The 286,281-nt window shown below is 42.1% G+C and overlaps 45 protein-coding genes across 45 annotated transcripts; 21 read left to right on the top strand and 24 right to left on the bottom strand.

Annotated features, from left to right (window-relative positions):
- Positions 1-285: 285 nt before the first annotated feature.
- ColSpa_08942 (uncharacterized protein) lies at positions 286-522 on the bottom strand (the record flags this gene model as incomplete). Its single annotated transcript, XM_049275154.1, has 1 exon — positions 286-522. The coding sequence occupies one exon, from the start codon at positions 520-522 to the stop codon at positions 286-288; it is 237 nt and encodes a 78-aa protein (XP_049131111.1).
- A 1,215-nt stretch (positions 523-1,737) lies between these two features.
- On the top strand, positions 1,738-2,173 carry ColSpa_08941 (uncharacterized protein; the record flags this gene model as incomplete). The annotated part of the gene is made up of 2 exons (XM_049275153.1): positions 1,738-1,801; positions 1,866-2,173. 2 exons carry the CDS (start codon positions 1,738-1,740, stop codon positions 2,171-2,173), a joined length of 372 nt encoding a protein of 123 aa, XP_049131110.1.
- An 8,920-nt stretch (positions 2,174-11,093) lies between these two features.
- Positions 11,094-12,590, bottom strand: ColSpa_08940 (endo-1,4-beta-xylanase Z; the record flags this gene model as incomplete). Its single annotated transcript, XM_049275152.1, has 2 exons — positions 11,094-11,200; positions 11,324-12,590. The coding sequence occupies 2 exons, from the start codon at positions 12,588-12,590 to the stop codon at positions 11,094-11,096; spliced, it is 1,374 nt and encodes a 457-aa protein (XP_049131109.1).
- A 42,576-nt stretch (positions 12,591-55,166) lies between these two features.
- ColSpa_08939 (putative methyltransferase tdiE) lies at positions 55,167-55,818 on the bottom strand (the record flags this gene model as incomplete). The annotated part of the gene is made up of 3 exons (XM_049275151.1): positions 55,167-55,239; positions 55,294-55,713; positions 55,769-55,818. The coding sequence occupies 3 exons, from the start codon at positions 55,816-55,818 to the stop codon at positions 55,167-55,169; spliced, it is 543 nt and encodes a 180-aa protein (XP_049131108.1).
- A 3,182-nt stretch (positions 55,819-59,000) lies between these two features.
- Positions 59,001-59,255, bottom strand: ColSpa_08938 (uncharacterized protein; the record flags this gene model as incomplete). Its single annotated transcript, XM_049275150.1, has 1 exon — positions 59,001-59,255. The coding sequence occupies one exon, from the start codon at positions 59,253-59,255 to the stop codon at positions 59,001-59,003; it is 255 nt and encodes an 84-aa protein (XP_049131107.1).
- Positions 59,256-81,679: 22,424 nt separating this feature from the next.
- ColSpa_08937 (uncharacterized protein) lies at positions 81,680-82,480 on the top strand (the record flags this gene model as incomplete). The annotated part of the gene is made up of 3 exons (XM_049275149.1): positions 81,680-81,694; positions 81,794-82,167; positions 82,225-82,480. 3 exons carry the CDS (start codon positions 81,680-81,682, stop codon positions 82,478-82,480), a joined length of 645 nt encoding a protein of 214 aa, XP_049131106.1.
- Positions 82,481-121,716: 39,236 nt separating this feature from the next.
- Positions 121,717-123,222, bottom strand: ColSpa_08936 (putative MFS-type transporter; the record flags this gene model as incomplete). The annotated part of the gene is made up of 3 exons (XM_049275148.1): positions 121,717-122,266; positions 122,324-122,561; positions 122,628-123,222. The coding sequence occupies 3 exons, from the start codon at positions 123,220-123,222 to the stop codon at positions 121,717-121,719; spliced, it is 1,383 nt and encodes a 460-aa protein (XP_049131105.1).
- A 3,477-nt stretch (positions 123,223-126,699) lies between these two features.
- On the top strand, positions 126,700-127,908 carry ColSpa_08935 (tyrosinase ustQ; the record flags this gene model as incomplete). The annotated part of the gene is made up of 3 exons (XM_049275147.1): positions 126,700-126,893; positions 126,945-127,275; positions 127,324-127,908. The coding sequence occupies 3 exons, from the start codon at positions 126,700-126,702 to the stop codon at positions 127,906-127,908; spliced, it is 1,110 nt and encodes a 369-aa protein (XP_049131104.1).
- A 14,523-nt stretch (positions 127,909-142,431) lies between these two features.
- ColSpa_08934 (transcriptional regulatory protein moc3) lies at positions 142,432-144,703 on the top strand (the record flags this gene model as incomplete). Its single annotated transcript, XM_049275146.1, has 3 exons — positions 142,432-142,975; positions 143,026-143,112; positions 143,166-144,703. 3 exons carry the CDS (start codon positions 142,432-142,434, stop codon positions 144,701-144,703), a joined length of 2,169 nt encoding a protein of 722 aa, XP_049131103.1.
- Positions 144,704-147,806: 3,103 nt separating this feature from the next.
- ColSpa_08933 (uncharacterized protein) lies at positions 147,807-149,322 on the bottom strand (the record flags this gene model as incomplete). The annotated part of the gene is made up of 2 exons (XM_049275145.1): positions 147,807-148,226; positions 148,309-149,322. The coding sequence occupies 2 exons, from the start codon at positions 149,320-149,322 to the stop codon at positions 147,807-147,809; spliced, it is 1,434 nt and encodes a 477-aa protein (XP_049131102.1).
- A 4,610-nt stretch (positions 149,323-153,932) lies between these two features.
- ColSpa_08932 (uncharacterized protein) lies at positions 153,933-154,544 on the top strand (the record flags this gene model as incomplete). The annotated part of the gene is made up of 1 exon (XM_049275144.1): positions 153,933-154,544. The coding sequence occupies one exon, from the start codon at positions 153,933-153,935 to the stop codon at positions 154,542-154,544; it is 612 nt and encodes a 203-aa protein (XP_049131101.1).
- Positions 154,545-166,652: 12,108 nt separating this feature from the next.
- Positions 166,653-166,991, bottom strand: ColSpa_08931 (uncharacterized protein; the record flags this gene model as incomplete). Its single annotated transcript, XM_049275143.1, has 1 exon — positions 166,653-166,991. The coding sequence occupies one exon, from the start codon at positions 166,989-166,991 to the stop codon at positions 166,653-166,655; it is 339 nt and encodes a 112-aa protein (XP_049131100.1).
- Positions 166,992-170,513: 3,522 nt separating this feature from the next.
- Positions 170,514-174,907, top strand: ColSpa_08930 (ABC transporter G family member 14; the record flags this gene model as incomplete). The annotated part of the gene is made up of 3 exons (XM_049275142.1): positions 170,514-174,215; positions 174,294-174,457; positions 174,529-174,907. 3 exons carry the CDS (start codon positions 170,514-170,516, stop codon positions 174,905-174,907), a joined length of 4,245 nt encoding a protein of 1,414 aa, XP_049131099.1.
- A 996-nt stretch (positions 174,908-175,903) lies between these two features.
- Positions 175,904-176,548, bottom strand: ColSpa_08929 (uncharacterized protein; the record flags this gene model as incomplete). The annotated part of the gene is made up of 1 exon (XM_049275141.1): positions 175,904-176,548. The coding sequence occupies one exon, from the start codon at positions 176,546-176,548 to the stop codon at positions 175,904-175,906; it is 645 nt and encodes a 214-aa protein (XP_049131098.1).
- Positions 176,549-183,997: 7,449 nt separating this feature from the next.
- ColSpa_08928 (uncharacterized protein) lies at positions 183,998-185,043 on the top strand (the record flags this gene model as incomplete). The annotated part of the gene is made up of 2 exons (XM_049275140.1): positions 183,998-184,577; positions 184,640-185,043. The coding sequence occupies 2 exons, from the start codon at positions 183,998-184,000 to the stop codon at positions 185,041-185,043; spliced, it is 984 nt and encodes a 327-aa protein (XP_049131097.1).
- Positions 185,044-186,752: 1,709 nt separating this feature from the next.
- On the bottom strand, positions 186,753-187,331 carry ColSpa_08927 (putative isochorismatase family protein; the record flags this gene model as incomplete). Its single annotated transcript, XM_049275139.1, has 1 exon — positions 186,753-187,331. The coding sequence occupies one exon, from the start codon at positions 187,329-187,331 to the stop codon at positions 186,753-186,755; it is 579 nt and encodes a 192-aa protein (XP_049131096.1).
- A 911-nt stretch (positions 187,332-188,242) lies between these two features.
- On the top strand, positions 188,243-189,500 carry ColSpa_08926 (endo-1,4-beta-xylanase; the record flags this gene model as incomplete). The annotated part of the gene is made up of 4 exons (XM_049275138.1): positions 188,243-188,710; positions 188,777-189,011; positions 189,082-189,284; positions 189,402-189,500. The coding sequence occupies 4 exons, from the start codon at positions 188,243-188,245 to the stop codon at positions 189,498-189,500; spliced, it is 1,005 nt and encodes a 334-aa protein (XP_049131095.1).
- Positions 189,501-190,193: 693 nt separating this feature from the next.
- Positions 190,194-191,964, bottom strand: ColSpa_08925 (hexose transporter 2; the record flags this gene model as incomplete). Its single annotated transcript, XM_049275137.1, has 3 exons — positions 190,194-190,455; positions 190,506-191,675; positions 191,789-191,964. 3 exons carry the CDS (start codon positions 191,962-191,964, stop codon positions 190,194-190,196), a joined length of 1,608 nt encoding a protein of 535 aa, XP_049131094.1.
- Positions 191,965-193,466: 1,502 nt separating this feature from the next.
- ColSpa_08924 (uncharacterized protein) lies at positions 193,467-193,671 on the bottom strand (the record flags this gene model as incomplete). The annotated part of the gene is given in 2 exon segments (XM_049275136.1): positions 193,467-193,618; positions 193,635-193,671. The coding sequence occupies 2 exon segments, from the start codon at positions 193,669-193,671 to the stop codon at positions 193,467-193,469; spliced, it is 189 nt and encodes a 62-aa protein (XP_049131093.1).
- Positions 193,672-197,541: 3,870 nt separating this feature from the next.
- On the bottom strand, positions 197,542-201,069 carry ColSpa_08923 (DNA-binding protein REB1; the record flags this gene model as incomplete). Its single annotated transcript, XM_049275135.1, has 1 exon — positions 197,542-201,069. One exon carries the CDS (start codon positions 201,067-201,069, stop codon positions 197,542-197,544), a length of 3,528 nt encoding a protein of 1,175 aa, XP_049131092.1.
- Positions 201,070-202,380: 1,311 nt separating this feature from the next.
- ColSpa_08922 (uncharacterized protein) lies at positions 202,381-203,140 on the bottom strand (the record flags this gene model as incomplete). Its single annotated transcript, XM_049275134.1, has 3 exons — positions 202,381-202,686; positions 202,748-202,986; positions 203,134-203,140. The coding sequence occupies 3 exons, from the start codon at positions 203,138-203,140 to the stop codon at positions 202,381-202,383; spliced, it is 552 nt and encodes a 183-aa protein (XP_049131091.1).
- Positions 203,141-205,193: 2,053 nt separating this feature from the next.
- On the bottom strand, positions 205,194-206,066 carry ColSpa_08921 (uncharacterized protein; the record flags this gene model as incomplete). The annotated part of the gene is made up of 3 exons (XM_049275133.1): positions 205,194-205,307; positions 205,410-205,683; positions 205,825-206,066. 3 exons carry the CDS (start codon positions 206,064-206,066, stop codon positions 205,194-205,196), a joined length of 630 nt encoding a protein of 209 aa, XP_049131090.1.
- A 2,518-nt stretch (positions 206,067-208,584) lies between these two features.
- On the bottom strand, positions 208,585-210,336 carry ColSpa_08920 (carboxypeptidase S; the record flags this gene model as incomplete). Its single annotated transcript, XM_049275132.1, has 1 exon — positions 208,585-210,336. The coding sequence occupies one exon, from the start codon at positions 210,334-210,336 to the stop codon at positions 208,585-208,587; it is 1,752 nt and encodes a 583-aa protein (XP_049131089.1).
- A 91-nt stretch (positions 210,337-210,427) lies between these two features.
- ColSpa_08919 (uncharacterized protein) lies at positions 210,428-210,808 on the top strand (the record flags this gene model as incomplete). The annotated part of the gene is made up of 2 exons (XM_049275131.1): positions 210,428-210,541; positions 210,665-210,808. 2 exons carry the CDS (start codon positions 210,428-210,430, stop codon positions 210,806-210,808), a joined length of 258 nt encoding a protein of 85 aa, XP_049131088.1.
- Positions 210,809-211,172: 364 nt separating this feature from the next.
- ColSpa_08918 (putative ABC transporter ATP-binding protein/permease YOL075C) lies at positions 211,173-215,360 on the bottom strand (the record flags this gene model as incomplete). The annotated part of the gene is made up of 2 exons (XM_049275130.1): positions 211,173-213,473; positions 213,522-215,360. 2 exons carry the CDS (start codon positions 215,358-215,360, stop codon positions 211,173-211,175), a joined length of 4,140 nt encoding a protein of 1,379 aa, XP_049131087.1.
- A 4,658-nt stretch (positions 215,361-220,018) lies between these two features.
- Positions 220,019-220,316, bottom strand: ColSpa_08917 (uncharacterized protein; the record flags this gene model as incomplete). Its single annotated transcript, XM_049275129.1, has 2 exons — positions 220,019-220,131; positions 220,184-220,316. 2 exons carry the CDS (start codon positions 220,314-220,316, stop codon positions 220,019-220,021), a joined length of 246 nt encoding a protein of 81 aa, XP_049131086.1.
- A 4,985-nt stretch (positions 220,317-225,301) lies between these two features.
- Positions 225,302-226,848, top strand: ColSpa_08916 (averantin hydroxylase; the record flags this gene model as incomplete). The annotated part of the gene is made up of 5 exons (XM_049275128.1): positions 225,302-225,323; positions 225,382-225,789; positions 225,854-226,025; positions 226,086-226,199; positions 226,254-226,848. The coding sequence occupies 5 exons, from the start codon at positions 225,302-225,304 to the stop codon at positions 226,846-226,848; spliced, it is 1,311 nt and encodes a 436-aa protein (XP_049131085.1).
- A 2,835-nt stretch (positions 226,849-229,683) lies between these two features.
- Positions 229,684-231,483, top strand: ColSpa_08915 (cytochrome P450 monooxygenase hmp1; the record flags this gene model as incomplete). Its single annotated transcript, XM_049275127.1, has 6 exons — positions 229,684-229,740; positions 229,808-229,874; positions 229,907-229,977; positions 230,009-230,468; positions 230,520-231,101; positions 231,140-231,483. 6 exons carry the CDS (start codon positions 229,684-229,686, stop codon positions 231,481-231,483), a joined length of 1,581 nt encoding a protein of 526 aa, XP_049131084.1.
- Positions 231,484-231,882: 399 nt separating this feature from the next.
- On the bottom strand, positions 231,883-233,673 carry ColSpa_08914 (ophiobolin F synthase; the record flags this gene model as incomplete). Its single annotated transcript, XM_049275126.1, has 2 exons — positions 231,883-233,440; positions 233,495-233,673. 2 exons carry the CDS (start codon positions 233,671-233,673, stop codon positions 231,883-231,885), a joined length of 1,737 nt encoding a protein of 578 aa, XP_049131083.1.
- Positions 233,674-238,538: 4,865 nt separating this feature from the next.
- Positions 238,539-239,594, top strand: ColSpa_08913 (mitochondrial amidoxime-reducing component 1; the record flags this gene model as incomplete). Its single annotated transcript, XM_049275125.1, has 1 exon — positions 238,539-239,594. One exon carries the CDS (start codon positions 238,539-238,541, stop codon positions 239,592-239,594), a length of 1,056 nt encoding a protein of 351 aa, XP_049131082.1.
- Positions 239,595-241,445: 1,851 nt separating this feature from the next.
- ColSpa_08912 (uncharacterized protein) lies at positions 241,446-241,799 on the bottom strand (the record flags this gene model as incomplete). The annotated part of the gene is made up of 1 exon (XM_049275124.1): positions 241,446-241,799. The coding sequence occupies one exon, from the start codon at positions 241,797-241,799 to the stop codon at positions 241,446-241,448; it is 354 nt and encodes a 117-aa protein (XP_049131081.1).
- A 3,675-nt stretch (positions 241,800-245,474) lies between these two features.
- On the top strand, positions 245,475-245,887 carry ColSpa_08911 (uncharacterized protein; the record flags this gene model as incomplete). The annotated part of the gene is made up of 2 exons (XM_049275123.1): positions 245,475-245,623; positions 245,791-245,887. The coding sequence occupies 2 exons, from the start codon at positions 245,475-245,477 to the stop codon at positions 245,885-245,887; spliced, it is 246 nt and encodes an 81-aa protein (XP_049131080.1).
- Positions 245,888-247,903: 2,016 nt separating this feature from the next.
- ColSpa_08910 (allantoinase) lies at positions 247,904-249,564 on the bottom strand (the record flags this gene model as incomplete). Its single annotated transcript, XM_049275122.1, has 2 exons — positions 247,904-248,980; positions 249,046-249,564. 2 exons carry the CDS (start codon positions 249,562-249,564, stop codon positions 247,904-247,906), a joined length of 1,596 nt encoding a protein of 531 aa, XP_049131079.1.
- A 2,398-nt stretch (positions 249,565-251,962) lies between these two features.
- Positions 251,963-253,396, bottom strand: ColSpa_08909 (putative histidine kinase 3; the record flags this gene model as incomplete). The annotated part of the gene is made up of 2 exons (XM_049275121.1): positions 251,963-252,124; positions 252,191-253,396. 2 exons carry the CDS (start codon positions 253,394-253,396, stop codon positions 251,963-251,965), a joined length of 1,368 nt encoding a protein of 455 aa, XP_049131078.1.
- Positions 253,397-253,960: 564 nt separating this feature from the next.
- On the top strand, positions 253,961-254,909 carry ColSpa_08908 (uncharacterized protein; the record flags this gene model as incomplete). The annotated part of the gene is made up of 2 exons (XM_049275120.1): positions 253,961-254,290; positions 254,349-254,909. 2 exons carry the CDS (start codon positions 253,961-253,963, stop codon positions 254,907-254,909), a joined length of 891 nt encoding a protein of 296 aa, XP_049131077.1.
- A 1,833-nt stretch (positions 254,910-256,742) lies between these two features.
- Positions 256,743-256,994, bottom strand: ColSpa_08907 (cutinase 1; the record flags this gene model as incomplete). Its single annotated transcript, XM_049275119.1, has 1 exon — positions 256,743-256,994. One exon carries the CDS (start codon positions 256,992-256,994, stop codon positions 256,743-256,745), a length of 252 nt encoding a protein of 83 aa, XP_049131076.1.
- Positions 256,995-257,070: 76 nt separating this feature from the next.
- On the bottom strand, positions 257,071-257,836 carry ColSpa_08906 (cutinase; the record flags this gene model as incomplete). The annotated part of the gene is made up of 3 exons (XM_049275118.1): positions 257,071-257,292; positions 257,388-257,448; positions 257,805-257,836. 3 exons carry the CDS (start codon positions 257,834-257,836, stop codon positions 257,071-257,073), a joined length of 315 nt encoding a protein of 104 aa, XP_049131075.1.
- A 2,633-nt stretch (positions 257,837-260,469) lies between these two features.
- On the top strand, positions 260,470-262,253 carry ColSpa_08905 (cocaine esterase; the record flags this gene model as incomplete). Its single annotated transcript, XM_049275117.1, is given in 5 exon segments — positions 260,470-260,928; positions 260,978-261,080; positions 261,131-261,282; positions 261,300-261,751; positions 261,869-262,253. The coding sequence occupies 5 exon segments, from the start codon at positions 260,470-260,472 to the stop codon at positions 262,251-262,253; spliced, it is 1,551 nt and encodes a 516-aa protein (XP_049131074.1).
- Positions 262,254-264,655: 2,402 nt separating this feature from the next.
- On the top strand, positions 264,656-266,458 carry ColSpa_08904 (efflux pump FUBT; the record flags this gene model as incomplete). The annotated part of the gene is made up of 1 exon (XM_049275116.1): positions 264,656-266,458. The coding sequence occupies one exon, from the start codon at positions 264,656-264,658 to the stop codon at positions 266,456-266,458; it is 1,803 nt and encodes a 600-aa protein (XP_049131073.1).
- A 685-nt stretch (positions 266,459-267,143) lies between these two features.
- On the top strand, positions 267,144-269,141 carry ColSpa_08903 (putative FCP1 y domain-containing protein; the record flags this gene model as incomplete). Its single annotated transcript, XM_049275115.1, has 1 exon — positions 267,144-269,141. One exon carries the CDS (start codon positions 267,144-267,146, stop codon positions 269,139-269,141), a length of 1,998 nt encoding a protein of 665 aa, XP_049131072.1.
- Positions 269,142-269,214: 73 nt separating this feature from the next.
- On the bottom strand, positions 269,215-271,345 carry ColSpa_08902 (L-sorbose 1-dehydrogenase; the record flags this gene model as incomplete). Its single annotated transcript, XM_049275114.1, has 6 exons — positions 269,215-269,423; positions 269,450-270,080; positions 270,144-270,677; positions 270,756-271,029; positions 271,101-271,271; positions 271,299-271,345. 6 exons carry the CDS (start codon positions 271,343-271,345, stop codon positions 269,215-269,217), a joined length of 1,866 nt encoding a protein of 621 aa, XP_049131071.1.
- Positions 271,346-276,041: 4,696 nt separating this feature from the next.
- ColSpa_08901 (alpha-L-fucosidase 2) lies at positions 276,042-276,527 on the top strand (the record flags this gene model as incomplete). The annotated part of the gene is made up of 1 exon (XM_049275113.1): positions 276,042-276,527. The coding sequence occupies one exon, from the start codon at positions 276,042-276,044 to the stop codon at positions 276,525-276,527; it is 486 nt and encodes a 161-aa protein (XP_049131070.1).
- A 995-nt stretch (positions 276,528-277,522) lies between these two features.
- On the top strand, positions 277,523-278,566 carry ColSpa_08900 (alpha-L-fucosidase 2; the record flags this gene model as incomplete). Its single annotated transcript, XM_049275112.1, has 1 exon — positions 277,523-278,566. The coding sequence occupies one exon, from the start codon at positions 277,523-277,525 to the stop codon at positions 278,564-278,566; it is 1,044 nt and encodes a 347-aa protein (XP_049131069.1).
- Positions 278,567-279,294: 728 nt separating this feature from the next.
- On the top strand, positions 279,295-280,516 carry ColSpa_08899 (PA-phosphatase related-family protein; the record flags this gene model as incomplete). The annotated part of the gene is made up of 2 exons (XM_049275111.1): positions 279,295-279,471; positions 279,527-280,516. 2 exons carry the CDS (start codon positions 279,295-279,297, stop codon positions 280,514-280,516), a joined length of 1,167 nt encoding a protein of 388 aa, XP_049131068.1.
- Positions 280,517-282,781: 2,265 nt separating this feature from the next.
- On the top strand, positions 282,782-283,839 carry ColSpa_08898 (acetylxylan esterase 2; the record flags this gene model as incomplete). The annotated part of the gene is made up of 2 exons (XM_049275110.1): positions 282,782-283,190; positions 283,250-283,839. The coding sequence occupies 2 exons, from the start codon at positions 282,782-282,784 to the stop codon at positions 283,837-283,839; spliced, it is 999 nt and encodes a 332-aa protein (XP_049131067.1).
- Between the last annotated feature and the right edge of the window lie 2,442 nt (positions 283,840-286,281).

The following is a 286,281-nucleotide window of genomic DNA, read 5'->3' as shown; positions in this document are numbered from 1 at the left end:
GCCAATAGATTCGGGACCTTGCCATTCGTCTTTCTTGTAAGGCCATAGTCGTAAGGTTGCCAAGTTGTTAGGTTGCTGACAGGCAATGGGCCAACTGTAATGTCTTGGTAGTAAGGCTCAAGTGTAGCGCGCACATCGAGAACAACATGGGCATGTCTCTGTGGCGCGGTTCCCCCTCGAAGATAGGCCACGGCGTCAGTTTTGTTCGGCCTAAGCAGTTCGACTAACGCTCTATTTCCACTTCATTAGCTATTCCTTTCTTTCTTAGCGGCGGATACTGCCGACCTACAACTTATTATCCCACATGGTTGCGTTCTCCGACGCTGTCAAGTTGAGCTCAGGCTGCGCAAACAGCCATGAAACAACCGAGATGGTCTCGAGTTCGGTTAGACCACTCCAAATATTCTCTTTGGGCGCCGTGATAGACACGGCCTCGGACTCGATGCATGTCTGGTCGGCTTGGTTGTATTCTTGGCGGCGCTGGTGGCCTTGCAGGATCTTTCGTGCAGTCTTCTTGTCCATGTGAGGGTACCTTGGACTGGATCCAGCATAGACCTGATCTAGACTAGACAATGCAAATATTACCAGGATGTACGCCCTCCCCAGGCCTGATATGGACGGTAGTTTCATCTTTCCCCTCCTCTCTTAGTCAGAAGACCTAAGGAATAAGGTGTTGACAAATAGCGCTTATGGGCAAAGATGATGCACGGAGAAGTTAGGTTTCTATACAAGATAGTATTTGTATCATAGCTTGCGACATAATAGCCCTTAACTTATCTAAACATCGATGTGAAAAGCTCGAGCGACATTTGTTGCCTGTGCTCGTGAAGCCGGCAATATTCCATAGCTACCGTAACAGTACTCATCGGAGTTTTGATATTGGCATAGGAAATAATACGAGTCGTCAATTGTGTTTTGGACCGGAGTATAATTAAATTTAATGGCGATTTGGGCATCTGGCGTTTGCAGTGGCACATCACGGACCCCCCCAAACTTCCGAATGCTAAATCTCCGAGGGAGCTCTATTTTCCTTCTTTCCTTTCATCTTGGTTAGTTAGCCTGAGTGCCTCGCCTAATCCCGATGTGCAAATTAATTACGAGAAATAACCTAGGGTCGAATGCGTTGATTTGAGGATCGGTATCGTGTTATCGTTTGTAATATTCATGAGTGTTACCGAACAGCGAAAAGTGGGTACAATGGCCGGTTACTGTGAAGTATTACTTGAACCAGGGCTCAGAGATTGAAGTCTATCTACATGGAAGAGGTGACCGTGGCATCTATCTTAATGCATGGAAGAGTGCCTGGTGAGGGAGACTCGGGCCACGAGGTCACCCTGGCTCCGTCGTTACAGTGCGTCTTTTTATGCGTTATTCAGAGTAAACTATGCAATGATTTTCACAGCCAGTAATCTTCCAAGCACTGAGGATTCGGATAAATTCTGTTCAGTGAATGTCAACTTGTTATTATCCCCGGTAGCTAGAGCCTCTCAACCCTCCCTGTTTTCTTTCTTCGTCGTTCTGAGCTTGCCTTGCCCTGTCTCGGATATTCAAACCATTCACCGGAGAATAAGCCCGTATCTTGTGACATCATGAGTATACAAGACGAAATTATCACTATATATCAGAATCGCTCAAGGTGATAATAACGGTGTCCTATCTCTCCTTACGCAGAGATCTCTTAATAACTTAGTCCAATCTACCGATAATAACTTATCACAAGGTCAATCCTCATACAAAATGGTTCGCTTCGTAAACATCATTGGCGGAGTCGCCCTTATCTGCGCTCTAGGCGCTGTTGCCCGTAAGCTCCTACACATCAACAGTTTCAGACTAGCAAGACTGACATATAACGTGATGTATTGTAGAGCCTATCAGCTCGGTAGACGTCAAGCAACTCACCGATGAGACCCAGGCTACGGCCGACCACGAGAAGCGCCTGTTCAAGTTCAACTTTAAGCGTGACGAGGAACACGCCGACGACAAGCACGACGTTGAGAAGCGTCTCTTCAAGTTCAACTTCAAGCGTAACGAGGAACACGCCGACGACAAGCATGACGTTGAGAAGCGTCTCTTCAAGTTCAACTTCAAGCGCGACGAGGAACAGACCGATAAGGAACAAGACATCGAAGGTACTGCCGAGAAAGAGAAGCGCCTGTTCAAATTCAACTTCTAAGCACCGCTATCACATGGTAGATAACCACATCAGTTCCACATTGGTATGATGTACACGCTCTTTTCGAGTGACTGTAGCGCAGTCTGGTGGATTGAGTGGAGGAGCAACTCAAATAGCCTCGCTGCAGGTTTTCGACTGACTGAAACACGCATCTTCAAGTATTCAAGTATTTTATGACAATTCAATCGCTTCACTGGCTTTTGCTGTTTGTGTGATTAATGCTCGGATGTGAAGCTGATGGTATAAGCCAAGTTACTTCACCCGGATACTCTTGTGAAGTTAGCGTTTGCCAGTGCCACGACACAAATGGAACGTGTTAACACATTGTGTCATATTTGATCATGCGTGTCAACACAATTGCTGGACTATGCCTAATTAGCGACAACCCAACTTCTAATGTTGTTGAATCCCCCTTTCAGTGCTGATACAGAATTTATACTTTGATAGAGACTTCAGTCGCTGATAAATTTTGGGGGTTTCAAAAAGGCCGACAGACATTGTTAACATTTGTAGACTTAATCCTGCATCTACAGAATCATCTCAACTCCCTTTGACAACATGCGCAATCTGCCCAACGATTCAACAACTAGTAATCTCAATGAAAAATGTGTATTGACCTGATTGCCTTCCAAGAACTTGTGGAATACTCTCTCATATTTATGGAGTAGCTCAACTTTCCCATTCTCGCGCCGGCCGCACTACGTCTAAGTTTAGATAGAGAAACCAATTCGATTCAATGCCCAGCATGCCATGCATATTTCTGAGCAATTCAGACGTTCATCGCTGTTAGTTCCATCAATCGGTTTCTGAACTTGTCCCGCAGCTTCTCAGCATACATAACCACAACCTCTTGATGTGCTTTGTCGATATTTGTCCCGGGCTTGAATGGTAGGGCAGCCACTACCGTCGATAAGACGGTGAAGGCTTTAAAGATAATGCTTTTGCAGGTGCCACTAGCTTCAAGACAGTTGCTAGATTGTTCTCTTGCTTTTTTTGACTTGTCTGCCGACCCCGGCTGAGTTGGCGGAGGGTGAGTCTCGCCGCCTGGCTTCTGCTGGCAAGGTTGTACCGGGCTCAGACACCCTTCCATTTCTTCGTAGAGAGCCAACAGCATTGAATACCATATGCCTGTGTGATTCTCTCTACAATGAATTAGGCGCTCAGAGCTCTCATTAAGCATACGAACCATTTCCAAAGAACCTCCTTTCGTCTGACATGAGTCCGCCCTAGACTCAAAGCACTGTACCAGGTCTGGAAGACAGAAGCAGCCATCGTCACTGGAACCGGCCATTGATATAGTATCAAATGGCCCGTCTTCCATCCCATAATTTTCGTTGCCCCCAAAATCAAAATCCATGATCTCGGAGTCTAACTGCGATGTCATTGGATGGGCGGGAGTTTCAGTGTGACGAGAAGTGGCCGAGGTGTCAAACACAGTGTCATGCTGGGAGCCAGACTGTAACCCATCTCTGTAGTGGTCTTCCGTACTGCCACTCGTAGATGCATGACCCCGATCTAAGTTCCGGTCCAAGACTGTGCCCGGTTCAATAGTCAAGGGGTTTGCGCTTTCTTGCCGGTTGCTGATCTGTAATTCGGCCTTGGTGGTTTTGACCAGATGGCCGGGTCAACAAAAACGATAGATTCAGAGCTGCTGGAGTCAACAAGTGTGGTCGGTGATGTCAAGTCGCCTGCACTTGTGTTCGATATCTGCATCATAGACTGATCGCCGGGTACCAACTCTGCACCGTCACCAGTATCTACACTACAAATTAGATTCTTAAGTTTTAGGCCAAATTCGGGATGAAGTTAGGAACATACGGTGTGTAGCTGAAATAGCTCCCTGGTTTGAGTTAAAATAGACATCCTTGGCGCCTTGTTCTTCATGGGTGTCGTCACGGGTAGAAATCGAGAAAGATCTGGAATTGCGCCCCTGATCAGACTTGGATCTTCTTGGACGGCCAGCTGGTCTGTGTAGACTGTATGTGCACTGTCGGCCGGCCTGATGACATCGATCGCACGAAGGTTTGGCACGCGAGCAGCCGAGCTTGCGACGATAGCATTGATCGCAGACGTTGACGTATGAGTTGGCCCGCGTTCTCGAGATCCTGCCGGCTTGTTGATTGACGCCCCTCCATGCAGGCCGATTGGCTGCCGAAATATCGCCACTGGAAAGCAGCCCAATATCAGACATTGTGCAACAAAGTATTGACGATGTGCGTTTAGACCAGATCTAATTGTGAAGGAGCGACAGGACAAATTTTGCCAAGAACCTTGGCGGCAGTCTACATGTATGGGTTCCCTTATCTACTTTACTGCCGCAGTCGGACTATCAGTAGACATAACGGGTCTCTATTGAACCATAGAGATAAAGTACGCAGAATCCAACGACGATCCACATGTGTCCCCAACAAGTACCCAGAAGTGAAAAGTGGAATATGTTATCGTCGATGCCCCTGACCAGTAGAAAAGAGCCCTTAGAGTTTCATGATTTGACGCAGCGGCGAATGGGTATGTTCAGGCTTAGAGAGATAGAGGGAAAGTGCGGGGAACTTGGCGCCGCTGACTCGGTAATTCACATGTGGTATATGGACATTCGCTGTGGTATATGGACATTCGCACGTGTATGGCTGGTTTGATGACATCGGCGGATGGGATGCCCTGGCTCGATGGATGCCTCTGCAATTTAGCGTGTATAAGGTGCAGCCACTTGCCAAATCCACAAATCAGCCGTATAGGTACTTATTTCTGAATGGCAATTGATAGTTCCGCACGAAGATTCGATACACGCTCAAATGAGTCTTGTACGCGCACGTGACTCACAAACTTTGATTGGCCAGTAAAGTACAACGGTCCATCAGTACAGCCTCCTTAAGGCGGCAAGAACATCTGTAATATTGCATTTACAGTCACATGTGCGATTGCGTAGGTCGCTAGGTTGCACAACACCCCCTGGACCTTCATGAGAAAGCCAGCTAGTGCAATGACGACAGCAAGCGATAAAGTTGTCTGGCTGGCGATGGCAATAGAGATGCCGGACTAGCCGACCTGACCGGGCCGGTCAAGACAGCGATAGGGTACGTTACTTCAAAAGTTGTCAGCTTGTCTGATGTGGGCTGACGAGCACTCCATACCCCCGTAACAATTGCCGATGGGATGCCTTGAGTATTGAGTCAGAGTCAGAGACACCAGACCCGCATCGCCTGATTAGGGTTCTTGAGTAAAGTAATGTGGTACAGCTATTCACCGCTAAGTCACGCCAAGGGTCTTTGGTGGGTCGCCATTGTTGATCAGCTGGTGGTTCTTATTTGTCCACCTTCTTCATGTTATTCTCTCGTTGACTACGGACTCGTTTCATTGATTGCTAAGACCTGAGATCACCAGTCAAGCGTCCTCTTTTACTTCAAACGAAAGATTTACAAATACTTGTGTGGACAATGTGTTATAGGTGTTCTTGAGCAACGGATCACATGCGCTTTACCCCGCCTTGGGCAGAAATGGAGCTTGTCCGAGGTCGATGGGACATGCATCATGGATTGGCTATTAGGAATACTCTCCGGTTACCGGCATTTGGGAGTAGGTATCCATTGAGCATTTTTCAGCGATAAGGCCTGTGCCGTCAAATCTGGGACTACTTGACCTGTCAGAATAAGAATAGGATTGGTCTGAAGCCGTTGCAACATGGAGCCAGCCTTTCTATCATTCTGCTTCTTTCAAGATTCAAGATTACTGATGTATGCATCCTAAAGACATCATATGATCACAGTCCTCCGTGACAGCGGAGGGAAACTGGTGAAGAAGACCAGGAATCGACCACACCGCAACTGCACTTTAACAAAAACAATGCCTGCGGCAAAGCTTCCCTACTGCAACTCTATAACTCAACCACCCTGCTTCCCACGCAACCCCGCATACCACGCAGCCCAACAACGCGTCACCATAAAACCTACTCCTCTTTTCTAACTATCACAACATCTTCTATTCTACCCCAAACAACGCCATTTTTTGAGGATATCTTTTTTACTATAAGATGAAGCAGTATAGTGAACATGAGCTGCAGCGGGCACTTTGGGATATTGCTGACGGGCTTAGTATCCGCGGGGCAGGTCGCAAATGGGGCATCCCAGAGGCGACTGTACGACAACGTCTCCATGGTACCCAGTCTAGAAATACTGCCTTTGGTAGACTGCAGCGGTTATCTCAGAACCAGGAAGGTCTACTTGCTGAGTGGATATCTAAGCAGGCTGCCCTAGGCTCTGCGTTTTGCCATCAGCAAGTCAAAGGGCTGGCTGAGCGCATGCTGGGCGATGGGCAGCGACCACTTGGGAGGAAGTGGATGCAGCGATTTCTTCGCAGAAACCCATCTATCAGAACCCAGCGATGCAGGGCAATTGACGCTAGGCGAATTAATGGGGCAACTGCTGACATTATCCAGGAATGGTTTCATCGCCTTGATCTGCCAGCAATCCTGCCCATCAAGCCAGCTAATAGATGGAACATGGATGAGACTGGTATCCTCGAGGGCAAAGGAAGCAATGGGCTAGTACTAGGATCGTCAGAGACCAAGTATATCCAGAAAAAACAGCCTGGATCGCGGGCATGGGTATCTCTGATCGAGTGCGTCTCTGCCAGAGGACGCGCACTTCCGCCTCTTGTTATGTATAAGGGCAAGTCAGTCCAGCAACAGTGGTTTCCTCTAGATCTTCAACCCTATGCTAGCTGGAAATTCACAGCAACAGAGAACGGCTGGACAACTGATCAGAATGCCCTAGAATGGCTAGAAAAGGTCTTTATCCCTCAGACTGTCCCAGAGGACCCTTCAGATACTAGACTACTAGTTCTAGACGCCCATCATAGCCATACAACAACAGACTTTCTGTGGCGATGCTTCCGGAACCACATACACCTCCTGTTTCTGCCGCCGCACACATCACACGTCCTCCAGCCTCTAGATCAGTCAGTATTCCGACCTCTTAAGGCAGCCTATAGGAAGTATCTAGGGTACCTAGATATACAAAGCGATTCAACTGTAACAGGCAAGAGGAACTTTATAGACTGTTATAGAAGGGCACGTCTAGACGCCTTGACTATCCAGGTTATTAAAAGCGGCTGGAAACACACTGGGTTATGGCCAGTTGATGTAGCGCAACCTCTATCTAGCCCTTTCGTGTCTAAGGCATCAGCCAGCCAGCCAGCCAGACAGCTAGACGGCCAGACAGCTGGGCAGTCAGGAAGTCAGCAGTGGGATGGAGCTGTATCTATAGTCCCATGGTCAACCCCGCGTAAGTCTGCTGATCTTCAGCGTCAGCTGCACCTATTCAACCAGCTTACGCAAGATACCCGAGAAATCTACACCCAACGCCACCTATTTAGAAAGGTCCAAAAAGGCTGGGACCAACAGGCCTATAGACTGACAGTCCTAGAGCGTCAGGCCCAGGCATTCCAGGCCCAGACGGATAGTCAGCAACAAGGCAGGAGAAAAAGGGTCCAGACGGACCCTAACACGACGTTCGCTAATATCGAGGATATCCGACGGGCGCAAATTGCTGCTGGCGAAGCAGAGAGTAGCACAAGTGAATCCAGTGGATCTGAATTATCTAGTGAAGCAGAAAGTTGCATCTGGGTAGGTGGTAGGGATGAGGAATAATGGATGTTGTTGATGGGTATGGTGATATTGATGGGGGTTTGGGGCTGCGTGGTATGCGGGGTTGCGTGGGAAGCAGGGTGGTTGAGTTACGAGGCCAGAGGACATCATGCTACCGAGGCATTCCTTCATGCCATTGTAATGTATTTTTGCGGCCAAATCTCAATTCCGGGGTCCCAGTATTGTGCGCTCCAAGAGCGTTAGTGGTGGCTAAAAGAGCCGTATCCATCGCGCTGCATGTTAGTTGGTCTAGTAGTTCTTGACCGCTACTGATTCAAGAGCTTTCGTAATAACAAGCTGCCCTAACCCGTTCAGGTGGCCATATATACTACTGCAAAACGTGGTGCCAAGGTTTTTGTGATCACTAATGAACATTCCCAACGATCCTAACTGATTCTGCGCCACCTCTATACCTCATGGAAATACCCTCTACTTCGCCCACTAAGTGATGTCATCAACATTCCTACACGTATGAATAGAGGTAAGCTTCTCATGTTTCCTGAATCTTCCAGTGAAGACATTGGCAAGGTAGTAAAGAATTGGCGTAGCATCACTTTGACATGTGATTGGTCTCCATATCAAGTCTATGCAGTTGTCTGTACCTGTCAATCAAAGTTTCCTCATACAATACCAGGAGCTTACTAGTATTGTTCTACTTAGCTATCTGTAACATGTTGTGTGGCTTGCCGTAGGACTCTGAATATACTGCCTTCTGAATTGCACGTAGGCAGTGTAATCGGTGGAACACTTGAATACTAGCAGAGGTATGTAAATATTTGCTGCTAAGAACCTTTCGGGGTGTTGAGTACTTGCCTGGTAACAGTTTTAGTACCATCCAGAGGGTTTCTAATTGCTCGAGAAGCAAATTGTTCCAGTTCGGTGGCGTCCAGAGCCATCAGGTTAGCTGTTTGGTTTTAGAGAAATCTTTTCAAAAGTGAACGGTGGTATATGCAAACTGACGCCCGTCCAATTCTGCCAAGAGACTGTTCAATTCGCCGCTAGGCCTGCCAACATAGTCACTAGAGTGAGGATTGTATGATCTATTGGGGAAGATATGGTCAGGATCGAAGTAGGGCTTAATAGTCTCTTGTCTTGTTCGACGAATTGGAAGCATTCGGGTATTTGATCAATAGTCAGTAGGATCCTATATAATTAGAAACCCAAAACTCACGTATCTCTGTTGCTATGAAAGGCGAGCTGCAATTGGGAGGGATCCAGCCCATTAAAGCCAAGACATTCCAAAACATTACACCGAAGATGACTACACAAATGCCAGTAATTGAATATATTTTTCAGATTCAGAATGTATTGTGTCTTGCACTGCTTCTGAGATCTCTCAATATCCAACTCCTGGTGATGCAGAAACGGCGTCTCATCTGCTTTCAACATAGCCGCTCAGTTGTGACGGCTTGATGCCACCTGCAAATGTCTCAAATGGGCAAAAGGAAGCATAGGTGTAACGAACGTGATGAAGATGCCTGGCGCGCGGTACTTGCATGGGAAATGATTTACCAGAATCTAAGAGTGCATTGAATGGTGTCAATGCTTTACAATGTGGAAACCTTTATCAGCTTGACTCATGTCACAGGTTCCTCCCACGGATATTTTGCAATAGCGGAGGAGATTTTCGTCGCACGTCTTGATTTGATGTATCGAGTATCGGGCCTTTGAAAATAAAGAAAATTAATGTAGGCTTGGCTCATGCTAACTGTTGATTCCGTGAGAAATCTGAGCGACTTGAAGAGTCCAAACATCTTTTAAATAGGTGGACTAAGATTCCTCCTCTGCAGCACCTCAGTTAAAGCGGACAATAAGGATGGTATCGTAAGTCACAAGAAAACACGCATCAGGACCAATGTTTATTGATAGTGATCACTAAGAAGTTAATATAATGTCTTCCAAAAGCCCGGATCACCGAAAAGAAAAGGACAGCGGATGCTATCTGTTGGACTTTCCTTGATACGTATTATCATCGCTAGCACCAGTCGCCATATCTTGATTACAACTTTCGGATATTATTGCCACAAACAAAATCATCCGCGACAGAAACGTATTAGTTCAACTTTCGATTTGTGAAACACGATAAATACAAAGTTTTTTCCTGATACAGCCGGATATTATGGTCGTCGCTGTTGATATATCAGACGGCTTATTGAGATAACTTCCATCTCTATGCCTTCAAGAACCTAATCAACTCTGGTTGAAGAATCATTTTGAGTCACCAGCGGCACAAATCGACATGTTCTCTTTACATTTTCCAAAACGTCTATACAAAGGAAGCGTTAACAAAGACAAATTGGAGCCACTTTTGGATACTCCTGAAGCTCCACTCCAGGCACCACCCTCTCGTCATGCGACAGCTTGGTATTCAATCTCATTTGGCATTCTACTTGCGGGTTGGACCATAGCATTGATATCCTGGAACGTGGTGCTTCTCCTACCCTCTCAGAAGTCCATACAAGAAGCCACTCTCATTTCACATTGCGGAAATTCAACATTGGAAGCCAAAGCTCTTGGATGCAGCTACGACACCTTGGAGCAGTCTTGGGTACCACCAGAATGCGCAGATCCGGAAACCTTGGAAGAGTACAAAAGCTATGATACCTGGCATGGATTTAACAACGAGTATGGTGAGCAGCCTATCGATATAGAGGAAATGTCCGGACGGACCTTTGCCGGTCGGTATTGGATCATGCCTTTGGATCATGGTGTGCATTGCGTTTTCACTTTAAAGCGCTTCATCAAGTTCATGGGCCGTGAAGAGGAGATACTGAACTCAGTATCTTCGGATGAGGAATTGACAACTTTACTGGCGTCAAGAGAACATCACATCAATCACTGTCTGAATCTGCTTACACACTTGGCTATGGGTGGTTCTTATGCAAAGGAAGATCAGGACATTCAGAAGTGGAGCAAGAATCGAACTGGGTTCTCCCGATGTTACAACCGAAGAAGAAGTTTGAAATCATAACCTCTTTCTATCACAATTCAACTATAGCCAGTCTTCAGCTCTGGCTATGTACTTTGGAATAGCAAGGCAGCTAGGTTACATAATGTGGATCTTACTACTTAAATACACTGGAAGCGTTAAAGCACAGCACATTAATCCTTATGGTGCTATTGCGTTTTATTTTGGCAATGAAACTTCATCGTTAAGTTCAATTAGTATTGTTTACGCCTGTCACACCTTGGATCCCACATAGAGTCACGGATGATAGCTGAAATTTGATTCTCGTGCGCTCGAGCTACAATGCAACGTTCAATCATATAGACATTCAACTAATGCAGGCACAAGGTGTGGTTAGGAGCAGTTGTGGACGGTTTAATACGGCCTGACTCTACTGTAAACGGGATTGGCTGCCACAAAGCCTTGATACCAAACCACCCTGCAAGATATTGGTTAGCCATCGTTTTGGAGTTCTCAAGTCGATCATAGGACAGGTATCAACACTGCACATACTCTACTCATACCTTTTCACCTTCAAAACAGTCAACAGGGAGAAACTCACATAAGTTGTCTTGCCACGTGTTCCAATAGTGGCTGCCGAATGGTGAGATTCTTGAAATGGAGTTCATCCCCATTTCATTGAAGGCATGTTGTAGGTCCAAGGCTGCGGTAAGGAGGGTGTCGTAGAGTCCGCAGGCAACAAACACACCCTTCTTGACTAGCGACAAATTCTCCGCCATTGAGGGGGCGTCATAATAAGGCGCGATTGTGGCGGGCGAAAAAAAGCCGTAGTATTCGAAATAATCAGTCGCGTTGACTAACATCTCATATGTCAAAAGGCCGCCTAGCGACAAGCCTGAGAAGGCGCGGCAAGAGGGTTCTCGGCAGACGTCGAAATGCTCTTCAACCCAAGGGAACAAGTATCGCTGATAATTTTCGCGGACGTGGTGGGGATAAGGTGCAGGCACTATCTGCGAGTTGCCGTAAACGAAGCGTGGTAACGTATCATCAAGGTTGTAGAAAGACGGCATCACGGCGACAGTCGGTGCTATATGGCCCTCAGCGATTAGATTGTCGAGAATGGAACTAACGCGCCCCAGGTTCTCCCACTCAGCGCCGTTGCCGTTGGCACCATGCGAGATGTATAATAACGGGTACTTCTTGTCTTGCAGGCGACCGTATTCAGCCGGCAGGTAAATAGTAAAGTCGTGGACATCCGGAGCCGGATGTATAGATCCTGGCGAAGTATAATTGACAGTGAAAATGGTACCGCGGTGCTCAGGTGCGGCAGGGAGCGCATAGTCAAAGTTGCCACATGGGTCCCCCGTCTGGAACTCTGCGTCAAAGGGCACTTGGAAGGTGGATGAGACTTGATCGCCCTGCACGTTCTGGAAAGGAGGTAGGTCCGGGTCTAGAACGAGCTTGCCGGTATCCACGGTACAGTTCAACACGTAGTCGCAATCGACCAGGTAGGCGAAGCTGTAGACGCCTGAGGGGAGTGGTGTGGTATAAGACCAGACGCCTTTTTTATCAACTGTCATTTCGTAAGGCCACTCGAAATTAACAGCTGGGCGGGATTTGACATAAAAGTCTCCCGGTTGGTACGTGTGCGGATCGTACATGCCATTTGTTTCCAGCGTGGTATGAAATTGGTCTGTGAAAGGCTGAATACCGCCGCCAATCAGCACACGACTGGCCGTGGTGTTTGTGTACTTGAAGTCCACTTCATAGCCTGTCGGGCCTCGGCCAGTTTTTCGAATGGTGACGGAAGCAGAGGCTTGAAGGACCGCAAATGCAGCCAGGAGGCTGCTAAACAAAGATTTTGACATGGCGAACCAGATAATGATGCTTCCCTGTTAACAATGGGGTAATTACGTAGCAAGTAATTTGCCACAAGCCAGCCGGGCCACAGTTGTGTAGAAGGCTTCTTCGATCGGATAACTGATAACGGAAATTGACAGCTCAACACGAGCCTTTGGTCTATCGCGTGGAGTTTACCGGACTAGTCGGTGAGTCCGGACTGTGAAGAAGGCTACAAGATGTAGATCACTCATAGGATATCTTGTACATTGGATGGGCACACTTTTGCGGATATTAATGTGAGCTAGTGTTCAACATCCGTAACCAAAACATCCGGAGTATAACATCAGCAGTATATTTAAACTTCATAAAAGTAGAATTTCATCTTTCATCATACTATCGTTATTCAATGAAAATTCTTGCAAAACCCCAGTGTCTAATTCGTTAGGCACCATCCCGACTGTCGTCATGGGTTGGCCTTATAAGTTCTATACGCATACTGATGCTGGTCACCTTGAAGAACTTCGGAACCTTAATCGGTACGGCGTCTACGTGCAGCTGTCAACACTAATCCCAGTTCTCATAGTTCTAGGAGTTCGAGGAGCAATATGGCTGGTTGCGGGCCCCAGAGATCGAACTGGTTCATACAAGTTTGTAGGAAACACAGAGCAACAGGGTATGACATTTAAATCGTCCCGAATTCAAGCCGAGCTCAGGCAATGGACTTGGTGGTTGAATCTCCAAGTTCACTTGGTGGGTCAGATCTGCGCGACACGTGGGCAGATTCTCATCGGAAGTGTATGCATCATATGGCTCATTTTCCTTTGCCTTTTCCAAACTGGAGACAGTAAGTTTATTGCCCATAGTCCCAGAACACCAAACCCTCACGCCTCCTGTATCAGTTGATGAACCAGCTATGGAATGTGCTGTCAGTATGTTTTCAGTTATTTGGGTCTTATAATCGTCTCGATAGAAGCGATCACCGATGTAAACTCTCCCTATCCGTGTTGCTAACTCTTTCTTCAGATTATAATCTATTAGCGAAGAGAGTCGGTATAGCTGCCACGGCTCTTTTGCCAACCCAAATGTTGTTGGCTTTAAAGCACGGAAATCCTGCTGCTGTCGCTTTCCGATTGTCCTACGAAGACATTAATCGTTGTCATCGTGTTCTTGGGTGGATTATTTACGCCATGATCGCATGCCACGCCACGCTTTACCTCAACAAGTACGCCCAAACACGAACCCTTTCCCAAGCATTTCAACATTTCACCCCGATTACCGGCCTCTCGGCATTTTTGGCTCTTAGTCTGTTAAGTTATACGTCGTTAGGAATAGCTCGGCGCTTTTCTTACAGGCTGTTCTTTATCACGCACCGTCTTACGTCACTTGCCATTCCGCCACTGGTTTTCTTCCACGTGTGTCCTGCAAGGATATATATGATTGAAACTATATCGCTTTGGTTTCTCAATATCATGTCTCGGAAATGGTACACTCTTACAACAAAGGCTACAATGAGGCACATTTCAGGCACCTCTCTGGTTGAAATTTCTGTCACTGTTCCGCCAGTGATGGCACTGGAATGCGAGACCTATCCAGGCTCTCACTTTTACTTGAGTTTACCAAGGCAGGCTCGCCTGAACTCGCATCATCTGGATCTACGCAACATGATTTTTGATTTCACATCAAATCCGTTCACAGTAGCGGCTGTTAGCAAAGACAAATCCGCCATAACCTTCATCGCGCGCCAGCGTCGTGGGCCAATGACTCGAAACCTTGCGAGATTAGCTGATATCTACTCTTCGCAAAACAAGCAAGTCCCGATTTGCATTGAAGGTCCACTTGGAGTTGCAAAATACATTCCCGACCTCGTAGGTGCTGGCTTTGACCGCATATTGCTTTTTGCTGGAGGCGTCGGAGCGACATTTACCTTGCCAGTTTATCGCTCGATCATTCAAGAACATCCGGATGCACGAATCGACATGTTCTGGACTGTCCGAAATCTCGAAGACACACATTGGAGTGTTGACGTGACAAGACAATCCATCTTGGATGATGAACAAATGCACGTGTTTGTCACAGGTAGCGGCCGGATTTCTATCAATGATACGCATCTTGCGAACGATACCACAGATGATATCCAGCTGGAACATGCGCAGCAATGCTGTGACAAAGACGGCCTAGAGTATGTTCCAAATCGTCCCGATTTGAGAGATATTATAAATTCCGCGTGGGGAGAGAGTCAATCACATCGGTTAGCATTGTTTGTGTGTGGTCCGGCGGAGTTGGTCCGCGAGCTCAAAACCTATGTTGACCCTTGGGTTAAACAAGGGCGTGATATTTGGTGGTATAATGAAAGTTTCACGTCATAATTGACAGCGTTTATGAGTTTCAATAGACTTCCACATTATAATCATGATCAATTGTACAGTTCTACAGTCCTCGTACATGATGTAAATATTTCCAACTACGTGGGCTATATTAGACATAATTCACCACTATGAGAATGGTCCGGATGATTCGCCATCACAAGCATTTATTGTTTCTTCTTACGCATAATCGATCTATGTAGCTAGGCAGCGCACTAGCAACCGGAATCTCAATCCTTGCAATGACATGGAGGGAATCATACAGCTCTATTACGTTGTTCACACATCTTTTTGATATGTGCAACGCACAGGATAATCCTACAGCCATATACAGCGACGCCAACGGGCACATTAAGACGGCCACCAATACTGCAATACACTTGATGTGTTATTCTTTTTGTCGCAATAGCTCGCGCGCTGCTGGAGGCACACGATAATAGTGGTTGACCGTCAATGTATTTGTTGCCGATGATGTTCTAAGTCCTAGATATCTAGCAGATCTGGCCCTTATATAGGCTGGATCCTGCTGACTAATGTACAGGTTGCATTGCCGCGTGGGTACGTACGAACGCGTGCAAATCTCTATTCCAACACTTTTGCTATTTTCTACTCAATCTAGTGCATATTGCCATGCACGCCTGTCCATCAGTTCAGAATCGATATCGCCTAACTCCGACTCCACCTCAAAGTCTACCGCTCCTTTTGTACCTTGAAACTTATTGATTAGAGTTGTTGTTGTCAAACTCATTATCACGCCAATGCACCCCAGAATGGTCAATGAATTGACAGCTGAGTTCCATATGAGCCGATCAAGAAGAAGTGCCCATAGAACTTGGGAGTAAATCATAACCGTCGCGCTGGAAGAGTTGTCTGAGCCCAACCCTGCAGTGAGGAGATATTCCATCCAGAAACCGATGATTCCCAGTGCTACCAGTAAACACCATGATCTCAGGGTTGTCGGCCATATTACCTCGGGTATAAAAAATGAGCAAGCAGTTGTTACCACGAAGACGCTGCAGCTGAAATAGCTGACGCTGAGGAGAGGATGTACTCTTTTTCCTAGTTTGTTAATTGCCGAAAGCGCAACCTGTACTCGAAACAAAAGTTGTCAGTTGAGCTGATAAATGATGCAAGACCCTAATGAAGATTTCCATAGACTTACGATTCCGCCAACCACGCCAATTGCGCCAGCCAGCGTGCCAGAAAGTAACGCAGTAGAATCGACTGATATTTTCCGTGCGAGGTCGGCTGCCTGGGCTGTTTCTGTCCCGAAAATGAACCTGGGCTGTAAAACCAAGACGACGCTAGCAAGAGCAACGGCGCATGAGGCCCCGTCCAAGGGAGATATTGTTCCAATATCTAAGTATCTCGTCAAAACTAGGGCACCAAGAGGGGCCAGAGAGTTGAGTGCCGTCGCTTCGTTGAGAGACAGGTATGAAATAGACACTGTCGTTGTACCTGTCAGTTTCTATCTTTGAGCTTGGCTTCGTCCTTCCACTGGAGATCTGAGCTAGAAAATTAACTTACCGTAAAATCCGCAGGCCCCCAATACACCACCGGCAGCCCGAAGGGTCAACAAGGGTCTTAGTTCAGGTGGCCCGAGTGGGAATTCGGGTGCCGCGATCCACTTCAAATAGGTGTTGCATCCCAACGACGTTATCAAGAGCCGAACTTGGAGTACTGTGAAGGGATGCACTCGTTCTTGGAAGCCTTGCCCTGTTTCGAGAACTCTGGCAAGCGCGTGCAGCACTGCTGCCATGATCTGAGAGGCCAAGACTAGTAGGATAGCCCGTAGCCGTGAATGCCCTGACGTTAACCTTGTCGACTTTTCCATCACTTTGAAGATGCCGACGTAGATCCTTTACTGCTCAGAAATGGTATGTTGATCGTAGTAACTAATAAGTACCTTCTCTAGGGCACGTACACTCTGTCTAATACCATACAAGAAATCAAACGGTTCGAGACGATAGGGGTTTACGGATCTCTGGCTGGCAATCGGACGTTGTTGTGCTTGTCGGATGTTTGTGCCTTGTGGGTACGTTGGCAACCCCCTTGCCGCTCGCACACTTCATGCGATTTTGGGGCTGCGCAGCGACCCTCTGGGTTTGTCCATGTCATCAAATAAAAACTTTGTTCAATAACCTGTTGTTTCTATGTCATTATGAGCATCGATGCTGGCAAGTAAAGGGCCTCCGCATTCGCCCAGGTGCTTACGAGACTTCCTCCAAAAGTTGCCCTGGAACAGAAGATGTGGGTCTAACTCTGGTGTGAACTAAGCAATCGCGGCTCTCTAACTAGCATGTATGCCAAAGGATAATCCGAACGGATGTTCGGCCTTACTCCGCAGTCCATGGCCATGCCTTGTGAATATACCGCGATAAACATCCGAGGAATTAGAATTGAAACCTCTCTAGCCGCTTCTATGGGCAAAGAGGCGTTAATTCGATCCCCGGAGCGTTTTTATTCACCATCTTTCGTCTGTCTAATGTATGTCAGTGCAATTGATCAAGCAGAGATGGGATACTTTTCTTCACGCGGATCCATCATGGAACCACCGACGTACACCCCTATTAAAACTGAAGACTTAGATGCCCACGATGAGTCTTCAGTTGAACGAAACGGTTCTTTGACTAATAACGTGTTTGTCAAAACGCTTAGAAGATTCCAAGCAATCCACATTCTTGTCTTGGTGCAGTCTGTTGTCTTATTGCTTACCTGCACACTACTGGTGAAAACATGGGACCTAGTGCATCCAAAATATGGCTCCTTCCAAACCGGATGGCGAGACACCGAACTTCGTGAGAGCTAGCTCCAGTTCACTCAGATGTTTCAAAGCTAACAGTTCAGACGCCGCGTTTGATGTCATCAAAATGGACAGGATAACAATCTCTCAACCATCCGATAAAACCATAGGTCTACCTCAATCAAAGTACGTCGGGGAGCCATCAGAGGAGTTGGACAACTTATGGCGAATATTGGTGGCGCGTAAGTGCTAGCATCTCAATAAAGACCTCCACTAATTACTTAAAGCCACCGTCCTGGATTTAAGTGACAATGAGATCGGAAGTTATGCAGGGCAGACAACAAGGACGGAGTTGGGTTGGACCAGTGGGTGAGTCTATGAAGATGCTTACTCTCTGGTACATAAACTAAGCCTTGGTCTTAGTTTACAAGTATATCACAACCTTCATTGTATTAATGCGGTACGTCGTGCTGTTTATCAGCATGTATATGGTGCGCCGTCCAAAGGCGAGTTGTATCATCTCGGTAAGGCTTCCTAAGGTTTCTGTACAATCTAAGTATTTAACGCGAAAGTTTGGCAGATCACTGCATAGACATGCTGCGACTGGGTGCACAGTGCCAGTCCGACCTGACACCCATGCTGTATTTCAATTATAATGGCACCATGGGGATCAAGCCGCATAATCATACATGTCGCAATTTCGATGCAATACATCAGTGGGCTAAAGCTAGATCACGCTGTGGTGACGATACGGAGTGTGCAATTATGATTGGGAAACAAGTGGGGGGTGAGATGTGAAGAAATCTCAAACCTCATCTGTATCCAGGAAGGGAAGTGAAGGCTACCTTTTTCAACATGTCATTAACATGATAGCTCAAGCTCCGAGTAAATACCTCTATATTTGCGATTTCCGCTTGATAATAGTATCTCAATGCCTTGGATACTCAGAGTAATACTCGACATGACCGTTTCTCGTGTTACTGTCAGATATCCAACAGCATTGTTTCTGCTAACAGCTATTTGAGGTCAATACTCAAGAACAGTAGTGTAGATTATGTTCATAGTCTGCTAACTAGTCTATAATACACAGTAGTTAGTTGTATACTTATAGGCATAGGTGGCTTATATAGCTTTACAGCAAGAAGATAATCTAGAAGTTCTCTTGAATTAAAAAAGTTTAAACTATAAAGTTAATCACTGAAAAGGTATAAAAGGTTCTTGTTTGCTTAGAATAAATGCCTTTATATCTTTATAGCTATGGTACTAGGACCAATCTTCTTAGAGTTACTCTTGAATAAGGATTAATCCTTAACATTTCAATCCCTAGTAAAGAACCGTTTATCAAATGCAGGCCCTTTCTGTATCTTCACATGACCTTCCTTAGCTCTTCTGTTCTGGGAGGGGTCTGCCGTGATTCCGTGTGTCCTGCATATAACCTGTCTTGTGGCCACTAGGCGCCCGTTAGCCGACCCTGGTTCTGTTATCCTTGTTGGGTCGTAACATCTGGTACCGATGTTTGACTTCAGATGAACTGGTGACCTCACACATCTCTTGCATAGGTAATGGTCTCGCTGTTTGAGCGCATACTGGAAACCTTATTTTGTTGGCAAATTGTTGAAGTGGGACTGCTTGCTTTAGGCTAATTGTTTGCACAACATAATGCAGAAAGTCGCAACATCATCACCCAAGCCTTTCATGAAAATTACAGAGATATCATAGCGAGGAAACCTAAGCCGACGATAAATAAATAGAAATCAGGTGAAAAAAGTACCGCAGAGGGTACTCGTATCCTCAGCTTAGGGATATAACATACATATGACTGTACGGCAAAACCTGTTGGTACGATAGATGCAGACGTAGACTAGATACATGCCTACTTATTGCCGAAAATCCCCCAAATGGGGGTTTTGGGACAGACAGCCCTGTGGTCTATCATATACAACGAAGTTATCTTTTCTGCGGAAGTTTTATCCTCAAATGTCCGTGTTGTGCATTTTCAGCATGGACCACCCCTGTAGGGGTTGGCCTTGCTCTTGAGACGCGACACAACTCTTTCTCATTTGTGCAACGTTATCAATCACTTCTGTATCGTCTTAACAAAAGTGATATTCCAATCTCATGGGTTGCAGCTTACAGCATTTTAGTTTATGTTTATCATGTCGGCTCGTAGTAGTTCTGATATTTTACCCCTTAGTGATAAGTCACTCATGGGCCATGAGGAATATCACCAGCCGGGCACATTGCTCCCTAAGCGCAACCGTTGGACATGTCTATGTCGCCTGCTCTTCAGCTTCAAGTGGCTTGTTATCTTTGTTATCCAGCTGTTACTACTTCATCAACTGCGACAGTTGCGCCGCTTGCCTGTCCGGAATGGTGACGAAATCAACGGCTTTGCTCCAAAACGTGGGTTTCATTTCTGTTTGACTATTTAACCATATTCCGCTTTGCTCACCTGAAGCTCAGTATCGACCGAAGTTGTCCATCCTGATAATGAAATGGATTTCTACATTTCCAACTACACGTCTGACAACGACATGGTAACCATCCGCCATCGTTGGGAAGCATTATTGCCGAGTACGTTTGCCTATAGCAAGTTTTATCCATGACAAATATAGCTAACACAAACTTGAAGAGGGGGGAGGCGTTGTGCTAGTAGAGGATTACAAGCGTTACCCCTATCTAAAGAACCCGATTCGAGATGCCTCGGGGCCGGTATATGTTACAACATGGACACATCAACTCCACTGCCTTGTATGTTCAATCCCGGGGAATTTAATTGACCCAGCCACTATTCTGACTGACTTCATAGTTTTACGTTATGAACGAGTACGACCGTATTGTTCGCCACGGACCTAACGGACAGGAAAGAGTTATCCCACCAGGCTTTCACAGCGTGCATACGAGACATTGCTTTGAGATTCTGCGACATTCTATACTCTGCCACACGGACATGACTTTAGAAGGAAGCATGCCTGAAATGCCGACTGGTTCAACGGGTTTCGGTCACGCTCACGTATGTCAAAACCGCCGGGAAGCAATTGATTGGATGGAAGCGAATAGAGTCTATGATGAGAGACTGATTATTAAGGAGGGTTGATTGTATCATTATTAGATCATCCAGAATAGGGGCAAAGTAAAGTATACTTAGAGCTAGTAACAGTATCTGAGTACGCATAGTTGCATGAACTTCTACCCGCGATCAGTTTATGATAAGCTGGATATATTAGAAATCGAAAAAACAAAAATGGTATCTGCCTTCTGACAATACAAGTCCTAAGTTCATTGAGCAGTAAGTCAAGTCACCCACTTCTGGGCACCCCACCCATGTGGGCACCCCAAAAATCCCTCAACACCATGACCAGCCTCCCACTTCAAACTATCACAACATTTTCCACCCTTATCTAAATCACTTCATCTTTTACAGACACCTTTTTTTATACTTTATAGGTTAATATACTAAGTCTAAGGTTAATAAGGCTCTTGGGGATATCACTAAAGGCGTCCCTGTCCATGTAGTATCTAGAAAATGGGGTATACCTTGGTCAACACTTTAGAATCGCCTCAAGGGTATTTAACCTAGAGATATTGTATTTGCTGACCTCTAGTGGCTCTTTATTAGTTAAGAGGCTAAACTAGCTAGTTAAGTACAGATATAGGCTGACCTTAGGCTTGCGCTAACGCATCAGTAAGTTAAGGTCTTTGCTTAGCGTATCCTTTATACTATAAGAGACACTTAGCCTCTAAAGAAAAGATAAGTAGATACTTTTATATAAAAAAAAACCTATTTATTAAGGTCTAAAGAAGCTAATCTATTAATTTTAGATATATTAATAAGGTATTTACTAAAATTATTAGAGACTAGTTTAAATACCTTATAGTTTTAGTTATATTAGTTATTTAATTAACTAATAAATATAATATAAATAAGACTAGTATCTTTAAAGGTTAAAAAGTAAATAGCTTAGTATTAAGTAAAGTAAAAATAAAGTTTATTTATAAAAAATAGCTTAAATTATAATCTTAGGTATTTATTATTAAGTATATTTTAGCTAATAGCCTAATACTATATCCTCTTATAATATATAAAAGTAAAATAGTTTAATAGTAATAGTTTTTTTTAGATCTTAGCCTTTATAATAAATAAAAGTTTATAATAATAAAAAATAAATAAATAACTAATAAGACTACTATTAAGTAGCTACTAAAAGTCTTTTTACTATAAACTACCTTTTTTTAGCTTAATTAAACTAGACTACTAGTCTTAGATAAGTATAAGAGCTATATAATAATAGAATTTATATAGTAATACTATATTAATAATATTAATTTATTATTTTTATTACTATATACCTCTTATATCCTTTAACTACTAGATTAGTTAATCTTTAGCCTAGTTAAAGTAACCTATTATAAGAGGCTTTAGCCTAACCTTAGCTAATAGAATAATTTAACTATAATAAACAAAAGACACTTCTTATCTTATTACTAGCTAATACGCTTAACTAGGCTAATAAAAAAGAATATTCTAAGTAGCTAGAAATATACTAGACTATAGCCTATTACTATAAATAAACCTCTTATAAGCTCTTTACTATTACTTAAAGTAATAACACTAGTAACACTACTTAATAAAGCTAGTTAAGGTACTTAAGGTATTTAAGATACCTAGGATATAAAGGGATAAGTATTGAAACTGTATAGGATAAAGGAAGCCAGCAAGTAGGCAGTTGACACACAAACCACACCAAACACCAAGGTCCCAGTATTGTCACGAGTGCACCTGGAGTGACCGATTACCCTAAGTGACTACCTTAACGCCTAGACCGTGAGATACTACTCTTTTCAGGTTCTCCTTAGCCTGATCAAGGCTATAAGCAAACCAGAAAAGTGTATCCTTTACGTCTTATAGTCTATTCAGATTTGCTTTTATTACTAAGTAATATATATATATATATTATGATCTTTAGAGGAGAAGAATACCCTCTTAGACCTTAGAGGTCTAGTTAGGCCTAAGGAAATAAAGTAATAGTTACTTATTATATATCTTATTTAAATATTAAAGTAATAAATTTATTTATATTTATTTAAGTACTTGTCTAAAGATATTAAGCTTATCTCTTTGTTTATACTAAGATACTAATCTCTATAATAGTATTTAACTAGAGTTTTCTTTTATACTTAGAAGGGTCCTGCTTAGTTATGTCTAATTAGGCTTATAATTATGTCTATAGACTAATAAAAAGAAAAATAAAAACATAAAACCTTACCTTTTTTTAATTATTTTTTAGTTATTTTCTTTATATAATATATTAAAAAAAGAAAAGTATAAAAGTATAAAAGTAAATAATATATAAAAACAAAAACTAATTCTCTTTATTATATTCTTTTTAATTAAACTTATAATATTCTTTTAGTAGTAATAGAAAAAGTATCTTAAGCTACTTACCTTGTTATAAGCTACCTCTCTCTTAGCCTTAAGACGCTTCTCCTTAAACTTAATATTTTACTTTTATTCCTAATTATACCGCTTATAACCTTCTTATCTAGGTATAATTATAGGTTATAAAAATAGCTACTAAAAGCACTACTATACTACTATTATCTTATAAGGGTTCTTAAATATACTAATATATTTGTTCTTAGTATAATTAGTAATAGACTTAACTTTATACTCTTTTAGCTTATAATACTACTTTTATATATTAAATAAGGCTTTTTTATAAGTATTTTGTTATCTTTTAGTCTTTATATATATAGTAAAAGCTATATTAGATAATTACTTAAGGTTAAAAAGGTAGCGTAGAAGCATAGGCTTTATAGTAGCCTTAGACTTAGTATTACTAACCTTCTCTCTGTTGTTTATATTCTAAGCCTAATTAGGCTTAAGAAATAACCTTACTATATTACCTTTTAAGGCTAGTATAGTAGAGAAGCCTAGCTAGTCCTGTAGCGTACTAGTATTTAAGGAGAGGTATATTAAACTAAAGAGACTAGTGAAATTGTTGTCTTAAGGTACTAAAGAAGATATCTTTTTAATAGGCTTAAAAGTCCTAGGAAAGGTGTTAAAGAATTCCGGTGTATTCTCCTTAGTCTAATCAGGTTTACTAGATACTTCTTATTAAAGTCTTTTATTATAATTATCTAGTATAAGCCTTAGCTTATTATAAAGGTCCTTTTTACTATAGTTTCTTAGTTTATTAAACTCTTTAGTAACCTATTAACGCTAGAAATTATTAATATAGTTAATAATATTACTTTTACTATTATTCTAAACCTTTATCTAAGTTAGACTCTTTGTAATATTAGTAATGTTATTTTAGATATAGTATTTAATGAATTTTATTATATATATTTTATAAGTCTACTTGTTAAGCTATTAAAGGCTAATTATAATACCTGCTTTTATATAGATTACTTTAATTAGGTTAAGAGTAATATTAACGCTTTAATAGAACTTGTAAAGATAATCTATATTAATAGTATACTAAAGGGTTATATCTTTATCTCTTTATATACTATTATACTAAAAAGATTATTTAGTAACTTAGTTAATAAAGAGGGTAATAAAATAATTAATATGATAGGTTATAAATACTAAGTAGTTTACTTTTTAAATCTAGTCCTTCTAATTAGGTCTAGCTATTATAGTAAGGGTATTATAGCTCTAAGAAGAGCTATTAGTAATAAAACAATTAACTTTAGTATTTTAAGTAGTAAATACTATAAGACTTTAGATATTATTAAAAGCTATTTAAGACTATTTAACTAAATATTTAACTATATTATAAATATTAAGAAAGTAAGTTTTTAACTTATTATTTATTTATTTTCTTTAAGAACTATTTTATAAAAAGCTTTTATTTTAGTAATTATATATTATACTTATAGTAGACACGTTATTACTTAGAATCTATATAAGAGTAGGTCTATTGCCTTAATTAGATAGACTAGGACAGTTAAGAGGTCTTAGTAAAGTAATAAGGTTTTTAGTAGCTAGGTCTATAAAGCCTTTAAGTAGCTTAAGGTCTTTAAGATATATGTACTATAATTTCTATAGTATCTTGATAGCGTTTATAGTTTATTTAGTTAAATTAGAGAGATTATTACTAAGATTTTAAATACGGTATTCCTTAAAGAGAGTTTAGTAGTACTTTAAAACCTATATATTATTAGTTTTATTTAAGTTAATAAAAGTATTCTAGATAATATTAATAGCTTAGAAGAAAAACATAATAAGTTATAGATATATATAGATAAGTCTAATTAAAGTAAGAAAGTAAAAAGAAAAAGAGAATAATATATTATTAATTGTTAATTAGCTTGAAATTATGTAGCTAAAGTTAATAGTAGTAATAAAAAAAAGAAAAGTAAAAGTTATTATTAGTAAGTTTTTTAGGCTTATTTTATAGCTTTGTTTTTAATAAATCTTAACTTTATTATAAAAGAAAAAGTAATTTAAAGTTACTAAAGAAAAAAAATAAAAAAGTAAATATAAAAAAGTAAAAAAGATAATTATTTATTTATTTAATATTTATAAAAGTAAATAACTTTTTTTTATTAATAATAATAAATTACTTTTTTTTTTTAGTTTTTTCTTTTTAATTAGTAAATTAAAAGAAGTAGGCTATAGTTAGTAAGATAAAAAAGAGGCTAAGAATCTTTTTTTAAATTACTTTTTTTCTTTTTTTATATAACTTTATATTACTTTTTAAGCTTTATTTTTTCTATAACTTAAAACTACTTAATAAATTAACTTAATTTTCTTATTATAGCCTTAATTAGATATTATTATATCTTCTAAGTGTAAGCCTAAAGCTACTTAGAACCTATAGTTCTTTACTTATAACCCTTTTACTAGAAATAATTACTTAGTTATAATTTCTATTAATACTATAGTAAGTTATCTTTTATTTCTTATTAAAGGTTTATAGCTTTAATTAAATAAATTATAACTTCTTTAGTGTAATAAAAACTTAAGTCTTTAATTAGTAGTCTCTACTATAAAGTCTAGTTTACTAATAAAATTTAAAATAGTTAGACTTATAAGAAAATTACTTAGGCCTTTTAGTAAGCTATTATAAAAGGTAATATCCTTTAAGTCCTCTAAGATTATACTAAAACTAGCTTATTTAAGTGTTGTGTTTTTATCTATGCTGGTTATTAAAGTACTTTTAGATTCCTAGCTTAGAAGCTTACTAGTTATATATAGGCTAGTGTTACCTTAGCTGTTTATAGCCTTAGTGGTTATAATACTATTCTTTGTAAATACTATGAAAAGGGTTAGTAGGCTGTCTAGGCTAGGCCTGATTAGGTTACTTGTTTTGTTTTTTTCTAGGAATATGTCTTTCTTTCTAATAAATTTAGTAATATATACTTTAATTGCTTTTACTATAAGACTTAAGTCTAATACTACTATTAAAATAAGGACTTTTACTAGAAGTTTAGATATATAAGTTAAGTAAAAAGCATTAAAGAGTAAAAAGTTAGTAGTAATAGTATTTTTTTAAGTATTTCTAATAATATCTCTTTTATTAATTCTATATAGTTTTTTTAGTTTAACTTTATAAAACTTATTAAGGATTAGTATAAAAAGCTTTTTAAGAAGAAGAGAAGGTTATTTAGTATCTTAGATAGTTTTATCTAGGTATAGAATAGTATTAACTAGAAAACAAAAAGTAATAATAAAGATTTAGACTAGGAATATAAGGTTATTTAATAACTTAGTAATTTAGGCTTAGGATTTAAGGTAATTCTAGGATATTTCTAGGTCTAATTAAGCGTTTTTTTTCCTAGATAACCTTATCTCTAAGTTTATTAATAAATATAATAAGGGTTCTAAATTAATAAACTTTTTATAAAAAGAAATATATATAAAATATTATAAAAATAAAAGTATAATATAAAAAAAAAATAAAAAAAAATAAAAAGATATAATAATAGGCCTAATTAAGCTTGTTGTATTATGTTAATATACTATGTGTTCTTTACTAAGTTCTTAGGTTAAATATTAATAATAAGTCTAAATAATAATTTCTAATACTATAGTTCTCTATAAAGTATATCGTTTTCTTTTTTAAAGTATAACTATTAAAGCCTTAATTATATCTTTATAATGTCTTTATCTTAATTAAGGCTAAGAGCTATATTTATTTTTTAAAGTTTATCTTAGTAGTTCTAGGCTAAGAAAAAAAAGGTTATTTTGTCTTTAAGCTTAGCTTTAGTTTATATAGAATCCTCTAATTCCTAGAAATTAGTGTTGTTCTTAATATACCTCTTAAGACGTTTCTTAGCGTATATAGTCCTTGTGATAAGGTTACTAGTAAGTGTCTCTAGGTAATATAATACTAAGTTCTTAAACATAAAGTAGACTTATAAAGGGCCTTATTAATAGTATATAAGTTTCTTAGCTTTTAATTTATTAATTATACGTTTCTTATTAAAAACAAGAACTAAATTATTAAACTAAAGTTTCTTTAACTATATTATATATTAATAGTATATATTATAGTAATCTATAGATTTCTGTCTTATAAGAGCTATATTCTTAGCTATAGTTTTCTTATTAATTTTAAGTTATTTAAAAGAGTATATCTTAGTAATAAGTTCTTAATTAAGGTTATAAACTTATTTTTAGTCTAATATTCTCTAAGTTAAAGCAAATTCTTTAATAAGTATAATTACTTTATATCTTATAGTTAAAAAGAAAGGTATATAGCCTATTAATATATAGATTATTATTTAGTTTATAAATAGTATAATAAATATAATCTTCTTTTAATCTCTTTTTTCTTTGTTTAACTAGGTTAAGATAATATATATAATAGGTTTATAGCCTTATTTATTAACCTTATTTACCTTTAAGTTATATACTAATATAACCCTTTTTTTAATACTATACTTTTTATTTAAGTAATCTATAATCCTTTTATTTTTTAGTCTACTATTAATAATTATTTCTTTATAAACATTATAGTAGCAGAAAAAGTCTTCTTAGATAAAGTTAATAACCTAATTAAAGGTAATAGTCCTTACCCTCTTTACTTCAAGCCAACCTGTTATATTACAATATCCCTTAATTAGTACCTAGGAGCTAATCCACTAGACATCAATAGATATCTTCATAAACAGTAATTCCCTTAAGACTATACCAATGTGCTAGTCGTTCATCCAGGTTAATCAAGCCTTTTAACAGGCTAGGCATAATATAAGCTAGGCCTATACCCTCTAGTACATATCTTTCTAGATATAAGATATAGAAAGCTAATAAAATGTTATATTACGTTCCTAGTGTCCTGATTTAACGTATACGTTCTTAATTAGGTTCTCCTAAATCTTTAGGTCATTAATAAGGCATCTAAGGATTAAGTATCTCTTTATTAATTAACAGTATAAATACCTATCTTAAGCAAAATAACACCAGGCCTTTATTTTAAACTTCCTGAAAGTATATAGTAATATTTTATCTAGGTATAATAGTATCTTTAGATAAAAGATGATTTGTCTTATTTAGTTAGTCTAGTACTGATTAGGGTAGAGTTATGCTTTAAAGAGTTAATATAAGTAAAAGGTCTTTAAAATACTAGATTTAGATCCTTTAAATAATTTATATAGTTAAATAAAGTAGAGGTTAGTGTTAATAAAATCTTTAACCTAATTAAGGCTTTTATATTTATTAATATTAGATAACCTTAATGCTTTTTATAATAGTATATCTACTACTATATTCTTTGTTTTTAGTATATGCTTAATGTTAAAGTTAAAAAAACGTATCTAAGTAATTTACTTAGTAATTAAGGTATTAAGAAGATTATAAGACTTTTTATTAAGCTAAGTAACTAGGACCTATATATTAGTTTTTAATAAAAATCTAATACTATAAATATAGTTTTAGAGCTTCTTTAATATTATTAAAACTACTTTTAATTCTAGTTTTCTAGAGTTATATTTTAACTTAGTACCTCTCTAAATACTACTTTCATACCTTACTATAGCCCTCTAGGTACTAATTATCTAACTTAGTACTATACCTTAACTTTATAGGCTTATATTTATACTAATAACTACTAACTTAGCTTCTAGGCTATAGGATAATAAAATAATTACAAGAAAAGTTATTAGTTTAGACTTAAAGGTATTTATAGCGTTAACCTAATTAGGCTCTTAGGTAAATATAGTATTCTTTTTAAGGAGTTTCTAGAAAAGTAAAGTAATCTCTAAGTATCTATTAACCTATAATTTATAGAACCTAGTTATCTTTATAAATAACTTAACTTTACTAATGTCTTTATATTCTTTCTATTTCTTGATCTTAATAACGTTTACCTAATTAAAGTAATAACCTCTAGAACTATAGATATAGCTAATAATAATAGCTATTCTTTAAAGCTATTATAATTTCTTATTAGCTATTATATAGCTTACTAACTTAATATTAAAGAGTATTATGTTTATATAGTAAATATATTTATAGATATAGTATTAAATACTAGCCTAATCAAGGAGCTTTTTATTGTTATATATAGTTATAGGCTTTTTAATAATAATATTATTAAGAAAAGCCTAGTAATAATATAGTATAAGGTTATAAAGTATTTAGGTAATAACTCTTATAAACTATACTATAGAATTAGTATTACCTTATAGTAAAGTATATATATATAAAAGTCTAAGGGGTATAGTAAATATTATTAAATCCTTGCTCTTTTTAGCTAAAGAGACTTAGTTATATCTAGAGAAGAAGTCTAAGAATAAAAAAATTTAGTATATATTAAAGTCTTTTAAGAAATTCTTTGCTCTTAAAGGAGTAAAGGTATTATAAATTATAACCTTATTTACTTAAGTAGCTAAATTAATTAAGCATAAAGAACTATTCTTCTTTTTTATAAGAAACTAAGGGTTTTATATAGCCTTATAACCTTCTTTTAAGATACTCTTATTAATTTATACTTAAATAATATCTATAGCTTATAATTAAAACGCTTTAAGTATTAGAATCCTTTTTTCTTACTAGGCTTTATAAAGTATAGTCCTAATTACTTATAGAAAGGTAACTTTTAAGTTAAGTGTACTATTTTTAGAGAAGTCTTAAGTAAAAGTATTTTTGTGGTTTAGAAGGACTTAGAGGAATAGGTCCTTTTTATAAAGTAAGAGATAACTTAGTATATTTATAATAACTACTAATCTGTCTAGCTTAAGGTGTAAATATAGCTTAATACTTAAATACTTAGGCCTAATTAGGCCTTAGAATAGTCTCTTATTAGGTTATATTATCTTTTTAGCTTTGGCTAGGTTCTTAACTTTCTAGAGGGAATTATTATTAAGGGTTAATTTATTAAATAGTTAGTTATTAACTAAATATATCTTTTTATTTTTTCCTTTATATATAATAAATACCTTTATATTCTACTTAGCTTAATTAGGCTAAGGATAATGTTTTATTAAATTTACTTTATAGTTATATAGTTACTCTAAGGGTAAAAGCGTTCCCTTTTTATTAATTATGTTAAAGTACTTAACTATCTGCTTTTTAATTCTCTTTACTTTAACTTTCTTAATAGTTACTAATAACTAGTTAAGGTAAACCTTAGAATAGTAAGCTTAATTAAGATAATTAGTATTAATATAAAGCAGGTTAGGCTTTTTAATGCAATAAGAATATCCCTTGTTATTATACCTTTTAACCTTTACTATAGTCTTATAAATATCCTTTATAGCTAAGGTAAAGAGTATAGTTAGTATTATTTTTACTAAATATTCTAATTCTTTTTTAAATAACTAAATTACTTCTTTATTATCCTCTTATAGCTTATATCTAAGAACTTTAAGCTTTTTAGTAATAGTCTTAGTACTATTACTAAAGTCTAGTTTTCTTGGTCTTAATATAGCTTAGTCTAATTAGAGAGATAGTTCTCAAGAGCTTTTATATAGTTGTTCTAGTCTAGTAGATAATCTAAGAACTTCTTAAGATTACTAAACTTTAGAAATACAGCTAGGATATAAAGACAAGTTTACTTTGTTATTAGTATTAATGTTGGAATAACAGCACCAGCTGGTTGTACGACACGCACAACTCAGGGACACACATCATGGCAGAGGGCACAGACTGGATATTCGGCCCTCGGTTATACATTAAGGGGATCAAAAGTATATTCATGCCAAACTAACTTAGGGACATATAAGATTATATATCTTATGTATAAAAGCTAAGTTTTATAGTTAAGAAGATAATTACAGAAAATACATTTTTAGTTCACTTTAACTTTAACCTAAGTATAATTATATAAACGGGTTCTCTTAAGAAAAAAGAATCTATTTAATACTAATTAGTAGTTACTTAGTAATCTATATAATTACTTTATATAATCATAAATTAATAAAAGTAAAGAAATAAGACTTAGGCTTTATAGCTAGGTTACTAGGTAGTCTTATACTTTATATAAAGTAAGAAATCCTTAAGGATACCTAAGGGGTTATATTAGAAAGTCTTTTGTGCTAAGAAGCCTTAATTTTACTTATTGTTATTTATTAAGTTAAATTAAGTAAATAAGATAAAGATAACTTTTATTTTATTATTATATAAAATAAATTCCTATTATTATTTACTAAACTAAACTAAATAAAAATCTTTATTATACTATATATAAAGTATAAAGTATATACTATAATACTAAATAAACTAATTTTAATATTATATAATATAAAATAACTACTAAATATAATATAGCTTCCTAAAAGGATTTAGAAGATAATTATTAAAGCTAATATGATAATATTAATAAATATTTACTAATATATAAAGAAATAAGTATAAAAAGTAAAGTCTTATTATATATATAGAAAAAGACTATAAATCCTAAACGCTAAGGAAATCTAGTTAATATTATATAGGTACTATTTAAAGAAAAGATAACTATATATATTATATATATTAACATAGAAATACTTTATTTTAAGTAATTAAAGAAAAACCTTATAATATTATTATATAAAGATTTTAAGAAATAGTCTACTTTTTAATAGAAAAAAGTCTATTATGTGTTTAAAGCAAAGTTTATATAACTTATTAAGCTAAAAAGATTCTGATTACTACTAATAAAAAATATGAATTAATAGCTAGTTAAATTTATTAAAGAGATTAGGAAGAAGTTTAATAAGCAAGAAGAGTAGCTTTCTACTTGTATAGTACTTATACTAAGTTGTATAATTACAATAACTTAAATACCTATTTAAAACCTTAAATTAACTTTACCTTAAAACATAGCTAAACTAATAATAGAGCTAATTAAACCCCTATATAATATATAGATAACTTAAATATTAATTGTATAAGAACAGTTATAATCAGCTTTAGGAAACATACCTCCTAGAACAAGATTTATATAAGAGGTTAAGAGTTTTCTATAAATCTAAGGTTATATAATACCTTTATATTAAAAAGATAATATCTATAACTTACTACCAAAATAAATAATCTAAAATAAATTATATAAATTAACTATGATTTCAATTTTTTAAAAGGGATAAAGAAAAGATAAGAATTATATAAGTAAGTTATATAATATCTTATATAATAAGGCAAAAGTCTTTATCAGTTTTTATTAATGCCTTAAGATCACTAAAGACTAACACTATATAGTATTTTCTAATATCTTAGCTAATTATATAAAAAAGTTTTATTTTTATTATATTAAACTAATAAAGAGATAAAATAAGATATATAATATATTAGAAATATACTTTAGTACTAATATTAACTATACTCTTTATTAAATAAATTAAATAAGTTTATCTTTTATATAAGTTAAATAAGATAATTTAAATAAAAATCTAATAGATATATTAGAAATACTTTTAGATAAAATATTTCTTATATAATAAGCACTTAGCCCAGGTTTTTAGGGGAAGATTATACTTTATACATAAGTTACCTAAGTATATAGAGGTATACTAAAGCTAAAAACTGCTTTAAGTAATCTTAAAGTATATTATATATATAAGTAATTCTTTTTTAGCCTAAGAGTATTACTATAAGTCGCTTTAGATAAAAAGTCTATATTATATAACATTAACTTTATAAATAAAAGATACTTTAACAATAAGAGTTACTTATAACTATTGTATAATAGACTATTAGATAATAGAGGATTTTCTTAATAACCTTAGAAAAGTTAACCTTTATTATAACCTAAGTTTAATTATATAATATCTAAAAAAAAATATTTTATATATAAAAAAAAGAGTTATTAGTCTATAAATTATCTAAATAAAGAACATAATTATATAAAAGACTAATACTTCTAGGTATATAGTATACTTAAATAAGAACTATAAAGAGATTTTGTTTTATATTTTCTTAACTTTAAAGGAAAAAACCTAGTAAATAAATTATATAATAAAGAAGAAGAATTTACAAAAGATAAAGAGATATTAGTTTTCTTAATATCTTCTTTATTTTTTTATTATATAACAAAAGAGGATATCTTTTTATTACCAAAGATATTAGAGGCCTATTAATTCTTATTATATAATCCTTATATCTTATTATACTAAAGGGAACTAAAGGATATAAGAGCAACAAAGTTCTCTATTATAGAGAAACCTTAAGTCCTTATATATCTATAGGAGAACCCTTATATAGTAATATCCTAGGGACTAGAATTAGTAAATATATAATTTAAGGTAAATGACTTAATTATATTAATTAATACTATAGAAATAGAGAATTAGCTTAGAAAAGTTATATATTATATCCTTAATGCTTCTACTTTGTTCCTGTTTTAATTATATAATATAAACAGGTTAGGTATATATTTCAATAACGTTAATAATGTAATTATATAGTAAAATAGAAAACTTATTTTAGTTATATAGAAATAAGGTTACCTATTCTTTAACCTTAGTTATATAAAGGCTAATATATTCTTTATAAAAGAATAACTTTAAAGGCTTTATAGACAATTTAGACATTCTTATATAAACCGTTTTTATTACTTTTTAAAAAAAGCTAAGTATTATAATATTAATATTAATATTTTAGAAAAAGTCTAGAAGTATTATTATTATTATTAATTATATGACTTAGTACTAAAAAAGTTTAAGTTTATACTTAAAGATAAAAGCTATTTTAATTATAAGATAATTATAGATATTATATAACTAAGAAATAAGAACACTTTATATATTATTAATATAAAAACAAGCTTCTAAGGAGCCACCTTTCTAAAGTCCTTATCTACACAAGATACATAGAATATACTTTATAAGTGCTAAATTAGCATATACATTAATCTACTAGACTATATTATATATAACCTAGGTATAAACTTTGCATTATTAAAATTTAGGAACTATACTAACATTATAAGCATATTATATAAAGAAATACTAGTAGAAGCTTACTAGGTAATAGATAAGATAAAAAGAGCTTATGCTCCTTTAAGGTGTGTATATAATATCTTATATGCTAAGCTTAGGTATAATGTAGATAAGGAAATTATCCTTTAGATAGCTGTGAAGGTATTAAACGATATAGCTAATCTATGTAATATTATACTTATATTACTTGTCTTTAGGATATATCTAAGGATTAATAAGAACTTACTTTTATTACTTAAAATTACTTAAAGGGTAAAAGTAATCTAGAAGGTAATAAAAATACTTTAAAGTATTTGTATAAAAGTAGAGATTAATTGTGTAATTAATACCAGAAATAGCCTTAACTTTTAGAGTATACTATCACTATTAATCTAGAGTAAGGTTCTAGTATAGAGAGAAAATAAGGGATAGACTAGACTATATAAAGTCTAGGCTATAAAAGGCTATACGGTAATAGTTAAGATAGTTAATAGTTTTATATAGTTTTATATAATATATGTTAAACTATACTATTAAGATATAGTATAGTTAAATTTAGATATTATATAACTTATTCTTTAAAAACAGCTAAATAAAAAAGAAAGACTAAAAAAAGGCTAAAAAAGGGCTATATAATAATTACTATATACTAATTAAGTATTTCTATTTTAGAAAAAAAAAAACTATAAGAAGTTAATAGAAAAGTTGTAGCTTAATAATATAATTATAATACTAAGTACTTTATATAAAAAGTTAAACTAAATAAAAATAAATAACTTTATTAACTAAAAAGTCTTTACTTTTATACTATATAATTTAAAAGAGTATAACTATTTCTATATCTATAAGATATAAATAGTATAAGAGATTAAGAACTTATTATTTAAGCTATATAAGAAGTTAAGACTTATTATATAAAAGTATAAGGACTAAGAGAAAGAAGAACTCTTAACCTAGGCACCTACTATCTAACAAATAAGCTAAAGGCTTATACTTATAATTAGATTTACCTTTATATAAGACTATAAATATAAAAGAGAACTTAGAGATATAACCTAAGTATATATATAATTAGATAATTATCTAACTAAGACAATTATTATATAATTACTTAAAAAGTTAAAAGATAAATACCCTAAGAATATACTTCTCTATATCTTAAAACCACTATATAGCCTAGTAAAGTTAGGCCTATACTAGTATAAAACCTATTCTAAGTATCACAAGAAAGATCTGAAGATAACAGAGTTAATATACAATCTATACTTACTGTTACCCCTGCCAATAAACACGAGAGGTCTACCACTATATAAGGTAGACCTCTCACAGGGTCATTAAGGGAATCAACTTCTTTCACCTCTATCTTCTAGATCCTATCTTTAGTAAAGTAGGTTTACTACATTAACCATAAGGTCTATCAGACTACACAATAGATCTAACTGCTCCTCTAAAGGACTTACCCTACTAGAGGGGTAACAAGTAGTAATATAACCTTTTACTTTATTCCTTAGCTCTTATTAAGAAACAAATTCGCTATATAAATCTTATTTCCCGTTAAGGTAAATAACCAAAAAGCAAACCTTAGCTTAATAAAAGCAATAATATAACAACTTACTCTATATACTATTACACTAACACTAATATTAAGCATAGCTAATAACAAGACCTAAAGGACTAAAGTACTATAGTTAAATCTAGAACCTTATAAATACACCTAAACACCTCTTATTAATTAAGCTAGCTATACTATTACTACTATAATAGTAGTAGTAGGTACCTAGCTAAATAAATCAAAAAGCAAAATTTTCAAACTAACCTTATACCACAGAATACAACTAACTTATACTTATATCTAAGATATCTGCTATATATAGCGCTTTATTAAATAGAAGCTAGACAAACTATTAGTTTATAGTTTCTTAGACAGCTTCTAACAAAACTGTACTTAACTATCTATAGTATCTTAGCGTATTAACCTTAACAACAAATAATACAAGATCCCCTTTTTTAACAACAAAGCCTATATCTTACCGTTATACCCTTTTAAGTAGGATCTTAAAGGAGAAATCAAGAGGTACCTATAAATAATAAGGTAGATTATTTAGCTTATACACTAAGATAAGCTTCTTAGAGATAAAGACGTAGTTAGTAATATATCTTTAATCTTAGAGGACTAAGGTAACCTAAGTAACTAGCCTAGGACTATTATTATAGCTATAGATCATAAGGCAAGTAACTTACTGCAAGAATAGTACTAAACCTCTTTTTAGCTAAGAGACTTAGCCTTACTACTATTTCTAATAACTAGAAGCATGTTAGGATCATTAGGGGATAAGGTAAGGTCTTCACTATATCTAATACCTTTAACTAGTATTAACCTTATATAAGAACTAATAAGTAAAGTAAAAGATTACTAGACCTTTACTTACCTAAGTAGCCCTTTACTAGTAACAACAAAGGAACCCTAGGATATACTAGGGTTAACTTATATAGTCTAGTAGATTAAGACCTTAGACGCTATACTTATATAGCTTATTAGTAAGTTCACTAATATTCTTTGTAATATATAGTTAAACATATTAACCCTAGTAATAATAATATTATCCTTATAAGTAACTACCTAGGTATAAAGATTAATAGAGTATAGAATCTTTTAGCTTAATGCTTTATATAATAAATTCCTTAAAAGAAAGGTATTTTTTAATAAAAAATAGGTCTATTATTATAATATAAACCTCTAGATATAGTTAGTTATAATAAAGGCTATAATAGAATCTATAAGAAATACTTTATACTAAAAGCTATTTAAACTTCTGTAGAAAGCTATTATTATTTAGTATTAAGAATAACTTTTTACTATTAAATAAGTTATACTTACCTTTAGTCTTAATAACTAGTTTATAGCCTTAAAGAAAGTCTTTAGTTTATATCTAAGTACTACTAAAGATTAGTTTAATATATACTTATATATAGCCTAGGATAACTTTAATAGGAAACTAATTAAGACCTTTACTATAATAGCCTTTGTTTACGCTAAAGCATAAAGAGATATTACTAACCTTTAACTACTTATTTGTTTTAGATTAACGTTATACCTATGTCTATACTTATTATGTCTAAAGCTATAGAAAAGCAATATAATTAACATATACCTTATTAAGGCTAAGAAAAAACAGTAAGTACTTTAAGATATACTTAAAGAGGAAATAAAGCTAATAACCTACTTTTTAGACCTAGGCCTAGTAGGTTAAGAAGAGAATAACAAAGGAAATAATAAGGGTATATATTATAAAGATAAGGCTAAATATTAACTATATAACTATAAGATATAGCTATAAAGATAATAAGTAAGGCTATAAAAAAAGCAGAAATACTTAAAGCAATAAGAATTCAAGAAGAATTATAGCTAACCTTAACGCTAAAAATACTTATTACTAGGTATATAGGATTAGTTACTATACTGACCTATATACTAAGAGCAATGATTTAGTAACCAGGACTAGTAGTAACCTTTTTTCTATTACCCTTACTAAATATAATAGCTATAGAAACTATACGTTAAGGATATAGGTATAGGTATTAACGCTTACTAGGTTAAGAGCATAATCTATAAGGATAACTTAGACGCTAAGGAGGTTACTAGTAACCTAATAAGTTAAGAATACTAAGTTAGAGATAAAGGTAAAGATAAAAAAGATAATAATAACTCTCTAAAATTAGTAATAAACTTCATTAAATTATACACTATAGGAAATAAACTAATAAGTCTAATATATATAACTCTTTTACTAGTAGTGCCCTTAGTGTTAGAAAAAGCCTTATTTTACTACTAAATACTAAAAGTAGTAGAGGTATTTATCACATAGCCTAAGATTATCTAATTATAGAGGCTAACTTATAACCAGATATCCTTAATAATCTAATAGTAGTAACATATATAAGGCTTAGTATTATATTAGACCTAAGGAAATAAATAATAGAAGTATATCTTAACATAGGGAGCGTAGTAACCCTTGTGGACTGCGCCTAGATTACTACGTTTGCGTAGAACACAAAGTGGGATCATAATTACTAGCGTACGCTAAACAGAGTTAGGGTAAGCGTTTAAGTCAAAGGAAAAGTCTCTTTTGATTTTTATATCCCTGGTACTATAGCTAATAATCCTATAGATAGATACTTTTATATAGAAGCTAAGGTTATTAACTACTTAGCTTTAAGACTATTGTTAGGTGTACTATTCTATATTAAACATAGAGTCAAGATTAACTTTGTACTTTCACAAGTTACCTTCTAATTTACATATAACCTTATAGTGCTAGTTTAGATTATATAATAGCTAACACTAGTTAGATATTAAGTCTAAGCTATATACCAGGTCACTATACTACTAGGTTAAAAAGTCTTTTTTATAGTTAACTTTAATAACCTCTTATTGTTATAAATAAAAGAACTATAAGATCTTAAAGATATATACTACTTTTACTTTATAAAACCTAGTATATTAGATACTATACTATTATAAGATATATTAAAATGCCTTATTATAAGAAATAATAGCCTTAATACTTTTATTATTTATTTAAAAGAATACTTAAGGACTATTACTAATAGAAAAGTATAAGTTAATGTGTATTACGTTAGATAGGCTAATATAGTGTACTTACTATAAGACCTGTTAAGGAACCTGCTAAGCGTTTTTAAACTAGGTAAACAAGTAAAAAGTAATTCCTTAAGAGCTTAACTAATAATAAAGAAGCTTAACTTATATATAATCCTTAACTATAAAGTATTAAAACTAGTAAATATTTTATATTAAACGTTTAGCTAAAAAGTTTTTATTATAGTAAATAGCTTTTAATAAGTAAAGGTATATATTAGAATCTTAGATAAATTTAATATATAGTAAGATAAGGGTATTATTCTAATAAAAGATAAGGACTAAATGTAAGTTAACTTAGTAAAAGAATAGTAAAATCAAAAGACATTAGTATAGCTATACCCCTTAAAGCGCATAAATAAGGCTTTCTTTAATGACTATTACAATAAACTTTATAAGGCTAAAAAGATAAGCTAGATAAAATAACTAGCTTTAATTATTTACTTAACTTTTGTTATAAATTATGTGGTAAATAGTAAGCTTAAAGTATAACTGGTTATAGACTTTAAGCTACTTAACAAGGTTACTATACTTAATATATATCTTCTTCTAGACTAAGACAATATTATTAGTACTATATAAGGTAAATCTAGAATTATAGTCTTAGATACTATAAGTTTTTTCTATTAATTACTTATCTATTTAGCTTACTAAAACAAAATAGTTATTATTTTTTCTAAAAGGCTTAAGAAGTTTTATATTATCTTTATAGGCTTTAAGAATACGCTTATATTTATATAAAGATATATAAACTAATTATTTTATAAGTATTAAGAGTTTATAAAAGTATATATTAATAATATTATTATTTTTAGTAATAATAATAAAAACTATACTAAATATCTTAAAATTATCTTTAAGATTATTAAAAAAAATTACCTTTACTTATTAGTAATAAAGTTATTTATAAAATACCTTAGTATTAAACTTTTTAATTATATTATTAATAGTAGTAGAATTACTTACATAAATAACTATATTATAATATTTAAAAAAATTAAGTTCTTATTATTAATAATAGCCTTAAAAACCTACTTAGATATAGTAAGCTAGCTTAAAAAAAGTATTTCTTAGTTTAATGTTATATTTGCTTTACTATAAAATAAAAAGAAACTTCTTTTTACTAAAATAAAATCAAAAGAAAAACTTTAAGCTACTTTTAACTAAACTACCTAGTAAAAATAAGTATAGAAAGCTACGTTTAAAAGCATTAACGTTAAACATATTATATTTAATATACTCTAGGATAACCTTTACTGCTAAGCTTTTAAATTCTACTATAACTTAAACTAAGCTTTCTTTTTTAAGATTAATACCTATTAAAGTACTTTTAGCCTTTTTGTCTTCTAGCTAAACATTAACTAGGATAAGACTAAGATCCTTAGCTATAATATCCTTGTTAAATATATCTATTTTGTCCTTTTCCTATCTAAAGCTACCTTAAAGGCTAAGAAGGCCTATAGGGCTATAAAAGCAGAAGTTATAGTAGTTATCTAGGTTATCTATAAGCTTTATAAAATAGTCTAGTCTAATAGCTTACTAATTAATATCCTTACAGACTACATAATAATAGTAAATATAATAATATATATTTTACTTAAAACAATAAACCTTAATAAAGCTAACCTAAAACTTATAGTAGTAATAATTTATTTATTATAATTTAAATTCTATATTACTTATATTTTAGGTAAATTTAATGTTATACTAGATATATTATTATAGTTATTTATATTTAAGGGTAATTACTTTAAGGCTAAAACTAGTATAAAAGATAAATTAGTAGATATTATAGTAGTAGTATACTATATAGAAGATAAAATAGTTATTAATTAAGGGACTAGGGTTACTATACTAAGAATCATAAACGATTTTAAAAGTAAGCTTAAATAAGGATACTAATAGAACAAAAAATACTAAAAGATTCTATTATAATAGTAAGTAATAGCTAAAAAAAACAAGAAATACGTTACTCTTAACATAGCTTAACGTAAAGACAAGGTCTTACTGTAAACTATTAACTATAGTCTTTTTTACTATATAGAAACAACAAGATAATAGTAACTTTATATTCTAATTAACTATAAGCAAAAAGTACTATAACTTACTTATAATAATAAACACTACTTTAAGAAAAATAAAATAACTTATAAGCTTAAAGGCCTTTTTATTAGATAAAAGTAAACAAAAGTTTTTAGCTATATTAAATATTATTCTACTTATTAAGAATACTAGAAATCAAGAAGAAAAACACTAAGAGAATTACAGCTTATCCCAGTCTATATAACCCCTTTCTACACTATTATTATTAACTTTATTACTAATATACTTAATATACTATTAGTAGGTACCCTCTAGTTAATACTAAATTAACCTAGGCTAAACATATTATATATAGTCTTTTATTTATTTAGTAAATAGATACTACTAATTACAAGGTATATAATATATATAGTAGTAGATTAAGTAGTGGTTTTAGCTTAGATACTTCTTTTTATAAACTAAGGATTACTATAATAAATTATATTTAACTAAGATCTAAAATTCACTTCTACTATTTAGCAAAACATATTTATTACTCTAAACGTTAAACTTCTTCTTTTTATATTATACTATATATAAACTAATAGTATAAATAAGAAAAAAAACCAGATAATAGAAATTATAATCTGATTTTATACTACTATAACGCTAAATATACCTTAGACAAGAATACTCTTAGCTCTACAATTTAACCTTAATAATACTCTAGTATTTTTTATAAAATACTTACTTAATAAGGTAGTAATAGGATTTAGGCTAAGATTAGTAATTATACTAGTTACTAGTATAGAAGATAAGGGCACCTAGGCTAGTATTAAAGTCCTTTACCGTCTATACTAAGAAGAGGCTATTAAGTTAATTAATATTATAAGAGTAATAGTAAAAGATAAATATAACAAAAAGTATAATTTAGTTGATTTTTAATAAGGGGATATAGTTTACTTTTGCCTAGGAAAGAGATACTATTTGCCTAGGTATCTTAAGTAGAAATAGTTAGTGGAGTAAGCTGGTCCCTTTAAGATAGTTAAAATAAAAGGCGCCCTGGCTACTAAACTTGACTTCTTAGTTATATAGTAGGTTTACCTAGTAGTCTTAGTAGTATAACTCTAGAAACTAGCCTAGGGAAAAGATCCTTTTTAACAGAAAAGCACTTAGCTATAGCTAGTAATAGTTAATAGTATAAGTAGAGAGGACATCTAGGAACTAGACAGGATTATCATATAACGTATCTATTAGCTATATAACTAACCTTGTATTAAATTCCTTGTTAAATAGAAAGGCTTTACTACTAAGGATAATAACTAGGTCTTATGCTTAGAACTAATTAGAATAGCTTAAGAACTTATAAATAAGTTTAAATTAGTTTATTTAATTAACTAAATAGCTAAGTATAGTAAAAGGAATATCTTAAGGCTTAACAAGGAAATCGTTACTAATATACTTATAAAATCTTAGATTAAAGTAATTATCTTTAGGTAAATAACTTATAAGTTACCCTAGGATATCTAGAGATAGTAGTAAGCTTCACAGGACTAATAAACACTAATAAACCTCTTACATAGTAAAAAAGAAAATCTTTAGATATACCTACCTTATTAAAGGGGTAAAGTAAGAAAGGAAGACGTAATAGGCATAAGCGTAAACTGCTAGTACCTATATCAGCTAACAAAATATTACTTACCTTAACCTTACTTTTTCTTTTTTTTTTAGCCTTATAAATTTTCTTTTTATTTTTTTTTGTTTTTTAAATAATTATTATCCCTATTAAATCTATTAATAGTACTATTACCTTATATAATAGCTTTAATAATAACTTTTTCTTTACCTTTTTATTTTAATATTTTTATTTTAATAATAATAGACTTACTTTTCTTCTTAATATATCTACTACTAAACCTAATAATAACTACCTAAGCTAAGAACAATAGTAATACTATCATTAAGCCTCTCCCTTCTACGCTTATTACTAACGCCCTTAGCAATAAGGCTACTTAGCTAGCACCTAACAAAAACAACAACCTAACTAGCATCTTAATTTTCAGTGACCTTGCTGCTAACAAAGAAGGCAACATCACAGACACCAGTGAAAGTCATGATATAGACAAACTTTTCAAAGGCACCAATACTCTCTCTAGCCCAAAGGAGAGCCTTATCAGCCTTAACAATAGAGATAACAACAGAGCTGACGACGTAGCCTCTCTAAGCAATAAGAATGATAGCTTTAACAATAACAGAGACAGCAACTTTAATAAGGAGAACAGTGACAATAAGTCCATCCAGATAGTTAATACTCCTACCCCTACCTATAATAAAGCTAGCAAAAGCAACCGCTATAGCAAGGCTAGCAATTACTATCATTCCTTTAAGGATATTATCTCTGCCCTTAACAGAGAAATAGCTACCACCCTTAATAATAAGCTTTATAAGGAAGTATTTATTATTTTTAATAAGTTCTTTAAAAAAAAATCTAAGTAAAAGAATAGTAACGCCTTATTTATTATAAATAACGTTGTTTATAGTGTTAAGAAAGCCTGTTAAAGAGCCTAGGATACTAAGATAACTAGTATATCAGGTTAGTTAGCAAAGCTACCATTTCACGCACAGGTTCTAGCAGTACGCATGTTACACAAGAACAGATATCTTATTAAGTCTATCAGTAAATACCTTACTAAACTACAGAGGTCAAGCCTAGCGTAAGTCAGGGACACCAGGTTTACTAGTAAGACCACTAGTAGTATACCTACTATTAAGATACTTCTCTAATAGAAAAAGGGGGTTACTACTTAACAAAGTAAAGTTAAAGCTAAATTTAAGGACCTTATTATAACTTATAATAAGGCTATTAACTAGCTTTACGTTAAGATTAAAGCTAAAAGAAATAATAATATTACTTAGAACAATATAATTAACTAGTTACATAATAAACTTACTATTAAAGTTTATTATAAGGTCTTAATTCCTACTAAGTTTACTATAAAATTTAAAAAGTTTAATATAATATTTAATAAGCTTAACGCTATTAACTATAAAACTAATATAATAGTAAACTAGCTTTTAATTTAAAAGAATTAAAACAGCTATACTATTAACTCTATTAACTCCTATAATAAGGCTACTACTAGGGGTAATAAGTTAAGTAAAAACATAACTAGTAGTTATAGTAATAGTAACCCTTGTCCACTTAACGTTAAACCTTATGCCTTTAGTGCTAAGGGTATTACTAAAGCCTAGAAGGCCACTAACCCTTATACTAAGGCCACTAAAAAACACAACACTCTTAGCGCTACAACTAGTACCCCCACTAAAAAGACATATACTAATAAGGGCAAAAGAACAAATAGGCTACTAAGGGATATAGATCTATAAAGAATAATAAAAGAAACAGGAAATATAATAGATTATATAAGAAGGCTGATACTAAGCAGGGTCTAGGACTTATAATCTTTATTAGAATTTATAGTATTAAGGCTATAGTAATAAATAAAGAATAAAAATAGATTTATTAATAGGATTAGTAAGGAAAAAAGCAGATATAGTGACATTTTAGCTAGACTATATAGATAATGACCTTGCAAGATATTGCTAGCATAGTAATATCTCAAGGCAGAGAGGGCACATGTTACCCTTGCTAATAGACACAGGAGGTCTACCACTATATAAGGTAGACCTCCTATAGAGTCATTAAGGGAATTAACTTCTTTTACCTTTATCTTCTAGATCCTATCTTTAGTGAAGCAGGTTCACTACATTAACCGTAAGGTCTGTTAGACTACACAATAGATCTGACTGCTCCTTTGAAGGACTTGCTTTACTAGAGGGGTAACACTTACTATATATAATAAAAGGACTAGATACTTTTAGGATTATAGCTATACAGATAAATAATACACTTAGTTTTACTATACTTACCTTTTTCTAGAGAGAAAAAGAAGACCTAAGAAGAAAAGGACTTTATATAAAACTAAAGACTACCTTATTACCTAATAGTGAAATTAACTTTAATAAGGGAAAGATTTAATTATATAATAACTATATTACTTTTACTTAAAAAGGCTAAATAAAGTACTTAAAACTTATTAATCTTAATGTATATAATACATATTAGTAGTATATTTCTTAAAGGGTAAAAGGAATATACCTTGTATCTATTTATTAACTAGAGATATTATATAACCTATTAACTATAGCTTAAACTAAGGAGCTTAATAAAAAGGATATTAAAGCTTTAAATATATAACTTTAGTAGTAAATTAATAACCTTATATAAAGTCTTATATATATCCCTCTTAATCTTTATTATATAAAGATATATATTTTTATAAATAGATTATTTATAAATAACTTAGATCTATTATTATAACTTAGATTTATTATTATACTAGCTAAAAAAATAGCTTATATGTTGAATGGATTCTCTCTTCCTGAGAGAACCCGTTTGTACGATCGTACTCGGGTTAAAGTTAGGGTGAACCAAAGATATATTTTCCGTGATTATCTTCCTAACTACAAGACTTGGCTTTCGTACACGAGATATATGATCTCGTACGTCCCTGAGTCAGTTCGGCATGAATATACTTTTGATCCCCTCAATGGATAACCGAGGGCCGAATATCCAGTCTGTGCCCTCTGCCATGATGTGTGTCCCTGAGTCGTGCGTGTCGTACAACCAGCTGGTGCTGTTATTCCAACATTATATAATAATAGACTTTTAAATTAAAAGAAATATTATATATTAAAATTTAATAAAATATAAAAGAGTTATATAAAGTATACTTATAAGCAAGTTATATAAGATAATTATAAGATTTAATAATAAAATATCCTTTAATATAACACTTACTAAGATCCTTTTTATATTATAACTCTTAAAGATTCCAGTTATTATTTATTTAGACTTATAATCTTTATATAAATGCTTTATATAATTAAGTATAATAAATAAAAAGAGGCTTATAATTAGTATTATAAGTTTATATAAGTTATATAAAAAAAAAAGATTTTAGAAATAAGATAAATTAATAAAAAAAATAACCTTATTAATACCTTTACTAAAAAATTACTAAACTTAGTACTTAGATAATTAATTATAATAAATATGTTAAGGATTTAAATTAAAGTATATATTAAAAGATTAAAAGAAAATATTTAATAATTAATTTATATAATTTTATTATTATATATTATTAATGATTTAAAAATAAAATATAACTTTAAAAAGGTATTTAATATATTTAACTATTACTAATACTAATCTTAATATTAAATTATACCTCTATTATATCTATAACTTTCTTAAATTACTATATTATATAATTTATTTAATTATTATATAAGATTTTAGAGAAAAGAAGTTATATAATTACTTTTTATTAATAACTATAAGGCTAGTAGAAGTACTAAGAAAGTAACTACCCTTACTAACGTTCTTACTAAGCTTATTACTAAGCGTATAAGGCTTATAAGCATTAGTGACGTTAAGAGCCTTATAGTTACTAGGGCTATTATTATTATTATTATTATTATTACTTAGGTTATTAGATAAATTAATATCTTGATTATAGTAGGTATAGTAAGCGCTATGCGACTACTAGACGCACTTAGCGCAGGTATTACCCTGAAAGGTGAGAATGCGGGTATATTGGTAGAAGCGTAGAGAGTTAGTAGTTATACATTTATTGCTATAGGTAATAGCTATATGACTATGAGACTGAACTAAGACTATAAGGAAATAGCCTTAGCAGTAGATGATGTTAGTAATAAACTGCTAGACAAAAGTGTTATTAGTAATATGGATCTTAATATTGCATAATAGTATGTTGATAATAAGACGCTCCTTATCTTATAGTTAAGGTTAATATATAAAGATAAGGTAAGGATAAAAGTAATATACGTTAATAGCTAAAGCTAGTAGAAGAGCATAATTATTAGTGTTACTAGTTAAAAGACAAAGCTAATAACTACTAGACGTATTAATATATATATTAATATTACTAAAGATTAAACTACTAGGGGTAGTAAGAGATATAATAAATTAATTATATAAGGTACTATTAATAAATTAATAAAAGGAAATATATAAAAAGAAATCTTATATATAAGTAGTTATTATTAGAGTTAATTAAGGAAAAAAGGGAAAATTATTATTAATTAATTATATAGAAAAGTAATATATATAAAGGGTAAAAAAGAAAAAAAAAAGAAGAAAAAAAAATAAATAAAAAGGGTTTTAAATAGCTAAGGTTATTATATAAAGGAAGGAAGGTATATTAATAGTAGAAGTAGAAGTAAAGTTAATAAGAAAAAAAGGAACTTTACTAATATGTAACTTGTCTACTTAACTAGGTAAGAAGAAAATAGATAGTTGCTTAGAGTTTTAATATTAGTAATTTATTATATAACATAAATAGCTTAACTTATAGGGTTATATAATAAGGTTATTAATATTATAATTAGTGTAACTTAATTAGATACTATAAGGAGTTATATAGTTATAAAAGAAAAAGTTGTAAGTATTAGAATAATAGTATTAGCTAGTTATATAATATATATAACTTAGGGATATATATTATAGTAAAGGGCATAGACTAGATATTTAGCCCTTGGTTATCTATTAAGGGGATTAAAAGTATATTTATACTAAACTGACTTAGGGATATATAAGATCATATATTTTGTGTATGAAAGCTAAGTCTTATAGTTAGGAAGATAATTATGGAAAATATATCTTTGGTTTACCTTAACTTTAACCTAAGTACAATTATACAAACAGGTTCTCTTAGGAAGAGAGAATCCATTCAACAATTAATATAATTATATTAAGGCTATATATATAGTTAATTTATATATAGAACCTAAAAAGTAATCCTAGAAAAAGTAGTTTATTTATTCTTTTATTATTAGTAATAAATATACTAGTTAAGAAATAGTAGCCTTTAACCTAGATAAGTATAATAGCTACTCTATTAAAAGATATACGCTTTAAATTAGGATTAAAAGCGTTTATTCTAAGTAATATAGTTATAAGCTTAATAGTATACTTATCTATATATAATCTTAAAATAATATTAATTTATAAACTATTATTAATAATACTTTTAATTAAGTTATTCTAATTAAAGCAAAGACTATTAACTTAGATATTTATTATAAAGTAAAGTATTATAAAGTATAAAATAATAGACTTAACAGTAGTTAAGTTAAGCGTCTTAATAAGTCTAACCTTAATAGTTCTACTTATAAGGTTTAGGATATCTTTGTTATATTTATTAATTACTTTATAGGCTCCTGATCTTTTACATGGTTTTATTTCCCTAATTAGGTCAAAGAAAACCTCTAAGTAAATATCTAAATACCTATTACTATCTAGTATCTAGTATATTATTACTATTATATCCTAGTTAAGCTAAGGCTAGACTTAAAGCATAACTTTAAAGGGAATAGTAATATTCTCTTTAAATTTCTTAGTAATAGCTTAAGTAAATATAGCTTAGTCTATTATCTTTAGCTAATTTAAGATAGAACTCTTCTTAGTAGCTCTTTAAGTATATCCTAGGCTATATATAAAGCTAGTGTATTTAACTACTAATATAGTTTAAACAAAAGAGGACCTTAAACTTTCAGGAGTCTAATAGGCTTAATCAAGGTATATTAGACTAGTAGATTATATTAGTAGAGGAGTCTAGGTATAAGTATCTATGTTTATTTTCTTAGCCTAAAAGCTAGGACTAAAAGTACTTTCTTTTTAATATATATTTTTTAAAATAAAGCCTTAGTATACTAAATAAGGCCTTACCTAATTAAAGTAATATAGAATAAGTTATAGTATTATGTCTAATAACTTAGTAACTACGTTTATTTTTATTCCTTAAGTTAAAAAGACTTTAGCGTATATTTTAGAAGATACTAAGACGTATTTAACAAGATTTACCTAGGCGTCTTAGGTGTTTAGTAGTAAGTAGTACTATATCTTAGGTTAAAAAAGACGTTTAATACTTTAATTAATTATATATTTTATTGCTTTTATAGCTTCTAAGAATAAGGTGTTATTTACTATATAGGTAAGGATAATAACTTAGTTAGGCTAGTAGTTTTTATAGGCTTCTTAAATAATAATATTAGGAACTTTGTTTACTTTAATATTTAATTCTTAAAGTACTTTATACTTATAAACGTTATAGTTTAATATAATTAAGTTAGCCTTTTTGTTTTTTTTAAGTTATAGGTATATCTAATACCTTTTTTAGTTATATATATTATACTAACACTAATTAGAATAGCCTAAAATAAAACCTAGCTTATTAAAGAAAAATAGTTATTAAGCTAGTAATATATATAGCTATAGAGAACTAGATATAGAAACGTTATAACTATATGTAACTATAGGTTAACTATTAAAGATAGTTTAGGCTTTAAGACTAGCTTTTATAGTAAGTATAAAGGCTACTACTGTTTTTGAAAGTTTATTTATAGTAGAATTAGTTATAACTTTAATGTCTTTAAAAGTAAACTTCTTAAAGAGTATACCTTTAACTTAATTAAAGCTAAAAGGCTACTTTAAGAAATAAAGAACTATAGCTAATAAGAAGAAGGTAAAAGTATTAGAATCTCTATAATAACCCTTATATCTTAACTTTTGTTTTACTTATATAAGTATTACCTTCTTAAAGGTATTAAAATTCCTTTTCTTAAATAAATTAATAAAAAAAAGTCTTATTTATAAAGATACTACTATAATTATGTTTTTAGAAAATTGTATAATAAAAAGCTTAATTAGCTCTTAAACGCTTATTATAGGCTTCTCTTTAGCTTTTACCTTTTCTTTTATACTCTTAACCTTTTAAAACAAAGTTATAGTTTCTATTAGGTTATTATTTTTAATTAAGTTTTCTTTTATAAGGTCCTTAATATAATAGTTTAGTTAAAAGATAACTTCTTTATTAAGTTATTTATAAATATTAAGAAAAAACTTACTTAGTTCTTATTAAGTCTCTTTTTTAGCTTTAATCTTTACTATTACTTAGTGTTTATTAGGTAAATACTATAGTAATACTTTTATCTTCTCTTTATTAAAGTAACTTATAAGCCTAATTAAGGCTTTATACTTATTAAAGAAATTAGTAATATTATAGCTATTAAAAGTAAAGGCCTCTTTAGTATCTAGTAATAGTATCTTAATAGTTAATTAACGTAAATAATTTGTTCTACTCTAATTAAGCTTAATAAACCTTTAGTCCTTAGTTATACTTATATTAACTATTATTAATAGGTTTATTATTAAGAGTTACTAGGCCTAGAAGTTTATTATAATAAAAAAGTCTAATACTAGATCAAAAAAAGAGGTTATGTTTTTACTAACCTAATTAGAACTTCTTTTATACTACTAATAGCTCAAGCTTAGGTCCTTGCTTTTGCTTCTCTTAGTAGTTTTAAAGTTAGGAATCCTAGGACTAGTCTTAGACTTAGTATCTATATTATTATTAAGGCCTTAGTAACTCTAGAAAGCTTTATTAGCAAATAAGGTAACCTAATTAGTTAAACCTCTAAGTTACTTTATATTAGTTATTAATAAGGTTAGCTTAGATATATTACTAATATCTTAGTAAACTAGTTATAAAAAGTATAAATAGTATTAATTACTTTAAATTAATTTTAAAGTACTATATATAAAATCTCTTTAAAGTTACTACTTAGCTTAATCTATTAACTTAATTAGACTTAAAAGTAATATTTTATATATTTTTATAAAGTATTAGTTTATTATATCTTTAATTAAGTTTCTAAAAAAAGTACTTATTAAGTTTAGGCTAATTTTAAAGGAATATTAAATTTCTATTACTACTAATTTATTAATACTAAAACGTTTAGTCTCTATTAATAGTATAATGTTAAACTTAATTAAACTAAGGCTTATATAATAATAAGATCTTAAGAAGTTCTAGGCTTAGTTTATAGTTATAATTATTTTATAACCTATACTAAGAGAACTTTTTAGCTTACTAATCTTAATAAAAGATATTATTCTTATCTTATTATTTTTCTTTTTTTTTTTATGTCTTATAAGCTCCTTTTTTTAATTAAGCTTACTTAATATTTACTTATAAAAGGATTACTTATATAAAAAGTTTATTTAGCTATATTATGTTATTATAGCTAATTATTTATTTCTTTACTTTTTTAAAGAATCCTACTTTTCTTAGGTCTTATTTATTATAGTTTCTTAAAGTTAAGCTTATTTCTATATCTAAGACTAAGTCTAATTAAGTTAAAAATATTATTTCTTTTATATCTTTTTAATAACATATTCTATTAGTTAAAGCTATTTTTAAGGTACTAATATTAGATTTATTATATAATTAAAATAAAATAATAAAAAGATTAGGTATTTAATTTACTTTTAAAGTATTATTAAAACTATATAAGATAAAAGAAACTAATAAGTAAATAGTTAATATATAAACTATACTAAATACTAAGGTCCTAGTATTATTATAAGTACACCTAGAGTAACTAATTACTTTAAGTAATTACCTTAATACCTAGACTATAAGATACTACTCTTTTCAGGTCCTCCTTAGCCTAATTAGGGCTATAAGTAAACTAGAAAAGTATATCTTTTACGTCTTATAGTTTGTTCAGATTTGCTTTTATTACTAAGTAGTATGTATATATATATTGTGATCTTTAGAGGAAAAGGATACCCTCTTAGACCTTAGAGGTCTAGTTAGGCCTAAGGAAATAAAGCAATAGTTACTTATTATATGTCTTGTTTAGATATTAAAGTAATAAATTTGTCTATGTTTATCTAAGTGCCTGTCTAAAGATGTTAAGCTTATCTCTCTGTTTATGCTAAGATGCTGATCTCTGTGATAGTATCTGACTAGAGTCCCCTTTTGTACTTGGAAGGGTCTTGCTTAGTCACGTCTGATCAGGCCTGTGATTATGTCTGCAGGCTGATAAAAGGAAAAATGAAAACGCAAAACCCTATCCCTTTCCAGTATTTACTTTATCTACTATTATATAGTCTACGCCTAGAAAAATAAAGAACCTTAATAGTTAACTAGACTTATTTAATAAACTAAATTAAAGTATTACTATATAACGCTAGCTCTTTAAAAAGGTCAAAAAAGGCTTCTAAGAGCAGTCCTTCTAGTTAGCTATTACCTAGCACTAAATACAGCTTCTCTAAGACTAAATCAGTAATATTATAGTAAAAAAAAAGAAGATTATTAAAATTAACCCTAATACTAAGTTTATTCATATTAGCAATATATAGTAAGCCTAAATCGAGGTTAGTAAAGTTGAAATTGACACAGATGAATCTAGCGTATCTGATTGCCCTAGTGAAGTAGAAAGCTGTATCATAGTTGCATCTGGGCCTCGGCGATAGTTAATTGAAAAGGGTGGTGTTGTTGCGATAGCTTCGTTTTGTGGGTGCATACATGGGTGGAGTGCCTAGAAATGGGTGACTTGACTTAGCCTACATTAGCAACTTACCAACTAAGCATGAGGTATTGCCAGCATATTACCTGCATCTGGTATTAATAGGGCATTAAAGAACTCTTATATTGCATGCTTTCTATACCTGCCTAAAGCATTGCATCTTAGACTTTACCCCGTTACCGCAGCAGGATTAAGAAAACTCATAGACATTGATGAAATTGTAGTAGCCAGGCTTGCATGGGTAGCTGTCATCAAACTGAACCCAGACATAATCGAGTATCTTCATTTTGATGCTATGCCCTAGGGTTACCAAAGACATATCAGTTTATTCTGTTGTGTTAAAAGCTGCGAAAACTTGGATCACAAGAACCAAACAAGGATAACAATGAGATGCAGGACTTTATTAAGGCAAGCTCAAGCCGTGCTGGGCGCAGTCGGATACTCCTGCAGATAAAAGAACAAGTGACAATCACAACAGAAATAGCAAGCAAAAGTTGCTTCAGTTTGTCAACGAATGGTTAAGGTCCATATCGTAGGTTGTAGTATCCTTGATCAATGAGGAAAGGTATCAAGGTGTTTGAATACCATTCAGAGCAGCTGAGATTAGCTCCCGCCCCGATGACTTCGTAGTCTCGCTGAATTGGTTGCTTCAAACTTTATGAGTGTCCCTATGTTACAACCTAATTTCATTGCCAGGATTCTCATACCGCCATTTGTAGGAGCATACAATACAAACGCCAGCGACACCCTCATTGCCGCTTGCGAAGGGTGTATTGAAAGCAGCCGTTAGTAGAAGATTGCCACCAGACGCTTTCTTAAGGTGATGTGTCGAAAACGCTCGCCCATTATTGGTGATCAACTTCGTATTTGATGCAGGTCAAACTATAATAGTGCAATGTTGGGATTCTGTGTCGCGAGTCAAAACGATCGCATTATTGAATGTTACGAGCAGGTCAGAGCAACCAACTGTGGCATAACTCAAAGCTTCGGTAATGATGCGCCTGCTAAATTATCCCCTGTTCTGCACTATATGGTTACGCCGGCCAGCACCCCAACTGGTTGGGCCGTAACAATAGACCGCTCAAGGCTTGCAACAAATTATGGTGAGCTTTAAAATTGCCGAGTGTCCGTAGATTTACCAAGTACTTTGGTGGAACGTCATACCTTAAAGCGCGGTTATGCAACTTTTCAGAATAGGCAATACGGGATATAGTTGCCAGTATTTCCTTCCACAACATAGATATAAGGCCACTACCACTCAGGAGCGTGTCTTCAAATTCACTTTAAAGCTAAAGCATTTCGTCCATGTGTACTGTACTTCAGGAAATAGCCTGAGCGGGTCTCTCAGTTTCCCGAGTACAGCCCCCTCTGGCAGATCAGATCTATTGTCAAGCTAAAATCAGCCGGAAATTTCCCCTTGGTTTCTATCTGATAGAACATGAACCTAGTCATTGAAGATGCACACAAGAATATGTGTTTACAGGTGGTCTTGGCCCAGGGTGTTTGGTGTTTGCTACATCGTGCCGATCCTCCACAGGTTATCCCATCTACTCGTAAGAACAGGGTAGACCAATCGATTTGATTGTCCAGGTATTTTAGCTCAATTGGAGATTCAAGAATTAACGATCTTAGATCAAAGGTAGGAGTTAAAACGAGAAAGCGAAAACACTCGATGGGGTGATAGGAATCACCGCAGCCCGATGCAACGGACTTTTGTCAAACTCAACAGAAAAATGCCTCCATGAAGACAAATCCGACCGCCCCACCAACGATATTCTAGCCCGCCGTAGATTTCGCAGGCCTGATGAAATGATTGTTGCCAAAATGCTTCGATTCAATGCGATTCGCCACGTGGAAAGGGAGATGGTCACTCCAGATTTGTAGATTCAAGGATTGGGATCCACTGCATTATTAGGTCTACCCACGGTATTTGAAAGCGTTGGCGTCAGCGATGTGACCGTGGTGCTTGTGGAACTATTTAAGCTTCCGCTGTGACGGAATCAATATAGGCAGAGATCGTTGTGAAGGCAAGCACCGCGTTTGGCGCTGAAGCGCCCGTTTCGAGCGGTGAAGCCAACGATCTAGAACCGGGACACGACGGGACGACCGAGGAAAAAGATGCAGAAACCAAAACCAAACCAAAACACAATACAAGCAGCATCAACTGAAGCCTCGACAGGCTACATCAGCGATATTCGAGGATTGCGTAGCAGCTGATAACAAAGCCACGATAGGAAGGCGAAGCTCTAGAGGATCTTAGATTCATTACTTGACCAATCCTGCAACGATCATGGCACCGTCCAACGGACGGTGCAGGTGCCGATCGGGCTGTGGTGGTGCTGTAGAACTGCGAAAGGTCTGTGTGCGAGAGAGGCACAGAAGTTCTCACCGTTTCAGTGTCCACAGCAGTCACTATCATGAGCAATCCGGCACGTCAATTGGGATACTAGTGAGATAAAAAACAAAATTGCAATCCAACAATGAGAAATATTGATGTTCGTCGACTCGAAGTTCGTGGGACTCATAAGGTGTGTAGGACAATAGAAGTGCTTCGTCCCTAGTGGTAGTAGTTGGACGGGACATAATTAGATTGAGCCGACAGGGCTGTGCGAAACACTAGTGTGACATTGTTATCTGATGTCAACAGCACAAGATCTGCATAATTTGATGTCGGGTGCATTGATTCAATTGTCGAGAGCGGTAACACTTTGAAACGTGCATAATCCAAGAGAGACACATGCACAATTCTTTGCAGGCAATGTTTTCGAAAGGAACAAACGAGTTTTGATAAGTATGAGCTGCGAGATGAATAGGTTGGGAATGGTGCAGCTGACTAGTGAAGCAGTAAAGAAATCGAAAAAAGGAATGGGCTTTGTGAAGCGTCTCCTTTCGCCCTAGCCCAGTGCCCTCTGCCCGCCACGCCGTATTATTTCTATCCCGGGCTGTAAGCTACGGGTTGAGACACAATGTCCCCATACCGTACCAGCATTGATCCAACTTGAGGTCACAGGATGGCTGGCGTGCTGTCCGCATCTTCGTCGGTGGCTGTCTCCGGCCTTCTAGCGTAGGTTACTTGTCTGCGAAGTTTGAAAATAAGTTTCCATGCGTTACATAAAAGGGAACAAACTTACACATTCCAGTACGCATGCGTGTTCTTGTTCTTCAGATCGTTCCGTACTCCTGCGCAGAGAGCCAGAACCTCTTCTTGCGTCCAGTCTAAAGCACGCGTGAAAAGAGCCAGTGACAGTGCCTCGAGGCCCAAGTTGAGATTGACATTATGCCATTTCCCAATTTCCTTGAGTTTCTGATCCTTGGGCCACGAATTTAGAGGCCAAATGTATTTCTTGACAGTGATATCAACGAAGCCAGCATCTTCCATAGCCTTGGTGTACTTTGCGGGACTCTCGATGGAGCGGCCAATCTTGTTTCCAGCCTCAACCATGAGCTCCTGCCACTGGCGCAAGGGCGAACCCTCGACAAGAGTACCATCATCGCAGCCCAATGGCAACACGAAGCCTCCGGCCTCGAACCAGCCACCAGGCTCCAAAGCCCTAAGGATTTCTGTCAGCGCACATAAAACGAGGACGGCTTTCAGATTTGCCTTACTTGTAGGCCTTACGGATAATTGCCGCTGGGTTTGCAAAGGAGCCCTCCATCGTTCGGCAAAAAATGTAATCAAAAGGTTTTAGCCAGGTCCACTCCTTTTCCAGGTCGTCAATCTCAAAAATGCAGTTAGGAGGAGCCCTGCAAGCATAATGACGTTAGAAACCTTCGTCAATATAAGCAGGCTTTCTCTAACCATTCAGGCTGGGTAGGACTCAGGTCGACGCCAATAACCTGTGACAGATCAGCTAGGAGTGTTCCACCCTTTGCGGCTTCCTAGATATCAAACCTCAGCAGCAGGAAATGCATCCGCTATAACGTGCATGTCAGTATGTAAACATTGTGAAAAGAAGAGAAGATGAAACAAGCATCATAAGACACACAAGAAAGAAATTGCGGATTTCCGTACCATAGTCTATAGCCCACACGCCAGTGCCTGTGCCCATATCTAGTACACGCTTGGCTGTCTTGTGAGCTGGTGCAACAGCGAGCTCGCCGTCGAGGGTAAGGTTCCAAATTTGATGTTGAAAGTCTGCAGTTGTTATCAATGGCAATTTTCCTAACGGGGAGCACAAGTCATCCAATCTAACTCCAGCGAGAACGATTTAGAACGTACCAAGACGATCATTTTCCCGCTAGTCCCTGCTGTCAGGTCTTGCAGTAAAAGACTATTACAAACTGGAATAGACTGACCTCGTCGTTTGGGTAGTTGTACTCTTCCTGCCATTAGCAAATAATGTCAATACTTTTTGATAAACCCTTTACATACTTCCGGCACTCATTGAGTGATAGGTTCGACCATTTTCGGTTCGATGTTCTCGAATGCTGGCTGTTAAGGACGTCACTGAGGACTCTTCATACTGCTGGAGAGTAGTGTAATGTCAGTTGGGAACTTCTCGCTTGAGACAAATCTCGTTTGGAGAAAGAATAAGATCAGTGGAACCAACATCGCTAGTTTCCTCAAAGTCGTCAGCTTCAGCCACCTGGGTCGAGTTCATCAGTCTTGTCACACCGAACACCGAAAGCCAAGACTTGTATCTTACGATATGTGTCTCCTGCATATCTAGTCGAGCTAACGAGGTCAGAAGTATCCAAAGTTTAAAGTAGACGTATGATCAGCAGAAGGTCTCGCAAGGAGGGTCAGTTCCAGTCAACTGTTTAAGGAAGCAAGATTCAAGGAGGTACGAGAATCGCTAGGCAGGGAGGGGAAATCAGAATCCTAAATACCGACCATTACTACTAGGGTAGCCCCCGCTTTAATATGGAAATGGTGTAACACCATTCTCCAGATGGTGGAGGAAAGTTGTCTAGGCCCGGAGGAGTTACTCGGTTTGAAGATGCGCCGACATTCGCGAAGAACGTTGTCCGGCCTGACATCCGTTCGCAATTGGCTTAACATGCATCGCCCAGAGCTTTTCCGGGCCAGGATCATGGCAGGCGGTGGGGTCAACAAGTGGTGCGATAGGTCGAGAGCGTCGGATTTGGGGCGATGCCCGCGCCGGAACTAGTTGACCTGCAGCCGGAGCAGGGTCTCATGCAACAACGGTGGTTCGTCTCACCGTGGTCGAGGTCCACCCTGTTTATCGGTATGTATGCCCATAACCGGCTCCCGGAGGTGCGTTAGGCAAATGCGCATAGACTAGACCCGACATGAATCAACCAAACCACAGCAAAACCGAAAAATAAGCGAAACCTATATCGAGCTTCCATCTGGATTCCTCCAAATGAAACTCCCACAGCCATTACATGGGGAACATGGTGGACTAGAACGTCGCCCACTCGGGCATTTGAAAAATAGCCAAGTCTCTGGCTCTCATAGATCGCATCTGTCACTGAGCCAGCTGGCATATTCTGAATCATCAGGCAAATAGAAGGCGTTTTGGCAATGAGCACTGCAAAGTAACCCACATCACCAAGGAAACGACGTTTCACATCCCCTTATCTAAACACAAGGTGCACTGGATGAGCGATGTCGCGAAACTTGCATGATACAGCGCCAGTATATGATTATCTATAGCCACACCCCGCAAGCTAGGTCACATTTAGCATTTCTAGTCAGTATTCTGATATTGGAACAGTGTTGTACATAACCCAGGTTTCAAGAGGTTCATTTTGACCATGTGGTTCAATTTTGGGGAGGATTGTCCATGAAGAAATTCTATAAGGAATATGTGATTTGAGTCAATAATAGATCAAAATCAACTTTCTGCTCACGGCGTTGACAACCAGACTTCTTTCCTATAGTGTGTGGAGGCATAGCATCAAGGGGAGGTGTTAATGATGTTTGCGTGGACACACCGGTATCTGAGTCGTCGAGATTCTAATCAGCACTTCGAAGATAAAATGTCCAGCGATGATGATTGAAGTTCAAGCTGCCGAGTTGGAAACAGGTAGTAGGGAACAGGATGATGCCAATGACTGCCAGGCTTTCGCGCAGGGATTTGACAGATAACAATAATCAATTTACAATTTGGTAACAGTTTCGAGACATCTGACTAACCTGGGACGGCTCTGGGCCGCCTCCGTCATTGCAATACACCCGGTACTGGGCCTGTTCGGCTTATCGCGCACGTTTTGAACGGAACAACACATCTAATGATTTCTTACAATTCATCTATAACTGGACGAGTCAGAGAGTGAGGTGCTTGGGAGCATCAGCAAGAAGGATTAGCTTCCTGATTCAACCAGCTGATTAGATATCTTTGTGTTGCAGAGTCACCACTAGGCTATGAAAAGAAACAAGAAAACGGCTTGGATTATCTTCGTGCAGGATTACCTTGCCCGAAGCGTATAAATACGTCTCCTGCGTGGTGAATCGACATGGAGGGGCCGGGCTAATAGTTAATCCAGCCCCAGTGCAAAACTCACAAGGCTGCGAGATACGCGTGAGGGTATTGCGATACTTTGCCTATACCGTTCTACTTGTGAACTAGCACAGGTACAAAGCAATACATCATCTATGCTTTGGATGATAAATTGCAAGGTGTATGGTGCTACTGAAGAGTGCCGTATACAAATGAAATAACCGTTGATGATTTGATTACTTCAACTTTGAGCACGGAAGGCAAAATTCATTGGCTGAAAGGCCCGTGCAACTCGTCTAGCTATGATCGACAATCCATGAACCAGTGGTGTCCTCCGGATCCGGATTGTCTCTGCAGCTGGATTCTGAATCAGTAGCTCTGGCTGCCTTGCACATGTCATGCCAGTCGTAACTACCGAACAGGTAAGGTTATCATGCTTTGCCGTAGTATAAACCATCCGTCCCGGTGTAGTGGCGCTCCTGGGCTCTGTCAGACGCATCGCCTACAGGAACCAAGTCAGACTGTCCAATTGCGTAGCGGGCACATGCTGTGTTCTTGGCTTCTCCGTTGGGCTTGTCATCGTCATTATTGCAGTGGCAAAACAAGTAGCCGTTACAGGCATCGGCGGTTTCAAAGAGGGCAACGTGCACCAAGGAGCTGGTGGCAGTCAGTGAGGTGAGCTGCATTGTAGTTCAAGACCGCCAAAAAATTCTATGCCTGACGTGAGACTGTAGAATATCGGTAGTGTTGCCGATTCTTGATTAACAAATGACGGCTGGGCGATCTGCCTTGTGTTGTGTTTATTACGTGTGCCTAGATCTGGGACACTTCAGCGCGACCAACTTCAATTGACCATACTTTGGTTGAATATTTAGTGAACAACAATGCTAAAGATCTTTACTGAAGATCCTTCTCTTTCATTACTACGCGAGTCAGGCTCTTCCATGAAAATTCTTCTTTTCCAGCAGATATTGAAGTAACTCAACCCTACTTAAGGGAAAGCAGAGCACGTGAACCCTAAGACAATAAGTACTTGTCGGCTCTTCCGTGATGTGGAGTCTAACGGGTCATAAAAATACTGAACTATCACAAGAGGAAGATATTATTCATAGGAGTGAGGATATAACTAGAGGGAAAATACTTTTTTCAAATCTCATCGCCATTGTCACTTCGTCTATTTGATTACGAATACAATGTAAGCCGCCGATATCGTAATACTTCATTCTAGTTAAGTAAGATAAGAGCTACTATGCTCCATTTGAAGACTTGAGATGCAAAGCTGCACGTGAGCGATTGTTCGATGATGCCCCAAGACCTGAAGCTCTCCCGTCCGGGCGGCTTGAACATATTCGGTGAGCGGTCTTAGCAATTGTCCGCGAGGCGCAGCGCAAATTCTTGGTCGAATTAAAAAATCTATTAAGAGGAAGACAAACGATAATTAGCAAACCCACCACATCTACACTATTATAGTATAGCTACTAAGGGGTCATCTTTCAGAGACAAAGTGTTGCAATCGAAGGCATCAGATAGATAGGGAGCACAGCCCGGTCAGCCACACCCGGCAAGGTGAGGTCAGCCCCTCAGCCACAACAAGGGGCATATCCCACTTCACCCTGCTGCTGGCCGCACAGCTAGATCTCCCTTCTTCATACCCATACTATATAACCAGCAATATCACCACTTTAACGTGACCGATGCTATCGACTCGTACGAGTATCTCACCGCCTGTGAGACCAATACAAAGAGCTGTCAAAAAAAGAGGGGCCGAGATTAGGGGTTGAAAGGGAGAAGCAGGAGTATTTCTGGTCTGCGAGAATGATCAGTGCCATTGGAACTGATCGATGTCTTCCCCGTTCAGCTATTAACAGGTAGCTTGGTACAGCAAGAACACAAACTACTTTCCCTCGTCAAGCTAACGTTTGAGATGCCAGTACAGCTCGGATTTCCCACCTACATCCTCAGTTCGATGGCGAAGCTCTGGTGGGGACGCCAGAGATGAATGGCAAAGTAAAAATTAAGGGGATGAACTGAACCTATGAATTCAAGAGAAAAAGTTCACAAGCACCTCGGGAATGGCGAGTGAGTAAATCGTTAGATAAGCGAACCTGCTAGATTGCGCCACATGATTGACCCGCCTTTAGCTTACTCGCTTAGAGTTTCAGATGAACTAATTCAAGGTTCTATCGTTTATCTAAAGGTTAGAAATGCAACCGTCTCGAACTGCCCCCAGTTCACCATCCTTTGAGCAATCTCTGCTGAATACAGACTTTAACTTACTACTGCTGAAGTCGGTTGAACTGGCAGTGGTTGATGGCTAGTTCAGGTTGCGATTGATCCGTCTACTTTCCGCCCTTCGTGAACCCCCCAAATTAGCGACCATAGCGGGTGTGTATTTCTCCCGGCTGATCTGTTCATCGATACCTAGCGCCTTATCATGTTTTCCACATTATCATCCTTGTCAGCCCTAGAAACGGTCAGGGTTATGCCCAGTAGAATTGCATGGTTCGTCACGTTCGACAAGGCGAAAGGCTGGTCAATTCTCCAAGCTATCCTGGACCCATCAACTACAGTGCCGGGTCATTAGTCTGGCCACACCAATAAGGGTCACATGATGTTCTGCCCCACATTATTCGGGGCTGACAATCTATCCAGCATTATATTTCAGTATAAGCTCTAGCTAAAATTAATGCTTCTGAAATCGCATATACTAGCCACACGCCTTAATATATTTAGCAATCTTATCTTATATTAAGTCCATTAATCATACAATAAGAATAGACAAAAATACATTATACGCCTCCTATAACTACCTTTAAAGCTCTTTACGGCTTACCTCGCTTTTTAGCAGCTTATTAACTATAAGATATAGCTTATAAAGTTTAGCCTTTAAAGCCTTCTATATATGCTTAATAGGGTTAAGATCTAAGCTATATACTAGCTAGTTAATAACCTATATACCCCTTACCTTAAGCTACTCTTAAGTATAGTAGAATATATAAATAAGGGCATTATTTTATTAAAAGACTTACTTAGCTTTATAAAAAGGTAAAAGTTCCTCTTTTAAAGTAATATAATAGCTCTTTAAAAAAAAGCCGTTCCTCTTAGCGTTATTATTACACTCTAAGAAGACTAAAGGGCTTAGGCCTTCTTAGGTTATTCTTACCTAAACTATAACTTTAAGATCTTTGCTATAAATAGTAAAGTTAATATTCTTTTTACAAAACTTTATATAAGCATATTACTATATCTAAACAGTTCCGTTAAGAGAACTCTAGATAAAGCACTCATTACTTATAATACCCCTCACAAAGATCTCCTCTCTCCCCCGCTATACACAATAATACCATAATTTTGCTTTAACGTCCTAGGCAATTAATGCTGGGTGCTAGTGTTACCCCTGCCGATAGACACAGGAGGTCTACCACTATATAAGGTAGACCTCCCACAGGGTCATTAAGGGAATCAACTTCTTTCACCTCTATCTTCTAGATCTTATCTTTGGTGAAGCAGGTTCACTATATCAACCATAAGGTCTGTTAGACTACACAATAGATCTGACTGCTCCTCTGAAGGACTTGCCTTATTAGAGGGGTAACAAGTAGTAGTATAACCTCTTACTTTATTCCTTAGCTCTTATTAAGAAACAAATTTGCTATATAAATCTCATCTCCCGTCAAGGTAAATGACTAAGAAGTAAACCTTGGCTTAATAAAGGCAATAATATAACAACTTATTCTATACACTATTATATTAACGCTAACATTAGGTATAGCTAATAATAAGACCTAAGGGACTAAAGTGTTATGGTTAAATCTGGAACCTTATAGATATACCTAAACACCTCTTATTAATTAAGCTAGCTATACTATTGCTGTTATAACAGTAGTAGTAGATACTTAGCTAAGTAAATTAAAAAGCAAAATTTTTAAACTAACCTTATACTATAAGGTATAACTAACTTATACTTATATCTAAGATATTTGCTATATATAGCGCTTTATTAAATAGAAGCTAAATAAATTATTAGTTTATAGTCTCTTAAATAGCTTCTAATAGAACTATACCTAACTATTTATAGTATTTTAGCGCATTAACCTTATGTCGCAATACCCTCACGCACATCGCACAGTGTAACAGCACAACTCCCTTAGCCAGATGGTTGTATGTCACAAGGGCATATAAGCAGTGTTGACAGCAGGGCTTGTACGCGTACAAGCACTGACGGATCTTTTGGGTCAATTGGGTCAATTGGTTAGGCCGTAGAGTCAAAGGGTCCTTGCGACCGACGTCACTGTCAGCGTCTGTTACAATTGTGCTTGCACGCGTACGGTCAGACTAACAGCTGCTGGACTTGGCATGTGGCAAAGAAAGGCTTGATTGCCGTCACAAGTTCGATTCCCGTAGTTGTCCCTGGCTGTCAAGGCGAGCGCTGGCGAAAGGCGGGGTAGGACTTGTCTCATCGCTAACTCTAACCTTGGGGGTCTGCATTGCCTATGTGTGCCTTGGGGACAAGGCAGCCTAGGAGAGGGTATAGTTGTAACAGCACAACTCCCTTAGCCAGATGGTTGTATGTCACAAGGGCATATAAGCAGTGTTGACAGCAGGGCTTGTACGCGTACAAGCACTGACGGATCTTTTGGGTCAATTGGGTCAATTGGTTAGGCCGTAGAGTCAAAGGGTCCTTGCGACCGACGTCACTGTCAGCGTCTGTTACACACAGCCTTATGAGATTTACGCCGGGCCCGGATTAACTATTAGTCTGGTCCCTTTGTGCGGATCCACCACGCAGAATACGTATTTATTTGTTTTAGACAAGGTAATCTTACACATAGAAATCTAAGCCGTTTTCTTTATATCTTTTTTACCTTAAGTAATGATTCTATGATAGTTATAAGCCTAGCTTATGTTATACCCTTAAACTACTGTGTTTAGAGCGTACTATAGGCTAAAAAATCTCTCTTAAACAAATTATCTTTATTCTCTTAAACTAATATCTTTAATATATCTATTTTTATTAAAGCTATAAAGAAGCTTAAGACGTAAAGCAATTAGCCCTTATAGTATATAACTCTTTAGCTTAAAGCAAGGTTAAAGCATATCTAGGAATTCATTAACCTAAATAGACTTAAATAAATAAAAGAAAATAAACCTAAATATTTTAATAAAATCCTAGATACTTTAAGGATTTTTGCTTTTAATAAATTTATTATTAATATAAATCTTAAATAAACTAATAATAAACCTCTTTTAATAATAACTAATTTAAACGTTAAGGTTATATATTAGATATATATCTTAAACGTTAATATAAAAGAAGTTATTTAGAAATAATAAAAAAAGGTATTTAATATAATTAATATATAAATAAAAATATTAATTATTAAATTATTCTTTAAGTTAACTTAGATAAAAGCTTTAGTATAAAACTAAATAATATTTTACTTAATACTTAAGATTCTTAAGTAATAATATATATTAAGTAACTTGTTTAGTTAAACTATTATTTAAGAAGAATATTTAGCTTTATTAAATTAAGTAGCCTTAAGTATTAACTTATTTATTTAGTTAATAAAATAATAAAATTCTTATTTTTATATAAAAATCCTAGACTTACTAAAAGTCTAAGGTACCTTTACTTTAAGACCCTTTCTAAGAGTAGTGTTATATAGAATTGCTTTATCTTAGGTGACTTATAAACTTACAGAAATTATCTAAAATAAGATAATAGGCCTCTTAATTAAAAACCTAGATAACTATATAATAATCCTAACTAGCGTTTTATAAAAAGACTTATTAGTAGTAAAGTACTATAAGAAAAGGCCTAGTATTTATATAACCTGAGTAAGTTATCCTACTATATTAACTAAGAATAATATATACTACTTTTTACTAAAGAACTTAAATAAAGTATATATTTATAGCTGCTTATACCATTAGCCTCTACTTAAATATACCTATATAAAGAAAGCCCTTATTAGCTACTTACCTAGACCAGCCCTAATTACTAATAATAACGTATAATAAATCTATGATTAAATTAATAACCCTTAGAATATAGACCTCTAAGCTAAACTTGCTTAGAAAGGGTAGCTCTAGGTAATTCTTTTATCTTAAAGAAAAGATCTTAAGAGATATAATAATAAGGTTAATAATGACAAAAATAATAATAATAGACCTAGTAATAACTTACTATTAAAGGTTATTGCGTATATTATTAATTTTATTTTACTTTAACTAAACCTAGATAAAGCTACTTAAAAAAAGAAAGTTTATAGTATTTTTACTACTTTATACTTTAGTTTATATGTCCTTTTATACAGCATCATATTAAATAACTATGAAGCTACCTACCTAGTAAACAACATATTTCTTTTAGAGCTAAGTATAGTCTAAGCAGTTAAAGAGAGTAATTAACAGGTTAACTTAAGTACTACTTTATACTTTATTTATATAAAAGGTAGATGTATAATTAAGGGGATTCTTAGAAGTTGAAATAGAGCGAACTAGGACCTTACGCTTAAGAATATAGTATATATAAAGAACTTTTATATAAACGTTATATTAGAAGCTTTATTTTATACAATAGGTATCTAGTACTTAGGGCTAGATTATACCTTCTGATATAGAAGTTATTTAGATAGCTTTATAGTTAAGTAACTTATATAGAAAGTAAATATTACTTTCCTTAAATATAAGCCTCTTTTTAATTACTTTTTTTATATATAAATCCTGGTAAGTAATACGTCTATAGTTAATATTAACATGATAAGGCTACCCTACTACAACACTCTTATATAACCTTTATGCTATAAAAAGAGTACTTACTTAGACCTTACTTAGCTTTAGTACCTATAAGGTAACTACCTAGGACCCTAGGCGCTTAAGTAATTAGTCTTGAACGCTCAGGAAGTAAAGATTAAGGCCTATAAGAGATTAGAATGCTTTTATTACTAAACTACTTATATAAAAAAAGTAGTCTTAAAATAAAGATTAGAATAAAGGTTATTTTACTTATACTATAGAATTACTTAAGACCTCTTTAATTACCTTAAAGAATATAATAAGAACTTATAGCTTATAGTAATTAAAAATAAATATACTAGTTAACTTTTTAGATTTCTAAAAGTATTAAAAACTTATAAAAGTATATTTAGAGTTTTATATATCTTTAAGTAATAAGTAGTAAGGTAATATAGCCTTGCTTTATATAAGATAAAATAGGATATAGACCGCTTTATTATAGTAATTAATAGCAATATGGAGTTTTAACAATAGGTAGAAGAAGAGGGGATTAAAGTTAAGACTACTCTTTTATATATAAAGGAGCTAAACAGTAAAGCTAAGAAGGCTACCTAGAAAGCAATAACTAGAGGTATTAAACTGCTTTCTAGAGTAAGCCTTCTATATAAACTATAGGTTAAAGTAGTAATAGCTAGTATATACCTCTATAATATTAGCCTCTTTTAATATAACGCTTAGTTTTACCTAATTAAGAAAGAAGAGAAATGGTTTAAATAATATTTTTACTAGTAGTAACCTTAATACTAAGTAACTCTTAGCTAAGACTTATATTTATAATAGGGATAGCTTTATATATATAGCTACTAAGTATACCTTATTTAAAGGGACTAAGAGAGAGATATAAGAAAATAACGCTTTAAAGTAAAACTAAAAGGCTATATTAGAAACTTAGTAGGCTATATTTAGAATACCTATAACTTATACTAAATATAAATTCTTTTATTTTAGTAGATTATAATTATATAGAATATAATATTTAATAAGAACTAATTTTATAAGAAAAATAATATAAAGGTAATAATCTTAGTTAAGGAAATATAAATAATTATAAATAATATATAACACCTAAGTATAACTTATAACCTAGAATTCTATGTTCTAAGTATTATAAAGGAGGTTAATATTACTCTGATCCTGTAAGAAGAATACCTTTTATAATAGTCCTTATTACTTATTTCTATGCTAAGAATAGTGTTTCTAGATAAAAAGAAATAAAGTGATTATAAAGTAAACTATATTTAGTAAAAAGGGTAGTTATTAACCCTTGAACCTTTACCTAAACTAGGAAATGTCTTAGATTAAGAGATTAGAATAATAATAACTATTAAGGACCAAGCTATAGTAAACAAAGACGTGTTAGAATCCAAGGAAATTAATCACTTAACTAAGGTAATTAAAAATAAGATTATTATTTATACTAATTTACCCTTAAATAAAGAGGACAAGGTAAAAGAAGAACTAATAACACGTTTAGGATTAGTATTTATAAGCTATACTAACTAAGGGTAAGGATTAAGTACTAGTAATTAAGACGACCTAAACTATAATGCTTTAACCTAGTAAAGCCGGTATTAATAAAGCCTGTTACTAGAACCAGCAGCAACAGGCTAATCTAATAAGACAAAGAACACTAGTTACCTCTTTATATTTTTATATTTAGGATAAAGCTAGGATATATTCTTTAATACTTTTTTGCTAGAAAGGCAGAAAGTACTAGATAAGGAGGCTACTAGATATTAAATAATTTATAGTTATATCTATATATTAATTATTTAAGTAAAGTATACCTAGAAGATACTAAAACTATATAATAAAAAAAAAATAAAAGAGCTACTACTTCTACTAAAGAACTAGAAAAAGCTTTTAAACCTTCTTTAGTTATATTAAGACTTTTTTTTATAAGTAATAGTAACTAAGATTTAGAAGCTTAAGTAGATAAGTACTTAGAAGGTAATAAACTAGAGCAAAGTTACTTAGAAACTAATTCTTTTAAAGTAGGTCTTCTTATATAAGATAAACTAAAATAGTCTTTTTAATTATTATAAAGCGTAAATCTATATAAGGAGTAATATATAAGAAAAGTATTTTTTTAAATAGATATATATAGTAATATTTATAGTATAGACTTTTTATATTATAATAGCTATTATAGCTAAATTTAACCTTAAGATATACTAATTTAATATAGTTAATGCGTTTTTAAATACTGAGAGAGGACTAAATAAACTACTTATTATATGCTTTCTCCTAGATAGCTTTAAGATACTAGATAAAATTATTAAATTATAGTGTGTACTCTATGGTCTTAGAGATACACTTCTCCTTTAGTATAAGGAACTCTTAGGTACTTTATATTATCTTAGAATAAAGGCTATAAGCAAAGACCTATATCTTTTTTAGACCTTAGATAAGAAGATTCTTCTTTTTTTTTATATTAATAATATCCTTATACTTTATTATAAGTCTTATATAAGAGATATAAAAAAGATTATAAAAGGAATCTAAATAATATATAAGGTAAAAGACTAAGGCCTAGCTAAATAGTATCTAGGTATATAGATCCTATATAACTAGCTAAAGCAAAAGATCTATTTAGCCTATAACTAATATATTAAGCAAATTACTAAAAGATTTAACCTTATTAACTTAAAGGCACTAACTACCTTATTACTAATAGTTATACTTAAAAAAAATAACCTTTAAGTAACTCTAGTTAACGTAAAGCGTTTCTAAGAGAAGGTTAGATTAATCCTTTATACTATAATAATAATCTGACCTAATGTTACATTTATATATACTCTGCTTTTATAATTCCTAATAAACCCTTTATATGTTTACTAATAGGTAATAGACTAAGTTATTAAATACTTATATTATACTTAATACTTAGTAATATGCTTTAGCACCTTAAGGGGTACATAAACACTACTAATTATAAGTAATACTTTATTTACAGACAATAATAAGACACAAAGATTATCCTAAGAATACATAATTTTGCTCTTTAGAGGTCTAATTTAGTAAAAGGCTACTTAGTAAAATACTATTATAATATTAATAATTAAGGCTAAGCTTCTTAGCCTTAAGTATATTATAAAAAAAACTATTATTTTTAAGCATTTTTTTTAAAATATATAACTTAAGCTTAGTAATATATAGAAGATTAATTATAATAATAATTAAATTATTTACTTTATTATAAGTAAAAGTGATTAAATTTTAATCTACTTATAGTATATTAATATTTAGAATATATAGCTTTAATAAGAATATAGTAAACGTTTATTTAATATTATGTATATATTAATAGATAATATACTAGTAGATAGTCTTACTAAGAACCTTACTAAAGTAAAATTTAAGTACTTTAAAGTGCTTCTTAACTTACAAGACATATAAATAAAGATTATATATACTAAAGAAGAGGTATTAATAGAAGAAGAATACTTATAGGCTGTTTGAAATTGCTATTAATAGCCTATAGGCCTTTACTCCTAGTAGAAGCCTAAGAAAGAAGTTTTTTCAGTACTACTAACCCCCTAAAAGTACTATATACTAGTCTATAAGAAGCTAGTATATAAGCATAGTTAATATAAGTATTAACTAACTAACAAGGCTATTAATTATAGCCTAAATAGTATCTACTTAACCCTTATTTATAATAGTAATAGTTATACTAGAGGTAAGACTATTAGATAAAGCTAAACTAACTAGTGTGTTTTTATTAGGTGGTATTAGTATTATTTTGCTATACTTCTATATATTATACTAAATATCCCTTTAAAGAAGTGTAACAGACGCTGACAGTGACGTCGGTCGCAAGGACCCTTTGACTCTACGGCCTAACCAATTGACCCAATTGACCTAAAAGATCCGTCAGTGCTTGTACGCGTACAAGCCCTGCTGTCAACACTGCTTATATGCCCTTGTGACATACAACCATCTGGCTAAGGGAGTTGTGCTGTTACAACTATACCCTCTCCTAGGCTGCCTTGTCCCCAAGGCACACATAGGCAATGCAGACCCCCAAGGTTAGAGTTAGCGATGAGACAAGTCCTACCCCGCCTTTCGCCAGCGCTCGCCTTGACAGCCAGGGACAACTACGGGAATCGAACTTGTGACGGCAATCAAGCCTTTCTTTGCCACATGCCAAGTCCAGCAGCTGTTAGTCTGACCGTACGCGTGTAAGCACAATTGTAACAGACGCTGACAGTGACGTCGGTCGCAAGGACCCTTTGACTCTACGGCCTAACCAATTGACCCAATTGACCCAAAAGATCCGTCAGTGCTTGTACGCGTACAAGCCCTGCTGTCAACACTGCTTATATGCCCTTGTGACATACAACCATCTGGCTAAGGGAGTTATGCTGTTACAAGAAGGGTCTACTTAAACGTAATATAGCTTTATAATATATTAGTTATTTAGCTAAGGACCTATAAGAATAGTTAAAACTAAATAAATAAATATTATATATAGAAATATATACTTAGAGCTATATTACTATACTTTATAACTAAAAACTCTTAAGCTAAATAGCAAAGCTTAAAACCCTTAACAATTATAATATAAGGGGTCTTATTAAGCGTATAGCGTTAGTACTTAAGGGTCTAGCTACTGCTTACTAGTACATATTAACCTAAAGAGTTACTATATAGTACGCTTTGAACGTACTATAGGCACTCAAAGTCTCTTCAGAGAGCAGGCTCCAGGGTCCTGGCACACACCTCCTCCTTCTCCTCCTTATTCTCCTTTTCCTCCTTTACTTCCTCCTTTAGTATAAACCTAAAGATAATTATTTCTATTTAATAGAATTAGTAAGAAGTTTAAGTTAAATAAGAAAAGTATAACATACTAGCTAGCTACTGATTGTAAAAGGCTCTTAGGACTACATTAAAGTAGGCTTAGGCGCTAAGAGAGAGAGGCGACTCTGAATCGTCCTTATCCTTACTTGTAGCACTTGTAGAGAGGCTGGCTAGAAAAGGAGGCTATAAGCTGTCCTCTTTAGTGTTAACTTCTTTGTTACTATGGCCTTTGATAGGAGAAGTCTATTCTTACACGTTAATACCACTTGAGATATAAAGGACCTAAATAAAAGATAAATGTATAAGAGGAGAAGGGACTATAGGCTGGTTATTAGGGGGATTAAGGGAGCTGCTACTCTCCTTATTACCTTTGTGTACTTTATTGTACTTCTTAAGTTAAGCTATATATACTATAGTAATATAAGTATATATAGTAGCCTTCTTATTAGATTTTAAAGGTATTTATTCTTAAACGTTAATATTATATAAAAAGCTTATAATATAAGTAAATATATATATATATAGTAAAAATAATAATATCTTAAATATATAGTTATTATTATTATAAATAAAAAAAAAAGAAAAAAAAGGCTTTTTTATTAGGCTAAAAAAAATAATATTATTAAAGAAGATAAGTATTTAACTTAATAATTAATTAGCTAATTAAAGGCTATTAATTTAATTAAATTATTTAAAGGTAATAAGAAGAAAAAGAGTAGTTTTTTTACTATTAATAACTAGATATAGTATTATATAATTATTTCTTTTATATTTATTACTTTAAAAGTAAGTATTTATATCCTTATTTATTTTTTTAAGGTAATTCTTTTATATATAGCTATTATTAGACATATAATAATTAAAATCCGTTGATTTACCTGGGGAGGTATGTTGTAATACCTTTACGCGTATTACATAGCCTTATGAGATTTACGCTAGGCCTAGATTAACTATTAGTCTGGTCCCTTTGTACGGATCTACCACACAGGATACGTATTTATTCGTTTTAGACAAGGTAATCCTACACGTAGAAATCTAAGCCGTTTTCCTTATATCTTTTCCACCCTAAGTAGTGACTCTATAACACCTTAACAATAAATAATATAAGATCCTCTTTTTTAATAATAAAGCTTATATTTTATTATTATACCTTCCTAAGTAAGATCTTAAAAAAGAAATCAAAAGGTATCTATAAACAGTAAGGTAGATTATTTAGCTTATATACTAAGACAAGCTCCTTGGAGACAAAGACGTAGTTAGTAATATGTCTTTAATCTTAGAGAACCAAGGTGGCCTAAGTAACTGGCCTGGGACTATTATTGCAGCCATGGATCATAAGGCAAGTAACCTATTGCAAGGATAGCACCAAACCCTCTTTTAGCTAAGAGACTTAGCCTTACTACTATTTCTAAAGACTAGGGGCATATTAGGATTATTAGGGGACAAAGTAAGGTCTTTACTGCATCTAACACCCTTAACTAGCATTAACTTTACGTAAGAACTAATAGGCAAAGTAGAAGATCACTAGACCTTTACCTGCCTAGGTAGCCCTTTGCTAGTAACGATAAAGGAACCCTAGGATACGCTAGGGTTAACCTATATGGTCTAGTAGACTAAGACCTTAGACGCTACACTTATATAGCTTATTAGTAAGTTTACTAATATTCTTTATAATATATAGTTAAATATATTAATCCTAGTAATAATAATATTATTATCCTTATAAGTAATTATCTAAGTATAAAGATTAATAGAGTGTAGAATCTTTTAGTTTAATACTTTATATAATAAATTCCCTAAAAAAGAGGTATTCTTTGATAGAAAATAGGTCTATTATTGTAATATAAACCTCTAGATATAGTTAGTTATAATAAAGGCTATAATAGAATTTATAAGAAATACTTTATACTAAAAGCTATTTAAACTTCTATAAGAAGCTGTTATTATTTAGTATTAAGAATAACTTTTTATTGTTAAGTAAGTTATATTTACTTTTAGTTTTAATAACTAGTTTATAGCTTTAAAAAAAGTCTTTAGTTTATATTTAAGTGCTACTAAAGATTAGTTTAATATATACTTATATATAGCCTAAAATAACTTTAATAAAAAACTAATTAAGACTTTTACTATAATAGCTTTTACTTATACTATAGTATAAAAAGATATTATTAACCTCTAATTACTTATTTATTTTAGATTAATATTATATCTACGTTTATATCTACTATGTCTAGAGCTATAGGAAAGTAATATAATTAATGTATACCTTGTTAAGGCTAAAGAAAAACAGTAAATACTTTAAGATATACTTAAAGAGGAAATAAAGCTAGTAACCTACTTTTTAGACCTAGGCCTAGTAGGTTAAAAAGAAGATAGTAGGGGGAATAATAAGAGTATATATTACAGAGATAAGGCTAAATATTAACTATGTAATTATAAGATATAGCTATAGAGATAAGAAGTAAGGCTATAAAAAAAGTAAGAATACTTAGGGCAATAAGAATTTAGGAAGGATTATAGTTAACCTTAACGCTAAGGATACTTGTTGCTAAGTATATAGGATTAGCTATTATACTGACTTATACGCTAAGAGTAATAATTTAGTAACTAGGACTAGTAGTAACCTTTTCTCTACTACTTTTACTAAATATAATAGCTATAGAAACTATACATTAAGAATATAAACATAGGTATTAGTATTTACTAGGTTAAGAGTATAATCTATAAGGATAACTTAGATGCTAAGGAGGTTATTAGTAACCTAATAAGTTAAGGATACTAGGTTAGAGATAAAAGTAAAGATAAAGAAGATAATAATAACCCTTTAAAATCAGTAATAAACTTTATTAAATTATATACTATAAGAAATAAACTAATAAGTCTAATATATATAACTCCTTTACTAGTAGTACTTTTAGTATTAGAAAAAGCCTTACCTTACTACTAAACGCTAAAAGCAGTAAAGGCATCTATTATATAGCCTAAGATCGTCTGATTATAGAGGCTAACTTATGACTAGATATCCTTAATAACCTAATAATAGTAATATATATAAGGCTTAATATTATATTAGACCTAAGGAAATAAATAATAGAAGTATACCTTAATATAAGGAGCATAATAACTCTTATAGACTACACCTAGATTACTATGTTTACGTAGAACGTAAAGTAGGATTATAATTACTAGTATATACTAAATAGAGTTAAGGCAGGTGTCTAAGTCAAAGGAAAAGTCTCCTTTGATTTCTATATCTTTAGTACTATAGCTAATAATCCTATAAATAGATACTTTTATATAAAAGCTAAGGTTATTAACTACTTAGCCTTAAGACTATTATTAAGTATATTATTCTATATTAAACATAAAGTTAAGATTAATTTTATACTTTTGTAAGTTACTTTCTGATCTATATATAACCTTATAGTACTAGTCTAGATTATATAATAGCTAATACTAGTTAGACGTTAAGTTTAAGCTATATATTAGGTTACTATATTACTAGGTTAAGAAGTCTTTTTTATAGTTAACTTTAATAACTTCTTATTACTATAAACAAAAGAACCACAAGATCCTAAAGATATATACTATTTTTATTTTATAAAACCTGGTATACTAGACGCTATATTATTATAAGATATATTAAAATGTCTTATTATAAGAAATAATAGCTTTAATACCTTTATTATTTACTTAAAGGAACACTTAAAGACTATTACTAATAGAGAAATATAAGTTAACGTGTGTTATGTTAGATAGGCTAAGATAGTATACCTGCTATAAGACCTGTTAAGGAACCTGCTAAGCGTCCTTGAACTAGGTAAATAAGTAAAAAGTAATTCCTTAGGAGCTTAACTAATAACAAAGAGGCTTAACTTATATATAATCCTTAACTATAAAGTATTAAAACTAGTAGATATCTTATATTAAACGTTTAGCTAAGGAGTCTCTGTTATAGTAGGTAGCCCTTAATAGGTAAAAGTATATACTAGAATCTTAGATAAATTTAATATATAGTAAAATAAGGGTATTATTTTAATGAAAGACAAGGACTAAATATAAGTTGACTTAGTAAAAGGATAGTAAAATCAGAAGATGCTAGTGTAGCTATACCCTTTAAGGCACGTAAATAAGGCCTTCTTTAACGACTATTATAATAAACTTTATAAGGCTAGAAAGATAAGCTAGATAAGATAACTAGCCTTAATTACTTACTTAACTTTTGTTGTAAATTATATAGTAGATAGTAAGCTTAAAGTATAACTAGTTATAGACCTTAGGCTATTTAATAAGGTTATTATATTTAATATATACTTTCTTTTAGATTAAGATAATATTATTAGCGTTATATAAAGTAAATCTAAAATTATAGTCCTAGATACTATAGGTTTTTTCTATTAATTACTTATTTATTTAGTCTATTAAGACAAAATAGTTATTATTTCTCCTAGAAGGCTTAAAAAGTCCTATGTTATCCTTATAGGCTTTAAGAATACGTCTACGTTTATATAGAGATATATAAACTAATTATTCTATAAGTATTAAGAGTTTATAAAGGTATATATTAATAATATTATTATTTTTAGTAATAATAATAAAGACTATACTAAGTATTTTAAGATTATTCTTAAGATTATTAAAAAAAATTACTTTTACTTATTAGTAATAAAGTCGTTTGTAGGATATTTTAGCGTTAAACTTTTTAGTTATGTTATTAATAATAGTAGAATTACTTATATAGATGATTATATTATAGTATTTAAAAAAATTAAGTTTTTATTATTAGTAGTAGCCTTAGAAACTTATTTAGGTATAGTAGGCTAGCTTAAGGAAAGTATTTCCTAGTTTAATATTATATTTACTTTATTATAGAATAAAATAAAACTTCTTTTTACTAAAATAAGGTTAGAAGAAAAACTTTAAGCTATATTTAACTAAACTATTTAGTAAAAACAGGTATAAAAAGCTATATTTAAAGGTATTAATACTAAACACGCTATATTTAATATACTCTAAGATAACCTCTGCTGCTAGGCTTTTAGATTCTACTTTAACCTATACTAAGCCCTCTTTTTTAAAATTAATGCTTATTAAAGTACCTTTAGCTTTTTTATCTTTTAGCTAGATATTAACTAGGATGGGACTAAGATCCCTGGCTATAATATCCCTGTTAGGTATATTTATCCTATCCTCTTCTTGTCTAGAGTTACCTTAAAAGCTAAGAAGGCTTATAGGGCTATAAAAGCAGAAGTTATAGTAGTTGTCTAGGCTGTCTATAAGCTCTATAAAATAGTCTAGTTTAATAGCTTACTAGTTAATATCCTTATAGACTATATAGTAACAGTAGATATAGTCATATATATTTTACTTAAAATAATAAATTTTAATAAAGTTAACTTAAAACTTATAGTAATAGTAATTTACTTATTATAATTTAAATTTTATATTACTTATATTTTAAATAAACTTAATGTTATACTAGATATATTATTATAGTTATTTATGTTTAAGAGTAATTACTTTAAGGCTAAAATTAGTATAAAAGACGAATTAGTAAATATTATAGTAATAATATATTATATAGGTAATAAGATAGTTATTAACTAAAAGACTAGGGTTATTATACTAGGAATTATAGATGATTTTAGAAGTAAGCTTAGATAAGAATATTAATAGAATAAAAAATACTAAAGGATTCTATTATAATAGTAAGTAATAGCTAAGAAAAATAAGAAATATGTTACTTTTAATATAGCTTAACGCAAAGATAAGGTCTTACTATAAGCTATTAACTATAGTCTTTTTTACTACATAGAAATAATAAGATAATAGTAACTTTGTATCTTAATTAGCTGTAAGCAGGAAGTATTATGACTTGTTTATAATAATAAACACTACTTTAAAAAGGATAAGATAACTTATAAGCTTAAAGGCCTTCTTATTAGATAAAAGTAGGTAAAAGTTTTTAGCTATATTAAATATTGTCTTACTTGTTAAAAATACTAGAAATTAAGAAGAAAAACGCTAAGGGAATTATAGCTTATTTTAGTTTATATAACCCCTTTTTATATTATTACTATTAACTTTATTACTAATATACTTAATATACTATTAACAGGTACTTTTTAGTTAATACTAAATTAACCTAAGCTAAATACGTTATATATAGTCTCTTGTTTATTTAGTAAATAGACGTTACTAATTATAAGGTATATAATATATATAGTAGTAGATTAAGTAATAGTTTTAGCTTAGATACTTCTTTTTATAAACTAGGAATTACTATAATAAATTATATCTAACTAAGATCTAAAATTTACCTTTATTATTTAGTAAAATATATTTATTACTCTAAACGTTAAACTCCTTTTTTTTACGTTATATTATATATAAACTAATAATATAGATAAAAAGAAAAACCAAATAATAGAAATTATAATCTAATTCTATATTACTATAACGCTAAATATACCTTAAATAAGAATACTCTTAGCTTTATAATTTAACCTTAATAATACTCTAGTATTTTCTATAAGATACTTACTTAACAAGGTAATAATAGGATTTAAGCTAAGATTAGTAATTATACTAGTTATTAGCATAAAAGATAAAAGTACCTAGGCTAATATTAAAGTCCTTTACTATTTATATTAAGAAAAAGCTATTAAGTTAATTAATATTATAGGAGTAATAATAAAAAATAAATATAATAAAAAGTATAATTTAATTAATTTTTAATAAAAGGATATAGTTTACCTTTATTTAAGAAAAAGATATTATTTACCTAGGTATTCTAAGTAGAAATAGTTAGTAGAGTAAGCTAGTCCCTTTAAGATAGTTAAGATAAAAGGCGTTTTAGCTACTAAACTTAACTTCTTAGCTATATAGTAGGTTTACTTAGTAGTCTTAGTGGTATAACTCTGGAAACTAGCCTAGGGAAAAAATCATTTTTAATAGGGAAGTACTTAGCTATAGCTAGTAGTAGTTAATAGTATAAGCAGAAAGGATATCTAGGAACTGGACAGGATTATTATGTGATATATTTATTAGCTATATAATTAATTTTATGTTAAATTCCTTATTAAATAAAAAGGCTTTACTACTAAGGATAATAGCTAAGTCTTATGCCTAGAACTAATTAGAATAGCCTAAGAACTTATAAATAAGTTTAAATTAGCTTATTTAATTAACTAGATAGCTAAGTATAATAAAAGAAATATCTTAAGGCTTAATAAAAAAATCGTTACTAATATACTTATAAAATCTTAAATCAAAGTAATTATCCCTAGGTAAATAATTTATAAGTTACCTTAAGATATCTAGAGATAATAATAAGCTTTATAGGACTAATAGACACTAATAGACTTTCTATATAGTAAAAAAGGAAATCTTTAGATATATTTATCTTATTAAAAGGGTAAAGTAGGAAAAGAAAATATAATAAGTATAAGTATAGGCTACTAGTACCTATATTAACTAACAGAATATTACTTACTTTAACCTTACTTTTTCTTTTCTTTTTAGCTTTATAAATTTTTTTTTTATTTTTTTTGTTTTTTAAATAGCCATTATTTTTATTAAATCTATTAATAATACTATTACCTTATATAATAGCTTTAATAATAACTTTTTTTTTATTTTTTTATTTTAATATTTTTACTTTAATAATAATAGATTTACTTTTTTTCTTAATATATTTACTACTAAACCTAATAATAACTACTTAAGCTAAAAACAATAATAATATTATTATTAAGCCTTTCTCTTCTACGCTTATTATTAATGCCCTTAGTAATAAGGCTACTTAGCTAGTACCTAACAAAAACAATAACTTAACTAGTATTTCGATTTTTAGTAACCTTACTACTAGTAGAGGAGGTAATATTATAGACACTAGTAGAAGTTATAATATAGATAAACTTTTTAAAGGCACTAATATTCCCTCTAGCCTAAAAGAGAGCCTTATTAGCCTTAGTAATAAAGACAATAATAGAGTTAATAACATAGCCTCTTTAAGCAATAAGAATAACAGCTTTGATGACGACAGAAACAGTAACTCTGACTAGGAGGACAGTGATAATAAGTCTATCCAGATAGTTAACACTTCTACCCTTACCTATAGCAAAGCTAGTAGAAGTAATTGCTATAGTAAAGCTAGTAATTACTATTGTTCCTTTAAGGATACTATTTTTACCTTTAATAAAAAAATAGCTATTACTTTTAATAATAAGCTTTATAAAGAAATACTTATTATTTTTAATAAGTTCTTTAAGAAAAAATCTAAGTAAAAGAATAATAACACCTTATTTATTATAAATAGTATTATCTATAGTATTAAAGAAGCCTATTAAAGAGCCTAGGATACTAAAATAACTAGTATATTAAGTTAGTTAATAAAGCTACTATCTTATGCATAGGTTCTAGTAGTATATATATTATATAAGAACAGATATTTTATTAAGTCTATTAGTAAATACTTTATTAAACTATAAAGGTTAAGCTTAGTATAAGTTAAAGACACTAGATTTACTAGTAAGGCTACTAGTAACACACTTACTATTAAGATACTTCTTTAATAAAAAGAGAAGATTATTACTTAGTAAAATAAGGTTAAAGCTAAATTTATAGACTTTACTATAACCTATAATAAGGCTATTAATTAGCTTTATATTAAGATTAAGGCTAAAAGAGATAATAATATTACTTAAAATAACATAATTAACTAGTTATATAATAAATTTATTATTAAAGTTTATTATAAGGTCTTAATTTTTACTAAGTTTACTATAAAATTTAAAGAGTTTAATATAATATTTAATAAGCTTAATACTATTAACTATAAAACTAATATAGTAATAGACTAGCTTTTAATTTAAAAGAATCAAAATAGCTACACTACTAACCTTATTAACTCTTATAATAAAGCTATTACTAGGAGTAATAAGTTAAGCAGAAATATAACTAGTAGTTATAATAATAGTAACTTTTGTTTACTTAACGTTAAACCTTATGCCTTTAGCGCTAAGGGTATTACCAAAGCCTAGAAGGCCACTAACCCCTACGCTAAGGCTACTAAGAAACACAATACTCCTAGCGCCACAACTAACACCTTTACTAAAAAGGTATATATTAATAAGAGCAAAAGAACAAATAAGCTACTAAGGGATATAGATCTATAAGGAATAGTAAAAGAAATAAGAGATATAATAGATTATATAAGAAGGTTAACACTAAGTAGGGTCCAGGACTTATAATTTTTATTAGAATTTATAGTATTAGGGTTATAGTAATAAACAAAAGATAAAAACAGATTTACTAATAGGATTAGTAAAGAAAAAGGTAAGGATAGTGACATTTTAGCTAGACTATATAGACAATAACCCTGTGAGATATTGCTAGCACAGTAATATTTTAAGGCGGGAAGGGCACATGTTACCCCTGTTAATAGACATAGGAGGTCTACTACTATATAAGGTAGACCTTCCACAGGGTCATTAAGGGAATCAACTTCTTTCACCTCCATCTTCTAGATCCTATCTTTGGTGAAGCAGGTTTACTACATTGACTGTAAGGTCTGTCAGACTACACGATAGATCTGACCGCTCCTCTGAAGGACTTGCCCTATCAGAGGGGTAACAGCTAGGCTGAGCGTCATTTCCAGAGGTAATGGCAACAAAAAATACGCTATAAAGTGCTCTTCAAAACATAAAGTTCAGACTTAGCAAATAAGGTTTTTTATAAGGTCTTTAGGAAGCATAAGAGTATCTTAATAAATTAATGCTCTTAACAGGAAGTTAGTTGTCAAGGCTAGCTAGCCTATAGGCGTAATATGTTTAAGGAGGTTACTTTTTATTATTAGACTATTTAATATACGGTTATACAGTTAATACTAAATTAGCATACAATTTTGCTCTTATTTTTGCCTTCAACATAAAGTACAAGGATCGCAAAACAAGTATCAGTAGAAAGCTCTTGATTTACTCTCCGATTTTAGGTCAATTTAAGGCCAAATTAACGTTATTAAGATACTATAGTAAGAAAATAAAACGATAGGCAGTTAAGGTATTCTGATGTATGATGCCATACACGCACGCGCATACGCGTGAAATAGAAGTGTGATAATAGTTATGGCCTTAGGCTAAAAGTGGGTCAAAAAGAGGAATCGCAGCTAGTTAATTAGTTGCCCTTATTGGTGTGGCCAGACTAATGACCCGGCACTGTACCGTGCACACGTGTAGGAGCACCCTCTCAGACTATTTACTCCACAACAACGGCACAGACTGCACGGAAAAGCCCCGTGGGGTACTGTTCACCCATACCGACAAGAATATCGTCATCTGTATTAGCGACTTGGCAGGTAAAGTATGAGCCACTCTCCAATAGACAACTCGGGAATGTTGGCAGCTCTATGGATTTCTAAACAGAAAAAAGAAAACAATTTTGAGTCACAAGTAGGTGGATCCATACTGAAAGGTTAGCTCTACACACCCTGGGGAAAACCAGGCATGCTCCCATTGCCTCATTTGAGAAATCTCTGTCCTGAACAAATAGGGGTTGATATTCACTCAAATATACGGCCATAAGCTTTGAACTGAGATAATAATTACCGTAGTCCGGGTATGTATGGTATTCTGAAGCCACCCAGATTGCCAAATCACGATCCAATCTCGGGCTTGACCGACATAATACTGTATTAAGAATTTTGTGTTCCACGTGCATTGCAGTGACCGGAACAGAGTTTCTCTAGAATCATTCATTCCTTTTTTTTATTCTTTTTTTTTATTCTTCTTGAACACGCATGGTGCTTGGTTTCAACTGATAGCTAGCCAAAACTCCCTTTGAAGTCAACGATCGAAATGTTTCTATACATGCACAACCAGTCACTGTCACAGTGGAATTTAAGCTCAGCCCTACAAGTCTATGGGATTTTGCCAGTCTGCGCTATGAGTTGCAGTGATAAGGTCGCTTAACAGAACCGCAACACCAGGGGTTCATAGCGCCGCTCACCTGATTTCGACGGCAAATAAATGTGAAGCCTGCGTAAGTTCAATCCAGCAGGGACTTGCAAGCAGGGGCTCCACGATGCTGCTATTTTCAATTAGCATTAGTACTAATGTTTAGAACGAATTAGTGGGCGGATACCCAGCATTGGCCGATTAGATCTCTTTTGTGCTTTACTAATCAGGACTTATCTGACAATTACATTTATTTGTATATCGCTTCAGAGATCTACATACAATATACTATCATCGGAGCCCCCGTACTCTCGAGTCAGCCCATAAGCGGCGGAGATGCACTCTAGTTGAAGATGTACTGATTGTATCCAAACAGCCGATTTAGTCGTCAAGTTGATACACTGTCTTTTGTCTATAAGAAGCACAAGATTGGCGTCAGATGGGAAGAAGAGAACACAACAGCAATCAGTTTCCAACACTCGTTCGCTATCAGCATTCTCTCTTTCATACAGTCTTTCGATCACCGAAGCTTTTTACTTTGAGCAGTCATTATGTTTCAGTCATCTGTGCCATCTTCTAAAATGGGTTTCATCCAGACAGCTAAGGCTTTGGCCATTGCCTTGCCCGCCGCTCATGCGACCGCCATTCCTGCCATCAGCGGCTAGACCCTAACTTGGGGTGATCACTTTATCGGCGATGCTGCAACACTGCCCAACGCAACGAACTGGCTCTTCACCACTGGCACATCTTACCCCGGCGGTTCCGCGAATTTTGGCACCGGCGAAATTGAGACCTACACCGATGCCATCGCAAACGTGCAACTTAGCGGCAGGGACAGTCTGCAGACCACCACTATCAAGGAGTCTGCAGGAGCGTGGACCTCCGCCCGCATCGAGACGCAACGCACCGACTTTGTTGCTGCGGCTGGCGGCAAGATGCGCATCCAGGCCAGCTTTAGCTTGCCCGACGTGGGTAACAAGGCCATCGGCTACTGGCCTGCTTTCTGGGCGCTTGGAAGCGCACTCCGTGGGAACTACCTGTAAGTCGACATTAAAGCCAATAACCAAAACGCCCTTCGAAAATAGTATGCTAACAGTCATAGGAACTGGCCCGCTGTCGGGGAACTCGATATTATGGAGAATGTCAATGGTCTCAGCGAGACCTGGGGTACGATGCACTGCGATGTCAACCCGGGTGGTGCTTGCAACGAAACGGACGGTCTCTCTGGCAATGATAACCCACCCACCCCACAAGAGAGCCACCCCCACATCCGAGCCATCCGAAATTGCTGCATCATCAAGAACATCCCTTTTTTTAAACTATTACAACAATTGCTATTTATCGCTAAATAACATTATCTTTTTAGGATACCTTCTCTATTACACTATAAAGCAATACACTAAGTTTAAGCTTTAATAAGCCTTTATAGATATAATAAATAATTACCTTATTTATTAAGCTACTTATAACTAAAGTATACTATACTAGACCTTTTAATATTAATTATATAGTAAATAAAGTAAAATTATTATATAAGTTAATTATTAGTAATTATTATAGTTATAAAAGGCTAATTTAGTTATTTAAATATTTATTTAAGTTACTTTAAATAGTATTTTTATTTATTAGTAAATAAAAGGTTTAGTAAAGTATATAATAAGTAATACTTTGTAACCTCAAAAAAAAAAAATTTGCTTAATTTTTATAATAATATTTATTAATTAAGACTTAAAGATACTAATTAATTGATTCTAAGTAATATAAAGCTTATATTATAGATATTATTTAAAAATAGTTTAGTTATTTAGATCTATTAGTAATTAAAAGTATTTATTTATTTAATTAATAATATAATAATATAATTCTTTTAGCTAAATAGTTATATATTATAAAAGTATATAAGTAGTATTAATAATAAAGCTTATATATATATAAGTATTAATAGATCTTTTAGGTCCTTTAAATTAATTAGTTATAATTATAAAGTTTAAAGGTCTTTACTATAAAGTATTACTATTAATATTTTATTATAAATAAAATATAAATAAGATCAGTGTTATAAAAAGTAAAAAAAATAATAAGCTAATCTTAGGTTTTATAATATTATAATATATTTAGAAAAAATAACTTAGATTTAAAGTATAAATATTATTAATTAAGTATATATTTACTACTAAGACCTTTTTATTTTTTTTTATTATATATAAAAGTAAATTAATTTAGGCTTAATAGTTCTTATTATTTAATTTATTTAAATATATTAATTAGTATTTTATAGTATTAAATAATAACTAAATAAATAATTAAATTACTTTTAAATAACTAAAAAAGGTCTTTATTCTAAGAACTATATTTAGTTAACTAAATAAGACTAAGTTACTAATTTTAAATAACTCTTATACTTATATAATAATAGACTTTATATAATAATACTTTTAATATTATATTTATTTACTATTTTTATTATTATATTTTTTATCTTTTAGCCTTTAAATATATTAGTTTTTAGCTTATTAAAGTAAACATATTAAAAATAAATTAAAAGTCTAAATAATTAAATAAATAATTTAACTATTACTAATAAAAAAGTATTTTTAAACTATTATTTTAATATATATAAAGTAATAATAATAACTTAAAATATAAAGTTTAATTAAAAATAAGCTAAATTATAACTAATATTTATATAATATCTTTTATTTAATTCTTTAATATTAAAAATATTATTTAATTAATTAATTAACTGAATAAATAATAACTAATAATAAAATAAAGTAATATTTATTATTTTATAATTATCTCTTTATAATTTTATTAATTTATAATATTAGTTATATTTATTTAATTAACTAAATAAAAATACTTTAAATACTTAGTTATATTATTTATTATTTATTTAAAAAGCTATAAAAAGGATATAATAAGTAAATATTTAGACTAGTAATTATAAAGTAATAAGTTAATAATCTATAAGCCTGTCTAAATAACTAGTATAAGAGTAAAAAGAAAAAGGTCCTTATATCTCCTAATAGCACCTTTACAACAATAGCCTATATCTAGCGGGCACAAAATACGGATATCAGCGATACAGATAGTCTAGATGAATCCAGCGCATCTGAATTATCTAGTGAAGCCGGAAGTTGCATCTGGGTGGGTGGAAGAGGGAGTGAAATAAGTGGTGATAGTGGTAGTGATGGTGGTGTCGATGGTGGCTCGGATGTGGGGGTGGCTCGTTAACAGGGTGGTTGTGTTACATGCACCGGCACTGCTTGCCAGGGCAGTTTCCACACTTATGCTGTCGAGGTCAACCGCTCTGCGTCGCCGGAGACTGTGAAGTGGTACCTTGACGATGAGGTCTACTGGACTGTCACCGGGACCGATGTGCCCACCGCAATTTGGGAACAGACTATCCACGTTCCTTACTTTGTTCTGCTCAATCTCGCTATTGGTGGGTCCTTCCCCGATAAGAACTATGGTAGCACTACTCCGCTCGAGTGGCGGTGTCTTCGAAGCCCAGTACGTTGCAGTTTACAACTCCTAGGTTATTGTTGGAATCTCAGAGCATTTTTGTGTGTACCTAGGAGATTGTAGACAAGGGTAAAGACCAAGTCTCTGGGGTTGCTGGAGAACATTGTAAACTATGGCTTGGAGTTGGTAAGCAAGTTGTTTTAGGATCCTGCAATAGAGTCGAATGCATTTTTTCCATATTTCTGTGGTGTTATTATGTCATATTCATTCAAACCTGAGTCAGTAAAGCGGACTGAGAAATGGCGTGAAGACTAATCCTAGGAAGATAAAATGAGGTATACGCATTTGTCAGATTCTACTGAATAAGCTAAGTCGCCCAATTAAAACTTCATTTCTACATAGAGCGTATTCCTTTCACGTAGCGTTCGGAAAACATGAAAAAGCGTTAGAGAGAAATTGCTTCTGCTCGTCACAACTTCCACCAAGTCGTTGGCATCCACCATTTGACAGAAATCGACATCATGCGGTTGTTCAATTTTCTATCGCTTGTAGCCTTTCCTTTGGGAATTCACGTGTCGTTATCATTCAATGCCTGGAACCATCAGTGGTTTCAGCCTCGAGCAGGCGATCATGAGTACCGTTGCAAAGACTTGCAATTGCTTGCTAACAGAAGCCTAACGGTGAATCGTTAATACAGATCGAATTCCGTGTCCGGGTCTCAATACAATTGCCAAACACTGATATCTCACCTGAGATGGGAATGTTGGAATACCCAAACCACCTGTGACTGATGGGTGACGGATGATCACGTGAATCTCATGTAGTTCTCCTCGTCAGCCAATCAGATATTACGGATTCAACCAGCTCAGCTGATGATATCTTCTCGATCACCACCCTCAGCTTCACTTCTCTTCTTCAACTCAAAAAGGAAAAACAAAAAGCCTCGCAGATCCACTATATCGTGACCCTTTTCGATACCTTAATCCGTACTTGTAACGGTTTCCGTGTGGTACCGACAGCTAGATTCATTTCGTTGCAAAGTCTGACAAACGCACTGTACAAAGGCATGAATTCCGACTCTAGTCGAGGCCAGTTTCTTGATCAACGATAGGTAATCCAAATACATTTCATCTGGATGACATCGCGGCCCACGGCGACTGTGAGTATCAGACCACTGATAAGAATTCATGTATTCATGTCACTACAATTAACTCGTAACATCATAGTCATTGAGCATGACGCTATTTAAGCTGCGCCGATGCCTAATTTTGCGACCATCTCGGCTTTAATGAAGCCTTTTAATCTCAAAATCAGCCTATACTGTTCGTCAAAGATCCAAACTCTCTAGTAAGCTTTTCCAAAGCTAGAGCAGCTCGATTCCAGACAAGCATGACTGAAACCCCTAGTTTCACATTACAGAGATCCAGAAGATCTGTAGTCTTTTAGAAATAGCTGCCATTCAACGGTCTTTCCGCATAATGTTACAGTCAGATATCCGACAGTGGTGTTTTCTGCTAATAGACAGCTAAGGTCAATACTCAGTAACAGTAAGGTAAGTCTTGTTGGTAATCTTGCTGGTCTGTTGGTGTCTAGTGATTAGTCAGGTACGTCTAGGCGTAGGTAGCTTATAGCTTTACAATAGAGGGATAATCTAAGAGTTACTTATAAGAGAGTGAATTATGAAGTTGATTGTTAAAGAGCTATAGAAGTTTGTTTTAAAGCTTATCTAAGTTATCTTATATATAAGTCCTGATTCTACTATTTATATCTTGTTAGTATAGCGTTTATATTTTTTATAAATAAGGCTTATATACTAAGTATATAGCTTTTATACTTTTAGCATATAGATTTAATCTTATTTATTATTATATAACTTACTTATAGTTCTTTTAATTTATAAAGAGTATTTTTTTATAAATATATAAAGGCTATGTTATTTATACTTTTAAGGTCTAGTAAGGCTAGTATTTACTTATATTTTATTAGGTTATAATATTAGGTCTTTTTTCTTTAAGACTTTACCTTTAAGGTTTATAAATAAATTATGTTTCTTAGGTTAAAGAGTTATTGAATGTATTTCTTTTTTTATTTATAATATTAATATTATATTAAGTTATCTAAAAATATTAAAATTAAAATTAATACTTTATTTAATATATAACTAAGTTTTTAAATAGTTTAGAACTTTAAATATTATACTTTATATTTAGTATTTTTATATAAAGTATACTTATAAAATAACTAAAAGAGCTAAAGTTTATTAAGGCTATAAGAACTTAAAGCGTCTTTATAATAGTCTTATAGTAGTATTAAGTTATAAATATATTTTATTTTATAATATTTTTTATATTAATAAGTATATAGTATAATAGCTAAGTAATTAGCGTTAAGAACTAGAGGAAAGAAAGAAGTAAATAAGTAATACTTTTTTTAAACTTTATTAGAAGTTAATTAAGATTTAGTCTTAAGTTATTAAAGCTATTAGCTATTTATTATAGATTTATATTATTTATAAGAAGATTAAGGAGCGTTATATAAAGACTTTTACTTATAGTATATAAAAGTTAAAGGAAAATAATATCTTGTTAGTACTTAGCGCTTATAAGTAATATGTAGTATATAATTTGTAGGCTAATAGTGTTCTTAATAACGTTAACTTAATAAGTCTTAGAATTAGTAAGGAGTTTATAGATCTAGGCCTATTAGTATAAGCGTCTAGTTTTAAGGTATTTATAAGTTATAGTAGTCCTAAAAGAGCTGTTAAAAGTATTAGAGGTTTTTAACTAGTTCTTATATATTATTCTTAGGTCTATAGTTTTTTTATTTTATAAAATATTATATTCTTTTGTTCTTATATCTTTCATTAATAATTTCTTTAACTTTATACTTTAATTTATTTAAGTTTATAATAATATAGTTATTAGTATTTGATTTTTATAGTATTAGTTTTAGTAGTATAATATAAAAGATTAAGTAGATTTTTATTGTTTTTAATAAATTAAGTTTATAATTAATATTTAAAAATTTCAACGTACATGTATAGCAAGTGGCTCATCATAACAAGTGGCCTACTTCCTTCTTCCTCCTCAAACTTCAACTTTACATCAATATTCCTCTACGTACAATAATAAGTTCTTTTTTAAACAAAAGTCATATTATCCTTGCAATTAAAGCTATCAAAAAAGACCTAAAACTATCTATACAAAAAACAGCCTTTATCTATAATATCCCAAAAACAACACTTCAACACTAATGCGCTAAACAATTACTATACCACAAGACTTATATAAAATCAATAAAGATAACTAAGCTAAAAAAAATAGTGATTCTTAAACGAGTTATTAACCTAATTAATCAAAGATTTCTACTGCGACTTAATAATATATAAGATATAACTAATTACCTCCTTAATAAACGTAATATAACGTGTATTAGACCTTAATAGGCAAAGAACTTTATATAACGTTAACTATAACTAAAAACGCGTTTTTAGTTATAGTTAACTATTAAAAGGTATTAGCTAAGGATTTTATAATTATATAGACTTAGTTTACTTTTATATAAAATATAATTATAAAGTATAAAATCTATAATAATAATATCTATAATTTTAATAAAATAAGCTTTTTAATAAGAATACTATTATATATAAAAGTTATTATAACTTCTAACTATAAAAAAAGGCTTTATATAAAGTAGCCTAGTAATTACAAATAGGTTTCTATTATTTAAAGTATATATATAAATAACTAAGTATTACCTTTATATATTATTATTAAAAGTAAATATTACCTTTTTTCTTAGTATATTAATAGCTAATTTTTACTTTAATAATATATTTACTTTAATAAAAATAAATAAACTATAAACAAAATTAGCTTAGATTAGTTATAATATTTTAAAAAATATACAAAGTCTTATATAAAAAGTATTAAGTAGCTTTTAATCTTTAATAGCTATAATAACTATAAGTCTACTAAGTTTAATAATTACTATAAAAAATATAGTATTATTACTTTTTATATACCTCCCTATTTATTATATAAGCTTTAGCCTCTTAATATTAGCTATTTTAGTCTACTAAAGGCATTATATAATAAAGAAATTAAGAAAATAATATAAATATAAATTATATATATTACTAAAAATAACTTCTTTTTTGCCTTTAAAATAGCCTTTTTTACTTTAATAAGTAAAAAAAATATATAAGCTAGCTTTAAACAAGCTAACCTTATCCCTTTTAACCTAAAAGTAGTTATTTCTTACCTAGATTTTAAGCCAAAGACACTAACATTATCTAACTCACGCCTAAGCAGCCAAGGCTCCTAGGACCCAAAAACACTAACTATAGCATATAACGCTATATAAAGCTCTACATCACTTAAGAAAAAGATTACTAGTTATTAATATAGCTTATTAACCTATTTATATAAAGTAGTTAACTTATAGACCAAAAGTATTAGTAAGTTAATACATAAATTAGCTCTTATTAAAGCTAAATGCTATAGGCTTTATATAACAAATAAAATACTAAGTAAGCGTTAAAGGGCTAAAAAAACCTAACTGCGTCTTAGAGGGTCCCTTAATGTAGCTAAAGTAAAGGTAATCTAGGTAGAGAAGAAGGTTATTAATACTAGAGGCAAAAATATGCGTTAAGAGGGGGCTTATATAGAGGGGAGTGAATTATGTAGTTAGTAATATAGTAATTATAGAAAGACTAGATATAACGTATAAATATGTTAAGTAGTATAAAAGACCTCTAAAAAAGAGGATAATAAGTAGTTTTAATTAATTTTATATAATACTGCTTAATTAACTTATATAAATAGCTAGAGGGTAAGTAGAGGTAAGCCACTTGCTATAATAGGCTACTTACTATATATATACGTTAGGTGATTTTAAAAGGTCTAGGTTTTTTATAATTAAGTTTATTACTTAGTTATTTTATTTTAATATCTTAGTATAATAAATATATACTATTTTCTTTAAAGAAAAGTTTTATTATTTTTAAAGTATTAATATATTTAGCTATTTATATTTTAATAAATTTAAAATCTTTTATTATATTCTTTTAGGTTTCTTATAATTTATTATAACTAGTTATAAATTTATTTACTTATAGGCCTTATTATAGTTTTTTATAAGTGATTAATTAAAATCTATAATTAAGGTAAAATAAGGAGTTTATAGTGTTTTCTTTAATAGTATTATTATAAGTAAATTAAGCTATTAGTAGTAGTAATACTTAATTATTCTAATTATAGTTAATATAATATTACAAATATTATTTTAGTATTTAATTAATTTGTTTTATTTATTTATTAGTTTAAGGGTAAAAGGTGGTTAATAGTTTATAATTAGCTCTTAGTTATAAAATCAGGAAGTTTTAAAACTTAGAGGTAAATAGCTTATTTTTATTTAAAATGATTTCTTTTAGTAGCTTATAGTTACTAATAATATACTTAAGGAATATATATATTAATTCTTTTGTTATACTTACTTCTAGGTAAAAGATAAAGTAAACATATTTTATTAATTAGTTAATAACAATAAGTATACTATTATAGTAAACTTTATTAAAAAATACTTTTAACTTAAGTAATTTAACTATAAAGTCTAGAAAAATTAAGTGTTATATTTTAGGTGGTATTAGTAAAGGTTATAATTATTTATATGGTTTATATAAATTATTTTTGTTTTTCTTTGTATATATTATAATCCTTAATTACTAAGCTTACTTTTACTTAAGTAACTTATATGTTATAATGTTATTAAATTCGTTTAAATGTCTTAGTAACTTTTTAGTGTTTATAGGCCTTAGTACTATAAATCTCTATGATCTGTTTAGGTATTATCTTACTAGTTGTCCTAGTATTAATATAGGTACTAATTATAATAAGTTTTTGTACTAAGATAAGGTTACTATTCTTGTTCTTTTTAAGGATAACTTAAGTTTCTTTTAGTACTAGGGTTTTATAGTTTAGTCTTTAGCTTAAAGTTTCAACTCTTTTACTTTTAGATTTTTCAACATAAATAATTCTAAAGTTAAATTCTAACAGGAATTTATATAACAGGCTGGGCCTGTGTAAGGCCTTGCTAGATATCGCGGCCATGAGCCACCCCTGATCAGGCCTACCACGGAACCCACGATGCCGACGATCCGATAGTTAGTGCGGCATAGCCCTGATCAGACTAGTAGTGAGGCAGAGATGTACTGTTTTTTCCCTTCTGATCCTCATCTAAGGATACTCGTAGTAGTCGCTATAGCCTGTTATAAATACACACGCCTTAGACTATTATATTATCCTTAGATCATAAGAACACCAGGGTCTTTTATACTAAACGGTTAGTTTATTTAGTAAGGACAGCTAAATCTATGTAATTAAAGACACTAAGGCCTTTTTCTAGAAAAAGTAATCTAATAAAGGCTAAAGGATAAAGCCTTATAGCTTAGTTAAAAAAAAGATTATTAACTAAAATAATTATAAAACCTAAGAACGTAATTAAAGCAAAACTGATTAGTAGTGCCTTACCTAGTCTTAATAGAACTATGTTATAGTTATAAGATATAAAGAAAAACAAAAAAAAGCCTTAAAGGACATATTATACTTAAGGAGTCAAAAAGTAATAAAGAGTAACGCTAATACCTTTTTACTTATAAGATTATAAGAGTTAATATAAGTAATCAGCTAACTAGCTACCTAACTATAAGAACTATAAACTACCTAAACAAACAATTAAAAAGCCTAATAAAAACAAATCTACCTACTATAATAAGCCTTTATTAACTTAAAGTAACTAACACCTTTAATAACTATAAAGTTACCTTTAATAGAAATAGTAATAGCTTAACTTAATTAAGTTACTAGACCACTTATAACATAAGTAAAACACTAACTCCTTAACCCTCTTAAATTTAATAATACCTATAAGAAGTTCTAATAATAATACCTTAAAATTAATAACAAAATATTAGTAAACAAAGAGGCTTTTAGTTCTAAGGGTACTATATTTATATATATCTACTTATAACTAAAAAACATAGCCTAGTTTATAATAAACGCTTATTATATAAAAAAAAAAGCTAATAGCTAGTATAACCCTAATTAGTTCTTAAGGTATCTAAAGAGCTACTATAAGGACCTAAACACTAAAGCCTAAGCTCTAGACTAACTATACACTAAATAATAAAAAAACAATAAAAGCTTTATATACTTCTTCCCTAAGTTTAAAAAGGAATTAACTAAAGTAAAAGAAAAGTATTAGCTAAATAGCAATAAGATTAGTTATCTAAAAGAAACCTTAAACCTAGCAATAAAGACACCTCTAATCAATATGATTAACAAACTAACTAAGTATACCTAATATACCTAAATACTCTTAATAATTAGCTTTAACTTAAATAGTAAAAAGTTCTAAGCTAAATAAGAACACTAATACTAAAGATCTTTTATACTTAATTAAACTAAAAAAAAGCTACTAGTAGTTAAAAAGAATAAGATAAAATAAAAACTTATAAAAGTTATAAAGGCTTAATTATTAGAAAAATATAAAAACTAAAAACACTACTAAAAGTATAAAAACATTAAATATTATAGTTATAATAAAAAAAGGCATATAAAAAAAGATTATATAAAAAAGTAGAGACCCTTAATAGTTAAAAAGTTAAAAGCTAAGGAATTAAAAGTTAAGAAATTAAAACCTTTACTAAAACTAAATAATAACACTAGCTCTAAAAAATTAACTAAATCTAAGTCTAATTAGACCTCTAATAAATTAAGAAAAAAGTAGCTTCTAATAAAAAGCGTAATTAAAAAAAGAAAAAAAAAATAACTTATACTAAGAATTAAGAAGTAAAATTCTTATAATTCTTATATATAAATCTCTTTATAACTTTATAACTAAAAGTTCTATAAATATATAGTTATTTTTTCTAGATTCTTCTTGAAAAATAACTAATAAAAGTATATATTACTATATATAACTATACTAATACAAACTACTACAAACTAATACAGTCTATTATATATAAACGTATATACTTCTAGGTATTATATATACCAGCGCTTATACCTATCTATAGGTATATATAAGCATATATATTACGGTCAGATATCCGACAGTGGTGTTTTCTGCTAATAGGCAGCTAAGGTCAATACTCAGTAACAGTAAGGTAAGTCTTATTGGTAATCTTACTGGTCTATTAGTGTCTGGTGATCAGTCAGGTACGTCTAGGCGTAGATAGCTTTATAGCTTCACAATAGAAAAATAATCTAAAAGTTACTTATAAGAGAGTAAATCACAAAGTTACTTGCTGAAGAGCTATAAAAGGTATCTAGTCTAGTTAGAATAATTGTCCTTATATCCTATTATTACCTTATTAGGACCAATCTCCTAAAGTCAGTCCTTAATAAAGACCAATCCTTAGCATATTAGTCTTAGGTCATGGACTACTTATCTGTTATTAGTCCTTCTTATCTTTACATAACCTTCCTTAGTTCTTCTATTCTGAGAGGGGATTAACGTGTTCCCATGCCATCCCGCATATAACCTTGTCTCATAACCACTAGGCACCCATGGGGCAACCCTGGTTATGTTATGCTTGTTGGGTTGTAACATCAGGTCTCCCCTCCAAAGGTCTTACCCTCAAGACCTCATAAGTAGGTCATTCCTCCCAGGTTAAGGAGTTATTAAACTTACTTCCTTATTTATTTATAATACTAACACCATATCAAGTCACATAAAAAAATCAAAACCAAAAGCAAAATCTCAAAAGATAGAGATAAAAGATTATAAGTACCTTACGCTTCTAGAGTTTATTGAAGCTCGTTCCGTTATCGCCGATATGCCTTACACTCGTTGTTTTCGTGCGAAGACCGCTTGTCGTTTCAGCAAAGGCTCTTCTCGCTATCAAAGCTATATTAAGGCTAAGAAGCCTTATGATAGTGTTTTAGTAGCTTCCACTCATAAATATCCCTTAATTAAATACAGTCTTTTCTGTCTGACCTTTGTTTGTAGTACAAAAATTAAATGCTCAGCAAAAGGAGTAAAATAAGAAAAAAAAAACAACAAGTAAAAAGCTTTTAAGGCTTCACAAGAAGCTCACTCAATTACAATCTTTAATAGCTACTACAGCCAGCCACTTATCTAAGATTCAAAAAACTCAGAAACTTATTCACAAGCATCAAGCCAAAACTTTTCGTCATAATATACAAAAAATCAATGAGTCCAATGCCCTAGAGTCGGCATTAGATGCTCATGAACAAGGAATAGTGGAGGAGTTACAGTTCATACAAGTGCCTAATGACGTGGACTGGTCCTTGTACAGGCTTGGTAATGAGTTCTCAGACTTGGGGCCATTGGTGCAGGCGTCTGGTTCCAAAGTGTCCACAAGTCATGATAGTCCTGGAGCAGCTATTAGGAGTACTAGAGGTTCTTAATTAGTTCCCATGAGTTATCCTCATATCCATACCCTTTCCATTTAATAAAATATTATACTTCTCCATTTTCCTCTCATTCATCAATAATTCATTCAACTTCATATTCTAGTTCATTTGGTTCTACAATAATACAGTCGTTAGTATTTAATCCTCGCAATACTAGTTCAAGCAGTACAATATGAAAAACTGGATAGATCTTCATTATGTCTAGTAAGTCAAGTTTAAAGTTAACGTCCAAGATTTTCTGAATAATTTTAAAAAGTCCAAGTTTTTTATAATCCAATTTATCACTTAGTCATTTCATTTTAATATTACATCATAGAAAATACACACTATCTCCCTCTTCAAAAGTTGGTTCCTCAACCCTTAATATATTAACGTATTTCTTCATTCATATCCTAACAAATTCAAGGTCTTTAGTAGCATTTTCTTAGATTTCTCATAATTTATTGTAATCTACCACAGCCTTCAGTGCTCATGGTCCTTATTAAGGTTCTCTATATACCATAGGCTCAAATCCATAATTCAGGTAGAATAAGAAGTTCAAGGTACTTTCTCCTATAACACTATTATAAGCAAATTGGGCCATTGGCAACAGTAGTACCCAATTATCTTAGTCATAGTTAACATAACATCATAAATACTGTTCCAGTATCTGGTTAATTCATTCAGTTTGTCCATCAGTTTGTAGGTGAAAAGCGGTCAATAGCTTATAATCAGCTCCTAGTTACAAAATCAGGGATTTCCAAAACTTAGATATGAACAGTTTGTCTCTATCGGATACAATTTCCTTGGGCAATCCGTGGTTACTAACGATGTATTTCAAAAACGCGTACGCTAGGTCTTCTGCCATGCTTGATTCTAAGTACAGGATGAAGTATACATATTTCGTGAGTCAGTCAACAATAACCAATATACTATCATAGTAGGTTTTCGTGAGTAGTTCTCTTGACTTCAGGAGTTTGACTATAAAGTCTAGAGAGATTAAATGCCATGCTTCAAGTAGCACTAGCAGTAGTTGTAATTGTCCGTATAGTTTATACAGACTATTCTTGCTTTTCTTGCACATGTCACAATCCTTGATTACTAAAGCCACTTCTACTCAAGTGACTCGTACATCGTAATGTTGTCGAATTCGTTTAAATGTCTTAGTAACTCCTTAGTGTCCATAGGCCCTAGCACTATGAATTTCCATGATCTGTTCAGGTATCATTTTACCAGTCGCACTAGTATTAACACAGGTACCAATCATAATGAGTTTCTGTGCCAAAATAAGGTCACTATTACCATCCTTTTTAAGGATGACTTAAGTTTCTTTTAGTACCAGGGTTTCGTAGTCCAGTCTTCAGCTTAAGGCATCAGCTCTCCCGTTTTCAGATCCTTTAACATAAATGATCCTGAAGTTAAATTCCAACAGGAATTCAGACCATCTAATCTATCATTTATTAAAGACTTTAAAGGTAGTGAAGTAAGTAAGGTTCTTATGGTCAATGTAGACCTTAACTTCATATTTGGTTCCAAATAACTAAGGTTTCCATTCTTAGAAAGCTTTAATAATTACCATAAGTTCCTTATTATGGATTTAGTAATTAAGCTTGGCTCTACTAAGCTTTCAAAAAAAGAAAGCGCAAAAGTGTAGTTTTCCTTTGTTATTACATTAACCAAGTTGTCCACCAATAGCGTAATCTGAAGCATCAGTTTCTAGTTCAAAAGGTCTTCTTGGGTCTGGAATAATCAGAACTGGTTTAGAACAAACTTATTACTTGACTTCTTCAAAGGCTTTTTCTTATTCTTTGGTCCATTCAAAGGGTATATCTTTTCTAGTAAGCTTAATAAAGGGGTTAATTTTACTGGAATATCCTTTAAGGAATTATCAATAAAAGTTAATGAATCCTAAAAAGGATTAGATATCCTTAACATTTTAAGGTCAAAGCTAATCCTTAATAGCCACAATTTTCCCATTTTCCATTCAGATTTCTCCTAGTATAATAATAAATCCTAAGAAGTCAACTTATTAACTGTAGAATACACTCTTTTCAGGTTCAACTAGTAATTTAGCTTCTTGTAGTCATTAAAGTACAGTATGAACATGTTCCTCATATTCCTCAAAAGTACAAGAATAAATAAGTATATCATCTAGGTAAACAACAACAAACACATCTAGAAACTCCCTCAGGACATGGTTGATCATTGTCTGGAAGGTAGCGGGTACATTAGTGAGTCCAAAAGGCATAACTAGGTACTCAAAGTTACCTTTCCTGGTACAGAAACACGTCTTCCATTCCTCGCCTTCCTTCATCCTGATCAGGTTGTAGGCTCCTTTAAGGTCAATAGCTGTGAACCATTTTGCGTAGTGCAGCTAGTCTCGTAATTCTAAGATAAGAGGTAACAAGTAGCAGTTCTTGATTATAATGTCGTTAAGTTGTTGGTAATCTACGCAGAGTCATAATTTACCATTCTTTTTTGGTACAAACAATATTAGATATCCTGCAAAGAATATCAATGGTCAGATATAACCTTTACATAGGTTTTCTTCGAGGTATTTGTCAAGTGCCTCGCATTCTGTTTCATTAAGTCCATAGATTTTATGAAACTTCAGGTACGCTCCTTCTTTAAGCAGAATCTCATGATCGTACAAGCTGTGTTCAGGCAAGCCAGTCTCCAATTCTTCAGCAAAGAGTTTAGTGTACTTACAGTATTGTTCTAGGATTAAAGAGAGGCATTCCTCTTCTTATTAATCATTAATAAATTATTCAAATTGTTCATCCTTTGTAGGCTTAATTCTTTTAACGTATACAACATATCTATGTCGCTTTAATTTACTTAAGGGTTACAGCTTACAACACTGCCTTACAGTCAAATCTCTTTATTAGAGTTAGCCTGTTCTCCAATCTATACTTAGGTTGTATTATTATAACCATAGGATTCTAAGGATAACATCCATATCTCCTATTTGTACTATGTTGAAGATCAGATGTTCTTAACGGTCATAGGTAACCATAGAGAGTTATACGGTTTCTCTGTCAATAGTGCCTCCACCATACTTAACTGTTTCTCCTTCCACGTTTTACAGGGTGTAGGGATCCTCCTTGAATCTCCATGTGATTCCTCATTGATTCACCAGTCGTGGTAACATCAGGTTTGCTTGTGCTCCACTGTCAATCACAACTTAAGTAGGCTGTCCTTCAATATAGACGCTCAGAACAAGGTATAAGGCGTCTGTTGTTATGGCTAAACATAGGGACTTCCTTAGTATTACCGCCTGCTATCCCAGTGCAGTTAATGTCCCTAGTTTTTTAAGTAGTATTAGTGGTTTGATTTTCCCTTTATGTTCACTGGTTTTACTTCAAAGGGGGTTTATTCCCTAGTTTAAGTTCTCTAGGCCTTTGCCTTTCCCACGTAATACATCATACATTCGTCGTGCATGCATTTAGACCAGTGTTTGGTCAGTCCGTTATAGCATAGAACTAGGTGTTCCGGACTGGGCTGCATGTATAACCAGCTCGCTTTGAATTCCTTGACTATCCATGTGCCAAGTTAGTAATAGAGGTAGATCATAGGGATTAGTTGCTGCTTTCTTCGCCAAGGAAAGAAGTCATTAAGTTCCTTGTCCTAGAGGTAAAACTAGCATTCGTCATAGATACAATCAGCCCAGAATACTTCAGTATAGCATGCATGTTTTTGGTCAAGGTACTCGTGGTCTCCAAATACAGGTTCCTCTAGGACAGATACTACTGGTTTTCCGTCAATTCCAGTATCGTCTGTTCCATAGAACCAGACTTCTTGATCATCCTCATCCTTTTCGTACTATGGTCAGTACTCAGGGTAATCATTCTTAGTAAGCCAAGCCTTTTTAACCATCAGGTCATCACTAAAGTCAACACTTGCTTATACGGCTATTGGTTCATCCAGGTCATAACAAGTTAAGCTTTGGTTAGCCTCGTAGAGCTATGCTTCCCTTTCACAGAAGGCTTCTCATCCAAGGTCCAATTTATCAGAAGATTCTTCTTCTTCTAAAAATAGTATAAATATAATTGTCCTGGTTTTCTTCTCAATATCCTGGTAAAATGTCAATTACATAGAAGTTTAGCTTAATCTTCTAAGATCCCTGAGTTACTTAGCAGCCTTTTTCTCAAGCTTACTCAAGGGTTCAAACTCATCAAGCAATTCCTCATGTTCTTCTTCAGAGCTTATTTTCTCGCCAAGTACTTCAATCAACTCCTAAGGTATAAGTTCCCTAAACCCAAGTCTCAGAAGAAGAAATCTAGGTCATCGTGGTTACTTCCATCCCACAGCTACTATCTTAGTAAGCTTCCCAGGTTTAATACTCCTTTCCTCCTTAAAAGCGTTCTCAAAGTCCTCCTCAAGTACCTATTATTTCTGGAAGTTCCCTTAAGCTTATATACGTAGTTAAAGTCATTCCTCAATGACTTTCAATATATCAGGCATACAGGGGTTGTCTTCCTTGCTTTATACAGCTTCCTTGGCTCAGATAAGCTTAGTGATCAGCTATTGGTTTCATTGCTCCAGTTGCTGAACCGTGGTTTATTCTAAGTGGCCTCCTTTCTAGGTTCATCAAGAGATTGCCACAGTTCTGTGTTTAAGCTATTATAGGTACCATCCCGCTTATTCTTTTCGTTCTTAATAAACCAAGCAGTTATCGTTAAAGCAGGCAATCCAGTTTCTTTATTCATAAGGAATTTCCTTTTTTACTACATTAGCTTTCTTAATGCCTTCAAGTATAGGTCAATTCTGAAGTCGTTTAGGTTACTTATAGTCTCTGGCTATGTGGCCAGGCTTCTCGCAGTTGTAGCATTTGAAGTCCTTCAGATCCCAGTGGTTCTAGTAAGGCTTCCTAGTTACAACACCAACGTCCATAAGTCCACTATATTACCCATAAAAGGTACTCAGCTTACTATACTGTTAGTTGTTCTGCCAGTATGAGTTAGGCTGCAAGTTCCTAGGTCCCTATGGCACATACTTTCTACTAGTATTTAGCTAAGGGCAACATGTTTCTCCTTTTTCTTTCCGCCGTTCATACAGTCTAGTATCAATTCTGACTGCGATTTCCACGTATTGCAGGAAGTCGTTTGGTTAGTCAAGCTTAGATAGCTCGTCTTTTACTTCTTCCTTAAGTCCTTAGTAGAACATGAAGATCTTGGTGTCATCGGTGTAATCAAGTCGTGCGCAGATTCTTCGGAACTCTACAGCATAGTTGGTAGCTGACTTAGTTTGTTTAAGATTTGCCAAGTCTTGTTTGGCTTGTCGTTTCTTATCTAGGTCCTAGAACAATAATTTCAAGGTATACTCAAATCCTACAAAGCTTCCAAAGATTTACTAGGTTTCCAGGTTACAGTGTTCCAGCATCTCATTATCTAAATAGTCTTCCAAGTAGGGCTTAAACCAAGAAAGGACTTATCCTCTGAAGAAGGTGCCTACATAGATGATTCTCTCCGTTTCCATACAGAAGTTGCCAGAGTAGAACGTCTAGTAGGTCCTGACCTGTATCAAGAATCCTTTAAGCGTTCCAGGGGTCCCATCATAAGTAGTGGGAGAGTTGAGCTTGAGTTTCTCCTGTCCATCCACTAAGGTCAAGATAATATTAGCAGCAGCTCAAAAAGTATGAACTTCTTCCCTAAGGTTATTAGTTTACTAGACCTCAGCCCAAAGTTAGTCAAGGAGTACTGCGTTATTATTGAACATTTGTTACATATCTATAATATCCTTGTAGGCCTTCTTGAGTTATTTAGCCATTTCAGCACTATTATCCTTGTCACTAGAGGACTTGGTGCCCTTCATTTCCTAGTCCAAGCTCATAGGTTTAGGGGGTACAACCACCTTTCCCTTGGATCCGCTGGAAGATGAAGTCAGGGTGGCTTTAGAGGACATCATTACTGTTTAGTAAGTATCAAGGTCAACTTACTAAACAGGAGCAAACAAAGTATTACAGTCAAATATCTAACAGTGGTGTTTTCTACTAATAGGCAGCTAAGGTCAATACTCAGTAACAGTAAGGTAAGTCTTATTAATAATCTTGCTAGTCTATTAGTGTCTAGTGATCAGTCAGGCACATCTAGGCGTAGATAGCTTTATAGCTTTATAATAGAAAGATAATCTAAGAGTCACTTATAAGAAAATGAATCACAAAGTTACTTACTAAAGAGCTATAGAAGGTATCTAGTCTAGTTGGAATGATTGTCCTTATATCCTATTATTGCCCTATTAGGACCGATCTCCTGAAGTCAGTCCTCAATAAGGACCAATCCTTAGCATATCAGTCCTGGGTCATAGACCACTTATCTGTTATCAGTCCTTCTTATCTTCACATGACCTTCCTTAGTTCTTCCGTTCCAAGAGGGGATTAACGTGTTCCCATGCCATCCCGCATATAACCTTGTCTCATAACCGCTAGGCGCCCATAAGGCAACCCTGGTTATGTTATACTTGTTAGGTCGTAACAATATATATACATATACAAGAAACATATAAGTACCTCTTAGTACTTAGATATACGCTTAGATATATACTTAGATACTATACGTATCTAAGAGACTTTCTATATAACTAAGAGATATTCCCTCTACTTAGACAGTTTTTAACAACAATAAAGTATAACAAAACCTTAATAGTTAATATATATATATACCTTTTCTGTTTACCTTTATTCTTCTCTACTTTTCCTTGTGACTATTATAAATAACCTCTTGTTATTCTTACTCTTATTAAAAAAACCATAAATAATAACCCCTTTTTTATTAACATAGAAATCAGCTTACTTATATCACTATAATTCAAGCCTACACTAAGAAACTCTACTTACCGCATATTAAAATCAAGCCTAGAGCGCTTAAGACTATAAATAAAGTAATCTTAGATGTAATTACTACTATTACTTATACTAGAATTAACCTTAATAGTTATAAAAAAAGCAGACTATTCTTTTATATTATCCCTAATTAAACTAAGAATATAATCCTAGGCAAGATATAAATAGTAAAAAACAATATTACTATCTAACTTACTAAGAACTCTTTACATATAAGAGTAGCTAACCACACTATTAACAAAAGAAACCTTAAAAAGAATAAAAATTATACCTTTATATACTAATAAATAGCTTCAGTTTTTATAGCCTTAATTAAGCAAAGGAAGAAATAGAAGAACCTCTTAGACTACTAAGTTATATAAATCTTCTTTATTAACTTAGTAAATATTTCAAAAGACTTTAATATTAAAAAGAAAATTAATATTAAAGCTTTATTTCTTAAAAAATACTATAACTTTTTAAATATTTTTAACCTTAATTGAGCTACCAAATTACCTTTATACTAAAAGAATATTAACTATAAAATACCTTTAAAAAAACAATAGTAACAAAACCCTTAAAGTACTATAAAGGCTATTATACAAAATGTTAAAAAAAGAGCTTATAGTACTTTAAAAGACCTTTACAGAATACTTAGACAAAAGATTCATTAAAGTAAATAGCTTCTTAGTCTTAGCCCTTACACTATTTATCTATTTATAAAAAAACTTAAAGGTAAACTAAAGTTCTATATAAATTATTAAGGCCTTAATACTATTATAAAAAAGAATAAATATCTTTTACCCCTAATCAGTAAAACACTAAGGGCTATAGCCTAAATAAAATAGTTAATAAAGTTAAATATAATTACTGTTTTTTATAAGATTAAGATTAAGGCTAGAGAAAAATAGAAAATAGCTTTTTAAATAAGATATAAACTATTTAAGTAGCTAATTACCCCTTTTAAGCTAACTGAAGCACTAGTTACCTTTTAATAATATATTAACTATACTTTATATAGATACTGTAATAAGTTCTATTTAGCTTATATTAATAATATACTTATCTATTCTAGTAAATTACTAGTAAACTACTATAATAAGGTTAAAAAGGTCCTAATTAGATTAAGAAAAACAGGCCTATAAATTAATATTAATAAATATAACTTTAAGGCTAAGAATATTAAATACCTTAAGTTTATTATTAAAATAAGCTAAAAAATTAAAGTTAACTCTAAAAAGGTTAAAGCTATATAATTATAAAAGACACCTAAGACTATTAAAAAAATATAATCCTTTATAAGGTTTATTAATTACTACTAGTAATTTATATCATAGTTTTTAGCCTTAATAAAGCTACTTATAGAACTAATAAAGAAAAATACTACCTTTATATAAAGTAAAAAATACTAAAAGGCATTTAAAGACCTTAAAGCATATCTAATTAGTGTACTAGTACTTATACATTAAGACTTAAAGCAAAAAATAGTCCTAGAGATAGATTTATCTAAATACATAATAGAAAGTACCTTATTATAGTTTAATAACAATAAACTATTATATCTTATAGTATTCTTCTTAAAAAAGAACCTTTTAGCTAAATATAATTATCTTATATATACTAAGAAGTTACTAGCTATAGTATAATACCTTAAGTAATAAAACGTAAAGCTTTAGAGTATAAAAGAGTTTACTATAGTAACTAATTATCTTAACCTTAAATACTTTACTAAAAAACAGAAGCTAAGTAAACGTTAAATATAATAAGTAAAAATACTTTTAAGGTATAACTTTAAAATAAAATATTATCTAAATAAGCTAATTATTATCTTAAATACCCTTTCTAAGAGAGAACAGGATATACTAATAGACATAAAAAATAATAAATTAAAGGGACATAAAATTCAACTCCTTTAAAACACTAAAAGAGCCCTCTAAATTAATAGAATAAGACTACTAAGACCTAATTAAATTTTTATAATAATAAAAGCTAGATTTATAAGTAATATAAACATAAATAAAAAAAAGACAGAATACTAGAAGAAAAAGAGCCTTTAGTTAACTTATTTAAAAAGACCTAGTTACTATAAAATCTATAAAACATAAAACTATAAAACAACACTTATTACTACCTAATTAAAAAGGTAATAAAATAAGGAGTAAAGTAACTACTTTTAGTATAAGGTTTACTAGTTATATTATTAGAATATTTACTAAATAATAACTAGCGCTTATACTAAAAAAACAAGATATAAGTCTTATACTATAAACCTCTTAAGACTAGAATTATCTAAACTATATATAACTTTATATTATTAAGGTACCTAGGAAAAAATACACTTAAGGCCTTAATTAGTTACACTTTCTACTAGCTAAGGTTATTATAAGACATATAGAAGTTTATTAAGAATTATAATATATATAGTAAAATTAATATCTAAAGAAATAAAAAACAAGGACTCTTAAAGCTACTACTAATACTATAACAAATCTAAACTAAGATATTACTAAACTTTATAATAAACTTACTATTAACATAAATTAAGAACTTAATAAATCTCTTAGTTATTATAAACTACCTATTAAAAGGCATAATCTTAAAGCCTATAAAAGAAATTATATTAAAAACAATAATAACTACCTTGATTACTAGCTTAATTAGACACTATAGACTACTAAAGGCTATTATTTTAGACTAAGAGACCTAGTTTATAAGCTAGACCTAGAAACACCTCTATTAACTTTATAATATTAAGTAAAAACTCTTAATAATATACTACCTAAAAACAAATAAAACTACTAAAAAAACTAACTAAATAATTAAAATATACTTATAAGCGTTTTATACTTATATATAAAATAACTAAAATAAGTTATTACTTATAGCTATAATAGTAATTAATAATTATTTAGTTATATTCATAAAAATTAGCTTATTTTTTTTAGTTATAAATATAATATAAACTTAATTAAAATAAAAAAGACTCTCTAAACAAAAAATAATACTTTTATTATAAAAGCTAAGAGGCTAGTATAAAAAATCAAGGATATTATAAGCTAAGTATAAGCTATTATAGCTATAGTATAAAAAAAATAAAAATATTATATAAACGCTTATTACTAGCTATTTAATTAGTTTAAGCCTAAAAATAAAGTATAGTTATAATTAATTAATATTAAAATAAATTAACTATTAAAAAAGCTTAACTAGACTTATATTAAGTATATAGTCTTAAAAAGTATTAGTTTTTATTTTTATTAACTAGATATATTACTAAAAATATATAATATCTTTTATATATCTTTTTTAAAGTATATAAAAAATAACCTATTTTTATTATAATAATAAAATAATAAATATATTAGAATAACAGTACTAGCTAGTTGTAAGATATACATGACTCAGGGACACACATTATAGCAAAAGGTATAGACTAGATATTTAGCTCTTAGTTATCTATTAAAGGGATTAAAAGTATATTTATATTAAATTAACTTAGAGACATACAAGATTATATATCTTATATACAAAAGCCAAGTCTTATAATTAAGAAAATAATCATAGAAAATATATCTTTAGTTTACTTTAACTTTAACTTAAATATAATTATATAAATAGGTTCTTTTAAGAAAAAAGAATTTATTTAACACTAATTAATAGTTACTTAGTAATCTAAATAATTACTTTATATAATTATAGATTAGTAAAAGTAAAGAAACAAGACTTAGGCTTTATAGCTAGGTTACTAGGTAGTCTTATACTTTATATAAGGCAAGAAATCCCTAAAGATACCTAAAAGGTTACACTAGAAAGTCTTGTGCTAAGAAGCCTTAATTTTACCTATTATTGTTTACTAAGCTAAACTAAGTAAATAAGATAAAGATAACTTTTGTTTTATTATTATATAAAACAGATTTTTATTATTAGTTATTAAGCTAAACTAAATAAGAATCTTTATTATACTATATATAAAGTATAAAGTATATACTATAACACTAAATAAACTAATTTTAACGTTATATAATATAAAACAACTACTAAACACAACATAGCTTTCTAAGAGGATCTAAAAGATACTTATTAAAGCTAATATAATAATATTAATAGATACTTATTAATATATAAAGAAATAAGTATAAAGAGTAAAGTCTTATTATATATATAAAAGAAGACTATAAATCCTAGACATTAAGGAAATCTAGTTAATATTATATAAATACTATTTAAAAAAGAGATAACTATATATATTATATATATTAATATAAAAATGCTTTATCTTAAGTAATTAAAAAAAAACCTAATAATATTATTATATAAAGATTTTAATAAATAGTTTACTTTCTAATAAGAAAAGGTCTATTATATGTTTAAGGTAAAGTTTATATAACTTATTAAACTAAAAGGATTCTTATTACTATTAATAAGAAATATAAATTAATAGCTAGTTAAATTTATTAAAGAGATTAAAAGAAAGTTTAATAAGTAAAAAGAACAGCTTTCTATTTATATAGTACTTACACTAAGTTATATAATTATAATAACTTAAACGCTTATTTAAAACCCTAAATTAACTTTATTTTAAAATATAGTTAAACTAATAATAGAACTAATTAAACCCTTATATAATATATAAATAACTTGAATATTAATTATATAAAAGTAGTTATAATTAGCTTTAAGAAATATACCTTTTAGAACAAGATTTATATAAAAAGTTAAGAGTTTTTTATAAATTCAAGGTTATATAATACCTTTATATTAAAAAGATAATATTTATAACTTATTACTAAAACAAATAATCTAAAATAAATTATATAAGCTAACTATAATCTTAATCTTTTAAAAAAGATAAAGAAAAAACAGGAATTATATAAGTAAGTTATATAATATTTTATATAATAAGGTAAAAGTCTTTATCAGTTTTTATTAACGCCTTAGGATTACTAAAGACTAATATTATATAGTATTTCCTAATATTTTAGCTAATTATATAAAAGAGTTTTATTTTTATTACATTAAACTAATAAAGAAATAAAATAAGATATATAATACATTAAAAATATACTTTAATACTAACATTAACTACACTCTCCATTAAACAAATTAGATAAGTTTATCCTTTATATAAGTTAAATAAGATAATTTAAATAAGAATCTAATAGATATATTAGAGATACTCTTAGATAAGATATTTCTTATATAATAAATACTTAGCTTAGGTTTTTAAAAAAAAATTATACTTTATATGTAAGTTACCTAAGCGTATAGAGGTATACTAAAGCTAAAAACTACTCTAAGTAATCTTAAAGTATATTATATATATAAATAATTCTTTTTTAGCCTAAGAGTATTACTATAAGTTACTTTAAACAAGAAGTCTATATTATATAACATTAACTTTGTAGATAAAAGATACTTTAATAATAAGAGTTACTTATAACTATTATATAATAAACCGTTAAATAATAAAAGATCTTTTTAATAACCTTAGAAAAGTTAACCTTTATTATAACCTAAGTTTAATTATATAATATTTAAAAAAAGATGTTTTATATAAAAGAAAAAAAGTTATTAGTCTATAAATTATTTAAATAAAGAATATGATTATATAAAAGACTAATACTTTTAAGTATATAATATCCTTAAATAAGAACTATAAAGAGATTTTATTTTATATCTTCTTAACTTTAAAGGAGAAAACTTAGTAAATAAATTATATCATAAAGAGGAAGAATTTATAAAAAATAAAGAGATATTAGCTTTTCTAATATCTTCTTTATTTTTTTATTATATAATAAGAGAGAATATCTTTTTATTACTAAAGACGTTAAAGGCCTATTAATTCTTATTATATAATCCTTATATTTTATTATATTAAGAGGAACTATAAGATATAAGAGTAGTAAAGTTCTTTACTATAAGGAAACCTTAAGTCCTTATATACCTATAAGAGAACCTTTGTATAGTAATATTATAAGGACCAGGATTAGTAAACGTATAATTTAAGGTAAGTAACTTAATTATATTAGTTAGTACTATAGAAATAGAGAATTAGCTTAGAAAGGTTATATATTATATTCTTAATACTTTTACTCTATTCCTGTTTTTATTATATAATACAAATAGGTCAGGTATATATTTTAATAACGTTAATAATATAATTATATAGTAGGATAAAAAACCTATCTTAGTTATATAGAAATACACTTTATAAGTACTAGATTAATATATATATTAGTTTACTAGACTATATTATATGTAACCTAGGTATAAGCTTTATATTAATAGAATTTAAGAATTATATTAATATTATAAGTATATTATATAAAGAAATACTAGTAAAAGCCTACTAAGTAGTAAATAAGATAAAAAGAGCTTATACTCCTTTAAGGTATATATATAATATCTTGTATACTAAGCTTAGGTATAACATAAATAAGGAAACCATTTTCTAGATAACTATAAAGGCATTAAATAATATAGCTAGTCTATATAGTATTATATTTATACTACTTGTCTTTAGGATATACCTAAGGATTAATAAGGACTTACCTTTATTACTTAAAATTACCTAAAAAGCAAAAGTAATCTAAAAAGTAATATAAATACTTTAAAGTATTTATATAGAAGTAGAGATTAATTATGCAATTAATACTAGAAATAGCTTTAACCTTTAAAGTATATTATTACTACTAATCTAAAGTAAGGTTCTAGTATAAAAAGAAAATAAGAAATAGACTAGATTATATAAAGTCTAGGCTATAAAAGGCTATATAGTAATAGTTAAGATAATTAATAATTTTATATAGTTTTATGTAACATATATTAAATTATACTATTAAGATATAGTATAGTTAGATTTAAATATTATATAACCTATTCCTTAGAAACAACTAAATAAAAGAGAAAGACTAAAGAAAGGCTAGAAAAGAGCTATATAATGATTACTATATATTAATTAGGTATTTTTATCTTAAAAAGAAAAAGACTATAAGGAGTTAATAGAAAAGTTATAGTTTAATAATATAATTATAATATCAGGTACTTTATATAAAGAGTTAAACTAAATAGAGATAAATAACCTTATTAACTAAAGAGTCTTTACCTTTATACTATATAATCTAAAAGAGTATAATTACTTTTATATTTATAAGACATAAATAGTATAAGAAATTAAGAACTTATTATTTAAGCTATATAAGAAGTTAAGACTTGTTATATAAGAGTATAAGGACTAGGAGAAAAAAGAACTCTTAACCTAGGTATTTACTATTTAATAGATAAGCTAAAGGCTTATACTTATAATTAGACCTACTCTTATATAAAACTATAAATATAAAAGAGAACTTAGAGATATAACCTAGGTATATATATAATTAAATAATTATCTAACTAAAACAATTATTATATAACTACTTAAAAAATTAAAAGATAAATACCTTAAGAATATATTTCTTTATATCTTAAAACTACTATATAGCCTAGTAAAGTTAAGCCTATATTAGAATAAAACCTATTCTAAGTATTATAAAAAAGATCTAAAGATAACAAAGTTAATATATAATTTATACTTACTCTATATGATAAAAAGACTAGATACCTTTAGGATTATAGCTATATAAATCGATAATACATTTAGCTTTACTATTTCTGCCTTTTTTTAGAGAAAAGAAGAAGAGCTAAGAAGAAAAAGACTTTATGTAAAACTAAAGACTACCTTATTACTTAATAGTGAAATTAACTTTAATAAAAGAAAAGTTTAATTATATAATAACTATATTACTTTTACTTAAAGAGGCTAAGTAAAGTACCTAAAACTTGTTAATCCTAATATATATAATATATATTAGTAATATATTTCTTAAAGGGTAAAAAAAGTATACTTTATATTTATCTATTAACTAGAGGTATTATATAACCTATTAACTATAGTTTAAACTAAAGAACCTAATAAGAAGAATATTAAAGCTTTAAATATATAACTTTAGTAGTAAATTAATAACTTTATATAAGGCCTTATATATATTTCTCTTGATCTTTATTTTATAAAAATATATATCTTTGTAAATAGATTATTTACAAATAACTTAGATCTATTATTATAACTTAGATTTATTATTATACTAGTTAAAGGAATAGCTAATATAATAATAGACTTTTAGATTAAAAGAAATATTATACACTAAAGTTTAATAAAGTATAAGAGAGTTATATAAAGTATACTTATAAGTAAGTTATATAAGATAACTACAGGATTTAATAGTAAGATATTCTTTAATATAATACTTACTAAGATCCTTTATATATTATAACTCCTAAAGATTCTAGTTATTATTTATTTAGACTTATAATCTCTATATAAGTACCTTATATAACTAAGTATAATAAATAAAAAGAGGCTAATAATTAATATTATAAGTCTATATAAGTTATATAAAAAGAAAAAGATCTTAGAAGTAAAATAAATTAATAGGAAAAATAACCTTATTAACGCCTTTACTAAGAAATTACTAAACTTAGTACTTAAATAATTAATTATAATAAATATATTAAAGATTTAAATTAAGGTATATATTAAAAGATTAAAAGAAAACACTTAATAATTAATTTATATAACCTTACTACTATATATAACTAATTATCTAAAAATAAAGTATAACTTTAAAAAGGTATTTAATATACTTAACTACTACTAATACTAATCTTAATATTAAATTATACCTCTACTATATTTATAACCCTTTTAAATTACTATATTATATAATTTATCTAATTATTATATAAGATTTTAAGGAAAAAGAGTTATATAATTACTTTTTATTAATAACTATAAGGCTAGTAAAAGTACTAAGAAAGTAACTACCTTTACTAATATTCTTACTAAGCTTACTACTAAGCGTATAAGGCTTATAAGTATTAGTAATATTAAGAGCCTTATAGTTCCTAGGCTACTATTATTATTATTGTTATTATTATTACCTAAGTTATTAGATAAATTAACATCTTAACTATAGTAGGTATAGTAAGCGCTATGTAACTACTAGATATACTTAGTATAAGCGTTACCCTAAAAGGTAAGAATGTAAGTGTACTAGTAGAAGCGTAGAGAGTTAATAGTTGCGTATTTATTACTATAAGCAATAGCTATATAACTACAAGACTAAACTAAGACTATAAAGAAGTAGCCTTAGTAACAGATAATGCTAGTAACAAACTACTAGACAAAAGTATTACTAGTGACGTAGATCTTAATATTACGTAATAGTATATTAATAATAAGATACTCCTTATTCTATAGTTAAAGTTAATATATAAAGATAAGGTAAAGACAAAAGTAATATATATTAATAGCTAGAGCTAATAAAAGAGTATAATTATTAGTGTTACTAGTTAAAAAACAAAGCTAATAACTACTAGACGTATTAGTATATTTACTAATATTACTAAAGATTAAACTACTAGAAGTAATAAGAAATATAATAGATTAATTATATAAAGTACTATTAAGGAATTAGTAAAAGAAAATATATAAAAGGAAATCTTATATATAAGTAGTTATTATTAAAGTTAATTAAGAAAAAAGAGAAAGATTATTATTAATTGATTATATAAGAAAATAATATATATAAAGGGTAAAAAAGAAAAGAAAAAAGAAAAAACAAATAAGTAAAAAGAGTTTTAAATACTTAAGGTTATTATATAAAGAAAGGAAAGTATATTAATAGTAGAAGTAGAAGTAAAGTTAATAAGGAAAAAAGGAACTTTATTAATATATAACTTGTTTATTTAACTAGGTAAGAAGAGAATAGATAGTTGTTTAGAGTTTTAATATTAGTGATTTATTATATAACGTAAATAGCTTAACTTATAGGGTTATCTAATAAGGTTATTAATGTTATAATTAGTATAACCTAATTAGATATTATAAGGAGTTATATAGTTATAAAAGAAAAAGTTATAAGTATTAGAATAATAGTATTAGCTAGTTATATAATATATATAACTTAAGGACATATATTATAATAGAGGGTATAGACTAGATATTTAGCTCTTAGTTATCTATTAAGAGAATTAAAAGTATATTTATACTAAACTAACTTAAGGATATATAAGATTATATATCTTATATATAAAAGCTAAGTCTTATAGTTAAGAAGATAATTATAAAAAATACATCTTTGGTTTACCTTAACTTTAACCTAAGTATAATTATATAAACAGGTTCTCTTAGAAAGAGAGAATTTATTTAACAAAATAACTTATTATACTAAGAGCTAGACCTAATTAAGAGTATAAGGTCTAAAGAATATTAAGAATAAAGTATAAAAGTAAAAGATAATAAGTTTTAGTAAAATAAACTAGTTATACTAAACCTATATAAGAACTATTAAATAACTTAAAAAATACTATAGTATAAGTTAAATTTTAGTACAAAGAAGCCTTTACTCTACAGAGAAAAAGAAGAAGAAGAGTATTATAATAAGCTAAGCCTATATAAGGCCTTACTAGATATTATAGCTATAAGCTACCTTTAATCAGGCCTACCACAAAACCTATAATACTAATGATCTAATAGTTAGTGCGGTATAGCTTTGATTAGACCAGCGGTAAAGTAAAGATATACTGTTTTTTCTCTTCTAATCCTTATCTAAGGATACTTATAGTAGTCGCTATAGCCTGTTACAAATACACACGCCTTAGACCGTTACAATTTAGACTATTTAATTTATTGTTTATTAAGGACTTTAAAAGTAATAAAGTAAATAAAGTTCTTATAGTTAATATAGACCTTAACTTTATGTTTAGTCTTAAATAACTAAGGCTTTTATTCTTAGAAAGCTTTAATAATTACTATAAGTTCTATAGTTATTATAGATTTAGTAATTAAGTTTAGCTTTATTAAGTTTTTAGAAAAAGAAAGTATAAAAGTATAGCTTTTTATTTATTTATATTAACTAAGTTATTTATTAATAGTATAATCTAAAGTATTAGTTTCTAGTTTAAAAGGCTTTTTTAGATCTAGGATTATTAAAATTAGTTTAGAATATATTAGCTATTTAACTTTTTTAAAAGCTTTTTCTTATTTTTTAGTTTATTTAAAAGGTATATTTTTTCTAGTAAGCTTAATAAAAGGGTTAAGTTTACTAAAATATCTTTTAAGGAATTATTAATAAAAGTTAATAAATTCTAAAAAGAATTAGATATCCTTAATATTTTAAGGTTAAGGCTAGTCCTCAATAGCTATAATCTTTTTATTTTTTATTTAAATTTTACTTAGCATAATAGTAAATCTTAAGAAGTTAACTTATTAATTATAAAATATACTCTTTCTAGGTTTAACTAGTAGTTTAGCTTTTTATAGTTATTAAAGTATAATATAAATATATTTTTTATGGTTTTTAAGGGTATAAAAGTAAATAAGTATATTATTTAAGTAAATAATAATAAATATATTTAGAAATTCTCTTAGGATATAGTTAATTATTGTTTAGAAAGTAATAGGTATATTAATAAGTCTAAAAGGTATAACTAGATACTTAAAGTTATTTTTCTTAGTATAGAAATACGTCTTTTATTCTTTGTCTTCTTTTATTCTAATTAGGTTATAGGCTTCTTTAAGGTTAATAGCTATAAACTACTTAGCGTAGTATAGTTAGTCTTATAATTCTAAAATTAGAGGTAATAAGTAGTAGTTCTTAATTATAATATTATTAAGTTATTAATAATTTATATAAAGTTATAGTTTATTATTCTTTTTTAGTATAAATAATACTAGATATTCTATAAGAGATATTAATAATTAAATATAACTTTTATATAGGTTCTCTTTAAGGTATTTATTAAGTGCTTTATGTTCTATTTTATTAAGTCTATAGATTTTATAAAACTTTAGGTATACTTCTTCTTTAAGTAGGATCTTATAATTATATAAGCTATGTTTAGATAAGCTAATATCTAATTCTTTAATAAAGAATTTAGTATACTTATAGTATTATTCTAAGATTAAAGAGAAGCATTTCTCTTTTTACTAATTATTAATAAATTATTTAAATTATTTATCTTTTATAAGTTTAATTCTTTTAACGTATATAATATATTTATATTACTTTAATTTACTTAGGAGTTATAGCTTATAATATTACCTTATAGTTAAATCTCTTGATTAAAGTTAACTTATTCTTTAATCTATACTTAGGTTATATTATTATAGCTGTAGGATTCTAAGAATAATATCTATATCTTTAATTTATACTACATTAAAGATTAAATATTTTTAATAGTTATAGGTAACTATAAAGAGTTATATAGTTTCTTTATTAATAATACTTCTATTATGCTTAACTATTTCTTATCTTATATTTTATAAGGTATAAAGATTCTCCTTAAATCTTTATATAATTCTTTATTAATTTACTAGTTATAATAACATTAAGTTTATTTATACTTTACTATTAATTATAACCTAAGTAAACTATTCTTTAATATAAACGCTTAAGACAAGATATAAGGCGTTTATTGTTATAGCTAAATATAAGGACTTTCTTAGTGTTACTACTTATTATCCTAGTATAGTTAATATCTTTAGTTTTTTAAGTAGTGTTAGTAGTTTGATTTTCTTTTTGTGTTTACTGGTTTTACCTTAAGGAAAGTTTATTCTTTAATCTAGGTTCTCTAAGCTTTAACTTTATTTATATAATATATTAACATACATATATAGCAAGTAGCCTATCATAGCAAGTAGCCTACCTTTACCTACCCTCCAGCTATTTATATAAGTTAATTAAGTAGTATTATATAAAATCAATTAAAACTACTTATTATCCTCTTCTTTAAAGGTCTCTTATACTACCTAACATATTTATACGTTATATCTAGTCTTTCTGTAATTACTATATTACTAACTATATAATTCACTCTTCTCTATATAAGCCTCTTCTTAACGCATATTTTTGCCTCTAGTATTAACAACCCTCTTCTCTACCCAGATTACCTCTACTTTAGCTGTATTAAGGGACCCTTTAAGACGTAGTTAGGTTTTTTTAGCCCTTTAATGTTTACTTAGTATCTTATTTACTTTATAAAGCCTATAACACTTAGCTTTAATAAGAGCTAATTTATATACTAATTTACTAATACCTTTAGCTTATAAGTTAATTATTTTATATAAATAAGTTAATAAGTTATATTAATAATTAGTAAAAAAATTTTTAAGTAATATAAAGCTTTATATAACGTTATATACTATAATTAGTGTTTTTAGGTCCTAGGAGCCTTAGCTATTTAAGTGTAAGTTAAATAGTGTTAACGTCTTTAGCTTAAAATCTAGGTAAGAAATAACTACTTTTAGGTTAAAAGGAATAAGGTTAGCTTATTTAAAGCTAGCTTATGTATTTTCTTTATTTATTAAAGTAAAAAAAGGCTATTTTAAAAGTAAAAAAAAGTTATTTTTAGTAATATATATAATTTATATTTATATTATTTTTTTAATTTCTTTATTATATAACGCCTTTAATAGACTAAAATAACTAATATTAAGAAGCTAAAGCTTATATAATAAATAAAAAAATATATAAAAAGTAATAATATTATATTTTTTATAGTAATTATTAAACTTAGTAAACTTATAGTTATTATAGCTATTAAGGATTAAGAGCTACTTAATACCTTTTATATAAGACTTTATATATTTTTTAAAATATTATAACTAATTTAAGCTAATTTTGTTTATAGTTTATTTATTTTTATTAAAGTAAATATACTATTAGAGTAAGAATTAGCTATTAGTATACTATAAAAAAAGATAATATTTATTTTTAATAATAATATATAGAGGTAATACTTAGTTATTTATATATATACCTTAAATAATAGAAACCTATTTATAATTACTAGGCTACTTTATATAAGGCCTTTTATAGTAATTAGAGGTTATAATAACCTTTATATATAATAGTATTTTTATTAAGAAGCTTATTTTATTAAAATTACAGATATTATTATTATAAATTCTATACTTTATAATTATATTTTATATAAAAGTAAACTAAGCCTATATAATTACAGGATCCTTAGCTAATACCTTTTAATAGTTAATTTTATATTAAAAATATATCTTTAGTTATAGTTAATATTATATAAAGTTCTTTACCTACTAAGGTCTAACACATATTATATCACGTTTATTAAAGAGGTAATCAGTTATATCTTATATATTATTAAGTCATAGTAGAAATCCTTAATTAATTAGGTTAATAACTTATTTAAGAATTACTATTTCTTTTAGCTTATTTATCTTTATTAATTTTATATAAGTCTTATAGTATAATAATTATCTAGTATATTAATATTAAAGTATTATTCTTAGGACATTATAGATAAAAGCTACTTTTTATATAGATAGTTTTAGGTCTTTTTTAATAGCTTTAATTTTAAGAATAATATAACTTTTATTTAAAAAAGAATTTATTATTGTACATAGAGGAATATTAATATAAAGTTAAAGTTTAAGGAGAAAAGAGGAAGTGGGCCACTTGCTATAATAGGCTACTTACTATATATGTATGTTATATATTTGTTATATATATATATTTAGACTAGTGTTTAATTAGTTTATTATAGTATAAGACTAGGTGTTTTAGACTAGGTTATATATATAATTAGTTTACTTTAAATTCCTTAACTATTTATATATTAAGTTAGTAATAAAGGTAAATTATAAGGATTAGTTACTATTTCTTTTATTAAAAAAAGAAGTTATTAAGTTTCTTGTTTTAAAGGTAAAACTAGTATTTATTATAAATATAATTAGCTTAAAATATTTTAGTATAGTATATATGTTTTTAGTTAAGGTACTTATAATCTTTAAATATAAGTTTCTTTAAGATAAATACTACTAGTTTTTTATTAATTTTAGTATTATTTATTTTATAGAACTAGACTTCTTAATTATTCTTATTCTTTTTGTATTATAGTTAGTACTTAAGGTAGTTCTTTTTAGTAAGCTAAGCCTTTTTAATTATTAAGTTATTACTAAAGTTAATATATACTTATATAGCTATTAGTTTATTTAGGTTATAATAAGTTAAGCTTTAGTTAGTATAATAGAGCTATACTTTTTTTTTTAAAAGACTTTATATTTAAGGTCTAATTTATTAATAGATTCTTTTTTTTTAAGAATAGTATAAATATAATTAGTCATTTTAGTTTTTTTTTTTAATACTTTTATAAGATATTAATTATATAAAAGTTTAGTTTAATCTTCTAAGTTCTATAAGTTATTTAGTAGCCTTTTTCTTAACCTTATTTAAGGGTTTAAACTTATTAAGTAATTCTTTATATTCTCCTTTAAAGCTTAATTTTTTATTAAGTACTTTAATTAACTCTTAAGGTATAGGTTTCTTAAACCTAAGTCTTAGAGGAGAAAATTTAAGTTATTATAGTTACTTTTATTTTATAGCTATTATCTTAATAGGCTTTTTAGGTTTAATAGTTTTTTTTTAAAAAAGTATTCTTAAAGTCCTTTTTAAGTACCTATTATTTCTAGAAGTTCCTTTAAGCTTATATATATAATTAAAGTTATTCTTTAATAACCTTTAAGGTATTAAGTATATAAAGGTTATTTTTTTTATTTTATATAGCTTCTTTAGCTTAAATAAGCTTAGTAATTAGCTATTAGTTTATTTACTTTAGTTATTAAACCATAGTTTATTTTAAGTAGCTTTTTTCTAGGTTTATTAAGAGATTACTATAGTTCTAGGTTTAAGCTATAATAAGTACTATTTAGCTTATTTTTTCTATTCTTAATAAACTAAATAGTTATTATTAAAATAAATAGTCTAGTTCTTTTATTTATAAAGAACTTTTCTTTTTATTATATTAGTTTTCTTAATACCTTTAAGTATAAGTTAGTTCTAAAGTTACTTAGGCTAATTATAGTCTTTAGCTATATAGCTAAGCTTCTTATAGTTATAATATTTAAAGTCTTTTAGATTTTAGTAGTTCTAGTAAGGCTTTTTAGTTATAGTATTAATATTTATAGGTCTATTATACTACTTATAAGAGGTACTTAGCTTACTATGTTATTAGTTGTTTTATTAATATAAGTTAAGTTATAAGTTTTTAGGTTCTTATAGTATATACTTTTTACTAGTATTTAGCTAAAAGTAGTATATTTTTCTTTTCTTTTTTTGTTATTTATATAGCCTAGTATTAATTCTAACTATAATTTCTATATATTATAAGAAATTATTAGGTTAATCAAGCTTAAATAGCTTATTTTTTATGTTTTTTTTAGTCCTTAGTAAAACATAAATATCTTAGTATTATTAGTATAGTTAAGTTATATATAGATTCTTTAGAACTTTATAGCGTAATTAGTAGTTAACTTAGTTTATTTAAAGTTTATTAAATCTTATTTAGCTTATTACTTTTTATTTAGATCTTAGAATAAGGATTTTAAGGTATACTTAAATCTTATAAAGCTTTTAAAGATTTATTAAGTTTTTAGGTTATAGTATTTTAGCGTTTTGTTATTTAGGTAGTTTTCTAAGTAAGGCTTAAACTAAGAAAGTATTTACCTTTTAAAAAAAATATCTATATAAATAATCTTTTTTATTTTTATATAAAAGTTATTTATATAAAATATTTAATAAGTTCTAATTTAAATTAGGAATTCTTTTAATGTTTTAGAGGACTTATTATAAGTAGTAAAAGAATTAAATTTAAGTTTCTTTTATTTTTTTAATAAAGTTAAGATAATATTAATAGCTTTTTATAAAGTTTTAATTTTTATAATAAGTGTATTAGCTTTAATGGTTTTAGCTTTTAGTTTAGTTATAGCTTTATTAAATATGCTTTATATTTAAGTGATATTAGTATTATTCTTTTAAATATTTAATTATAAATTAGTATAAACCTTTTTAGTAAAGCCTAATTTATTATTAAAGTTCTTAATATTCTTTATTTTATTATCTAGGTTTTTTAGTGTAATAAGAGTTTTTTTCTTTAAACTTAAGTTAAATAACGTAAAAGTAGTTTTAGATAATGTAATTATTATTTTAGCAAGTATTAAGGTTAATTTACTAAATAAAAGTAATTAAAGTATTATAATTAGATATTTAATAATAGTATTTTTTGTTAATAAGTAGCTAAAGTTAATACTTAGTAATAGTAAATTAAGTCTTATTAGTAATCTTATTAGTTTATTAGTGTTAAGTAATTAGTTAAGTATATCTAGGTATAAATAGTTTATAGCTTTATAATGAAGGGATAATTTAAGAGTTATTTATAAGAAAATAAATTATAAAGTTAATTACTAAATAGCTATAAAAGTTTATCTTAGAGCCTATTTAAGCTATTCTATATATAAGTCTTAATTTTATTATTTATATCTCATTAGTATAGCTTTTATATCTTTTATAGATAAAGCCTATATACTAAGTATATAGCTCTTGTATTTTTAGCGTATAGATCTAATCTTATCTTATTATCACGTGACTTATCTATAGTTTTTCTGATCTGTAGGGAGTACCCCTTTACTGATATACAAAGGCTGTGCTGCCTGCGCTTCCAGGGTCTGGTGGGGCTAGCGCCTGCCCGTATCTTGTCGGGTCGTAACAACGCGCTTTTCTATAGTAGTCTAAAAAGGCCCTTTTACTAGCGACGCTTGAATTGCTACATGGATCTAGATGCCCTAGATATTTCCTATAGGTAGACTTTAAAGGTCTAAAGACTAACTGGTCTAGAGGCTGGAGGACGTGTGATGTGTGCGGCGGTAAAAACAGGAGGTGTATATCGTTCTGGAAACATTGCTATAGAAAGTCTGTTGTTGTATGGCTGTGATGGGCGTCTAGAACCAGCAGTCTGGCCTTGCTAGGCTGGCTGGGGGCAGTCTGAGGGATAAAGACCTTATTCAGCCACTCAAGGGCAGTCTGATCAGTCGTCCAGCCATTATCTGTAGCTGTAAACTGCCATCCAGCATAGGGCTAGAGATTCAGAGGGAACCACTGCTGCTGGACTGACTTGCCCTTGTAGATAACAAGGGGATGCAACGAGCTGCCAGCAGTCAAGACGTATTCGATTAGCAATACCTATACCCGTGATCTAGGCTGTTTTTTCTGGATATATCTGGCCTCTACAGAGCCTAGCACTAGCCCGTTTCTCCCTTTGCCCTCTAGGATACCAGTCTCATCCATGTTCCATCTATTAGCTGGCTTAATGGCCTTGACTGCTGGTAGCTCTAGGCGATGGAACCAATCCTGGATAATGTCAGCAGATGCCCCGTTTATACGCCTTGCATCGATTGCCCTGCTTCTCTGGGTCTGGATAGATAGGTTTCTGCAGAGGAATCGCCGCATCCACTTCCTCCCAAGCGGTTGTTGCCCATCGCCTAGCATACGCTCAGCCAGCCCTTTGACTTGCTGATGGGTAAACGCCAATCCTAGGGCAGACTGGGTACATATCCATCCAGCAAGTAAGTCTTCCTGGGTGCTAGAGAGCCGCTGCAGCCTGGCAAAGGCAGTATCCCTAGACTGCGCGCCATTGAGACGATCGCGAAGGGTAGCCTCAGGGACCCCCCATTCGCGGCCAGCCTGCCGGATCCCATACCCATCTGCGATAGCCTTAAGGGCCTGTTGGAGCTCAAACTCGGTATAATGCTTCATCGTACGATAGATAGAATATCCTGAAAAGATGGCGTTGTTTGGAGTAGAATGGTAAATGTTGTGGTGGTTAGAAATGAGGGTTGTTGGTGGTGATGCGCGAGTTTCGGGATGCGCGGGATGTCGGGTTGCGCGGTAAGTGGGGCGGCCGAGTTATCTCTAAGGATAACGATTGTACCTGTTGATTTCAATAGCAATAGCGGTGCGTTGTCAAAATCTTGATGATATTTACATTCTAATCTAATCATTTCACGGTTAATAGGTCGAATTGCATGTCAGGGCTGTCAAGAGACAATTATCAATCAAGCAAAAGGTAGGGCGGAGGCAAGCTTTTTGTGAGGTCAAAGATTCATCGGTGCTCACAGCCCACTTTTGATGACAGACTTTGGTAAACTAACAACACGAATCTAATGAACTATAGATCTTAGAGTGCAGAGCAGGGTAGCTAGCTCGACTCAACGCCTCTCCCATGCAAGCGTCTCTAAGAAGGTCAATGGGCCGTTATCCACCACTCATTCTACTTCGTTCTTTTTCATTAGCACATTGCCTATCCAATTCATTGTCATCCATCATTTCATCGGACGTCTAAAGTATATAATGAGATGAAAGTGACGACTGCTTCACAAAGAATGACCAGAAGGCCAAAACTTGCCGCAGTAAATCGGTCATGAAAACTTGGCAATGCGCCATTCCTTAGCGTCATCTGAATAGACATCCACCATTCGCTAACCAAGCAATCGCCCACTCTGGGAGTCCCAGTCAAAGTTCGCGATCGGCTTCATCTTTGTATGTTTTGGGGCACCTGACGCGAGCTTAGGGATCAGCCGGCGATAGGAAGGGGAGTTAGGAGTACTTGAATTTACGTAAAGACATAGCGAGGCGTTGCACAAGGCAGCCATCAAATGAACGTTGGGCACATGGTGCACAGAGACTTTCGTACGGGTTGTAACGCACGTGAACCTCAGGAGGTCCCTTCGCAGTATTCATTTTAGTCAATAGGCCAGAATGGATATACAGTTGTAGGCTTCTTCGGCGTTTTCAAACAAATTTTCAAGTATTTGCAAACACTTCCACTCTCACAGTAAACCACAGTTTTGGTTTGGAATTCCTTGTTGTTGAGATCCCTTGATTCGAGATGTAACTAGATCAGCGATGTCAACTGCAATTGTTATAGACTCAGAGGATGCCTTGCGCCTAGGGAATTTGATATGAAGTGATCTACCGGACCGAAGCCTTGATAGTCACTTTTATCTAGATTATGGGACTGTGCTTTGAGAGGCTGCATCGAAGCGCCAAGTATTCGCGGAGGGCCTGGTTTCTTTACACTGCTAGGATGATGCAAGCTTGTCCCCCACAAATGTACATTGATGATCCCGTGAAGATCGACATTGATGAGGCCCATTTCTACCAAATCTTGGAGGGCGTTCAGCGTCGTCGCACAACTGAGGATTGCCGAGGTAACACGAGTATTTTGCTAATGGAGTGATTGAATCAAGGTTATCGTAGCAATACAGAGCTTCGGCCAGCCAGAAAACTGTCCGAGGATCAGAAGGTCGGCGCGGGGTATTGATTCCAAAACTTCGGATCTGGCGGACTTCCGCGGCCAGTGAAGCAGAACAACCCCTAGAAGTCTGGCAATCTACACTACAACAACACTGAAAGCCCAGCACCTGATACTACAACACAACAGTAAGGTCTTTATCTACTTAGACGATGCCAGCCTATTCATGTCTTACCCTCTTCGGCACTAGAACCGAGGTCATCAGAAAGAAACTGTAATTTTCTTCTAATTGTATTTGGTGACATCTTCCTCGGGAATGACGATCACTCGGCATTTAGTTTCCTAAGTTACCTCGCGTCTAACAATACCTATGTGTACTCCGCCCCTCCGGCGATTTAGAATTTTGCCTCGCTTCGAAGCAAATTACCAAATCGGGCATAGAACTTGAACCATCCGATAATTGACAATGCATTGACCACATCCCGAAGACGTTGGAGGCAATGGTCAGTTGAGGTGAGAAATCAAAAGTTACAAACGTCCTATTGAATCAAAATTCCCAAGTACCCAAGTGGATGCCTCAATAACAAAGAATTTCAAATGTTTACAATGTTTGTTGCCGTACCTGCAGACAATATCTGGATACACACGATTGGACACACTGTGAGTTATCTCATAGAATAATGACATGTCGAAACCCTTTTATCCACCAACCAGCCTACATATGGTCGCCGAAGTGTTCAGCTGGCCATCTCTTTCTCCACGCAGGACCAAAAACGTAGACCACTGGAATGAAAAGAGCGAAAGCAGAAATCAATCCCGTGTAAATCATCATTGAACGGAAATATCCCATCTCCACGACCCAGTCTGAGATCTTGAAGGACAACACAAAGGCGAGCAAGCATCGAAATGATGCGACATTCACCAAAGCTGGACCGGCGAGATGAGGGTAGCACTCTAGGACATAGACGGCGCCTATAGTATTAGCACCTAAAAAGCCGAAAGCCATCAGTCCGAGGCCGGTAAGAAACGTAAAGTAGGAGTAGTCTTTCTGATCGGAACCCGCTAAGCCAAAGATAACGGAACCAACGATACCGCAGAGAGTTGGGATGATAAGGTTGACAAGCTGGTTCTCTGGGAGGCGGGCTCCCCGCTTCTTGGCGATACGATTAGCCATCCAGTCAGCAGCCTTTCCAGTGACTAGGGCAACGGCGATGGCAGCAACAAGTATTGGCATCAAGCAGAGGCCAAGTAACATGAAGTCCCATCTACAAGCGACAGAAATTAGCCAACTTCCACACATGCAGGGAGATGTAATTACTTACGACCACGGTGCTGTTAAAAGAGCAGGAGCAACAGTGTACCCAGCAGCAAATGCGCAGGCGATCATTACGCTATTAAGCATAGTAATGAAGAATATCTGCGGATAGAAGAACGTACGAAGCGTGTCGACAAAGGCATTCCAGCCCTTTCGCCATTGCATCTTGCCATGGAATAGAGCGATATCGTATCGGAAAGTCCTTGGGGCGTGCTTATGGCCAGTCTCATTACGAGGAATGCCATCTGTAATACTCTCTGTTAGTTCATTCTTGACCCGGGACTTTAGCTGTAGTGGTTTTTGGTACTTACTCATTTCAGCACGGGTACGGTCCCATCTGGTCTCAGGCATAAAGAAGTAAACGCCAATAAGAAAGAACGCCGCACCAGCAGCCGTGATATAATACATATACCGCCAACTTAAATCGATAATTATATGGGGAGCTGCCACACCGAGGATGATGATGATAAGGCCTTGGGCTGCAAATACGCCAGAGATCCAGGAGTTCCGCTGATGGACGAACACCATATCCTGAAGGATAAACGGGACTAGACTCTCGACAGTACCAGCTCCAACGGCCTGCACGCAACGAGCTAACAAATGCGATGGTAGTGACCGGCTGCTTCCGGCCCAAACGCATCCGACGATAGCAAGTACACCGGTAGAAAGGACAACTGGTCGACGACCAACAGAAATAGCCATTGGCACCAGTACCAGGTTGGATAATCCGATAACCAAGACAGGAAGCGACGCCAGGAGGTATATCTCGAAGATCGGCGGTGCATTCGGTAGCATCGAGAGGTACTTCAGAGGGTCGGTGCCAGCAGGAAGTCCGCCACCTGATGTAAGTGACTTGAGGATTTTCGGATCGAGACCGGAGTACTCAAGGGCGAAGACTGGTAACATGGCGCCCAAAATCAATTCAGCTGCAGCTGCCAGCGCACCGAAGCAACACAGGCAGAAGCAACCTAGGATTTTCCGTGAAATGGGTAAGTTGAGGGGATCCCGCGGGTCCTGCGTTGGAGCTGGCTGAAGAATGAGCTGGCCATCTCTATATAGAGCACCTGCTTGTGCTTGCGCATGCGCATGTGCATCGAAAGACGATTGGTTAGACTCCAGGTATTGAATATCATTGTACTTGGTCGACGAGGTGCTGTGGCTGTCAGGACTTTTCACGCCATTTTTTTGTAAGTCGAAACCATGGTGGTCAGTCTTTTCGTCGTCGCGCGGCCACGGCGCTTCGAAAGAGCTGGGATTTGCTGGAGCTCTTGCGTTACGAAAAGGAGCGCTGCGGTTGACGGTCTGAGATGGCTGAGAGGATGCAGGAGCGTAATTCATGCTGAACTGATCGATAGTGTGAAGGTGTAATGAATGAAACCGAGGTTTGTGATCCGGGATGAAAGACACGATAATAAACGCCGTCGGGGGGGTCACGGGCAATATATAAAGGTTACAAGAGTTTTAATGGCGCTGCAAGCAATCCTGCGTAATCCAGATACACGATTGCTGCTTACGCTCGGCAACCAGAATTAAGTATTGCGTCCTAGGAAAGGCAACAAACCACACAGACGCCGACTTCGATTCTACATACTTCGATTCCACAGATCCTGGACCTTTTCCTTGCGAAGGATCGCCCGCTGCTCGCCTGCCGGTTGGAAATCTTCTTTTTTGAATTTGTTTCATTGACGTCAAAATCTCCGTGTTGGCGCCTCTGTCAAAATACCAACATCCATGTTTTCAACTGATTGGGCTATCCTTACCATACCCCAATTCCATGCTGGGACCCTGACTCACGGCCCTTTTACACCAAACTGCGTCATGTGCACGTGATATCTAGGCTAGCCTGTTTTGGTAACTAGACCTGTGAGGTCTCAGGAGTGTTCACAGCAGCCTGCTAACCCAAAAAGACAAGATGCTTGAATTACCAGGGATAGATCTAGCTACCAAAATCTGACACTTAACACATTACGTGCATCTGAATCCTCGTGATGCAAAAGATGCCGGACGTGCGAAGCCACTCCCATGAAACCACCCAAAGCTCGTTCCGGGACTTATATTCTTCAACTGCGACAGCTCGGATTATGTAATCCGGCTCTGATGACTGAGGGACCAGAGTAGCCTATTCAAACGAGGACCATGACGTTAACATAACATAGTCAAGGTGCAATAGTGATCCGCAATTACAATAAAACCAGCCAGTTCAATTGAATTGAAGGTAGATTGAGGACTAAGGCACGATTGGGTTCGGCAGGTATGACTGACTATTGTTGTAATAGTGTTTCTTTCTTTTATACCTCATCATACGACTACAAACGCCACAGTGAAGCAGTCTAAAATACTACTTTGGCTTGAAAACTTGTGAAAATCATAGGTCACCGGTTAACTAGTCACGATTATATCAAAGTGCTATCGACAATGTTTCAAAGATGCTGGTTCTTCCACATAGCATTCGAATGTCTTTATGGCTTGTCACACCCAGTATCCCGCATCATACTGGAATGGGTTGGGGTAATCGGGGCCGCACTGGGTTACCTGAATTTCTTCTGACTTTTTTCACTTTGCAATTAGATAAGCGGCCTTGACCAGGGCCAACGACGATACAGATCGTGATGAGCAAGCTTAACTTGATCAATGGACAACACGCACCTTTTCATCGAACTATTACAGAGCCTTTCGTGATAACGCAGGATTGTTGGGGCATTGATGCTTAGAGTGGACTGATAACTAGGATGCATATATTTCTTAGAAAACACTAAGGCCCCTAAATGGCGTACCATGGCAAGGGTTCTTCTAATTCAGCTTCGAACGCTAATGATAGTCTCAGTAAATGGCTGCATGCTGGATCATATTTCTTTCAACGAGTTACGAGCGTTTATGGCGTTTTAAAGAGAGCGACTAAAATGAGGGATTGTTTGGCCTCCTCAGATAACTCTAATAGCTCGAAGATGACCATGAATGAGATTCATCAATAATTACACCATGTCCTTTCTACCACCTTCAACCTGTTTTATTCTCTTAGTCTACCTTCCACCACAGTGTTCCAGAGACACGCTTCATCACAAGTTTAAACATCAACATCTCCCAAGACTGGACTCGGACCTGATTGCGTACCGTACTCCAACCATCCCCGCACTTTTATCAACGGCAAGCCTTAGCGTATACGTTCACAAATGAGTACAGACTACTGCCATAAAACTCGTACCTACATATGTGATCTCGATAGAAATAGAAACGGTTGCTATAGTCTCGGCGACGCCGCCTTTAATTTATCAAGTCAGCATCACCATAACAACAGCCCTATGTTCTGACAGCGGACTCGGTTGGATGTGTTCTTCCCACCGGTTTTTCGAAGGCCAAGGGCCAGGTAGAAACAACTTTTGAACACGTATAGTAGATTGCTTTTGCCAGAAAATGGGATTTGAGTGCCCATGTCTCATTTCCGCTCTTCTCAAACACACGTTTTAGGTGCTGGTCGCCTGTTTATCAGTAAAAGGGCAGTCAGCATAGTCATGGCAGCATAGCAAGGAAGACGACAAGATCTATCTGTGTATTTCAAGTCACAAAGTTGTTCCGATGCGGACGAACCACCCGTCGTTCTATGGTCACGAGATTTTAGAAGAGTAGTGTAATGAAGATGAGCTCGGGTTACATCGATAATGGGTATATTATTTAGAACCGCATTCTGTGGTGGTGGTCTTTGCGCCATCTTCGAGTGTCCCATCAAGTGCCATGAGGCCCTATTTCTGCCAAGACCTGAAATGTCCATTTTGTAATCTAAAAAGCCCGATGCCTAAGTATTCGATTGGACAAGTGTTTCCGGGTATTTTCGGGCAATGTGATTGATTTCACCCCGCCCTTAGCAAAAACGTGGCTCTATGGGACTTGAACCGGAGGGAGACTAGTACACCGGATGGTATATTCTCCTCAATAAATGCCCGGCTCTGGACTGTGAAGTAGGGCGCTTGAAAAAGTTTCGTACACCAAGCGCGACCAAACCACAATATCAGCCAAGAACGCGGACGGAGCGCGTGGTGGAGCTGATACGAATATCTTTGTATCCCCGTGCTTTTACTATAGGAAGCTTTGCTGGTTCAAAGTATCCCGATCGAGAATGCTACAGTAAAGTTTTAATTCTCACTAATTATTGGGACCAATACCCTCTAGCGTTATATGAGATAAGAGACGTGGCGAAGAGTGCTAGGGTCATGACATTAGTTTTAAATTGTTGCTCCACATGTCATAATCTGAAAGTGACGACCCTGAAAGCTTAATTAGAATCACAAAAACCTGGAACATTCTCTGCATGCCAAGTCCGGATGGACGCACTTGTGTACATTCACCATCCTGCAAGCCTCCTCGGAAACTTAAGCCTCGCATTGCAAAATGCATGTCTCAACACTTTGCGTATGCTTGCTCGGTGCCATTTGGGCACAGGGACGATCAGTTAGCGATGCTACACGTACTTTTATACCGTTCCAGTTAGTCAACGGTACCTCGACCGCGGAAATCATATCCCAAGCAGGCAATCTCGACGGGCCAAAGTTGAAGCCCGGCGTCAACGACACGACATTCGATTGGTAGGAGTCCAAGCCTAATATATCAGATCAGTTCAAGTTAACATCGTGCAGGTGGTACTTTGACGCAGTCTCCACAACCTCAAAGAACGAATCGCTCACTATCGTCTTCTACAACTCCGGTCCCAGCAGTTTGGGCAACCCTGGCGGTCCGCTTAGTGTCCAGATCTCGGGAGTCCTTGCTAACGGTACCACCTTCGTGACCGCTGTTGATGCAACTGGAGGTACGACCGTCGAAAACGACAACAACAACGGGATCTTCTCCATCTGGAACGGCGCTGGTGCGTCCTTTGCGGGAACTAGCCTAGAGCATGACAGCCCTGAGTATACCGTCACCGTCAACAACCCAGCAATTGGCGTCAATGGCACGCTCAATCTTAGATCGGTATGAGACCAAAAGTTCGTTGCCCTGACTGATCCCTAACAATGCTAGTTGTCCCCTCCTCATTACCCCTGCGATATAAACAGACCAGGCATGTCCCAAGAAATCATCCCTAATGTGTACTGGTCCAACGCAGTGCCCGACGCCGTTGCAACCGCAGATTTCACTATCGCAGGAAGTTCGCTCAGGTTCACGGGCAATGGCTATCACGACAAAAATTGGGGCTCCACTATTCTGAGTGACACTTTCGACACTTGGTATTGGGGCCACGCACGCCTTGGTCCATACTCGCTCGTCTGGTTCGACACTCTGACACAGGACGGAAAGGAGCACTTCTCGTCATGGATCACCAAGGATGGCAAGATTTTGTCCCAAAGTTGCCAGCCAAAGTCGGTTATCGTCAGGCCATGGGGAGACAACAGCGAGTATCCCCCGTACCCTAAGTTGGCTGCGCCGTCAGGCTATACTATTCGCTACGACCTTGATGGGGGTAGCTCGTTTGTTGCCAATTTCACCAGGGAGAACATTCAATTGTCGACTAACACCTACAAGAGAATGACTGGGACGATTGTAGGCGGTGTCGAGGGTGGCGAACAGTATGAGGGTCAGTCGCTATGTGAGCAGTTCCAATACTAGTATCCGTAATGGCTTGAGGGAATCTGGTCTCGATGAACCGAATCGAAACACAAGACTTCGGGACTTGGGATAGATCATGAGTCCTCGCGCGCACCTGCTCTTCAGTGTACATTCGACGCTAAGATCTGTGCAAATGAAGCTTCGCAAGCTACATATCAGAGAAGTAGGGCCACCCAGGTATTGCACCAGTTTTGGGAGGATGCATTATCAACATCTACACTCCATTACTGCGGCAACTATTTCATACGAAGATAATTTTATTGCATTCGTCCTATGTGGTGAAGTCCTTGATCCGCACCTTGGAGGTAAAAAAGTGTTTGACTTACAAGCTATCTACGAGACGAGCCATTGTCTTATACAGGTTACTTAGTGGCACGAATCGTTTTTGAAGTGGCTGGCTCAGCCACCTGCGGCACTGTCTCGTCCTAGAACTTAGGTTCACGACATCCTATCTTGGTCGGAAGCGGAAAGTCTCCGACCAGGCCGGCGTACTGTGGATCGAGGGAACGGGCACATCGGGCAAGGAGCAACTCCATCAGACCCTGCAATTTTCGGGTTTCCCCTGCGAATTGGGAGATCTCTGTGGTCGAATTTTTTGATTGTACGTAATTGAGCACTGAGCTTCATCCGCTCTCCCAAGCATTGAAGATATAGGGTGCGCTATGGAAGGAGATTTCGCCGATTACTCGGTGAAATTAGTGCCAAGTGGGGAGAAAGCAGTGACAATGAAGACATGGACATCATTTATCGCTTCCTACAGCGCGTTCGCTCTATGGCATCCGCTGGGAGTTCATGTGAGTGGTGAGGTTCAGAGACTCTGTCCTTTAACCACTCACCCAAAGGAGAGCGGCATGAGCATCCTTCAGATTAGTCAGTGGCCCCAAGGCTTGGCGCATCCTGGACTGCTCGTCCGGATATGAGGCGAAGATATGCTCTTCATCTGACGGACCTGAAGAAATGCTACTAGCAAGCAGTTATCGAAAAGTTTAGCCATTTTGTAGACATCGCATAGAGTCATCTATTCATTGACATAAATGACGAATTGTTCAAAAGTTTACTATTCACATGTAAACATGTATATCTTGACGTACCCCTCCGATGGGTTGAAGATGGGTAGACCCAGGTATTCAATATCCTTGAAGGCGCCAGAGATTGTTACATGTGACTCATTGGAGTTTGATGAACCAGGTTCTTGGAGTTCAGCAGCGAGATCGTTTTGATGTAAGCCAAAGGATTTAGGCCACTGCAAATATGATGACCACCCGGCCTCTGGAATCCGAGACTCAAATGTGCAACAGCAGCGCTACTGCTTTCCATGACTGCGAACTAAGTAATTTCCGAATTGTTGCAACTTTCAATCTGTCTTGGAGGTTGAACTTCGAGAAAGTATAGATCGGCATCATGTTGTAGTAGAAGGACTTTTACGTGAACTAACCACAGTCGTCTGCGTATGCTGAGCAAACCCCGTGATACATGCTTGCTGGGTCGGGGAATTGACAGCTTCAATTAACAACTATCCCAGCCAGCCACAATGTAGCCCTTGACTTTCTTCGGCAACCCAGAGGGTTTATTAACTCGGTCTTCTCATACATCCCCCAAGCATTTCGTAGCGATAACACGCTTGCCTTCAAATTCGACTGAAAGTATAACAATATATAGCCCTTGAATAGGGGCTAGAAGCTGAGACATTCCGGTTCTCTGTTATCGACTTGAAGAACAACCCTCATGCTCATTTATCTTCGACTCAGTGCTAAATGTTCACCCCTGAAAACACAACCATTCCATTTGAACAGAATGATAGGGCGCCATTTCGTAATTTCGTACACATGCTCTGCTGAGAGACCTGTCCAGGAAGTCATGATAATGAGCCTCCAAGTGGGCTGATCATGTCTAAGCCGAGGTAGTGAGGAAAAGTCAATAGTCTAAATCAGGCTCGATTATAAAGACAGTGTTCTGCAGCTTTCATAGCAGCCCCAGAGTCTCAAACCAGCAAGAGCGGTTGAACCAAGCCATCAATTAGACAGCTTTGGTTAGTACACGAAGTATGACAGGGTTGATTGGCTATGTTTTGTAACACAGTCCTTCCTACGCTGTGCTTGTAATTGTTACCAACTGAGAGCGATGAGTTAGGCACACCCAGAACCAAAAAAGGGGTCATCATATTTAGGGCGATATTGTTGAACCGTAGATCCAAATTTACAGGCCGATGGAGTGAACTCCGGTACTAGAGATCAATGGGAGAAGTTGCAACCTGCAAAATCATACGGTAAACTCGAAGTCTTCATCTTGGACCGGGGAGTACAACGGGTCATAGACATGCCTGGGTGTATCGAAAAGGGCTGTAGACAGTACGGCACATGCTATTGCGAAACAGCAAGCTACGGTCCGGTTACAACAAGGCATAGGAGGATGGAAAGTCAAAGGAGAGGCACGAAGGAGCGCCAGACCACGGTAGCTGCTTCACTTGTCACATGTACCTCAAGACAGCGTTGCCTTGATCAATGCCATCGCCTTACCAAAACCATTCTGGAGAGAGATATGGCGTTACAGGGTATGGGGAGAAGCAAGTAAGATGAGGCTCATGATAAGCCTTCCGTGGTGCAGGGTAGCATTGGCTGTTACTTGGACTAGCATGTTCGCTGGGAGGTTTCGGAGCGAGTGGGAGTATCGCCGGATGGGACGTGGACCTAGGAAACCAGGGACAGGCTACGCCGTCAAAGCGTGCTGACTATAGATCACCTGCCAGGTCAAGTGGACGGGTGACTGGATTGATCCATGACAGGAATGCGCCACCGCTGGGTAGTACGTTGCCACATTAGGGCCAGGCCAGGCTCATCGTCGGATCAGTGGCCGGCACTTCCCACGTTTTCATTCGCCAGGCTCTTCAGAGATGACGGGCGGCCCGCCCTCCAGTACGCCGGTTTCTGTCAGCCAGTCTAGATAGAACGTGGTGTCTGGTTACGTTGGATAGATTGCGCGCCGGCGTCGTTTGCTTTCCATAAAAATTGGATCAGCACGAGGGGGGATCTCAACCGTATCGACTTGTGGTCATATCGATGACGTTGCAAAGCGATGGCCAGTTCGGCATCGTCAGAAGAACACTCTGTAACTGTACGAGCGACTTGTACTTGGCAGTCTGTATGCTCCTTGTTTGGAGTCGGAACATGGATGAGCCGGTGTGAAAGGGAGAGCCAAGAGACCGTTCATGGCACAATCTGCATTGCGGCTAGATCGACCTGTCCCAGTTGGAGGGCGCATCTGAGCGGGTGGCACGACGCTTACATTAATCTCAGTCTGGCAAAGAGTCGCAAGCGAAGCGCCCCCATTGCCCCCCCATCACATGAGGGGGTAGCCGGCAGGCCCATCATCATGCATATATTCGGATGAAAGGTTGTATGGGGACCGTATCTTTCTCTGGGCTTTTGGCTAGGGACGGCCGCCACTAGTCGTTACATCGGCCATTACCCCACCGGCCGGCCATGTGCAGAGCATGTGCAGGTATTGGAATCCCCAAAGCTCGAAGGAGGACGGGCTTGGACGGGGTCTTTGTCATGTCAACGACGCCCCGATGCCAGGTGTGCTACCGTCTGGCGGCCGCCGCACGTTCGTCGCGCGTCCGTTGCGACCGTCGCGTCGAAGATCACCCTCTAGCGATTTGATAGACCCGGCTCCGCAAACCTCGTACTTCAGCCCAATCGCCTCGGCATGTGCATCTGGCATGCTTCAACTGTCATCGCTCATGCAGAATGGCGAACCTACCGTCGGGCGTCCAGGCACCAGGGCGGAGGTTTGACGATACAGCAGACAAGTCGGTCAACTGGCAGTGGGTCCACGCAATCTAGATTAGATCCTGTAGGCCGCGGGAGATCTGCCGCATGCTGCGCAATGTGGATAGGACATATGTCGACATGTTGGGCAGAAGGGCATCTACAGAAAGGAATTCGGCGACTTTCCGTCAGCGACTTACGCATGTCTCCAAGATTTATGGTCTGGTAACGATGACGGGAACACCGCGGTGAGGCAGCTTCCGAAGCAGGTTTGGGCACTGGGAACTAACGGGATGCTAGTTTCTTGGACACCCCCTTCACTAACGGGGCTAGAACTAACGTAGACACGGCGATGGGTACGAGGCGCTCTTAGGCAGACACCTCCAGGACCTAATTGGAAAGCCCCAAGGAGATCAAGATGAGGCCTTCACCGCACATGTCAAGCTGAAAAGGCATGTTCAGGTGTGTGAGGCGATGCCGAAAACTGCATCGTGGGTTGCGTCTGGTGCTCTTGTCCGCCACGGCCATTACGTGGACGTTTGGTTGTTCACATTGGTGGAGCCAGGCGTGGATGAGATGTGGTCCACGCGTTTATCAAGGGAGGGAACATTTGCCAGGAGTCTGGAGCTGGCTTGTTCCCTGCTGCGAAACCAACGTGTTCGGGTTTCTGGAACCAGACGACCCAGACACCGCCTTTTCCCGCCAGGTCAACCCTTTCCGCGACACCACTGTCAAAATGACTTGCCCAGAGTTTGATGCCTGCGCCTTGTTTCTCCTGGAGGCGTACGCTACTCGTCGATCTAACGGGACTGCTCGTCGATGAGAACATGAAGGTAAGCAATCAGGCGCTGGAGGAGGTGGTTGGCTAACTCGGCCTGAATCATATCTTTTGGGTGGTCCAGCTGATTGATGTTCCAACCCCCGGCCCTCGAGCTTTGCGAATTGCTCCCGAAGCGGAGCTTATGATGGCCAAGGTCTGTGCTGCAATTAGGCCGTCGGAGAAGATGGAGGCCTATGGTCGTCCGCCCGGCGCCTTACTGGAAGAGGCGTTGGCTCGATCAAGGACAACCCGATCTTTCAAATCGTCCGACACTTGCGGGAGCGAAGAGGTGACGAAAGGATGCCACGAAGGGCCGTGGGTCGATGCAAGCTGAAAGATGGCTGGTGCCCACCAAAAGAACTTTGCTACTCCGTGCGTTTGGAGCTGGTTCAAGGTTTGTTTCGATCTCGGTCACGACGGCAGCTCGCGTGCCCCGACGGGGATTAGATCGGACGGTGTTTCCGCTAGATTGGCATCTCTCCGTCCTTCATAGAAACCAGTGGCCCAGGAACGTGCTGCGCGCCATTTGGCGGTGTGATGTCGCGTCTGAACTCTGAGGCATCAGACGTCTTGCGGGAGGGAGCGCTGTCCTGCGCCGCCGTTCAGTACGTGGGAGATGCCGAGCACGCGGAATAAGTCACCAGCAACAAGGAACCTGACGCAGTCGGTGGCCGCGATGCGTGCAAAAGAGGGCGAGTTCGCGGTGTGGCCAGGCATTAGGCATAGGTGGTGCCGGTGATCTCTCATGAGTCGTGTGGAGACCGTCTGTCCTGGTCTCGCCGTGGTGCCACGGTGACAACGGTGGTGATGGTGAGATGGAATGACGAGAGCAGGAGGCGGGGCGTCGGACCCATCTGCTTCGGGCCTCTTGTCTACATAGTGCTATGGCACGGGTTGGCTGAGCATATGAAGCAATTGTCGCGAAGGCTACTTCTGATGAATCATCCACTAGACGATTCCCTGCGAAAATCCCCGAGTCTGCAGCGGGCTCTGCAGCGGTCTGGAGGGTCTCAGGTCCTCTTTGAGGACCCCTTTCGCTTAAGGATGGAGTCGCGAGGAGGAGGAGCAGCGAACCATGATCATCTGCCTGCCGGACAGGAATGAGGAATAGGACCCCACAACCCAAGTCTGCTCACCCAAGACGCCAAGGGCAAGGAAGGTGAGTCGCAAACGAGTCCAATGCGCACCAATGAATGGATGGCTGCGCCAAGCCGTTGGTGGAGGTGTTGCAAAGTATCCCCAAGTATTCGTGATTGCTTCTCGAGCTCCCCGCTAACGATGCCAAGTTAGACTGTCTTGGTCATGACAGGCATAGCCCGGGATCGTGCTATTGGACCATGGGTCCAAGGTAGACGGTAATAAAAGTAGCATAGCACCTCCCCTGTCTCCGTACTCCGTGGAGGAAGATGGAGAGTGCGGTCCCGCTGCGAGCCCGGCTGAGGTTGCAACGGGGGCTCTCCAATAGCTCTATTCTCCGTGTCTTTGGCAGCATGAATGTCTTTTGGTGGTCCATGCTGGGGGCATACGATGTACGAGCCGAAGTTGATTGCATGGGCCAAATTTCCCCCTCTTCCCTTGGACATTGATAGTTGCGGGGTGGCTGCACAGACAGCCCCCTTCGCTGCACCACCTGCAACGCTTGCCCTGCAGTTGAGCCTTGGAATGCCACAGCCAACGTAGCATCGGAGAATAGAACGAAGACAGTATCGAGATTTGAGCGAGCGAGCAACCAAGCATGATCCATACCGCGCAACATCCAAGTTGAAAGGTGGACAGGCGGGCTTTTGCCGATTACGCACTGATGGTGATCAAAGTCTGTGGAGAACAACCATCGACGGCACGCACCGTCTCGAAAGTCAAAATGGTGACGGGAAGTAGCCAGATCCGACAACGCGCCAAGCCTTGCGCCCGAGCGGCCAGATTCACTACCGTCGGGGGTCTTCGTTGCTTGCGTTCGCACAGGCCCCGCGTTGGCGGCTGGCACGTTTTTCCCTCGGCGTTTACGGTTAACCCAACAAAAGAAGCAATGCCGAGTTGACGGGTGGTTGGCCTTGTCCCTAACCACACTCAGTGTGTTGATACCATTGGGCTTACTCCGTCCTGCTCTAGTTCCGTTTGGTTGACCCTGTTATATTTGAATGCAGTATGTGATATGTGACGAGAAGTCGGGATGCGCTAGGACTGAGGGCTTGGGGCGAAACTCCGCTCCATGGTTTCAATCAGCGCCATCCACAAAGCTCATCATCGCTGTGAGATGTACATCATTGGCCAACCTGAACTGGGTTGAGGGAGCCTGCGGCTGTCAGTCCAGCTGGCATTGTGTGACAAGGACCCCAAGGCGCTGGAATTCCACGTTAGGCAACCCGACAACGCGCTATCAGATTACAACGGGCGGGGGAAACCTCAAAGTCTGTGAGGTGCCCCTCGCCGGCCCTCCTCCAGCATGAGTTGCATGCATGTCTCAGCCACGCGTCTCAACCCCCGGACAAATAGGTATAGGTACCTATTCCGTCCATGTGCCAGGTGTGGCGCTGGTATAGGTATAGATGCTTGGCAGGCCGTCATGGTAAGTTAACATGTACCTTTGGATAATTGGGAGTTGGCGCGAGGATAACTGAAGAGATCATGATAAGACGATCGTCCAGTTCATATGGTGTGTGATTGAGATCTAATGTGCAGAGGTGAGCAAAGATGAGATGCATCGACGCTTGTGCTACGCTTGTGCCCGACAACGGTGAGTGCAACGCAACTTTTGTTTGGATACTGGCAAGACATATCACCACCGTTGACTGTGATATGCGCGATCTGATTTGTTGTGCTCACATGAGAGGTCAATAGTCGCGGCGTACTCAGACCCAAGCTTTTGACAACTCTTGCAGAAATTTTGTGACTATGCCTAAAGCTGTGTGGCGTTCATGAGCATGGGAACCGCCGGTGCGTTGGAAATGCCAGGCTGTGGACGATTAACTATAGGTCTGCAACCTTGATGAGCATTGACTAGTTGGTTCGCTTTGCAACCCAAAAGATTAGCGGGAGACTAGCGGATGGCAGATGGATGTCTGGGCTCGCACAGTGACCAAGAAACGCTGGAGTTTCGCCCCCTCACAGCTTGGTGATTGAGGGTGGCCGCTACGCACCGATGCTCGGGGAAATGGACATTGGCAGGAAGTTTGACATTTACAAGCTCTTACCAGAATTGTGCAGTTGCTGGGTCATCCCAACAAACAAGAAAGTCTGGGAGCAAAGTTCAATAACTTGGGCGTGGGGGCGCAATGGCACCGGCACCTGGTGCCTGCAATCAGACCAGAGCCGGACCTGGGATCACGCTCAGGATCAAGAAAGGACCGCTGCCGATGCGATCCCTCCCCGCTTAGGCTTTAAAACAGACGGCTCGGCGCACAATGCGGTTCGACGTTAGCATTTTGCCGAGAGCGGGTGAATGACACTGATTGGACTACCTGCTTCTGATCAAGGAGATCCAGAGAGTCGCAAGCCGTGCCATGCGTTCTACTGTCGTGAATTGACTCTCTGTTGGATTTCTCCAGTCACGCTGCTCCAAGAGAGGCTAGCCAACCTTGTCGCCTACGAGACTCGTGGCTGATGCCGTGTCAAAACTGCATGTGATTTCGAACGGTAAAAGCGGGCGTTCTGTGTGAATGAGCAATGCGTTCATTACTGCGGAAGAACGCATTATTCTGAAATGGGGAATCTCGACAGTCCATCTTGTAGTGTTTGATGCATGCCGGCAATGTTGGGATCACAGTTAGTGCCGGGTCGAAAACCCCCAATGAGGCGGGCCGAAGACGTTCTTTCTGAATGGTGGTTGGTGGACCACCAAAAAAAAGCAACGCGTCAGAATCAATCCGTGACACGCCGCATGCAAGCCCGGTCCCCCTTGGATGATTCGGAGTGCGGATGAAAAGCACCGGCTGGTGCCGAAGTGGGCGGGCAATGGCTTATCCGGATATGGCCCGCGAGTGAGGGCCTCTCAGGCTCGTCAAACTGGAGCACCGTTAAAGTGACCATTGCTGACTGAAGATGCCTCAGCCGCTTGCTCATCTAGGCCTGGGAGTGTGCTCAACCGCCGAATGGGAAGCCACAAAATAGCCGGGGAAGCTCAGCTTCGGCCGAGGCAGTAGCCAAGAAGGCAGAACCCAAAGAGACCAAGATCTGCTGGATCGGCGGTGGGCGGGACAGATATGCCAACGGCGGCCGATGGCACAAAGACGAACGGGGTTGCGAAGATTCGAGCACACGCGGCCTTGTCGTGGTTGATGGAGATTCGAAGAATGGCAGTCAAAGGCAGACACCGTCATGATCCGCCGAGGGTTGAAACGGCGAGTAGTATGATGAAAAGCGGTTCGGTCTGACTTGAAACCCCAACATCGGCGCATAAAGGCGACTATGTTTGGGGATCGGGGAGGTGAATTAGGTACTCGTGGTGAACTGCAAACAGGAGTCAGCGGTGGATTCATGGTGTCCCACAAGCCCGGGTGGAATTGGAAGAGCCCTCAGGGGCCAGGGACCATCCGGTCCGACAATCGCCGGCGCATGTCTGGGCAAAGTCCTGGAGCATCGAATCTCGGTCAATGGCCGTTGGTCGAGATGGGGCCACCGCCAAAAGCGAAATGCACACGAGAGCGCAGGGCTTGGTCTCAAACCGTTTGGCAAGACTAAAAAGGGACGCCATGCCGTCAGGGTGGAGGCCGAGCCCGAAGGGATTCCGAAGAGATTGTCGGTCGTTTTGATAACTGACAATGATGGAGGGAGCTACATGGCATGGCGGCGGCGGTGATGCAGTCTTTCTCTCTCTCCTCCTTTGTAACGCTGGTAGGCAACACAGCATGGGGTTGATAAAGAGAACTGGGCTTCTTCGTAAAGGTCCTTTGGGGGGGAATTGGGCTAGAGACGAAAAAAACGAGATACCCTCGTAGTAGTCTAGGTCTGTGTAATGAATCCGAGCTTAGCGAAGTGCTTCCCTCCCACAGCTAGTGCGAGGAAGCTGGAAGTCATCAGCCCCAAGATTCGAGACTATATGTGGTTGATGAGATATCGGAGAGTCAGGTACGGAACGGAGTTTTCTCCGACGGCGCATGGCCCCAAAAGGAAACGAATGCCCAGCGATGGAACGGGAGGAGAATCGAGTTCGGATCACTTGCGACTTGAACTGACGGATGTTCGGAGTACGTACCCAACATGCCTGCCTGCCTGCGTGCCTACCTTACCTAGTGTGGCGTGCTGTACCACCTGAGAGTACCTGTGTGTTCCAAATCCGCACCCTCGGAGGAAGCTTAGGTAGGAGGGAATGGGAAAGCAGGATGATTTGAAAGATGAAAGGAACCAAGGGTCCTGGCAGCAGCACCTCCACAGTGCGCAGGGACCCCCTTCCTTCCAGAGGTGGTCGTTCTGTCCTGGGCTTAGCGGCCCTCTGATTGTCAGTGGATCTATCTACAGCGGCTGATAGTGGGCCTGATGTTGCTAAAGTGTCAAAGTAGGTAGCAGCCGAGTCTGCTGCGTGCACAGTGCACAGCGGAACATGGACGATGTCGACGTTGGCGTTGACGTTGACAAGACGGAACGGGACGGAAGGGGTCGCACGTTATGGGAACCTTGCGACCGGATGTTGCCTCTCTCTGTCTCTCTGTCTCTCTCTCTCCCTCTCTTGTGCCAAGAACGCAGCGTTTGCCGTTAGATCGGGCTACAACCACGACCGTAGCAAAAAGGTCACAGGCGAGCAAGACACGAGAGCGCTGAAATACGAAGGAGCCTGTCGCAGCTTCCCGTCCTTTCACCAGGGCTCCTTCTACTTGGGATGCACGGTTTGTGGATTGGGCCACAGCTGTCCTAGTGTCCTAGGAAGGCGCGGGCACGATGCACTTTCTTCAACCGCTGGGTTGTTGGACCAATGGAAGGCGCATGGAAAGACCGGGACGATGGGGGGCAGAGCACGCACCATTGTGGAAACCAGCCTCTCCAAGGTAGACAGGTGCGACTTTCTCTCATCGTCAGGCTCTCCAGACAGAGACACAACCAGAGACAGGAAGAGGGAAGGAGAGGGAGAGGGAGGGAAAAACACGCGGGGGGGATTCTCTGTCCAGTGTGCATGTTTCCTCGTTGCCTCATTCAAGCCGAGTCAGCAAAGGCGATTGATTGCATGGATGATGGAACATGCCAAATAGGAACTACGATCCGTCGTCGTCGTCGTCGTCGTCGTCGTCGTCTTCATCTTTGCTTGTCTGGGAGCAAACCGGGCAACAGCCGACGGTGCCACAGAATCCCAGCCAGCCGCAGCCGCAGCCGCAGCAACACCACTGCAGCCAGCATACACATGGCAACGAGTTGATTGCAAATCTCCGATTTCGACAAATGGATTCAACCCATCAGGCATTCCGTCGGGCAATCAATCGGTCCCTCTTTAGAGTTTACAGGTGCATTGGATCCTTCGGCACAGGGTCATGCTCGAGGCCCGCTGTACCTATCTTTACCTCACCTCTCTTCACCTCACGTCACCGTACGGGTGACGCACACAAACCCATCGAGGCTCCCAGCGTCGACAGCCACCGCCGCGCAGCACCGAACTCGCTAAATCCTCGCCCTAATGACACACTGGCCGCCGACCGTCATGTCGACCTTCTCCCGTTGCTCCCGGTGCCTCCGAACCCTGAAGTCCCGCACATCATGCGATCCCGACTCTTGTACATCGGCCGGAGACAGATGTGAGGCGAGCGGGAGGAGACAGGACGACGCATAGCCCATCAAAGCAAGCCATCCATGACCCATCGGTAGCGTCGTGCCGACGGCGCTCATCCCAGTACAATGGCTCGGCATCGACTTTCGAACACAACGACCTCGACGACGCCTCTCAATCCCAGCCCAGACGACATGCAAATGCAAGCCGGCCCAGCGCGCCGCCTCCGCATTGCAGTGACAACTCGGCACGACGCGGTGACAGCGCAGTGGGAAGACCAGAAAGAAAGAGAAAAAGATAGACAACCAATTCCACAAGTTTCAGGTTTCAATGAGGCGAATCCTGCCCTTGAGTCGACCAGTCAGATGGGGATTGTTCGCATCGCGATGCACCTCTCCTCTCACGCATTACTCGACTCCACCACGCCGGCCATGTGTCTCTGCCCAAAGGCTTGAACCAGCTCTGCAGAGCCCAGGCACTTGCGACACCTTTTCTGACTAACCAGCTGGCCTCGCCGTGGTTGGCTCCTACCATGCTATGGATCAACGACTGTATCCGCAAACTACCCTACTGAGTATCTGCACAGTAGGTACGTCGCTGGGTGCATCGCATCAAATCAAGTCGCTCGCGGTCTCCCATTATCCCCCTTCCTTTTTCTTATCCTCTCTCTTTCCACGAGGCGACATTTGGCACGAGGCAACGGCGAGAACAGAGATCCGCGGAGCCTGTGACTGGACGTCCATGCCCGGCCATCGCACATCCCATGCGGCACCATCCCACCCACTGTCCATGGTTTCCGCTCACATCGCCAGCCGGGCTAGGTACATTGCCTGGCTTCTGCCACTTCGCCCACAGAGGATGCAGACACACGCTGCCCGTCTCTTGACTCTGGTCAAAGACACTAAAGGCACTTGTCCTTCCCAATCCAGCTTCTTGCATATGCAGTGACAGGCCTTAGAAGCAAGACCCTCCGTCTCTCTACCCACCATGATATCATGGTACAGCCGACCTTTGATGCGCACCACCGTTCCAATGCCCACAACCAAGTACCGGCCGACGTTGACTCGTTCTGTGCCCGAAATGGAGCACACTTGGCTACCGTGAGCCGAACGGTTTGACTGGAGCCTGCTCCGTTCCGATGATGACCAACAAGCATTCAGAAACAAGACGATGCGATGAGCGCTGAAGCCCCGATGCCCATCTCCGAGTTCCGCCATGACTCCCCTCTTTCCCCCACACTTTCTCGACAGGACGCGACGCGATCTCCTACGATGCAACCTCCTTGTCTTGCACAGTCCCGGTCAGTTCTCTTCACCTCAACTCATTGAGAGACGCCGCGACACCAGTCCATCCACCCCTGCACATTGGCGCAACAGCTTCATTCTACTGCTGGCCAACAGGCCCGTCTACTTTCCCTGGAGCACGACTCATGAGTCGCGGCTTGACGATCGGCCATTGCTCATCTCTGCATCGCGCCATCGTTGTCCCTCAATTACCAAGGCCCATTCACTGTCCAGGCCTCTCAGCAAGCCGCTCTCCTCTCTCTCTCTCTCTCTCTCTCTCTTTCTCTCTTTCTCTCTCTTTCTCTCTTTCTCTCTTTCTCTCTCTCTCTCTCTCTTGCTCTCATCCTTACTCGACAATAACCGTACTCATATCTGCGTCGCGGTGGAGTCCCCGCACCGCAGCGCTCGGTCGAGCATGCCTTGGATTCGAGGGTGTGCGCACAGTCCGTATTTTGGCCAAGCTGGGCCCTTGCCAACGACACCAGAAATTCTACGACGGCGAATCAAGACACCCTGAGCCATCGTGGGGATGTTGTCGAGCGGGTAGCGACCCTCAGTACTTGAGAGTACTTACCACCCGCTTAGCTTACAATGGCAGGGGTGGGAGGACACACCACGCTAGCAACGACCAGGGCTGATGGATGCTGAGAGACCTCCCCCCCAGAAGAGTCAAGGAGCAGGACGAGGAGGACCAAAGAGATGTGAGAGAGGAGCAAACAGGGACAAACGGCAAGATGCACCACCCATCATGGTTTCTTTCCTTGTCTCTCTTTCGCCGTTCTCGTCATGGTCGCCTGCAATGCTCAAGAAAAACCAACGAAAAAAACAACCGAGCGCACCGCAGTTGATCGTTCCGTACTACTGCACCGAGAGTGGAGAGATACTGCCAAGAAGAGCCTAAACCCACATGCCATCCACCATCGACGACGGCCAAGCTGACAGCAACTCCGTCGTGGCTCTGCTCCCATTTCCGATATACGACAGCCACCGGGCTCTATTATTGCCATCCTCTGGCCCACAGCACCGACGGCACAGGTACCTAGGTGCAGTCTGTTCTGGGGGGCGGAGGAGGAGCGAGTAGCCTGGCCCGGCCAGCACCAAACACCCCTCCGTCCTGGTCTTGGCAGAGGTGCGACATGAGACCTCACCTCACATCCCACACTCCCACACCGTCTGTCCTTATCCGCCCATCGTATGGGAAACAAGACTCCCCCCAATTCGTAGGTGGTGTGGTGTACCATGTACACCTTGCATGTGGGGAGCTAGGGTGCTAGGGGACCCTTTAGTGCGTGTGTGGGAGAAACATCGATTCTCTGCACGTCTTCGCTCGCTCTCACCTCCAAGCCCTGTCGATGTCCCGACGTCCTGCCCACTAACAGCGCAGCTATCTGCAGATATGTATGTGCATATCCCGCCCCTCGAAGCGGCTGGCTCCATGTCGTGTCGTCGTCGTCCAACGACCCTCCTTCCTTTCCCACTTCGTGTTGACGGGCCAAGCTGCTTTCCAAATAAGACCCAGCGATCATCTCTCCACCCATCTCAGCCCCTCCATTCTGCGTCGGCTCTCCAGCGATCAGCCTTTTCCCCTTCTTCTTGAGCCGCCCGTCACAGACCTGATCTCCGACGAACCTCTGCTTGCTCCTCGTCGTCCTCTATCCAGCTCAACATTGATCAGTCAACTCAAAGGATTATTGTCGCCCGTTGCTCCACTTCTAGCTCGTTGGCATCCTGTTCTATGGATTCCGACCTTGATATTTGATCGACAGCCTAACCGCCGAAACCCGATTGCCACTTCTTCTTCACCGACCGGTATCTTCGACTGGGCACAACCACCTCCGTTTTGACCCTTCCCTATTGGCATGGTCTCGCTAGTGACGAGCCATGGATTCCACTGCTTTATCAATGGTGTCGGACGAAGGGGAACTTTCGTGGTCGGATAATCACAGCAACTCATCAGACGACAACATGCACGACGACAGCATGCAAGACGATATGCTCCTTCCACACTCACCCGCTGCCCAAGCGACAGCCGCTTGGATGGCCTCTACCAACTTTTCCAACTCCCACACTGGTCCGCTCTCTCCCGTCAGCACCGGCATGGACATCCCAAACATGGACCCATCCTGCGCTCCGACAATGGTACACTCCGCATCTTCATCTTGCACTGATTCCTGGAGCACCGGCCACGCTGAGACCTTTGACGGGGACGACGCTGACAACGACATTGTGTGGGAACAGGACTCGGACGACATCCTTACCGTACCCAAACTCGAACCTTTGGACGACGACTTCAAGCTGGACGATGTGAAGGAGGCTCCTTTGACGCCAGCACAAGCTTCTTTGATCTCACCCGCGAGCCAGACGAAACAGAAACGCCCCCGAGGACGACCTCGCAAGCACCCTGCGGCGCCCATTATTAACGCGAGCAAAGTTACCAAGGGCCGGTCCAAGACAGGGTGCATTACCTGCCGAAGACGAAAGAAGAAGTGCGACGAGGCAAAGCCGAGATGTAGGTGTTGCGTCCGACGTACAGCGTAGGCGTGTCTGACTCCTCGATAGGCATGAACTGCGAGAAGAACGCCGTCGTATGCGAGGGCTATCATGAAAAGAAGCTGTGGAGAAGCGGCAAAGAAAAGGCAACAACTGGTAAGTACTTGCCCCAAAAGGATGTGCCGAATGATGTCTAACCTTATCAAAAGACCACCATGGAGACGAGGAGTCTCTCGTCTTCACCATGCAGCCCCTGTTCAACGGTGTCGACACAGTCGAAGACAAGATCTTCTGGCGACATTACGGAGTCCACCTCAGCAACGTCCTCACTGTCGAAGGGGAGGCCAAGAATGCATTCAAGGACATTATCCTGCCTTTGGCAAACCTTCACCAGGGCGTGATGCACTCCATCCTCGCCATGAGCAGTAAACACATTGACTTTGATACACCGTACGGTGCGAAACTTTTGGAGAGGAACCCGACAACCAACAGAGAAGCGCTGCAGGCCAGATCGGCATATCACGAAGAGCAGGCGATGAAGACGTTGTACGCCGACATGAACCGCACCGGCGAGGAAGATGGTGTCGACCGGAAGACGATCCTTTCCGCACGTTACGCGCAGATCCTGTGCCTGGTTGTCACCACATTGATCGAGGGTGAGCCACATGGCGCCCACCGAGTTCATCTTGGTGGCTACAAGCGGCTTATCCAGGAGACGCCCCCAGAGGACCCCGTCTTCCTAGCCTTCATCACCGAATTCTTCCAATACCACATTTACGCAGATGAACTCCTGTGGCATCCCACAAACAACTGCCCACGTCTAGCTTCGGAAGAGTGGGCTGCCCTAGTTCCCCTTGACTCGCCCCGGCTCTTGGGCGTTGCCGACGGGCTATTCCAGTATCTCTGCCATATTACAACCATCCGAAACACCATCAGGGAGAACATTTACAGAGGCTCCGAGACGGTCGTGACATATCACATCCTGTATCAGGCACAGGAGATTCAAGAAGCCATCGAACAATGGATGCCCGCTTGGCCGCCCGGCGATAGCCGGCACCGGGTCGGTCTGGTCTACAAGCACATGATGTTCCTGCATCTATTCCGTACTATTTACCCCCCTACATCCCCCCAGAGACGACCCTCCGTCTTCTCTGTGGCGACCTCTGTTGCCACCTCCATATCTTCATCTTCCTCCCGGCGTCATTCACAGATCTCTCGGCCTTCCACCGCTACGAGCTGTGCCTCGTCCCCTGGCCTCCGCCCCACCACAGCGGGCGGGTTCCCCTCGTCAATGCAACTGAAGCGCGAGCCGAGCTCCCGCGGGCCGTCGAGGACAAGCTCGATGCACGAATCCGATGCCGGCTCCTCCAGCTGCGCCGTCATTGACGAGCAACGGCCGGCGTCTCCGCCCCCAATCCGCCGTCCGCCTCAGCACGACAACCGCATTACCTCGGCGGTCGAAGAGTCTCTGGCTATCATGGAGGGCTTCAAGCCGTCAGACCCTGCACTCACTCTACTGCTAATGCCCAGCTTGGTCATCGGCACCACATGCTTCGACCCCGCGCAGCAAGAGCGAGTCCGCGCCATCGTCCGGTCCGTCCGGGGCTACACTGGTCTTCGCAATTGCGACCGGGTTCTCGAGGTCCTTGAAGAAGTATGGCACCTGATGGATTTCGGTGACTGGCTCTCCGTTTGGGACTGGCAAAGCGTGGCCAGAAGACTGGGGCTTGATTTCCTGTGCACCTGAGCGGGCCGAGGTGACTCTCGACCTTGTCTTTGCACGTCGTTGGCATTTTCTCGGTGCTCAGATCTTTATTGTTTTCCTGTTGGTATCATTCGCGTGTTGTATTCTGTCGCTATTTTCCTCTCGCTTCTTTTTTGTTATCTATCTGGGCAGGCAATTGTGTTGTTGGAGTTCTCGGACGAGACATGCAACGGAGGCGACATGATGTACAGGGCCCCAATTCGCATCAAGATTTCTTCACGCATTGGAAACGCAAAGCGACAAAGGCAACAGACGCTGCTCGGGGGCCTAGACATGAGAGGGGGCACAGCTGGGTGGACGACTCTCGCTCGGGTCTGCATTCCGGTAGGGTCGCCGCCCTAGCATGGGCTTGCGCGTTGGTTGAGCGTGGGCGGGTGGTTTGGTGTTGTCTTTGGGCTTTTCATTTCTACAAGTCGATGCTCGCATCGCGGCGTTTCTTACTGTACTCGGGCGGTCGGCTCTTTGAGTGTCTGGTCCAATTCAGACTTTTTGGGTAATGGGGCAGGCAGGGAACATCTCGGGGTGGGAGGCTCGGACAGTGTCCGATTTGATTTTTTGCACACATGGCCATCATTATCTGATGGGCTTTTCAGCGAGGCCTCCAGGGCATAGTCACAGGAGGCATGAACGAATGCTAGATCGGACGCTATCACGGCAGGCATTGGAGGAATTCCCGCAACACAATACAAGCTGCGCCGGTTACGCCCTCACCTCACACTGCGATGCCTTTTGGCTTTTTGGTCGCCTAATCTCGACCCCTTGGTGACCTTTTGTGATTTAAAGACAGGCCATTCGTCCCTCTGTCCGCCACTTTGCGGCGTTGCCCGCTGCACGGGGCACACGTTCGTCTCAGAGCGCAGGGACATTTGCACAACCTATCCGCGGCGGACCGCAACGCCAGAGTCGCAGTTGACCTACCGGTAGTCCGCTGCTCACTGTTGCATCATGATGCTTTTTCGAATTGCGACTCTTTTTCGTTGGGAGGAGACCCTCTCTCTCCCTCGTGTCTGTATTGGATAAGGTGTCCTGCGAAAGAGCACGGATGCTCCTCGTACGACTTTAGGTGAAAACGAGTTGTCACATTCGTACTGTACGTCCGGACAAAAGCGACGACTGGTGCAGCGAAGATCTCTAGTTGCCGTGACGGCCGAAGTGACCAGCCCCCCCTCCTCCTCCTCTCCTTTACTCTGCATTCTGACTTTGGCGTGCATGCAGCAGCGTCGTGGGGGAGAGACAGACAAAGGGATATGGTACATGGCGATACCTCTGGCATTTGCCGACACGAAACACCCTGATCGTTGTAGAGTGGTTTCTTTTGCTTTCTGGATGGTGTCTAGGTAGGTAGCTGTGGATTGGGGCGCCGAGAGATTCTGCAGGAAAATGGGGCTAAGGTTGTCTGTTGTTCAACGAGAAAAAGCTAATCTCGTGGATGGGGAGGAGGCCTGTACATGGAGAGTACACGGTATCCGTACTGGAGCGGGACGCCCCCCCCCTCCCCTCCCCTCCCCAAAACCATTTCTACCAAAGGAAAACCATTTATGCCCCTCCCCTGCCATCATCACCTCGACCACCTCGCGCGTGAAGAGGGGTCCTCATGCCGCGCATTCTATCTGGCTGCGTTAGCCGAGCGCCCGTTTTCCTACGGCCCTGCCTGCATCGCATGCACGCACGAGGTTTAGCCGAGTATTTCTCTCACGGACGGGTGGTTCGGTCTTAGCGAGCGGCCCCCAAATCTCTGATAGCCTGTGTGTGTGTGTGTGTGTGTGTGTGCCGGGCGCATGGTACGTCTGTATACGTGATTTCCGCTGCCTCGCAGACGCCGCCGCCGCCATCCGTGCAGTGGAGGTGTCGTTGTTCGTTCGGTCCCTTTGCTCCGCAGCGGTGAGCGACGCCCGGGGCGCACTGCCTCCCGCTGACCAGATGCTGGGGACGACTGGTAGAAAGAGAGAGAGAGAGAGAGAGAGAGAGAGATGAAGGATGAGCGGGCCGTTGGGTATGCGGGGCGCCTCCGCACTTCATTGGCCCCCCGGGTCGGTCCCTGGGCGAGGGATGCCACCGAAGCCCGGGAGAAGAAGAAGGGGACGGGCTTGTTGGGCGATCTACCGAAGGGGGGAATATCCGCCAGCAGTGGATGGCGCGTCCCGGCGGGTTCGGGAAACGTTTTGGCTTCGCGGGAGCAGATTGGGGGTTGGTGTTGCGAGACTAGGCGATGGCAGGACGAGACGCCATGTCGCGATGCGGCGCCGACCATGGACAAGGACAGGCCCGCAAAGTCGTGATGTCGTCGAGCAGGGATACGGCGAAATCGCGCCATCTGCAAACGTAGATGAATGCGATAACGGCGCCAACGCGGAGCAGAGTTTGGACTCGCAGCCATGGACCATGCACTGGGGGGGTGGAATGGCGCCAGAGATGAGTGGTTACAGGTACATGGGAAATATTGATTTGCTGGGAATTATTGATCGATCGTACATGGGGGGGGGGGAGGAGAGAGGGTATCATCACCTGAAGCCGGCGGCGGCCCCCTTCATAACCCCCCCGGTTTTCTATGTATCTTTACAGTTTGTGAGAGGGAATGCGTCGCAATCGCTTTCCCTCCCCAGCCACGCTGTTTTCTTACCACGCCAACAAAAAAAAGGAACACAAGAAAGTTGCACGAGCAATGCCATCCTTACAGCCACGTCAGAAATGTCCACATCCAGCGGTTGACACGTATCTGTCAAAGCAGGTGTCATCCCATCTCCTCCGGCGCGTGCTCCAGGCTTCATCCCGCATTCAGGCAAGTAGCCCCCAATCCAACCGCCAATCGATCGGCGGCGGATCTATGTCCGATCCCCAGGGTGTTCCCCTGACGCCAGTGGGTGGGATGGAGCATCGGAAGAATGAAGGGGAGGCGCACCCCCCTATCGAATCTGATCGTGCATGTCCCTCGTGCCATCGCGAAGAGAGGAATCTCATCCCAATACTGCCCCAATCTCGCCGTCAAGCCCCGAAATCAGACCGATCTTTGGCCAAGGCCCACGCGAGATGCGAGGGTCTCGTCATCGTCCCATCACGCGCGCTCGTCCGGTCTCAGTCGTACATTCTACATGCCCCGGTCCTCGCCCTCAATCAGCTTGACCGTGACCCCGTTCCTGCCCTCGCGGGCAATCTCGTACTTGCCGCCCAGCACCAGATCCTTGGCCACCAGCTCGCGCGTGCGGCCGAGCGACTCAATGTCGCTGATGCGCTGGATCGTGTTCTCCAGGTGCTCCCTGAAGCCCTTCTCGGCGCAAATCTCCTGGAAGGCGCGGTGCATGGGCACCGACGAGGCGCGCACCTCGGCGTTGGCGGCAATGGTGAAGAGGTTGAGCCGGTCCATGTTGCGGACGAAGTCGGCGCGCGTCATGATCTGCTGCGCCTTGTGCATCGGGAATGACGGCAACACGTGGCCCTTTTCATCGTCCCAGAGCTCCATGTCCTCCTCGCTGTCGACCAGCGCCTGCGCGAGGACCATGGCGGCGGCCTGGTGATTGTTAGCATTGCGGCCCACGATTTTGATCCTGGCTCGCAAGGCGTCCGAGGAGGATGCTCTAGAGGATACTTACCGCCCACTTTTGCTGGTCCATGACGTCGTCGTCCATCTCAGCCCCGAGGATCCAGCACTGGTTGAGGAACCACGTCTTCTCAACCTGGCAGATGGACTTGCACGTCGCAATCATGTCGTGGCTCTTTGCAACACGGTTCAGGAACGACAGCCTGCCGCCGACGAGGTCGTACACCTCCTCCAGCTTGGTCTGGCTCAGCTGCTCGTTGAAGTACTTGACGCGGTACTTGGCGAGCGCAGCGATGGCTTGCCGCTTGGGCAGGTCGCGCACCGACATGATCTCCATCCTCGTGGCCAGCTGTTTGAATCGCTCGTACACCCAGTAGTCGTCCGTGTTGAAGACCATGGTCACGAGGTTCGAGGCCGCCCACTGCTCGGCACGTTGCTGCAGCAACTCGATGAGGTCCTTGCCGTCGTCGTCGTCGCGAATCAGGTGCATCTGGTTGATGATGACGACCAACGGCTTCTTGCGCGTGGCGCGGTTGATGATGGCGACCTTTTCGAGCTTGTTGAGGGCACGTTCAATGTCCAGCAGGGCCGTCGTGTCACGCGGTCCGCGCTCGCTAAAGTAGCCGCCAATGTAGTCCTCGTGGAACTCAAAGTCGAGGGCCTTGCCGAGGCGGATGCGCACAATCTCGAGGTCCGCGTGGGCCTCGAACATGGCGACGCCGTCGCCGTCAATCTTGCGCATGGCCTCGATCAGCATGCTGCTCTTGCCCGTGCCCTTCTCGCCCAGGATCAAAAAGTAGTGGCCGACCTCGGAGCCGTCAACAATCTTGTCGATGCGCGACTGCTCCGGCCGCTGCACCCAGCGGTCGTCAGCCTCGGCCGGGTTCTGCGGCACCTCCTTGCCGATGGCGGCGAGCTCGAGCACGGGGTCGCCGGGGGTGAAGGCGCGGGTCATTTTCTGCAAAACGATGCGCTTGTACGTCTTGTGGTAGGCGTAGCCCGCTATGGCGAAGCCGAAGGCAAGGACGAGTATCGAGGCGAAGGAGGTCGCCGCGGACTCGAGCATCTTCTTGGGGAGGCTGTCACCGCCATCTTGGGGTTTGGGGGCGGGATCCGGTTTGGACGTTGATTGTGTTTGGTCTGTGTGAGGTTAGTAATGTTTGTGTTGGCGAGGCCGACTGACGCAGTGTCAGTGACAGATGTGAGGGACAATTTGTCTTCCACTTGGAAGGCCCCGAGTCACTGGAGACTAGCCTGGTGAAGACATGTCTCATGAGAGCATGAGAGGCTGAGCGCGTCCGTCATCATTCGTGCATCCTGATTGAGCCTCGGTCCGGCCAGGTTCATCCAGAGACTCGCGATGACCTCACTTTGCAACTCGATGGACGGCAGGCAGGGTCAGAGTGTGATTTATGCGCCGCTTTCATGGTATGCTCAGTGTTACCGCAGATCATCATGAAGGAGTTTTGTCAGGACTCGGTGGCAGCACTCTTTGTGAATGAGACGTTGCAGCGGCAATCACAGCCTGATCCGTCCATCTCGAAGACAGAGCTGGGCGCGGTCTGACAAGCTGCATCTTGGCCTGCAGTTCCGGGTCGTCGGCACCAGACATCCCTGTCGACAGCACCTGCAAAGAGCGAGAATCTCACGCCCAGCCTCGTGCTGCCGCACTCGTCTGGTCTTGCTCACGCCGCCACCATGCAGCCGGACGGGGGCGCGGCCAACCGAGGGAATCAGTTACCCAATCAATCGGGCGAGGGGAGAGAAGGCAATCGAGAAAGAAGACACGAGCACCGACATACCGGATCGCCTAGACGGATGTGTGGAGAAGAAGACGGCGTGTGGCCTGACCACCGACGATGGCCGTGTTGGCGGTACCGATGCCGTGTTTGCCGTTGCTGACAGCAGCGCCCAAGGGCCGCGGCGGCCACGCGTCCCGATCCACCGGGTCGGCGTCGGAGAGGGTCGCAGAAGCGTGAACCGACCACCCTTGCTCACCAGTGCCATGGTTGATGTGCAACGAGCATCTGCAGGGCCTACTGCGGGCTCGTGTCGATGGGATGGATGATGGGAGATGTCGCGCTCGAAGCGAGGACTCGGAAACGAGGGTGGGAAAGGTTGTCGGCTTTGAATGGGGTTTGGCGGGGAGGAGTTGCAGAGAGACGATCTGGCCTGGAAGATTGCGGCGGAGTGTGCGAAATTTTTGATTGTTTACGGATCAAACCAGAACTGGAACATAAACGTCAATGTCCGAGTTCAAGCCACAAAAGGGCGAAACGGGGGAGGCCACCGACGCAGCACCAACGCAGACAAAGAAGGAGATGCCCGAGCAGCTTCCCTCTCTTTTCCTTGCGTGTCCTTGGCGCGTTATTTTTCCTTGGCAGTGCCCCTGTCTGGCTGAACTCACCCAACGACCGGCTTGTGGCGCACGCGTTGCATTGAACCCTCCGGTCGGGAGATGAGCACGGGGCATGTGGCTGATGTCGCAGTCCATTGGCCAATGGCTCATGTCAATCCCCACATGCCAAGTTCCAGCTTCAGGTTGCTGCCTGGTCGATGTAGCGCGATCACGCCGATGACGACGCAAGGTAAGCCCGCGATAGCTTCAGAATCACAGCTCAGCTCTACACTGTCCAACCAGATTATCGTGCTGCCTGTTTAGGGAGTATCCAATGCTCCTCTGCCTCTTTGCAAACCCACCAGCCCGGATAACCAGTAAAGAAATAGATCAGTCTCGAGCCAGCGGCGGGATGAAATCGAAACAAAACGCAAAAATACAGACAGCACCAGGTATTCGCTGGTCGTCACTGACCCAATTACTAATCCGGTACTAGGCTTCTACTTAAAGTTAAGCAGAGGTAAAAGAAAAGACTTAGTTATAGTCAAGGCCTAGCATAGGCATTGCAACTATGTAAAGATATTTATGCTAAGTAGCTTTATGTTACGACCCAACCAGTCAGGGTGTTGGCCGGCGTAACTATATAGTGCAGAACAAGGGATAATGATGCAGGCGCATCATTACCGAAGCTTTTGCTTTGTGGTGCAGTTGGTTGCCCTGACCTGCTCGTAACACTTTAGTCAAAATAGATCTTGTAGTCATCTTAAATCTTGATTACTAGTCCCTTTGCCTCTCTTACAGGTTTTAAACGTAAGTCACTAATAGATTTATCGTTACTAATTCTATAGAGTTTACTAATTCTTGTCCTGGAGCCACTTTACAAAGAGGGCCATGCCGCAAAGTTTTCACGACCTTGCTGGTAGATTCAGTGAACTGAGGCCATCACTGGGACGTTAGTCACGCCGTCATTAGCCGTGACTCAAGCCGCAAGTTTTTCACGACCTTGATGGTAGTCTGAATGAAGCCACCACTGTCAGGGTTGTGGCTAATGCTTCTGCTCGTACGTCCGCTCAACTACGACGCCATCTTTAGACGGCCCACATGTGCAGGCCACGGTTGAAGTGAAGTCAGTACCAGCAGTCGTTCCACGCTATGGGGTATTTCGTACCGTATTGATACATCGGGATCTAGCACAGGCCAGAGATGCTACTGTATTGGGTTATACGTACTGTGACATATTTCTGTACAGGGTAAATTGTACTAGACTGCTTATGGGGAGCTAGAACAACAACTTACACTAAATAGAGAGGGCCATGAACTATAGATTGCATTGCATCGCAGACGCTTAGGGGGAGATTGGTGTCCTGAACTATAGCTTCGCGTCTAGCGATAAGGATCACGCTTTAGAGAGGGCATTAAGCCTGAGACTACGCTAGGCTGGGACACAATGGTGATGATCAGAAGATTATTAATAAATAGGGAGTAGGAATCGCGTTGCGTTGCTATCTATAATCAGATTAGCTAAGTCTTTCTTTTGCTGCCTTCAAAATACGGTAGTTGTTAAGAATACCAAGTAGCTATAATCAACAGTTAGATCTATACATATTGTCGTCTGTTTTTTTAGATTGAATGTGCGCTCTACAAATTCTAGCCAAGACGTAATTAAAAGGGGATCAATGTTAGTATTGATATCACAATACGATGTTATCTTATGCAAGGTGCAGAACAGCAAATGATAGCCTAGCTTGAACATTTATTTTTAAAGTGCAGAAGCGTCCACGCTAAAGACTAAGCCACTATGACATTACTGATTGTAACTTCATACAAATACACCGTTACCACTCTATATCCGATTCTTAGACAAATGTTTTAGGAGGTCAATATGGAAAGCTACGAACAGTTCAGGTCAGGCGTTTAGAGAATGCATTCTTCAAAACAAGGCTAGCTCATATACTAGTAATCAGTCAGACGAGAGACGCATCTTGTCCTCAAATCTTATTTATTCCAAAGAGCCTTTAAGTATCAGGGGTCTTTTAGTAAGATGATTTTCGTCAAAGAGGAGAAACATATATTGCGATAGAAAAATAAAGGTTCCTAACCACACAAATCTTCTATGGCTTCCTCTATTGCTTATATAGACGATGCTGAGCCAACCCCGGCTAATGCTTTCTAAAGCGAACCCTAAAAAGAGTCAACATGAGTCCCACAATCTTTGAATGAAAACCTTAGTCGTTCGGTCTCAGAGGTAATTTGATAATAAAAGTTCACTTACAGCGTTTACTGTCTCAGTTCACTATAGGAACGTAGAGACAGTTTCCGATGAGGTCGGGGTTTACGTTGGGAGGACAACTCTCGCATCCACCAATAACGTTGTCGCCATCTACAGCCGGTGGCAAGTAACCTCCACATTTGGCAAAAAATGTACAAGCTGACTTATAAAAGTCGTTCCAGTAGTTAGAATCCCCTGGCTGCCAGATATCTTTGTCGCATGTGAGGGTATAATCCCGGCCAGCAACAAGAGGGATGAACAGGAGTAAGGCTTGGGCCTTCATTGTTGCGTAGAACGGAGTGGTTGGTTAAAGCAAGAAGCTCTTGACAGATTGGAAAAATTGAAAGGAGATCAGAAGATTTAGATAAGGGTGCAAAAAGATATCGTCTACAAAAAAACCAGCTTTGAAATTGATCTTATATACTTCGAAAGGCTTACAACATGCTCTGCTACTTCAATCCACGCGATGTTAATAAACTTTCCTAGTTTGATTATGATTGGTGTTTGTTAGCGGCTGAGTCATGAACCATATCTCTGCTTGAACATTTACTTAAACTTTGTTGTTAGTTAGTGGACTTTATGAAATTAAATATTCGTGAGTTACTGAGACTGAATATTAGTTCAAGAGAAAATAAACGCATCGAAATTGTAGAAAATGCTTCTGCTTGAACACTTGGGTTCCTAGGCGGTCAGACTCTTTCCTATCTTTCTCCTGATCAAATGATACTTGAAGAGGACTGGTTCAGTCTGAAGTGTGAGCTCTATTATATGAAACAGATAGTCCAGCTAATACGATGTATCCAGACATAAGAAGTTTAGGGACAAATCACGGTAAACTCGGAACATAAGGTTTGAAAGAAATTGGGTATTAGTGTTAAGCAATAAGAGTAGAAAGCTTGAATCGCATAGTCGACATATGCGTTGTAGTCTAAGATAGTAGTATCACACGTACGTATAAATACTAACGGTTCGGTATGCCACGCCAGTCCTTCTGTTTCATCACTATGACTTTTTTGACCTATTATCATTCTATTACAAGTAATATCCTCTCTATTGTTAAATTATAGCAATGGTCTCCTTCCGAGAAATCCTCCTTACTGCGACGGCCGCCGTTGTTGCCACAGCGTCTGCTGTTGCCTCAGTCGACCCAGCCATCGACCTGGCAGCTACCCACCTTGGGGTTACTGTAGATCACGTCCAGCATCTCCTAGCCTCAGAGAATTACTCTGACATTGACCCGACCCATTGGTCAGCAACATTTCAACAACCTGTTGATGTAATTGCGGCTTGGCCCCAAGACTTCAAGGAACATGCTCTTTCTACGATCGCTAGAATGCTGCACCAAGGCATGGAGATCGCCAAGCGCGACAACGAGGCGGCTGACTATCACTACACCAACGAGCGATCAATTCTCGACACCGAGGCAATGCTCAGAGAGAAGACGGACGACTCAGGTTGCAACCACTTCTTTTCCCGTTGTACCGCCTGTATTGGGGTTGCCACTGTTGCGTACATAGGCGCCGTTGCTGGCTGTACTTCAGCTGGCATTACAGCCGAGGCTGCAGCTGCACCAGCAACTGCCGGAGCAGCTACTGCAGTTATTTGGCTTGGGTACATCAAGTGCGTCTCCGCGGCTCTAGCTGTTTATGGTACAGCGGCTATTGGATGTCACCACCTTTAGCAGCCGCTGGCTAGTAAACAACAACCAATCGAGCAGCATGCCTTCTGGTTGTATTTATTTTAGCAGAATTATTGTTGGAATGAAACAGGGTCATTGTACGGGCATGCATTCTCTTGTGTATTTTCCTCGGCTACGTAAGCTAGTTTGATACACAGGTAGTTTGCTCTGATTAGATAAAGGACGTAAGAAACGCTTTGGATAAGCAGCCGCCATAGCTTTGTTACAACCCAACAAGCATAACGGAACCATTGTCACCCCAGGGGCGCATGGTGGCTACAGGACAGGATAGGACTGATCGTGTTAGACAATTGATGTCCTTTCAGCGCAACACACCTAGTGTTTATGGATTAAAGGCTGATTTCTGTCAATCTAGTTGTTATCAGAAAGCGGATACCATGCCCATGATCAGGACGGTGGTTGAACCTTGCATGATACGTCGTTTTGATAGCTCCTACGCCCAGATGGTTTGAGACCAAACATTAATGACGCAGGGAACATATTGGTCCACATGTAGGCGACGTAGACACTGAGATCATGCTTGGCGAACTGTGCAGCAAGACCCGACAGAGCTGGTGGACGGCCGGTTTCGTACGAAAGATGTAGTTGGCTGAAGCGCATGACAACGTCTGCCCAAGCCCCAGTGAGAAGCTGTGGATCTGCCTGCGGCACTAGCGCTCGAGCTAATGAAACCTTCTTCTGCACTCGCCAGACATCCCGCGGACGGGCGGCGGCTGAAGTGTCATCATCGTCGAGCATCCCACACTCGCATCGCACGCCAGCCTTGCATTCCCATACCACTTCCTTGGCATGGCAATGGATTGTTGTCGATGAAAAAAGGCGTTCTTGCCGGACCCAACCGCGGGTAAGAAGCAGTGCGTCTGAATAGCGGGCAAAGCGAGACTCGTTTAGACCACCAACGCTTGGTTCCATGATTCTCCAATGTGTCAGCCCTGTATCGTGTCGAAATTCGAAGAGCTAGTTCTCGGATCTATTTCCGCTCCGATTGAGAAAGTGGCGTACTCCTCTTGTCTTCTCTTTGTGTTCTACACAGGCGATATATGGCAGTGTGCGGTAGGCGGAAGGGGAAAACCCTGCGGTTTTAGCGGCTGTGTATACTCGCCTGTCGGCGGAAAGACTCATGCTCGGATCCGAGCAAGACGTGGCAGAGATGGTGATATATGCATTTGAATATATGGCAGCCATGTTGGCTGACTCTACTTCCCAATCTATCGAGGAGTCTATCCAGAGATAGCGAAGCCCAAGCGCACGGCACAGTGTATTTGTATCTTGAAAGCATCGAGTTAATGCAGAGAAGGGTATGCCTTTGGTGTTCCCCAAGAGTCGTAGTCGAGGTCTTGGAATTCGTACTGATATCACCCAAGCAACATCTCAACGCCGCAAAGTGGGCTGCCATTCCATGGGACTCAACTAAGTTGACGCAGTCATTATCGTTTGAGAATATATCCAGGACTCTACTAGGAAGTGCTGGTTGATCCGTGCTCAGACACTGATGTAATTCATCACATTGAGCCACCCGTTTCTTGGTTATCTCGACAGCTTTGAAAAGCTCGAGTTTCTCTGGTACTTTCGGGGAATCAACGGTCGTCAAGCCACGTGAAAAGTCTGGTCTTAAATTTATGAAAGAGACGAGAAGTTCGAAAGCATCCAAAGCACCATCCATTTCGTCATCTTCATATCCGAATGGTTCCCGCTTGCCTTGTTTCGATGATTCCGTTAGCCCAACTCTTCACAGACCGTAGTTGAGGGTCCAACAGGTAACGGAATCGACTTTCTCAAAGTCTTCTAGCTCTCCAAGAGGCAGGAGGGTTTTGAACTCTTTGATACCCCGAATAATTACAATGCAGCGACTACAACCATTAGCAGCCCCTCGTTCAAGGGTTTCTAATTCTCGAGGTGAATTGGCCGGTATTCCACCACTATTTACACATGTCGAGAGAAACGGAACCGAACTCTTGACAGATTTGATTTCGGGGTGCTCCATCATTTGGTTCCAAGCCTCTATTGGTGGTAATATGGGTCAACTCCGTAATTCCGTTATCAGCTTCTTGCACAGGAGTCAAGATAATGGGTTTGCAGCGTGGCTGGGACATTCATCAAGACTAAAGTAAGAAGAGCTATGGAAGGACGTTCATGGAGAGTCGATATAGCACAGCTACAAGTCGTTGTGCTACGCCTTGATGAGCTGAACAAAGCGGGGTAGCGGTCTCACTTCGTACTCTCTAAGACCGCACAAATGCGCGCGCTAAGCCCTAGGTGATCTCGACTGAGAGCCTGATCGATGACTGCGTTATAAGTGCGGTAATGGCCGTACCGTAGTAAAAAATACCTCAGGTTGAAATTAAGTAGAGTTTCCTGTATTATTAAGGCTTAAATTAGGTAATGTATTACTGTTATCCCTATAGAGGTTATTATCTTTACTACTTTCCCTTTTCTCTAGGCTAAATAAGCTTTATTTCTTTTTACTTTTATCTATATTATTATTTTTTATTAAATTACTATAAATAATTATTATAATTACTTATACTTCTATAATAAGTAACTAATAAAGTAAAGAAGGGCTTTTTATTAATATAAAGGGCTTTATTATTATTTAATTAATTACTTTAGCCTTTATTACTAATAAATAAAAGGACTTATTATATTAATTAAAAAGAAAACTAATAAAGAAGTAATAGTTTAATAAAAAAGTTATTTAAGATATTATTAAAGTCTATAATAAAAATAATAATAAAAAATATAATAAAATTAATAATAAATCCTTAAGTAATATATTACTTTTTCTTAAAGATTTATTTAATTAATAAATATTAATATACTCTTATACTATTTAAACTTTAAAGCTTACTTATTGCTTTATAAAGAAGCTTTTTAATTTATACTATAATAAAAACCTTAATACTAATAAAACTACTATAAAAAAACTAATCTTTAAAGATCTTATAGTATAAATTAATATTAAAAGCTAGTTTACTAGTTTTATAACTAATAAATAAATAAAAAATAAGTATAATAGTAAAAAAAAAAGGTTTTTTATTTAAATATCTATTATCTATAAGTTAAGTAATATATTTAATAAAGATAATAAAAAGGTCTTTTATAGTAATAAGATAAAAGAAAACTTCTTAATTATTTACTTAAAGTATAAATAAGTTTTTAAAAAAGGGTTAAGATTATTAGATCTATATAAAGAGATATAAGGTATAAATACTAAAAAAGGTAACGCTATATTATTAGTTAATAAGGTTATATATAGCTAGGAGATTAACTTTAAGGTAAATAAGAATAAAAAAGATAACAGAAATAATAATAATAACTTAAAAGATATACAAGAAAGTTAATCTCTTTATATACTATTATAGTTATTTATATTATTTCTTAGTACTCTTATATTTTTATAAAACTAGTAATCTAATAGATAATTCTAATAATAATATATTTTTATTAATAATAATAAGTTATTAAAAAAGAGACTTACTACTATTAAAGCTAACGCTTATATTAATAAATTAATATAAGAGCTTAGGAATAAATATTTTAGTAATAAAAAAGAGGTATTAGAGTTAAAGCTATAAAAAAAGAAAAGAGAAAAAAAGTAACTATTATAAAAAAAAGCTAAGGTTAATAAGGTAATAGAAGACCTTATAAGGTTTAAAAAAGATTTTAATTATAACGTTTATTTAGTTATTTTAAACTAATTAATAATAAGAAAAAAAAAACTAATAGTTTTAAAAGTAAAGTATTAGAATTTATTACTAAGTAATAAGTTAAAGAAAACATATTATATAGAGGTTTATAAGCAGAAAGTTAAGTACTAGTAGTAAGATCTTTCTATTTATAATAATCCTTTATAGTAATCCTTAGTACTAGTCTACTTATAGAAATGTCTCTTAAGTAGTATTCTTATTTCCTCCTGTAGTATTTCTCTTAACTGTTAAACTACGGTTCTCTTCCTGAAGCCTTTCGTGGCGCTGCTTAAGTGTAAGCTTTTGTGTAGTAGTTGGGCTAGTTTTTCCTTTTTCTTTACCTAAACCAGAACTAGAACTAGATAGCTCTTGTTTAAGAGACTAAAAAGACTTTAGAGGAGGTTAATAATAGTACTAGTCTTTGCTTATTAGCTCTGTAGTAAGAAGAATAGACTTAATATAGTTTATATCTTTTTTTATAATAGTAATTCTTTTAGTATAAATAGTAATTAACTAAATAGCTAAAAAGATATAAGTTAGTTATTATAGTAATTAATTATAGTAATTATATACCTTTAAATATAGCTGTAAAATAAGTCTTAGTAGCCTTTTAAAGTATAAGAATAGTTGCCTTTTGAAAGTAAAGGTTATCTTATTAAGAAATATTATATATAATCTCTTTATAAAGACGTTAAAAAAGTACCTTTGCTATTAGAAGGTTAATTAACTTCTAATACTTACAGATTTTATAAAAAGCAATAGCTAGAAGTAAATTAGTATTATAGTAATTACTTATAGTAATTAAGTAAGTACTTACTATTAGCCTTCTAGTGTCTTTTCTTTAAAAGGGTAACTATAACTTTCTTAGGCGTTTTTTTAGTAGCCTTTTTAGCTAAGGGTTTTTTTACTAGGGCTTTAGTAGCAAAGGACTTTTTAGTACTATTTTTCTTTATAAAGGGCTTTTTAATACCCTTTTTTAAAAAACACTTATAAAAAGCTTAGGCTACTAGTATTATAATAAGTCTAAATAGTTAATAATTTTTAAGAAAAATAGAATAAAAAAAGAAATAACTTATAAAAGTTATTATTATTATTATTATTATTATTAAAAAAAAATTAAAGTTAAAAAAAAAAAAAAGTAAAATAAATAAAAAAATATAAGTAAAATAAATATAATTAATAATTAAAGAAAATATAAAAAATAAAGTAATTTATAGTTATCTTATTTATTATTTTTAACTTATTTTTACTTTTTCTTTTTTTTTAACTTTACTTTTTTTTTTTAATAATAATAATAATAACTCTAAAAAAAAATTAATTTAAAAATAAAAAACTAATTATTTTATTTATTTTAAAAGTATTTTAACTTTTATTTAGTTTTTTACTTACTATTAAAGATATTTTCCTCTTAGCCTTTATAAGGTCTATTTATATTTATTTATTTATAATAATTAATTATAATAACTTAACTAATATTTCTTTAGGCTACTTACTAGGCTCTAGTACTAGTATAAAGCAGAAGGCTAATAACAGCTACTCTAAGAATATATATACTAAAAAAGCTTATAAGCGTATTAAAGAAATAACAAAGGAAATAAAAGAGCTTAAGAAAACTAAAAAGTCTTTTATTACCTAGAAAAATTATAAGCTAACTACTCTTAAGAAGTCCTAGTTATATATTAATAATATAGCTTTAGTTAAGGCTAATATAGAGGCTAAAGTAATTAATAATATTACTATTATAGCATAAATAACCTTTCTTTTATCTATTTTATACTTATTTTTAACCTTAAAAATAGGTAAATAAAAGGTAACTATTTAGAAATTGTTATTATATAACTTGGTCTTTATTAGGCCTCTTCTAGGAGCTAAGCCCTTGTTTAGGTTAATAATAATAATTAAGTTATTTAGAATAATAATAATAATAATAATTAAGAAGAGATTCCTTTTTTTAGTTTAGAAAAATAAATAAAAGAAAAGTTAATTAATTTTAAAGATTACTATAACTTTAAGGTTAATTCTTTTTCTATTAAAAGCATTAATATTTAGTAAGAGATATAAGTACTTATTACTAAATATAAAAAAGTAAATAATTATTATTATTGATTACTATAAATTACTAATAAAACTAAGATCTTATTTACTAAGAGTACTACTATATATGTTACCGGTCAGAGAGATGTATGAAGGATGATTGTATTAAGGTCTATCTTGACGTGCACACCGCTACTTATAGTTGGGCACGCACTACCCACGTGATGGCTGGCATCACGTGACGCTGGCAGTGGCCACCCTGCCAAGGGGGTAACAACTGCCCCCGACGCTTTAACAAGCAATAGTCCCTATTGCTTCACTGGGCTAGTCCGGTAACCTTCTTCTGCAACGGCAGAAGGCATGTCGGTAGGCGTGTCGGTAGGCGTGTTGGTAGGCGTGTTGGTAAGCGTGTTGGTAAGCGTGTCGGTAAGCGCGTCAGATAGATAGGGTTGAATTGAAGGTCGGCAGATAGGGGTGTCGTCTACTGCAGAGAGGTCGATCGCAACGTACGAGTGTAGGGCGTAGGTGTTGTTGCCTTTGTTTACCGAGGTTTGCTTCTCGGCCTGACCGGAAGGTCTGGCGGCCGACTCGAGGGTCAGCCAATTGCCCTCACGTGAAGGTGCAATTATAGCTCTTTTGAGAAGTTGCTATCTTCCTGCCCTTTCTGTGAGGTGGCAGCTCCTTGGCCTTTCGGCCGATACACCTGTCTCCCTACCCGTACAGAGGTTGTGCTACCACTTGTTACCGGTCAGAGAGATGTATGAAGGATGATTGTATTAAGGTCTATCTTGACGTGCACACCGCTACTTATAGTTGGGCACGCACTACCCACGTGATGGCTGGCATCACGTGACGCTGGCAGTGGCCACCCTGCCAAGGGGGTAACAATATAACTAACTACTAGTATATAGCTCTTAACTAGCTTTTTGCTAAGGTCTATTACCTAAAGGTTTAACCTTCTATTTACCTTAAAGTTGCTTTTAAAGTAGGCTTTCTTTAGCCTAGTTAAAGTCTACTAACTACTATAAATATCTTTATAAAGAAGAAATCTCTTTTCTAGTTAGTCTTAACTAAGTATTAGAAGGTCTTTACTTTTAAAGACTATAAGCTCTTAAAAATTATCTTTTATTTTTATTAAAAAAAGAAATAAATAAAATTAAAATTTTATAACTAATAGACTTTATTAATTAATTATTTTTTAAGTAATTTACTCTCTAATATTACTTTACTATAAGTTAATAAAATAAAGGTTTTTTCTATACTATTTAACGTTACTACTTAACTTAGGACTTTAAGCTAACTATTAAGTAGTTAATTAAAGAGATAAGCTAATTATTATAACTAATTATTATAAATTATTAATATAAATATAAGTTTAAGGCTTTTTTACTTTATTTTTTTAAAAAAAGATTTTTTTTAGTTTTATAAAAATATAAAATAAAGTTACTTTTAACTTAGAGGTAACTATAAGATTTAGTTACTTAATAATAAAGGCTTTTGAGCCTTTATAGGAGGTTTTACTGCTTTATTTTTAGCTTTAGCTACTTATTAAGGTATACCTAACCTTTTAGAAGGAGGTTTTTAGTATAGCTTATAAGGCTATATAAGCTTATAACTTTAATTTTATTAGAGAAATAGTAAAAGATATTTAAAGGGGAAAAGTATAAATTATAGTAATTAATTATAGTAATTTCTACTTTTTTTACGTTTACTACTATTCTTATATTACTTTAGTTATCTTTTTACAAATTTATTTTATACTTTAACCTAAATACTACTTATTAGCTTTTTTATTAACTTTATTTATATTAAGCTAATTTTTTATATTACTATTATACCCTTTATTTTTAGTATAATAAAATAAAAAGTTATATAAACCTATTATTATATAAATAATTTATATTTATATATTTAAGCTATACTTTAAAGCTAAAAAAGTAATTATTTTTTACTTTTATTTTAAGTAACTAAATATTTACTTAATAATTATTTAAAGATAATTATACTAAAGATTATATAACTCTTAAGCTATTTCTAGTAATTTATTTATATTTTTAAAATCTTATAAATAATAATAGGTTTTTAAATAAAGAATAATAATACTATTCTAAGTACTAAACCTTATATCCTTTAAGAAATACTAGCCTTTAAGGACTTTAAACCTTTTAATATTTATAAAATTAATTAAACTAGTATTATAAATTAATTTTTTAGCTTTAGTAAATATAAATAAAAAGCTATTATTAAAATAAATAATAGTAAAGATATTTTAAGAAACTATTTTTTTCTAATTATATTACTTCTTTTAAGTAATAGTAAGAATATATATACTAATAAATATATTATTAATTACTTTAATATAACTAGTAAAGTATTTACTTAGTTTTTTATTACTTTTAATTTCTCTTAAGACTTTAGCTTTTTTATAAAGAATAATATATACTTTATAAAGTTTTATAAAATATAATAAAACTTTATTTTAGATTAAAGATATAATTAATTAATTAATATAAAAAAAGTAAATAATAGCTTATTAGCTAAAATTATTATTATAAAATAAAATAAATAAATAAATAAGTACTTTTTATTTAATAAAAAGGTTTTAAGATAACTATAAAAATATATTATTTATAAGTTATTTTAATAATACTTAAAATTATTATTTATTAAAGTAAAAAAGGTATAAGAAATAGTAGTTTAAACTAAAAAAAAGCTTTTAATATATTTAATATATAATTATAATATTACTATTATTAATAACTTCTTTTTTATCTTTATTTTTATTAGCTTAATATTTTATTATAATAATACTAAATATAACTATTATAATAAAATAATTAAATTTTCTAATAAATTATTTATAGTAATTAATTATAGTAATAAGTAATAAAAAAGTAGTTTTTAAAGTATAATAATAACTATAATAATATTAATATAAGTTTTAAATATAGTAAGAATTTATATAAAAAAATAAAAAATAATTAATAATTTATATTATATAAAGTCTTTTTTTATTAAAGTATATAATAAATATATAATAACGTAAAGTTCTATAATTTAGAACTGTAATTATAATATATCCTCTTGTTTTAGGCCTAGTGTAATATAATTTGAGTTTAGAGGGTATTTATGGCTAGTGTTATTACACATTTGAAATTCTTATTGCATATTTCAGTTCTTACCGCAGTCATCGATCACGCCCTGAGCCTGTCACAAGACGAGGTGCAGCGCTCGTGAGGGAACACCTGCACAGCTGATTGGTTATGAAATGGTGGTAGCCAATCTGTGGGCGCTAATTCAGAGAGGTGTCGTATGCTTTGGAGTAGCAAGGCCGTTCCGACGTTGATGATCTCGTTTAAAGGAGGGTCTCGTCAAGCTCACAGTGGAATCCAAACGGCTCGTTTTATGAGCCTGAGCCACAAAGTGAACCAAACTTGGTTGGTGCTGAACCTGGCCCGACTAGTAACACTGTGGATTTCGTGGCGCCGGCGTGGCCCAGGCACCCCGTCAGAGAACATGAGTCCATTCTTCTGCTCCCAAACCTTGTTTCCCCGACTTATACGACCCCTAAGCCACTCAAATGGCAGCCGCTTGACTGCCATATGCCCGTCGATGAGTTGGCCCTTGTAATAACGGAGTCATCTGCATACAACATGTCCAACTTGCAAACCAAGACGCGCAAACACAGGCAGGGCCACCCCTTTGCTTGGCTCTATATCCATGCCCTGAATTCTGCCTTGGTCAGCCAACGCCTTAGCGTCCCTCAGTCTGCCTAATCTCAGCCTGATGGTGATGGCACTGCAGTCACCAAACTGCAGAGGTTCTGATACCCTATCTTGTCAGAATCATGTGCTTCGGGGACCACCCGGCAACGCATTGCCGCTATCTGCGCCTTCTGCATGAATATTAGCTGATTTGTGTCTAACACGTGGAATGAACAGCACTTGATTCCGGTGCTTGTCAGCTCAATTATCAATCAGGGATTGTGCCTGTCGCCTTGGTTTACTAATCTGCCCCGAACCCTGTGGGCAAGACAAATTGGCGACACAAAGTTTAATTATTTTCAAGCATCGCAAAACTCATCCAAATGTCTGATTCCATGCTACCTATAGAAATGGACTTTGTACCGTTCAGACACAATAACAGAATTCCGATGAGTACAGGATGTATCGGGTTAATCACCCAAATCACTTACTCTTTGCGACGAGCAGTATCAGCTCAGCCAAGAGGACGGGAGGTATGATGACGTGATCTTAAATATTGACACGGACTCACAGAGTCGTGCCAGTATAAAAGCATCGGGGTTGGCCCTCTGACAAATACAACATCTCCAAAGGCACTGCGCGATTCCTGACCTACTTATTAAGTCAACGCACCCACTTTTCGCCCACCCACCTTTTTCGCCCACCCAAAAACGAGGCTATCGCAATACAACCACCTATTTCAATTGACTATTGACGAGGGCCAGATGCAACTATGATACAGCTTTCTGCTTCACTAGGGCAATCAGATACGCTGGATTCATCTGTATCAGCCTCAACTTCGCCAGCATCAATCTAGGCTTGCTGGATATTGCTGATGTTGGTGAACTTAGTATTAGGGTCGATTTTGACAGCCTTCCTCTTCCTTGCTGCAGTGTTGTTGACTTGGGTCTGAAGACGCTGTATCTGGTGCTAGGCAGTAGCTAGCTAGAAGGACTGCTCTTGGAAGCCTTTTTTGACCTTTCTGAAGAGCTAGCGTTGTGTGGTAATACTTTGATCCAGCCTGCTGAATAAGTCTAGTTAACTATTAAGGTCTTTTATCTTTCTAGGCGTAGACCATGTAACAGCAGATGAAGCAGATGCCCATCCCTCTATATCCTGGGCATCCTGGATACCCTGGGTACCTTAGGCAGCCTTATTGAGTGGTGTTACTAGTACTGTTGCCTTAGGCAGCAGCAAGGAGCTCATAAGAGGTTTATCTATAGTAACAGGCCATAGTCTAGTGTATTTCTAGCCACTTAGAATATTCTTTTTTATCAGCTTAGCTAGGCGTGCCCTCTGATAGCAAGATAAAAAGTACCTTTTGCCTATAATAGTTAAATTGTTCTATTAAGTAATGTTAGGAAGCTTATTGCGATAGGCTGCTTTGATTAGGCTAAAGACTAACTGATCTAGTAGCTAGAGGACATAGGAGGTGTGTGGCGGTAAGAATAACAGATGGACGTTATTGGTATAGCACTTCTACATGAATTCTGTCGTTATATGGCTCCCATGCCTATCCAGGACCAGTAGTCTGGCCTGATCAGGCTGGGAGGGGGTAGTCTGTGGCAAGAAGACCTTTAGTAACCACTTAACAGTAGTCTTATTAGTTATCTATCCATTCTCTATTGCTATAAACTCCTATCCATCATAAAGGCCAAGATCTAGAGGAAACTACTACTACTAGACTATTTTACCCTTATATATTATAAGAGGATGTAATACCAGGCCCTCAGCTAAGATACACTTAATAATAGATACCTAGGCTTGCAATCCAGGCTGTTTTTTCTGTATAGACTTAGTCTCTGCCTTGCCTAGCACTAGCCTATTTGCTCCTTAACCCTCAAGGATACTTGTCTCATTTATATTATATTTATTAGCTAGTTAGATGGCTACTATTGCTGGGATTATAAGATATCTAAACTAGTTCCTGATAACCTCAGTAGATGCTTTATTAATGTGTCTAGAATTAATAGATTGACTTCTCTGGACCTTAATAGATAGGTTTCTTTGTATAAAGGACTCTATTTATCTCTTTCTTAGAGGCTAAGTATCTCCTATAGCATTTAGGATATGCTGGGCAAATTCCTTGACTTATTGATGTGTTGGCGCAAGCCTAAGGTCAGCCTGGATTTGTACCTAGCTGGCCAGCTTAGCTTCTTGACTAATAGAGAGCCTCTGGAGGTCAGTAAAGGCTGTTGCCCTAGGTTAGGTGCCTTTGAGCCGGCTTTGAAGTGTTGATCGTGGTACACCCTATTTCAAGGATGCCTTGCGGATAGACTAGCTGTTGCTTATATTGGCTAATGTCTTATTAACCTTAGCTTTAGTATATTAAACTATTAGGCCATTAAGAAGATATAGAGGAAAAAAGAAGTGATTTAGATAAGGGTTGAAGATGTTGTGGGAGTTAGAAGTGGGAGGTTGGTGATGGGGATGAGGGATTTTTGGGTGGGCGAAAAAGGTGGGTGGGCGAAAAGTGGGTGCGTTGACTTAATGCCTTTAATCATCTAGCATGTTATGCTTGGAACCCCGTTAATTACACAGATAGTATAAATGGCATAAATCCATTGGTGAATTAACGATCCATTTCTTGAACAACCATGCACCCAGAGCGAACTAGAGAACTCAAACTAAAGCATTGCTTGAGCAACAGAAGAGTTCCCCTTGAACTGCACAGCACCCTCAAGAGCCTTGCACCAACTAACACGGTCCTTGGTGAAAATCTCCGTCTTCGGCATCAACTTGGTTTCATGCAGACTGAAATCATCGACGGTACCGAGCCGCAGGAGAGAAACCCCGGGCATCCTCTCCGAAATGCGATACATGAGCGAACCACAAGTGGCGCAAAAGTAGTTTGACATGTTTACGCCGGTCTCGACGGTCTTTGATTGTGTATATTCCTTCAGGTTCTTGCGTCCACGCAGGTGCTTGAGGTGTGTATCGGCGACGACCACGATGGACGAGAACATGGAGGCCGTGATTTTACGGCAGTCAGGACAGTGGCACACGGCAACGGTCAGAAGACCAGGTTTGACAGTGGGCTGCGTGAAGAACAGCGACAGTCAACATGAAGAAAAGTATTTTTGAGGCAACACGGGTTGTTGTTGCAATGGAGGAAAAGATTGGTTAAAGAACTTGACAACTTACAAATGCCACCTGTACAGCACCACAGTAACATGTGGCAGTTGCTTCATTATCCGTAGACCAGCCATCGGTGGCAGCGCTTGCCAGAGGGATGTATGGCTTAGAGGTATCAACAGAAGCGGCCATCGCGATGATTGTCCTTTCTTGGCGAATTGATAAGGGAGAACTATGATTTGGAGTAATCACTTATATGTGATGCAATTAAGTACTGTCAGTGACAGGAAAACCACGTCTGGGATCACTTTCTTTATGACGTTGTTTTAACACATTGGTCAAGAAAGAAAAGGTTCGGCTTTCGACCAGCCTAATTGCTTTTGTGGAGTTCTGGGGCACGGGAATCCAGCCTATCACAGCAGGGTGACCGAACGGAGTTCCGAAACGAGAGCCTCGGACGTATTACGTTGACATGCGGCAGCCTAGTACAGGCTCCGGCTTACCCATTCGTAATCACATGACTCAGAGACATGTGATATCCGCCCAGCCTGAACCAAAAACCTGGCTAAAATTTTCCCAGGCCGGGTATAATCCCTCTGAAATTTCAGTGCAACGCAGTCTCAAGATTTCAAAGCTGATAGACGTGTTATCAAGGATGACTGTTGACTAGATTCTCTTGATACTTTGTATACAGTGATGGAGCATGAAACTAAACGAGTTTCTCAAACACATTGAAACAGTTACTCATAGCGGTCATGTTTATCTGCTTACAACACACAGAATGTAGTCACTATTTATGACGCTGCAGGACCTGATCAAACATAGATATCACATTTTGGAACGACCTCCTCACATGACCCGGCCTCGCAACGGCATACCCACGACCCATTCCAACATCCCCACCCAGCTCACTCCAAAGCACCTCTTTCTGTCTTCCCGAAAGCAAGCCCTTTTCACCAGCTGAACCCTCGCCGATGCCTAGAATCGATTCGATTCTCTCAAGGAGGTGTATAATAGCATTTGAGAAAACAATGCCCTGTGTGCAAGGTTCCGCAAGGGTAACGCCTCCAAATGTTAGATCCGGCACGGCTGTGATTGGTTCGACATGTATCCGCCTGATGCGTGGTATCAAATGCTCAAGGTTCGCCTCCAACAGTGTAAGGAGCTGGGTGAAAATACTCGTCATGATCAACACGAGTGGCGAAGATACCGTTTGGGTTGTTGTAGGTAGAGAAGTGTATGGCCAAAAAAGGGGTTTCTCTTGAGAAGACGGTAATAACGATGGCGGCATATTCTGATAATATGTGGCTGACTGGGCGGATTGTAGCAGAGGGCCAATCGGTTGGTTGGGCGTGAGATGTGCGATGATTCTTAAGAAGTCCTGGGATGACTTCAGCAGGAACTCGGCCAGCGTAAGGTTGTTGAGAAACAGAGGTCCATTTTGATAGAGCATGGAATCTAGGTTGATAGTTCCTTTGTTTGCGTCGATAGCAACCACGCGGAGATGTAGTTCGAGGTTTATCTGAGAGAGTCTAGTCAGAACATCCGAGCCCGTGAGAGCATCAGCTTCAACATAGCTAGCCCAAGGTGTAATGGCCTTTGCCTCCCATCCAGAGTCACTGATGACACCAATAGGAGACGGGTTCTTCGCAGGGGTGTAAAGTGAAGGCACTGTCGGAGACTCTATGTCAAAAGGCGAGTCCATTGCCGAAGTTGAGATGACTTCGTCCAGTGCGTTGGCGACCAGCCAAGGAAGAAAATCTTTAGGAAAGGAAGTGGTCGCTTGTGTTGCCGCTGTTGCGCCTGGGCGTGGATCTTCATCAGCCCAAACGGCTGGCATCGGTGTTGAATTGAAATCCAAGAAAATGTTGCCTGGATATTGGTCGCAAGGCTCTTGCACTGACCAAAGATTCCCTTGGCGACTCGAGTGAAATCCATGTTGACTGGGCTCTTTGGCTGGTACAGCTGGACGGCCTTCATAGGTGGGATGTATACCGAATGGATCTTCAGGGGAGATGGCCGCTTGTCGTGGTCTTCCAACTTTCTTCTGCTGTCCAGCGGTACAATCTAGCCCCAGCATCATACACCGTGAGCATTTGGGGTCTATCTGTTGTAGTCGCCGACATCTCGATTTTTGTTTTCTACAACCATCGCAAGAGACGCGCCTTTGTGATGGGTGGATTGGTGCGATGCCCATTCCCTGACGAAAGCGGGAAAATAAGAAGAACGACAAGTAATGGCCAATGTAGAAAACTCTGGGACCTCTTTCCGACTGGATGCAAGAGAAAGGAGCATCGGCCTAATGGACGAGCTAGTCGGGACTCGGGCACTGGGTGGTGGTCTTTTTAAAGCCTCCGCGGAGGGTTTTTGAAATGAGACCTTGGTCAATTGGCGACTATCACTAATCAAATAACTTCTTGGTAGTCAATGCCCGATCACATTACAAACCTTGGGGCCCTTGATTCAATCACTGACGCTTGCAGATCATTTTACGGTCGCATTTTGAGTTCCGGCGGCTGGACATAGTCATCCGTAGCACTTTGTTTCTTTATTTTACTCTCCATCCTCTCATACATTGTGGCTTAGGCATTGGTGGTTGACGTGTCAAGCTGATGGCTCGTGATGATGCGACAGGCTTCGAGGTTGAGGCGGCTTAGAGCTAAGGGTTTTAATCTAGCAATCTAACACAGCGGTCAGCTCACGAGCTTTAGGTGCACGATAGAAACTCCTTTAGTAATGTTTCCAATCAAGGATCATGTATTTGAGGCCAACGTTTTCTAGGATTATGGATGTACCTGACACTCTACGTGGGGCAGCGCTAATTCGAATGTCCATGGCAACAAGCACACACCCCCGTCCCCGCCATTCTCCGCTGAACCAAAATTTACCTTCGCTGACAGAATGATCGTTTGTAAGACTCCCGAAGAGTGCTTAGACAGGCGAAGGTTGGTGAGTAACCCTTTATAGATGCGTGAAGCCCCTTGCTTGACATGCATGTCCACATAAGCTGTGCTGAAGCCGGGTCATGCCTTTTCTCTAGTAGTCAGCACATATGGGATTTTCACTTTGTGGATGCTGCGAAGACTCGTTGCCTAAGGTCGAAAGGCTTCAAATTTCCGGTATAGTCTTGTTTTATTCTTATCTAAAAAGCCTCCGTAGTTTGTGCCCCACTTCGGAGGGTTTCCCATCACCAGCGCGGCAGTTATCACCTTACAAAGCACATACATGATGCGTAGATTTCGATACTCTGTAGTTCAAAGATGTGTTCTCCATCCATTGCCTTCAGCGTAAGACTACTATACATATCTCGGAATCCTGTGTTCAGAGGACTTCTAGGTTATCAGACTATCCACTCAAGTTGTCGCCTCTTCCTCTCTATTCTTTGTCTCACATAAAGACCTCCCAATACCGAGATGTCACTCACTTCGCCAGCCAAGAACGCTGAAGCTGTTCCAGGGGATGACATGGTAGACAACACAACGAACGAGGTTGACGGCACAAAGTCGCCTCTTCGGAATTTTCAACACAACTCGCTAGTCTCTCAAGAAATGGAATCAACGAACGACACGAGTGAACAAAGTGGGGAGCAGCCCAGAAAGCTAGGCGTCACCTGGCAAAACCTCACCATCACAGGAATCCACAGTGACGCGATGTTCAACGAGAACGTTCTCTCCCAGCTCAACCCTTTCCAAAAGAGCACCAAGTCTCGTCCGACGAAGACAATAATCGACAACTCTTCTGGCTGCGTCAAGCCAGGCGAAATGCTGCTCGTTCTCGGGCGACCCGGTGCTGGCTGTACGAGCTTGTTAAATGTGCTTTCCAACAATCGAACTGGCTACGAAGAAGTCAAGGGGGAAGTGTTCTTCGGAAACATAACCGCCAAGGAGGCTAAGCAGTACCAAGGCCAAATCATAATGAATACCGAGGATGAAATTTTTTACCCGGCGTTGTCTGTCGAGGATACTATTAACTTTGCCACCCGCATGAAGGTTCCCCGACATCTCCCGCCTGGTATTAAGACACCTGAAGAATACGTCCAACACAGAAAGATCTTTTTGCTGCGGCTTGTTGGCATATCCCATACGGCCTCGACGAAAGTGGGAGACGCCTACACCAGAGGTGTTTCTGGAGGCGAAAGAAAACGCGTATCTATCCTTGAGTGCCTCACTACTCGCGCAAGCGTCTTCTGCTGGGACAACTCCACAAGAGGTCTTGATGCCAGCACAGCTCTCGAATGGATCAAGGCAATGAGAGACATGACTGATCTCCTAGGGCTTACAACGATCATCACGCTTTACCAGGCGGGCAACGGAATCTACGAACAATTCGATAAAGTGCTTGTTCTCGACGAAGGCAAGCAGATATTCTACGGCCTACAGAAAGAAGCGGTTCCTTTCATGGAAAGCCTGGGTTTCCTGAGGGACTCCGGCTCAAATCGCTCAGACTTCCTGACTGGTGTGACCGTTCCTACCGAGCGCGTCATTGCCCCAGGTTTCGAAAGGACATTTCCACGTACCGCCGATGAAATCCGTGTCGCGTACGACCGCTCAGCCATCAAGGCCAAGATGATGGATGAATCGCAACTTTACCCCACAAGTACAGATGCAGCAGATAACACAGCGCTGTTCAAGGGGATGGTCGCCCGCGAAAAGCACAAGCGGGTATCCAACAGCTCGCCTGTCACTTCAAGTTTTTTCACCCAAGTCAAGGCCGCTGTCACCAGGCAGTATCAGATCCTGCGGGGTGACAAAAGCACTCTTATTATGAAGCAGGGTGCTACCGTCATTCAGTCTCTGATCGGCGGCTCCCTCTTTTACGCTGCTCCGGACAATTCGCTTGGCCTTTTTCTCAAAGGGGGCGCTTTATTCTTTTCGATTCTTTACAACGCCCTTCTAGCTCTTTCCGAAGTCACGGATTCATTCACCGGCAGGCCTATCTTGGCAAAACACAGATCGTTTGCCCTTTATAGGCCTGCCGCAATCTGTGTGGCACAAATCCTTGCGGATGCCCCGGTTCTCCTTTTCCAGGTAACACACTTTGGTCTTGTCCTATACTTTATGGTCGGTCTCAAGCTGTCTGCCGCGGCCTTCTTCACTTACTTGGTTACCAATTTCGTCACCGCAATGGCAATGACGGCGGTTTTCCGCCTCATCGGCGCTGCCTTCCCGACATTCGACGCCGCAACCAAGGTTTCAGGCCTGACAATCGTCTCCTTCTTCGTATACATGGGATATATGATCTTCAAATCGGAAATGCATCCATGGCTCGGCTGGATTTTCTGGATCAACCCCATGGCCTATGGCTTCGAGGCCCTTCTCGGCAACGAGTTCCACGGTCAGGATCTCGCATGTGTGGGGCCCAATCTCGTCCCGAACGGCCCCGGTTACATCGCTGGTGAGGGAGGACAGTCATGTGCCGGCGTTGCTGGCGCGAGGGTCGGGGCTACTAGCGTCACGGGCGACGAGTATCTCGCTGCCATGTCCTTCAGCCACAGCCACGTCTGGCGCAATGTCGGCATCATTTGCGCGTGGTGGGTTGTTTACGTCGCACTTACCATCTTCTTCACGTCGAGGTGGAAGCTTCTTGGAGAAGGTGGTCGTAGTCTGTTGATCCCCCGAGAGGATCAGAAAAAGTCCCGTCACATTTTGGGACATCTAGACGAGGAGTCTAGAGAAGTTGAAAAACCTCTGGATAAGTCTGTACCCACTAATTCGGATGACGAGTCCAGCCTCGAACTCATCCGGAACAAGAGCATATTCACATGGACAAACTTGACCTATACCGTCAAGACCCCGGATGGCGACCGTGTTCTTCTAAATAACGTACAGGGATACGTAAAACCTGGCATGCTTGGCGCACTCATGGGCTCTTCTGGCGCCGGCAAAACGACTCTCCTCGACGTCCTTGCTCAGAGGAAAACTGAAGGCACGATCCACGGATCCATATTGGTTGATGGCCATCCACTTCCCATTTCATTTCAACGCTCAGCAGGTTACGTTGAGCAGCTGGATGTGCACGAACCATTGGCTACTGTCCGGGAAGCCCTTGAATTCTCTGCCCTATTACGCCAGTCTCGAAACACGCCAGTTTCTGAAAAGCTACGATATGTGGATACAATAATAGACCTTCTGGAACTAAACGACCTGGAGCACACCCTCGTGGGCCGGCCTGGTGCTGGCCTATCTATAGAGCAGCGGAAGCGGCTCACAATCGGCGTCGAGCTGGTGGCCAAGCCGAGCATTCTGATTTTCCTTGACGAGCCTACCTCGGGGCTTGATGGGCAGGCTGCTTACAATACCATACGCTTCCTCCGCAAGCTGGCTTCGGTTGGACAAGCGATCCTTGTTACCATACACCAACCTTCAGCGCAGCTGTTCTCCCAATTCGACAGTCTATTACTGCTTTCAAAGGGTGGGAATACCACCTACTTCGGAGATATTGGCGAGAATGCGAAAACGGTTAATGAGTACTTTGCTCGTTACGGAGAGCCTTGTCCGCCTGAGGCGAACCCGGCTGAGCATATTATTGACGTGGTCTCGGGAGCCGGAAACCAATCTGCGCAAGATTGGAACAAAATTTGGCTGGAATCTCCTGAACATGCACGACTCATCCAGGATCTCGATGATATCATCGAACAAGGCGCCAGTCGACAATCAGAGGTTCTTGACGACGGACTGGAATTTGCGGCGTCAATGTGGACGCAAATCAGGCTCGTCACGCACCGCATGAATGTCTCCTTATTTCGTAATACGGAATACCTCAACAACAAGTTCGCCTTGCACATATCCCTCGCTCTATTGAACGGGTTCTCGTTCTGGATGATAGAGAACCGGTTGACGGACTTGCAATCGAATCTGTTCAGTGTTTTCAACCTCATCTTTGTGGCGCCGGGTGTCATTTCGCAGCTCCAGCCGCTTTTCATCGACCGTCGAGATATCTACGAAGCCCGCGAGAAGAAGAGCAAGATGTATCACTGGGCACCCTTTGTTACGGGTCTCATTGTCTCAGAGTTTCCTTACTTGATCGTCTGTGCGCTGTTGTATTACGTTTGCTGGTACTTTACGTGCGGGTTTCCATCTTCAGCCGAGCACGCTGGTAGTGTGTTCTTCGTCGTAGTAAGACTTTCCGTTACTTACAAAATCATGCCATTGGGACTGGTACTCTTTCAAGTTATGAGACTGACACTGCTTCAGTTAATGTACGAATGTCTGTACACCGGCATTGGGCAGATGATCGCCGCCTATACTCCTAACGCCGTGTTTGCATCTCTTGTCAACCCATTGGTCATTACAACCCTGGTATCGTTCTGCGGCGTCATGGTCCCGTACAGTCAAATCCAGAATTTCTGGAAATACTGGTAAGCATTTATCAACATGGACCCATGGTCCAAATATAAGCTTGACTGTCCCTGACAACATTGTCCTACAGGATATACTACATCGATCCTTTCAACTACCTTATGAGCTCTCTGCTCATCTTCACAACGTGGAATAAGGCCGTGGACTGCGGCGAAGGAGAGCTCGCAGTGTTTAACCCAGCCCCCAACCAGACCTGCGGTGCCTATCTTTTCGATTATCAACTAGGTATGGGACGTGGCACCAATCTCCTGAACCCGGAAGACTTGGCCGATTGCCGTGTGTGCCAATACACCCATGGCGGGGATTTCCTTCGCACTCTCAACTTAAACGAGGAGTCTTATGGGTGGAGGAACGCAGGCATTGTCATAACCTTTGTGTTTGGGTGCTACGGGATGGTCTATCTCATGATGAAACTCCGGACCAAAGCAACGAAGAAGGCCGAAGCATAACTTCACCTTTGCTACGACTTGGTAATTTTTACAACTACATGTATTCTTATTTCATGTCATAGAACTGCAAGGGCTTCAAGACCTTACCGCTAACCTTCCGAAGGGTATATGGTGTAGATGTTCGGTAGCCAATAGTCTTGCATGCTTTCTGTTAGGACATGAAGGTTATTATCTTAAACCTGCAAGTAAAACTTTCTCAGGGAACCATCCTGGCGTAATTCCCTCCTCGAGTCGCCTCCCCCTGTTTTTGATGAGTACGAAGCACACTCTTCCTATCTTACTGAGTATAAAATTCAGCTTGAGAAATACTAAAGAGCACACTACTGGGCTACATCTACGTGTCTTATGAGGCCGTTGTTTTCTTCCACTTCAACATCCATTACTATATGTACACACAATTCTGTGTTTACCTGTTAGATAATAGAAGATGAAGCAATAATCTCATTGTTGCGAACGAAAGCGATTATGACGTGTTCCTGCTTATCCCTTACTCTTGCCTACACTCTGGTTTCCCCTCCAGCATGGATTGAACCTCGGAACGCTCGTTAACTTCACTTAACCCTTCCAACTCTCCTTTGGTAGGAATGATCCAACCCCTTCGATGCATTCTTATTGCCACCCAATACAGGAACTCATCAAGGTGTCAGTTACAAAGACCTACGTGAAGTATCAAAGCTAACCTTCCAGCTGAGGGTGGAAGATCCAATATTCTTCGGAAATCAGATTACGGTACTTTGTTTTTCCAAATCGATGTCACTTGATCCGCCCTTCACGTTGCTAATCAATAATGCAGAGCGGAGATTCTGACGAACTAAGAATCGAAGCGCGACATCGAGACATGGGAAGTATCCCTCACAAAATGCACCACTCGTGAGAGACACGGGGCGATTTGATGATTGCGAATGAGCGGCGTAAAATCTGAGCACAAGGCTACTTGGTGCAGTGCGCACTGAGATCCAATTCTTTTCCTTGAATCAACGAAGTAGAATAAGTTAACTATTCTTCTGCTCCAAAATCCTGCCACATTAAAGAATGTGGCTGGGAAGCTTCCATTTGGCTCGTTCCAAACTGAGACAATAGCTCAAGTGGCTCAGATTCGATTTCAAGCTGGTACGGTCCCGGTTGATGCTGTTCCAGATGGCACTGGTCATACTCTTCCGGGTGTTCATGCTGCTCTTCCTTTTGCGGCTCTTTGAAATGGACTTCTTGCTTGCCTTCTAAACGCTGTTCCTCGTGCTTTACCTCGTGCTCTACTGTGTTTTCGTCGCGATGCTTTGCCCGATGCACTTCTTCCTGCTCCGTATCGGGAGCGAAATGTGGTGTCTCTTCACGATCCGAGGCGGGCCGGTCAGCATGAGGTATCGTATCTGCCGGGCCAGAAGCTGCTGAATTGACGAGCCCAGTGGAGAACCGGGCACGACGTGGCGGACGCTGCGGGGGCGTTTGGAGAAGTCGAAGAGGGCTAGCCTCGCGACACTCGGGAGCATCGGGTCCGGCTTCAATGGGGCGCTTGAGACCCCGGCCAGGACGCCGAGGCGGAGTCTGCAGCAGGCCGAGACGCGACGGCGTGACGACAGTTTCATCGAGGGGGGATGGCAAAGGGCGTTGGGGAGTCGAAGGGTCGGTATTTTCGGGGTTCATTTCGATGGCAATTACGGGTCTTGAACTCGCTCTCGCGGACTTGATTGAAGACCGATGTTGTCCCAAGTCTCGATATTTTCTTTTGCCCTGGCATGACGCACAAAATAGCTCGATAGAACCCATACGAACCAATGCGGGTCCACTCCGTTCGCCCCGCTCCACCAGAGTACGTACTCTATTTAATCTAACCCACCCCCTCCATGAGAGAGCGGACAGACCTCCGAGTTGTCCAATTTATATTATCATTTATGACAGCTTTTGGGACACAAGTTAACTATACTTTGATGCTCAGCTGGAGATTTGTTTTGACAGAATCAGAGCAAGTTAGATGGAAGAAATGCTCTTTATCCCTCAAGCCTTCTGTCAGTTGTCGCCGATATTATGATTCCTACAATGACTCCACGGTCTAGACTGGTGGGTATAGTATCACTCTTTAATCCAATGAATTGGGCATAGTAAAACCGCATAAAAAGGCGATACTAGACCGGGCTAGATCATGCGTTAGGACCCTGTGGCTCAACAGTGCTGCAGTGGTCCGAGAAATCGACGTGCTGCTTGGGGCTTGTTCGACCTTACGCCTGGCTCTTGACAAGAAATTTAACCATGAACAACTACTAGAAGATTAGCCTTCTTGCTGCTTGATCCTTATCTTTACTGTTCTGTTTCACTGTCTGGCAGCGTCACTTCGTGACGATGCCTTGCAATCTGCCTGGTCTTCGCTTGCTGGGGTTTGATATGCGCTGTCCGACGAAAGTACACTCTTACTCCCTATTTCACCTGAGGTTTCGCCTTCCGCGGGCTTTCTTTCTTTGCTCACTACTTGACTCAAAAAAGCGGGAGCACTAATGAGTTTCATGTGTACTTAGTCCGCATTGTTAATGCCGTCACAGACTCGGTCAGAACCCGCGGCACCCGAAAATACAATATGGGAAATCGTTAACGACAAAGTACGGAGTGCCATGTAAGGGTGCATGGACAGCATATCTCAGTCACTAGCCCGTAACCTATCTAATTCACAGTCTATCCCGAGAACCCAAGCTTATTGTCAAGTTGAAGGAAACTTTCATGTTGTGTCCGAATGCGTACCTCTGAAATGTATTTACAGGCACAAGGCCAGTAAGGGGATCCGTTTTAATGAGCCATATGGCTGGAGCCGGTTAGCCGCTTTAGGTCCACACATACCACCGTCATCCTTGTGCGACGCTCCTCTTCCCGGTGGTGATGAAGTCGCACGTCCCCATCTTGACCGTCCCTTCAACCTGATCACCCTAATTGCACTAAACCCCGAGTTTACTTATAATGGGTCTCCAAATTGCCAGGAAGATGGCTTCGTTTAAAAGATCTATGTACATATCACGAGATCATATTTCCAATAGGTAGAAGACAATATTTGGCTCAACTGACTCTATGTCTGTAGGATGAGTTTCGTCGACGCCCCACTCAAGACAATGAGTCGTGCTTCCCTACACAATTTGAGTTTGAGGCGGTTCTTCGTACTAGGACCGTATTCCCCGTTCTAAGGATATTCAATGGAAATATTTTCCAGTCACTCGTGATATCGGCCACAAACTATTCCTCGGGTCGAATCATTCTCCCGGTGCCGAGCCACGCGTGATAGCAATCTTGACCTTGCTGGGGAACGTGGCATATTGAGGAGACGTATTCTAGGTGCCGTGGTGAACAGCATACTAAGTTTAGGGTTCAAAACCCGTCAAGAGCTACATAATAAAGAGCAACACCGACGCTGTAGCTCACAGACCCGTAAATCTGCCCGAACTTCTCTCAGAGTGAACTTCAAATCGGCAACGAAGTCTGGCGCAAGACCAACAAGAGGGTAGACGCGACAGATAGTTTCGACATAAAGACGACTTCTCTCGGTGACTAACGGCTATCGGCACGGCAAGCCAATAGACAATCAAAAAAATTTTAGCAACCCTTGTTGGATGTCGCGGTTAGAGAAGCACCCCTGGTCCCAATTTTGGCAAAGTTCAAACTTTCTTCCGTATCCATCTATTCGCCGGTTCGCCATGGACCACGGCATGTACTCTTTTCCGAAAAGCCAACATTTCAGTTCCATTAGAACTAAGACTCACTCAAAGATACCAAGAGCTTTCGCTGTCATGTAATCAACATTAAACGTTGTGCATAAAGCTAAGTGTCAATGAAGCTGTATTTTGAGCGCTAGTCATTTACTGCAAGAGGTATAAGTAGGCCTGCCTCCTGGTTCAATAGACTTGAACCCAAGCACTCTTTCATCTTGCAATCAGAATTCTTGTATTGAAGATCCTCAAAATACCAGCCACAGGAAGAACACATCGAACCTAATAATTGCCCGAAAATGCTCGCCAAGACTATCTCAGTCGTTGTCTTCGCGTAGGTCAACACTATCAGCTGGTCAGGGGCTACTTATATCTGACCTCTTACAGGGCTAATATTGCGAGCACGGTAGCAAGCATCAGTGATTGCAGTGGGACATTCTACGCAGGCGTCTGTCAAGAAACTACTGGCGGCGCGGTCCACGATGGCTACACACGAAGTTGCTGCCAACCTCCTCATGGCACAACCTACACTAATGGCCCAGGAACCTTTGTATGGCACCCTAGTACCATTAAAGGTTTTTTCCTTGCCGATTGAATGACTAAATATTACAGTGTTGCACCGTGTATAGTGACGCGTCTATTAGCTACCTTTCCGCTTGCTGCTCGGATGATGGGAGAAGAAACATGAATTTCAACCCAGCACCGAGGTGAGGGATTTAATTACAGTATGGTTTTTCCAGTCTTTGTATTAGTACTTGAGAGGCTGCTCTTGTTGCATGAGACTGGAAGGAGTAAGAATATTTTAAGAGCTATGCGTTAGGATGTTATCTATTGAAGTCATTGACTGCATATATATTGATCTCATATACTGAGTCTCGTCCGTTTTTATACTTGATTTACATCTCGTTCCTAGCGAAACGGAAACGTTTATAACAGCGAAAGCAGTCACATTGTGTGAGATAGGTTATCGGCGGTACAATAAGGAGGCCAGTCAACTGTATACTCCGCCGAGCTAATTGTTACAACGCTTTAGAACAAAATGAGACTATGCCTCTTCCAAGAGCACGATATGCGCACAACTTACGGGAATATTTCAGACTTCACCAAGCAAAAATAAATTATAGTATAAGTCACATAAAATAAGGGAGGGTAGTTGCCTCTGAGACAGTTATCTATAGCTATTGAGCACTGATCAAGGTCTACTGGAGTAATTACTTATAAATATCAAAGGAAGAGAAAGTAGTAAGACTTGTGTAGTACATAAATTTATATTTTGGAGGATAGAGCGCTATTGCTCTTCAGTATCAACTTTAACACTATGTAGAGGAGAGTATGTTCCTCTTGTTAATAGAAGCTATTCATCCCATGTGACCCACAGCAGAGAAACGCTCATATTCAATGTTTTGTTGATCATCTCATTGAGAAAATCCAAGTAAATTCATGTTGGTCGCACAAAAAATATATTGCTTTCAAGCAGGCACATGCTCTATTACCATGACAAATGAACAAGACTTAATAACTAGGCTGGCAGTCAAAGGCTAGGAATCCCAGATATCAACATGATCCTGACTCTTGAATGGATTGACACAACCGAAAAATATGGCTACTATACATGGAATTTAACCACGCAGTCTCTGGATAATGTCCCCCATATTCAGACTTTTACACAGACGAAGGTCTCTAAGGTCATCTCAATACCATTCTACACTCTCACTGAGCAGGACCAAGAATCAAAGTCCGTGCACCGACCTCATCGACGCTCCTTCCCAACTTTGCAAATTGACGCGCCTTCCCACTCAGGCATCTGTCTGTTTCTCATCTACGTCTGCTCTCCTGATTCTCTGTTGGAAATTCTGAATCTCTTTCTTTCCCAAAGTGGCCTTTGACGCCAAAGATCTTGGTTCCTCCACCCTGCTTCCAACTTACTTTCACTTACTCGCCTGTACTCCCAATACACCCAACCAAGTAATTCACGAGCCCGCTTTCTTGGAGTTTTTGAGGTATTGTGGACAAATCATGAATTTTTCTACTCTACACTGACTTCACCAGTGCTCTCACCTGGCGGCATTCCTTTCGCATCTTCATCTGCCCTTGTTGGGAAATCGCTTGATTCCATCTCAGTATGGATCGTTGCTTCACCTCAATTTCTCGCATCATTCCATTCAGCGTCACCCTCGACATCATCCTCTTACCTTTATATCACCAGCATTGCTAAACTTACTACAATGCAATAATGGCTCCCACGTCAAAGTCAAAAGACAGAGATGGCGCTCAGCGTTCGCCGCGGCAGCCGCACTCGCACAATTCGCCTCCGCACACCGCGAACCCGATCCATCAAGTATCCTCTAATATTCATTCCCGGCTCCGGACTTTAAGCAGAACTTCGAGTGATTCAGGCAAATCTGCGCACTTCTCAAGCCTCCTGAAACGATGTCACCCTCGACCCGCCCCCGTTGACGTCCCTCAATCGACCTCTGAGACTCCTCCCCTAACGGCGGTTGTTGAAAACTTGTCTCCCCCGCCTCTTCCGACACCTCTCCTCGCGGGTTGCCCTGGTCGCGAGATCTCAGGTGCAAAGTCCGATGGTCGCATATTGGCTTGCGACTTTGATGAACCTCCTGTTTTGGGCTCTCCCAATGACCTGTCCAAGACGAAATTCCACGAACATCCCCTGGCGCATCATATCGAACTGGAGAAAGGTTGGGAGAAACACCAGCTTGCTCTCTATGGCCTCATTTTGCCAGCAAAAATCGAAAACGGAGCTCCAACCTACACGTGGGATAGTGACCCGGAAGAACCAGAAAAGAGGAATATGCACAAGACTTTGGTGCCTGCCAAGGAGGCAAAGACGCCCACGAAGCCCCCTGCGCCATCTGAGCGACCGCGTACCCCCTCCAACATTCTTCACAAGGTCAAGTCCTTTGCCAACTTTGTAGCTACCTCCGAACTCGAGAAGGACATGCCAGAGCTCCCGACGCTCAAGGAATTGCTTGACCAATTCGGTTTGCCACCCGCGACTCCGACAGAATCTGCTACCCGATCTTTTCTCCGTCCAACGAGATCCAGCGGGTCCCTTCGTCCAAAGGCGCCCCTTCGATCCGTCCCTAGCGCGACTAAGCTGCGAACCAAGCGAAGTGTTGGTATCGACAAGTCTCAGATATCCGACCCTGTTGCCCCCGAGGAAATGAGACGTGTCGGTTCAGATTTCAGCCAGGTCGTGGTTCAACGCAGTGGAACAGCTGACATCGAGCGGATCTCAACCTACGCAGCGTCCTTGCGCAGTCATTCGAACTTGATCTCCTCTTCGGCGTCATCAAACATACCCTTTTATCTCCTCCAGCCCCAGCATCCCACCGTCTACGTCGGTAAGAACGAGGCGCCCCCAAAATTCCGACTTGCTCCTCCGCGATTGTCCCCCATGGAGTATGCTCGCCAATATCTCATCGCCAAAGCAAAGGCTGACATGGAGGGAGCGAACTGCACCGTTTGCAGGCCAACTTTGAACTGGGCCTGGACAGAGGACCACAAAGAATTCCTCCTGCTTCCACGCGTTCCAAGAGGTATTCTGAGAAACTTCTTGCCAGACGATGGCAAAGACTGGAAGAGATCTGAATTTCTGAAACTCGGCTCAGCCCTCAACAACAAAGATGCAAAGATACGTTCGTTCACACCTCTTCCTTTGAACCTTACCCCTTCGTCTCCCCTTTTGCCGGCTCGTTTCCTTGGCGACTCATATTCTCCGACATTTTCAACCCATGGGCACGGTACGTCAATAGACAGCTTCACTCTCAGCCAAACTGTGGCAACCGGCTCGCTGCTCAATGACCCATCGGCTTCTATCACCAGTCAGGACACTGACTGCCTTGTCACCGTTCATACACACAGCAAAAGTGAGCTCACAACATCCCTTGCTTTCCAGTCTGGTCCGCCATTTTCTTTTCACGGAAACTCAGACCCAAGACAGCATCGTCTCATTGCTTCTGAAGGAGCTGCTAATGCAGCACCTCTTACAGAAATCTTCACTGCTAGCCTTGCTAACCCTCGTGTAATTGAACAATGCCCTCGAGATACCAACTATTCGGCCGTTACCTTCACCGATGCTACAGTCACGCAACCATCATCGGCCGCCGCATTGCAGCGAACTAGTACCACAACGTCTACTGATGCGACCACGGAGAAAGCACTTCGAAAACTTTCCACACATTTTGAAGGAATCGCTAATGACAGGCACAGACAATCCGCGGCAGCGACCCATATGTCCCGTCCTGACTCTGCGCTCTCCTACCGTACCGTCATTGGGCCCAACTCATCAATTCTCACAGTTGAGAGAGCCGAGAACAATGTTTCTCCTGGCAGCGAGCATTATGACGGATTGTCTCCTGCTCCTGTGTCTCCCATCAGCAGCTCTCCGGCATCAGCACAGACCAAATTCTTCGCGCCTCCTCAGGTCACGCGGATGTTGGGCACTCAGCAGACATTGGACGACGCTCAGACACAAAGGCCTATCGATGAGACAATCTTGGAAAGCATCTCTGATGCCGGAGCTGACCTCACAGATACCTCTTCAGTTTATTCACAAGACAGCGTTGTCACCGTTGTCCACCATCCTGTGGCTGAGCGTCTCTATACGCCCTTTGACCTCATGTCGCAGGCGCGCACCGCTTGTGAAAATGGACAAGAGGACTCGGCCCTATCTCAGCAGGGGAGCCCTTCTTCTAATGTCACTCACTCACGGGCAAGAACCTTGCAACAATCACCCGCTATTAAATCGCTTTCATACATCCCCACAACCCAGTCTGCTCATCCCCATGCTTCAAGTGAGCAACTCCAACAGTATAACACTGACCATCGTTCACAAGCGCCCTCCAGCATCACCAGCACCGTGTCGATTTCGGTCACTGGCTCTATCGCAGACCCACGCGACCGTCATTCTATTGCTTCTGACGCAAGTGCCGGCTCACAATCACTCACCTCTGTTTCAACATCCACTTCTCGTCGCTCCCAAACTCCGGCCGCCGCAACTAACTCATCATCGGGTCGCCCTACTGTCAGCAAACATGTCCGTAGCTCTCGCATCGAGGGGTCATTGCCCAAGGCTCCTTCCAGTCCTCTTTATCAAAGCAACAACATCTCTCGAGTACCTTCCCTGACCTCGGTTGCCGAGAACCCATCATCGTCTTCAAGAATTCGTCCGTCGACTACCTCGCCTGTCGTCAACTCGATTAATCACTTTAGCCAAAAGCCTTTGCCCAAGCTACCGGAATGTTCTCAGAAAGACACGGTCACCAAAGCAATCGAGGCGCGCAACACAGATCTTCCGCTGCTCCAGGTCCGTAGACGCAGAGTCGTCAATGATCTTCCCTTTATCCAGGCATCTCAAATCTACCCAAAGCCTCTAAAAATCAGCGCGATGAAGTCTCCGAGTCCGGCAGGCACAACACCCCCCGGCGATCGCACCACCTCAGGCGCTGGTATCGATGCCGTCGTCCGTTCGGCTTCAAGTCTCATCAAGGATGTCAACGCCGAATTCCATCGTGAGATGGAAGAGGTACTGTCGCCTCGCACCGCCGCTCTCGTCGCGGCGTCGGAATCCGCCAAGGAGATGGAGTACGTTGATACTCCAACACGCCGCCCGCCCCGGCAAAAGCGCTCGCTGCCCGCGCCGGTTCCATGGTCGCCCCCAGTTCACCCGGCGCCCACAAAGCCGCTGCCTCCTGTTCCCCAGAAGAAGTCAACGCGGTCGAATACTCCTTCTCGCACGTCCGTTAGTGCCGACAATGGCCCCTGCCCAGCTCTCACTCAAGCGCCGGCACCCCCTCAATCTCCTCCCCCTCCTCCCCCCGTCCATACGGCCGGACCCAACTTCTACGACCCGTATCCGCCGCCAAGAGTCATCTGGACGAACGGAGACGTTACCGTTTCCGACTTCTCGATCCCGAAGCGCATTGTTCGTCCCACGGCCTCTATGACAGCGATCTCTCTACGTCCGCGTGAGTATTAGTCCAGAGCGTCTTCCAAAAACGATCTAAAAGCCAACTAATCACGCTTGCAGCTACTCTCATAAACCAGACTCAGAAGGTCCGTCGCCCGGAGTCGGCCGCAAACTTCCAGAGTCCTGCAACTGCCGAAGCACCGTCCCGATCGCGTACTCCAGGCAAGGTGGTCTCTATGGCTGAGCTCAAAGAGCGAGTAGAGGCGGAGTCTAGTGACGGCAGCGGCAGCGATGAGGCTATTGGCCTGAAAACCTTCCTTAGTGAGGACGTCGCCGTTGCTCCCGTGTCAGCCAATGAGAATAAAGAGAAGAACGGGAAGCCCGAGAACCGTGACAAGTCCGACAGATCCAACAAGTCTGGGACGTCCGAGAAGTCCGAGAGGTCCGAGAAGTATAATGAGGGCAGCAAGAAGAAATTGTTCGGAAAGCTTTTTCGTAGAAACAAGAAGGACGGAGAGATGTAGTTGATGGGAACAAGGCAAGGAACGGGTTTTACGGAGTGGCTAGGGTTTTCTTGATTTTGATACCAATGTTGTGACGATAAGATGATCCAGGACTTCAGTGCCCTTGAGTGGCATAATGGGGTCAATTAATCCATAGATGAATTGCACAGAGTTCGTGGCACCACGCTCTTTCAGTTTGATCTCATCGATCTCATTGTGAAAGTCGAAGAAAGAGAGCCCATCGTCCTCCGGCCTGAAAAACTGGATAAAATCGAGCCTTGGTACAAGAGGGCTTGGACGCTTCAAGGGATGCTCTTTTCCGGCCGTCGACTTCAATACCGTGCCAACCAGACGACTTGGATATGCTATTGCTCCGAGTCGGTGACTCAAGAGTGTGATGGCTGGTCAGGTGGCAAATGAAACACCTATACAAACTACTCTGACGAAGACCTTTTTGAAACCATCATGTCTATCTTACGGCTTGGCAAGCAATCTTCTTGGACTGCCTCAATTACGTCATATTGGTACAACCTTGTAGAGATTTACTCTGACCGAGACCTGGCATATCGCACCGACCGTCTGCCGGCTATATCAGCTATAGCCAGAGAGCTTGCTTCTATCTCAGGTGATCGATACATATGCGGTTTGTGGAAGTCTGACTTGCCGTTGGGACTAATGTGGTTCTCTAGTGGGACTTCGAGCTCCGTCTCTCGTTCAAAATCCGGGCCTTCCTGGAGTTGGGTATCATTTGAGGGCCAGGCGGTTTGGTGAGAACACAGGCGCAAGAGATGGCGTCAAAATCAGCTTTTTGAGATCCTGGACGAGGATATTGACCTTGGGTCTCCAGATGAGCCCTTAAGCGAGGTCAAATCGGCCAAGCTTCAAGTCTGGGGCTTGCTCAGGCCCATCCCGACACCGTCCGCAAACAAATGGGGAAACATAGAGTTCAGCTTTGAAGGCCAGCAAACAGCAGTGGTCTTTGAGTGTCTAAAAGACCAGAGGCTACTCCCAGCTTCTGGATTCAAACTTGCGTTGCTGTTTGTTGTTAACCTTGGTTGTGAAGGGGTAGAAGGCATTGTTGTGCTGGAAGAAAACGAGAACGAATATCCTCGCGTTGGGTGGTTTGGGATCAATGATATCTGGCCGACGGACGATCGTTGGTTTGAAAAGAGGGATCAACAAAATAAATCACCAGAAGAGCATTTGGATCGATTGCAGAGTCTCTGGGGCGGTAAACAAAATGTTCAACAAATCGTACTAGTTTAGCAGTTCAGGTAGGCTTTGGGTTTTGGAAAACATTGTCATCGTCGCAATTTGCTGATGATTTATTACTTACAACGTGGGACACCATGGAAGTAAAAGACTCTCACAAGTTAGAATAACGTAACACTAGGAACGAACGTCAGACATACCAAATGGTCGGTCGACTTACTGGTATCGGTCTCCAAGCTTGTCCTTATTACAAGTGTACCATGTTTTGCGAATGTACCATCCTTCGTATGGTTGCCTCCAGTGGTCGTTAGCGCTTACCATTACGGGCGCTTCATGAACTTGCTGATGGCGCATCGACATGCTGAAACTTCCGAAGTCGAGCGATGCGAGGCCGTCTGCTAATGCATAATGACTATCCCTCGTAGTATATGCACACTGAGTGTGAAGAGGCATCTGCGTGTAGCAGAGAACATGTCGTCATTCAATTCATCATCTATCGATACCAAAATTTATGCGGGCTACAGCTGTGCAATCCATTCCTCCCACTTGACAACAGCACCGCTGATCGGGAAGACCTTGGTCGTCAAGACCCGGTGGACCTCCTCGTCACGGTCCATGCACAGATCCTCCAACACCGTGATCCCATAATCCTTGTCCATCGCCTCTCTTACAGTCGACAAAACCACGCCGCTCGTCGCGACGCCCGCTAGAACCAGGTTCCGGACCCCCATCGACCGCAAAATGACCTCCAGGTCGCTGCTGCAAAACGCAGAGATGCGCTTCCGCGAGACGACAATCTCCTCGGGCAACGGCGCGGCCTCGGGGACGAACTCGAGGCCCTTGTTCGGCTGGCCCTCGGCGTTGACGAAGGCGTCGGTCGACACGATGCGCGACCAGAACTGGCTCGTATGGGGGACTTCGGGATAGTTGCGGCGGAAGTCGATGGTGACGTGGATGATGAGGATGTTCTTCTCGCGCGCTGCGGCAATGGCGCGGGCTACGCGGGGCAGGAAGTCTTTGTTCTCTGGCAGCCTCGTGACGATGTTGTCAATGAGGTCCATTACGAGGAGGGCCGTGCCGTTGTTTGAGGAAGCCATTGTGATCTCTGCGCTGTGTAGGTGACTGGTGATCTAGAACAACAATCAGGACAACTGCATGTCTCGCTTGGACATATTTATACTTCTTTCGCTCACTTCCAAATAGACTCTCACAAGCAAACTGCTTCATGAATAGTAAGAAATGCGATGGAGTTTACTCCCTTCCTGTCCTAATTCCGTGGCTCCCTCTTAACTCCGAGAAGCTCCGGCCGGGGGGTTCCTGTGGAGTCTCTCGGGCCGGCGGGTGGGGTCTTCCGATCGGGCCGCCACTCCGTGCTGACGGTGCCGGTGTTCCGTGCAGCGACCGCAACGACGCCGATGCGGCTGGCCACCGTCGCATCGTCACGTTTGATCCAGGAATGCTGCGGCCATGAGCGAGGACCGGTCGAACGGAATCCCATCTCCCGGCCGCGCGGCCCTTTTGGCTGTCGTTCCTCGCCGCAACTCTTGCTTTTCTTTTTGAAAACAGACATTTGCTGAGACACCTACGCCGAAAAAATGCTAGCCCTCGTGAATCGATGCGACTGGAACGAATGATCGGCGGGCCGGATACTCGCACTCCAAGATTGCTGCATTCCAGGGCCATGAGTGCCGCCCCATACCGCAGATCTGATTCAGGTCAACATACCTAAACCACTGCGCCGCTGTCGCCGGCACCAATAATGGCGCCTTTCGCCCCTTTGTTCCGGCACTCTGGCGCACGGCATTGTATCCGTAACCAATTTGCCAATGTTTGCCAAGAGGAGGGGCGCGACGCTGGAATAGCTTCCTTCAGACCGCCCGCTCTCGTCACAATGGAAAGGCAACCCTAGATAACCGCCAGCTCCCGCCGCGGACTCACGCAACCACGCGTCCCAGTGCCCCCTCACGACCACCAATTCCCACTCACCTTGACACCTCCATCCTCCGCCATGAAGCTCTCCCTCCCCGTCATCCTCGCGCCGCTGGCCGTCCTCGCCCTGCCCACCGACAGCCCCTCCGCCGCCGTCGTCGAACGCCAGTCGCCAACCAGCGTCGACCAGCTCATCAAGGCCCGCGGCAAGCTCTACTTTGGCGTGTCGACCGACAACGGCATCCTCCAGAAGGGCAAGACGGCGGCCATCATCAAGAGCAACTTTGGCCAGGTGACGCCCGAGTACTCGATGAAGTGGGACGCCACCGAGCCCGCGCGCAATAGCTTCACCTTTGGCAACGCCGACTACCTCGTCAACTGGACCCAGCAGAACGGCGGCAAGACAATCCGCGCCCACACGCTTCTGTGGCACAATGCCCTGCCGGCGTGGGTCGCCGCCATCAAGGACAAGGCGACGCTCACGGCCGTCGTCGAGACGCACATCAAGACTGTGGTGGGGCGGTACAAGGGCAAGGTCCGGTCCTGGGTTGGTCTTTTCCTCCCCTGACGGCCAAAGACCATGAGATCCCTCTGCTGACCCCGTGAAACAAAGGACGTCGTCAACGAGGCCTTCAACGACGACGGCACCCTCCGGAGCACCATCTTCTCGCAGGTGCTGGGCGAAGCGTACATCGGCATCGCCTTCCGCGCGGCGCGGGCCGCGGACCCCGCCGCGAAGCTCTACATCAACGACTACAACCTTGACGGGGCGGGCTGGGCAAAGGTCGCCGCGGTGGTCGCCAAGGTGAACCAGTGGATCGGCCAGGGCATCCCCATCGACGGCATAGGTGAGTGTTGTCCGACTCGGGACTTCGTAGGCTCAAATCAGACCAGCGGATGGCTAACGCGGTATAAAAGGCTCCCAGACACATCTGGCCGCGAACAAGGCGAGCACAATCCAAGGCGCGCTGCAGCAGCTCGCGGCGTCGCGCGTCTCCGAGATCGCCATCACCGAGCTCGACATCACCGGCGCCCCGCCGAGCGACTACGCGACGGTCGTCGGCGCGTGTCTCAGCGTGCCCAAATGCCGAGGCATCACGGTCTGGGGCGTCAGCGATAAGGTATGGAATCTCTGATCCTTGCTCGAACTCTGTCCTTGATTTGTATATACGCGTGACTTTGCTTAGTTCGACATGGAAATGGAACGAAGCACAGCGCTGACCCCTGCTGCACCACAGGATTCGTGGACCAGCGCAACAAAACCGCTCCTGTTCGACGTCAAATACGCGCCAAAGCCGGCGTACAATGCCGTTGTCACGAGGTTGCGACAGAAATGAGAGACCGGCAAAGTTTTTCTTCTTTGATGACGCCGCGTTGTTGAGGTGAAGATGGTTTGAACGGGAATTTCCGGGCTTTGTACCGGCTTTGAGCAACAGTCTTGCACCTGAACAATACACACAGGGCCAGAGTTCGGTCCTCGAAACATGGTCACGTAAGCATCTAGCAGAGACCGACTCCGGCCGTATGGTTTCTTGAAACGATGGGTGTTGGCATTCTTCGGCCAAGACCCGGTGCCCATGCCTGACGGAAGAGCACCTTCCGAGGAAAGAGACGCCCAAACTAAACGAACAGTATATATACACGAGCTTAGATGGGGCCATAAACCACAGAATACGAAAAATCGACATTCTGCTAGCTGGTTAGATGCGTTACTTTTCGATTCATACGGAAAACCTGTGGTGGGCAATCAACACACGAGTGCATAGACATTGTCACGTTGCGCACGATAAAGGCAGCCAAACAGTAGAAAGCTCAGTTATTGATCAATTAAATACTTCTCATTCCTCATGAACGACTCCTTTTTTTAAAAGAATACAGAATGCCACCCAACGCCGTCGCAATGAAGGTTGTATGATACAAGTTTTGGCTTATAGAGCCATTGGTGCATGCAGCGTATGTATGCCGAATGTAATGTCTTGTGGATGATGCAAAGAGGGCTCAAAAGAGCGGTATCCAAGTGGGCAGAGCGCTTAGACGGCGTTTTCGGCCTTCTCGGCCTCGCTCGAGGACTCGTTGGGGTGGGACTTGCGGGCTTCGCCGCGCCACTTCGCGGAGGTGATGGGGTTGACGTGCTGGACGTACATGGTGTCAATCTCCTCGAGGGTGCGGTCCTTGGACTCGATGACGAAGAAGAAGACAATGACGGCGAGGGCAGCACAGCATCCAGCGAAGACGAGACCGTAGAGGTAGTCGATGGCGTCGGTGATGTAGCGAGTGAAGAAGGACATGAGGCTGGAACGCGTTAGCTAGATTCAAAAATGGCAATGTGGGGTGCGACGTACAAGTTCCAGAGCCAGTTGGAGGCGGTGGCAAGGGCCATGGCGGGAGCACGGTAGCGGGCAGGGTACAGCTCAGCAACGACAGCCCAGACGAGGGGACCCCAGGTGGTGGCGAAACCGGCGATGAACAGGCAGGAGAAGGTGACGAGAACGGCTCCGGCGGCGGGGGAGTTCTGGGGGTTGGTCTGGTCGAGGGCGAAGTGACCGACAAAGGCATAGACGAAGAAGCACATCATCATCCACAGGGCACCGACAATGAGAGCAATGCGACGACCAGACTTCTTGACGACGACCAGGCCACCGAAGGTGCAGGCAACGTTGACGGAACCGAGAATGAGCTGGGTGACGTAGCTGTCGCTGAGACCGGTGGCGGAGAAGACGGTGGTACCGAAGTAGAAGAAGAAGTTGGCGCCGGTGAGCTGCTGGCCGGCCTGGAGGACGACACCGAGCAGGGTGCGGTAGAGCATGCGGGGGCCGGTGAAGATCTCCCAGACGCTGGTGTCGGCGCCGGCGCTCTCCTCAGCAACCTTTGCGCGGATGTCGTCGATCTGGGCGTTGACGGACCTGGCGTTGGGCTCGACGCCGGCAAGCTTGGCGATGTTGCGGCGAGCCTCATCCTCGCGACCCTGGCGGAAAGCGTAACGGGGAGACTCGGGCAGGAAGAGGATACCAGCACCGAGGATGAGGGCCCAGGCGAAGCCGAGACCGTTAGGAATGCGCCACGAGGCCGAGCCGACCTTGTTGTGGGTGGCATAGTTGACAACCTCGGCGAGCCAGATACCGAGAGTGATGAAGAGCTGGTACGTCGAGATAATGACACCGCGGACAATGGCCGGGGTGGACTCAGACTGGTACATGGGGACGACGACGGAGAGAGCACCGATGCCGACACCGTTGACGAGGCGGCCGATGGCGAACTGGTACCACTTGTCGGTGGACGAAATCTCAATGACGGTACCGATGCAGGAGAAGAAGGCGAAGAGCGAGATGGTCAGGCGGCGACCGAGAGTGTCGGCAAGCTTGCCGGAGGTAATGGCGCCAACGAGGCAGCCAATGCAGAGGAGACCGACGATGGTACCCTGGCGAGCGGCGCTGAAGATGTAGGTGCCGTTGGAGGGTTCACCGAAGCGCTCCATGAAGTCCTCCATCAGGAAGAAGCCGGAGATCTGACCACTGAAGGGGGCGGCAGTTAGCAAACGGAAGTCGCTTTTGGAGTGAAGCAAGACGCGCGGGTCTCGGACCCGGGGCGGCGGGAAAGGGCCGGTAAGGGCGCGTGTGAGACATACCTGACATATCCGAACATGAAACCACCGATACTGGCAACGAGACCGAGGAAGCAGGCGGCGAAGGTGACCTTCTGCTCAGCAATGATGTCAACGTCATCGGAACCCGGGACAGAACCCTCGGGTTCTCTCCGGTCCTTGTGCTCGACGCCCTTGCCACCGAGCTTGGGGAACTGCATGTTGGGCAGTTGTGGACGATAGACGTCGGGAACTGGTTGGTATGGAAGGGTGTTGTTGTTGGTTTGGGTCGCAATCCCGGGGAGGATGTGTGACGGATGGACAAACTCGTTGACGAGGTGTTGTTATTGTTGTTGGTTGTCGAAGAAAGGGGGGAGGAGGGATGGATGATGGGAGGGAGGTTGAGTTTTAAAAACTCTGATTAAGTTGGATATAAGTGGGATGGTAAGCAGGAGAGAAGCAGGAGGGCAAGCGGAAGGGGAAGGAGACGGGATTTCCTTATGTATTGGACGGCACGCAAGGCACGACAGGCACGAGGAAGGCGCGAGGTGGGAAGATGAGCTCAGGTTGGCACTTTCCGCTTCCCCAGTCAGCAGGCCCGGCCAAGGTTTGGAAGGTCGTGTGGGTTAGAAGTGGAAGGAGTGAGCGGTTCCTCACCCCGTTCCTCCCCCGTACATCCCCGTTCGCCTCCGCGCGAGTGCCCACACTGACTGATGGAAAAGGTGCTTTTTTCATGCCTCATGATCACGTCTCTGACCAAGCAGAGAAAAAATCGGGAAGGGGGGAAACCCCACCGTCGACTGGCACACGCGCACAAAGGCGCCCCAAAAACCCACAAGCACGTCGCCGGGCGGGCAAAGTCGGGGGCCCGTGGGAGAAGCAGGAAAAGTGCGGGCAGCAGCGTACGGTACGCGCGAGGATGGGGGAAGACTGTGGGCGGAATGGCGGGTGAGAGGTTCTGGCCAGCCCCAGGCCCGTCCGTGGGCGTGGGACGGAGGAGATACCGTGAGTACGGCGGGCGGTGACATGTCTGGGTCGTTGTCGTTGTCGATGTGGTGCCAGGAACAGCAAACCTTTCGTCTGGGCGCGCCGGCGACGATGACATGGGAGGGGCGGGGGGAGGACCTCACGGTGGTGGCATGGCCATAGCTTTTCCGGGCCGCAGGGCAGTGGTCCAAGGTACATTGCACCGAGCAGCTCCGGGCGGGGCGCAGAGGTACCGGGTACAGGCACGGGGCGTGGGAGTGAGCGTTGTGTATACTGTGCTGCCCATGGTACTGTATGTGCTGCTGTTTATGAGTGAGGGAGGGAGTGAGTAAGTGAGTGAGTGCGTTCCTGGGCGCGGTGCGGTGCGGTGTCGGGGGGGGACCCCATGAGCTGATTGACGTTGACGTTGAACCTCATCACATTTTCTCGGTCCAATGCTCGGCCACTAAGAGGAGTCGGACTAAAGTTGAGGCTCACGGGTGGGCGAAAACGACATTGGCCATGGAGCGCCAGTCTGGGAGAGAGGCCGAGAGAGACGACCAGGGGGTGGAACCAGGGCCACGACAGCAATCTGATAGCTGGAACCCGCCGGATGGATCTTGCCTTGTCGGCCCCCTGTCCAGAATCTTGCCCGTTGCAGCACTGTAGGGAGTGTACACGGACAGGAAGCGAGAGGACGGGCCACAATTGCACCAACTAATCGGACCCTTTACTCTTGGCGATGGCCGCAATCTGTTTAGTGCGCGCAGGCGGCAGAAAAGGCACGAGGGGATCCGCCCGCCGTCTGGCCGTGGGTGGGGATCCCGAAGCCTCCGATTGACGTCAGGGTTCGGGATCCAGGTTCTCGCAGCTCCCATCTCGCAACCTCGCCCCATCCGTTGAGTGTGCCTGTGTCTCTACATACCGGCAATACTCTGCACCACCGCGATGCACATGGACATGGAGGGACGGGAGGCCGATTGACGTGCTGTAATGTGTTGTGCTACCTATGCTGTGCTGTTGCGCCGTCAAGGTTCGGGGTGAAGCCTGCTTGGCTTGCCGACTGACGACAGATCGACTGGCTGGCTGACGAACCACGGCGCGAAAATGCAGGTTTGGCACAAAGATAAACGGCTAGAGAATGTGGCAATGCGCCCGCGGGAGAGAGTCAGGTTCCCTGCGCGGTCCATTGGGGATAAAGGGGACCGACCATCAGTTTCTTCTAGAAAAGATTGCTGGGCCACACCCTTCCCACATGGCACATCATAGACGGTAACACATTGGACGAAAGAAAACCAATGATGCAGGTTTGGCAAGTCACTCAGCGGAAAGAAACCGCCGTGGGAAGCATGGACGTGCAAGCCTTGCCCGGACGGGACGCGCAGAGTCAGACTGGTGCGTCTAGAGGAGACGAGAAGCATCATTGAAAAAAAAAATCTGATTGGAAGGGGACAATAATAATAAAAAACAAGAGACGGGAACCTTACCAAGGAAAAAAAAAACAGGAACCCCAAGTACCGCGCTGCCGCCGCCGCGGCCGCCTCAGAGATCTCCACCGCACGGGCGGCATCTTACATAACCATGCCATGCCATGCCAGATGGCATGGCACGGCCTGCCAATGGGAATAGCGTGGCTTTAATTGTGCCACCACCCGTTTGTTAGCTGATGCGCGGCGTCTGGCGTCTGCATGTGGCTGCATCTCTGCAAGGCTGTCTGTCTATCTGTCTGTCTGTCTGCCGCCGGACCACGACGTCTGCATTTCTCAATCAGCAGACTCCGGTCCTTTTATCGTGCCATCTCACGAGGATGGCTCTGTCGTTCGTGCATGTATGTACATGCATGTCAGGTCGCCAGACGCTATCGGCAAGCCGAAAAACGTCCTATCCTGAACGCTGCAATGCCTGCACGGCACGGCGTGGCATGCCAGGGCCAACCCACCCAAGGTCCGAATATAGAGTGACCCCTGTCCCTGTCGCGCCCTGCACCGTTGCTCGTCTGGTTTTCCACATACACTACCGACAACAAGTGTGCGGTAGCTTCCTTCTTCCCTTGTTATCTCACCCCCCTGTCCCGCTGCGATCCCTGCTTCCCTGCCTGCCTGTTCGGTCCGGCACTCAGATGCCGCCGCAGCCAGCTCGCGAGCTAGGGGACAAAGTGTGGCTTGATCCCGTCCCCATTTGGGTCTGCGGTCCCTCTTGGTCGGGACGGCATGCGAGAGGGAATCGAGAGGCTGAGAACCCTCACCGAGCAGTGAGCGAACATCACGACTCCGGCTCGCATCTCAGAATCCCCCAGCCTCGAGCCTCAAGCCAGACACCGTACCAACGTGCCAGTGTCCCAGACGTGCAACTTCCCCTCCACCCGCCATGCTCGACAGGACCCGCGACCGTCTCGCCGGGCCCCTCCCCTCCTTGGTCCGTTCTCTGCGATGTGAGTCCAGAAAAAGACCGAGACTCGGCCACCAAGACCCGTCGCCAGCTTCACCCCCAAGCACCAGCGACTGAATGTGCTGGTAAGCCCGCGGCTACATAGTACTCGACCGCGGCCGGGTCAGCGCCTGATGAGGGGTGGGCACTATGGAGGAGTTAAAAAAAAGGGGGGGCGTGCTCTCTCTGCTCGATTCCTCAAGACGCCGTGAAAAGGGCCGACAGGCAAGTAAACACCAACACGAGGGGGGGGAGACACCTTGACGACAGAGTTCAATAAGAAGAAGTGGGAATAGGGAGGAGCAGGAAAAAAAGGGGAAACGAAGAGATTGAAAGCCTCCCCTCCTCCTCTTCCCCCCGGGCGTGCGCGTGAGACAAAAGAGCCTGCGCGAGATGAAGGTGACGATAGTTATCTCCCTCCCGCGGTGCATTTGGCCGAGATCGAAAGAGTGAGAGCCCACTCCAAACCCATCTGCAGCCGTGACCCAAAACAAGCTTCGCGTCAGCCGTGTGTGTGTGTGTGTGTGTGTGTGTGGCTTGCTTGACCCTGACCCAAACAACCCTCACCAAACAAAACCACCACCACCACCATCGCCGCCAAGCAAGCACGCAAGCAAGCAAGCAGCCAAGCCCATTCATTGCATTGTGCACCATTAAAGACGAGCAGCGCAAATCGCAGGGAGAGAGCATGCGAATCCCGACTTACCCATCTTTCGCGCAAATTCTCGCCTCGCCTCGGCCGTACGCCTTGGAAATGGGTCCCTTCAGCGCACTCAGCGCAAGGGAGGGGGGGGGAGGGTGTCGCTCTGTCGAGCTTCACTCTGCACGCACGAAAACCGGGTCCCATCTCCTAAGGGCCCGAAGTGCGGCCACGGCCACGCCGCACGCGGGCCCACCCCTCCGGCCCGCTTTTGCGTCTCTCCGGTGGGCTGATCGGATGGTTTCCGTCGCTCGCTCGCTCGCTCCCCTTTCTTGTGTCTTTCCGCGCTCGAGTCTGCTCGCTCTGCCGCACTTGCCTGCCGCCCGCCCGTCGATGCATCGTCGTGTTCCCGATGCAGGTCCAGCCCAAACTGTCACGATGCGACAGATCCTTCAACACCACACAACACACATCACGCGCTACTGCTTCAGACCAAATACCTAGCACCCCCAATACCCCATGCTTCGTCTCGCTCCCTGCTCCCCCCGGCATGGCTGACATAATCGCTCGGAACCGAAAGACGGCCTCTGACCGACCCGGTCCTTGCGTCGATGAAAAGATGAGAAAGAAACGTCCAGTCCCCACCCCGTCCCTCACCTCGCGTCCCCGACGAGTCGCCGCGCAATGACGCCATGCTCTCGAGACCTCGCTCGGTCTGCTCCGACCAACGAAGGCATCGTCGCACCAGACTCCATGATTTGACGTCCTTTCCTCCTCCTCCTCCTCTCCTCTTCCCCGGATGCCGGGCCTACACCGAGGGGATTTCCCTTCAGACCCAGCTGCCGCCGCCGTCCACACTTTCCACCCCCGGCGGATGACGTTGAGCCATGAGCCAACTCTCCCACAACATCGGGTCAATGACCGCCGTTGCTGCGGAGCGCACGTTGCTGCGTCTCCCCTTGCCCCCTTATTCTGCAATGCGTTTCTCATCCTCTGGGTCTCAAAAAAAGCCCATGACCCCCCAAATTGTTTCCGCACCAGAAGCCCGACACGCTGGCGCGCCTCTTCTCTCGTGCGGTAACGGGGATAGGCGCACCTTGTTTCGAAGAAAGGAAGGGGGAAAAAATCCCGACATAACAGCCTTACGGCGGCGACGGCGGGTAACAGACTGGGCACGTCAGTCGCGGCGGCGTCGGAGATAACCATAACACTTCTTAATGGCCGATGGCTGGCTGATTCATTTCCGACGGCTTATGACGACATCTTCCAGGGACCAAAAAAAAAAATTAAAAAAAAATTCAGTCCCTCGTTATCGCATGGTCCTGCAGGCCATCAACGAGTCATGGAACGGGTGACGTCAATCTTCACGACTTCGGGCACGCAACGACGACATCAAGTCGGAAAACTCTTCAATAATGATGTTACTCATACAGCCTAGACGATAACTCAGCGTATCGAGCCGGACGCGACTCGTTGCGCAAGTATTGATACATGGAAATAAATGGACCATGACGGCATGCCACGTCCCCGCATAGCCCGTCCGGCGCGGCCACACGCCCCAGAAAACCGGCGGCCCCGTCCTCCGTGACGGTTCGCCAAACGCCGACTGAAGAATAACATCCCATTTGACTATGCCCGGTGCTCTGTGCTCCGTGCTCCTCTGTCCATACCAAAGCCTCACCAGACTTCATCCTCCTCCACTCCGCTTGCGTAATTTCACAAGCGCCAACCTGCCCCGGCTGCGCCGCAGTGCCTTGGCAACCTTCTAAGCTGGAGACTCTGCGACTTCCGCATTCTTGCGCCGGCGCTTCGCATCGCGTGGTTTCGCAGCCGGGGTAGATGCCGCCGTGTCTGCCGGCGTGTCATTCTCTACCTGAGAAGTCTGTCCACTAGTTGCTTCCATTTCCGATAGGGACTTCTCTGTTGACTCTACAGATTCCCCCGGCAGCACACTTGCTCCTGTCTTCCTGGCCCAATTGCCCTGCGAGAGCTTGAACATGTTGCGCTTGCGGCTCAGCGGCTGCGTCGACGGCGGCACGTGAATTGGTGGCATGTCTTCATCCACATCACTATTTTGCACAGACTCGGGCTGAAGTGATGCTGTGGATCGAAGTCGGCTGCCCGAGGAGATACGTCGCCGCGTTGCCTCCTTCTTCTCCTTCAGACGATCGGGTATGTCCTCAGCGGCGTACTGGGAGGCCATGGGCTCTGGTGAGCCGCCGTCTTCCTCCAAAGACCGCTGCCGCGCTGACTTGCCGCCAGAGAGCCTGACCCGCTTCTTAGCTGGGCTAGGCTTGACGGCTTCCGTCTCAATCTCGATCGGTGCCAGCCTGGACTTGTGTTGGGCTGCCGCGGGTCGCAAGGATGGAGACGCACGGGGCGAGCCCTCCAGGGAGTACGCCAGGAGTGGGGTGGACCGCTGCGAGACCGCCGAAGAAGGCTGTTGTTGTGCAGAAGGTGAATCGAAGCTCGTCAGCCGGGTCTCGTCGTCATCGTCGTCCGAGCCACCAGAATCAACCACCTTTTCCTCGCTGCGGTTCTTGCGTTTGGTGCCCCGTTGACCGGGAGTCTTCTTCGGAGGGTCGACTACAAGCAACTCGTCTTCCGAATCGCCGTTGGAGTGTCCGCCGTCGAGGAACCGGCCGTCTCGTGGGGCATTCGCCTCGGCATCCTCCAGCAACCAGCGGGCGCAGTCTCTAACCGACTTTCCCTTGTGGTCTGGAACCTGCTGCTTCAGACGATACCACAATAACTTGAGAGTTGGCTTGTGCCATTTCCGGCGAAACTGCAAGTCGACAAGCTTCGACCACCTGATGTCCTTGTCGCGGCCTGCGGCCCCGGCCAGAATGGAGCGAACCAGCTCGTACTTGTCTTCGGGTGGCATTTCTTGAATCTGCTTGCGAGCCTTCTCCAGTGTCCAGGTGACTGTTGACGCCGGCTGCGAAGACTGCAAAACCTCCCTAGGTCCCACCTCCACGTTGAGCGTCTTGAACTTCTTGGCGCACTGAAGACGGCTGCGCCTGTGGCCCATCAACTCGCTAATAGTCTGCCAGTTGATCAGAGAGAGAGGCTTCTTGTGACTGTTCCCAGGTAACTTGTCAATCCGTCTCAGTGAGGCAACGACATGCTCGACCAACTCCCGCTCCTCTTCTTCGGTCCATTTCATACGAGTTTCGATACCGCCGCATATAACGTAGTTGCGATAGCGGTCTCGGACATCGTTGGGATGGCGGCTCATTTCGTCCGCAATCTTGACCCATGAGCCCTTGTGCTTGGTGTGAAGCTCCTCCAGTTTGGCATCTTCTTTAGGCGTCCATCCTCCTCCTCTGGCCTTGAAGTTGTGGAATTCTTGACGAGCGACGTCGATGACCTTCTGACGACGTCTGGTCGGAACAGCAGCACAGATGACAGCCCACATGTCCAGAAACTGTTGGCCGTCAAACTGGGCATCCTTACTCCCGTCTGACCTTCCAACCTTCTTGCGGTTCCTCATTTGAATGAGATCGTTCACCTCCTTTTGCGACAAGTTGTGCTCGTCGCGGTACTTTTCGACGGCCTGCGTGAGGTTTCGCATCTCGTCGATGGTGAACTGGCCCGTGCGGAACTGACCCTGACCCGTACCTTGGCGAGGAGTTGCCTTCTGGGTTGCCGTCTTTTTGGTAGCCTTCGTCTTGGGCGTAGTGGTGTCGGCTGCGGTCGATGCGCGAGACGCCGCCGACTTTCGCGTCCTCTTCTGCTTCTTGGGAGGCTCTGCCACCTCAGTAGAAGGGAGCTCCGACAAAGCAGCAAGATTTTCCTCGGGGTTCTGCGTTTCAACGACGTCCTGGTTCCCTGTGGCCTCCTGGCTCCCTCCAGCATCCTTTCCCAGAGGCTCATTCTCAAAGAAGTCTGGCTTTGAGCGCTGTCGCTTAGACGCTGTAGAACGAGTGGACTTTTGAGCCGAACTAGGCAAGTTCCCGGTCTCGGAGATATGTGCACCGGCATCGACGTTCCGACGACGAGAAGTTCCCGGTGTGGCAGTCGGTTTGTCACGACCGGTATCCTTACTGGCCAGGTTGTTCCAAGTATCACGGAATGTTCTGATAGGCAGCTGAGGCTCTTCGGTGACCTCAGCGTCAGCGCCATTCGAGCTTGGCGTGTCTTCTCTGGGCGGCTGAGAAGATGGGGGTAGATTGTCGGCAAGGGATCCACCGTCCGAATCCATTGCACTCTCTCCATGTTCATGCGAGGCCCCGTCTGCCGACTCAACCGCCTCTGAGATGTTTCCGGGCTGAGACGCAGCTTCTCGGGCAAGACTCTGCCTCAGGACAGAAATCTGGGATCCCCGTGACATGCTTCGCCGTCTCTGGGCAGCGACGCTGGGGGACGACATGGAGACGGGGTTTTCGTCGTCGCTAGCATCGACAGCAGGGGTACCAGAGGGTTTGCTGAACAGTTGTCTCGAAACTCCCAGGAGTTGCGATCGTTGGGGCTCGGACTTCAAGGTTGAGTCTAGAACAGGGTCGCGCTCGTAGGCGGGACTTCGACCTTCCGTGTCGTTTGCGGCGGGGTTCGCAGGCGACTCGGGCACACTCTCCTCGGGCTGTGTTTCCATGTCGACGTCTTCAATGTCCTCCAAGGCAGAGCGCCTCTTTTTCTTCTTCTTGCGGGTTGAGTCTTGAGGTTCACTCGAGTCCATTGAGTTTCTCGATTTCCGCTTGCGCTTCTTCTTGTGCTGGTTGGCCGATGCACTTTCTTCCTCGTTGATTTCGCCGTCGCTCACAATCGCTTCCTCGGCGGCAGAGTGGCTCGTGGGGCCGCTGGTGGTGGTGGGAGTTGGAAGGGCTAGTTCGGATTGTTCCAAGTCGGACGACTTCCTCTTGTTCTTCCCCTTTTTGGTGCGAGTTTTCTTCTCGTCGGTCTTCTTTCCCTTCTTGAACTTCTTCTTCCTCGCGGCATCGTCTTCGCTCGATGCATAGGTAGGCACAGCGATGTCCTCGTCGGGTACTGCCTGTGTGGAGAATGGCTGCATGGAAGAGAAGGGGTCGACGTAGTCGGTGATGCCATCGTGGATCTCGTCCGGAGCTTCGTCATTGTCCGAGGCGGTGGGCAGATCCAAGACGGAGTCTTGGCCCCATTCCTGCGAAGACATTGCTGCTAACTGGCGGTCGTCGATACCATCGGGGTACTCGGCGGGCGCGGTGGAGGGAAAGGTTCTGTCGATGTTGTCTTCGTAGTCGGGTCTCGCGGGTCCAGGAGACGAGTTCTTAGATGGTGTGTGTCCTGTGAAAATCCTCGAGATGGAGCTGAACATGGCTGAGTGAGGGAGAGATCGCCGGCGACGGCTAGACGATGCAAGAAACAGTCGTCGCCTGAAGAGGCGGAGGGGAGTAGTAGGTAGGTAGCTCTGCCGGGGAGCTCCTCCGGTCGCGATTGACGTGAGGTTGTGGAGGAGAAGCAGTCACGACACGGGATCGGGTAGCGGGGAAACTTTTTTTTTTCCCTTCCTCAGAGGTAGGTGAGCGAGCGTGGAAGGTGCTCCCCTGGGGCAAAGCGAACCGGGAGGGAAGGGACGCGTTGAAAAATCGCGGGTGTAAAATTGCTTCGGCAGGCGGGGCCCACCGTCGCTACCGCCCTTTGAGTTTAGCGGCTGTGGGGGAAGGAAGCTCGGGCCTCTGCCGGTAGGTACGGTAGGTAGTGTCGTCTCACTGCCGTTGAACGCTTGCCCGCTGGGACAGGCGTCATACGACGCGAATTGGGCGTCGAGCTGCTGTTCCATGCAGGCAGGAACAAAAAACAAAGATTGCCTCGTATTAGGTAATCAGCGACCCCTTCCACGCATCTGCACCTCGACTGTCGTGCTTGGGGCCGTGTCTTTCTTTTTCACAAGAAATGCTTTCAACTTGAGGCAGTCTCCGCAGCCCATAGGAGTCCAGCGCAATAAAGTTTGATTGCTTGCAAGGGAACGTGAAATGACTGCCTTGTTTGCTGGTGGCCTATTATGGTAGCTCCGTATCGTTTCGGCAATATAGTCGCATGGTTCAACCCCTTTTTGCACAGATGGCATTCGTACAATGGACTGGAAGGCAACAGGTAGTAGATCATTAACCGGCCATCTCTGTTCAGTGGGAACCAAGTATACAACTTCTAAGTCACCACGTTATATAGTTGCATATGCTGCGTCTGACTGAGGGTAAGCGCGGCTCCCGATGTTTCCTGCCACCGTATTCAGAGTCCGTTCTGTTTGCAGGGCGATCTTGCATTTCTGTCCAGCAGACATGGACTGTTCCCCGATCATGCTAGCTCCCACTGCCGAGAAAGAAATGAAAGATCTAGGGCTTCCTTGAACAAGGTGATGTGTTGTAACTTTACAACGCTCAATTAGAAACAACGTTACTAATATCTTACCTGATACAGCTACTGATGCATCCCTCATTACTTTAACTAAGAAATACCAGACTGGATCCCGAGTTCTCCGGTATGTATGGTCGTGTGTAGCTGAACGAAACTCCAGCCCTGTTATTTGTGGGACCACAGAAGTGTGCGATGATTTAGCCTTGCAATCACGAGAGAAGACATCTGGATCCAAAAGGTCAACGAAATTTAACTCCTTTTTATGTGACATCTACATCACAGTGCAAGACAAACCGAGGCCCGTTATGACGCTTGCAGCCACAGCCCCAACAGTCCCGCCAAAAGCATGCCCCAGCATCTCTCGCAGGAACTCCTTGTTCTTAATGTTCGGTATCGGACGTGGCTTAGCCACCGTCCGCGTCGGATTATACTTGACGACGGAGTTGCAGTCAATTCCCAACTCTCTCAAGTTTTCCGTGACAATGTTCTCCAGGCGGCTGTCCAGCGCAAAGTATGCCGTGTCGTTATCGACGATGAGGAGGAACTCGTTTGCTTTCCAGGGGTTCAGAGCGACAAACTGCAATCACATCTCAGCAAGGGTCGGCTGGCGGTATTCGTTAGCGAGAAAGGATGCTTACCGTGACGTTCATGGAACCAGAGAGATTATCCATGATGGCGTCGAGGACAGGATAGTTGCTGCTAATGGCGTACCGCCACCGGTTCGTGCCGTGAAGAATAATGTGAGAGCCGTTCACGCCCAGCGCCACGTGTCGGACTCGGTCTAAGCTCTTGATATCGTTGCCGATACTGTCTTGGTTGATAAGATTATTCCAGTTGGCCGCATTGATGGTCGGCCAGCAGATGACGTAGCCCTTGCCTGGGCCAAATGTCAACGAAGCCTCCGACGAGTGGCATCGAGACTTTTTTTCCTCTAAAGAGGTTTGGAGATGCGGGAGTCTACTTTTGAGTTCTGACGAGGTCCCTGCGGTCATTACAAGTGGTGATCAGTATTTAAAGTACTCACGATCCATGATTGTCAACGGCATAGGCGAGGCGATGGAGAACGGTGTGAGGAATAGAACTTTGGTACACACATGTCCAAAACTTGTCTTCAAGGTCCTTATATGAAAAGGCTGCGACGCCATTCTCCCCAGCGCCGGCCCAGTGTATCTTGCGGACATTCGTCAACTCATTCATCATGTTAGAAGGCATGCCATCCCTACACGGTTAACTTATGCGGTTAGCCTTGGATTGGCAAGCAATGTGCGAAATTTAAGTGAAAGCTCACCATCGAAATCGCTTCTTGGTGTCAAGAATGTAAGACCCGGGACTTGGGCCGAAGCAAAAGAAGACATCCGAATTGCTTGTCATCTCGCTAGATGCTGCGAGCTTTGCTCTTGATCGTGTCACAACCAAGCAAGGCCTGGGAACACATGCCGCTTTTATGTGGTGCTGTCATCCTTTTGGGCTAGGCTCCCAGCAGGGCTGCGTACATAAGCCACCAAAGAACTATTGGTTCATGTCTTCGCATCATGCATGCGTATCGCAGCCTGATTATTGAACGTATATAGTGAGTCAATTGGCTCCCTCCTCAGCCACCGCAGCTCATACCTTGTCAACGTAAGCGCCGCCCTGATCTGACATTGAATGCGAATTTGACTATCATCAGGCGACAGTGCAAAACAGGATCGCTTCAGTAGGTAGTAGGAGTATCTCATTCTAACATATCGTCTTATATAAGGCTAAAATGAATCATGAGAGACTCGTATAGTTTCCCAACTATGTTTAGCAAGATGGTAGTTAATGGAATCCCTCTCGTCTCAAAACGCTTTGTTTGTTGTCCCGGGCAGCGCATACGAAAAATGACGAAGTGAGGCTAGCCTAGGTGGAAGGGTGTGTACACCACCTAGCCCAATGGCCAAAACAGGTGCAATCACCTAGAGTGTCAGACGCGTGGCTGGGACGGATTTCGCCACTTGAATAGTAGGAAAACCACAAAATAACATGATAGGAGGGTAAGCAGACGTGGCCCAAACAGCCAAGAAATATTACCCTTTACAGCGTCGTTCAGACTCTGCTGATTACATTTTCGAAAGATCAGCCATCTCGGGAAAGAGATTGCTTGCAGTTTCCGAAAATCTCGAAATCACATTTTCATTTTGTTTTACAGAACAGAGTCCATTGATTTCTCCAGTCGCTTTGAACCTCTAGCCCCCCAACATACACGGATGGCAAGTCAATGCCAGCAAAAGTTTCTCCCATCCTTGCTCAACAACAGCAAGTTGCTATCGCACTTCGTATCACACTGAATGGCTCGACTAGAACAGTCAGCGTTCTTCAACATGGGTAGTCCAGCCTCACGGTTCTCAGCATGTCCTCGACATCTTCGAATCCTTGCTCTGGAATATCCGTTTACCTTCCAAATCTCTCTTGTACTACTCATATGTTGATGTGTCAATGATTGGCTTGCAATCTGCATAAATTGCCGCATAGATAGTAATGTGTCCGACCCTGCGCAGCACCGATAACAAGTCTATTCTTTCACCTTCCTCTCTTCTGCGACGGCTTCAAATAATGCTTTTCTGGTAAATAGACTGTACAAGATGAATATGCGGTGCATTCTGTTAAGGTACACTTATTGCTATCAATAGACCCTAGCCTTCCATTACAGCAAAACGCCAATTAAGCTAGGTGCTCCATTTTGCCCGCATTCCATCCACCGCTTGCAGCCCGGGCGGAAAGCTCGAAGGAAACTCGTCGATTGTAGAAGACGGACTCAATACATCTCGCAATCTTCTGAAAGCCTAATGACAACGGACTAAAGGATGCTCCGGGGTTTACACCCCCCAACGCTGACATCGTGGACCAGGGCAACATACAAACCCGATTTTAAAACCACCTTGTGTGAAACAGCGAAGCCCTAGACGCCCTTGTAACCCTTTACATAAGCCTTAGCTTATGCTTCCCCCTCTCCTTGTCCAGTCTATTCACTGCTTGACTCGACCACCTCTGGTCCAAGCCCACGTGGTCCGTTTCCCCTTTCATAGACTCCACAAATTTGTATTACTGGACCCTTGAAGACGCTTAGTATCCCGGGCAGGGCTTGATTCCATCGTAAGGCGTGCCTGCCGTGCAAGCGTTGTAGTTGACGGCAAGAAGCTGGTCGACATTTGACTTGCTCTTGGCCAGCGGCAGGTACTAAAAGCGGGAAATACCATCGGTTAGTATGTTTTTCCTGTCGGCTCCTGACCTCGATCATAGCATGACAAAAAGTAAAATCAAGGGAGAAAAGTATCTTACAGCAGTGAAGGGTTTCACCGCGCCGTCAGTGGTGTTCCAGAATGTCGTCGGGCAGTGGGAGTCGGCCGTGTCGGAGCAAGGGTAGGACGTGTCGTACATGTTCTTGCTGCCGCACCGGTAGATGGTCTCGGTACCATTGATCTCGAGGACGTAGGTGGAGGCCGTGATGCCGCAACGCACGTTGGCCGGGCACGCAATACTGACGGTCAAGGAGGTACCCTTGGCAGTTGTCACACCGTAAGACGACGAGACACCGATATTTGCAATGCCAGCCCTGTTGTTCCAAAGTAGGTTAGAAAAATGTAGAAGCAAGATGGAAGCAAATCAAACTGTTTGTCTGGGACAAGGGATCACAAGTCCAGAGTTTTGGGGTTTGTAATGGGGCATCATGTCTAACGGAGAGATTAGAGCTTACAAGCCAGCGGTACCAGACACACCACCAGTGATGGTCCACGACGAGGTGTACACGTAGCCGGCAGCGATGGTGCCAGTGGTCGAGGAAGGGCCAACAAAAACGCCGGCCACAAGCTGCGGCTCAGTCCAGATGGGAGTGACGCTCTCGATATTACGTTCGAGGGGCCATGAGCAGTAGCGGCCGGCGGCAGCGACACCGGAGGCCATGAAGAGCAGAGATTGGGGAATGATTGAAGCCTTCATCTTGACGAACTGTCCTAACGAACAAGGGGTTGGACGGATGTGTTGATAAGAAAAGAGTGTGGCACACACGCAGACGTGTGTAGGTGTAAAAAAAGGACGGGGATCAAAGATTGTGCAAGGCGATGAAGACTGAGGTGATCTCACAAGGGAAGCCACCAGATGATGTGGACAGTAGTCGTTCTTTTAAACGATGCTAAGCAACAGACAACACGTGCTGGCTGTCATGGTCGCAGTAAAAGCACAGCCCCTAATGATTAAGTTGCGGTGCGGACCCGGGAACTCTTTTCTTGGAGATACACGAGGTGAAGGGAATGGCTCGTGACACGCCCCGGAAACTTCCCGAAATGGTCATGCCTGCACTACACGTAAAGCTATGCCGAATTATAATGTCGATCGCGTCCACCGAGAGAGGGGAATCTAGGAGCCGGCAGTTTGCCGGCATCTTGGGGAACGCAGATCTGGGTGTTCATTTGGGCGCGCTGCTGTGCATGAGTCGGTGCGGCAAGCCTTATTCCGGTCAATACAGCTATAAGAGTAGATTCTTTGTGCAGTTCTCCTCTGCGGCCTCGCCGGTAGATTAAAGTGAGCGTTACAGTGGATGTTGACGTTGCATTGACTATTCTGGGAGAACCCCTGCCTGGCGCATAGTCAGTCTTGCAGTATGTTCGTCCCGAGTCTCTCGGGTAGAAGTGGAGAAACCGCCTCGTTACCTTGCTACCTAGACTGATTCTACAACTCCCAAGAATTGAATGATACTGAAAGTGTCAAAAAGAAGAGAAGAGTTTGCGTTTGAAGCCATTCTTTCATCTGGTGAAACTTATCTCGTCTTTCTGAATGTTGTTTTGGTGCTAATGTCGCCTGGCGGCATAAACAAGTTCAGGTAAAAAGAGAAAAGCTGTTTAAGGTATGATCCGTGTGCGAGCGCGGCAATGTTCTCGAACGTTTGTCAGTACAAGGCTGCCCCGGCGAGCCCGTATCACAACATGACTCTTGGGTCCGGACCCCTTAGCCGGCCCCAATCTGGACTGTGCACCCAAGAATAGCCAAACAAAGGACGCATTGGTTCGATATATAAGTCATGTTGCATCTTCGCCGTGATGGGTTTCTGATGTTGTTGTCCGCAGCACATTGAAACTGGCACATTACTCTCGTTTCCAGCCACCTGCACAATATTCACTCATTGACCGGTCTCGACCAATTTTCACTCTTTACTCAAGTCAGCTCCCCAAAAAGACTCTCCACCATGCAGGTCTCAAACTCTCTCTTCGCCACAGTCCTCGCCTTCGTGGTGATTGACCAGGCCTCCGCAATAGTAAGACCAAGGATAGAAGAACGAGCTGACACACACGCCGACTTGGTAGCAGGCTAGTGCCTCAACACGCTTGGAAGCATAAGGCTAATCATTGTCGAACACAACAGTGCTACTGGGACACCTGCTGCTACACGAACCATAACGGCCCTGGAGCTTGCCCGGTGAGTCCCGTGCAACCTTGGAATTGAGGAGAATTGCTTTACTAATGTGACTGAACGAAACAGCCCCAACTTTGGAAAGTCTCTCTCACCGCGTCATACTGCGCGGTCTCAATATGCCCTGTTGGATGCACCAACCTCAGCGTAAGTCATAGCCGCCAACCAACAAGCCGTGCACGGTGTGCAACAGGACAAGATTTAACATTGCATTCAGGATGGATCCGCCTGCGACTGCTGTGACATTAAGACCGGAGCCTGCAGAAAGTGCTAAATGGCAATAAGTCGGCTACCGTTGTTATTGGCTGCACTTATTTGGGGATCTGGGAGGAAACACATTTTTGAATAGAAAGTAGTTGAGAATGAGATGGGATACAAGGCGAGAAGATATTGCGCCAACATGAGTGTTTTCAAATGTTAAACAGTTGTTTTGACGGTATTTCTATATCAGTTTCACACTAAGCCTCATGGTTTGAGTGATTCAAGTTTCTGGGTGACTTGGGAATTTTCTTCATTTCCTCCCTTTGGTCGTCACGTCATGCTCCTATGTCAAATCCGGATGATTTGGATACTGTGAGCAACACTCAAAGCCAAAAACCGCCTGTCAATTGTCACAAGGGAACTGAGATGACAACAAATGTAATATGCGCATCAGAACCCACCAATCGAATGGTTTCTCAATCAAGTTGGCCATGAGAGAAGAAGGAGATACACGTGTATCGGCAATTAATTATACTAACGTCGGAGTATATGGCCGGAAGAGGCTGGAAAATGGTAAATCAAACGTCTGTAGACGTCCCGGGCCCACTTCAACTTGGAAAAGACCGAGAAAAAGTGCGACGACGGGGGTTAATGGGCAAAGCATCGATAGGGGCTGTGAAACAGATTAAACGGTGCTTAGAGACTATAGCAAGATAAGCGCCTTGAATCGCACAAGACACTGCAATCTAAGTTAGAAGAGAGAGCGAAGAGCCATCATTATTGACCACTAGCTATATTCTATATAGTCCGTACACAAGATGATAGCAGGCAGGTCCAAAATCACGTGCGCTCAAGCAAACTCGGCCTCGTCAACGTTCCTCACAAAGATGGTGTACCACTTGACGAGGTTGATGTGGCCCTTGACGCTCGTCTTCTCGTCGACGGTGTGAATGCCCGCCCACTCGTCGCTCTCGGCGTCGTAGCCCGGCGAGAAGCGGAAGATGTGCTTGGTCAGGTCCCAGTAGTAGCGCGTGTCAGTGTTGCCTGTCATGAGGCCCGGCGAGACGATGAGGGACTCGCCGTACAGAGCGCGCGTGGTGCCGGAGAGGACGCTGTACGGCGTGACGCCGTCGACCTCGGTGGGCGTCACGGGCGCGGGCTCCAGCAGCTTGTCGTTGCCCGTGAGCGTGATGCTCGAGGGCGTCTCGGTCTGGCCGCCCTCCTCGAAGGCGTGCAGGGTGAGGTTGTACTTTTCGGCGACGGGGCGCACAATGTCGGCGAGCCTCTGCTTGACGCTCGCCGTCTTGTCCCCGACGTTGACGCGGTGATTCACGACGACGCGGACGCGCTCGGGCAGCGCGTTGATCTTGACGCCGCCCTCGATGATGTCGGTGGCCACCGAGGTCGTGAAGAGGTACTTGATCTGGGGTCCGGCCTTGGCGGCCTCCTCGGCCAGGCGGTCCGTCTTCTTCTTGCACACCTGCTTGGCGTCGGCGGCGGGCAGGAGGTCACGAAGATTGTCGGGGAACTCTGGGGCGTAGGCGGCGCCGCACTGCAGCTTCTCAAGGTAGGGGTTGCCGGGGATCAGCTCGGGGCTGTAAGGGTTCGCCTCGATGAGCGTGACGAGCTCCGCCAGGATGCCGATGCCCGTGTGGGGCGGCGGGATGGAGCTGTGGCCGCCGGGAGTGCGGACGACGATCTCGACGTCGATGTAGCCCTTTTCGGCGGTGCCGGGGATGGCAAAATTCTTGCCCCACTGGGTGTCGAAGCCGGCGCCCTCGTCGACGATGACAGCGGCGCCGTCCTTGCCGTAGCGGTCCAGCAGGAAGGAGGCGAGGTGGCCGGCGCCGCGCTCGCCCGAGATCTCCTCGTCGAAGCCAAAGGACAGCACGAGGGTGCGCTTGGGGGCGAAGCCGGCGTCGAGGAGCAGCTCGACGGACTCGAGGATGCCGATGAGGGAGTTCTTGCAGTCCATGGCGCCGCGGCCCCAGACGTAGGTGCCATCGTAGGTGCCACTGAAGGGCGGGTGCGTCCAGCTATCGATGGTGGTGGGCGCGACGGGGACGGTGTCCTGGTGGGCCATGAGCACGGTGGGCTTCAAGTCGGCGTCGGACCCCTGCCAAGTGTAGAGGAGGCCGTGGGTGTTGACGCGCTCGAGCTTGAGGGCGGCGTGGACCTTGGGGAAGGTCTTTGCGAGGTAGGCCGAGAAGGCGAAGAGCTTGTCCCAGCGGTCGTCGGCTCCGACGGCGCCGTAGTTGTCAAAGGACTCGGTGGGGATCTGAATGGCGCCGGCGAGGCGGGCGACGGTCTCATTGCGGAACTTGGGGCTGTCGAGGTACGACTCCAGCTGCGAGAGGCCGGTCGAGTTCAGGGTCGGGAAGAGAGGGTCGACCTGGTGACAACCCCCGCCGGCCGCCGAAGGAGAAGAGCCCTGGCGATGATGCCCGTGACCGAGGCCGAGGCCGAAGGAGGACGGCGCATGGAAGTATGCCAAGACGAGGGCGGCGGGGATGAGTGACCACCACGCGGCCCGACGTGCGCGGCGCGGGGCAGGAGGAGCGTGCGCCGGCGCCGGGTGGGCGAGGGGCAATTTCTCGGACATGGTGTGCCAATGAGGAAGGGAATTGGTAGTGAAGAGTGGCGGCCCCTCGGTGTGTCTCAATTGACGGCAGCGAAGAAGAGATGGTGTGAGGATGAAGAGAAAAGAGGGAGGATGGAAGAAGGAAGACGAAGAGTCGAGGTGGAAGATAAGGCGAGGTTTAGGCGATGATGTGCTACGCTACGTGTATGACAAATGGGGAGTGAGAGTGAGTGAGCGAGTGAGCGCGAGTGAGTGACTCGAGTGAGTCTGGCGTGCGTATCAGTTCATCCGAACCGGCGATCCCAGCGCGCGCAGCTCCCCCTCCCAAGCTCCAAGCTATTCCTTCAAGCTCCCGAACATCCTCGGCGCCGCTATCGCTCAGGCGGAGAAACCTGCAACAGCAAGCTCCACTGCAAATGCTGCGCAGATTCCGAATCGGGACCTTATCGGCACCGCAGCGTCTGCATCACCGCCCGGCGGAGTCCAGGCTTGAGGTCATGACAACCGGGATCATGCTCCTTAGAAACCGTTGCTCGGCTATCGATAAAGTTGGAGGGGCAAGCCATGCTCGGCTGTTTGGCTGATTGCAGCATAGCTTCGATTGGCCGCTTCCACAAGCATGGGACTCGACAATGGGCATAACAAGGACATGTTTTTTGAAAGATGGGGTTTTGGTTTTTCTCCTACAGATGTAGTGAATGACGCTTATCTAACTAGACCAGACACGATGGAAAGAATAAAGAGGTATCAGGGAAACAAAAAATAGTTTAGTCCGCTTGCTTGAACGCTAGAGATGCAAATGCAAATGCGAATCAAATACAACAAACATTATCGCCCAAGAGGCTGCATGCATATCTCTAACTCCTCTTCTTGGACCCGTCCAACCGTGTCCGCACTCCCCGCAACAGCGCCCACGCGACCAGCCGGTAGACAACGACGCACGCCGCCAGCGCCGCAATGTTGACGTTGGGGTCCACGTTGAGCTTGTACAAGTTCAGCACGTCCTCGCCCGTCTCCACGGGACACTGCCCGTCCGGCAGCCGCTGCGCGTCAGTGCACGTGAAGGTGACCGAGTCGAGACTGTATGGCGCCATGGCCCGCGTCGCGTACCGGACCGGCGACAGATAGTTGAAGATCTTGAACAGCCGCGGCATGTCGATGGACAGGATCCCCGCCATCGTGTTGGCCACCGACATGATGACCGACGTGAGGTTGACGGCGAAGCCCGTGTGGTTGAAGAGCGTGTTGAACATGATGCCCACTGACTCGCCGCACGACACCACCCCGAAGCACGAGAAGACGCACACAAAGTACATGGTCGCCGTCCGCGGGAACCCCACCGCCAGGTCCGCCAGGACCCCGAACACGAGGCAGCTAATGATCTCGAATGGCAGCTCCAGCACCGAGTACGCCGCGAGGAACGCCTCGACGCTGTACACGCCGTCGTCGTCCTCGCGGTAGAAGACGTCACGCTCCGCCGGGTACACGGCCACGTTCTGCAGCATTCCCACGAAGTAGAACGCCCCAATCTCCTGCACGAATCCCATGCGGTTCTGCACCGAGTAGTAGTCGTTCTTGAGCGGCGAGAAGAAGAGCGCGAGGATGACGCCGAGCCCCACCACCTGCATGATGCGCGCGAGGAGCAGCGGCGGCTGTCGTCGGAAGTTGATGAGCCCGCGGTGGAGGAGCAGTGGAAACGCCGTGAAAAAGGACGCTCGCTTGCGGACAAGGGCGCCGAGCTCCGCCGGCGTCGCGAGGCTCGCCTTGTTGAAGGACTTGCGCGGGCCTGGAACGGCGGGGCGGTCGGCCGAGGCTTTCGTGATCACGACTTGGGCTGCTGGTGTAGACTCGGTCTGTTGAGTGCTCCGGTCCTCCTCGTCGATGCCGGACAGCCGGCCTGTGCCGGTCTTCCCATCCGTCTTCTCGTGTGGCGCCGCCTCGGCTTCCCTTCGCCACGCCTCCACCAGCTTCCTGACCTTTTCGCGGCTTTCGGCCTCCCTCGTCTCGTGCTGCAGGTCAATCGTGATGAGATCGAGCGCAAAGTCGGCGGGGTTGCTGTGCGTGGGACATTCGAACCCCTGCCGCTGGAAGTACCCCAGCATGTCCGTGGCCGAGCCGGCGTACGCGGGGGAGCCGCCGCGGGCGAGGAGCAGGACGTTGCCAAAGTGCTTAAACAGATCGGAGCGTGCCTGGTGGATCGTAAGGATGAGTGTTCGGCCCTCGTTGGCGAGACCCTGCAGCACCTCCATGATGGAGTTCGCCGTGAACGCGTCTAGGCCGCTGGTTGGCTCATCGAGCAGTAGCACGCGGGGGTCGCTGAGCAGCTGCACGGCAATGGTGACTCGCCGCTTCTCGCCTCCCGAGATACCCTTGACAAGCTCGTTCCCAACCAAGTTGTCGGCGCAGTCCTTGAGACCCATCTTCAACAGGACCTCCTCCGCCCGTCTGTACTTTTCGTCCTTGCTCATGTGGGATGGCAACCGTAGCCCAGCGGAGAATCTGAGTGTCTCGCGCACCGTAAGCGACGGCAAGAGTGCGTCGTCGTCCTGGCAGACGTACGAGCATATCGAGCGGACGACAGAGTTCGACGGCAAGGCGCCATTGAACGTGAGCTTACCAGACGGCAGGTATCGGGTGCTGACGCTGTTGTGGAGCCGCAGAGCCATGGCGTTGAGAAGGGACGTCTTTCCGCTGCCGGACGGCCCCATGATGATGTTCAGCTTGCCAGCTTGGAACGTGGTGTTGACAGGGTTGAGAATAGTCTTGGTCGGCAGCTTCTTTCCAGATGGCGCCCTCTTTTCCAGGGCCAGTGCGAAGCTGTCCAATCCCACGTCAATGGTGCGCACCTCGGAGATGGACCGCGCCGTCATCTTCTCCTTCCCGGCCGAAAGATCGGTATCCGAGTTCCTCGCACGCGCAATCGTCATCTCCTGCTTGATGTACTGAAGCCCAACGGCCGACAAGGCGCAGAAAAAGACGACAAAGGCCGCCAGGACGACAATAGGCCTCCAGACCCAGTTGCTTGGGAAGCCGAGAGAGTCCATCACGAACCGGCCGGTATACTGTGCGCACTCCGGATTGGAGATCCCGCCTTCAAACGGGCAGCCGTAAAAGTTCCCTTCAAACTCGTTGCCGCAGTAGGCGCCAAAGGCGTAGAACTATGTAGTGTCAGAACGGGTATCAAACATTGTGCCTGTAGTACTCACCGAGTATGTAATCCACTTCAGCCAGCGCACGTAGACCGGGATCGAGTTCGCCTGGATGAACATGCCGCAGGCCATGCTCTGCAGAGTAAAGACCATGTTCGCAATCAGACTTGCGCCTGGGAAGCTCCTCGACGCCGCGACGCAAGTGATTGCGCATGTGACGGCGATATAGTGGCTGAGCAGCGTCACGACGAAGAAGATGAAGAACTGGCTGGCATCTCGTTCGAAGCCGCACATGAAGTAGAAGATGACGGAGAACAGGAAGGGCACAGGTAGGTCTTCGGTGAAGAGGCGAGCCAAGCGGCGAGAGAGGAGGAACGGAACTGCATCGACGCAAGACTCGCTGTGCTCGCGGTCGAAAGTCGGTATGTCGACAGTAAGCCGGTAGACCTCGAACATGAGCGTCAGATATCCCTGTAGACCCGTGGCGGTGTACAGAGCTCCCTGGCGGGATCGAATGCCAGAGAGGTCCCTGGGCAGGTTGAAGAAGATGTATCCGGTGACAACAGACATGAGGATGGCCTCCATAATGGATGCTAACATGCCCATCGGGTCACGGTATGTGACTTTGAACGTCCTGTCAGTCAAGACTTTGATTTGCCGGCCATACGTGGCGTGCTTGTTCGTTTCAGACCTGGCGCCCTGTCGTCGTCCGACAGTTTGGACGGCTTTCTCTGACGGCTCGAACCTTTTCTCGGAGTCGTGAACCCATGCAGTTTTGAGTTTGTTGACCCGTGCAGTTGTCTCCTCTTCAAGCTCGGGTGTACGGTTGTCGATGGCGGCGATGTCGATGAGAAACTCGGCCGGGTTGACGAAAGGCGGCAACCTGAAACCCATAGCCTCGAACCACAGTACGCAATCGCCGGCCGGCCCCGAGTACACGGGACTTCCCTTGGTTAGGATAATGAGGTTGTCAAAGAGGTCCCAAATCTCCGACCGCGGCTGGTGGATCGTCGTGATGACGGTCCTGCCCTTAGTCGCCAACCTCTTTAGCGTGCGTACAAGCTGGAAGGCACTCGTCGCGTCTAGGCCGGTTGTCGGTTCGTCGAGGAACAAGACCGAAGGGTTCGCCAACAGCTGCACACCAATGCTGACCCTCCTCTTCTCGCCCCCGGAGCATCCTCGGTGCTGACTGTTTCCTATCCTCGTGTCTGCACATTCCTTAAGCCCCAGCTCGAGAATGACTTCCTCAACAATGCGCATTCGTTCTTCGGCTGTCGTGGGCGGCGGCAATCGCAAGTCGGCAGAGTATCGCAGCGTCTCTCGTACCGTCAGAGTGGGCAGGAGGATGTCTTGCTGCATGACATAGGCATGTCGTGCGTGATGAATTCCCTCGTTGCCGTTGAAGGTAATGGAGCCGCCTTGGGCCAGGCGGGCGCTGATCATGCGCTCCGACATGGTGTTCAAGAGCGTCGTCTTACCAGACCCGCTGCCGCCGATGATGGCCGTCAGGGTCCCGGGCTGCAGGGAAGCGTTGACATGGTGCAACAGAGTTTTGGAGCTTGATTTAGGGTTAAACTTTGCCTTTGCCAGCTCCGCGTAGGTTGCAGGGTCGAACCATGAAGGCGAGGTGTCAACGGTGACGGCCAGGCCGCGGATCTGGACGTCGACGGCCTCGACATCGTCGAGCGAGATGTGCCCGGCGCCGGAGAGTGAGAAGCGACTCGGCCCGGTTAGATCGGCCGCCGCCGTCGGGTCCATTGAGGTTTCAGCGGAGCTGGCGCGGTCGATCTTGTCCACGTCGAAGACAACGAGTCGGTCGTCGGCGGGCGGCAGCGGTTGCTGAGGCGTGCTCTTTGACGGAGCAAGGCCGATGTTGTCGCGGTCTGGTTGAGACATGGTGGGCAAACACAACGGCGCGGCAAAGGCCCTGGCCCATGCACTGGTCTTTCTGTCTCTGTCTTACGGCCGCAAGGCTTGCATACTGTTCGACGGTGGAGACTTGGTTTAGCAAAGATTAATATAGAATCGCTACGAGGTGGTGGACGCTGCAAGCAGCTTCGTCGGGCGGGGCGTTGTCGCAGCCTTTGGCACTTGTACGCGACAAGCGTAGGGCAGACAGGTGAAAGTACTATTTGAAGACGAATTTCTGGAGAAGTTGACGGGCGTGTGGGAGCGCCCTACAAACTACCTGGTTCGAGGAGACCCAAGGTTACGGAGACGCACGATTTCCGTTTCGGGGGTGGGTGGCGTCGTGGCAGCCCAAGCAGGAATCGGCGCGGATCCTCTAGCTGTGTCTTACGGGAGCGGCGTTGAGGTGGTGGTCGATCAAATATGTGCCGTTGACATGGGAATCGTGATGTGTGACGCTTGTAGCAAGCGGACTAGATGAGGAAAGCGAGACAGAAAAGACGCGGCAGAGCAAGATGGGCTGTGATGAGACCCAAAAGACACGAAGGTTACGGGCGGCTGATGCGAAGTCAAGTCTTCAGAATGCGCTTTTAGGCAGGTTGTGTCGAAAGAATATAAACGAAGATGGAGAAGAAGGCTCGGGTAGCTGGTTAGAAAAGACGATACCCGCCACGACGAAAAGTAGACACAAGCGGCAGATGACATGCACCTGTCCCATGTCCGCTTGTGTTATGGTCCGACTGGCTTTGTTGGCTGCTGGATGCAACCTCGTGGTCGAGGACCCTCTCGACCTTTCACGTATCGAGGCCCCCCCCCCCCAATCAAGCTCGAGCGTTGCGCGCCGCTTGGCTGCGCAGGTTTGCGTTGGTCTTTTTGCGATTTCGGTCATGGCGAAGCGAGGGTGGGATTAGATGCAGCTGCACGTTTTCCCTGCACATCCTCCTCCACATGCATGTCCACAGGCCCCCCACCGCTCAAGCTCGGGTGCAGATTGCAACACGATGGAAGTGCGAGAGGCAAGCACATGCCCATGGCTTGTTAGATTGGATAACGCAAGCCCCTGGCGGTAGAATAGGTGAAAGAAAGGGGGGCCCTGGAGGTGGAAAACACATTGCTAACAGCTTTGGCAAGTTTGACATGCAATGGAAGCCAGACAAGGCTCGACAGGACTCGAGTGATGGTGATTGGTCGCATTCACATCGCGACCGGGAGGCACTGGGGTTTCAATGTGCAAGGACCGGGGGCTGGCTAGCATCAGATTGGATGGGCGCGCCATGTGAGAGAGAATGCAGCAAGCGCAAACCGAACATCCAGGATGGAGATCATAGATGGCAGTTTGGGGAACAATCTGCTTATTCTGACTGTCTGGCGACGGATGAGGTTAGCCGTGCGTGAGATTTGGTAGGACTCCCAGCCTGACGATACGGAAGACGCCATTGATAGGTTTGGCAAACGGCCATTCCAGGCTCATCTTGCCATCCTCTATGCGCGACCCTTCTTTGACCATCGGACTGTGCTCTTTTCTCATTGGCATGGTCGGGTGGCGGCGCATGTTTGTTTGGATGCATGCAAGTGAAATAAAGGTGGTCTACATAGTACCGTAGCGCCCCAGCTTGGCAGGCCGAATCGGGGGAATGTCGTCGCGAATTCCAGCTGCATCTGCGCCAGTCTGTCAGTCGGCCGGCCCGTTATTACGTGGCCCTCGCTTGGTGAAAAAGAGGGTAGCTGTCTCGAATCATGTTCACGTCGAATCGTGCCGGATGCGAAGGCCGTTATGAAATGTCGGACACAGGCCACATTTGAGATTGGAATGGCGGGAAAAGGTGATGGACACGGTAACGGGCGAAGCCAATGGTGGTCCGCCGCCAAGTGGATGGCCCCTTCGGCTATCCTCGCTTCCGGCAGCTCGCTTAGAGATAGGCGGTGCGAACCCAATTTCTGTGCCTCTGATTCCCCAGAAAGCCTCGCGTCAATTCGCATCATTCGGTTAGCGGCCTCGCTTACAAAGTTTTGCTCGCTTGGGCAGAAATAGTGGGTTCCAAGTCGGGAGCGGGACCGAGTCCGTATTATACTGGGAGCAGTTCCTAGCCGAGCCGACATTTGATCGGTTCCTCGAGCAGCTCCGGGTTAGAGGCCATCAGCGCTCTTTGCCAAACCGACAGACTCTAACAGTTCTTCTGTTCATATAACACAATCACAGTAGCAGATATCTAGACACGCACCGCACCAGAGACGGGTTAGGTACAGGTACTATCGTCCCTCTGCTGGCATTTGTGCCTGCTTGATGGCGCGTTTTGGGCTCATGGCGAGCAGGATGGTCTGCACGGCTATCCCACCGGGTTCCAGTGAACCTCATTATTGCCACCAGCGAAGTAGGCGTACTAGACTCATTGAACACAAGCTGCAGGCCAGTCAACAACTAAGAAAACGACAGTTTTCGAGTAGAATTGGATACTAGAGTGGATAGTTCAGGTCTTGATAAAAACGAGTTCCATTGACCCTCGATAACTAGAATACATCGTGGTCTAGTCATCTCACAAGGTTCTCCCACGTCACCAGGTCTATGTCCCCTCCTTGTGAAGCTGGAAGCGACATAAGCACCGCGTTAACCCTAGAGTCGAGTTGATTCTCGGCCTGGATCCGTCGCGTAAGCGTATCGTGATTTGTAACGCCTTGGGCAATCGGACTTCGCGAAGCCCGGTAAGTGGCAGAAGGTCTTAGTTCTACAGCAGGACATCAAAGTGCTAAGTTTCAAAGTAGTATGTTTGCTCTCACAGACCTCCTCAAGACGCTGGAAGGCTCTCTATGGGCATCAAATCAGTAATAAGTACTTGAGATAGGGAAGCAGAAAGATCTCACCTGGGATGCCATTGATATCTGTACTCGCCATCTTCGCTCCATACTAAAAGACTTTGACATGTCTTGATTTTCAATGAAGTCAAGCGATTTGTAAACCTTCTCTTTTGACTCTTTATGCGACTCGAATTTTATGATTCTAGGTTGAAGCTCACCGTAATACATGGTGCCTGGCTGGGCCTGGAACTTTGCTAGAAAGATTTCATGATGAACTATGTTCTACATGTGAAAGCGGGCGTGAAATGATCAAGTCTTTGAGTAATGCCAACGCTTAGTCCGGGATTCAGATCGTACGATGCGGGCTAGAAGCAAACTAACCAGTGATTCATAGACCGTAGATAACTTTTCCGACCCTCTTTGCTGAATATCGGCTCGATTGGCTTAGCCTTCCAAGACGACCATGCACAACTTGTCGCAGTGGGCACACCTTCAAAGTTTAAGTCTCTCGAAAACACCGGGACCGAATCACCAAGAGAAACAACTGCTGGCCACACAGGCTGTCCGGTGGCTCCATTACTGAATACATCGGCCAAATTCACCCCTCTTGGGATATTTTTGCAATTCTGCTATCCGCGTAAAGAAGCCGAGGGCTAGGAAATTAAATTTCTTTGCTCGTGTCTATACAAAGCTTACACACCTCCCCTGGCAGCAAGCTTCTGTCAAAATAGATACCTAACTTTGATCACTGCAGCTTCGAGGTGTCACACCATCTGCCACTAAGTCTGAAAGTATGCTTTACTCGTCACCAATAGAGACAGAGAGTTCGAGTAGCTTGCATGGCAGACGTTTTCAAGTCGAAGTTTGTCTTTTTGCACTTGCGAGAATCGATCTGTCTGCGCCTGCGTTGCGGGAGAGCAATCGATTGAGACGCGCACATTTTGCCAAGACACGGCTACTTACGGCAGCGCTCATTGATATCCCAACGAACAATTGATTTCTTGTAGTATCATCCAACTAATGGTAACTATCTTCTTCTGATCATTATCTTAGCATTCCTGTCCATTATCACAGCTATTCCTCTATAATTAGTCTCCGGTCTTTTACCAGACTTTAATTTGATGTCATAATTGAGCATTAGGTGCGCAAGGACAATCTTCATCTCTGCAACGGCAAAGAACCGGCCCGGGCATGCATGAGCTCCGTGACCGAACGGTAAGTTATCAGGGCCAGTTGTCGCTGCGAAATATTTGTTTGGACAACCGGTTTCTTCTCGTATTTTGCTAAAGCGAAATCCGTCGTATGCTGTTGTGTCTGTGCCATGTTGTATCTCTGATGACCTGTGAGTGTGGTACATATCAAAATAGACGGTAGTGTCTTCGGGCACTACAGATCCATCATCCAAGGTCAACGGCGCTGTCGTCACACGACCCATGGCAACTGCAATCATCCCCTCTGTGGTCAGTAAGTTGTGGGGAGGGGCTCAAGGCATTGCTCACCTAAAAACGCCGCGTCGACCCTCGCTGATTCTCTCAGCAAACTGTCCATTTTGGACATTTTCCTTAACATGCCCATATCCCACTTGCCAGCCGGTAAGGATGAGGTGAGTGTAGATAATTCTTCGCGTAAAGGATCACCAAGTTCAGGAAACGAAGCAATATCAAAGATAGCGTTTGTCAAAGTCTGGGCCACTGTATCTGATCCAGCAAGAGCCGCTCGAAGTTGCATCCTCGCAAGGCGCCAAGAATCTTCAGCTCGTGCTTGTCCAAGTCTTTTTCGAATAAAGTCCATCAATGAAGGGTTTCTGGTTATTTCTGTGTCGCTAGCGCGCATCGACAGTTTCAAAATTTCAGCTACCCGTTGACGCCTGGCATGGAAACCAATGCGCCGGAAGATGAGGGGGTGAACAACTGGTCGAAGCCACGAATGCCAACCATTGAGTGCGTCAAATGCTTTCCGGAGATCACTGGAGTAGTTGTATGCAATCTCTTGCCATTCTTCGTTTCTTGATAGCTGACTGCCCACAAAACCCACCGCGTTCATGATGGTGACGATACGCTTGATGAGGACGAAGGCCGTTACTTCTTTCCATTCTTCGCCGTCATCGAACCGCAAGTTCTTGTCGAATGCATACATGACTTCTTTCTGCATGACAGGGACTAAATCCCGCACATGACGCGTGAGGTCGATTTGGATGGCGTGGAACAGCTCTGGCATAGGAGTCCCCAGGTCAGTGTACTGACCTAAGCCGCGGCGACAGACTTCCTTGTTTGCGGAGAGTTTTGACTCTGGAGCCGACTTTAGTTTGTTGATGAGAATATGAGGCAATATGACAATGGGCGGTTCGGAGGGGAGTACAAACGCCCTGTCTGGGTACTGATGTAGTTGATATATCAGTATAAACGCCTCTCGACAGATTCCTCAACCCCTCGATCTTAAAAAAAAAAAAAAACTCACCAACCGTCGGCCTTCGTCTAGTGCTAATCTGAAGTCTGTGTCTGTCTTTCTCCCTACGACGGGTAAAGAGAGCTTGCGTTTTCGTCTAAGATCTACGCTCATCCATAATGCTGCTACGAGCAGCAAAGTAATGAGGAGGAGCCCTCGGAGTAGATACTTCTGCCTCCGTACCAAAGTGGCAGAATCAATGAAATACGTCGAGTCAATCATGGCTCAGAAACATATGTCAAGTATCGATAGAGGGAGTTTTGGTTCAAAGTAGATCAAATGGTTCAGCAATATTAGTGTAGACTAAAACATGGCAACAAACGGTCACATAGTTAGAGCACTCCCTTACCTAAGCTGAACACTATGTATATATACCGTCTATCTAGCAGTCCAGTCTACCAAGAGATGAGCGATTGAGTGACTGGCACATTTGTCAAGGTCGGTATCATGGCAGCAGGGATACATTGGAACCTTCTTAACAAGTAGAGTAGTAATATAACCTAGATGTATTCGCTCGAATGCGGCAAGATGCTATGTTGTCAATAGCTGAAACATAAACCATGAAAGCCAATTTTCCTCTGTATTTTAATCGACACCTGATAGGACATCATTAACTCATATTCTTTTTACCTAGTAGCAGTAATAGTTACGTATCGAAAGTGAACATTAGTACCTCAGGTATACCCGATAGTAGCTAGGTAACTGAGGTATCAGAGAACCTGTTTAGTGGTTGAGCAACTCTAACAGTGTCGTAAGCTTTCATTGGCTCTACCCCGCCTCTGGAAACCTGTTAGTCTTGCCATACGTAACGGGTCTGCGACAGCCTATGAATGCCCATAATTATGCTCAGAGTTCACCAGGATTCCAAAAGACTGCTGCAGGGTAGTTGAAGCGGCTAGAAATACATCTACGTCTACCTGGCAGACTTTGTTTACGACTCACGTCAGAGTGTGTCGAGGTTTTGGTGCCAAGGTTACAGGTCTATCGCGTATTTCTCTACAATTCCCGAGGGATAAGGAAATATAGGAGGTATCAGTATTTCAGTAAGCGTTCTAAAAAAGATTTGAAATTGTGTAAGAACTAATGCAAGGGAGCGCTTAACATTTCACGAGAAAGGCGAATCGGAATGACTCGCGAAATGATACCTGTGACGGGCTCTTTTGTTTAGATGCCACCAACAAAGCGAGTTATGCTTTCTATACTTAGAAGGAACTTTAAAGCAGAAAGTACGGCGAATATGATACGAAGTTATTGCTCTTCTAAAATATTGGAACCCAAGGCTATTGGGTGGAGAGACCATGAGACAGAGTTCACATGAATGGAGAGTAAAGTTGGATAGGCTGTTATTTCTAATTTACCTCCATTTTCACGGGTCCAACAGGGCTTGATAAGGTTGAGGATACATATCATTTGGTTGAACAGTCAACCTAGCATTCAGCAGTATCTAATCACTGTGTTCGTGCAGATGAAATATCGACGAGTCATTTCTAAGCTTGTAGCAGTCAAGTTTAGCTTCCGCTAAATGCCGATTTTTGAAGAATCACCTGCAGGGAACCTCGGGCTCTGATTCCACATCCTTGAACATCACTTTCCAAATTCGCAGCGCAAGTTGATTGGTGCCATAAAACTTGGGAACATAATCATCCAAGAATCACAGTTTATTCTGCTGTGATATAGTTGGGTAAGAAATATCGTTGGAATCGCGTATTCATGTGAACGTCGGTGACATAGCCAAGCTTTGCCAGGTGTCCGCATAGATTCGTTATGTATGCATTGCCTAAGCAATAATATCATCCTCACTCGTTATGGCTTTCATGATGAACACTTGATAGTACTTTCATTGTCGCTGTGGCTTCTAGTGTTGAAAGTATCTAGTGTCTGGAAATACAGAGTCAAGTATCGGATGGGCATATTAATTCCGGGTAAAGCAAGCTTTCATTCAAGGTCAATCTCTTGTCTACTGTTAAACTAGCCCAAATGGTGCAACCAAGCGTACCTATCCCTCTCCACCCGTTCTCGAAGGTTTTCCGAGGTTTTCGGATATTGACGCTTCCAACTATTTGGCTCGCAAATTTTGGACAAATGTGGTCTTGGTAAAAAACGTAGTGGACACATTCCTTCTTGGACACCTAGCAAGCTTAATCACAATCCCGTGGTTAATGACATGGACACCATGCCCAGTGACTACTTACAGATATATCTTGTGTATATAAGAAAACATAAAGTCGTTCGATCCACTGCCGACGCAACAAGTATAGTTTAAAGCGGATTCTCATACCAAGTCTTTGTCAAGGAACAAGTCCACGACCTGCCCCGCCATGAATCGAGACCACACTGCCTCAGACCGTCACCCTTGTGAGTGGATCCGAGAGGCATCCGGTTGCTACACCCGAGAACAAGATACTAGAGAAAAGCTTGTACTGCGACAGGTTTATGGCGTCCCAGGTCAAATTAACTATTACTTCTCATCTTCTGTTAAACTTCGGTATACCATGTCCGAAGCTGAAGCGAAGTCACGAGTTCGCGGAGCTTGGATCTCGCTCCGGTGCGACCAGCCATCCATTGGCCTTGTCGCAGAAGGCACCCAGATGAAGGTATCGACCCTTGAGCCAGACGATGTGGATGCATGGGTTTCCAAAACCTTTTTTGTCCATTTCTCGGCTGAATCGGCACTTAAACTGTCTTCGAACCTTCTCCCTACCACTGGGATGAAACTGCACTTTTTGCCTCACACCCAGGAGGTTTTATTGTGTGCCTCTCACGAGAACGTTGATGGAATTGGTTTGCTTATGCTGCTTAACCATCTATGCAGTTTGATAGCATTCCCATTCTCGCCAAAATTTGAAAACCAGGCTGAGAGACTTTCCCCGCCTTTAGATATCGCAGCGGCCGTAGGAAACACTTCTCCCAGGATGTGGAAATGGGCCACCGATGTGCTGAAAAATTGGAAAGCTCGAGAGGCCCATCCCCTGTATATGGTTGCAGATCGTCCAGGTCCTGGTGCCAGCGGAGTTAGTACCATTTGTCTTGTGCTCTCAAGCGAGGATTCTTCGGCGGTTTCCAGATCGGCAAAAGCGAACAACATATCCATGAACGATCTGATGAACGGTACGGTGATCATGGCAGTAAAGCAACACAGCAGTCTCAGAGAGGGCAATTGGCTAGGCGGTGTCGTAGTGGATGCTAGGTCCTTGTGCAAACATCCATTCAATACCGAGCAGCACGCAGCAACAGTTTACTTTGTTGCTTGCCCAGCATATGTCGAAAACCCTGAGTCAATATTGGATGCAGCCCGGCAAATACAGAAACAGCGACGTGCGTTCCAGCGGAACCCCGATGCACTTCAGATTATGCAGCCGTTGCTCAGTGTGAAAAGTGCAGGGGGAGAAAAGAGTCGGAACAGTTCGCCACAGAGGCCGTCTCAGGCATCAGTGGAGTACAGTGGCTTGGGAAAGTTGGATGGGCTCTTGCAACAAGTTCACGGCGATATAGAGATCGTTGACTTCTGGTTGACTCTGGGTCATCAGACAGAAGCAGTTGCAGTGTACTGCTACACGTACCGTGGTCGCCTCAGATTTACACTTAGCTACAACTCTGGGTTTCACAGTCAGGAGAGGATGTTCTTGTTTATGCGCGTATTGGAAACCCTGATCAGAGACTCATTGCTTGAAGGATCCAATGAGACAAACGATACTCCGGAGTATAGAGCAAGCCTTGCCGTGCTACGACCCACAAATGTACAGGGCTATAGGCATCACTGATAGTTAGGACTTAAGCAGCGCAGCACTTGTAAGAAACAAGAACAAGGTTACAAACATAATAACTTTAACAGAACCCAAAAAATAAAAAAATAGTGATGACAAACATACAGCCTAACTAGAGCCTGTGTCGGATGGCCTCGTGCTCATCTGGAAGCCCCTTTTTGCCATTGTTAGGCTGTGATATGTTGATACAATGTTCAACAAGGGTATGAAATTCCGCTTGTACATATAGAGCATCGCCTAAACCTTATGCCATCGGCACGACTACAATGACTCAAACCTATAATGAGTAGTAAAAGCGCTCCATTCGTATTGTTTGTGTGTTTATCTCTATCAGTGCTTGAGAGAGAGAGAGCTATGATTGTGAAGCAGGATGAACCCTGCAACTCACTCCTGTTTATCGGGTCACTCGCTCTCTTGCCAATACAATAGGGCAGTAATCCTCTGCGACGTGATGTTCGTGGCAATTCAGCATACATCATTGTATAATACTACATCACACAGCTTCTTTGGCAGACCAAGACACACAATGGGCTCATTATTGCATGCTAGCTCGATAGTCGTTGATGGCGGCGATGTTTCTCAAAATCTTACAAGTATCAGTCTAACTTCAGTTACACTCCTTCGTAAAAGTCTCGGCTACAATGACGTTCTCAAATTCATTTTAGGGACTGTGAGTGTGTGATGGCATTTGCAATGTATTAAATCTTAACGTCGGATTGTAGCTTCTCTCTGGACTAGCCTACTCATTTCTATACAACTATTATCTCAGCCCAATCGCCATAATCCCTGGGCCTTTTACGGCAAAAGTATCTCCGGTGAGTATTTTGGTCCCAGTGGATTCCCCAGAGTGCTGCCAGTCAATGCCAACACACTCTACTCCATAGCTATGGTTAATGCGCGCTGTACACAACCAACGACTCAACCGTGATGTCCAACAGCTCCACCGGAAGTATGGTAAATAACTGGCATATCTCAAGTGGTTTATATTCGGTGACTGATTTATATAGGTCCTGTCGTCAGGCTGTCGCCCACCGAAGTCTCTTTTGCCACAATTGAAGCTCAAACCGCTATCCATAGGCCCGGAGCGTCAGCCAAAGAAGGCCTATTTTTCACTAAAGAAGGAACTCTAGAAGCGATGATGGGTAAAATAATCTGGCCGGCGACGAACCTTCTCACTGCCACTGTTCCTGGGGATCATCAGCGCTTAAAAAAAGCTTTGCAATCAGCTTTCACCGATCGCGCATTGCTGTATCAGGAGCCAATCCAGCAAAACCACACCGATCAGTTAGTAGACAGGATTAAGCAAGCGTGCCACAATGAAGCAGTCATAGATTTGACTCCTCATTTGTCACAGACAATATGGAACATCATCAGCGACTTGTCCTTCGGAGAACCTTTACTGAAAGATCAGCTCGGTATGGGCACTCCAACAAGTATACTCAGTTGAAGTTAGTCCATAAATAGCTGACACTGCGACAGGCAAGTTTGAGCGGCTCAAAACAGCCTTCTGCATGGTTAGCCCACTACTCGAGGCCTTTCAAGTTCTGCTTGCTATACCTGGAGCACAGGCTTTAATTCATATCTGGATTAGTCTAGTACCGTTGCTGTTCTGGTTCCCGACCGATATTTTGCCATCAGCTCAGTTGCGGAAGTGGGTCAAACAACATTTTGACTATTGGTCCGATTAGCTGACGAATCTTTATCGTAACAGAAGATATGAGCGTCAAGACAGCAACGAGGACTTTCTGACCGCAATCATGAGATGCAGAAAAACAAACATTCAAATGACCGATAAGGAGCTAAAGAGCAATGCGTCTCTCCTTGTGTAAGTGATAACTAGGTTGCGAGATTGTTTGCATCCATACTAACAACGCTGCAGCATGGTTGGCTACGACACGACTGCTACTTCACTTTCCGCCACGATGAACTTGCTATTGCGTCACCCAAAATACTTAGCGGCACTAAAAGAAGAGCTTCAACACCGATATACCTCACCCAATGACATACAAGCAGCTCATTTGGGACAGCTTCCAATGCTCAATGGGTGCATACAGGAGGCACTGCGCCTATTCCCGCCTGCAAACGGCAAAGGGACAAATAGGACATCGCCGGGTGTCATTATTGACGGCATATATATCCCACGAGGTATCAATGTTTCTGCAGATATGTATACTATCCAGAGATCTCCGTTGTACTGGGCTCGGCCCGATGCTTTTTGTCCAGATCGTTGGTTTAACAATGGCCCGGGCACTGAGTTTGCTGGTGATGTCCGCTCTTCGCATTGCCCATTTCTCCTTGGCCCGCGAATGTGTATTGGGCGAGCTGTGGCACTACAATCAATAAGGATGGCACTTGCGAAAGTTGTTTATTCATTTGATTTGCAAGCCGCCGAGATGTACGATTGGGAGAAAGATGTTTCCAGTTCCTATCTATGGACAGGGTATAGATGTATGACTCGAGTCAAGCAGGGTTAAACTGCGTCTTAGATAGTAAATGAAGAGTATTGTTCAACGCAAACTTTTGGTGCAACACACAGGCTACGTTTGTTCAGCATACGACAGATAAGCGCGTGCGAAGACTAGAGATAACTTAGCCATAATCTTAGCTACTTGTAAGTAGAAATAGTGTTGTCGGAAATTGGCTGCAATGAAAATAGGCTCAGTCTTAGAAGACCGATTTTTATTGCACAGTTATCTCTGCGTTGAATCTCATAGTTCAGCAGCATCGAAATCAACAGTGGCTCTCAGGCCAAATGTCCCACAATCAGGGGAAGTGGGGGGTTTTTTTTTTTTGCAACTAGGCAAGTTCAGCAAGCTTTGCTCATGAATACTTCAAGTCAAATGCCATCCTGAGGAGACACACAGGGTTTGAAAAAGATTCAGAGGTATATCGGAAGATGGAATTTGGGCGTACTAAGTAACTTCTAGAAGCAGTCTGAAAGATGAATCGAACAGTAACTAGGAGAACTATCCAGTCTGTGCGTTACACCCCCACTTTGTGCTAGAATCACTTTCACCCGCAATCCAATAGTCATACTTCCAAGTATTTCTATTTTCTTTCTGCCTTTTTTTCTCTAATTTTCCCTTTTTTTTCCTCCTTGGCTTGTAAATGGGTTGGAGTGTTTACTGTCCGGGATTATAATCAGGGTGAGTCTTCTGGTAGTTTCTGATAATGTTCATAACACCATCAGGAGCTGGAACAACCTTCGCACCATTAGGCTTCCGAACATCCGTTTCAGTCATTTCTTTGATCGCCTTTTTATTGTGCGTGTCTAAAACAGCGTCGAAATCCCAGCACTGGCGCCAAATATTCGTGTCGGCAATCGGGCGATTGAACTCTTCCATCCAGCGAAAGAGGTATACACCAGGATCACCTGAGCACGTCAAGTGTTCGAAGAGAATCATGATGCAATGTGCTGTGTGATAAGCATGGAACGGATTGTCGTCAGTCCCATTGGGGTAGTAGTGGCTGGAATAGACTGCCTTCCGGATGTAATCCAAGCAGTGAATGTTATGGAAGACTGCCGATTTAGCCATGTATGTAGTCTCCCCGTCGGTCTTGTACTTGTCGGGCATTGGCACAACAACAGAAGGATCTTTGCGCATGGCTGTAATTTCCGACTCTTTGACAGGGAAAAGATATTCAGCTGTAACACGTTCCCACGCTTTATCAACTTCCTCGCTAGGCTCGGCACGCCAGATTTCGGGCCCTCCCATACCGTATTGAGCATAGCTTTTGCGTGGGACCAGTGGAATTTCGATGCGATCCAACAAAGGCGCTTAATCTAGTCAGTTCATGTGCAGTTGAGAGACTGTAGCCACCTACACTGCATTGCAATGTCCTTCAAGCGTCCATTGAAGCGATGTGAATGACGCCAAGCAAGAAACAGGCTTCCGACTCCCACTTGGAAGAATAGAAGGCCCACGATAAACACTGGGTCCTTCATTGCCATCTTAATATAGCTTAGAGCCCTTCGAGTTCGAGACGACTTCTTGTGGCAAGATGGTTCTTTCTCTATCAAAGCGATGTTGGATTCTTCGCTAGATCGGCTGCCATGATTGTCCCTTTCCGCATCGGCCATTGGTACTGATTGGTAATTTTGAAATGGAATTGAGAATTTAATAAACTTGGACATCTTAGAGATACTTCGACCGGAATAGGATGGTTCTGATAGGCGTGCTTGCTAGATAATGGATTGATGAGCTCAACTGTCTCCGTGAACTCCACCTCTTAAATTAGAAGTGAACGAAGGGACGGAAGTCGATGAAAGTTATTGACACATGATATCGAGCTTTCAGGGTTGGATTGTCAACCAGAGCTAGTGTTCCGCACGCTATCGGTATCCTTTGAGGACTGACTTCTAGACGCATAAAATCCGCAGCGGGGTAAGCCTTGCTTCGGCTTGGAACTTTCCCAATTCTCGATGATGACGACAACAACAACACCGTGGCGCTACCTACGCAGACTAGCGTGCCGATGAAACTCCTTGACACCCGGTGAAGTAATTATCTACATCGCATCGGGTGCTAGTTGACTTCGTTATTACCAGGGCCCAGAATCTCCACTGCAGTATCCACCTTTGATCCAAAAGTGTTATTTTCTAAGTTCTTCATTGCGTGAAAGGGTCAGTTGATGCGTTAAGTTGGTCTGCTCGCTCTTCATAAATACGAGATGCATTGATAGCATCCGACAGCTTTACTTGCACAGACCAGCGGCTGTCGTTTTTTAGACTTTAGCAGACTCCAAGTACTAGGCGTTGATAGTTGACTTTCTGTTATCCCTGACAGGTGAAACCATCTCTGAAAGCACCCCCGCCCTATCATGTTCGCACAGATTACAAGCGTTTGTTTGAGTAACCAAAATGTGGAGATGTTGTCCGCAAGGGTCCAATCGGTTTTATACTAGTACTTCCTACATTTGAATGACTCAGGAAATACAAAATAATTTTGTTAAAGAACTTATCCTGTTAGTTCATAACTTTGTGTTTCCGGCTCTGATTAGGAACATGCTCTAACAAGCATGTACATTGGACTTTTGGAGGGAATCGTAAGCTTTCTCAAGGATAGTGAGCATTAATTCAGCCATCGTCTCTATCTGAAACACATTATGAAAGAACAGTTCCTGGTTGCCGATGAAAACATAATGCTGGACTATCATTTTCATTCGGTTTTCCGATACCATAGCCCCATGGTGCCGGTTTTCATTGATCACTTCGGAATCCCGTTGTTCTCTATCTTGTGACCCATACAAAATTGTCAGTAACTGTAACGTGGACCAATATGTACCAATTTTTCATGAATTCTACCAAAATGATGTCTTGGATAGTTTCATTCAGTGCAATAGTTACTCTTTATTCCTTTGCTTTAGTAAGTCAACAAGTCATGATCAAGTCTGCATTTTCACGGAACTGGAGATCAGAACTAAGCCCAATAGGGTATCTTGTACCTCGTCCTGTCATCGATCTATAACCTCTATTTTCATCCACTGTCTAGTTTCCCGGGTTAGTGCTTCTTTGAATCTAACCCTAAGAAGCACTCTCAAGGTTAACCAACACAAGGTCCGGTTTCTGGTCGTATTCAGGATCTCTGGGTGTCACGCAAATGGTAGGATCTCCTATGCCTATGAAATTTTCAGATTCTTAATAACCTTAGGATCTCGGGTCAATGGCCTTGGGAGATAGAAGCGCTCCATGAGAAATATGGCGATTTTGTGCGGATTGGTCCAAACGAGCTCTCATGCGCTCATCCACAATCAACCAAGGACATTTATGGACAGCCAAACATCAATCACCCCCAATTCTTTCGCAAATTCGTCACTTTCTACAAACAATCAGACGTCGGTGGATCAATTGGTACGGAGGTCGATCCGCATATTCATCAAGGCATCAGAAAACGGCTAGCCCCTGGATTCAGCGCTTCCGCTCTTCGTAACCAGGGAGATATTGTTATACGACATATTGACTCTCTGTTGGATCAAATTTCGAAACATGGTAATACTCAGCAGGGCATGAACATGAGTCAATGGTACATGTGGCTTGCTTTTGACGTGATTGCGGATCTTTCATTCGGCGAGGAGCTTGGCACAGTTGAGAGAGGTGAGTAGCAGTACTGATACTTGAAATTGAATCAAAGCTAACAAATAGTAGGAGAAGGAAATGAATGGATGCACATGCTTGCTAATAGCGGGTTTCAAATTGCCCTTGGCTACGTGGTACGTCGTCGATGGAAAGCATTTCAGAACCTCGTGAGGTACTGCTTAGTGAATGAGAGGAGCAAAGTGATGCGCAATAAGTATCTAGCCAACGCTCGTCATGCGGCTGCTCAGCGGCTTCAGAAGGGAGGAAATATCGAGAGGTTCGACTTTTTCAGTCATTTATTACGCGAGAAAGCTCCAGAAGCTAACATCGATTTCTTCGCCTCTCAAGGCAGCACATTGATTGCTGCTGGGACTGAGACCACCTCCACTTTTATGTCTGCGCTTACTTACCATCTCTTGCAAAACCCTGACTATCTCAAGCAACTCCAGGAGGAGGTACGCCAAGCATTCCGACAGCATAGCGAGATTAACGGTGAATCTACGAAGTCACTGAAGTACCTCAATGCCGTAATAGAGGAGGGAATGCGTATCTTTAATCCCGCGCCCTTTGGCTTACCCAGGGTTAGCCCTGGAGCCAACGTTGCTGGGAAATGGATACCAAAAGGGGTAATGAATTTTGGCCCAAATCTAAGTGAGATCACTGCGTTAACAATTGCCAGACCGTTATAGCCACGGCAACTCATGTTACCTCCCGTGATGAGAGGTGGTTTTACAATGCGAAAGAATTCCATCCTGAGAGATGGCTCCCTGAGGATCACCCACGCCACGATGTCACGTTTGGGAACGATTACAAGGAGGCATCGAAGCCATTTTCTATCGGACCAAGGTCCTGCATAGGTATCCACCTGTCGTACATGGAGATTCGAATCTGTATCGCAAAACTGGCGTGGAGCTTTGATTGGGAGCAAGTCCACGAACAAGAAGATTTCGTTAGAGATGCGCGGTTATTGGGTCTTTGGAAAGCTTCTCCATACCACGTCCGCTACCGCCCCTTTCAAGGGCTTAGAATTTGAAAGAATGAAGGACTAAGCCACGGCTTAGTCTTTTCTATATGCTTTTGAACATGCCCTATATACAAGTTCAAAATATTAGTTGCATCAGACTTGATATTCTTGAGAGCAAATGATCATTGCAGGTGTGTTGATTCAAACTAAGTGACAAATAACTAGGAAGAAGATGATCTATAAAAGAAGCTTTCCACGGGATGCATCCTTGTTAGCTCGTTTTTAGTACTTATACTTTCTATGGTTGATATTTAGTCACGCTTTCCCCTTGCATTTCGTTGTTTGTTTTCTTGGTCTTCCGAAGGCGCGTGTTGTACTATGATCATGGTATGAAATCACAGGTTCGGTGAGCTCTGGCGAAAGCAACATCATTCGATTCAGAATGAGAAAAGTTACACTTAATAATTTCTACAGAGCGACATCGCGAACACTCAATCTACTCAGAAGAACCCGCATAACTGGGTTCATCTCTCCAAACCTTTTCTCCAAAACATCAATCGTATTCTCTAAAGCAGCCTCGAGCTCTTGTAGTTTTTTCAATGTCAGGTTCATAGCACCCGAGCTCTTCAAAAGCTTCAAAATGTAGCGCTTCGTCTCGAGCGGGAGACGCACAGGCTCATTCGAGGCTCCTCTGGCAGAATTCATTGCCTGTTGCTTGAAGATGCCCATGAGCTGGTCCCGGTGTTCTTGGTTCTGTCGCAAAGCTAGAATCACAGGGTAAGACATCTTCCCCTCATCCAAGTCCTCGCAGAATCCCTTGAGATCCGAGTACTCGGCTGAATTGAGATTCATAAAGTCATCTCTGATCTGGAAGAATCTGCCAAACAGGTCGCACATTTCACCCAAGAGCTGCGCCACCTTGTCAGTTGCGAGCACAGATCTCGAGTGAAACATCAATTTTGTGAGTAGCCGGAACATGGCACCGGTCTTGCTGTCAACCATTTCGCAATACTCATGCTCCGTTGGGATTTGCAAATGAAACTTCCAGTAGAGGTCCCAACTCTGACCGACGAACAAACATTTTAGCTCCGCAAGGAAGGTTTCGAGGCAAGCTGGATTTTCCAGCGCCCGGGCGAGCTGAGCGGCTTGCACGAACATGAAGTTTGCGCTGTTAATAGACTGAGCCCTACCAAATACCATGTGGGTCGCTGGTAAGCCTCTACGAAGCGGCGACTCGTCTTCAATGTCATCTAGAATGAGCGATGAGTTGTGCAGCAGATCTATGATATTCGTAATCTGATCGAGTGAAACATCATCCACAACCAGCCATTGATTGAGTGCTTCGGCCAGCGATCGCCTTAAGCCCTTGGATGGCATCGAGCGAATATAATGCTGCGGCGCTTCCAGGGCACTGTCGCTGAGCTTTAGGGGTTTTTGATCATCGCTAGTGAGAATGGTGAAGCCGATAACTTCTGATAGTGTCAAGTCGGTTGTGGGCGACGACGTGTGCGATATGGAGCTTGAACTAGCAGGGGCCGGCGACAAAGTGCAATTGTCAGAAATGGTGTCACTGGTCGAGAAAGAAAAGCTTCGTTTGACAGGGGAAGCGTTTCCATTGCGCCAGGAATTGTGCCGGGGGCAATTCGCACACCAGTAGTGATTGCCGGCCGTGATAACACCACAGACTTCAACGTATTTTTTGAGGTGTGCGGAGATGTTGGGGTTCTGTGCAAAGAATTCGGTCTTGAGACGTAAAAAGTCGGCCTCGTAAGCTAGGATTCGGTTGCGCACCACTTCTCTTGCTTGGTCAACTGCGATGCCTTCGGTTTTCATAAACAGATATACAGCATTGACGATTCTTGGGTCTTTGGCCTGTTGGGCCTGTCGCCACTCTCGTTCCCAACTCCAATAATCGTTCGTTAGGACAAGCGCTGATTCGGCGGCCGCGAAAAGTGGCTGAATTTGCTGCTTTTCGGCTTCAGATATGTCTATAGCCATGCCAAACTCCACCATGCTCCAGAAAGCCCTGGTGCCATGTCAGTCACTTGCTCAGTTGAAGCTGCTGATTGGTTTCACTTACTCCATGCCGCCGTTAAGATTTCTAAAAACAAGATATTCATCAAGGCTTTCAATGTTGTTGATGGTGCTGCGTTCCATTACATCTAGCCATTTGGATCGATACGAGTCAATCATGCGCAAGGCACGTGGGCGGTCGATCTCTATTGCTTCAAGAAGACACTTGGAAAGGTACTTCTTCATCTTCATCGACCGGTCATGAGTCTTGGCCCCGCGATGGAAACCTACGGCATTGATTTCCATCGCTTGACTGAGATTGTTGTGTTCTTCGAGGGCTTCCTCATACGAAAGATTGTCGCAGAGGTCTAAAGTGTTTAGATATTGCAATGGCACGAGTCTCAACTGGAAGACGTACCGTCATGAATGTTTCCCATGTTTGCAAGATATGTGATTACACCCAACCGTTCTGGGAGCGATTCAGGGAAAATGAAGGCACCCCAGTTACCTACCGGGCTCCATGAGGAGCCGGACTTCTGCTCCCATCCATCGCCTACATGTAAACCCCAGTCCTGGATCGACTGCTTTGTGGCATCGTCGGCAAGATCGTTCCGCAGATGTATGCGAATGGGAAGACTGGTAAAGCAGCCTGTAGACAAGGCCACCTCATGATCAATATAAGCGGAATGTTCCCAAATGCTATTCATGACAACTCTTTGTGACTGGCCGGCCAAATGTAAAATATCAGTTTGCCAATTTTGATCACTTTTGGGAACTAGATGGGAAGCAATGAGTACAGAGGACGTTCTCCTTTATTTTGAGAGGATTCTCTAGGAACTACGAAGAAGTGGGGTTGTAAACTACCATAACCTTTTACCTATTTCATCAGAAATCAAACAGCGAGACTCTCCAAACAAACTCTGTAGGAACTTCATACTTGCTAGTCACAAACTCCTTGTCAACACGGCACCTTCTCCAACTGGAACTAGGACACTTCCAATCGGCATTTACCAGCGCTACTCCTCTCTTCCTCAACTATCTATGACTGTTAGTTCTATCCGTGAATTTTCTATTCTTCGGAAGTTTGACCGAGTCAAAAGAAACTCAAAAACGCAGAATACTTGGTCCGAATGATTTTAGCTACAAATCTATTAAGTACCGGGTTGCAGTGACAAAACATCAAGTCGATGAAATTTTAGCTCAAGATACCACCTCAGATTGAGTCATGTTGGGTTGGACTTGGAGGTCGATTGATACCTAACGATACGAATTATGAATGGCTGGCCTAAGCTACTAGTCTTCGTACCGGTTCTCTCACAGTTCAGTGCTCCCTGGTGTTTTCGGCTACACTTTTCTAACAATTAAGATTCATCATGGAAGAAGCTTAGTAAGTATTAGCCCATTATGCCTGAGATGAGAGTTTCATGGGAATGCAGCTCAAGTTCGAGACTACTTATGCAAAAAACCCTGTTGTATATGCCCTGTACCAATAGTTCGCCTCGTTGATACTTCCCGGATCAAAGTTTGGTGCTCAAGCCATGTAGAGATCGAAAACTTGAAATCTGCCGTGGCCTCATATTTGATAGCTTGAGGGAGGGCGGTAATGTCGTCTTGGTTCATAAACTTTGCCAGTTCTGTATTACACGTGTATAAAGCTACAAAAACCATTTGTTTCAATCACACAAGCTAGTATGACTCGCAATGGGTCCAGGCTTGGAAAGTGGGCAGTCGGTGATTAGAGTTGTCTCGTCGTAGAATGGTGACACATGACAAACAAACTCCGCAGGGACTCGCAGAGCTGTATTAGGTTCGTTTACCAAATTGTCAAACGAAAAGGCAAAACATCTTGTGCTCAAGCTCGCTTATAATACTATTTAGGGTAACCCAGCGAGAATAAACCTGGAAAGGAATAACAGAGAAACTCGTTTTGTATTGTCCAACTTGTAGAGCCTTTCATCGTAGTCGGTCATTTTTTCTGCGTAAAACTATCATTTTAAGGCCTTGGTGAGTGTTTTCCTTAGTCCACATGCCTTTATCACGAGTACAAGAGGAGTTATCGAGCTGTATTAGCTATCGCTCTTGCATTAACTTTAGGTAGTCTAACACTCGATTTGAGCTTGGGTGGGAGGTGCACCACTCCATGGAACTGAAACATTGTGCAATGTCTGTCACTTACACAACAGGTAGGCTTGGAACGCCATTCTTTCCATTAATCTTCGAATATAAAATCTGATCAGCGTTTTAGTCACACGTTCAATTTGGAAGCACGTTCACCGTCATTATGGCACACTCTGTTGTATCCCTCCACCCCAGTTTGGCAAAGTCACTGGAATCCACGAAATGCGAATACCGTCACTTAGGCAAGTCAGGCCTCCGCATTTCTGTCCCCATATTTGGATGCGCAGGGTTAGGAGATTCGTCCGGTGCTCGCCCCTGGGTACTTGACGAAAAAAATGCTATCTGCCTTCTCAAAGCCGCTTATGACAAAGGGATCAATACTTGGGACACAGCTAACATCTACTCCAACGGCGCGTCGGAAACAATAATTGGCAAGACAATCAAGGAGCATGACATTCCTAGAGAAAAAGTCGTCCTAATGACAAAGTGTTTTTGGCCCGTGGGTGAGAATGTGTCCGATCCGTACTATGCGCCAACCTTGGAGAAATCGAAAGACTACCAAAACTTGTTTGGGCTTTCGAGGGCAGCAATATTCAATGCTGTTGAGGCGTCACTTTGTAGGCTCAACACGTCTTACATTGACGTCTTGCAAATTCATCGTTTCGATCCTCTTGTTCCCATGGAAGAAACTTTGCAAGCCCTGGATGATCTTGTCCGGTCAGGCAAGGTTCGGTACATCGGTGCAAGTAGCATGTGGGCATACCAGTTTGCTCGCTTGCAGGTAAGCCTGTTCTGATAATTCAAGACACCTATGCAGAACAGCTAAGTCCAACCATTGAAGTACACGGCCGAGCTACACGGATGGACAAAGTTCATCAGTATGCAGAACTGCTATAATCTCTTATACCGAGAGGAGGAAAGAGAAATGATCCGGTACTGCAACGAAACAGGAGTTGGTCTCATTCCATGGTCTCCTCTCTGCAATGGCCGCCTCACACGATTGCCCTCTGCCGAGGGAGGCGCTCGGAGCAAGAGAGAGGAATTTGAAAACAAGCTTGGCAGTCCACTTGGACGGGCCGAATCGGACTTGACCATCAGAGCTAGAGTCTCAGAGGTCGCCAAGAAGAAAGGCTGGCCTATGAGCCACGTTGCACTGGCATGGATCAATAAAAGAGTTACCAGTCCCATAGTAGGGTTTACGAAATTAGAACAAATTGATGACACACTCAATGCGAAAGGAAAATTCCTGACGGAGGAAGAAGAGGCCCACTTGGAGGCATTGTACAAGCCAAAAGTGGTTTATGGTCATAAGTAGTGAGCTACTTGCAGTAGTAACTAAGCTTCTCTGGATACAGCAACTCTTAAAGTGTGTGTTTTTCACGAGCATCCTGAAGCCTTGGACTCTTATCTTGGGTGCAGGTGCCTTATGCTAACAAACCAACGGTGGATACTAGTCTATCTATCGATCTTAACAGTCCCTTACGCTAGACATGTTCCATTAATATAGAAGCAACGACTGAAGCTACTCAGAAGGCGAGGGACTTGCAGATGATAACAACAATTGCTAGACAAGCATGCAAGCATGTAATCGGTACTATAGAAGACGTTGTCTACAAAGGTCTGAAGCTGCCTTGAAGTAAGATGACTAGGGACTAGATCAAACAGCCTTCAACACATCAAATATGACATAAATACAATGACTTGATATCTGTTATTATAATAGCACGATGTTCTTCAACCACCGTTGATAAATTATCGGATATTGAAGAACCAATCTGACGATAGCATGCGAATAATAGAGTTCAACTACGGAGACCCAAGGTAAGACGACAGGGGCGGAGGTATTGCGAAGCTTACGGTCGTGGAGGCGGCCTCTGGTAGTAGCTACACTGATTAATCAACTCTATCACCTTACAGTTATTGTTGTCTCTAACGGTGCAGAGGGCACTAGATCACAGAAGCTCGGACCTATTCTCTCTCTTTTGCGATGGTGGCATAGCCAATAATGAAGTCTAGCATCTGCGGGCTGATACAGGAAATCAGCTTGATTTTGTTGTTTCAGTTCAACACGACTGTTTGCGATCCCTTCCCTCGATAGTACGACACATGAGTTGCTGCTTCAATTCTACCACTTTAGCTACATTCGCACCCAGTATGCTGTGATATTCGGTTGTCAACAATGCTAGCGGACTCAATATCCCACAATCTTCATTGAATTTTTCATTTTTTCCATCCATTGCCAACCCCCCACCCCCCCTTTGAAAAAAAAAAGATGAAAAAATTGTCTGGGTCCTGCATGGCTTTGCCATCCAGATAGGCTCAGGTGAGTTAACCCTTTATCATGACCCCAAAGCTATAGCCAGACGCCCAGACGCGGCGAGATGCCTCGGATAGCTATGTATGATGCGTCAATGTGAATGATGTTGTTTTCTTCGAATGTTTTACAAACACTGTAATCTTCAAGGAGCGGCTTATTTGGGAGTGCATACAAAGGTTTCTGGCGTGCCCCTTGACATCGTCGAATACCGACTCTTGCCTCAAACTATTAGTTACTTCGTCAATTCCAAAAAGTTTTTGATTTGAGTCTCATAGATAGACGTCTTCATTATAATTGTATCTATGTAGAATACATGACGAATGCTTGTGGTTGGAATCAAACGACTAGCGCGGGACTGCGCCGACTGTGGATGCTCGTCTCGGTCTCGCAATAAATCAGGCCCGCTCAGACTAATCGCTGACAAATCAACTAGAAACTGTCTTATTGACGACTCCACAATCTTTTTGTGGTTGGCGGAAGACTATCCATAGGGTCACGCACTCTGGTTTGGTGTGAGGTTTTGGGCGGGACGGGATTGGGGAAAATAAGCCTTCATTTGTAAGTAGAATAACTTAGTCAGCATCGCATTTTAAACCCCTTCTGAAGCCTCCATCTGTCCATCTTCGTTTGTCACAAGGAATTGCATCCAACCTCTTGCTTTTCGACCCAAAACAACATGGCCCTGCTAGACATATCTTATGTCCACACGCTGACACTAGTTCTCGTCACCATTGGCTTGGCAACTTCGTTTCACCTCCTTCCCCTCTTGGGCAAGTCACTCAGCCGACGTACGTCAACTGCATCACCACCGTTGCCTCCCTTACCTGCAAGCGATGAAATCGTGGCTCTACGTGTCTACCCAGTCAAATCATGCCGTGGCTTCGAAGTCAAGTCTACACAACTTCTCCGAACTGGCCTAGACTTGGACCGCAGCTGGATGTTCATCGCAGCCGAGACCCGCGAGTTCATCACCATCCGAACCAACTCCAACTTGACCCTAATCAGAACAAGCTATGACCCTGATACCGATCAACTCATCATTGGTTTGAGAGATTACAAGTTCGATATTCCGGCCCATCCCACAAATGATTGGCTTAGCAAAAACGCTAAATTGGCGAAGGCTGGCATTTGGGGAGAACAGACAGATGGTTGGGAGTATCCAGCTAGTCTGACTCAGCCAATCTCAGACTTTCTGAACATAGATATTCGCCTCATGTTCAAGGGCCCAACACCTCGTGTGCTTCGTGGCTGCGGTGCGCCCAAGCTTCTAGGCCGTAGCGAGGCTGTTAAATTTGCCGATATGATGCCTGTGCTCGTCGGATCCATGGCTAGCATAGGGGAGCTTAATGGACGACTCGTTCAGGCCGGAGAGAATGAGATCGAGATTGAGCGATTCCGCCCAAACATTATCATCCGGGGCAACGAACCATGGATCGAGGACGGATGGAAAGCTCTGCGGATCAATGACGGTGGAGTCCCCCTCGACTTGGACGTCGTTTGTCGCTGTCTCCGATGCCAGGTTCCAAACGTCCACCCTGAGACGGCCGACAAGCACCCACGTCAGCCGTGGGACCAGCTTATGAAATATCGAAGAATCGATCCGGGTCTGAAGTTCAAACCAAGCTTTGGGATGCTTTGTGTGCCACGCACGGAAGGGTTGATATCAGTCGGGATGAAATTCGATGTCACGGCCATGACGAACGATCATTTCTTCATCAACCCAATGAAGTAACCAATCTTGTTTGGCAACGAATTGCACACGACTTTTTCCTAGTGTAGAGTAGTGGGTGTTTTTGATACATAGGACGAGTTTGATGAGTAGCTGTGCAACACTGGTCTCCTCTTGATGATTTCCAATGGTTCAAGCAGTTGGAAAGAGTTGATAAGCTAGCACCTATGCTTGCTGCGTTGCAGATTAGCACACTTAAGCCAGAAATGGTCGATATGCTTTGTGTGGGAGTTCTCTCTGCGGCCTTATGCAGTCAGATTCCTTAGTTCAACTGAAAACCTACAATCATGAATCCCCTACCCGAGTTCGTACTTCCCCCACAGCTATCGGGCCAAGCATGTCCAGTTTGCAAGAATGTCAACCTTTTCCGGTTTGGGTGGAATAAAGTGCTTAACCGTAAACATTGGTCTTATTTTGGAGGCTGTATTGCTGGTTGAGTTCACAGTATCGACATTAGGCCTTTTGTGTTCCAATGACCTTCGTAAAATGTTACGTGAGCCATTGCAGCTTACTTCAGAGGCTTAGTTCACATCTTTCCAAGCGTTATACGTAGGAGATTTGGAGCAGATCGGAAAGCCGTTCTGACCACGATGGGTTCTGTACTGAATACTTTGTGAAGGTCAGTTTCCAGGTTGGAAAGGGTTAACGGCTTCATAACGATCTATCGGGCTCCGCGTCTCGAGGAATCGTCTGGCATACCTGAATAAAAAGTACGACAGGTCAACTATCTTCGATCAGCTATAGTATGTAGCATTTTTTGCTATCAGGTTTATCGGCAGTCATCTGTCACTCGCCGTGGAAACTCAGGCTCGACTTCGTCCACTTATCGAAATCAGTCTTTAAAAGGGGAGTTTAGAATCTATACCATGATAGCATGGACAAGCCTCTTGGCCATCTCACAGGTCTCGACTCGTACCCATGCCACAAGGTGGGCAGCTGTCTGGTACTAGTGTGTAACATAGAGGTGCATGGTCCGCACAGATGGGATGCCGAGCCAGCTCTCAAGACTGCCAGGGATGTTGCCTAGAACCATGCGTTACTGGCAATCTTTGAAGTTATAGGGTTAGAGGACCTCAAACCGATTAGAGTCAGGCGTCGACCCGCGAAACTGAACATACGAGTCATACAGCGCATTGGGCTGCCACTCAAGATTAGTGTAGTCATGGGGGCCAGATCAACAAAATTATCATTGTTGTACATCAGAATAAGATCATCGAGGCTTTTCGCGCATCTATAAATGACGCTCACGCTCTTGGCTGGGCAGTGGCATGGTGAGGGCTCACGAGATCATCCACCTGGATGGTTTCGTGGCCATTGCCATGCCTGGCAGGACTGACCACAGGGCCTCGGCTGTCAACGCGAAGTTGTCGGGCTTGCCGTTGTTGTCATTGAATGTGGCGCAACGCAATGGAAACTCATCAAGAAATCGTGTCAGTGGCAGCGATGGATAGAGCACCCTACTGTCAAAGCTCCCACTCTAGCTACCCCGCAACACGCACCTTTCGTCAACATGGTTAACTTCAAGACCGCCCCATGCCTTGTCATCGATTCATTATTAATTAAAACCTCTGGGCGACATATGATAGCTCAGCAGATTGACTTTCAAAGACCCTCCCTGGCATCCAGGAGCACTACGTTCATGCCGTCGGGTTTTATTCGTACTTCCCGCATTCCGAAGTTGGACGATATGATGATCCCACCAGCTCAAGTTCCACTCACAACCGAGTTGCCTTCTCTGATTGCATTCGATTCAGTGACATTAAGGGAAGTATCTCTTCTAGAATACAACGCACGTTACAGCGAAATGGAGCGCATCTAACGCTCTGAGGCATACATTTCTGATTAACCCAAACTCTATATTTCAGCAACACAAGAACTGCCAATGGAACTGCTTGCGCCGCTTAAGTTCCTCTCCATAACAGCCATTTTGGATTTTACGGGCGGTGTCAGTGTATCATCCCTCACAGATATGGTCGTAACTGTATCGCACTTGATGGCCATGCCCGTGACAGTACCTTCTCCAATGTTGGATCCTTCCATCTCGATACTATCACTTGCTTTAACCTTGAGTTCTCTGAGGTTGCTCAGTTTGAGCTTCGTGGAACCCATGCTTTGAAACCACCTGCTGTAACGGTTCTTTGTTATGTTCGGGTAGGCTCCACCAACAATGGTAATCGTGGTGCCGAATTCGGGAGGTCTGCCAGACATGGGTGGAAAGGTTTCTGTTCCAATTTGCTTAGATATTGGTCTTCCATATGAAGAGACAATAGATTGCCGGATCGACAAGTAGAGCAAAGTGTTTAGCCAGCCGTTGCAGGCGACCAAAGCACCAGCAAAACAGAGATAGCCATAGGAAACTTGACAACCGGCCAAGGATGCCAAGCGACCTGCCGCTAGAGGCGCGCTGCAAAGAAAATGTATCAACGGGTACAAGAAAAATCTATGTTGGTGGGTGTAAGCCAGTGTTTTGGGTAGTTGTCCTAAACCCGTCGTTGATGAAACGGTTCGTCTTGTCGTTCCTGATGTTGCGCTGCTGTCGTGGCTTCCTGCTGGTCTTCTTGTACCACAGACAGAGATAAGGCCGACGCTCTTTCGAGATACTTTCTGTAAGTGCAGGAAGACCATTGAGTAGATTACGGTTGTAACAACCAGCGAAACGAATATCCAGAGATCGTGGAGAGAAAACGGGATGGCTTGATGTCTAGAGTTGATCCAGCACTAGCATTATGTTAGCAGGTTGAAAATTGGATTCGCTCTCAATAATCTACCCATGCGCCGGCCCTGACGTACGGGCTACTCTCTTCCATCCAAATCTTTCTAATAACAATGCCGAGAATCTCTAATCCGTAGGTAAACCCCCACGTCAGAAGTATAGCTGTATGGAAAGCCCAGGCTGGTATTTTGTAGGTCGAGACGATTGTTGTATAGGTGTGCAACGCAATACCCAAAACGAAGATTGAGGATGCGAAGTTGCCTGTTGAGGCCAACCATCCTTGCATTGAACATGTGCTTGTGCCAGCCTCGATGCTGTCTCTCGTCAACCACTCAACATTCAGCAGAAAGGCTAGCGCTTGCTGAAGGTTGGCAAGCAGTTGGTTGAAAATCAAGGCGAGGAACTGTTTTGGCGGCTCATCGACCGCCCGTTGCCACCATGTCCCTTTCGCGACGTTTGCAACCTTAGCCTCGCTAACTGTGTCCCAGTTTCCGGTTGTGAGGAATGCTGCATTCATTAGTCTTGACGAATTAACCTCAAAAATCGGATTCTTCTCCCGCGGCGATTTGTTAGGATACGATGACGATAGGTTGCACATCTGGAAAGCCAATGAAAGGAAGCTGGCCAAAAAGGAGATGAACCCCATTGTTGCTGCTGCGACGAGGCCATGGCGAAGGACAGGAGGTAACGGATTAATAGAGTCAGGAGATTTGACGGAATCGTAGTGATCTGGGAATTCGTTCATGTTTTTATGTTCAAACTCTCAGTGTGGGCTTGCCGTAAAGTGTCATCGTCGGGGTGATTATTATCAGAGTGCCGTGACGACTGTCATTGGTGATGTTCACGAAATCAAGACCAGTTTTTTTTAACTCTCAGATCGAGATAAAGAAGTGAAATGTAGTTGACAGTTTGAATGCAAATGCATCCCATTTTCTGGATGCTACTCCAAGAAATATATGGTACGGCAGCCAACACTGAGATCAACTGACAAAGCTGCCTGACTTTCAAGATCCATTATCCCCGCCTTAATCATAAAACACTCTGAGTCAAGTCTGCTGGAACAGTCTTTGCAGAACCTGTTTTCTTCCCGATATTATGGTCGCCAAGGAATGCAAATCGACCTCAAAGAAGTTGTGCACGGTACAGTCGCTGTGGTAGAACCTGATCTTAGCTCCTATGGGTACTTGTTCTTACGCATCATGGTTCATTGAGACAAAGAACCAGGGAACCAAAAAGAAAACCTAGGTTCTATATGCTTCAAACAACGTTTCGCCTTGGCGCTTGGTTTCCGAGTTTCGACATGGCCGTTGGTCTCTATGTGTCCTTAAGCTGGGGTCCAAGCCGGATTTATTGATTACTACGTATTATTTCTTGGACTAGCTGCCCATTACAAGCAGTGTAACAAAGTTTACCCTGTGCGGAAACAAGATTACAGTACGTATAACCCGATACGGTAGCACCTTTGACCTGTGCGCTAGATCCTACAGTACGATATCAATACCTATGGTACGAAGCACCCAACAGCGCGGTCACTTCAACTGACTTGCGGCTCGAGTCATGCTGACCAATGACGTGAATAATTTACAGAAGATGGCTTCGCCCAAGGCCCTCCAGAGACCTTGCGGAAAGCTCGATGCGGCCAGACATTGAAAAAGCCTGACTGCTGCGAGGTGAGCTTTCGAACGACACATATTGCGTTATTCAATTATGGCTCTCGATCAAGTTCCTCAAAACGCGAGGATTTAGGATGTACTAATGTTGTTTCCCCAAGTGTATATACGGTCGAATGGAACGGCTAAAGAGCCCGCAAAGCCTTTGCTCAAACCGTCAGCTATTCGCGATACGATGCGTATTGCTCCGATTTAGTGAAAGAAAAAGCGAAATCAAAATCGCTTGGCAAGGAGGTTGCTTCGGTTTCGGTAGCTGCTCGCACGCACAGCTAGGGTCACTTTCTACATCATTGTCCCTGTCATTTTCCCCTAAACTGTACACGAGGTGCAAAACGACATCCTAGTCCTGTCGGTAGCCACCTCAAAGTTCATCTATGAAACACACTTGTGCAAATCAGACAGACTTCTTCCATGCATGAACTCAGGCTATAAGTGCGTGCGGGCGCCTGTACGCGGAAAGTCGTGTAACCTAGCTGATTTTCTAACGAGTATTTCGGCATTGCAACTACATCGTACCATGTTATTGTGTCCATCACATGTGGCTCATTTCCCTCTTTTCTTTAAATAATCTTGTCCAGCTCAGCACCACTTCGAACTCAAAGACTGCTCATGGCTGTACATTCATATTTTCTTGTATTTAGTATGTTGCGTATGACCACGAAGAGGCAGTCCTGCCGTCAGTAGCCACCATGTCCAATCTGCAGCATCCAAAGGTTGACCTACACACCATCAATCTGGTATCGCAAATTGTCTCAGTTGCAATCGTCAGCTTGTTTATGTCGCTACGATTATGCGTCAAAACACTTATCGCACCGCCATTCTGCGTGGACGACTGTAAGCTATGGTGTCCCCGAGTACGCATTCATTAGTGCAACACTAACACCATCTAGGGGTAGCTGTATTGGCTTGGGTATGAGACTCATGTGCATTCGAATCTTGTAGTAACAGGCTACTGATACACCAAAAGATATTGTCTCTCGCCTTTAGCGCCACGGCACTTGTGAGTGAGTGATAACGCTTAGCTTAAGCAGATTCCTAGACTCACTGTCTACTGTCAAGTGCACTATTATGGTGGCGGCTTTCACGTCTACGAAATATCAGATGAAAATCTCGTTGGGTTCAAAAAGGTAAGTTATCAGATTTCTTTCATGAGAGCCGCTGATTGACCTTCTCCCTGGGGCTGTATGCCGACAGTCTTGTTTACGGTCCATGCGCCTACTCTACGAAGCTCGCCCTTCTTATGATTGTAAAAAAGGTTTTTAGGCCACACAAGCGAACAGTATTTGCGACGCACGCTGTCATTGCCTTCATGACGGCATACATTCTACCTGTTTTCATACTCAAGGCGCTTGTTTGCAATCCAGTTGCGGGGTTTTGGGATTTAACATTAGAAGCCACCTGCTTGAACCAGCGCGCAATCTTCGTTGCTGACACTGTCGTCAGCACCGTGACCGACTTGGCCGTTCTCTGTCTACCCATCCCGCCACATGGACACTAAAGATGTCGCGGGTCAAGCGTTTAAAGGTCATCATTATGCTCAGTGCTGGAGGCATTGCCACAGCAGCAAGCATTGTCCGCATGATTTTAGTACTTCAACTTGAAAACTCTAACGACGAATCGGCAGATTTCATCCAATTCAACCTTCTCGGGTATGTGACTCTATTTCCAAGTTTGTATGTAACTATGGAATCGTTCACTAAGCTAACCTCATCACTAGCACAGCTGAGGTCACTATAGGTTTGATATGCTCATGTCTCCCTACTGTCAATGTTCTCTTCAAGCATTGTTTTGACCGTTCGGAAACCTTCAGTCCCAGTATTGGCAGTGGCGGAAATAGCTTCGCTCCTCACCAGATCGAAATTCTCGCCGGACACAAGGTTCAGGTCCAGAACTTGGTAGCAAATATAACCTAGACTGTATTCAATAGCTGTAGACTTTAGGTTCTTCGTGAAACGGAAGATTATATTGTCGCTACACAACGCTGAGCTGTGTCTCTCAAACGTGAAACACTTTGTACACGAGAATGACTGTCAATCTAGAACAATATCCGGTTCCCATACTAGGGTCGGGAAACAACTTAGTGACGTAAGGGCAACAACGTCTGAGGCCGTATCTACTAGCGTTTTCGTGGAGTCATAATCGGGATGCTAGGAAGTTCGAAGTGGGTAATAGCAAAAGAATGTTTTCTCAAACACAAACTTACCATTGATCTCAACTCACGAGCCCGTTTTACGATTATAACAGTCTGAAAATAAAACAATAAAACATAAGATCCCATAAAAAAAGCTCTTTGGCTTCCTTCAAGTCCCCAGCTGAGTTCATCTCCAAGCCCACGATTTGATTCCGGTTCTGCAGCGCCCAGCCTTGCTTAGCATACCATTCGTAGCGTCACCAAGCGTGATCTGTAGACACTAAGGGGACATCACGCAAACGGAGAGCGCTGGGAATTCGGTTAGGATCGTCTAGGTTCTAGATGGGCGAAAGGCACGAAGCAACAAGCGGCGACTACGGGCTGCGCAAAATCTCCCGCCGTGGCGGTATGATGCCATCGCCATCGGCTCATCATTTTTGTTGTTTCCTCTGGACGCTGTGATCGGTTTCCGCTGGTCGGTCGGTAACTGGACCAAGATCTTGGCCGTAGCCCCGCAGAGGTTGAGAGAACTTGTAATTCGGAGAATTTCTGCTTTGAAAGAATAAAAGAGAAAAAAACGGCAACGTCATGGCAGGTGCCGACTTGACAGGCTGGGAGGAGGGGTATAGTATATGTGGTTGCGGATGCTACACCTAGCTTAGATGGCGCTAGCGGCTATCTCAAGGATGAGGACATGGTTGCAGCTTATCGCGAACTATTATGAAGCTAAGAAAGGTGTGTCGACTTGACATGCATACCTTTGCAGAAAAGAGTCTTTCACACAGGATTCCTTGCCCTCAGTATGCTCCTCTCATTCATTGGAATGGTCCATCTAGTTGAATTAAGTTCAAGACTCTACTCGCTTCCATTGAATTGGCTTAGTCTGTGATATATAATCTGATGTCGCCAGCGATTATTTCCTCCAAAAACAACAGAAGGACAGTCTCGGCACCAGACCGGAAGATTGTTGTCGGATGATGCACCCTGTTTGGCGGAACGGATTCCAACCCTTTCCGAAAGGCTATGTTGTTCTTGGGAAATTTTTGTCAATTCGTGGTTTACTATCTCAGTCCTTTTCCTTCCTTGCCCATGAGTGCTCGTATTGGCGGCGTGCGCCATCTTTATCCCTGGAACATCATCGTTCGTCCTGTCGCAAGCGCACACAGAATGGTCCACAGGTGGGCACTGGTACCGTTGTGAACAGTTGATAATCCCGGCTTGTTGGCTATCATATTAAACCTAAACAGAAGCTGTTGTAGACATGTTAAAGACTACTGCTATAATGAAACAAGACCCAGCCTTGCGTGGATTCGGATGTTGCAACTAAAATTTCCAGCTAGAGCTCAGCTGCCCCTCATTTTCACCTCAGATTCTAGGTGAATGCAACCCCATATTCACAGGGAGGTCCAATCGAGGCTCGCATGCGAACCTTCAGACCCGGGGATCTTTCGTTACCCAGATTCCTGAGCAAATTCGGGCCCGACCCGGAAGGGTCACAAAGTCTGATCTATGAGAACCGACATTCACGAGCTTTCAGAGTGCGTCATCCACAATTATCAAGCGATATGTACCTTCGAAAGAGTCTCTGACTCAGGTCAAGTCATGTTGATGTCGCGTGTAATCATTCATGCAAACTAGCCAACGCCGTTCGTCAAAATCCACGACGCCTACACCCAAGACATCGCTCGCGAAAACAAATGCTCCCATCCCATCGCCCCTCTAGACCAGCGGCATACCTCAAGCAACACGCTTCTCGGTAATAGCCTCGCCAACGGGCCCTTTACAGACGAACCCCCGTTCACGCCACCGTACTCAAACACCTTCCGGCCGCGCACCCACGTCTCCCGCACCCGGCCCGCGAACTCGTGCCCTCCCATGGCGAGCACCGGTTCTTCCACCGTATGTCCCCAGACCGCAGCGTCCACGCGTCGGCGTCGTCAAAGACGCAGATATCGGCGTCCATGCCAACCTTGAGCGCGCCCTTGCGGTGCGCCAGACCGACTTGCTTTGCGGTCGCCTGACTGCACAACCGCACAATGTCCACGATGGACGGCGCCGCGGTCTCCTTGCCCTCGGCGGCGATGCGCGCCCTCGCCGCCGTGTACACAATCGGCAGCCCCAGGCCGACAGACGAGATGCCGCCCCACGCGGCGAAGAAGTCACCCCGCGAGCTGGCGTCCGCCACGGCCAGCGCCGCATCCTCGAGCGTCTTCTCGGCAATGATCTTGTCGACGCTCTCGCCGGGGATCGTCATGTCGACACCAGAGTCCGAATGGTGCATGTTGGGCGCGTCGGCGTCCTCGGCTGCGGGCGACGCCTCGAGGTGGCTCGGGAGCAGCTTCAGCTGTGGCGTGCAGGGGGAATGGTCCGAGACGATGGTCTTAATGCACGAGTCCGCGGCCACCAGCTCCTCCCACAGCCCGTCGCGGTTCGACCGCTCGCGGATGGGCGGGCAGCACTTGTGGCGCGTGTCACCGTCGGCGATGTCCTCCGAGGCGAAGCCGAGGTAGTGGAAGCACGTCTCAGCGGTGATGTTGATGCCCTTTTCCCGGGCTTCCTTGAGGAGGGGGATGGCCTGCGTGGCCGAGAGGTGGACGATGTGCAGGTGGAGGTCCGGCGCGAGGTGCGCGAGCGATAGAATCTCCTCGACGGCGTACGTCTCAAAGGACGGCGGGCGGGACTCGAGAAAGGTCTGGTAGGAGTTGAGCTCGCCGGTTGGGGCGAGGGGCGGCTCGGACTGCTGGACGGCGTCGCCTACCGAGTCGGCGATGGGCGGGATCATCTCGGCGTGGAACATAAGCGTGGTGGGCGTGCCGTTGAGCTTCTCCATGGCCAGGGCCACGTCTTGCGAGGAGACGGCGGGGAATTCATCGACCTGTGGGGGTGTCTGTCAGTAAACGTTTGGGGATTCCTGGAAGCCTCGCTGGGCGTGTCACTTACACCCGACTCGATGAGGAAGCCCTTGAAGCCTCTCACACCGGCCTCAACAAGAGGCAACAGGTCATCTGCGTTTCCGGGAATCACTCCGCCGTAGAAACCAACGTCGACCCAGCACTGGCCTTGACTCGCCGAGAGCTTCTCCCTGAACCCGGCCACTGTCGTGGTGGGCGGGATGGCGTTGAGGGGCATGTCAACAACGGTCGTCACGCCACCAGAGGCAGCGGCCCTTGTGCCGGTCCAAAAGCCTTCCCATTCCGTGCGTCCGGGCTCGTTGAGGTGGACGTGGGCATCGACGAGGCCGGGGAGCAGGAGCTTGGAGCCGTAGTCGATGTAGATCGTCGAGGCAGGGAAAGAAGTCCTGGGGAGGACGGCGGGAACGATATTCACAATCTTGCCGGTGTCGGGAGAGACTGTTATCGTGGCGGGGGTGAGGACGAGGTCATCTTCAGCAGCGGTGAGGACGGCACGCGTTGAGACGAGGACCACAAGGGGCGTCGTGGTGGCTTGGGTGACAGTCATGATGAAGAGAGCTGGGAGGGTTGGTGATAAGCTCGTTTTGGAGCTTGGGAAGGTCCGATAAGGGAAATATAGTGATTCCTGGACAGCTTTCCCCGCGGAGCACGTTCTGCGAGAGCTTGTTGCTTCTTCTGGGGAAGGGGGAAGCTTATCTCGGTCGCGGGGTGGAGGGGTGGTGAGGTAGATAAGACCCGTTGATGTGGCTTGAGGTAGCGAGATGAGTGAGATGTGAGTCTTGGGTGTAAAGAATATTTCGGTTATGCAAGTGAAAGTAAGCGGTCTTGGGTAACCGAACGCCTACACTATGAGTTGAATGCAGATAGCTTCTTAGAAGCTGTAATAAGAATGACTATGGAACCACGAAGACAAGAGACAGTGAAAAAAGGAGGGAGTGCGAAGAGGAAAAAAAGAAGGGCTGCCGTCCGAATCCCATTCGAGAAGAAAGTCGTCTGTTGCTCGATCCACAGCCCACCTCGAGTCCAGACGGAGCTGGACGCCGGACGGGTCCCCAGACCAGCCATTCCCTTCCATCCGGTCTTCTGGGCTTCCATTTTCAGTTCCTGATAAGATAAACAACGTTCTCTGACAGGACAAAGGACAAAGGGCATGGCAAGGACCAGCCAGAAATGGCAAAGGGTCAGAAGGGATCAGCCACCGAGACCCTCCGTCCACGCCGCCAAGTCTCCTCCCTTCGTGTTGGTTTCCCATCTGCCATTACCCGGCAGCGTTTGTTGTCCATCCCACTTGCCCACCGTTCTGGCTGCACGGTGCTGTCGGCTTTGCGTTCAAGGCTGCCGTTATTGTGTGGGGTGCGTTATCAAGACCTTTCTATGATAAGGGGGAGGGGACCCTTAATGTCTTCGATGTCGTTATCAGCCGATACTGATTGGCTACTCATTCATCGGATGCAGCCGTTCCCCGATCTGGAGAGTCTTAGTCATCCGATGGGGGAACGAATCAAAGGTACGTGTCAGTGACGGAGAGAGTCGAGCCCACCACGGCCTTCATCGGCCGTTCTCGGGAAAGTCAGGGGCCCTTGTCCCTTTGCTCTAGTGTAACTTTTGGCCTTATCGCGGATCTGTGTGCTTATCGGCGCGGCTTTCTTCAGGCTCCGCTGCTGCTGTTGCATCAAAGGCGTCGTCTAAGCTTCACTTGGGAGTTTCGATCGAGTAATGATCGAGTAAAACATCGCTACTTCGGGGAGTCTGACCCGCCAATTTATGCGCCCCGTCGGATTTTAGTCTAGTTTTCCTCGTGCAGAATCTTCTGCCGGTGACGGCAGCACATGACAGCCGGGGGTTGATTTTGATCCTGGCCTCCCCAGTCTGTACTCCATGGCCCGTCACTTGCCGTTGGCGTGTAGTTCCTGTTACTCGATCGTTTCGCAATGAAGACAACGAAGAACCAGTATCGTCGGGTCATAAGATGGTCATAGACTGAAGGACGGACAAGATGGGCGAATGGAAAAGGCACATGCACTCTCCAATGTCGGCCGGCTCGGGTACAAGCCACCCGCAGTCCCAGGGCACCGAGTCATATCCAGCCGAGGATGTCTTCGCGTGTTCAGAAGTGCGACCTAGGCCCGATAACCGGCCTTCGCTTCTGTTTCTTTGCCGTCCTTCGGTCTTCAATCCATTTATCACGAATCGTTTCGGATTCCCCATCAACGGTGGGTTTGTGTGCTTCGTGCTTTGTCCTTCCGTTTCTTACCCGGCCACGGATCGGATGAGACATGGGCCGTATTCGTCTGTCCTCAACAAGTAAACGCCTCCAACATGCTGGAAGCTTGGGACTGGACTCCGATCAAGCTTCGCTGGTCCCTGACCGATCCCTGCGTCTCATCGTGCCGTTTCCTGCTGCCACGCTGCACGTATCCCAACGGAGCGACGTAACGAAAACCGCATCTCCACGGAGCTGGCCGCCGTCGCCCGCTGTCTAGGCCCCGTCCAGTTTACGACGGACTGCTGATCGGGATTTAAACTTTCCGCATGGCCGTGTTTCGATCGAGTAAAAGATTCCCATCTCGCCAATCAGACATGTAAGTCAGTTCTGCCAATTTTTTTGACGGCCTAGTGCAAGAACGCAAACACAATCAAGTTTGAAAGTTGCTCATTCTCTAACACCCGTCCCTCGTGCCGAACCCTGTGTAAAAAAAAAGAAAAAAAAGGGAAGCTGTGTGTGGTATTGAGCTAAAGGTTGTATCACCTCGACCTCGTTGAATCCCATTCGTCTACCCCCACGCCGCCGTCTAGTTGTATAATATCGTTACATGTACTCTGCAAAGAGCCCAGATGGTCTGTTATACAGTGTCGAATGCACATACCATAATGCGTGCATTCCAGGATTTTTGTTTTGTACAGGTATGGTGTGGTGGTAGCGGCCGGCCCTTGCGGCCAGTTCATTACTTTGTCCTCTTCAACGCCTTCACAGCCATTTCAACAAGCCCGTCCTTGGCCTCACTGTCAGGGAATTCGCTGATGGCTGCAATGGCCTTTTCTGAGTAATCCTGGGCTAGTGCCCTCGTCTGCTCAATGCCGTCGCTTTGGAGAACCAACTCGCGAGCCTGAAACCGCGTTAGTCATAACCTTCTTCTCCAAAAGTCGGAGCATGTCGCTACACGCGCGCTTACCCTTGCAACGTCGCCCTCCTGCTCAAACTTCCTGCCAACTAGGGCGCCCAGCTCCGGCGTCGTCTTCCACGCGAATAGCAGTGGGGCCGTCGCGAGACCCAGCTCCAGGTCGGCTCCGGCCGGCTTGCCCAGCTCCTTCTCGCTCCTTGTGTAGTCGAGCATGTCATCGACGAGCTGGAATGCAAGACCCAGGTTCTTGCCGTAGGCGTACGCTGCCTCGACCGAAGCAGCGTCCGAACCACCGAGGATTGCGGAAGCACGGCACGACTTGGAAATCAAGCTGGCCGTCTTCAGATACGTCTTTTGAAGGTAATAGGTCACTGTCTCCTCCGACCACACGGGTCTCCGCTCATCCTGCTCAGTGTTCTTGAGCTGCATGAACTCGCCCTCGACAAGGTTCGCGATGACTGTGGCGAGGAGCTCGATGACCTCGGCGTTTCTCAAGCGAGCCAGAGCTACGGATGCGCGGCCGAGGAGAAAGTCGCCCGCCAGAACGGCCATCTTGTTGCCGAACTCAAGGTTCGCCGAAGGGGATCCGCGGCGCGAAACGGAATGGTCGATGACATCGTCATGGAGCAGAGACGCCGTGTGGATCAGCTCGGTGATCTCGGCGAGACGACGCTGGGAAGGGAGGATATCAGAGTCGACCTCGGCTGGCTCGGGAGCAGCACTCGTAAGGGGCGAGCTTGGATTGACGTCAACGAGGATGTTGGGAGGAGATATCGCCGTGTCGACACCGCCAATAGCTTGGCCGGAGTGCAGTCGGGGGCCCTTTGGGCAGAGGGCGGTGGCTCTCGCCATAAGTAAGACGATGAGGGGCCGCATGTGTTTGCCCTCAGCCTGTGTGTAGTACTTGGCGACACGATCCAACGAAGGATGGCCGGAGCCCAGAAGCTTCCGAATGTTGCCCGTCAGGAACTTCATCTCCTTGGCCACCGTCCGCAGCGGATCGATGTGCATATCCCCTTTCGGGATGACGCGGTTGACAGCATTGGCGGCAATGTTCGATGCGACAGAGACGGCGGCACCCCAAGCAGAGGACCGTTTCGACGAAGAGTGGTACAGAGCACTAGTCAGAGGTAACCGGAGGTCGAGGGGGGCGGGTCGCCGACATTGCGCGCATCGGGAGGGAGAGGAGGAGAGGAGAGATCGTGACGTTATTGACGTGGTGCTGCGCAGCATGGCTGCTCCCGGACGGAGCTGCATGGCTCCGGTAGTGCTCCAAAGGGTATCAATGGAGTGCGGAAAGATTCGCCAGAGGGTCCGACAGCATCTGTATCGCGTAGACCTTGCTCGAGACCCGACGTTGTGGCAATTGACAGCTGTAGAGGGTGATGATAGTCGATGACTTTTTTATTTTTCCCTCTCCCACACCGAGAAATTCAACCAGAGAATGTCGGGTCCGATCTTTCCCTTCGCTGTGTCTTAGGTAAGGTACGTACCGCTGCCTATTGGTTTGCCGACCAGGAACAGATGGGCCGACGTGCGTATCTATTGGGGAAAAAGCGGGTCCCACAGCTTTTGGTACGCTGTAAGTGGTTGAATCCTGATGATGATCTGAGCTTTTGGGTGGGAGGGACACTGGACACCACGCCTGGAGCTGCTGAGCTTACCTGGTGGCATCGGTCGAATCGACATGCCAGACGAGGGACGAGCGCATTTCAATTACTCCGATCTGACAGTGGCATCTTCTTCTTTGTCTGCGACCAGCATCACCTCGAAATGTCCGCATGAGAGAAAGTGACAAAGTGAGAGAGCACATCAGCAGACATGGTACAACTCGCGATAACACCTTCCATCGCCGAAGGCCTGCAGAAGTTGGCTGAGGTGAGATCGAGCCGGGACAAGTCGGACGCATCCAAGACAGACACAGCAACGCACCAGGCATCGACGTCAGATGCATCGGCCCTTCCCGCAGCGACAGTTGAGGCAGAAGAGCGGACTCCCGAGAAGCTTGCTCTTGGGAACCCCATCACGCATGGCGAAATACTCGATCTATGGAAAGACCTGAAGAGCGAGGGCATTGACGGATTCAGCTTGGAAGGGCTGCTCCGAGGCGCTAGGGTGTACATTCCTCCGCCGCCTCCAAAACCAGAGCCTGTACGTCTTCAGCACCGCCCGCTCGTTGGATACCAATCCGCTGACAGTTCGCTTGTAGTCCGCCGAGTATAAGGCCTTGATGGCTCGCCTGCGACGCGAAGAAGAGGAGCGCACATACCAGCGCATGATGAAGCAGCCCTCTCGAATGGAAACCTTTTCTCAACAATTCCCCAACGCCGCGACGAGGGCTCACGCCTTTGCCGAAGTGAACCGACCCATGCGCGAATCGGACAACGGTGATGACGAGGTGACGCTTGGCGATGTGCAGAAGCAGATGATGGTCATTCTCAACTTCCTCATCAGCGTCATCGGCGTCGCCGCGACGATATGGATTGCGGCGCGCTGGTGGAGCATCACTGCGCGCATCTTCCTGACCCTCGCTGGCTCCATCCTTGTCCTCGTTGCAGAGGTCGCCGTGTATTCGGGATACGTGTGGAGGATGACGGAGGCCAAGGCAAATCGTAATGAACCAGAAGAGATCAAGGAAGTGATGCAGACGTGGGTGCTGGGCGAGGACGGCAACGGCGACAAATCGGGAGAGAACAAGACAATGCTCCTCGATACGAAGACGCCGGATACAGACGAAGGGATACGACGACGATTGAAGGGTCTATCATAGTCTATGAACGAAATGTGACCAGTGTTACGAGTTTTGGTCGTGGGCTCTCGCGAGTGAATTCTCGTTGGTCGTATCGAAGCCTGTCACCGATATTGCGGCGGCGGCGGAGGATAGAATGGCCCACAGCAATCCGGCACGGGAGTCTCCGATCTCTGAAGGGTCGCGTTCGATGAACATTGGCCCTTGAAGAAAACCAAAATTCATTGTCGTGGGGGAAAGATAACACGTGATGGCGCGGGAAAATTTATGCTACGCGACTCGGACGCGTCTAGCTGCACGTCATCCGCGCGGCGCGCTTTTGTGGTGGGGCTCCGAGCGGAAGCTCCCCATCTACCATGTCGCGCCTCTCGACGAAAAGACGAGACACTTCCAGTCACACCCTCGGCCTTTTTTCGCACTTCTTTTCTCTGCCTCGATTATGATAGGTTTCAGTGTTTTTTAATCGCACGTTTTGAGCTGTTCTTCCCGTTAGAGTACCACCATTATCACCAGATACCCTCAATATCTCGTCTCGCGCCCTACAACATACGACCACGCGCGTCGCGTCACATCTGCATCTGTAGCCGACACCAACAGTTCAAGAACGCCACTCTCCGCCAATTCCTTTGCGGGAGGGATGGACCAGACAGAATGCGCAAAGCTGTATGTGATTTCAGTTGGTCCAGCACATGTCAGCAACTTGGCTAATTTCAGTACAGCTCTCCCACCCGACGCGACATTCAGAGACCAACGACTGACAAACGGTACGATCTTGTTCTCGCCACACATGCCACAACTCGGACTAACGTCGACCAGGCGCACTCTGCGGACATACAGTAAACGATCACGCCCAGCAGAAAATAATGCCAGTCCGGGGCTTCTGAAGAAGCGCAAAGTCGACGCGGAGCCAGCCACACGGACACCAGACCTCCCGAAGCTTCCTCCGACACAACACGCGCAGCCGTCGAGCAACATACCCAAGAGCTCGATTCTTAGTTACTTCAAGCCATGCCGGTCGAGTTCGGCCACAGAGTTCTCTGACCCGCTGTCCGATTCCGAGAAATTGGTCAACACCCCACCGTCATCACCACCAGTGTTCCGAAAGATCAAAGAGCCCCGTCGTTTAAGGCTGCGCCCCAGCACGCCCATACAGCCCTCATCGGACCCCGTGGAGAATGCGAAGGATAACGATGAAGGACATCGATGCGTTGATACACTTGGTACAAGGAGAGGTTTGGGGACAAGGACACGAAGGGGAAGCGGGAAAGAACTCAACGAACTTCGAGATAACGAGGGCACGAAAGCATCTACAGTCCCAAAGAAACCACTAGCACGGACGAAACCAGTCGTCACAGTCCAGACCACCATCAACCTCTCCTCAAAGCCCGCCTTCATGGAATGCAAGACGTGCCGCATCGTATACAACCCACTGCATCCCGCCGACGTCAAATACCACTCGCAGAGGCACGCGGCTTTCCTTCGAAGCAGGGTCAAGGCATAAAACATGGCACAACCAAACATAGGAATAATGACTCAATGATACCCCCTTTAGCTTAGAAACCAACAAAGTAATTTGCGTTTATCCCGTTCATCGCAGTAACCAGGCAATGTCAAATGACTAGACGACTAATAGTAACGACTGAAGGAAGAGAAAAGACTGAGAAGAAGCGAACGGCAATACTTGGTCCAACGTTTCAACCGTTCCACCCTGGCCCGCAATAACCGTCCATGGCTGCTTGCCATCACCAGCCCGCGTGCAACACGACTCAGGTTTGCTGTGGCACCGAGAGGCTGTACCTCAAATTCCCCTCGGATCCGACTGAGCCCAACTAGCCCAAAGCAGATTTGGACGTCTCATCCAATACGGGCAGCCAGGAATCGCGGCGCAGACACAGCAGCCTCCGTCTGGTAAAGGAAGTGCGCCGGCAAGATAAAGAGGGTGCCAAAGCACACTGCGTCGGTGGCGCCGCAGTACACCTCCGTCTTGGAGCTCGGGAAGTTGGGGATGCGACCCAGGTTCTGCAGGTTCTTGGTGTACCCGAACAGCACAACGCCCTTGATCTGGCTCTGGATCGTCGAGCTTAGCTCAGAGATGGACGACGCCATGACGGCTGTTCCTTGGCTGCCGGCATCCCATGTCAGCGATCGCTCGCACTCAAAAAGGGGGCAGTGACTGTTGGGCCTACCTGTATCCGCCGGCGACGACGGCCGAGTTGGGGCACTTTGTGTTGGCCAGGGTGAGCAGCCTTTTGGCCTCGTTGATGGCGGCACGGCTGGTCCCCTCGGGGAGGAAGTTGGACGCCAGGTCCGCGCTGTATGGGCCGCCGACGCCTTGTACCCAGACCTGGGCGGCGCCATACCGGCTCTCCAGGGCGTCTGCCACAGTCGGGCCTGCGCTAATTCCCTAAGTTACACAAGAGTCAGACTTCAGACTCAAAACTCGGGCCTGCGAGGCCACGACAGCGTCCACGATGGTGTGCCAACGTTTGTCTCGCTTACCATGTTACCGGGCTCCGTGGAGGCGCGGGCAAAGATGTAGATGACCTTGGGGCAGGCCGAACTGCTGCCAGACTCGAGCTCGTTACGGGTCGAGCTGGTCTGGCGGACCTCGAGGTCGGTGGCGCCAGCGTTTACGACGGCGACTTCGACAGGGGCCGCGGCGGCAAGGGTAACAGCGAGGGAGAGAATGGCGAAGAACTTCATTTTGGTAATGATTTGTGGTGGTTTACTGGTCCCTAGGGTACTCGAGAGAAGAAGCGGTTCAGGGGGATGTCTGGACTTGAAGCGAAAGAGTGATGGAGTCAGCTCTGAGCGACGAAGGTTTGAGGCTTTTGAACACGATGTCAATAGTCGGTTTTCGGGGTGATTCAGGAGCTATTTATGTTCTCTGAGGTCGTCTAGTCCATCTACACAAACTATGCTTCACTGTGCGTATGCTCGTTTGCCATTTTCCGCGTCTAGTCTATCTCTCGCCCACTCAAAATCGATCAAACATAACTCAGTAGCTACCCAAATCCCATCGCGCTCTCAGGCAGGTAGTAAGATTCATCCGCCAGTCGCATTTAGAAGCCATCCACAACCTTGGTGGTTCAGAGATGGTGAGCTCAACGTTCCAAGGAAAAACTGAGCCACGTGAGGATCGCCGTTTCGCGACAGGACATCGAATTGGGAATGGTCGGAGGAGCCTCCGCAACTTCTTTGGTTGCAGCCAACACAAAAGCCTCGGGACAAGACTTGTCAACAACGCCAGGGCAGTGTGTAAGAATGAGGGGCATGTGCTGCTTACGACCACCTTGGGTCTCTCGTCTCAACATTTTTCATGTAAGTGTAGCTCAACTCCATGTCTCATCTAACATGACCTCCGGACGTCCTGGGGAGAATTTCCGACATTACGAAACTTCATGGCCTCATTGGACCCTGATGGATGGTACTCATCTAGCAGATGTCGCGGAACCTGATACCACTGCAGATCGATAGGTCTTAGGATCATGCGCAACGGAGACTCGGCCGGCAGAGAGCTGCAACCCCCGCATCTGCCCCGCAAGCTGTAGATATTGGATGCCTCGGCTTAGAGGGGAAAGGAGGCCCGGCTAAGTCGTTTTGGGAGCTTCATACATACGAAACCAATCAGACATTGTTGTCTTCAAGCCCGCGAGCGCAGAAACTTGTACGTTGGGTGGTTATCCGGTAATGCCAAGACTGAAGACGTAGCAAGGTAAGCAGCCGTTGTGATGCAGTTCAAATGCCGCCCCTACGTGAGTGGGTCATCTGGGGAAGAAGACGCTCAACTCGGCCCTGCGTTGCATTGCAGAGTGTTTGGAAGGGACGAGCTATACCCTGTTGTGGAAACGTTGCGAGTTGAGCCGATTCTCGTATCCTCACTGGGCAACGGCTTGATCTGGGTCAAAGACCTTGCAGCAGCATTAGCAGAATGAGGCAGGCCCGCTAACCGACTAGCGAGTGACTGAGTTACTTCCAATGTTGTTATGAATGTCACTATCATATCAAGTCTTATGTTGACATGCTTTTCGCGATCGATCCAGCCTTGATATGCACGTTGTGTTTTGAATCGTCTTGGATGTACACAATAACAGCGTTAAGGAAGGGAGTTGCCGGCATTAAAGTCTAAACTAAGGCTTGTACAGTGGGCAAGAACAAAAAGTTGCATCCTGTCTACGTGGTCCGCCCTGGGTTCATCTGATCATTTATCACGAAATTTCCTCCCTAACCCTGGTCTTTGGAGCTAAACATCTCGACCTGTGTTTTGGGGAAAGGGGGCGAGCAGAAAACAAGCTAGTTTCTACTACTAGGTTGGTTACTAGTGCTACCAAAGGGTGCACAACTGTTGCCCTTGGATAATGTTCTACCGCACTTCTGTACGAATGGGCCTTCTCGGGATTGTTGTCTTACTTCAGTCTCAAGTTGGTGTTTGTTGCCGGCGGCGAAATGCGCGAGGCTCGCAAAAAAATAATTCATTACAAGCCCGCGCTTCTTGTACCGACTAGTCGTCCTCTATCTACTCGTTTCACTGGCGATCGGAGGTGTTTGCAATCCAAACTCTGGATATTCTACATCCGGGAGCAGGCAACGCTACGGTGTTGCCATTGGTCATCGCTATCAGAAGCGCGTATGTTGAAGGGCTGCCCTAAACTGTGGACGGCGAGATTCATTGACCTGAGAATAGACCCGTCGGAAGGCTAGATTAGTATAATCCAAGTGCTACAATTATTGTCAGCATTTTGAGCCAATTTTCTTCAGTGTCGCGCTAAGTAATTTGTGATCGTACCGCCCCAATGAACAGCAACAATCAAGATATTAATAGCGGCACTCAGTCATTACAGAATATAGTATTGTGGGCGCTAACAGGATCAAGTTAGGAAATATGCCACGTGGGCTCCAACAGAGCGGACGACTGTCAACTTTTTCTTCCAAAACGTCATGGCAATGTTGGTGGTGGCTGTCGATGATGTCTTTTCGGTTTTCCCGTTGACCGTGGCTCTACAAACAACAGTTCCACTGAACCACACTGCCTTCCATGGAGTTAGTCTTTTTTGAGTCGACGCCTTTGGCAAACTAGAAGCTTGGCGGTCCAGACTTTCCAGTTTCTCGGGAGCACCCAACGCCATCGGCATGGCCATACCCAGAACAGCATTTGGACAACGAAGATAATCAAAGAAAAGAGAAACCCATAGGCCCGCGTTTTATGGAATTGATCTACGGCGCGAGCCTAATTTGGCCGCATGCGACGAACACGTGGGTCTCACTCCGGAAGTAGCCTCGAACGTTTTAGCAGCACCGCCAGTGGAGTTGATGGGACCACTTTGCCATATTGGTTTGATAGGCCGTGCGGAATGTCTGAGCTCGCCTTTCGCAGCACAAAGACTCGATAGTTCCCCCAGTGGCGTCAAGGACATTGTTTATCGGCAAGGCCGGTGGTGGAAATTATCAAAGCTGTCGGGGGAGCAAGGTATAAGACAACATTGGAATGCCGCCAGAACCACCATCATCTCCAAGAGCATCATCAACTCTCTCATTCATTTGACCAATCTCTAGTGTCTCACATACGCCATTCCCATCAACCATGGGTAATCATCGCCAATCATTGTTCGCTCAAGTTCTCCTCTCCTCCACATTCTTTCTCGGAGCATTTGGCCTGCCGGCCTCAAATGCCGGCCCAAGTGTAACTATATCATCTGGCGTCATTATAGGCACCACAGCTCAGCCAGCAAGCCAAGCTGGATCAACAGGCTACGCCAATGCGTACTTGGGAGTTCCATTCGCCAAGTCGCCTCCGGAACGGTTCTCCCCACCCGAGTCAGCGCCTTCATGGTCAACTCCACTACCTGCCCAGGCATTTCGGCCAGCATGCATCCAGCAGTTCACTGATAGTGGAAACGCGCAAGTCTTGCAGAAGCAATACTTCGGCAACCCCACTGGACCTCTACCTGAAGAGAGTGAGGACTGCTTGTACCTGAACGTCTTCGCACCTCCCAGCGCATCATCTTCTAACAAGAAGGCTGTCATGTTCTGGCTATTTCCTGTTCGTAAAATGAATCCATATGACCTAGCAGCCCCACTGACTCATAAAGGGAAACTTGCAATTTGGAACCGCCAGTCTACCAATCTATGATGGAAGTTCACTTGCCATCGCTCAGGACGTGGTCGTTGTGACGATCAACTACCGAACGAACAGTAAGAATATCTCGTCTTCTACCCAATCGTCTATATGCTAACCATATCAGTTTTTGGGTTCTCCAACTCGCCCGAGGTTGCAACTGGGTCTCAAAACTCGGGTTACTTGGACCAGCGCTTCGCTCTGCAGTGGGTGCAAGACAACATCGTTAACTTCGGCGGAGACCCCTCGCGTGTAACCATTTTTGGCGAGTCCGCCGGGGTGAGTCTGTGAAGCAGCTTCTTGCGAGCCCGCCAAGCCCGCTGCCGTTCTCGGCTGCTATCATGCAATCGCAGCAATCCCTTCTCATAGGCTCCGGATCGGACAGCTATAAGAAAGTTTTGCAGCAGTTCAAGTGCCAGAGCGAGTCTTCACCCATTGCATGCCTGCGAAAGGTACCAGCTGCAGATATCAAAGCGTATATCGAATCGGCAGCGCTGGTGTTCCCTCCAGTCAACGGCGATGGTACCTCGGTCAGTGATGTTCGGGGTAGTATCACTTCCAAGAAGTGGCCCAAGATTCCCGTTTTGATTGGGACTACACTCAACGAAGCTCGTGTCTTCCTTGCCGTTGAGACCGCAGGGGATGGGACTTCTGCCATGGACGCTACGATGTCCAAGATTGGAGTCACCTCAACTAACACCAAGAACTCGATCCTTGCTCAATACTCTGCGAAAGGCATGACCGATATGTATGCTGTGGCTGACAGGTATGAAACCAAAGGAACCTAAGCGACTACAGCGAGCTGACTGTCTTACAGAATCTTTACTGATGCGATCTTTACTTGCACGACTTCCACGCTGTCCAGTTTCCTTGCTTCGAACGGCTACACTGCCTACCGGTACCGCTACGATGCTTCATTCCCCTCTACCAGCATCTTCGCCAACTCTGGCGCGTACCACACGAGCGAAATACCCTCAGTCTTCGGCACGTACCCTGAGTACAACAAGTTCGGCTCCGCAACCCAGCAGCAGATCAAACTTAGCTCTTACATGCAGGGCGTCTGGGGTGGCTTTGCGAAGAAGCCTACCGGCGGTGTTGGATGGCCGAAGGTTGGAGGAGCTCTTGGCTTCGAGCTAGGTCTTTTGGGCGCAAGTGGATCCAGCGGTGTATCAGTAGTAGCGTCGCTTACGGCTGATTATCCTTGCCTTGCTTACTCGGCCCTCACAGACATGGCTGGGCTGTCATATTAGTTTCAAATTCTTTGAGCTCAGGGCATTTGTGGTATGTATAGGTGAAAAAAGTAGAGATACCCGCGAGTACACGATAGTGATACAACATTTGTGCGTTTACTGGTGTGAGAATCTGACTTGAGATGAGCTGTGAAGTTCATACAGTGCCATCTTGCACTCAACCGTAAAGCTTTCATCTGTCAATGTATCACCTGTCATTGCTGAGAGCTTGCTATACGCAGTAGGTACATTAGGTTGAGATTGGCATGTATTGTCTGAGTGGAATCCTACGCGAGGCCGCTTATAAAGGGTCGTTGACAAAGCCGGGCGAGGTTGCGTGGAAAGCAATGGCGGTCTATCTAGGCTGGATCGCCTTCCACCACGAGTGTATTGTGACACCTGTTGACAGACGTGTGGCATTGTTTTATCTAAACGACTTCTCGGGATTCTTACTCGGAGATGAGTTTGAGCCAGGAGGGCTCAATGAATATTACCCAGTTTCGACCCAGAACGCTTCAACATCAGTGCACGGTATCGCATGTGCCCTATTGGTAGCAAGCATTCAGAGTGCCTCTGCTGTCCCTATTATAGTCCATATTATACCTACAATGAAATAATTATTTATAGCCCGCATATTTCAAGCAACAAGCTTCGTTGATAAAACTAGCTGATCTCCCATTTTTCTGACAGACTTAGCTGCGCATACCTGCTACATGCTTACATAGTCCTACTGACTCCTGGAAACCAGCGCAGTCCTTGGTTCAATTTCAAGGCCATTGCAGCAAATGTTTGATGTCATCATTATCGGCCCCTGTCTCTCGGCTGAGAAGCATGTAGCACCGACTACGCAATTTGTATCAAATTCGAAAGGCGGCCAATGGCCTTGTATGCAAACCGTGCCAAGTCGGTAAATGTTAACGCAGAGCGGCCATAATGGACTTCGCCAGCGAGATTCCGTACGTGTTTAAATACAAAGGAGACGATAACATGTGAACTGAGCCGGAGTATCCGTAGTTGCTTCGCTGATCGAACGAATGGATTTGTCTTAGAAGCCGCGTCTGTGTTTATCAATCTCTGCGTTTAGTGCAGCGTTGAGTCATCACCGAGCCTAGTGTTAGTCTTGAACATTAGCGCCGAAGGTAGGCTTCAGACAGTGCATCCAAGTCCGGTCCGGGCCCCGACTCTGATTTCGCAAGTTATGCAAAGCCTCCGGTTGACCGCTATCCCGAAAAATCGGCATTTATGCCATTTTATGCACATAGTGGGCCCGATCTGCGCAGCCATCTGTCTTATGAATGAACAACCGACTAAAACCGAGGTGATATGTCGGGTCAAAAGGTGCCCAGCTGTGGTGTTATTTATTTTTCCAGTTTTGGTGTGAAGTCAAGCTGCCAGAGACTGGGACGAAGGGTTGAATCGTCGAGTAGTTTGGCGCGTGCAACCCCCGTATACATACTCAAAATAGATGTATTGGTAAGCAAAATTGGTCCAATGCGAGATTCAGATGAACTGCCGTCACAATCTTTCTGAACCCTAAACGAGGTATAAACAACTGGCTCAAGACTGCTAAAGCCCTTCTGGGTGGATGTCACTACAACCCTCCATGGCAGCTGTAGGTGCCATCTGCATTCGATCACAGTTCTTGGAACCTCAGTCACGTCCTAGAACACTGCAATATTTTTTACAACCAGAGACCCAGAGTCATGGTCAAATCGGTATGAATTTATTAACAGTCCTCAGTTCGTCGTCCGAGAGTATTTGCGTTGCTTACGCTATAAACCCAAGCCTCGGAACGGCAATGCATAATTTTATGATCACCTAGCGGAAGCTGATCTGCCGGACCACACCTCGATGCACTAGGCCCGGAGTTAGGCTTAGTCGGAGCCGGCCTGTTCCATCAGCCACGCATCTCACTGGCAACGAACTTAGGGAAAGCACCCGGATTTCTGTCGTCACCATGATGTGGTGTCACATTGGAAGTCTGGACACGAACTGAACTATGTGATTCTAATTAGTGAAAGTCAACCTTTCATCTCGGAGAAGCTTGATCGTGCGCACTAGATATCGACGTGGACAGAAAAACATTAAACGGTCAACTGGACATCAGGCTAGCAAGGAGGTTGAAAAGTGGGCTGGGGTAAACGGGATTCAGTAGTAGTTCCCACCCGTAAGCCGTTCAGGTTGTGACCCTGTGATCTTCCGCATTTCGTCATCGCCTTGTTGGTCGTCCCATGGAAGGAATTCAACCAACCAGCTACAAATAGGTTTCTTCCGTCTTATTCCCTTGGAACCCCCCTATCCGCCACCGATTACTCTTGGCACTTCCCTCTTCCTTGTACTTTTATCATGGTCTTTTAATTCTCGTCCTCCGAATGTATTCCTAACTGTCCAACGCGCCGCCTCATCCTCGAACCTGCCACACGATGGCGCAAGAAAAGACCGAAGCACCAGTCGGAGAAGCTGGCGAGTATCCCACACGCATGAAGATTCCATACTGGCGCATAGTTGTAGATCAAGCAGGGATCACACCAGAAGTAGCCAACTACCAATACTCTGGCTCTGGAACTGAAGCGGACCCATTCTTGGTGCAATGGATCCCCAACGATCCCCGGAACCCCATGCTTTTCAGTCAGACGACTAAATGGTTCATTACCATGATGGTTTCCTTGACTACGTTGGCAGTGGCACTGCTGTCATCCGCCTATACGGGCGGCATCCGCCAGATCATCGAGGAATTCGGAATCTCACAAGAAGTGGCAACATTGGGCGTCTCCCTTTTCGTGTTGGGATTTGCTATTGGACCATTACTTTGGGCGCCACTCAGTGAATTATTTGGACGCCAGTCATTGTTCTTCGGCACCTATGCCGTGCTGACCGCATTCAACGCCGGGTGTGCCGGCGCAAACTCGGCTACAACTCTCATCGTCCTCCGGTTCTTCGCCGGCGCGTTCGGATCATCGCCTCTCGCCAACTCTGGTGGTGTTATTGCGGACATGTTCCCGGCTGCGGAAAGAGGTCTGGCTATGGCCTTGTTCGCAGCTGCACCTTTCTTAGGACCTGTTCTCGGACCAATTATTGGTGGGTTTCTTGGAGCTGCAGCTGGTTGGCGCTGGGTCATGGGCTTCTTGGCTGCCTTTTCTGGGACATTATGGCTATTAGGATCTGCGTTAGTTCCCGAGACCTACGCTCCGTATCTACTCCGTTGTCGAGCTGCCAAGTTATCCAAGATGACGGGAAAATGCTACGTGAGCAAGATCGAACACGAACAGGGAAAGATTAGCCTGGCGGAGTCTTTCAAGACTGCCTTGTCAAGGCCATGGATTCTGTTGTTTCGGGAACCTATCGTCTTGCTTCTCTCGCTTTACATGGCCATCATCTATGGAACTCTTTACATGCTCTTCGCCGCTTTTCCAATCGTCTATCAACAAGCGCGAGGTTGGTCGCAGGGAATCGGCGGTCTTGCGTTCCTTGGAATCATGGTCGGCATGATCTTTGCCATCATCTACACCATACCCGAGAATGGCCGATATCAACGAGTTCAAGAAAAGAACGGCGGGTTTGCACCTCCGGAAACGCGCCTTAGATCAGCCATGGTGGGAGGCGTGGCTGTTCCTGTTGGGCTTTTTTGGTTTGCTTGGACAAACAACCCATCAATACACTGGATGGTTAGTATTGCTGCTGGCGTACCTTTCGGATTTGGAATGGTTCTCCTCTTTTTGAGCATCATGAACTACCTCATCGACTCCTACACCATTTTTGCAGCAAGCGTACTTGCTGCCAACTCTGTTATCCGCAGCTGTTTTGGAGCTGCGTTTCCTCTATTCACGTCTTACATGTATAAAGACCTCGGAACCAACTGGGCCTCTTCGATACCAGCATTCTTGGCACTTGCATGCGTGCCATTTCCGTTTCTATTCTACAAGTATGGACCGGCTATCCGCGCTCGGTGCAAGTTCGCCGCTCAGTCAGAAGCCTTCATGGCTCGACTGAGGCAAGCGGACGATCTAACCTCAGATAAAGAGCCGGAAAACACCACTTCCGCAGAAGTCGTACTGAACGATGCGATTGATTCCCTGACCTCATCAGGGGACGATTCCTCCGTTCACCGCCAGAGCACACGACGAACGATAAGTCTTGCTTCAACTCGGCGAAAGTCATACGATGGGAACCCCTATGATATTGACAGAGTGCACACAAGGGAGTCTTTTGGCGCGAGACGGAAATGAAGACAGGTTGACATTGTTTACATGTAGTCATAGAGAACGCTGGATTTCAAGATTGGGACAAACGTTAGCCATCGTCAGATGAGGAGCGAGAATTTTCCCGTCTTAGTTACATTGATGTATACATGGAATTTTTCTTCTGGGCAGTAGGAAAGCCATTGCTTTGAAAGGGACGAAAGTCTTTGCTTCAAATACCCGGTTCAGCCAAAAACCTCTAGCCTCAATTTTACTCTCTGACCAGCTTTATCCAAATTCACATTCGCTATGGTTGATCCTCAGTGCCATCGTGCCTCCAACTTTTAAACTCCAATTTCCCCTCAATTCAAATCATTCGCTCAGGAGATGCGGGGCAATCCGATGCCGCCGGTGGACACGGCGGCTTTGATTGCTTCCGAGTGGTCAATTAGGTACGCAGTATGTCATCTGTCATCGTCGTGGCATCGTCCTAGCCTGCGATCTCCATCCATCGGTTCATGGCAACAGGAGTAGCTCCGCATTCGGGGTTCCCCCTACGTTAGAAATAGCTGCTCCGTAACCTACAAGAAGGAGCCGCATTTGACCTGTAGACAAATACCCCTCATCAGGCAGTCTCCCCCCATCAACGCAGTCTCTCAAAACCACACTCCGCCCCCACCAACAAATGTTCATTTTGCTTGGCAACTTACAGCTGTAGACAACAAGAACAACAATGGGACTACGGGAGCAAGACGGAAAGCTAGTCTTTACCTACGATGCAGAGAAGCTCTGGGTCGAACCATGGGGACCTAATTCATTCAGAGTTCGGGCGACCAAAGCCCGTGAGATGCCTGCTGAGGACTGGGCCTTGCTCAAGCCCAGGAAGGCAAAAGTCGAAATAACTATCGATGACAAAGTCGGCACAATCATCAATGGCAAGATCAAGGCCTCCATCAGTCGTGGCGGAAAGCTATTGATGTGGAACTCTAAGGGGGAATTGCTGCTCGAGGAGTACTCCCGCCACCGGCGAGACGTCCTGGACCCCAAGTGCAGCGCTCTTGATGTCGAGGCTCGCGAGTTTCTCGCCATCGTCAACAGCAACGACTACCACCTCACAGCAAGATTTGAAAGCGTCAATGCTGAAGAGAAGATCTTTGGCATGGGGCAGTACCAGCAACCATTTCTGGATCTCAAAGGTCACGACCTTGAGCTTGCGCACAGAAATTCCCAAGCTAGTGTTCCATTTGCCGTCTCATCGTTGGGATATGGCTTTCTGTGGAATAACCCTTCTGTCGGCAGGGCAATTCTTGGTCGTAATATCATGAGCTTCGAGGCCAAGTCTACTCGCGCCCTCGATTACTGGATCGTGGCCGGTGACACGCCAGCAGAAATCGTCGAGGCCTATGCCGATGCCACCGGCAAGGTTCCTATGATGCCTGAATATGGTCTTGGATTTTGGCAATGCAAGCTACGTTACCAAACTCAGGAGGAACTACTGGAAGTGGCGCGCGAGTATCGGAGACGCGAGCTGCCTATCGACCTCATTGTTATTGACTTTTTCCACTGGCCGCTCCAAGGAGAGTGGAAATTCGACCCGACATATTGGCCCAACCCAGACGCGATGATCAAAGAGCTACAGGAGCTAAAAATCGAGCTGATGGTATCAATTTGGCCTACTGTTGACCACAAGTCTGAAAACTGGGACGAGATGGTAGAAAAGGGCTATCTTATCCAATCCGATCGAGGTATCCGAATCGCCATGAACTTCCAGGGAGACACTACCCATTTCGACGCGACAAACCCTGGCGCGAGAGCCTATGTCTGGAAGAAGGCGAAGAAGAACTATTACGACAAGGGCATCCGTGTTTTCTGGCTTGATGAGGCCGAGCCTGAGTACACCGTGTACGATTTCGACACGTACCGCTATCACCTGGGATCCAACGTCTCCATTGGCAATATCTATCCGGTCCAATATGCACGCGCCTTCTATGAAGGTATGGAGGCAGAAGGACAGGAGAATATTGTTAACCTCATTCGGTGCGCATGGGCGGGAAGCCAAAAGTATGGTGCCCTTGTTTGGAGCGGTGACATTGCCTCTTCCTGGGGAAGCTTTCGAAACCAGGTCGCTGCTGGCCTCCACATGGGTCTCTGCGGCCTTCCATGGTGGACCACTGACATCGGAGGCTTCCATGGCGGCGATCCGAGGAATGAGGAATTCCGTGAGCTTTTCGTCCGCTGGTTTCAATGGGGCGCATTCTGTCCCGTCTTCCGCCTACACGGCTGTCGTGAGCCAGAGCAGCCACAGCACGGTACCACTGGAGGCGCAACTTGCCGCAGCGGTGCACCTAATGAAGTCTGGTCTTATGGCCCCCAGGTCTTTGAAATTTGCAAGAAGTACATGTTCCTCCGCGAGGAATTACGTGAGTATACCCGGTCTCTAATGAGGGAGGCACACGAAAAGGGAACTCCTGTAATGAGGACACTCTTCTACGAGTTCCCAGACGACAAGGCAACGTGGAGCATCGGCCAGCAGTACATGTTTGGAGACAAGTACTTGGTGTGCCCCGTGTTGGAGCCTGAAAAGAGAAGTATTAAGGTTTATCTGCCTACTCTCGAGGGAAGGTGTAAGTGGAAGCCGCTGCTTGAGGGCAACACGAATACCTATGAGGGTGGCAAGTGGCTTGATATTGAGGCGCCTTTGGAGTGGATGCCTGTTTTCAAAAAGGAGTAAATTGCAAAAAGATGTTTGACTCATTCCACTTCGATTTCATTCTTCTGTTGTGTCGTGGCTCTACCTAATTTGATCACAACTTCCACGCCTCCTTGATGAGGTCGGCAGCTTTCTCTCCAATTCCATATGCAGGCATCTGCGTGTGACCACCGTGGAGAGTAGGCATGATACTACAATCAGCCACTCGAAGACCCTTGACACCCTTCACGGCGAGCGTAGGATCGACTACGGCATCGGGGTCTGATGTCTTGCCCATAGCGCAAGTTCCGGCGGCATGATAACCTAAACATGTCCATTAGTAAATCCACTTGAGTTTCGTTGTCGAAGGAACTTGCAAGTTGTCGCATTATCGCGAACGTAGGGGATCCATTCCTCGCGAGTAGTGTGTTTATGGTGCACCAAATCACTCGGCCAAGAGCCCTTGACAATGTCCTTGGTGCCCTTGCCTTCCATGATGATCTCATTGCCAAAGCGGCAGGCCTCTGCCAGCACCTCGACATCAAGAGGGTCGGCAAGGTAGTTAGTGTCGACTACCGGGACAGCTTTGGCATCCGTGTTTCGGAGGGTCACTGTGCCGCGGGATCGAGGGCCGAACAGCTCCGCGATCATGCTGAAGGCATACTTTCCGTCAGTTGGGAACTGGTCGTACTGCTTCGGTCCACCATAGCATTCCGTGGTAAAGAATTCAACGTTTGGCTGCTTCGGTGTCAAGCCCATTGGGTCACGGCCAGGCGCACGTGGAGCGTTTTTCCACAGCTCCGAATCGGTAAGACGCTCGTCGAGACGAGCGAAGGCAAATGCACCAAAGGGGAAAGATGACAGGAAGCCTGCCTGCTGATCCTTCCAGAGAGCGTACGTCTTGGCGAAATTATCACCGTGGTAGACGTGATGATCGTTCGTAAGCCCAGCCTTTTCGGTCTCATAGAACATGAAAACGATCTAAGAGAAACGGACTCATCAGCAACTTGGGTGCAATAAATATTTATGGATAGAGGTACTCACAAGATGATCCATAAGGTTCTTACCAACGCCCGGCAAGTGCAATAGGGTCGGAATACCAAACGCCTCCAGCTCTGACTTCGCACCTATGCCGGATCGATTCAGGATATTGGGGCTGCAGTAGGCACCGCCGCTAACAATCACCTCCTTGTGGGCTTTGATCTCAACGACGGAGCCATCTGCCTTGACAGCTCTAACGCCAGTTGCCTTGAGCTCGTCCTCCACGTTCTCGATTATGACCTTCTCGACATGCGTCTCAACCATTAGATGGAGATTGTCTTTCTTGTTCTCTTTGGTAAGAAAGTCCGCGGCGGTGCTTCGCAAGCCCTTGTGTACTGTTCTGGGAGCATGTCCACATCCGTGAGGGTTGTTTCCGTGGGAAAACATGTCATGGTCGAGAGGTAGCCCCTTGGAGACCATCGAGTCCATGATGAGATTGGAAATAGGAGCGAGGTCGTGAGGTTCAATATTCAAGTAGCCGTCGGTGCCATGGTCGCCGGAAGCTTTGAACCAAGACTTTCCGTGGAACTTCTCTGCCTACCATGATTGTCAAGAAAGTCAGCAGTTATTCCAATGAAGCGATCTGTGACAACGCAGCTGCTGAATGCTAAATACATCATGGTGGAAGAAACATATACTCTTAAGTTGGGGATTGATCCCAAATGAACTGACCTTGCGAATGTATTTAAAGAATTCTTCACCGGCCCAACCATCGATTCCCCAATCATCATAGTCTTGCTTCGCGCCACGGATGCAAAGAGTGCCGTTACAGCCGGAACAGCCGCCAAGGAACTTGCCGCGGCTAAGCTTCACCTGCCGGTTGTTCACAGCAGGCTTTTTTTCACTGACGACGTTCCAATCGGTTCCTTTGTCAAAGAGTTGAGACCATCTGTGGGTAGGAGAGGGGCATTAGTCGCGCCAGAATGGTCACACTGAGACGTTAGGTGGTCAGAGCCTTACCCTCCTGTCATGTGAACATTCTCGAGATGTTCGTTGTGTTGACCAGCTTCGATGACCAGAACACTGGTCCCTGGAATCTCAGCAAGGCGGCTTGCAACAACGCATCCAGAGGTACCACCCCTAAAAAAAACAAAGTCAATCACCGGGGGATAGTGAAGAAGTGCTTCACAGCTTGATCCGGATAGGTACAGTGCTCACCCGCAAATGACAAAGTCGTAAGTAATGTCTTTTGGTATGGACCCCATACTCACGGTTACGCTGGGAGCTGTCTGAATTACTTGACGATGATAAATAATGAGTCTTGCTTTTGGAGGAAAAACTGAGCGAACTAGTGAGCTTCTATCAACAGCTCGGGCCAGTCTTCTTGTATGCAGCAACCGTCTGTCCTTCAGGACTTCTCCCCGAGTCGCACTCTTTGGGCAACGCCTACCTGCATGCCAGCCGCCAATGTCAGTGTTAGCACACATGTAATGACTCCCTATTAGAACAGGTGCAGGAAGTCAACGCCGCTGCCAAGGATATCTCGGCAAACCAAAGAAGGAAATTGCTCCGTTGTACTACCATGACAACAGGGTACTCCTACGTAAGCTAAATGACTTTGTTGTACGAACCCGACTAGTGAGAGCTTGGGGTACAGGAGAAGCTGTCGCGGCAGAAAGTGTCCGGCCCAGCTTCCCCACATTGGCTGGCTTATAGCCCAGGGTTCTCGCAAACTCAAAACAGTACTGTTGGTGGTGGATCTCTCGGGCGAACGATCAGTCCCTCCCCATCCGAGTAAGAAGATAGAAACGAGGGTTCTGTGAGGGTCTTTCGGGGACTCCAACATATGAATTAGCCAGATTAGTATTGCGAACCCTGTATTTGCGCTATTAACCTCTGGTGCAGATGTATGCTTGCTAGGACTGGACTCCATGTTGGTTAGCAGAGATTATGCACGGACAATTGCCGAATGATGATCATCGTAGTGAGGACTTAGAGACCAATGGGGAACCCACTGTTGACTGTGAGCACTGGGAGTTAGTTATGTCTCACATTCGCAGTCCAACATTTGCGGCCCGACACTCGAGCTTTGCAGCCTCTGAGACCGACGATCCAGCTTGGCATTGTAGCTCAGGAGAATCATCACAAGGTTCACCATAAGCATCTTTACTTGCCCACCTTGCCACCGTAGTGTGGGTGCAGCACAGCAAGTGGAAAGTTGCATCTTCATATTCTACTATACGACGACAATCGAAATATTTGATCACGACTCGATTTTGACATCAAATTTTGTGGTGTCATTGCTTAAGAGCCGAAGTTCTAGAAGATAATTGAGATGGTAAAAGAGCTTCGTCACAGCTCATTGCGACTGACGCATTGTGCGATAAAGCCGTCGAGCGATTGACTTGCGGAGAACCTGTTGATAGTTGACTGCATCCAGAGGGGTACCAGACCCTGAGCCCCTGGGGCCCCAGTGTGATCATTACAAAGAGCATTACTGCTAGCATCGGGAAATGGGGCCGGGTGGAAGCGGACGGGAGCGGCACGTTCAAAATCATTCATCAAGCCCTGGCAGACCATCCTTTAGGCCGAGAAAAAGTGGGTCATATTGTAAAGATACTTGCTCCATAGGCGTTTGTCAGGGATTGGAGTGTTCCCGATGGGGAACCAATCCCGCAGGCAAATCCAACAACAAACTCTTTACCATGGGAATATGTAACCTAGGTAGTGAAACGTAGAATATGAACTTCTGTCACGCGCGTCTATTGTGGCTGAAGATACTATACTAGGATGATGTGTTCTCCATCACGTATATGCGTTTCTGAACCCTTGCGAGCCACACCCCTCTTATGTAGGGGCACTTGGCAAAAGTGTTCTCGAAAGATGATTTATTTCCTGCGCCAGCTAGGGCTTCAAACTAGCATGTTTGGTCTTCAATTTTAAGATACTACACTTTTAAGGTGCTGACTTTCAAAACGCCTATCGACTAGGACGGTATGGGCTGAGGATATGTACCGAAAGTTCAATCGCAAGGGGACAACGTCTTGGCTGAAAAGGCAAATGTCTACTCCGTATGTTGTGTTTCGAGGATTTGCGACCTTCTCGGGCTCGGTTCCGGGTGCTGAGCCTCATAGCTAGCGAAAGTCGCCCAGGGGCATTATGCTTGAATAGCCAAGGCCAACCTGGAAAAGGGATGCCGGATTGTACATGGAAACCATGACAAGTTGTGAAATTTAGGCGTGTGGAGAAGAAGGCTTACTGATGGTTGCTCTCTTCGATACTCCTAAAGCCAACATGCTGCCTGGCTGCGTCCTGCACCTAGCTTGAATTCGCCGCTATGATATTCAGCTGGGACGGAGGATGATTCAAAAAGTAGGCCTTCACTTATGTCGATCGTTTGGTTCAGATGTACCTGGCTTCTTGGACATAATCCTAGGCATTGCTGGTCAGGGGGTAATGTCACGTTTGTACACACCATGATAGTCAAGTCTTTTTGCACTACGCCGATATCCATCATAGGCAGGGGCGAAAAGATTCAAGGGTCACCCAAACGTATGAGGCGCTCTGTGCGTAATTATAAGCCAAGAGTCACTCAAGATAAAGCGCTATTAATCCAAGACGTCCCATCACTGTCGAGGCACAGAGACGCTTCCGATACACACCTCGATTGTTCCTGAAGCTGCAAGAGTGTCTGACCATCTTAGCCTTTTCGCTCCTTTCACCACGCTCATGATGGCAACACCTTTCCAGACAGAAGCCTGGACGGATTATGGGGTCAGGGTCTTGGTCATTCTGCTCCGAATATTTGCGCGTTGGAAGATAGTTGGGTTCCATTGGCAAGGCGATGACTACTTCGCCATCCTTTGCCTTATTTTCTGGACTGTAAGTATAGATGGCTCGTGATTATGAGTTTGAGATCCCGTCACAAATGGACCGACCTCTGATTAATTCTTCTACCAGCTTGAGCTATGTATGCTGGAGCTCATAGGTATGATCTCTTCCCGTCATTGTTGCGATTGATTTTCACATGCCAGCGCAGGCCAAAACGGAACCAACATTGGAATCACGGACGAAATTGGTGCTACCTTGATGCCTGAAGAGATAGCCAAGTTTGAGTTCGGCTCGAAATGTCTGCTGGCGGGCTGGTACTTCTATGTTATTCTTATCTGGTGCTTGAAAGCTTGCATTATATTCTTTTTTAGTCGCATCACGTAAGTATCTGCTTTTCTTTGGCACCTATGGTCCGTATCCTCTTGACTGACAAGCTGCACTAGGCTTGCTACAAGACAGCAGAAAATTGTCAGGTGGACAGCTGGGCTAACAATATTGGCCTATTGCGGAGTGTTGATTGTCATCTGGAGTCATTGTACTCCAGTCCAGAGGAATTGGCAGGTTGTTCCTTACCCAGGAGGTACGCAAACTTCAGCATGCGGGAGAATCTGAAACGTCTGCTAACACTTCCTTCAGACGAGTGCACACTGGCTGTGGCCAACTACTTGACGTTGGTAGTGCTCAACATATCGTAAGTAAAGAGACAACTCAGCCTTCAACACCCACTACTGACTAGATCAATTGCAGTACGGACATGCTCATTGTGTCAATACCCTTACCTCTGCTCTGGGCGGTTAAACTCAGTCTTAAGAGAAAGTTAGCAATTGGTGTTCTGCTTTGCTCGGGAATTTTTGTGATGATTGCAGCTCTTCTTCGCTGCATCTTATCACTAAGAGATATCGAAGGCATCAATGTCAGCACCATATGGGCCATCCGAGAAACATTATGCACAATTCCACACTCAAGCTTAATGAACAAGCAGTCGCTGGAAACTTCGTTAGGCTAACATCACTCCCTTTCTATAGTTCGTCGGAATCATTGCGGTGAATGCGGCCTGCATCAGGCCCCTCTTCTGTTCCGCACACTGGCTCAGAACTTAAAAGGGAGCAGCGGGGCGAAGCAGAAATACACAGGGTTCAGCGACAAGTATGGCCATCAACTAATCACCATAGGAGGCAGACAGAGTGTTGACCGATCCGGGCTACCTTCCAAAAGACGATACAACAAGTACAACATGACCGAGCTGGACAACAATTCGAGCGAAGAGCAGATTGTTAAGCCTTCCGAGCCGATGCATTGGTCTTCAAATAGCGGCCGTGATGAAAGCCTGAACAGCAAGTCGAGCGGACAGCACAAAGGGATCATTGTCACGGCCACATTCGAGGTGAAACCAGACAATAAAGTTTAACCTGAGCTATACACACGTCAAGAGATGCGTGGTGTTTTGTATGGGTATTTCCCAATGATATTTGATAATGACACTGTTCTGATAGATAGAGGAAACAATAATGACAAGCGCCAGAGGCCAACTTCTAAGGACAATCTTCCTTTCTCCTAGGACAAAAAAACGCAGTGACATTGCGGACATAGCGCAGACAAACCGAGCTGGATTTTGATCTGCACACAGATGCGAAGGAATACTTGTTAAGCAAGTGGTGCTGAACTGGTCGGATTCCCTTTTTGGTCAGATAGGCGAGTGTTGTTCGGAGTCAAGTCATTCAGCAGAAGCCCTTTACATAGGTCATTTATCCAGCGGGGAGACTACCTATTGCCGGCGGACTATTGGTGATCTTATGCTGCATGTGTGTCACTCAGAAATTCTCCACGAGTATGGTCTTCGATCTGAACACGATCAGCCAAATGGTTGCACACCAGAAGCGATATCACTCTTGGTTCACGCTCTGCGCCAAGCGTTGATTCTTAGTTCCCCACTGCGTGTGCTGATCAATCGGGAAAAACCTCCCCTGCAATAAGGTTATATTAGTAGCGAAGTCTGCAACAGCCGGAGTGCGTGAAGATGTGACTGTTACAAACAGCATGAATCTGTATTCTCTCACTGATACTTACCTGCCATAACAAAACACCACCAACGTCTGATATATCCTAGACAGTTTGATGACTTCGTTTGCGATGCGTAGGTCACGTTTCTTCGCAAAGGTCATCCTTATGGGCACCACAATCAACGTGCTCGCAGTACTTGGTGGAAGTCGATTCCTTTGGTATAAAACTCCAACGACAGAATGGGAACAAGGCGCACTCCCCATCGGCAACGGTCGCCTTGGAGGCACTGTCTGGGGCGGCGCTAATGAGACTCTCACCCTGAACGAGAACTCCATCTGGTCTGGTCCTATTCAAGACCGCACCCCACCAAACGCCCTAGCCGCCCTACCGATTGCTCGCGAGCTGTTTCTTGCTGGAAAAATCACTGAAGGGGGGCAACTAGTCCTGCGGAACATGACCCCTGCCGAGCAGTCTGAGCGACAGTTTGGGTATTTTGGAAACCTCGACTTCAATTTCGGACATACCAATGAATTGGACAACTATATTCGATGGCTAGATACTGGACGCGGAAACTCCGGCGTCGATTACTCTTATGATGGCGTGAACTACACGTAATATTCTTCAAGCCTGTTCCAAAAGCTACGGATACTGATTATCTGTTGAGGCAGTCGAGAGTATGTTGCGAGCTGCCCTGCGGGGGCTCTTGCTGCTAGATTTACATCAAGCGAAGAAGGAGCTTTGAACTTGAACGCCAGTTTCAGCAGACTGGCAAATGTTCTTGTTAATGTTGCTTCTACAGCTGGCGTCGTCGACTCTATAAGCATGATGGGTTCAAGCGGACAGTCCTTGGAAGAAAACTCCATTTTGTTCATGGGTCAAGCCTGTTTCACCGCTCCTGGGGGTATACCGCAAGCCACTTACTCTCAAATTGGTGGTTTTGGGCTAATATGCATTACAGCTGAAGTAAGTGCTGCCGGTTCAACAGTGTCGATAAATGGGGCGACGACGATCGATGTGTTTTTCGATGCCGAGAGCAACTATCGGTATTCTTCCCAAATGGACTGGGACGCTGTAATCAAGCGCAAACTCGATGCAGCGACCTCCCAAGGCTATGAAAAGCTGCGAGAAGAAGCTCTTGCCGATTCAACAAAACCGCTAGAACGCGCTTCTATCCACCTGGGCAAGTCCCCAAGCGGTCTTGCCTCTATACCCACAGACCAGCGTGTTGCTTTGGCACGTAACGACAGCAAAGACATTGGACTCACTATTCTTGTCTGGAACTTCGGTCGTCATATGCTTGTTGCAGCGTCTCGGAACATAGAGGCGGACATTGATTTGCCTGCGAATCTGCAAGGAATTGGGAACAAAAAGACAACAGCCGCTTGGGGAAGGAAATACACCATCGATATCAACACGGAGATGAATTACTGGCTGGCGGGCCAAACCAACCTAATTGAAACCCAAGAGCCACTGTTCGATCTCATGAAGATTGCCAATTCCCCAGGCAAAGAGATGGCGAAGCGCATGTATGGCTGCGACGGAATCATGTTTCGCCACAATCTGGATCTTGGGGCGACCCCGGAGCAACTAATAATTACACTTCTTCAACAATGTGGCCCATGGGAGCGGCCTGGTTGGTTCAGCACATGGTCGACCACTATCGATTCACGGGTGACAAGAGTTTTCTCTCCACTATCGCCTATCCGTGTCTCATCGATGTCGCCACGTTCTATGAATGCTACACTTTCGAGCATGAAGGTCGGAGAGTCACAGGCCCTTCTCTCTCACCTGAAAATAACTTCATTGTGCCGGGTAACTTCAGTGTTGCGGGGCGCGCCGAACCTATGGACATCGACATCCCGATGGATAATCAGCTTATGCACGATGTTTTCAGTGCCATCATAGAAGCTGCGAAAATCCTCGAGATACCTGACTCAAATCCTGACCTCATAAAAGCCAAAGAGTTTCTTCGGCTGATCAAGCCTGCTCAAGTTGGCTCTCAAGGTCAAATTCTAGAATGGCGCTATGAGTACAAAGAGAAAGATGCTGCGCACAGACGCATTTCACCGTTATATGCCCTGCACCCAGGAAAGCAATTCTCACCCCTAGTTAATAGCACACTTAGCAAAGCAGCTGAGATACTCTTGGACCGTGGCAGGGCAGCTGGCTCGGGGAGCACAGGTTGGAGCCGGACCTGGATGACCAACATGTATGCAAGAGCTTTCCGTGGTGCCGATGCTTGGAAGGAAGTTAAGGGCTGGTTTGCCAATTTTCCCACGGCGAACCTCTGGAATACAGACAATGGAAAGACTTTCCAGATCGACGGAAACTTCGGATTTACCAGTGGGGTCACCGAGATGCTTCTCCAGAGCCACGCGGACGTCGTACATATTCTTCTCGCATTGCCAGCTGAAGCTATACCAAATGGCAAGGCGACAGATTTGGTCGCACGAGGAAATTTCGTAGTTGATATTGAGTGGGAAGACGGAGCGTTGAAAGGCGCGACTGTGACAGCAAGAAATGGTGGGGAGCTAAGGCTTCGTGTTGGAAATGGCGAGGCGTTCTTGGTAGATGATGAGGTTTGGTCTGGTTTTGTTCAAACGGCTACAGGGGACAGAGTCAAGATCACCCCGGCCATCAAACCAGAGCGGTAACATACGTAGGATCAGGGAGCTTGTCCTCGTGGACAACATAGTACGAACCGTTTTCTCGCCAATTTGTAAAATGTCCATGCATCAAAGCAGCAGAGATCGTTGTCTCAAAAGCCATGAGGACATCTTTCCACTAAGCTTGCATCCATTGATGCTGCAACGCGAACGCATCATATCAATTGATCGGATAATTAACTCGTCAACAGAGCTTTCTAGAAGTTGTAATAAGCGCCAAACAAGTTGAGTTACAAGTTCCGTGCATCTGGAGCAGCTTGGCTCGCCATTACAATGTCGTTGGTCCATCAATAAGCAGCTCCCCATGTCGAAAGTTTGCACCAGGTCCTCATCTAAACTTCCTGTCCACTGAACGCCGTGCGGCTGACTGAGCTATCCCGCCCAGAACGCCGAACCACAAGCGAGAGAGAATGCTCAGACCCGTTCGTATCAGAACGACAACGCGTCTACCGTGCGCTGTGGCCAGCTATGACATATTGAGCGCAAATGATGGGACGACCCAGACCTTGTGTGGTACTTGTGTCTGAATGACCCCTCACTAGATGGATACAGGAGCTTCCAGGTTCACTATATTTTGATTTTCTCACAACAGTGCATGTTCCTCCATACATGTACCCTCTCAAGTAAACGGCTCCTTTGTGAACAGATCCAGCATAACAAACGCAAAAGCTCATCTACCCAAATAGTCTTGCTCTACAGACTTACCTATCTACACCATGCGTCAACGCAGTCGCATGCAGCAGATCCATGGCGATGACCACAATCCCGTGCCCGAATTTACTCGCGACACCATTCGTTCAGTGAGGGCTTCATGGGAGTTCTTTCTAGCATGGCTTCGGCTCACTTGGTTTGACATTTTGGTCATGTCCGCGTTGGGCGGTGCCGCTCTCGGCGTAAGTTAGGATGAAGCGACGACTTGTGGGACAGCAGCTGATCACGTTCTGACAGATCTACAATGCTCCTCTGGCAGCAGTTCGTAATTTCCCTATCACTTTCAACGGCTCGGGTGATATTGTCTATCCGCAATTCGCATATCCGGACCGCGGCTGGATTATCGACACCTGGTTATCCGCACTGCTATCCGCCATCATCCCAATCGTTGTGATTATACTGGCTCAATTCCGAGTAAGGAGCATCTGGGACATGAACAACGGCATTATTGGCCTCATATTTTCAATCTCACTTGGAACTTTGATTCAGGTTGTCATCAAGCAACTCATTGGCGGATTTCGACCCTACTTCCTCGCAGTTTGTATGCCAGATATCTCTCGGGCAGCCACCAACAATGTGACCGGGCTCAACGCCGTGGGCTTCCAACAGGTCATGTACTCGGTTGACGTCTGCACTCAACCGGACCCAATCAAGTTAAAAAATGCTATGACATCCTTCCCCTCCGGCCACTCCACCGCCGCATTTGCAGCCTACGTCTATCTATTCTTGTACCTAAACGCCAAGCTGAAGGTGTGGGCCGACTATCGCCCTGCTCTCTGGAAGATCGCCTTTACCTTCGCTCCACTCCTTGGGGCATTGCTTATCGCCTGTTCTCTAACCATTGATCAGGCTCACAACTGGTATGACATAGTAGCTGGAAGTGCCATTGGAATTGCTGTGGCGTTTGGCTCCTACCGCGGATGTTACGCCGCTATTTGGGATTGGCGCTTCAACCATATCCCCCTTCAGAGACGCGATCAACTAGACTATTTCCCAGAAGACGGTACAGAGTACCGGGACTTGGTGTTCACAAGATCTGGTGGATGGGGACAAACGAGCGAAGAAACGTCAGAGAAGCGCACTCCTAGCGGGCGAAGCAGCAGTTCCTACGCAACTCAACAGACTGCTTACCATGGTGTAGCGGAGAGAGAGTCTCTGCCCCATCAGCCAACACGTACACGATATAAACAGCATAGAAACTCTCAACGGGAGGATCGCGCAGTTTGATTCGTGTTATAAACATTTTTTACAGAAACAGTATGCAAGTTAAAGTTGATTGGTAAAACCGAAGCCTGTGTGCAGTTGTAAATTATCGAGTTGTTTGTGTGTTCGGATGTGTGTCCAGACTTGCAGATACTGTGTGACTTGTTCCCCATAGTTATCCCGTTCTTAATTGTGAAGATGATCTAATGTCAATCTGGGCGTCGTTGCGAAGCACTTTACTAACAGATACCATGAAACCTCGCTCCCATTACAATGTGTCGATCGCGCTCTAGACAGTTGACGACTCCGGAATCAAGGAACAAGCCCCCTTTTGTCGATATCTCAAAACAGTTCATTTGTGACAAGGCGTATAAGTCTACGGTTGTTCTGTGCAGCCAGTCTTCTCTCTTGGAAACTGGCTTCATGAAGTGTGAAAAGGGAGAACTAACCTCTGGCGGGCGACGGAGGTGACGGTGATAGTTACACTGTTGCACCTCCTAACTTAGTCTTCTTGACACTTGTTCTGGGAAGAACTAGTCACAGGCGTGCCATAAGTTTTTTTGAGTAAGAGCGATGGATGGGAACGTCACGATGAGTTTGTCTCTGACAGTTTGACCTGTGGTGAGATGTCCAGATAGCAAAATGCCAGTCTCTTGACCCCTGTCGACGGTATCCATGTGAAGGAAGACCCACAATTAATGAGTCGCAACTAAATCGGGAGTCCAGCATTCGTCATAAAACTTTGCAGGCGTGCAGAGCTTGAGGGCCATACAAGGGAGGTCGCATTGCACCAAACTTGTTTTGTGGTTCTTCCGGAAAGGTATGCTTGATTCCCGAGAGCTGATGCTCCGAATAGCCTCGTTGGAACGCCTTTGAGACGGACCTTGAATCCTTACCTGTGCTTCACTACATCTACACTCCTTGACAAGATCCATATTTGCTTAGTATAGTCATTTGACCTGCTTCAGCCTCCGTACTCGCAGGGCTTGCCTTAGTTCATACCGCCAAGTGATACTCGATATACTGGTAGGAACAGCACATCGTAAGATCAATGTCATAGTTGGCTGTTGACTGCAGATCAATTTGAGGGCCTTTCGTTTTGCCTCATGAGCTACTTCGTCTGTCATCACTTTGGAAGAGACGCGAGGGGTCTAGATAGAATGAAAATATGGCGTGTTGTGATTGAAGACGGAGAATTCGGACGCTCACTATAGTAGCCGGTATATGATGATGTGGGTGGGTTTGGTCCACCAGCGCCGTGGGCTGTGCTATAAGGGATCGTGTGTATGATCTACGGGGTTTCCCCGATTCTTTTCGTCATTGTTCAACATGCTGTTACTGGCTGTGCGGGGCGTTTGAGCCCCGACCCATCGCGGAGTGGTGCAGTGACCGAGTGGAGCAGTGAAAGGTGATTCAGCCTTACACATTCCTTGACTGAACTACGATTGACAAAATTGTTGTCAACGTAAGTCGATGGACGGAAATGCCAGTAGCAAGAATTTTTGTGTTTGGTGGGGATATCAGCCTAACAAGCGAGGAAAACGTAAGAGTTACAGAGAGCGTTGTCTCCGGCATTTACTGGGCTGATATCAGTGCGGACGTAACAGTGGGTAGAGGATTTTTCGGGGTTGGGGAATAGAGTGCCACAGTGCCTTCGAATTGCAACACTTCAATTACCGATGTTGCAATTTCACACATGCATGCTTGGCTTCGGTGGCTGGGTAGGTGGTTTGTACGTACATCATGTAACGCGTCCAGCCCTGTCTGTTTATAAACAACTACAACATTCGGTTATGTACATAGTAGAAACTCATCTTGGTTCGCCCCGTCTTAATGCCGCGCCCCTCTCTGAAGGCTGCATAAGTATCACATTATGGCCTCCACTAGACTAACGGTGAGCTTTGCGTTGCTTCGATGCCTTCCTCGTATTGCCCAGCAACAAGCCTATGCACGTCCCTCCAACGCACCCCTGCAGTTGCGCCAAATCGCGGGTTTTTGCTGTTTTGGAACTTGAGGTCCGACGTAACCCACAATTATCCTGTTACCGGCTTACTCGGCGGAGCGAGAAGCATCAGGGGATTAATCTAGATATGTCTAGATGCGACAAGTGGCCTGCCACGGCATCCCACAATCCACAGTCAGCCGCAAAGATGGGATGGATAAAAACTCCGTCTTCCCCAGACCTCCTTTCCCACACCTTCTTGCTCCTTTACGGCCTTCTCGTCAACCCTGTCACTCGCTTAAGGATATCTCAGCCCATCTATAACGCCTTAATACTAATCTGCCATCATGTTATCACCGAAGGCCACCGCCCTCTTCAACCTCTTCCTCCTGGCGTCCGCAGCCCCCGGGAAGCGCCAGTCAACCGGCTCCGGATCCTGCACAGACCTGCACATCTTCCTAGCCCGCGGGTGGAACGAAGGCTACCCCGGCCGGCAGCAGCTTATCATCGACGCTACCTGCAATGGCCTCTCTAGCTGCGATTATGAAGATATCCAGTTCGATGCGACCAACCCGCAGGGTTACCCCAGCGCGGTTGAGCAGGGCCGCGCCTCTGGCGTCTCACAGCTCAACGCGTACACTGAGAAGTGTCCCAACTCCAAGGTTGTTCTGAGCGGCTACAGCGAAGGTGCCAACATTGTTGCGAACATTCTCGCCGATTCCGGACTGGCTGCCAACACTCTTCCTGGAGACAAGGGTAAGGCCTCTCCACAACCGCCGAGCAGATAGATCAGTGACTCACGTTTACCGCGACAGTCTGCGCCGCTCTACTCTTTGGTGACCCGACGCACGTCGCCGACCAGAGCTATAACGTCGAGGCCGGCTCCGGGACCAGCGGCCAGATGACCCGCCCTAGCTCTTCTATCGCGAACCTGAATAATTTCGCCAGCGTCCTGCGGTCCTGGTGCAATGGCGGTGACAATATCTGCGCGTACGAAGCGGGCCGCACTACGAACGAGACCGCCCACACCAACTACTTCCAGCTCTACACCAGCGATGCCGCCGCCTACATCAAGGAGAAGTGCGTCTTATCCGCGCCGGCTCCCACGGCGACGGCCACCTCCACCGCCCCCGCACCCACCTCGACCGGTTCTTTCTGCGTCGCCGGCACGGTCAAGTCTGGCCTGTCGGACAACTACACCGGTCTCTGCGATTTCTCGTGCTCCAACGGTTACTGCCCTGACGGCGTGTGCGAGTGCTCAGCGTATGGCCAGCAGACGACGAGCCCCGGTGGAGACGGACGCGACGGCTGCCCTGCTGATGGTCTGGATGACAGCTACAAAGGACTCTGCAGCTTCAGCTGCAGTCACGGTTACTGCCCGACTGGTGCCTGTAAGTACTGTTAAGCTACTAGAGACTTTGCAGAGATGGCTTCTGGACACACCCTCGTAGAGTAGCTCATGAAGGGTGCCAAGCAGCCCATTGTGATACTATCTAATACAAGACAACTCGAACAAAGCTTACTGTATTGCTGCCTCAAACGTGGTCTGTCACCAGTAATTTTACAAAAGGTGCATTGTGGAGTCATACTTGGTTGCGACGCATTTGACGAATGCGGTCGGAACGTCAGGTGAGCAGCCTAAATTTCTCGCTATCCAAGCATTGAGGTATTTTTAGCGCCTTTTTGAGACAGTTTAGCTGCCGCGAAGTATAACTTCATGTAAGACAAGGGCAATCACATATCCCGATCTGGATCTTGTAGGGCGGAATGAGGAAGTGTAAAGCCTACACCTAGGTTTGACAGACAGGGTAACGTCAGTTAGCAGGGTAGAGCGAGACCTCATCGAGAGGCGCATTGATTCTCCCCAATCGCCCAGCTGGGTGTCTCCGGGATACTTTTTCTTCTTTTCTCTAAGAATCAATCAATAGGTTAACCTCAATTTGGTAATTCTGTACTCCTAGTGTGCCCTTTCATGCACAGGCCATGCCCGGATGCGGGACCGGTCCTGTTGCGAACATTCCGTCGGCCGGATTGGCATGCACAGCCGGCACATCCGACGATCCGGTCCCTTTTGGCCAGATTCGGGTTTCCGCAGACTTGCAGGAAGAAATCATGATAATAATCCCGGATAGGCACGGAGCTCCAATCATCGGGGGGTGATGCGAGCCGGCCTGCCAAGGCACGGCGCCATAGGTGGATCCCGGATGAGCATGCAAGAAAACACGACCCCGAGGAAAAAGTTTACAGGACGGCGAGACGAATGAGACACAGGAAGACTCGTCTTTGGTGCGGGAGCAATGGAGCTGGAAGCGGAGGCTACCATTACGTGGTAGGGCAGTGGGTAAGACAGAGTCATTGTTGTGGAGACCAGCAGATCTCAAGGCCGGCCATGTCACTCTTCAAGTTGCAAGTCATCTTCCCGGCTCCCAAGCGCTTGCCGGAATGGATGCCGAGCGTGGGCTCGTTCTGATACGGTGTAGCGATGAATGTTGGCACTTGAAAGGCAGACAGACGCCCGAAACCCGTGGCGTGGCCTTTTTCTACTTTGCTAAGGGGCTTTCAAACACAAGTTATAAACATACTTTTTCAATTCTTTGGCTTTCTTGATTTTCTAGCCGCATCGTGTACCGCGCTCTGAACAAAACCTTTGGTTTCCCCACATGAGCGCTATTTCGCGCATCCTGTTGGCCGAGTTTGTGTGCTCGTCAGCCGAGGCGCCGACGGTTGGACGTTCGCGCCTAGGTCAGCGTGGCCAGAACGTCGTCACGTTGTCGCAAAAACGAGCCCACCAAAGAGATGAGGAAAGAGTGTTGGCGTTTCGTGCAGCGCGCATGCTATCGTTTGTGACGCTTCTCTACTTGGCGAATTGCAAAAACAGGGACAGCCTGGTGACCATAACCGCCCCATCCCCTGCATCAAGTTGACGTCAGCTACATGTCGACATGGGGTTTTCGCTCTAGCAGTATTGTTCCCAATCCTCCGCCTGTTCCCAGCCATCTCCTCGTTGGTCAGAAGAGTCGCAACGCAAGGAGGAGTCGCAAAACTTTGTTGTTCTGGCGTTTGCGTTAGTTTGACATGCCGGCGTAAAGAGTCTCGACTCCATCTCCTGATAAGCAGGTCCATTGTAAATCTCCTTCAAAGAGCCATACCGCCTCAGCAGGCGGTGGAGCAGACTGTTTCTAATTTCGTTTTAGGATAACAAAAAACAGATCGACAGTATTCGGCACGCTGCTCCATTGTTCCTGCAGGAAACGGGAAAAATTAGAGACTTGATGCGACGCCGCACGACGAACAGCAAAGAGGCCAGTGGTTATCGAATTTCCCGCGGGCTTTGCGGTGCATCACGCTATCCGATCCGGGTTGTTGCGTCGGGTTATGGTGCGGCTTGTTGCGCTGACCGTTGGCACTTTTCCTAACCGCAACCGGCTGGAGGAACAGCACACCAAGCGCTCAATCTTATCGGCCTCCCCAAAGAACACCGAAACGAGCCGAATAGTCATCCTCATCCCTGCAAGCTTGTCTGTTCTGCGGCCCGTCTGTGTCGTCTCTGCGCAAACCACAAACCAACGTCTGTTTGACATCACCGCACGCATTCCTTGCTGCCCACGCACATTCTGCGGGGCGAGAACAAATCTGCTAGTGTCCATATGTACTAAGTAGTTCCGCCAACGCTTGGCCCACTGAGCCAGCAGGGCGTGCAACCTATCCCTGATGTCATCAACCCACCGACGGGTTATCGCAATCACGGTACCAACGGCATCGAAGAGGCCTAAACAGGCATGGCATTCTCGCGGCGCGTGGTCTAGGCTCTCATAGCGCTGTGGCTTTCTCCAATGGCCTCGGTGAG

Source organism: Colletotrichum spaethianum (genome assembly GCF_022836535.1).
Source record: "Colletotrichum spaethianum MAFF 239500 DNA, contig25, whole genome shotgun sequence".
Lineage (NCBI taxonomy): Eukaryota > Fungi > Ascomycota > Sordariomycetes > Glomerellales > Glomerellaceae > Colletotrichum > Colletotrichum spaethianum.
The sequence above is the reverse complement of the archived record's forward strand: the minus strand, read 5'-3'. Positions and strand labels throughout refer to the sequence as shown.